The sequence below is a fragment of the Macrosteles quadrilineatus genome, unplaced genomic scaffold (genome assembly GCF_028750875.1).
Source record: "Macrosteles quadrilineatus isolate MER2022 unplaced genomic scaffold, UCM_ALF_1.0 Scaffold_6__1_contigs__length_79288215, whole genome shotgun sequence".
NCBI classification, from domain to species: domain Eukaryota; kingdom Metazoa; phylum Arthropoda; class Insecta; order Hemiptera; family Cicadellidae; genus Macrosteles; species Macrosteles quadrilineatus.
Window position 1 is genome coordinate 63,748,351 of NW_026542599.1, and position 281,915 is coordinate 64,030,265.

A 281,915-nucleotide genomic window follows, 5' to 3' on the forward strand; every position below is an offset into this window, starting at 1 on the left:
TTTTTTTTTCTTGAGGAAACAAGCAAGCAGTTATAAATTATAGTAAATTGTGATATTGTATTCTAAATCAAAAATGTATAGATTTTGGCCAAACATACACTAACTTGTTCATACAACGGTAGTGCTGATATTCTTAATTTATGATCGTATTCGGGTGTAGTATCTATTTTCATAACATCGAATAACTTAGCTATTGTAAAGGCAGTGGTTAAAATTATGATTAACAAAACAGCTGACAAATTGTATTTTTAGATGTAGCAGTAGCAGAAGCACTCAAGCAGACAAGAAAATTTGTATTCCGACCCGATCACCGATCTATTAGCTGTCAAATTGAAGCGGTTTTTATTAGTCTTTAATTTCTTGTATGTGTTTTAATCAATGTCAACGATAAAAGAGGTTTTCATTTGTGTCTTAATATTTTAAACACTATTGACCAATAGATTTCTTTACTTAAATTTTAACAAATGGAACCTGCTACGGACACAGAAGATTGCCCCTCAAACAATGAAGGTTCAGAAGCAGAAGTCGATAAACAAGATGACAGTGATGTGACTTTAAGACATAGAAAAATCATGGATTGTGCTAAGGAAACATTTGAGTCAGGTATGCATGCACTTGAAATGCATGTAAGTTCATTATGAGGTTCATTCAAATTTTTATTAAAAATAATATATTTTGAAACACACTTGCTCTAAGTGGTTTATTTTCTTACAGTAGGCCTATAGATAGTTACAAATTTTATTAGGCCTATAAGCCTTGCACTTTCCTATATCATGTTCCTTACCACAAAATCGGAAACTGGTTCTTTTTGATTAATTTTAAGGTTTTATTACATGAATATTGTCTTTCTTATTTGCCAAAGCAGCCACGTGTCTATCTCTAACTGTCTCTTAGCAATTGAGATTGCTTTGTCAAGCGTCAATTCAGTTTTGGAAGCAGCTTTGATTTGATCCTGCTTCTAAGTTAGTAATTCCAATCACAAATATAGGCATATGGTATCTCTTGAAAAATGCAAATCCTCAAAATTGCTAAACACTGCCTGCTTTTTTATTCTTGAAACAAAACTGTCGATATTTTCCCCTTCCTCCTGTCTCAGCTGGAAAACTTATATCTCCCAAAAACAACATTTAAGTGTGGTCTAAAATGATCATCCAAAGCTTTTATCACATTTTTTTAAAAAGAGGTTGGCGGTCTCTTTAACCTTGCATTTGCCCGTCCACATAGACTACACATAGATCTGTGCGTGGAACGTACATCCATCAAAGCACGGGGTGAGCCGGTACAGTATAAAGGTGAACTGTACTGATAAAAGTTTGTTGCGTGACCAGGATCCGAACCCACGACACTGCTGCCTTGGGTCCAAAGTCCGCGACGCTACCAGCTGAGCCACCGACTCACAAATTATCATAGGACTCATCATTTGATACTTTGGCTGCACTTTAGTACCTGTCCTACACTCATTCGTATGAATATATCGATCAATATATCGAATACGGTAATCTATATAGGCTATCAATATTTTTTATTCGAATGAGTGTGGAACAGATACTAAACTGCAGTCCATAGTTTGAGCAAATTGAATGTTTCCACTGCAAATTCACCACCAATGTTAAGAAAAAGAGCCTTCTTAACTTTGTCTGACTGCTCTTCATTAGCAGAGGCTATGAGGAATATTTCAAATTCTTGTTTGAATTTACACCATTGTGTAGGCATCTTATCACAATCACTAATTAGCAGGTAGTTGTTACTCCATTTTTTGTTCACACCTGATACTATGAAACAAGTTTAATTAAGAAATAATTAAGACAAACTGTGGATAGTATTTAATGTAAAAATATCCAGCCAAAATCAAAAACAAAACAGAAAAAAATAAACATCAGCAATAATAAATAATAACAACTGTGTTATTTACACATAGGCTTATATACCGGTAACTTAAAGTATATTACAGCTTCAGCATTTATAAGACAATTTATTTTACAGCTCCCCAAGGAGGCTACATCAACAAACTGTAATAGCCTACATAATTAACTTTTTTATAGGCTAATTAATTATGTTATTCATGAAAACCATTGTAATGATTTTAAGTAGATAATAGCTTATTAAAGCATAAGATATTGTTGTGTTCTAGCATCACGTATGCTACGTCGCAAGATTCCATGTACAGGGCATCTAATGACTCCTCGGAGATTGTGGATTCAGACTATACCTACCCATGTAAGTTGATTTTATAGTTAAAACACATTTTTTATTCACACTCAGCATATAATACAAGTAAAACCGCACTATATGAGGCTGGACGATAGACCTACCTGTTTTGTAATTCAGATTGTAAACATTATTTAAGATCACTAAGCCTTAGTAATGTAAATTATTTTAGGCTATTTTTACACCCATTTTAATGGCCAAGAGAGCTAAAACATTACAGTTTTTTATGCTGCCTAGTTTAAAACCAGTAGAGTACAAAAATGCATTGTGGTTAAGCCATGAGACTGTATAGCAAATGTTTTTATTTACATCTGATCAAGACAGATGTTTTGTTGTGATCTATCTATCTATCTATCTATCTATCTATCTATCTATCTATCTATACTATTATAAAGAAGAGGTGGTGTCTGTGTGTGTGTTTGTATGAGCTAATCTCAAAAACTACTGGTCGGATCGGGCTGAAATTTGGCATGATGATAGCTCACATTCCCGATTAACATATAGGCATATTTTTATCCCAAAAAATCCTTCGGGGCTCCGCACCAGTGGCTCTGGAGTTTCCCATGTTAACCTTATGAGAAATGGAATTAATGAATCTTAACAGCTGTTTCAATTAAACAAGTTGGTTCTGTTCTATGATGTTCAATAGCATTAAAAGTTACAAGGATTACCAACAGGGTTCAGCACTAGCACTATTATTTCTTTTACATTGATGACAACAGCAAAAGGTGAGTGAGCGTAGCGAACGAACTTCAACCTGGAGGCGAGTGAGCGTAGCGAACGAGCTAACCTGAAGGCAAGTGAGCGTAGCGAACGAGCTAACCTGAAGGAAAGTGAGCGCAGCGAACGAGCTCCAACCTAAAGGTGAGTGAGCGTAGCGAACGAACTTCAAAAAGAACCGAAATTTCTTAAACCATGTCCTCACTCATAACTGCTATAAGCATTTGATACTTATATGCCAACCCCGTACGAAGGACGGGTACTCTGCTAGTACTATTATAAAGAAGAGGTGGTGTCTGTGTGTGTGTTTGTATGAGCTAATCTCAAAAACTACTGGTCGGATCGGGCTGAAATTTGGCATGATGATAGCTCACATTCCCGATTAACATATAGGCATATTTTTATCCCAAAAAATCCTTCGGGGCTCCGCCCCAGTGGCTCTGGAGTTTCCCATGTTAACCTTATGAGAAATGGAATTAATGAATCTTAACAGCTGTTTCAATTAAACAAGTTGGTTATGTTCTATGATGTTCAATAGCATTAAAAGTTACAAGGATTACCAACAGGGTGCAGCACTAGCACTATTATTTCTTTTACATTTATGACAACAGCAAAAGGTGAGTGAGCGTAGCGAACGAACTTCAACCTGGAGGCGAGTGAGCGTAGCGAACGAGCTAACCTGAAGGCAAGTGAGCGTAGCGAACGAGCTAACCTGAAGGAAAGTGAGCGCAGCGAACGAGCTCCAACCTAAAGGTGAGTGAGCGTAGCGAACGAACTTCAAAAAGAACCGAAATTTCTTAAACCATCTCCTCACTCATAACTGCTATAAGCATTTGATACTTATATGCCAACCCCGTACGAAGGACGGGTACTCTGCTAGTATTATAAATGAGAAAGTTTGGATGTATGGATGTATGTTTGTGACAAGTGAATGCGACAAATACTGGTCGGATTGGGCTGAAATTTGGCATGATGTTAGCTCACATTCCCGATTAACATATAGGCATATTCTTATTTCAAAAATCCTTTCGGGCTCCGCCCCAGTGGCTCTGGAGTTTCCCATGTTAACCTTATGAGAAATGAAATTATTGAATCTTAACAGCTGTTTCAATTAAACAAGTTGGTTCTGTTCTGTGATGTTCAATAGCATTAAAGTTACAAAAATTACCAACAGGGTGCAGCACTATTATTTCTTTTACATTTATGACAACAGCTAATTTGCAACCAAAAGGTGAGTGAGCGTAGCGAACGAACTTCAACCTGGAGGCGAGTTAGCGTAGCGAACGAGCTAATCTGAAGGCAAGTGAGCGCAGCGAACGAGCTCCAACCTAAAGGTGAGTGAGCGTAGCGAACGAGCTCCAACCTAAAGGTGAGTGAGCGTAGCGAACAAACTTCAACCAGGACGTGATTGAGCCATGCGAACGAGATAATCTTGAAAATTAAGAAGTTAAACGGGGCAAAGCCCGCGGGTTACAGCTAGTTGTAAATAAATTACTAACTTTTTGAAATAAAACTAGACTGGATGAAATAAGTGTTCTTTATTCTTTTAACTTAAATTAAAATAAATTTGTAAAACTAATCTAATCTTTAAACTAAATTTACTTTAAACTTAAAACTATACCGTACTTCTAAACTTTACTGAACTAAATTTATATACGCTTCCACAAATAAAACTTCTTACTATACAAGAAAAATCTCAAAGCTCGATCCAAATTTCGTGACATGCATTGTTATGCAGTACTTTGTTATAAACTGAGATATTTTTAAATGGGGTTAAATTGTAATGAAACATGAAAATAAATATTTCATTACAATTTTATATTCGCCAATCAAATTTTCTGATTGTTTTTAGGAGTGTGACGTAGTGTTGATGTTTCCCTCGGGAGCTCAAGACTTCACATTAATGTGGTTGCTGTCTCGACTGCGAGCTGGCACGCCGGGACTCGTGGTACATGTGCGCCACCATTCGTCATCAGATAGCTACGGTTTCTACCTTACGGCACCATTTAATGTGTGAGTGGTTCTCTTTCAATAGACATGGTTTAGCCCCTGAGCTGAATTGATGACTATAATATACAATTACCTCGTCACAGCTCCGTAGTTTCCGTTACGGCCGTTTCGGCATCAAAATGCCATCCTCAGATACATACATCCACCTGATTTGGCGTCGTCAAACTTGATATACACACGTAACACGATAACAAACATTTAAAACATAAAAAACGAAAGACAGGCCTTTCGCGCACATGATGAGTACGTGTACGGAAGCTGACTGGACAACTGCTAGTTCGTCCCAGCCGTTGCGGTATTATCTCTTGGACTTTGATCCCTTGGCTTGCTTCGTTTGATGATGTTATTGAAAATAGTGTGAGATTTAAATTGTAGTTGGTCATTTAGTATGGATTCATTGTTGTATTTTATTTTATGGGCTTTATAAACCCCTTGGGGGGATTAACCCACAGCCACCTCTAATACAAGGCCCTTCTGGGTCCGTCTTCACACGTGCTAGGCTATAACTTAAATGAGAGTTTTGCTATTTTCACTGCTCTATAGATGAATGAAAGATATTTAAATGGCATTATAATACGGTAGTGGTTTTTGTACTATAATACAAACATAATGTTTGTTTGCTTGTAGGCCTATTTTTTGTATTGTAATAATTGCCATGAACGTGAAAATGCCTTGTGAAACTTCCAATTGCAAATGAAAGAGTAAAATAAAAAATATCTTGAATTGTTGATTGTTTTAATATACCTAATTATTTTCATGTATAAATATTCATATTTTTGTTTTAGCCTACCTGACGAACCATAAGTCTAGATAGCTACGACAAAATTTTAAATTTTCTTTTCTTGTTTGAAGGCCTACTGATTAAATCATCTATTTTCTTTGAATAATTATTATCTACGTTTGCCATTGTGGAAACGATCTCAGAAGCTCTCAAAAGCTAGGCCTTCATATGGCTTTCCACATTCATTATAATGTGCAAAATGAAGCTAATAATTCACGTAAATTTATTATTATTATTATTATTTATTAATTATATGCTAATATACAGCCTTAATTGTTGCAAAATGAAGTAAAGTCCCCGACTTTGTTCTCGTTTGCTAGTCAAATTTATTCATCCTGATGTTGACTATTCTTTATCCTGTTGCCTTCCTCTTGTATGCTTTCTTCAGGAGTCTTTCTCTTTGTCGTTTTTTGTGTATCAAGATACGAAGGTAAATTAGAAAAAAGTCTAGGTACGGCATTCTCACCTAAAACTGGCTTCTCGCATCTATTTTCGCACCAATCACCGTCTTTATTCTTGTATTTTTCCATAAAACTAAGGTCATCTTCGTGAAAATATTTCATGCAGACACGAGAATTGTTTGAAGGTGGCCAATCAGACCGAGGAATATCACGACTCCACTGTTGCTTACGCACCGGATCAAAATTGTGTTACGAAGCATGGAAGTAGAGCCAAAAAGAGATGTTTCTCGGTTGAGTAACAGAAACTGTTACTGTACAGATTTTTTCAAAGATATTATTTCACAGTTTTTTGTCTCTTATAAATAATTTATTTGATTTTAAAGACTGTACAACATCTTTGTATTTTTCATGTGTAATTGTGTTCAAATACGTATGTTATTCATTGTGATTCCTATCAAATACAACATTTAGCTATGTTTTAATGGAAAATAAATATGTTGACTACCATAATTTAATACAGTCTAGTATTTTAAAACCCTTTCCTATTTAATAGTACCGTACCCGGTTTGGGTATTAACCTAAATTTTACGTACCGTATCCGGGAAGCCTGCACTGATATCCTTTTTTCTGGTTAATCAGGACTTGAGTTTAGTGTAATTTACAGTAGTTTGATTTAAGCCCTTAAAATATTTAATATTTTACAAAAAAAATTTACATCAACACATTTGTTTCATGTGTAGGTTAATGAAAGCTGCGGAAGAACTTCATCTTCCCAAAGCTCTGCGGGCAGAGTTTGGTGGCGGACTTAAGGAGTTTGTTCAGGCAGAGGTATAAATCATTCTTATCAGCGATTTTGCTATTATTTATATGTTTTCAAATATTCCTACTACCCTAAAATTCCATTTACAGCTTTTTAGGTTCACTTTAAGAAGTAAGTGCTTTATGTTTCACACTAAATGGTGTCTATTTACATTTTCATAAAGCCTAAGATTAGTAAGATTTTTATTAGGTCTACCTTGCCAATCTTGTTTTATTATCATCAATTGGTTTGAAACAGTTTTTATTTCATTTTTTTATTGTGGCTCATGATTAGTTCCCTTTAGTGTCCTAAGATGTACAATTTTTTACTTGTTTGTTAGAACAGGGTTCTACTTTAATTTTTTCCTGACATAGGCCTACTAAGTTATATTGTGTGAAAATAAACAAATATTTGCATATGTTAAAATAACACCGCCCCTCCAAAGCAGAACTACTGGCAACAGTGATATATTGTCGCAGAAAGACAAGGAGGGCTGCAGAAAGCCCAGCCTGCCTGAATAGTTGTATTTTAATTTAATTTAATTTTTGAAAAATTATTTATTGTCACAGACAATATTAGGGCCACATGGCCCACACTTAATCTGTATACATTTCTGCAGAAAAATGCTACATTACATTTAGTAACATTTTTTTTACAGAAAATATTTCTGTAAAAAGTCGACAACTTTATTTTCTGCAGAAAGATTCTCCGTTCTTCAAACAGTAACGCTACAAAATGTCATACATTGAACAAAAGCTACGACGTCAATACTAAGTGCATCGTTCAGGAAGAACGCATAGAATAACTGAATTGAATTACCAAAGCGACTCAATGTAATAACAGTAGGTGTTTTCGAATCGATACAAGCGTATAAATCTTATTTATTTCCAAATGTTCATTAAAACTCATGGTTCACTTACATTTAAATCTAACTGCGCAAGCCCGTACATTTAAGTCCATTGCAACAAGTTAAAAAACGTTCTGCTTTGGGGCACCGCCGCCTAACTTAGTTCCGCTAAAAGTTCATAGTTCACACCAAGCTTCATGGTTCACCTCTTTTTAATCCATGCATACCAATAGTAAGCAAATAACTGGTTGTAGTGCTCATCTAGTATTCGAAAAGACATTGATTTGATCCTGAAAATCTGGAAGCTTTTTGGTGGCTCAACACTGTAACCCAGCTGTTGTTAATAATTTTGCTTCTAATATGGTCCTGGCTGAAAAACCAGCTAACCTTACTTAGATCAGTAACGAAGCTGTCATTTCATTTATTTAATGCAAACTTGTTCTTAGCTTAAAATCTGTGCGCTGGTGAGTCAGTGTCATATAAAATGAGGTTGTTGGTTTTAGGTTGACTGTTTTGAGGGAACAGAAGAGCCAGATCACTTCTTCACCACACAAGAGCGTCAGTGGCTAGTGCTACATCTCCTACAGACTCTGAGAGCTACGGAGGGAGACGCCATCGCAGGACTCAAACTGATCGAGGGACAAGCCATCGGTGAGTGCAACTTGACAGGAATGTTATTAGTGTCGGTTTAAAGCAATACAGTATTCTGTATATTAAATACATTCTAAAAATTCTATTTTTATAAAGATCTTTTGGATTATTTAATACATTTAAAAGAACTGTACACTCTAGTGCCAACATTTATTGTGTATCCTGCTTAGTTCAGGATTTTTTAAATTTGCCACTTCGTTTTAAATGTAATGTAGTTTTTACCCCACAAGTGTTGTGCAGTGTAAGTTTTAACATTTCATAATATAAGCTAATACCATGATATAATTCCAACGTTACCTAATTGTTTCTTTCAGTTCCAAAGTGTCTTTCTGCTGGAATCATAGCACAAGTTTTCCCCCTCCATGATCTTGATGCCCTTCGTAAGCTGCGGAACACATGGGTTCGATCATTCACCAGGACTCAACCTCTCGGTAGGTAACATACAGCAAAGGTTTGCATAGGTACTTACACCACAGAATCAGTACTTTAAGCTGTAACCTTCAAGATATAACCTGATTTAGCCTAAATACATTATAACATTACTGCATGGACCTAATTTTGACTATTTCCGCCATCTTACAAGTATAACTATGTAGCTGAATAGATATTATGCTCATTTCTGTTTTTTAGATTACCTCTATTTTTGTTTCAGATGAAGTAAGCACCTACTTTGGTGTCAAGATTGCCATGTACTTCGCATGGCTTGGTCATTACACCACAGCTCTCATTGTGCCTGCTATTGTTGGATTTACGTTTTGGGTAAATATTTTATTCTGTTCTCTGGAACAGCAATATTGCATTTTGCTTTGTTTGGAAAAAGTTCACTATCTCAGGGTCAACATATTTAGGTCGGGCCGGGCCAACAGATGGTCGTAGCGAATCTTCGGACTGAAAATAATTTTTCAGGCTTAATTTTTGATTGCAGAAAGTGTCTGTAAAGATTGTTCAATAGAAAATAATTGATTTTGTCTCAATCGGGAGGATTGTTATGATTGCAGTTATGGCGGGAGACGATGATGACGTCAGGTCACAGAGATATAATCATCTCCCGCAATCGCACAAAATGCTTGAACATCTCTCCCCATCAGAAAAAAATTTTGAATGTTCAATCATTTAATCTTTGTAGATGGTTTCTGCAATTGGAAATCAGCCCCTCAAATATGCACACCTCTAATGACACAACTCGAAATTAGTCCAAAAACTAGTTCTGGTCCAAACCAATCTCTGAACCCAACTCAACTCAAATGTTTCTGAGACCCATAGACCTCTATTCTAAGGCAGTATTGTGATTTTTAGATTTAAGAAGGTAAGCAACTATCTCACCTTAGTAAAAGTCCAGGTAGGTCACCGTAATTTCAGAAAACACAATATTTCGTCCCCTGGGAATTTTGTCAAGTGTAGACAGAGAGTTGGACTCGTTTTAAGGTAAGCTAGCTGCTCTTATTGTGGAAATCACACGCTTAACAAAATTAAGGCATTTTAGTCAACTGATACTTTTCTACAGATTGGATTCGGTCGAGGTGACCAAGCCACTGAGGATGTCGGGTTTGTTCTGTTTGCGTTCTTCAATGTGCTTTGGTTCAGTGTCTACCTAGAGGCATGGAAGCGCTACTGTGCTGAGTTGGCGTACAAGTGGGGCACACTAGACCAGCGAGATGAACTACTGCAGGAGCCTCGACCACTGTTCTCTGTAAGTAGCACTGACTTTTCCCTCACCAAGTATTTTGTCTATGTTTTTTGTTTATTTGTTCTATTTTTAGATGAATATAAGTTCTACAACAAGTGCAAGCTACTGTACATTAGGTAAACTGAAACCACGATAGTAAAATTAAAATCGATTGAAATTAGCTAGGCTGGAGAATTGTCCATGTTGAGTTGGTGATAGTGACTAAAAACCATAGACTAGGCAGCATATTCGTCCTTCTTCCCCAACCTAAATGAACGTAGAAAGACTACTACTGTATAAGGAGTTAGTAGCTCTGAAGGTTCTGTGTTTACACGGTTGCCTGTGAAAAATAATGGAAGTTGATTTAAATGTAATTGTAAAAACTAATTGTAAAACCCGAAACCTCTAAGATTGATTCACTTTGTGACTTTTGATTGCTTTATCAGTTTGTGAATTGTTCATGTTTTTATTTCACTATACATTTTCTTGTTTAATGTTTTGGTTGTAGGCCTACTAATTATTTGTCATTAGCCTATATCTTAATACTTTAATATTTTTTTATTGAAATGGCGACCATACAAAGTAGGTATTTTAAGCCAAGTATATCCTTAATAACTCAGCTGTTGTACACAGGGGCCCTTAGAAGTAAGCAAGGTAACTGGAAGGCTTGAACCCACTTATCCTGCGTGGAAGCGTAACGTGTTTCGTTATTTCGTCAGTGTGCCTGTGATAGCACTTTGCCTTGTCTGTGTCTTCATTGTTATGATGCTCAATCTCAAACTGCAGGTAATCGTAATTTTCGTTACTACCATATCGTACGTATATTTAGTTTCACTATCTCTACAATAGTTGGTAGAACATGGAATTGAATAACGATTCAGTAATCTTTTTTATAAATGCAATACCATGAAGCATACGTTCTATAGCCATGTCCAAGTTGTTGCCTGTTGCTGTTTCAGAATAAAAATTACTTAATTGAATCCAGTGCTTTCTGTAATATAAAATTTTCCTAGTTATTTACTAACTTTTAAACCATGCCAAACAGAAAGGTCAACGTTTGAAAAGATCATGAATCATCTTTAATGTCCCTATTAATCACAGTGCTTCTGTAAAAAATATTAAATACAATGAAAAACTTCCAATAACACCAATTCTATAAAAGCTTCGTATACTGTGTGTTTTTTACTTCATTTTGTAAGTTTTGTAGTTGCAGACTGTTGCAGCTAATCTATAACTATAACATACTGGATGTCTACTTCAGAATACAAAGTCATTAGCATTATTATGTAAAAAATATAAGATAATTGATGCTATTCGGCACAAACTATGTCCATGTAGCCCGATCATGGTATTTTCCTTCTTGGACTATGTTAATTAAAGTTTGTTTCTTATAAACTTACTGTTATCTAGCGCATTGCAATGTTGTGCATTTGTGAATGACTGCGTAATAATTTCTGTAACATTTGAATTTGAAATTTTTTATTTTAACTTATTTTCAGTAGATTGAGTGGATTTATGCCTGGTAGTCAGAAGGTCACTGATATGATCCAAAAAAAGTCAGTAGCTTTTTATTGTTCTAAACATGACCCTGTAATTCTTGATAATTGGCTTTAGAGGCTTTTCAGACTGAATTAACGTCTAATATTAGTTAGTAACAGATCTACAAAACGCATCACTCCCTCGATTTTTCATATTTGTGTTAAAACTGGCCCATTTACATCTCAATGTTATTTGTAATATGTCAATATGTAGTCAAAATATAAAAACTTATAGATCACTTCCTACAGGATTGGTGGGACAGACAGATAGAAGCACAAGGATATGCATTCTGTCTGAGCTACTTACCCAAGATTATGCTAGCCATTGGAATCACATTGCTGGATGAGGCGTATTACAAAGTAGCTTGTTGGCTCAATGACAAAGGTACGTTTACTTCCCGCTAGTGACATACACGGGCATGACACCGGGTTAGCATAGAACTAGCTGCACTACTTGTCTACTGCCAAGAAATATATACCTCTGTTTTGACTCGCAAGTGTTTTTTTCATGTATCGAGTTTGTTACGTTTTGTGTTAGTTGAATCGGTACAATTTTGCAATGTGTGACTAATCAACTTTAGAGCTTAGATGGTCTAACCATAGTTGTAGATGGTTGTGAGTTAACCCCACCTGTTCAACTCTTATAATACCAAAATAAATTTTATTGCTAAAAACAAAAGCAGCAAAAGAGAGCTGTGTTAAAATTAAACTGTGATTCTGCTAAAGTTCCCTTAAAACATCTGAACTACGTTAGCCTACAGTAGGGATGGACAGATTGTATTTTTAATTTGAGACAAGACAACATTTGACAGTTTTTCTAGTGATGTGTTGGTTCTATAAGACGGTTCTTGGGGAAATATCCAGGACCGAGTACCACGTTTAATCTATTGCTTACGTAACAGTACAGTAGCAGATTTTTCTACTGAGAAACAGTACTTTAAAACCATAACACTACTAGCTATCCAAGTGGCCAGATACGGAACTATTAAACAGCTGTAAAATTTCCTTCATACATACAGGGGCTATAAACTATTATGGCCACACAGCGTCCCTAGTATCAGGAGATGAGCATGAGTGGACGTTCATTTGACCTCGGTATTTCTTTTCTGCTTTATGTCTGTTCAGATAAATCTAATTGTAGTTGGTTTTTTACCGGAATGGAAAACCGTTTTCGGCCAAGAACTGAACCATGAAAAAATTGAAAAACCGATAAAATTAAAATTACACAAGTCTTCATTGCACTGATCTATGTCGTCATGGCCATAATCCGTGATTACAGTTCTATTGTTGTTATCTCCCGTGATCACAGAGATATGATCATGGTTACCTACCATAGCAGCGAAATCATGAAGATCTCTCCCAATTGTGGCAATTTATGAACATCTCTTGAGATGGCAGAGACAACAACATCTTGTCTGCAGTGAAGAAGTCTTCCACGATCACGGACACATCATTTATCTTCTCTCAAAATCGTGGCCAAATCATTAAAAGCTCACATGGTCATGGACATATAATTGTCACTCGGGATTGTAGCATAATTTCTGACGATTGGAACTGTGCCGATTTTAAACCACAAGGTTTAATGAACCACAAGGTTTAAAATCCGCGCCAAGGCAACAGACAAGTCCGTCCAACCATGATGTAACATGGATTGGTACGAGAGGGAAGGACTGAAACTGTGCCATGCGCAAAACTTCACTCGGAGTTGCACCACCATCAACTAAGGTTGCGTGTCGCCGGTGTAGGACAATTTTATCATTATTTAATTGGCAGCTCGGAAATTCGCGTTCAGGCAAAATTGTACGTGCATCAAAATTACAGCAATTGTCAAAATTTCCCCGAACTGCAATTGGGGGAAGTGTTTTATAAGTTTTAAGCCCAATCAGTTGAGATTGCCGGATTGATTGTTGCGTTCGTGAGGAGATTTGTACATGCATCATCCGATCGTAAATGTCAATTTCTTATCGATTCGTAAATTGTTCTGACGGTATTTTCAATTGAATCAATATCAATAAGTAAAGAATAACATCAGTAAATAAGTCAAGATTTTTCTTTTTTTTTCTTTACAGAACAAATTCTAAATTTTGTCCTGAATTAAATATACTCCCGCCAAAAGACAGGAATATATTTTCCCAAAAAATACCTGAAATCTAATTCCAGTTACCGTGGAACTGTTGTTTCAAAGGAGCATGAGAGAATATTAGTAATTAAATTAAATCAATGCACATAAATGTTTGTATAACAGCTTTGACTATTGTACCCAATAGTCAATGATAATAGATTTTTAAAATTTCTTAAACCAAAACAAAACAAAACATAATAATTAGAATTTCTGTTTGGTTGACTTTTTACCAAGGTTTTTGTTTTCGAATAATTCAGCCTAATACCACATGTTGTCAAAGATATTTCTAAAATAACCTATTTTTTATGAGGCTCCTCTGTAGTTAAATTTGTTCAAAACATCAATTATCATCTTATAAACTTAATTATTCCTTCTTTTGCAATTTACTTACTCTTACTCTTACTCCCATGGCCATCGATACCCAAGGTGGTATTTGGCCTCGCCAACTGAATGCAGTCCACTTCTTCCGATCTTCAGCATCTTTTGCTATTTATTAATTTTTAAACCTCTTTGGTTGTTTCAAGCACATTCAGTATTGCAATCTGTCTAACAAGACATTTTGGCCAGAGTAAAAAAAACTATATTTCCAAAAATACATAAATTAGAAGGCTACGAAAGTTGTTGCAAAGTGCATTGTTCTTGAAATTTGTAAGCTTATTGAATTGATTTAGGTTTGGTGCTATGATATATATTTAGTACTTTAGGGCTGTTGACAGGAGGTTGTTTTATAAAAATTCAATCATTAGCATTCATAATTGGTACACTGCATCACTTCTTTGTTAGGAAACACAAGCATTGTATATTTTTAAGGATATGATCCTAGGCTCATTTCTAGAGTCATTCTAGACTCAGTGACCTCATTTCTTTGTTTTCATTTTGCAATATGAAACAAATTTACTGATTTTTTCCTTCTACTCTACTCATATTCCTAAAACGCCTTTTTACTCAACCTGTATAAAACAATCTTAATCAACAGTTAAAATGTTTGGCCTTTGGGCGATGACTGTGTCAAAAAAGATTGAAAACTTCCATCCGCCTGGTAAAATATTCACCCATTTTTAAGTTCAGTATTTTAGTTGAATAGAACAGTTTAATCTAATTACACATAGTCTTCACTTGAAGACATGCTTTTTACTACAAATTAAATGTACAGTCCTGCTACCACAAAAGCATGTCTATAAAGTTTGTTATGTTTAAAATTTGTCCTCTCAGAATATTGAAGATCCCTTTCAACTTTTCTGTCTCTAGCGACGGACATTTCGAATCCCTGTCCACAGCCCTGGCTAGGTAAGGCAGTCAGTTGATGTGTCGTATGTTTTTAACAGAGAACTACAGACTAGATACGAAGTACGAGAACCATCTTATCGCCAAAGTGGCCGTGGTTTGTATCTCAGCTAATAGCCTGCATGTTCCCGCTGATTTACTGTTTACCCTCAGTCCAACAAGTAGCAGTACACCAGCATTAAAGAGGGCAAAAATACGCCATATGATGGATATTAAACAAAATTAAATTTTGGTTTTATAAAAGTTAAAAATAACACATGTTTGAAACTCCTGGTTTGTGTTTCAAACTTCAGTACAAGAGGAACGGATTTAATCCTTGGCACATCAAAGTAAATTAATTGGTTTTAACTACCTCTTCTCACAATATTTTTGTTTTTTTGTTTTTCCGTCTTAACTTTATAGGCATGGATAAGAAATGTAAGCAAAAAATTATTATATGTTGAAGTAAAAATAAATTGCCAGTTTAATCATTATTTCTGACCGAAAGTTTTTAGGAGGATACTACTCACAACTTCCATTTGAAGTATGGTTACGTTTGGGAGCGATTTGGTCTAGTGGTAGAGTGCTAGACTTCGGTCCAGAGGTCCCGAGTTCAAATCTCACCAATATCCTTTATATTTTATCTAAATAATAATGCTGCAACCCTCTAAAACTATAGCCTGAAGTAATGTGAAAACTCTTCTGAGCAGAGCCTAGCGTAGGATGTGAAGGTAGGACATTAAAAATGTTGTAGTGTTAGTGTAAAGTCCATACCGGTTGTACTGCTGCTTGTTGAATTGTCTGTTGTCAACAGCTGTTCGCCTGATGTAGGAATGTCGCTGCGTAATCGCTTCTCAAACCACTCAGCTTCCAACTGTTGCAATCTGTTGTTAGTTGTACGACTTTGGTGACTTTCAGGAACTTGTTTCTTTATTTTCATCCACATGTAAACCTAAAATTTAACCAGGTGACTTTGTAAAACCATTCTAAAATGCAAAACTAATTAATTAGCTTGATTGATCAAATGTTTTTGATGCTCCTCAAAGTACTTAGTTTTATTTTTTACTCAATTCCCCAATGAAATATGCAGGAATAATTTTAATTGGATAAAACCAACACGTTCTTGACACTTTTAGGTAATGCTTAGTTTAACCACAAGAAGGTAATGGGTATCTTGGGAATGTCTTACAGCTTTAATTTTCCTAAAATCCATTTTAAATTTGTATAAACAATTTCTTTGATATTTTATTTTTACTTCATTTGTAATATTACATTTAATGCTTGCAAAACCACATTACACTAACATAGTAAACAAATCTTGCACTGTTATATAAATCACTTACAATTTTATTGGTTCATTTTCTTAGTACCTACCTTAATTACAATTGTATATAAAATGAGCTTACTAACCTGTCTTCAATCAATCCTATGTTTGTGTCGTGCTCGTGATGACTATAGTTTCGGGCTTAAAACACTATTTTCAAATATTCAGTAGTCAAATTGCAAAACCAGCTGGTTTCGTCCTTGGCCGGCCTAGCGCTATTGTACATAGTTTTTGTAGATCTAAATTTTTCCACTGTATGTGATACTTCAATGTAAAAAGAAGTACAATATGATGGAACAAACTAGAACGGATGAAAAATTGTTGAGCCTCTTTTTTATTTGGCATCAACTAATATTTTGAATCCCCAATAACTTTCATTGGAGTGGGGACAAAGTTTAATTAACTGTTTCTCTAAACACCTCGCTATTTGTAATTAAAGTTAAAATAAAGCACTTCCAAATAATGTAGGCCTATTTGTCATTGTGGCATTCAAACACATATATTATATTATTATATTATTATTGTGGCATATATTATATGCGTTTTGTACTGTAGGTAAATATTTAAAATGTTCCATTTATTACATTGTTTACTAGAAAAAAGACTTAAAAACTAATTTATAACATAAGAACAAATCACACAGTACAAGTTTTTATTTGGTTTTATTTTGCAAAAAAAATACTGTAGCTCTCACCTTGTAAATTTCCTTAAGTAGTTTGCCTTCATCATGTGTAGTAGAATAAAATCAAATCTCTCGAATTTTTTTTGTATTTTACGTCTTTTTTCTTATTTTGCCAGTTTTATTATCACCTGCCTGCAACTGTTGACTTTTTATCCTTGCATTTTAATTTTTGTAATTTAAGTATTTTGAAATTTTGTGGAATAAAGTTTTGTAGAAACTAATATCATTTAAATAAAAAATATGATTATGTAATAATAACTATGATAACGATACAAGGTATATACAATAAACAATAAACATAAACAATAAAGATAACATCAATATCAATTTTATACAATCATAAAATATTACTGACCTGGTCCCTGGGAAATAAATGTATTGAAAGAAGGGTAAGTTTGTTTGAAAAATCCGAGAAAATTTGGTAGTGTGTCTTTGACAAGGTATATTTCCAAAAGTCAATGGTATCATGAAAAGCAATCTATTAGTTCAACCATATATTAAACATACTCCCTTAGTAGATTTGCATCCTTATGGACCAGCTGAAGACAATTTTATTGTTAGTTCCCTCCGGTGCCGCAAGGATCGTGTTTTGGTTTACAATTCGTATCTTCAGTATGATAATATTTTTGTTGGGCATCACTCACCTTATTGAAGTCACGAGAACGTAGTCCTTGTCATGTCACAATCATACACAGTTCATTGCACATAAAAATATACAAAAATAAAAATAAAAATAAATCCAAATTTAAAATATTGTTTTTTTTTGGTGTTGAGAACTTTTGTCTGATATTTTAAATTTGGATTTATTTTTATTTTTATTTTTGTATATTTTTATGTGCAATGAACTGTGTATGATTGTGACATGACAAGGACTACGTTCTCGTGACTTCAATAAGGTGAGTGATGCCCAACAAAAATATTATCATACTGAAGTATTGACCTCACCTAATATACCATGTCGTTTAAGAATAGAATTCGTATCTTGTTAGTTATTTCAGTTATGTAAAACCTCGTTTGACCAAATAAAACAAACTAATCATAAACAATAGCTCGTCCCCTGATTGTATAACACAAAGTTAAAGTGTAAATCATAAAACTAACCGTAAAATAAGATAAATTTTATTTAGTCAACACTACCGTCCAGGTCACCAAAATGATAGGCATGAAACCTTTTTCATGCTGTTGAGCTTCAAAATTTACAAAGGGATGAGAAATCTACTTGTGTTGGTTAGCCTATGGTTAAACAATTGTTTTCAAAAAAACCTTCAGCTGTTTTAATCTGTACAACTTGTTCTAAATTATAGAATCCACAACATATTAACCAAACTACTACAATTGCTAATGAAACACTAAGTTATGATCAAGAATCATTAAGTCTATGTAAGACTGACATGTCTTACAAAATGTCAGTTGATGACTTGCTGTAAACCGCCAAACTTGAACAAAAGAATTGAAAATAAAATCATTAATTTTCAATATCTTGCTATGATTCCTTTTAAAAAATGTGTCTTGTTTCAGTGATAAAAAATTATATACAATGAAATTTAACAGGTCCTAATTATTTTTGTTGGTTTTCAGTTCCAGTTTGTAAATTCTTTTCTCTCCCTTTTCTACATCGCATTTTATCTTCAAGATCAAGAAAAATTAAAAGAGGTGAGTAATGGTTTAACTCTAAGAGTCCTTGGAGACCAGCGGCCATCTTGGATTCTTTCAAAGAGCTGTTGAAGGGTTATTTATCATCCAAAAATATGTTTTCAAATACGAAAGTGATTGTAATTTAAATATCTAGTGCACTGTGGGATCAGACATTTTCTTCCTACCTTTGTAATTGTTTTATGAGTTATAACGTCTAGGCTCCAAGGATTCTTAATTAAGTTACCACCAGTAGCCTATGTCTCATAAATTGAATTATTTAGTTTTAAAGATTTAAAGTATTTAATTGGTAAACATATACATTACAGTAGCTGCAATGCAATATATAGGTACTAACATAAAAGCAGTATGGTTTATTTTTACTTTCTCCCCCTATACCATAGTATATGGAGAAAGTATTGTTTTCGTCAAAATTTTCGAGTTTGAGTTTTGAGTGGATATATTAGTTTTGGGTCCCCCTGGACCCAAAAAAGTGGTTTTCGAAGTGATGTCTGTGTGTGTGTGTGTGTGTGTGTGTGTCTGTGTGTCTGGATGTGTACAGAGCTAGGGACTACACCTGTGGTCCGATTTCGATGAAATTTGGTATGTAGGTTCTAATCCATGGTATCTCCAGGCGTTTTTTTCATTTTTTTGAAATTTTGATTTTTAATGGGGATTTTCCCATAAAAACCCATAAAAAACCGGAAAAATCAAATTTTCTCAAAAATGGCCCGAACGATTTTGATAAAAATTTAGTATGTTGTAGCCCTTTAAATTCTGAACAAAATGGTACAAATTCCATTTCTCTAAAAATTACGGTTCAAAAGTTATGGTAAATTATGTTATTTTCCCATAAAAACCCCGTAAAATAACGAAAAATAGGATTTTAGAAAAATAATCCGGTTTTAATTTAACATAGTATGTTATGGTCCTTAAAGTTTTGATAGTTTTTCATTTAAAAAAATTAATTTTTTATGGGAATTTTCCCATAAAACCCCATAAAATAACGGAAAAATAGGATTTTCCCAAAAACGGCCAGAACGATTTTGATAAAAATTTGGTATGTTATAGTCCTTTATATTCTAAACAAAATAGTACAAATCCCATTTCTGTAAAAATTACGGTTCAAAAGTTATTGTAAATTAAATTATTTTCCAAAAAAAAAACCCATAAAATAACGGACAAATCTGATTTTCACAAAACTGGCCCAAACGATTTTGATAAAAAATTTGTATGTAGTCCTTTAAATTCTGAACAAGATTATACTAATCCCAATTCTGTATATTTACTCTCACCGCTTACACAATACGATAAAGGTTGTTGACAAACTTATGGGAGAAAGTATGTGTCAGAATGCTGATACCGTTTATTTTAAATTGCTCTTAAGTCTTAAGCTATTGGTACAGAGTGGCAAAATATGTACAGGCTCAAGGATTGAAGGAAAGATTAGAAAAAAAGATTGTAAAGAGAACAGTATTATTGATTTTAAAGAGCCTAATGATAAAAGCTAAATTGTATTTTGTATATTTTTGCTAGCCTATAATTGTCTAAGTAATGGGAGAAAATTTGTTATTGTTTATGCGTTGAACACTTATGTTTGGACAAGAATAGTACGCTTAAGCTACTTAACATTCATAGATTAATGGAGACTGTTGGATATGTCATTAGTTTTGTCGAATTCCCTGCAATTTTCTTTCTTGTTTAAGAGATGGTTACCTTTTTTAAACTTTCATTTGGCCATCTACATTGGCCTGAGTGTGGAGAGTAAGGGGTTGGCTGATACAGTTCAAAAATTAACTTAACTGATAAATTTTAAGTGGCACTGTGATGATGAGCAATGTATATTTATTAAGCAATGTATATTTATTAAATTCAGTCTAAGGGAACAATAATAAGTCAAAATAAATCTTTTATTAATTTTCAAAATTTATTGAAAGTTTTATAAACATTTTATCTGCTGACACGCGCTCGTCTCGAGGAAGTGTACTTCCTGTGACGATGTCCCCCACGGTCCTGCAAACCCACAACCAATGAGAGCTTTCCTTTTCAAGGATACTCCATATATGGTAAATACAATTAATAAGTAATAGTAGAGGGGATAACTGTCACAGAACTCTTCTTATAATTTTTAGACAATCATTCCATCATCAATTTTCGAACTAGTAAGTAATTCCTCCCCCCTCTAGTCTCTCTCTCACTTTCTGGTTCACTTAGGTAGGTATTATCATGTAGTATTTCTATGTTAGTATTTAAGATTCTGGAAATTAAATAATAATTAATCCTTTTAGAGATGAACTTGCGTATCTAATTTAATAATATGAACTTACTTGAGTGTAAATTTCTTGATTCAGTTTAAAATGTAAAATTAAACTTGTGTGAAACTTTAACGTTTTATTTCTTCTTTGGTTTTATCCTATTAACTTATTTAACCATGCTGGTCAGGCATAACAGCACCACCAAGAAATGAGCCCAAGACATTGCTGCTTTGATTTTAAAATCTGTTGTTCTACTCACTGACCCACCAGACCACTTATGTTAGCTTATGTATCTTTGTTTACTTAAGGATCCATCCTCGAACAAATTTTAGGTTTTTGTGATTGTTAGTGTAGTTTAAAAGTAATCCATAAAGAATTTCATATACAAAGATATTTAATACCAAGCCTGTACATTTAATTTTCAGCAACTGGCAGCACTGTTGATAGCAAGACAGGTGATTGGCAATGTGAAGGAGTCAGCTCTGCCTTACCTGCTGGAGCAACTGCGACTGGCCAAGATGAGCTTTGACCTGTTTGGAGCCCTCAGTCCGAGTGAAGCAAAGCGCGAACCACCCGGCACTGAGCAAACTGAGCAAAGCAAGTCTACCAACCGCAACGTCAGTCAGGCTGAGCTGGAAAGCTCTCTATTCAAGGTATGATAGGTGGCAGAGTGGTTACAGTGCTCATCCAACAATCAAAAGGTTCCCAGTTCAATCCTGAGAAAAGTCAGAAACTTTTTGATGGTTTGAAACTTGGGCTTTTAATAAATGCTCCATGGCTAAATAAACGGCTGGTCTTAGTCAGTAACATCGCTACACACATCTCACTTACCATATTCTAAACTCGTCCTTCACTCATATTTGGGTCCAAATACACGTCCTCAACACAATTTATCTAAGGTAAGGTATTCTGAAGATAAACGATGAGCAATTAGGATCAAGTTTGGATTACAGTCTTTGTTGTATTACGTGGAATATTTTGTCGTTGATATTAAAAATATCTTACTTGTGAATTGTTTTAAACCAAGCCTACTCTTTCAAGGCAAACTATCTTTATTCTCTAACAGGTAATTTATCACCTATTTTAACTTTTCAAACTATTAGTTTTATCAAACCTACTCAACTATTTTGCTTGGCCAAATCATAGTAAAAAGCATCCTTGGGTAAAATAGACATTGGTGTACAAGGTTTCAGTTCATCCCATATTTTCTGTTTTACATTCACCCAATGATTTTTAGATATTTGAATAGCTTTCTGTTACATATGTTATTAGGAATCGCAGATGTTCTGAATTAATTGTTATTATGTTTGTATTGATAAAAAGGGTATTCATAAACACTAGCTGTTACCCACGGGCTTCACCCCGTTTGACTTCATAAGTATTAACATAGACAAAAAGAAATAAAATATAGACCGTCACCTGTGCTGCGGTTACCATCGGTTCTGGCGCACACCGCTGGGAGTGCCATGTAGTTATGGCGTACACGTTACGTAAATTACACGGCACTCCCAGCGGTGTGCGCCAAAACCTATAGTAACTATAGTAACCGCAGCACGGCTGACAGTCTATCCTTATATATAATACGTGAAGGCGATTTCTTGAAAACACTACTCCTCCGTTAATAATGGACGGATTTTTACAAACGACGTGTCAAAATAAAATATTTTTTGTGTAGACACCCCCTTTCACCAATTCATGTAGTAAAAATCCTCGGGCTTTGCCCCACAGGCCATCAAAGTTGGAGTTTCTCCCATAAGATTAACATGGGGGAATCTAAATATTTGATTGGAAACTTTGTCCCCACTAATTTGAGAGAACGGTTGGGCGTAGAAACTTGGTAGAGGTGTCCAAAGAAAGGTCTTGGTCTGTAGATGAGTTATGAAAAGAAAAACTAAGCAAAATCCCTTAGGACTCTGCCCCAGAAGCCTTTAAAGATCCCTCCACAGAGTTGTTTACATTTTGGCCATGAGAATAATACTTTTTAATGAAACACCTGTTCATTTTTAAATTGTATTTCAAACAACACATATTTATTGGGAGTTGAATTCTACCAAATAAGTATTTGCAATGTTATTTTCTGATTTTAAAATTGATTTTCTTCTTTATCATGCCATGTTTTGCAATATAACGTTCCATTACAAAATCAGTGGAAAATCCTTTTATCACAGCAATTCTTAAATTATATCTTATTGAACTATCTTATATCTATTGTACGGGTTGGTATGTGCCTTTTTCGCCACTTTTGCCTACATTTTATCATATTATTCTACAAAATATCAAATATTTATGTAGAAATATCTGCTCTTAATGTGTCTAATAAAATCCAAACTTAGAAACATTGCCTAAAATGGTACCTATCTTGACAAATAATTTGCACCTGCCTATATTACGGACTTTGGCGCACTGAATTAGTAACATTATTGAAAATAACACGACATTTTGGCTGTAAAATATGGTACAAAGAGAAAATACTATTTAAGCAGCTACTGTCATGACAGAAAGGTCATATTCCTTTTAAACTAGATCACATAATCCTTTGACTGGGACGGGTGGCGTCGTCCTGTAATCCAGCTACTAGGAGGTCACGAATTGTGGATATTTATAGGAATGCACTGTGGATGCGATACTCCCTGGTGTGGATTAACGTCCGCACGAGTGAGTACTACGACTACCCGCAGTGCTATCCTGATAATTATACCAATTCATAAATACCAATGCAAAAAAAATGTGGTTCCAATTCAACTATAAACTGTAGATCCCTTGGTTGCCATTCGCTGTATGGGCTATTAATTAACAGCTGTATCTAAGGAATGTCGGCCTTAGTAACTAACAAGACTTCAAGATCGCTCCACTCTTCCTACACTCATCTCCATTCATACTTGGCTTACCTACTATGAATGGTCGCCATAAAAAAAAACGTATTAAAGGATTAAAGTATTTATCATATACGTTGATTAACAATATGTAAACGTCAATATATACGTAACAGCCATTTTACAGTATTTTTGCTTTTTGGAAATGTTCAATTGCTATGTCATTTGCATTATTTATTGCCAATGAAGCCGCCAAGATCATATGAACTAGGAGGCCCCTAACAGTTCAAGAATAAAAGCCAACTTTACTTCATGTATTCCACTACACCTAACATTCCGTAGAGAGATTATATTGACAACTTTATGTTATTGATAAGGCCGAGGCCGAGACAACTAACTGACATCCCCCATGTCAAGGAATTCCAGCTTTATCAGTAACCCCACAGTCAATTTCTCAAAACTATGCTAGAGGGTTCATTCATTGGCACAGAAGTACGATATGAACTGACGCGACGTGACGAAGGAAAATCAAACTTACACTGTAACGGATGTACCTCCCTTTGAAGTTAAAACGTGTCTTCTCAACAAACATATATTTTTTCTCAAACACTGATGAAATCACGGAAGTGTTTAGCTACAAAAGATCCACCAATAAGATTTAAATACTATTTAAAGGTTCTACCAAAGGAAGAGATACCATATAACATACTAATAATAACTCCGATGACGTACAGGATAGGAAATATTTTAATCATTGAATGAACAACCAAATTTGGCAACTAACGCAATATTGTTATTGTTTTTACACTTACTCTTTGAACAATGTTAAATGCTCAAAATATGTATATTTCACCCAATTCATCGCAGTTAGATGAATTAACGTAAGCCTTGAAAGTAACCGTCGATTTCGACGGGTTTCCCCTAGTATTTAATAATTTTTGTCTATGGTATTAATAAAACTATAGATTATTAAGTTAAACGGAAATAAACAAAACAGAATATAGTAATACAAACAAATAATCACACCTGATTTTAATAAGGTAATAAATTGAAAGAATAACAAACAAATAAGTACAGCTGAGGTATTTTTAACATTAGGTATATGGAAAGTTCCCTTTAGAATAGTTAAATAATAGATAAATAATGGATAGTTTTGCGCAAGGTTTCTCGTCATGACGAACATTTTAAAAGTATATGGTTTATGGGGGTGTGACTTGTAGTTTTCTCAAAAGTTCATGGGTACTTTTGGCTTCTATATATAAAGCATTCTATATATAAATAACATTAAGAGAAAATGGTACATTATCCATATTGAAAAAACAAACTATAATCCATGTGTCATTACAGTACGACGGCACGTTTGCTGATCACCTTGAGATGTTCATACAACTTGGCTACGTGGTGTTGTTTTCGTCTGCGTTTCCACTCGCCGCGCTGTGTGCGTTTATCAACAACCTGGTTGAGATACGCAGTGATGCATTCAAACTATGTTTCATATTCCAGCGACCGTTTGGGCAAAGAGTCCCCAACATCGGCACATGGCAGGTAACTGTTAATCGTCATATTTACAATTGATTTTCTGAATAAAATGGGTGAATTTCTCTGCTCTAAAAAGTTAAATCTCTGCTGTCATCCATACACTTTGTCATTTCCTTTGTTACAGTGCATTTTGGAATTTTAAAATTCCAGCTTCTTTGTAAATTGGTTCCCTGTAACTCATTATTGCATCTTTGTCAACTTAAAATTTTAGGTATTTAAAAACATACAAAAAATTGATTTTACTATCCAAAAACTTGTACCAAAGCAAAATATTTTAGGCCTACAAGTCACAGTGCAAGGTACATTAGGAATGTAATGTTTTTTTTAACTAGTCCCATTGACCATGATATTTGTTTTTTTTTTTAGTTTCAAAAATAAATTATTCAATAAAAAATAGTTGGCTTTGCTCAATCTTTGTCTAACAGACCAATAAAAAAGAAATATTTGATTTTAACGTTATAAATGTTTAAGAGGAGCAGTTACAAGTTGCCTATTATGTTTAAATCGAGAATGTAGTTCTTCTGTCTCCTAAAACAGTCAAATAAACATTCAGCACTGATGGTTTTACCCAGAATGCCATGGAAGCGATGGGACTGATAGCTGTGCTGGTCAACTGTGCACTGATTGGTCTTTCGGGTCCTGTACATCGCATGTTCCCTGAGATGTCCACCACACAAACCATCCTTCTCATCGTTGCCTTAGAGGTCAGTAATAGTAGGATTTAAATAATCTTGCAATTCAATCATATTCATTGTAGCCCTTTAAGCCTCAACGGGTGATAAATAGTATCATAAACCTTCACTTTGAACTATAAATGTGACCATAACTCATGAAATTCAACTGAAACTGTGCCAGTCATGTGCTGCAATCTGAGATATAAGCATGAAACTACTACATTACTCCTTGATAGTAGGGCATTTAATAAATGGTTGCCTGTGCCGTTTTTTTTTCTTTCCTATCCTTGTCCTGTGCTATTACTTTTCTACATAGTGTAGCCGAACCTTAAGTCTGATTAATGATCAATTGGTCCAGTGCGTTGACCTTGGCTAGTCGATAGCACCGTAGACCCCAAATCGTAGTGGATTCAAATCGGGTCCTATCCCTAACAGGACTAGTGTGCGACTCTGTGTCATTGAATATTTTTCTGATTTAAAAGAAAGTTAGGTGATTCTTTGTAATGAAAACTCCGATTCTCACTATAAACATATACTTATTACTCTCATTGACTGATTACACTCATCTCCATCCATACTTTACTTAAAATACCAAATCAAACCTACATTCGTATGGTCGCCATTTCATAAGAAAGTATTAAAGTAAAGTATAAAGTAAACCTCTTTTGAACAGCTATTAAGTACTATAATGTCGTTTTAAACTGCATATCTTGAAGGAAACATGATTGATACAATGTTGTGCAATGTGCAGCACACCATGTTGATCCTGCGACTGCTGGTTACTTCTGCCATTCCTGACTTGCCAGAGTGGGTGGCTACGGAGATGGCCAAGGTAGAGTTTGCCCGTCGTGAGGCACTGCGTAGACTGTCCACAGCAACTCCGCAGCAGTCCACTCCTCCGCAACCTAACCAGCTACCTATTGGCAGGTAAACACTGCGGTCAAATAAACATTTTCACACTTGTCTATTTGGAGCCAAGTAAAATCAAATTAGATTGAATTTCAACATTTTAAAAGAGCAGTGAATAATAATCCAATCAAATTAGGGACACTGTAAAATAAAGCTTTGAACGGTTAAAAACACCTCTGGTTTTTGGGCAACATTTTTTATAAAATATTATCTCTGCTATTGTATCCAACTAACCTAAACTCTAATATGAAATAAGAATAATATTGTTGCAAAAGGCACAGTGATTGAAATTTTATAAAAAAATACATTCATTTGATGGTTACAACGTTACAGTAAATATATGTTACACTCAAACTCCGAATTCGGACAATGTCCAAAATTTTTACCCACTCTGCAAAGTGGAAAGTGTGAAATACCCACGTCGTGGAGTGAGCATTTTATTCGGAAATTGGCCGAAGCGAAATGCCTAGACCACGTTGTGGGTAAACTGATTTACTCAAACGCCGAAGTCAAACCCTTTTTTTGGCGATTGGGCAAATCCAAAATACCCACAACGCGATTTGAGCAAAAGTGATTGCCCATGTCGGGCTGTGGGTGTTACTAGTTTACGCAAATGCCGAATAGTCTGAATAAACTACAGCATACACAAAAATCAACATGTAATCCACAATCACTAGGTAAAATCAAATAAAATTTATGTTTGCATATGTGTACGAGTGTAAAAACCCTTTAAAAAACCAAATTACCGGATAGGAAAAATTATAAAAAGGCTCGTTACAAATAGACAGACATTGAAATAATGTTTTCCGCTATAAAAGCAACCTTAAAACGGCGGCTATAACACAGTTCTTGTTAGATTTGTATCAAGGTCCGATTCCTATCCTGTGACTGTTACGACTCTTTTTTAAATGCAAAGTAAATGCAACCTATTCCAATCGAGCGTCTACAGCCGCGCGACTGGAGCGACTAGAGCCGGCTAGAGTGCTCACGACTCGAGATTATAAAGGATCTGCTTTACGGAGGCCGAGACCATAAAGCACTTCATCCGAAAATTTGAATCATTGCGCATACCAGACAGTTGTTTAATTGATAGACGCTACAAATTCAGTCATCCGATGAAAGCCTGTAGTCTTCCAATTAGTTCCTCTTCTTGGAAGATATTTACCTCTTACCACTTTGCCAAGAGTTATCCTTCTAGCTTCAGTCTTATCACAATCATAGAGCAGGTGATCAGCTGTCTCCTCTGACCTACTGCAGTGCCCACAGATCGGTTGACCATCAAAAGCCCATCCTTTGTAAATGTTTCCTGAATCGCCTGTGGCCAGTTGTCAGTTCCACCATTAATTTAATTCTTCGCCTGTCTAGTCTCAAGAGGTCAGAGACAAGCCGTTTGGAAGGCCTAAACAGAGTAAGCTTACTAACCCCAAGAAGAAGAGTATCAACCCAACGTTTTCAGTGTTTTTCATTGGTCCATGACACAATAGAGGAGCATGCGCTTTTTCGTGAAATGCCACAGAAGGGTTGTGGACCAATCATTGTTGTCGCAGAGGTAGCGTTTACCAATCTGTCCGCGGCTTTATTTCCTTCAATGCCTTAGTACTGTATATTATGACATTGTTATAATCTAAGGCTTACCTTACGATCCAATTGATTTATTGTGGAGACCTAGGTTTCTACGCCGGAGTGTTAGTGTCAGTCCTAGGTTAAGCTAAACTTTTTGTTTTTCATCTCTTGAGATATTGGCGGTTGAGTAGAATTTTTACAAATACAAATACTGAATATACATAAATATTTACAAAGACATAGTGGAGAACTTAGATGCATGGCCATGAACTTTTCAATCCTAACCTCCAAACTTGAGATGTGATGAGGATGACTATTAACTTCAACTTCTATCATGGTTGTTATCACTCCATAGATTTATTACTTAGGACTATTAACCAATACACTGATATTACAGGTTTGTAGTATCACCTGCGACGGAAGAGATCGAAGTGGCACCGGAGGAGGAGGCGGTAGAGTTAGACACAGAAGAGATAGCTGCGACTGTTGTAGTAGAGGAACCACCTCCACCCTTACCTCAGGACCCCCCCACCCCACTCACCCCTCCACCAGCTGTCCCCGCAGTGCCTCCGTCCATCAGGCGGATCCATCGTGAGTGGCTGGCGGCCGACGCTGAGGCTGCTTTGGGTCATCATGTCACTATAGGACCCAGCGGAGGAGTGGAATGGGTACTTATATATACCGTTCATTTACATCAGTTTATTAACTGTGACATATTTAATACAGCAGACTCTCCTCGTTTGTCAACAATATTACTTTTGGATAATGCAAATAGACATCCCATTTATGTGAACCAAATGGACCATTGACTATGAATACTGCAAGGATACATCAAATTTGCATGAACTAGATTCAGCATTGACTTTGTATTGAAGTAGACATCACATTTACGAAAAACAGGTGTAGCATTGACTTTGGAAAAGTATTAGATGAATATGTTTGCTCCACTCAATATTCTGCATTGTACACCTAGTTTCTAGCATTATAAGGCTATGACATACTACTTTGGGACTGTGCCCATAAAATGAAAAGAGTTCTGTCAAAGCAAAAGAAGGCTATTTGAATAAATTACAAGTTCAAGTTATAGAGCATATCGTAAACCTTTTTTTTTTGTCAGTGAAAAAAAATTTCATATTATATCTTCTTAATTTTTGTTGTCTGTAAAATCAAATATAGTACCTATCCGTGGCTTTAAAAATAGATACTGTTACTTTGACCATTTTAACAGTGGAAATCACACAACTAAGCAAGGGGTAAAAACTCAAGAATGTTTTCAGTGTTTAATTTTGTTTAGGTAAATTTTAGCCTGTGACCATGAAGTTTCTTAAATCTAGTCTGTTGGTCTGGCTGATCAAAAATCTGTTTATAGTTTGGAGAAACATTTGAACTGTTCAATCTTCTATCGTTTAAATAACTTTGAATAATTATTCATGTGGACTAATTATTCTACCTATTTACTCCTTGTCGGCTTCTTTGTATTATTGTTAATCTTTAGATATGTTATACCACTGTTAATTTCTACGTTTTATAGTTTTAGTATTTATGACGTCCACTGCTCTTGTTGGCAGGTACGAAGGCTAGGACTGGAGGGAGTGCGCAAGACCAGCGAGCCTGACATGGGTTGTAGCAGTGTGGTACACCGCAGCACTGACTGTATAGCGCTGCAGCATAAGGTACATTGTAAGGTATTGTTGTTAGAGGGTACAGTTAGAAGTTGGTAGCTCTGTTATCTCATGCATGTTAACAGCTAATGTTTTGTAATTGGGTATTTTGGTTTAATAAACTCTGTTGTTATGGGACTTTTTGATTGAAGAGTGTTGATTTGATTATAAACGAGAATAAAGAATTTAGGAACTAAATAGTTAAAACTATTTTCCAAGGAGGGGGCAAAATTTGGCCTGATGGTCCCTTAGTTTTTTTGAAAATGCCTGTAGGAAATTAGTTAAGAGTGAAAAGTGTAAGCTATCTCGATAAAATTGATTATTTTTGGCAGAAGTAGAAAGAGTAGTAATAACGATTTGAACACCTTTTGGTGTCAGGACGGAGTGGCCAGCAGTAGTGACAGTGATCTGCTACGTAGTGTCCCACCCTGGGCCCGTCGTAGTGGTGGAGGTAGTCTCAGTACAGCTCCACAAGTACCTCCGCCCCCTCTACCCGAGCCGTCCACTTCTGACACCACTGCCTGTGACAATGACGCAGCCACACTGGCAGCTAAAAAACAGAAGGTTAGTACCTGCAACTACTAGTATAACAATTTAAATTTTCATTACAAGTACCAAAAGGAGCCAAACACATGAACATCAAATTTCACGTGAGAGTTTCATTTACGAAGAGAAGCTGAGGACAGGTAATTGGAGGTAATGCCAGAAAATCACTTTTGGTTCAAGATCCATTTTTTTCATCACGATGCAAAAATACATACAGTAGACCTCCTCTTAACCGACCCTAATGAGACCGGACCTAGGTCGGATAACTCGAAAGGTCGGTTGAAACGGGCAATCCCTAAAATCATAACATAATGAAGTGCTATTCATTTGGAATTATATAATCATTATTTTGAAGTCATACTTGCATTATTTATAAAATAAACTACTCTTAGTCTTATCTCCTTTTTCGTATTGATAGAAAAGTCACAAATAAACACAAAACACGGTCAAGTCAAATAGGCCTAATTTTAGTGGAATATATTATTATAGTACTAGGCAAGAGTAAAAAAAATCCTTTTTTAATAGCTTTAGTACTATAATGTATAAATTTATGCTTTCCAAATCCATCATAATACAGTACAGAACCTTTTGTCAAAATTAAAAATACAAGCAACCATTTTCTTACAAGACAGGATGTTTATTTATAGCCTCTCAATTGAGGCTCGAGGCACAACAACTATTTTGACCTTGGAGTTGTTAACCCCTCTTCCCTGCCCTCCCTACAAGTTGCGTTGTTTGTTTACTCCAGCGATAAGATATGATAATCAGTTCTCAAAATCGTAACGGACTTTACGATGTGATAAATTTGCCGCACAGATAACAAATCAGATCAGATGTGCTCGTGCTACAAACTATGAAGACAAACTGACAATATGCTATATTTTTGTGATCAATACAAAATAACTTATTCTTAGTCATATCCTGTGGAGATAAGCGTATGGTTCAGTTCTCATCGCCCAGCGTGGGAGCGGAAATGCCGAGATTCCTAGAAAGCGGCGGTTAAACTGAACTGCTCTCAAAGCAAGGTCGGTTAAAACAAACTGTATTATTTTACGATCGAAGGCGGATAATCCGATTATCGGTTAATACGAGGTCGGTTAAGAGGGGGTCTACTGTATACAGATCAACATATATAGCCCAAGTTAAATAAATCTAATATATTGGGTGGAAAATGGTCAATATATTAGATTTTATTTTATATCTGATGTTCTGTATATGTATATTTTTGCATTGTGGTGAAAAATATCCTTCATAATTTGTACCAGATTGCTGATACTGTTTATTTTTACATTAAAATAACGTTAATTAAGCAAAATGTAATAGTTGTTATTTTACTCAGGTCTGTTATTCCGTATGCGAGTATTTTTGTGCTGTGACAAAAAGTATCGTTCTTGACATGCACCGAAAGTGATTTTCCCACACTTGCTCCAATCGCCAATTATCCATCCTCGGCTTTGCCTTTTATGTGAAAATAACTCTAGCAGGCTTGGCTTCGTCTAGCAATTGAAATTTGCTGTTCCTGTGATCGGCTTTGCCACACACATAAAACTTAAGGGCTCACCAGAAATATAATATTTCTCACTTTTTTTATTATTATTCGAAGTACAGTAGAACCTCTCTCAAGCGAACACTTCTTACTGGAATGGGTATATTAACAAAATTGGCCTAAGAAAAACGCCTAAATGCATCATGGACAAAGGAAGAGAAAGTGAATTACCAAACAGTGATTATTAGCCTTTAAATAAATGATCCTGGTTAAATTAACACCAATACAGCCAAATTAAATTAAATCAGTCCCAATTAAATTACTTGTTTTACAGGCTAAACAGACATTCATGAAGAGGGCTCGGAGTGTCGCAATCTTCTCTCTGAAGCTGAAGGAGCGGAGAGCTAAGGAAGCAGAGGGGGGAACTAAGAGTAAAGAGAAAGAGAAACCTTCCCCTAGAACTCCCATAGAGCCTACACCTGTCCCGATGGGAGAGCTCTCTTATATTCCTATAGAGAAACTCATACACCTTGACGATGTCAGGAAAAATAAGTAGTGCCTCACAAACATATCTGTCTCCTTTATTGGTGAAAAGGTATTTTTTTATTGATATTCCAAACTATTCATTGAAACCTGCAGGATTTTTCCCTGATTTGACCAATGTTTAGGCCTACCCAAAAAAAATTATTTTTCAGAATGGTATTACGACCTAATGGGAACTTTTATTTAAAACAGATATTTAGAAATCCTTCTTAAGATTGTAAGATTATTAGGGTGAAATAAAACTTCCAAATTTGTTGGCCTTCCGTGTAACGAATTAAACCTTATTTTTCTAATTAAGTAAATTGTTACATTAATCTAAAACCATTTACATCGACAGCAAGAATGATCCGGTACTTAAGTATACTGAGTAAAGCCGTTGTTAGCAATCCTCACTGCAACTACTAGTATCACTAATAACTAGATCAAATAGAATACTAATGGTTAGTAATTTTTAATGTGTGATCATGTCTGGTCCTTATGATCACAGAGTAAATCAGCCTGTGTATTTTAAGTCTAAAACTGTCAAAAAACAACTGTTTGTTTACCATTATGTTACAAATTGATACATTTTGTAGTTGATGTAATTTTAAGTTTTTTTTTATCAGTCCACTTTTTTGTGAGGATGAAAACATTGTTTTAAAATTTCTTTCTATTTTCTAGTTTTGTTTAGCAGCTATGCATGCTCAATCTTTTTTATTCAAATTGTGGATTATGTTATTTTTTTATTTTTAGTTGAATAACCTTAGTAACATTACTACAAGTCTAGTGTTTTACTTAATCAATATATAATATTCTATTCTAATGTGTTTTGCTATGTGTGTTTCAATTATTTTCTACATATTTCTAACCCATAAAAATCAAAATCTGAATAGTTTTAAATTTTTCTGTACCCATTTTATTACTAAACCAAAAAATCAATGGATTTAATAAAAAAGATAACTTTTCTATATCTTTATCCGTCCCAAAATTGAATTTCCAAAATGTTTATCAGGGTTAATTAAATACTCGAGCACACGAAACTTGGACAATTTTCTAATTTACATCTGCTTGAAGAATTCTACAATGGCAGTTTTGTAGTCTTCAGAAAATTCACTTGTTAGTACTGTAGCAATAGCTGCACTGCAATATTCATATGTATATAAGACTGATATGTGTTTAGGCGCTTTTGGTGGTTTTATATTATTATTATTATTATTATCATTATTATTAGCATAAAACTACTTTACTCTGTTTCATGTCTGGAGGTCTTTTGACGATTTGCAAACACATTAATCATGATTTAAGTCTTCAGTTATGATATAATTATTTTTCACAATAGATGATTTTAGTGATTATTAGTACCTAATGTAGCACTGAATAGAGGTCTTGCTTTACTACTCTACTAAATTAACAGTTTTCCCATTGCTGAAATCATGATTGAAAATACATGCGCTTTCCGTCATTCACTACTAACAATACAATCACATGTCACAACAATATCTTCTGTAAATCAGAGAAGGAAAATAGTTTATCTTTCCATAACAGGAGACTTCCTCTCGGACTGTATGCAAAATCAATAAACTTCAGCAACAATGAAGGAATATTGCAATAGAATCTGTACGTTCTGAACATTTTTATGTGGGTGAGGGAAACCTTTATGTTTATGTGCGAGTCATAACTGTTCCATCAAATCTGATCCCAACGAGTGGAAGTCTACTGTAATTACTTATCGGATAACTTTCATTCAGTGTCTGCAACTTTAAAGCAATTTAGGTATTGCACTTTTTAATTGATTGTGTTGAAATAATTGAAACAGAGAGAAGAAAAATGCTTCTGTGAATAAGGCTGTGTGTTAGACAAGTTTACAATAAGTTAAATTGAGTTCTTTTTGTAGTTAGACTGCGCTCAACTGTGTATATCGATGTCCGCTTGAATTTTCTTATCATAGAATCAAGTAGATGCACCTTTTAAGCGAGGGCACAACAAAATTCTAGAATTGATTGTGTTCAAATGGTACAGTTTTAATACCTAAACTAAGTGTAAATATTACTGCTGAGGTTTTGTAACAGTAAAATTAAATATTTGTATGCTCCTTAAGCAAATTTTAAATCTCATTTATTTAATTTTAACCATGGATTTTTTAAATTTATATAAATAAAGAGGTATGTTTTAAATTTTCATATTGGATTGTCTTTACTATAATGTTAGTTTCTCAATATGCAATAGTTTATAAACAAGAAAATTGTTTTTGTAAAAAATTACTTTCTTTCCTTAACTCATCTGTATTGAATTGTGTTTCCTTATACATTCCCTTTTTTGTTGTTTATGGTATGAAAAATAATCGAATACAGTGCTACACAGTTTTGTAGAAAATGCACTAAAAAACAAAAAGAAAATATGTTACGTCAGAGCTTTTGACTTGTCCATCATTTTTAATGTCAATGTTGTTGTTATGAGATAAAATCATGTTTTAAATACATAATACCGTACTCGTGTTTTACAAACACTACGATTTTAAACTATCTAAATGGAAGTGATTGATTGTGTTTTACATTAGCAAGTAATTTATACTACAGTTGAACCTCTATTAACCGTTAGGCAAGGACCGGGAGCTTTACAGTAAAGCTGATAACATAGATAATAGACGTATAACAGAAATCCTGTTGCAAACCAGTACAGTAACTTGATTTGGGAAGATATGAAATCCTGCACAAGTAAATAATACATATATTTATATTGCTTGCATACAAGTGTAATACAGAACTGTTATTTTGTATGTTGTACTGGTTTACTGTTCATACAGTGAAACAAAATCCCATTAAAAAATAATCAAAGTACTGTAGTGAGGTGACGGATAACGGATAACAGAGAGTGACGGTGACTCGAGGTTATACTGTAAAAGGTTATTTAAAGTCTTAAAACGTTGACAACCGGTTTACGTTTCTAATTGCATTTATTTTGTGCTATATTATTTGTAAATCTAAATAAGTTTTTAGTTCAATTACAATTATCTAGGTTGTTCTCTTATAGTTGTAATTATTATTAAAAATATTTTGTATAAATTTGGTACTTAAGTTATTAATTTAGGAGAGGTGGAACATTCAAACGAATCAATCAAGTTTTCAAACTCGACCGAAACTAACCTAATAAGCTATTTTAACCCTTAGAGTTCCAGGCGAGAAATAAAAGTAACGCTCAAAAAATGCCGATGATTTTTCCCGAAGGTCGCGCTAAAAATGCCGAGCGCGATCTGGCGATTTTTAAGTTAAAATTTCGTAAAAATCGAATTTTTGATATTTCGACCAACGAAAATCGATGTATCGCATCTAGTAACTTTCAACTCAATGTTGGGTTAAAAGAATCCGAGTATCCATTCGGTTGTTATGACAACTGTTCGATCATTACGAAACGTCCGGTCAGCCGGACGTTGGCACTTTTGGCTCGTTTTAAAAACGTCCGGTTCCCCGGACGTTGGCACTCAAAGGGTTAAAACCCAATCTAAAATGGTATTTTCAATGGTATCAAGTCTCTCCTTGAAGTAATATTCTATTGTTTTGGTTGCTTCCTTAGGACAGGAGGTAGAATATCTGCTGTTAATCTGCATTCCATACTTACCAGATAGTATCAGAAGTTTATTTTGGTAACATAGCAAGCTTGTCTAGAGAATAGTAAAGTTGGTCTGTTGGTTTCTGCTATGTTGGTATCCCTTCTAGGTTGTTACTGAAGAGGCACATGATCTGATCAGTTTACCCAAAATGTCACGTATTTTTGTTTTATCAAATTGGTTTTTACTTTTGTATCTTAAATGTTTTACAATATCAAAATTTAAGTTGGCAATATTATTGAACTGTTTATGACTGCTTTTGGAAAATAAGTCTCATAGATCAGCTGTAGTTTTCCTGCCTGTATTTTGTGCCACTTAAAACCTTAAAAAATTTGAATACATTATAATTGATTTACAATTAAATAAGATGTATTTCAAGTTCTATCTTTATTTCTGAAAATTAATAAGTTTATGAAAATAAATACTAAGGAAAAGTCATGCATTGAAAACTAGTGGTAAAAGTTAAATTTTTCAATCTCAATTATTAACACAGATTTTTGTTTATTGATGGACAGATAAACAGTATAACAATTTGAACAGCCTTATTTTTGGTGTTGGTGAACAAAGAACAAATTAAAATACATAGATTAAAAGTACTTTGAAATCACCTGAACTTTTAATACACTATTAGCTTTAAATTTCATTGGGGCAATCATGGAGGATGTTGTTCAACTATCGACAAGCCGCTACTTAAGAATGACTATTGACCAAGAACTAAGCTTTCATTCTCAATTGATTACCACTATCAGAATGATTTGTGTAATTTTATATTTCTTGTAATATTTTACTATAGAATGATAACTGTTGAACCATTTCTACAAAATTATGATAAGTTTTAAGTTTAATAGATTTAGTTACAAGAAAATTGCATTTGTTACATTGAAGTATTGACAAGTTTTGTATGCAGGGAACAACTTGACATTAGTTGCATGAGCTAAGAGTATTAACTGTTGTTATCTAGTTATTTGTGAACACATTGTTATTAATAAACTTAGTTTTAAAGATAAAACAGTTTTTTACTGTGAACCTTGACTTTAAAAACTTGTTGAATCTCAATGTAGTAGGTTTTAAAAGTTTGCCCCTAAATAATACTTCGTAATAAAAAATCTCAAGTTTTTTATAAAAGCCAACGACCACCTACTCACACACATATCACAGGCCTAGAGTTGAAATATTCAACACAATATCCTGTAAGTTCTTGTAAGGATGCACCAGGAAAGGGTTTTGAAAACGTTTAACTCTAATGGTTTTCATCCCTGTGTCTGAGAAGTAAAATAATAAAACCAATATTTTTGTTATTGGTATACTCAAATAGTTGTTTGTATACCAAAGTGCTGACAAATAGAAACGTGATGGCCTTTTCTTATTACAAATCCCATAGGGTTGGCCAGAAAACTTTGTGAGACACAATTGCAGATCTTGACGACTCCCATGATGCCATATTTATGTTGAATATTCAAACCACAACAAGAATGCATATCCAAACAAACAAAAACATGGCATGGCGATCAAAATTCAAAACGAGCGATCGTGACAGGGATGGGAAAAGTGAGAACAAGAAGGTGAATGGGCAGAGTGTCTCCCACACAGACCTACAGATTTTACATTCCCATTTTGATTGCTAAGCCATCCCATTCCCATAAAATATCCTAATAATAATATGAGTTTTTGTTTTAGCATTTCATTGGTGTTAAAATATTGAAAAGTAAAAAATGTCCCTTTTAAATTAAAAGTAATTTTATTAATTTAGAATGATGAATCTATATCTATAAAAGAGGAACTATGTATGTATGTGTGTATATATGTATTATACGTTATGGACTCTGAAAGCGCTTGACAGATTGTAATTAAACTTTCAGGCATTATTCAGCATCTTTCAAGGATGGTTCGAGTAAAGTTTGGTGCAGATCCGTCAAAAGGGCTCTGCCCCAGAGGGTTTTAAGTGGGCCAAGACTTTTTTATCTACAATGTTTACAAATAAATATAATTCAAATTATAACAGGTTACGTACCTTGACGTCCACAATTCCTTAGTCGGTATCCGTTGACTATAGTTTCGACTACTGCGTAGTCATTATCAAAAACGGAACGTTAAAATATTACATTTGTTGAATGTCGTCAAATCTTAAATACATTGAACACACAAACAAACATAACACGAACACGGTAGACATTTAACATAATACCGACTAAGGAATTGTGGACGTCAAGGTACGTAACCTGTTATAATTGATTACCAATTCCGGAAGGCTTCAACATGAATATAATTCAAAAGCAGATGTTTACTTTCACCAACTGTTTTGTAGGTTTGAATAATCACAACATTCTGTATTAGCAATAGTCATGATTTGAAATAGTGCCACAGTGTTTCTACAGAGTGCAGCACAGAAAACTATTTTACTTTTCAATAAGTCCAAATGTATTAAACCCCTATCGCAGCACACCTGTGCACTTAACAACGTTTAAATTCTCCAATGTTAAATATTAAAACATAAAAACCTTTATCAAAGTATTATGAACAATAAAAGGGATGACTTAAATACTTTAAATTTATGACAACAGCTAATTTGCACCCAAAAGGTGAATGAGCGTAGTGAACGAACATCAACCTGGAGGCGAGTAAGCGTAGCGAACGAGCTTACCTGAAAACAAGTGAGCGCAGCGAACAATTTCCAACCTGAAGGTGAGTGAGCGTAGCGAACGAACAATTAACCAGGACGTGATTGACCCATGCGAATACTTATGAAGTTAAGCGGGGCAAAGCCCGCGGGTACAGCTAGTTTTGTATATTTTGACAAAAAAAATTGTTTTTTTGGGGGGAGGCCTCTGTTGATCCGCCCCTGAATGTGATCTACTTTCATTACCATTACGTTATGTCAAACATGAGAAATTTTGCTGACGACTCGGAGAGAAATTAGATCCCTGTGTTGTGTTGTTGTGATATATTTAATTTGAGCCATAGTTAAACTATGATTTTCAGAGTATCGATCATATTATGATCACAAATTTTATATCAGAGACTAAAATATCCTGAGGAAATCTAGTGCATCGTCACAGGATTAAATCCTTTTAGAATGTGTCCGCACAATCAATTATTCAAGATATATATGCCTTCTAAAGTAATTTTGTTGGAATAACCTATGAATTTAATTTAATGGAGTTAATTGGATACCAGAGATTGTCGGTTGTCTTGTTTAAGTTAATTTGTGTGTCTACTATTTATGTCTGAATTCATTGTAACATATATATTAAGCTCTAATTTGTTTATATTTTATCGTCTACGAAATTCTATCTGTGGTTTTACCATCTTGGTATCTTTACCGAATCATCAAACAACCCAATTGGTAATTTCCTTTATATAACTCGACTTAGTATCCTAAATTGCAATAAAAGTGAAGGAATATGTTCTCTACTGTGAACATTTTTGGTTATTCTTGTTAAGTTATCTGTGGGTTGGTGGATACAGTAGAGTCCCGCAAACTCGGCCTAATGTGGACTGGAAGGGTGCCGAGTTTGTGAAAAGCCGAGTTATCGGGAACTAGGGTTAAAAACAAGTACAATACAACTTTTAAGCTTTTTAACCGCCTTTTTTATTTATATTCATATTACAAGTCAGTATAAAGTCATCAGATATTGTACAACCAATCCTTGGTACGAGTTGTGAATGATTTCACTTGAGCTAGCTTAAGTCCATGTTTAACTTGGACTCAAAAAAATCACAACTTTTCTGAGCCAGGAGATGGCCGAGTTATCCAGACTGCCGGGTTATCGAGTGCCGAGTTTGCGAGACTCTACTGTACAAGTTTTGCTTCTAACATTGATCAATAGGAAATGTGTAGGCCTATTAGTTATAGATTACGTTGTTTGTAAACCAGCTGGCTTATGTTTAGCTTTGAATACTTCATAAAGTGTAGGCTATAGTACTAACGTGAATTGATGAGTATTTTTTATTCCTCCATACCATCCGTTATTAGCACAATTTTCAAGCAAGAAGTAGAACTTACAACTTGTACAATTTTTTTTTTTATTGACAACTTGTATTGACACACTTTTAATCTTAAAGATTGCATATAAATTATTCTTAAATTCCTCTTTCATTCTTAGGCTGTAACTAAGCTATAGATAAAAATAGTCTATGATTCATAGACAGAATCTAATTTAAAAAAACAATAATCCGGCCCAGCTTAGCTATCCTACAATCTCCAGGGATGAACCCTGATGGTGGAATAGTGAATCTGATATGAACTACAGTGATGACGAAGATAGTGAAATAAGTTACAATGAATATTACAACATTGGAAACTATAACTCAGAAGACTGTGAGATTGAGCAACAGGATAAGTGCAAAAAAGATCCAGAGTTCTTTGATTACCAGTCTTAGTGTGGAAGAGGTTGAGTGATTGCTCACTGAGTCAGTAGAAACTCCTAAGCACTAGTCTCCAGATTCATTTTTCTAAGTCGTCCGGTTGCCGAAGCAGAAAGGACTAAGCAAGAGACAGACCCTCGTCAACCATTACACGGCCACAAACCTGCAGAGCGACGGCTTCGGTCCAGAAAGAGCTTTTAACCCAGACACGAGTCCTGGATGGATCACTCTCAAGCAATCGGGTGGCAAGGTGGGAGGCCATGTTGACTAGCCCTCCCATACCAGCCAGGGAGGAACTGGCTCCTGGTGGAGGCCTTCATTACACGGTGTGGAAGACCCTAAATCAAATTAGGGTCGAGGTACCGAAATGCAAGACAAACATGCATAAATGGGGTCTCTTACCACATGAAGAAAACATCTTGTGCGCGTGTGGTGCTAATCAGGATCCTGGCCATCTGCTGATCTGCCCACGCCTAGACCAGTCTTGCACATTAGATGATCTTTTACATGCGAATGACAAAGCCATATCGGTAGCTAATTTTTGGAAAAGCGAAGTCTGATTTCCGGACATGGAAAGTAAGTCTCCAGATAACACCCTCGCTAGCCAAAATGCTGTTGCACACCCACGAGTGGACTATTCCTACAATCATCAGTGAGTAACAATCAGATGCTTCTCGTCTCTGCTTCGTTACGTCCAAGATTAAGCCTCTGACCCAGCCTGAACCTGTGTCCAATTGCCTGCACAGTTCCCAACTATTGATTGGAACTATTGATGGATGTTTCTACATTGCTGGCCAAGTGTGTAGATACACCCTGCAGTACACCTATCCCTACGCCTGCTACATGGAACCTAGATCCCGTATGAACTGTTTGAATATCAACAAGCTCAGCTTGAGGCAGAAATTGAAAGTCTCTCTTGGATAATAGAACAAGCTGAATCTGCAGGTAGAGGAGACTTAGAGAATCAGTCTCCTCATATATAAATGGCATGACTTTGTTGCACTACATAAGAGCCTTGCATGTTTTAATGGTCCTCTAACAAAATCAGAATGATCAGCTTTTTAATAATCAAATCAAATCAATTTATTGTTGTAGACATTTCACAATGCTTTAACAATCGTCATAAAATAAATGCTGTTATTAATACAGCAAATGAATACTTAAATGTAATCAATCAATATAATAAGTTTAGTATTAAAAAAATATATAAATACAGGCACAATTAAATAGAAATATTCTGACATGTAAAAAAATGGGCATTTTTGTATTAAATGTTTTCAATTTTGATTTGAAAGTGTTCAAGGACAACTCCCAAGACTCCACTGATAAATTACTAAACAATTTAGCAACCATGTATTGAATGTTTTGTTTGGCTCTTTGAGTATTTACAAAGCACTGTTTGCAAGTTGTTTTAAAATCTGGTTTCATAATTATGTCTATTTGAATTTTCTGAGAACATTTCTAAATGATTTTTTACATACAACAGAACTTGAAGAATATATATTGCAGGCAAAGTTAAAATTTTGAAATGTTTAAATATAGGTTTACAGTGAGTTCTAGAGCATAGGCCTACACCACTTACAAGCCTTATCGCTCTTTTTTGCAATTTAAATAACTTTTTGGTATATGATTGGAAACCCCACACCAATATTCCGTAACTCAATAAACTATGTATCTGTGCATAATACACTGTTATCAAAACATCTTGTGTTACACAACCTTTTATCTTCTTTGTAATAAACCTCTGGATGACTGGTACCCGGCTAATGGCCTGGCCTTAAATGTAAAAAAACAAATATTCAACTTTTCTGCTAACTACAGGGAAGGAGGGAAGATTCAAACCACATTACCCTTTTCAATCATTATACTACCAGAACAAAATTGAAACATTCTTGGATAAATTGTAATAAGAAACTTAACTGGGCATGTCAAACTGAAGTTAATAATCAAAAAAGAAAGTTTTTATAACAATAATTTCATAAGTAATACATCTGGAAAAAATAAAACACAATTAATAATATAAAATGTGTATTGTGTATCTCTCATCATTAATTACATAATTGTGGTATCTTGATCATGGGTAACGCTCCTCATTCAAAAAATATTTTTAAATTACAAAAAAAGTAATGAGTTAATGGTATAGTTGCTTGTAGAACCTCCAGTATTAACAATACGGGTAATGCTCCTCATTCAAAAAAGATTTTTAAATTACAAAAAAGTAATGAGTTAATGGCATAGTTGCTTGTAGAACCTCCAGTATTAACAATACAATGGGTAACGCTCCTCATTCAAAAAAGATTTTTAAATTACCAAAAAGTAATGAGTTAATGGCATAGTTGCTTGTAGAACCTCCAGTATTAACAATTAACAATACAATGGGTAATGCTCCTCATTCAAAAAAGATTTTTAAATTACAAAAAAGTAATGAGTTAATGGCATAGTTGATTGTAGAACCTCCAGTATTAACAATACAATGGGTAATGCTCCTCATTCAAAAAAAGATTTTTAAATTACGAAAAAGTAATGAGTTAATGGCATAGTTGCTTGTAGAACCTCCAGTATTAACAATACAATGGGTAATGCTCCTCATTCAAAAAAGATTTTTAAATTACCAAAAAGTAATGAGTTAATGGCATAATTGCTTGTAGAACCTCCAGTATTCACAATTAACAATACAGTTCTCATGGTCTGGCCAGGATTCTTTCTTAGCGAAACCATTGAGTATACACACTTCCAACCTAAAGTTTCTCCATAGATAAATCATACTCCCTTAGTAGATTTGTCATCCTTATGGAACAGCTGAAGCCAATTTTATTGTTGGTTCTGTACGTCCAACTGTAGAGGTTATGTTTTGTTTACAATTTGTTTCTTGTTATTTCAGTCATTTAAAATCTCATTTAACCAAATAAAACGATTTAATCATAAACAATAACTGGTCTCCTAGTTATATAACCAAATAGTAAAGCACAAATCATGAAAATAACACTAAAATAATAGAAACAAAATGTTCTCTACCCCAGCGAACAGTGTGGACGTACATGAACTAGACACAAAAAACAAGCTTCAAAATTTACAATGGGATAAGGAGTCTACTTGTGTTGCTTAGTCTATGGTTTCTCATCCTGGTCAGACTATGAGAACGGGCTTTTACAGGGGGTTGTATTAAGTAAATATGAGTATTTGTTATTTTATAGTCTGAAAACCTCAAAGCTCCATCGGTTTAGAGGATGTATTAAAAATAGCTTTAAAAAACAAACAAAAGTAGTAGGCTATATTGTGTCTTTTATCCCCCGATGAAGGGTTATGGAGGTATAGGTAAGAAAAAAATAGTATTCCATAAAATTTAAAGTGACAACTGTTGATGAAAATCCACTTTTGATTTGATTGGGTGTAAGAGGGTGAAGCTATCCAGCATGATGAGTTTAACCATTGGGTATACACTTAACTTGATAGCACTCAAGTTTTGTGTGTTAAGTGTTAAAAACTTATGTTTAGGTATATGTTGTTGGGTAATGTAATGTTTAATGTTAAATTTTGACAGCTTTGAGTTTAAATCAGCCAATACACCAATTATTATAAAATTATTTAATGAACCTAAAGAAATTATTTTACGATCCATATTTAAAAACTGCATTGCTTTTGTTGTTCTAATAAATTGTTCTTAGTAGACTCAGTGGCGTAACTAGTCTGACTGCGCCCCAATGCAAGTATTCTCCGTGGCTCCTATTCATAGACTCATTCTCCCCAATAAGCTCCAACAAAACTAACATTTTGACATTTCTCCATACTTCCACACTTCCTAAATAATATTTCACTAGCCTACACACGACATTGTACAAGCACTATCCAATCAGAGAAAGATTATTCAAAGAAACATCATTTATTAAGTAGGCTTATTTTTAAAGTTAATTACTTAAAAAAATATTATTCAAAAATCATTTGAAAGTAAAATTAAGTTAGGCTACTAAACATTTCCAAACACCATCAACATAACTAGTAAGGATTGCATTACATACTTACAATTAATTAATGTACTTTTTAGGACAATAAAATATAGACTAGAGGCCTACTTCTTACTTTACTTAACATGTTATATTCATGCATGTCCTATACAGCATTACCGATATAGCAAGCTACAATATAATGTTAATTTTCCGTACCAGCTAAAGTGTCAGCAAAATCCCATTTTTTTTTTTACATGTCTATCTTTGGTAGTTTTTTCACTTGTTCATCTTTGTTTTTTTCCTTTTTTTTCGGAACTCAACGCCACTAGGTCTTTTGTATGGTCGCCATTTCATAAAAAAGTATTTTCGTCCATTTCGTTCAGTATATCATAACAAAATCTACTAAAACGCACCAATAAACGGTCCACTAATTTCTATTGTATAACAAATACATTGTCTAAAGTTGTTTTGTATTGTTACAATACAAATAACACTACTGGACCGCACGATCGTACAACAAAGACTGACAGGGACATGTAGTTGTGGTTTCTAAAATAATACTGAAAGATTTGATCCCTCTATCTTTGTAGCTAACAAGGATAAATAAACAAGAGCAGTCTATTCTTGTTATAAGCGCAGCTGTGCAACATTGCACCGAGGAGATAACAATAATAGTAAACAAAAGAGTCGCAAACATTCTGTTGTGACTGTAACGGAGTAAAGTACCATGAATATTTTTTTACATTTAATTTTAGTAAGCTACAGAAAGTTTGGCTTCAACATATTTTTTTGCTAAAAATTTTCCAGAGTATCAGTTTTAGCCCCCCCTCCCCCTAAGACCTGCATCTCATTGCATTGGTATTAGTTACGCCACTGAGTAGACTGTGTTTGAATGTTGACATGGTTAAAATGTACAGACTACAATGGCTAAAGAATGTACAATTTTTAGTAGGGTAAGTTAAATCACAATAATTATGAATGTTGTCCTTGTTACAATTATTAAAAGAGAGACTTAAAATTCACCTGAATAATGATGGTAGTTAACTGGTTTTGTATACTGTTCACTCAATTTCAAGTTTTGATTTAAGGCTCTGCATCCGTGAAACAAGATCAGCAACAAGAGAATCAACATACAAGAGCTTGTTGTCCAATGTTTTATTCTGTTCCGCAGAAGATAAGAAAGTGTTGATCAAAGCTAAACTGTCGTTAATGGTACCACAATTTGTCTTTATTCTGGAAATGGTGAAGTCAACCTGATCATCAGACTCATTCCGACTTTCCTCCTCAGTAGTGACCTCTACAATCAAATAGTCAGAAATATTTTCGTCCATTTCATGGAATTTAGTGACAGCAACATATGGTGAAAGTTCTTGACAAAGATACATATGCAACTTGTGGACATGTACACACAATGGGTGTTCGTCTGGACAGCTGCATTGATACATGTGACGACACAATTGATGACACTCAAGGAATTGACATCTAAAAGTGCAAGAGTCTTCAGAACATACCAAGCTATATTGAACAATTGCATAATGCTCAGTCCCCAAAAACATTTCCCAAATATTTCCCAATACTTTAGAAATAGCAGCATTACTTATGAGTACTCCTTGTTCATGTCGTTCAACTAAACCTTGGTGCACCGGGGATAAAAACTCTTCTGTTGAATCTGTTAATTGGAAAGGATCTTCTAATTCCATTAGTTTGAGGGAATTGATTAAGTGAATTAGATTTGTATTGACACTTTTCTTGAGATTAACCTTTAACCTGTTGTGAAAGGCTTGCAAGAGTCCGATGGTATTCACATCGCCATGAGGGAACCCCCGGTGGCACATTGCCCATTTCTCTGGCCTAGTGAGGAAGTTTTTTTTAAAATATTCCAAGTACTGAACTACTTTTCTGTTTTGTTCATATTTTGCTACAAACTCGTTGCAGAGACGAGTAAACAAAGTCACTTCGTGTGCTGTTATCATCATTTCGATCTCATTTAACATTTCCTGAAAAATATTCCCGTTGACATAAGACTTAAGTTTGTTTTTCGTGTTATTAAATATATGCCACAAACATATGATGTGGTGGAACTCTCTTGAAAATCCAACATTCATCGAACTGATAATAAAGTTATTGTCACTAGTTAAGACACAGTTTATGTCAAACTCATTGCCAATTCGAGCCTTAATGCTGCTAAAGAAGAACATTAACGATGCAGTATTTAATCTGCTAGTTATACAGTGACAGACTGGCTTCCCAGCACGGTTTTCATCTACAACCATACATGTTATTAAATGAAATTTATAACGGTTAGTACCAGAAGCTATGTCAACAATCATTATTTGTTTGCCATATTTTTTCAAAAGTTCCAATTGACTTTTTGTCTGCATTGCAAACATAAATAGATTGTTTGACTCAGGTAAATCATTCATGCTTATTGGGCCATGTACAACCTTTCCCTCAGTAGGTTTAAAAATCAAAAGAGAGTCATCTCTAGCCATATTTTGGGCTAGTAAATAAACTGCCTCAGCATCTTTCTCGTCCATTCTAATGGTCTTTTGTTTATTTGCAGTTGCTTTCATTTTTCTTCTGAAGAGAATATTCAATTTTTGATTCTTAACATTAATCCTGGTTTGCAGATCTGGTGACATTATGATTTTTTTCATTATGCTGTTGGGAGATACTTGATCCATACATTCCTCATTGATTAGGGTAGAAGTGTTTTTACGCAAAGGGCGGTGGACTACATCTTGGGGGTTGCACTGGTGACAGTGAGTAGGCAAATATTGCAAACATATTTTTTCATTTTCATCTTTCCAAACCTTCATTTTGGCAAAGCAAAAATCTCCAACTTTAACTCTCCCTCTATGGACTTTCCTGTTTGTCTTTCTCTTAGAATGTAACTTAGCACTTCCATCTCGTTGGCAATAAAAGTGTTCATATTTCTTACCCTTATTACTCGATCTCTTTGTGAAACATGAATAAGTCTTTTCTTCTTCTAATCTCTTCCACTGTAAGAACTCGTCATAAGTTTCAAATTTCTTTTCGACAAAATCTTTTATCTCAAAATCTTGATGACACGCACGCAAATGTCTAACCAAACCTGATTTGTGGACAAATTTCTTGTCACAGCTTTTTACTAAACAGGGTGTGCTACATTTGGGAACTGTGCCTGAGCATTTTGTAACATGTTTTTTAATGTAGTCGTCACTATAAAAATTGTTACATGTAGGACAAGTACTTCCACTTGATCTAGCACTGTTAGAAGGGCAACATTTCTCATGTCTTATGCAGTTTCTTTTCGCCGTAAACAAATTTCCACAAAACTGGCAAGTGTATCTATTGATACAAGGTTTATCGATAGTCCCACAATTCGACAACATCTTTCAGTACGACAGCTCGATCATCTGAAAAATAGTTTAATAATATAAACCAGATGTAATTGCAATATAGTAAACTTTCATAAGTCTAGGCAATCAAAAAAGAACGTTCCCTTCAAAATCTTTCTACAACAGGACAAAGCAAAATTTCACAGTCTAATAATAACAGTTTTGAAATTTTGCCTTATAAATTAGGCCTAGGGCCTAGGGGTTCAATTTAGACCAGACTACATCCTAACTCAAACTATTTACCACATAATCTACAAACCTTCCAATTGAAACAACATAACAAATGCAAAGGGTGGCAAAGTGGCTGTCAACAGACGAAGGGTTGAACATCGGCTGCTAAGTACATAAATAGATAGCCTAGTGTCAAGTGTCTATTGTCATAACTTTTACCAAGGGTGTAGTCAGAATTTTAGTTTGGCAGTGCTGACATTCACAGGTCAGTAGGAGGGGGGGGGGTTTATAACCCACAGGAGATCCGGAGGTTTGGTTAATTCTAGAGCAAAATAATTTTTTTCCTGGGTTTAAGGCGATTTGAGCATTTAAAATCTCTTATTTCAATTCATAACAGACCATAGGAACGTAACACCGAAGGGAGAAAACCAGGGTAAAGGTAAGGTACTTTGTGCCTTACCTTTACTGTTTGACTATTAGGCTTAGGCCTAGTATTACTAACACAGTCAAATTCATTAGGATGAAAAATTAAGAAATAATAACTAAAAATGTGATTTTTATTAGTTTAAAAATTAAACATTGATTGTTCTAAATTGATGGCATGGCATCAAAAGCGACAAGAAAACAATCTTCTTGGGCACGATTGCCATTACATCCAACAGAGAATGACAATGCCATACCGTTAGTGAAGAGTCGAAGAGTGCAATAACACACGTACGACATCAACACAGGTTTAAATAAATAATTAAATCTTTACTGTCACATAACGTTTACATAATTATAACAATGCTATAAAACAGGTGACATTGTCAAAATACAAATAACTTAAAACTAAGGAGTTATAAAAGACTAAAATAAACCAAAACTATAATAATAAAAGTGTTATAAACATAATGTATCAGTTAAAAAATTTAGTTAAGCCTAAATAAATTTATTTTTACACAACTTTATCAGATAAGAACTCATCTATAGGCCCCTACTGTAATAGGTTTTTCTTAAAAGAAAATTAGCAAGGCTGCTTTTGAAATGCTTGGACTGTATTTTGTTCTTTCATTCTTGAGATGGTTTATTAAATAGTTTTTTGCCCAAATGTATGTCGCGGTTTTTTCTACTAATGAAAGACGATGCCGCCGATATTGAAAGTTAGTTTTAAACTTAGTATCATACCTATGCTCAACGTTTTCCCTACCTACATAATTTTTCAAAATTTCCTTCTACCATCAAAAGTGTTTTAAAAATTGTTTTAAACTCGGAACAGTCATTACTCCTAATTCTTTAAAAACTGGCTTACATGATGTTCTCCATGGTACAAATGTCATTATTCTTAAGCATTTTTTCTGAATCTTAAAAATTAAATCAATGTTTGATACAAAACCCCAGAATTCAACAGAAGTAGGCATATGCATAAGTTGACTTATGCATATGCCTACTAGGGTGCTAGGGTTAATGTTCATTAACCCTAGCGCCGGCAAACGCCGGATATATGGCGCGAACGGCCGCAGCCGAAATGGCAACGCCGGATATACGGCGCCAATGCAGGTGTTATAGTATATATATTATATTTTTTTTTTTTTTAGTTTTGTTCATTTTTTTAGGGATTCTGTTTTAATAATAAGTTAACCCTAGAGCTGGCACTAGTGTAACGCTGTACTGGCATGGGGATATTAATTGATTTAAGTAATATATCATTTTTAAACCATCATAAAAATTAGAAATAGCAACATAACTATGGATTATTAACTTATATATCATTTTGTTCGAAATAAGACAAAGAACAATAATAGGCCTATTAAACTAAAAAAATTTTAGTTTTTCCAAATTGTTGGCATTATTACTTTTTTTATAAAATGTTTTTATATTCCGTCGTGTAGCTGTGCAGGTAAGACTCATCATCATAAGGTAAATTGTAAAGTTGTAGTAAATTTTGTGCCGATTCCAAAAATATATGGTTTATATAGCTTATTTTGTGTATTTTGTTTGATAGCCCTATTATTATGTTGATCGTACCCCCGCGCTAGTACCAAAATATTCATCCAACCCAGGTCATGTACAAAAACGTACACCTTATATAATATATATAATAATATAGCCTATAATAATAATAATAATATAATAATATTATTAATAAAAATAATAATAGGCCTATATAATAATAGGCCTATATATAGTACGTATAGAAATACGTACTAGTTTAATAAAAATGAATTTCAGGGTAGGCCTAATCTGGTTTGTATTATTTAACCCTCCAAGTGTCTCTAGTTTTGGTCTTAATGTTAGCCCATTTATTGCGCAATCGCAGGGTTTTATTAAAATGTGGTTATATATCATTTTGTTTGGAAAAATATGGGCTTCAACGTAACATATAAAACATTACAAAAAAAATGTTCAACAATTTTTGTGGGGTTAACATTTCTCAAAAATTATAAAATAAATGAAAAAAATTTATGTTTGCGCTCAATAAATTGTTATAATTTATAGGACTACAAATATTTTAAAATAGCCACTTTGTTCAGAATTTTATGAGGATTCCAAAAATATAATAATATATAAGGAAGTTTATTTGCAAATAAATAATTTATGGGCAAAAAACAGATTTTGGTACATAGCGTTTAGCTAAGAATGCATAGCCTAACCATAGCTAGGAATCTGGCTGATAATTTACATCAATATCACTACGGTACCTACTTCTTCAGGATCATCAACCAGCCCTTCAAAATCAATTAAATCTTCTTATAATGCACCACGTATATCACTACTTTTGATTTTTAACACTAAAACAACGATAAACGTAATAAAACACATCAGTCATCGGAACGAGGTTAACCAAGCTGTTTACAAATACGCATGTCAGCTGTCTGCTACAATTATGATCGGCTCGAGAAAAAAAAAGCGCTTAGAGACAGACCTCGGGAGAAAGGTTAGAATCTGCCAAAAAAACGATACCTAACTCGATCAAGTTCAATCCGATTTAGTCAGTCATAGAGCCTTCGCCGTAAACAGTGTTTGTGAGTCGCAAAAGCGACACAAAACACTACACAAAGTGTGTTATGAGTCGCTTTTACGACACATAACACTCGAAGGGTTAAAGAGTCCCAATTAAAGGGTAAATTAACTGTCTAGGTGCCAATTATGACTTGTGCCCCCATTAACTTAGTGGACAAAGGGTTCTTTTACGGCAATAAGTTTAAGTTAGTGCTATAGTTAGGCTAGTTACAAAATAGCTTATTCCCTATCCCTTTAAGACCCAGCACACTCATTTGTGTAGGTAAATTTTTAAGTCCTGACAACTTAACCAACACTAAGTTATTGTGTAGTTTAGGTTAGATGTTTATTTGTTTTTTTGAAGTTTCTGGATCTTTCTGTTGCTCAGACCTGTACGCATCGATTGTGTAGGTTATGGAGATCAGCTGGGAATTTTTGTTTTGCAGTCTGCCTTCATGTCTTATGGTAACACTGATTGTTTTGTTGCAATGTCATGGTAAGATAGGAGAAAGAGGCAACTGTTAAGGATAATGCCTGTTTTATTTATGTTTTTAAACGTATATACGGTAATGCTAATTATTGCTGCACCTGAAATGGTTAATATGGTATCATGAAGGTTTCGTCTAACAAACCTAATCAATAATTTTAGTATTTGAAATCTAGGTTAACCCTCCGAGTGTCACGCGTCATAAAAACGACGCACAACACACTTTGTGTAGGGTCACGCGTCGCTTTTAAGACGCACAAACATCGTTTACGGCGAAGGCTCTATGACTGACTGAATCGGATTGAACTGGATCGAGTTAGGTATCGTTCTTTCCGTAATATTCTAAGCTTTCTCCAGAGGTCTGTCTCTAAGCGCTATTCATTTTAGTTCCGAAAATATTGTAGTAGACAGCTGACGTGCGTGTATTTGTAAACAGCTAGGTTCCCCCGGACCGATGACTGATGTGTTTTATTACGTTTATCATTGTTTTAGTGTTAAAAATCAAAAGTAGTGATATACGTGGTGCATTATAAGAAGATTTAAGTGGTTTTGAAGTGCTGGTTGATGATCCTGAAGAAGTAGGTAGTGATATTGATGTAAATTATCAGCCAGATTCCTAGCTATGGTTAGGCTATGCATTCTTAGCTAAACGCTATGTACTGAAATCCGTTTTTCGCTCATAACTTATTTATTTGATAACTTACCTCGCTATATGATTATATATTTGTAATCCTCATTAAATTTAGAACAAAGTGGCTATTTTCAAATATTTATAGGCCTATAATTTATACAATTTTATTGAGCGCAAACTTATTTTTTTTTTGAAAATTTTCAAAATTATATTTTTTTTACCTAAAAATTTTTTTTTGAAAAAATGTTCCTTATGTTTTATATATAATATTGAAGCCCATGATTTTCCAAACAAAATGGTATATAGAACATTAGAATTAACATTGTTTTAAGCTTCTCAGATCCGTTTTAATAAAACCTTGCAAAGGGGCCAAAAATAGGTGGACATTAAGGCCTAAACTATGGACACTCGGAGGGTTAAAAACCAACATTTATTCAAAATTTGCTCAGGACTTAAAGCGGTCAAGATGACTAAGATTCCCGGGTCTGAAAGGGTTAAAGGGGAAATTCGCTAAAAGGCTATGATTTATATAATTTATTTTAAAACAAATAAAATCATTATGTTTAGGCCTAAACTTATTTTGTACAATCGGTTCTCAATTTAGGCCTAAAAGGCCTAAGTTATAGGTCGTGACCCACTGGTTTTATAGTCCTAGGCTATAAATTGTGGGATTTGGATTAACTTAATATTGTCATAATTTATTTAACAATAGGCCTAGTAAATCCACCCTCAACCAAACCTTAACTTACAACAGCTCGGCCCTAGGCCTAACTCTTTCCTATTTTAGGCCTAACTTAAATATAAGGCCTATCCTAGGTCATATAATTTAAAGGTAAGTAAGTTATACCTACCTAATTAAACCATGGCTGTTAAAAGCTGAGCTGAGCTGATATATTTTCAAAACTTACATCAAAATAACCAATGGTAGGCTAGGAGAAAATAATTTTAATCCTGCACGTATTCACGGTAGAAACTAGTAAGTAGCAAACTGTCCATCCATGGCAAGAAGATTTTAAAAAGGTTAGATAAGTTAAGTTTTGTCTAGTAAGTTAAGAGAAAGTTAAGAGATAACTTAGGGGTTACTTTTACTTTTCGTTTTTCTAATTCTCTTATTCTATTCACTAAACTTTTCTAGGTTAGTTTTCGGTTTTCTGTTTTCACTTTCCTGTTTCCTTCCTTACTTCCAGTTTCGAGTTTCCCCACCCCACTCCACAGTTTTATAGCAAAATACCCCCGCCGCAGCAAACCTGCCGACTAAGCGAATTTCCATTTGTCTGAATTGATTTTCAGTTAAATATATTTTAATAACATTAGGTTTAACGAGTACCTAGGTTTGGGTACGATGCCATAGCTTATAATGTCATAGCTTATAATTGCGAATATGTTGCATAGCTTATAATCTTGAAAATGTGGCATAGCTTATAATGGAAAATTTAAATTGTTCCATAGCTTATAATCGTAGAAATGTGGCATAGCTTATAACGGTTTTCTTAAAATGTGGCATAACTTATAATGGTATAGCTCAAATGTGCTGCAGCTTATAATATCTCGTTTGTTCTATAGCTTATAATTTTAAAAACGTGGCATAGCTTATAACGCGCGGGAATTACGTCATAGCGGATGGGACAGCTGATCGATCCTGAGTAGACAAAAAAATTATCGTGCAATGGTCCTCAAATTATCGTATGGACTAGCAGCCGCTACTCGGCATTCCTACCATAAAATATCGTATATATGGTAGACCTGACTGAAGCGAGCAGCTGATGCCATTCCCACAATGCAACATTCTCTTCAATTATAAGCTATGCCCCAAAATCAGGATTATAAGGTATGACTCAAAATCAGGATTATAAGCTATAGAACAGAATCGGAATTATAAGCTGCGCCACTATTTGACCATTATAAGTTGTGAAACTGAAAATGTGTCATACCTTATAACGTTTTAGAGAAATTGTGGCATAGCTTATAATTTTTCGTGAAAGTGTGGCATAGCTTATAACTGATTATAAGCTATGCCACATTTTCAACATTATAAGCTATGGAACAAATTCACGATTATAAGCTATGACATTATAAGCTATGACACCCCACGTAGGTTTGCTGCTACAAGGAAACTAATAAAGTGTGTTTTGAGTAAAATATTGATAGCTTAGTACAAAATAAATAAATTTGCCAAGTTTGATCAAAATATATCCATAAACAAGCAAACTACAACATTTGACAATATTCTCCATAAGAATAACATGGGAATTTAAATTTAAATTTTTTTTTATTTTCTCCGTTACTAATAACCGAACAAAAATACTTTTATAAATTATTTGTTTTTTTAAGCTCTTTAAAAAGGTCTAAAAAGAAATTGGTAAATTTTGTGTTTTGAGGGTCAAAAGTGAGAAAACCCAATTTTTACCCCATAAAACCCCCCCGTAAAGCCCCGTTCCCATGGTCCGATCATGCTGGTTCGCGAACTCGTTCAAGTTTATCCCGCTTTACACATTTAAACCAAATTTCATCAAAATCGGACCAAAATTACTCAAGTTATCGCGTTCACGGACGTATATATATATATATATATATATATATATATATATATATATGTAAGTGTATATATACATATATAAAATTTCAACGAATGGTGTTTTTGGCCTCTGGGGATATCAAAATGAAAAAGAAATCGGTCCCGGGTCTAGGTCTTACCGTGCCACTACGGTAATAGCTACTTCCCTATAGGGAAATTCGCTAAAAGCAAAAGGAAATGCCATAAAACATAATTGATGGCTTCGGCTTGTGATGGATGACTGATGACTAGGACTTAGGACCACTGAGCTATAATTCTAACTACTGGAGGTAGCACTGAATGTCAAAGATGCGTGTCGCCAGCCGCCATGTTTGCGTGTGAGTTATAAGAAGCCATGTTATTGGATAAGAAAACTCACTGCTATACCAACCTAGTTATAGAAGCCATGTTATTGGATAAAAAACTCACTGCTATACCAACCTAACAAAATCAGCGACACGCTTTTGACAGACTTCTGCAATGGCAGTGCTACCTCCAGTTATAATTTTAGCTCAGTGCTTAGGACTGACACAGTTTATAACAATTTTTTTTGTTTCAGTCTGTAAGTAAACTAGAGAATTAAAATTTTTAGCATGCTTTTAGTATTAACCATGCAACTGCACAGTTATCTTTAACTCTCATTTAATCTCTGTCCTAAAATTTAACCCTTAATTTGACAGCGTGCCATTATTGGCACATGAGGATTCAAAAAAATGTCACGTTCTCCTGTTAACTTTTTAATTCCAACAAATGGCGTCCAAAGGTTCTTTGCCTATTGCTATTATGGTTTAGTGCACTATAGTGGATGTTTTGGAAATTACTATCACTTTAGACCAACATATAAAAAAGGAAGTATGGAGGCTTAGTGTAGAAGGTTAGTAAATTACTTCTTATTTCAATATTTTTGGCTGTTTACTTATATATCTAAGTGATTTGCACAGATTAAAGATGAGAAAACATAACCCAGATCAGTAATTAGCTTAAATATGAATATTGATTTTTTTATAAACCAAACAATTTGAGTGTGACAAAAATGGCACATTGCCAAAGAACCAGGGAACAATGAAAATTTTTGGGCGTGCCAAAAATGGCACATTACCAAAGATGCAGTTATTTTTTTTTAGTTTATTGAGCGCACCTAAAGTGGCACACTGTTTATAAAAAAGTGAAAGGTATTTATATTTGTAAATGTATGTCTCTTATTACCACAAATTGTAAAATAAAAATGTTTTTGTGAGGAAAGATTTTTCACTAGGCTGTTTAGAAAAGACTATGGCTTTACAAAAATTCCCGACCATCCATGGCAACAAATATCTACCAAAAATATTGTATTTCCTTCTAAAAGTAAATCTTCTTATATGAAAGTTGAGTGTGCATTCCGATAAAGACTTTGGTAGGCTACTTACAGAAAGGAGTAAAAGACAAGTTCTAAAAGACAAGGATTTACTTCTTCTCACACCAGCTGCGCTGATGTATGTTGAAGATGTACGCTTTGATGGTGTTGGACACTACCATTTCTTTGTATACATCAAGAGGTCGATGTAGATTTTGCAAAAATAAAAATCGTCGATAGAGTGTTCAAAGTGCAATGCGAGGTTGTAACTGAAGGAAAATAGCAATTGTTTTGTGGGGTTTCACCAAAAGTAGATGACGTTTCTTGATGGACATACTCTAATGCAATTTCAAACGTTTTTCCTGATGGGCATGACTAATGAGATATCAATAAATTATATAATAATGTATTTTCTATTGTAATCACATAGTTTTGTAGAGATTTTACATGTGTATACATTTTAGTTCATTTTTTATAATGACGTTTATACCATTTTATATGGGATTGATAACTTTTGTTGAGAAATTGATTTTTTTATATCTTACATATAATTATAGTTATACAATTTTGATATCCAATATGTGATAATGTCGACTTATTCAAACCCTAAAGTTTATTTTTAAGTGCTATACAGATAAACTTGTTGTATTTAATTCAACAAAAGATTCCTAGAGAAATCTCTGCATCTTTGGCAAAGTGCCAAAAATGGCACACATGAAAAATTTGTGAAAAATACTTATAAGAATTTTAAAATTAATTTTTTTAAGTTCCTTTGGACCCTTTTGATTGAAATATTGCAAGGAAAAAGTAGTTTTCAAAAAATAAATTGTTTGCCAAATTAAGGGTTAAAGCCCCCCACAAACTACCAGACCCCCACGGCCACCTTTTAACTTTCTGTCTGGCAGCGGCTGCCTGTAGAATATTGGCAACGTTGGAATGAAATGAAATATGAAATTAAATATTATTTATTTATAACGTTGCAAGTAGTGTCATAGATAAAACATCCAGGAGTATGTTTAATACTTTAACTAGAGGACCCATGCTGCTCCGCAGCGTTAAAATAAATATATGCCGGCAGACTTTTGCTCGATCACTTTAAAAATACCATAAAACTAGTTTCATTGAGCAAGTATCTCTCCCATTAGTACATTGCTAGGTGAGAGCTTATTTTACAAAACTTGACCTTATTTGTGCCACATTTCATAAAATCATAATAGTGATGGTTTTATATTTACTGATTACCTCGAAATTATTATACTTAGTTGGACTAATTAATTAGAGAAGTTGATTTGTGAAATTATCCACGAACGTAACTTAAATGAAAAAAAACCAAGCAAAAGTCTGCCGCCAAGTTGCCAAACTTACATACATTACATTGTTTTTCTTGGCGGAAAAAGTAATGATTTATTATCTTTTTTGGATTGCTGACTTGGCGGGGAAAGTGTTACCACTTAGTGGTTTTTTGTTAGATTTTATTTATTTTTGTAGAAAATTAACCGTTCAAATAAAAATACTCTTTTCTCTGAAAAAAAAAATAAATTTTAATGCTAAAGTTGACTGAACTCTCGATCTTCCGGTAGTCTTTGCAGAGGGTACCGGTTTTGTACTCTCATCCTGCACTTTTTTGACATTTTTGGTCTGGCACCACTTCCTGTCTCTCACATAAGGAGCCGAAGAGGAGTCACAACTTGTGTTGTAAAGTGGAAGGTCAGACCTGTACTTCTGCCTTAGTCTGTTGTATTCGAGAATGGCGGATTTCTGAGGCTTCACATCTCTTGGGTTAAAGTTAATAAGATGAAGCCCTTCTAATGAAGTCACTCGTGACAAGGCAACATATGATTGGCCACATGTAAATATGGACTCCCCAATATCAATTATTACGCTATTTAAGCTGAGGCCCTGGCATTTGTGAATTGTAACCGCGTAGGACATCGATATCGGGAATTGCTCTCGATACACAAATGCGTTATCCATAACTTGAAACTTGACGTTTACTCGCTGTAGGTGATGGGTAATGCCACAATCAAAGTTAATTGTCACTGAGTCTACGTCATCAGAATTGTCTGTATTAAACCTCAACCCCGTTACTGTTCCAATGGCGGAGTTAACTAGCCCCACAGTGACGTCAATGTTTCTAAGCAACATAACTTTAGCACCAACCTTAATAGGAATAATTTTCTCCATACCAGCCGTTCTGCTGCAGTCAGAGTTGTAAGAGGACAGTATCTTTTTAACTTTGTTTTGTTGACGAGGTAGACAGTCAACTGAGTCTTTTGCAACCAAGTTGCAAACAAGGACCACTTACAAACAAGGACTGTTGCAAATGTTGCAACAGGACCACTTATTCTATTGACCATTTCATAATTTATTATGGAGCATTGGTAACCAGTTGAACAAAGACACACAGAATTGTTGGGTAAAGCAGACAAGTAATCTCCTAATAGAGAAAGGTTTTCACAAGCAGTTTTTCCATTAAGATGTATTTTCTTGCTTTCAATTAGACGGATGTCCTCAACGGTCATATTGCCTACTCTGACTTTGCTTAACACATCAGCAAACTTAGAATCTTGAGCTTGTCGCATGTTTGTAGTAAGTTCATCATAAGAGAACTGTTCAGACCAGATGTTAACACAAGACAGAGAGCCAACAAAAGAACTAAGTTTGCTACTGTCAAGTTCAATGAATGTCGAGAAATGAATGAAGGGGAGTCTTCGTGTACTGGTGGAAGTTGTAAAAGGTCTCCAAAGAGCAGTATATGTTTTTTACCAAACCAGCCGTTACTTTGGTCTGAGGTGTTGAATATTTCACACAATCTGAGATTTATGTACATCAATGTTAGATTGGAGACCATGGACACTTCGTCTATTATGAAGAGCACCACATCTTTCAGGTTGGATCTCAACATTTTTAAAACATCATCAGTAAGAGCTTTGTACTTTGGAGTTTTTCCATGCTCAACTGGCAGCTGAAACACTTTGTAGATCGTAGAACCATTGATGTTGTAAGCACTTAGTCCTGTGGGAGCTGATATTGATGTAGAGGCTTGAAGACATTTTTTAGTCCAAGAGCTGATAGTTTTTATGAGAAAACTCTTACCAGTACCTCCCACACCACTTACAAAATGTCTGAGAAATTTATCTGTCCCATCAGAGTTTGCAACAACTCGTTTGACATAATCAAACACTCTCTTTTGGTCGTCATTGAGTTTTTGGTATTTTTTCTCAAACGGCTCGTCATTCGGCGACCAATTGCTGTCCCTGACAGGCTGGGATGCGGGGACAGGTTCATTAAAGGGCTGAAAGGCTATATTGGATGGATCAGCAACCTCTCCTTCTTCTGCATTGATCTCTTCAACTCGGTTTTGAATTTTGTCTCTTGCATTCTCCGATGCCGCAATAATGTCTTTTAAACGTTTGTCATAGTTGAAGGCTTGAGTGAGAAGTGTCCGCTTGGCCATAAAAGCATCTGTGTATGTTTCATGAGACTCTTTCAGCTCATCAGTAGATCTCCAACAAAGAAACATAAGAAGTAATGCATGGTAGTATTTTTCAGGATCCTGAGTGGGGCTGTACTTATAGTGATTCAGTAAGCATGGTCTGACTCTTTTAGTGAGGAATTTGCCTGAATTCAACTTATGCACTTCACGGTCGCCTTTAGGTGGTTGAGCAGCTATATCGTACCATCTCACAAAGTCGTATAAGTTCATATCTTCTAGTTCGTCTGGTCTAGTTAGGTAGTGGTCATCAACCCACGACTCGTAGAATATGTTCGATATCTTTTACTGTTGTAACAAAGTAATAACTGCTGCTTCTACTGTTCTGTTAATAACAGCATGTACAAATTCTTTGAACCAATGGGCCATCTTTGATTTGATATTTGTTCATCATTGGCTGTTGTCCAACCTGAAGATGTCTTTATGGTACAAGTGTAATGCCCTCGTGATATTGCATCTCCGTGATGAAAAATTGCTGCTGTAGGTCTATATGTTTTATTACCTATAGTCACTTGAGCACTTGGGACTCCTACTATGTTTGTTGCGGTTATCTTTTGTAGGTTGTTGTCAAAGATTAAAAATTGTAAGATAACACAGCGGTTTGACTTTGTAACGTGTACCTTGCCCAGGCTCGATCCTCGTTGGCCGCATTCATCATTACTGCACACATAATCTAACAAGGGCTCCCAGTTGTTTATCGTAAGGCTTAAAAGATTTTTTAGCGTTACCTTACCAGCCACCACGGGGATTCTGATTATATTGTCTGTCTCTTCTTGCCCTGTGAATGTGTAATGACAGTGCTGGCATTTTGTGGTTTTCACCGTGCTGTATGAGATGGCTTCTATAATGCCCTTGTTTGTCTCCAATAAGTCCAGCAAGAACAAAGCACAGTCTTGCTGCTCTGTCAGGGTATATGTATTGTTGTTAGGGAGATTTCTTATAACCACTGTATCTAAAACAACCTCCGAGGGAGAAACTTCGTAATCATGAAGATGTTGTTTTAACTCAGGACAAATTAGTTCAGAGTTCTTTATTATCTCTCTGATGTACGGAACAGAATACAGTATCTGAACTGCAACATTCGCATAACAAGACACACGATCATTGTTCTCAAACCCTCTTAATGCTAAAGTTGACTGAACTCTCGATCTTCCGGTAGTCTTTGCAGAGGGTACCGGTTTTGTACTCTCATCCTGCACTTTTTCGACATTTTTGGTCTGGCACCACTTCCTGTCTCTCACATAAGGAGCCGAAGAGGAGTCACAACTTGTGTTGTAAAGTGGAAGGTCAGACCTGTACTTCTGCCTTAGTCTGTTGTATTCGAGAATGGCGGATTTCTGAGGCTTCACATCTCTTGGGTTAAAGTTAATAAGATGAAGCCCTTCTAATGAAGTCACTCGTGACAAGGCAACATATGATTGGCCACATGTAAATATGGACTCCCCAATATCAATTATTACGCTATTTAAGCTGAGGCCCTGGCATTTGTGAATTGTAACCGCGTAGGACATCGATATCGGGAATTGCTCTCGATACACAAATGCGTTATCCATAACTTGAAACTTGACGTTTACTCGCTGTAGGTGATGGGTAATGCCACAATCAAAGTTAATTGTCACTGAGTCTACGTCATCAGAATTGTCTGTATTAAACCTCAACCCCGTTACTGTTCCAATGGCGGAGTTAACTAGCCCCACAGTGACGTCAATGTTTCTAAGCAACATAACTTTAGCACCAACCTTAATAGGAATAATTTTCTCCATACCAGCCGTTCTGCTGCAGTCAGAGTTGTAAGAGGACAGTATCTTTTTAACTTTGTTTTGTTGACGAGGTAGACAGTCAACTGAGTCTTTTGCAACCAAGTTAACGACAGGACCACTTATTCTATTGACCATTTTATCATTTATTATGGAGCATTGGTAACCAGTTGAACAAAGACACACAGAATTGTTGGGTAAAGCAGACAAGTAATCTCCTAATAGAGAAAGGTTTTCACAAGCAGTTTTTCCATTAAGATGTATTTTCTTGCTTTCAATTAGACGGATGTCCTCAACGGTCATATTGCCTACTCTGACTTTGCTTAACACATCAGCAAACTTAGAATCTTGAGCTTGTCGCATGTTTGTAGTAAGTTCATCATAAGAGAACTGTTCAGACCAGATGTTAACACAAGACAGAGAGCCAACAAAAGAACTAAGTTTGCTACTGTCAAGTTCAATGAATGGGGAGTCTTCGTGTACTGGTGGAAGTTGTAAAAGGTCTCCAAAGAGCAGTATATGTTTTTTACCAAACCAGCCGTTACTTTGGTCTGAGGTGTTGAATATTTCACACAATCTGAGATTTATGTACATCAATGTTAGATTGGAGACCATGGACACTTCGTCTATTATGAAGAGCACCACATCTTTCAGGTTGGATCTCAACATTTTTAAAACATCATCAGTAAGAGCTTTGTACTTTGGAGTTTTTCCATGCTCAACTGGCAGCTGAAACACTTTGTAGATCGTAGAACCATTGATGTTGTAAGCACTTAGTCCTGTGGGAGCTGATATTGATGTAGAGGCTTGAAGACATTTTTTAGTCCAAGAGCTGATAGTTTTTATGAGAAAACTCTTACCAGTACCTCCCACACCACTTACAAAATGTCTGAGAAATTTATCTGTCCCATCAGAGTTTGCAACAACTCGTTTGACATAATCAAACACTCTCTTTTGGTCGTCATTGAGTTTTTGGTATTTTTTCTCAAACGGCTCGTCATTCGGCGACCAATTGCTGTCCCTGACAGGCTGGGATGCGGGGACAGGTTCATTAAAGGGCTGAAAGGCTATATTGGATGGATCAGCAACCTCTCCTTCTTCTGCATTGATCTCTTCAACTCGGTTTTGAATTTTGTCTCTTGCATTCTCCGATGCCGCAATAATGTCTTTTAAACGTTTGTCATAGTTGAAGGCTTGAGTGAGAAGTGTCCGCTTGGCCATAAAAGCATCTGTGTATGTTTCATGAGACTCTTTCAGCTCATCAGTAGATCTCCAACAAAGAAACATAAGAAGTAATGCATGGTAGTATTTTTCAGGATCCTGAGTGGGGCTGTACTTATAGTGATTCAGTAAGCATGGTCTGACTCTTTTAGTGAGGAATTTGCCTGAATTCAACTTATGCACTTCACGGTCGCCTTTAGGTGGTTGAGCAGCTATATCGTACCATCTCACAAAGTCGTATAAGTTCATATCTTCTAGTTCGTCTGGTCTAGTTGGGTAGTGGTCATCAACCCACGACTCGTAGAATATGTTCGTTGAACTTGGGTCCATACTTCGTATCTTGTCGATTTTTTGTAGTCTTTTGCGTCTGGTCATGCCTACATCCAACCATCTTATTGTTGTCTCCGGGTCCGTGCCGTACAATGGAATGCCCAACAGTGTGTCACTAGCTTCTAAAGAACCACACTCACGGTTGTTTAAAGCTCTAAGGCCAACGTTAAACAGTCTACTAGATAATAATTTTGTAGAATTAATCTCTGTAAAAACTTGGCCAGCATGACTTTGTTCACTTTTGGTAGTGTACTTTGTGACATACCAATGTAGGATAGAAGTGCTTTCGCCTACATACTGGATGTCCACGTTTCCATTCCAAGCTAGCAACACGGCCGGGTTGTAGTCATTGACAAAGCTCTCGCTTGGTGTTCTGGGTAGGTCATAAAGACGTGACTTAGACTTGAGAGCTTTTCTGCCAGCTACAGACTCGACAACGTCACGCAGAACAAGATTCCCTGTGATTGGCCGGGGGAACCCGAAACGACAAGCCTTACGAAACCCGGTTTTGGTTTTCTTTGTCCGCATACAGTACGAGTTGTGGTGATGCATTTGGTAACTTGTAACTCTGTTGTTGAGAGTAGGTGAAACGGATGCATTTGGAACCTTGCAAGTAATGTACTTAAGGATAAAGTCGGCTACTTCTGCGTTGCTGGACGTCCCCATTACAGGAGCATTTTCTACCCACAGAAGAAGATGGAAATGTTGGAGACCTCTGCTTTGGTATTCTCGCCTGTAGAAGTAGTGACTTACTTTTCCTAAAGGAGCAGCATCAGAGACAATAAAATCCAACATTGCCTTGAACTTTATATGGATAAACCGTGACGCACTGATAGGATCCATAGCCACAAGTTCACTAGTTTGTTTTTTTTCTGCGCCTGGAACACTCTGGTTAACTTCCCTAATGAACAATGCCATGTCATCCCAGTTCCAATCGCTTGGGCTTATGGTTAAAAACCATGTAGCTGGTCCATAATGCTGAGCCATGCAATTGACATCATTTCTAGGCTGTATCCAGTACTGGCTAGTGTTCCTGAGTTTGGAGAATACTGATGTCAGGTTCCCCTCTAATTCTCCCGATGCAAGGTTGTTCAAACAGTCTCTAGCACTAAGAGAGCCACTGAATCCAGTGACGTTGAGCTTGTGGAATACTCCTTGTCTTAACTGCCGAAGGTTTGCATCGTGCAGCAAATAAAAAAGGTACTGCTGATTCAGTCTGAACTGAGAATGCTTTGAAAGCAACCGACATTTGATAAATTCAGCAGAAGAGAGTTTAGTTTCTCTGGAATGAAACTGGCCAAATTTACCTTCGGGATACAAATCAGGGAAACAAAGCACGTCAATCTCTTTGTTTTCATGACTAATCGGAGGTTCATTCACTTTCAGCATCTTATAGAGCTCGGTGTCATCACTATAAGATTTTGACTCATGAAGAGCGTGGATTGTATAGTGAGACTCTTCTGAATCCCATTCCTCGTGAGTTACCTGAGTTAATATAGCACGTCTATGTAGTATTTCCTGAGGTGGCAGTTCGTTTTGATGGGTAGATTGAAACAAATTTGTGTCATCATTAAGGTTGAAGAGTCCTTCTGGATCTGTAGGTAGTACGATGCTACCATAATGAGCGTTGTTTTTCTTTAAGAAAATTAAGGCTGCGTGTACCTTATCCACACTAACCAACATTTGCCAAACTTTCTTTGCTTTGGTCGGTACCCCTCTGACCAAAACGTACAGCTCGTGGTTTGGATTCAGAGGGTCACTTGGTTTGGGCAATTTTTGCAGGGTTTCTTGAAGGGGTAGTGGCAAATGAAAACTTCTTCCAACGACTTTAGAAATTTGTTGCTGAGCTCGACTTGTTCTTTTCCCAACTGTGTTCATTTTTGTAACAACCTGAAATGCTTTGGCTCTCTGAATTAAAACTTTTTCATAACTGTTAAGGCAAGTTAGCTCTTTCGGCTGCGCACAAACATAGAGATCGTTAAGAATGCAAGTAGGAGGCATCTGACCTTTCCTTAGTTTTTCGAGGCAGCCCCGACAAATCCATCCTGTTTTGCACTCTTCTTTCTTTATGTCTTTTATTCTTTTCCATATGTGTCCTACAATTTGATTTTTTAGGTTTTTCAAAAGGCTTACTTGCTGCTTACTAAACAACTTATCGCATGAGACACAGGGAAACACTGGGGTTTCAGAAGAACGCTTCTCCAATGCCTCAAATGCTTTTTGATATTTTTCGAACAACTGAGACTCAGATTCAGGGACCTTGCTTTCACTTGTGTCATCTGTAAGAAAGGCTTTTGTTTGCTCTTTAAATTCCCTTTCTATCGAAAACAACACGTTCACCTGCACGTTAAGAATACCATTTTTAATTAGCATAATCTTCTTAGTTATTTTCAACAGTCGGTAAATTTTGGAGACAAGACTACGAATTGCAGGAAAGTGAGGATAGATTGTTCTCAGAAAAGGAAGTTTCGAAACACATGCTCCTGAGTAACAGTCCAAAGAGTGAGGATGAACACCTACACGAGATGATACACCACTTTGACATGAGTGCTCTCCCATGCTGACAATAAGCTTAGAACCTTTAGTGAGAGAGCTGGCAACTATTTCATTGTAAAGAGATTTAAGTTGCTCTAAGTGGTCAGGCTCAATGAAGCACATATCTGAGTTGCATTTCCACTGTTTCTTTGGAGAACTATGAGCTGTGCTGGGCTCATTACCAACAGTTATTTGTTTACCAGGAAACACTCTATACGTAAACTCCCACAAATAAGGCTCCGACGTGGAAACATGAAGACTGTGCCCACACAACGCCTCAACATTGTCTTCAAACGTGCTTGTTGCAGATAGCTTAGCAAGAGACTCTTTAGCACGATTTTGCAGGCTAACAAATAGCTTAAGGAAATTGTTTTTGTAATTTTTATAAGCATGCAACACCCATTTCAAGAGCTCTTTAGCCCTTAGCAACCTTTTGGTATAACCTTGCTCAAGTATTTTCTTTGCTATAAGTCTGGCTATTTTCTCACAATTTATTTTCCCCAAGAAAATATGTGAAGCTGCAACAGTTTTTTTAATTTTCCTTTTTGCATTTTGTAATGATTTTCTTTTCCCATCAGATCTATTTCTAAAAAAAAGCGTCTGCTTTGATAGGCTGCACACTTTCGCACCCTTTCGTGAAAAACCTTAAGTTTATATCGCAAGCGAAAGTGGCCAGGGTGTTTTGCACAAAGTACTTTGTAACGTCTCCTGCGATTAGATTGTTTCATTTCTTGTTTTGCACCGTAGTTTAAACGTTGTTTAGCTTTATAATATTCTGGATCAGTAGAGTATTTCTGACGCACTCTAGCCTTGTGTGGCTCAGGATCAGTAGAATACTGCTGACGCTTCCTAGTCTTGTGTGGCTCAGGATCAGTAGAATACTGCTGACGCTTCCTAGCCTTGTGTGGCTCAGGATCAGTAGAATACTGCTGACGCACTCTAGTCTTGTGTGGCTCAGGATCAGTAGAATACTGCTGACGCTTCCTAGCCTTGTGTGGCTCAGGATTAGCAGAATATTGCTGCCGCAACCTAGCTCTGTGAGGTTCAGGATTAGCACTGTACTGCACACTTTTTCTTAACCTCTCAGTTTCAATATTAGCTAGATAACGTTTTCTGGCTTTGGATTTTTCTCCTTTAACATGTTCAAGGTACCAAGCTTTAGAAGTAGAACTCTTATTAGTGGATTGTATGCTAGCTTCTTCTGTTTTTCTTTTTTTTATAGCAGGGGCGTTTTCTAAATACCATTCTTGTTTTCTTTTTCTTGCCAGTCTTTCTTTAGAAGGCATACTGATGTTAGATTAGAAAGAAAGTAAATGCAATTAAAACATGGACGTGGTATCTTACCAAATGATCCTAAGAAATGTTCTCAATCATCTCAATGTTCTTGAACTAGATCTCTTCACTAAACATAAACAATGCTGCTCTTTTTGTAAAAATAAACAAGACATCAATTTTTTTTTATTTACAGCTGGTAATTAAAAATGGTTATAAATAGTTTGGGTGAAATATATAGACCACGGCACAACTACATCTCATTTCATTTCAATAATATTGTTTGTGTAGAACTAAATTCTACATTTTTTGGTCTTATCTGCTATAAACCAATTAAAAACTTTTTGACACACCTACCAAAATTACTATTTAACAAAAATTGCTACGTTGGAAGTTTTTGAAAACATGTGTTAAACGTATAGTCAACAGGGTGGTTGTTTCTATTTATGATTTTGTCAAGAATATGTTTATTTTAAACTAAACACACACTTTGAAACTGTATAATCTAGTCATCATCCATTAATATAGGTTCTGTGTCTGGGGCTGTAAATTCAGCAATGTTCATCTTGAACAACATAAAATGCGTTGGTGTTACATAAGTGTTCTGATAATTAAACCCGTATATCTAAAGACTAGTGTAAATTGAGCCCTTATTATAGAAGTAAAAATGTAATCAAACAGTTTAGGTTTGTTGGAAATAGCATAAGGCAAAACGAATATTGAAAAACTAATTAATCCTATATTTACATTTTAATTGCTGGTTTAACATACGTAAAGTGACTTTCCCGATTCTTTTATTTGTTTTAGTGTATCAAAACATAAAACAAACCTTAGTACTAGTACTAAGTTTCAAGTTACTAGGTTTCATATGTTTTGATAAGTAGTATTAAACTGTTAAAAATGACGAACTGCTGTACCAGTGTACCATCGGTACACTGCATTTTTCAATGGAAAGTATCGGGGAATATCACTGCTCTAAGTAATTTTATATAGTAAGTAGTTCAAATCATTCGGTATACCTGAAAAAATACTTTATGAAAGTTTTAAAATAATTTTTCAGCTGTTCCTATGAATTTCTCTAACATTTAAATTAATTGAGATTTAATCGCAGCTGGTCCTTCTTTTGTTTTGATTTTAATCCCATGTTATTTAAATGGGCCAAAATCGTACTTTGAGGGCTTGCCAAGGGTTTATGGTTCAACTCACCGACTTGAGACCCTCAAAAGGCACATCTACACGTTAAGGGCTTTCAAACAACATAAAGAACATTAAAATTGAGCCAGTGGTTTGGGCTGTAGGTCCGTCAACATTCAAGGAGAAGGAGAAGGAGGAGAAGGAGAACACGGAAAATTTGTGAATTTTCAAACTAGTTTTTCTTGGCTCAAACACAACAGTTTTTTAAATTCTTTTTTTTATTTTGTTGAGGATGAGTGCCCCTATCCAATAGATGAACAATTATTTTAATAGCTTTTGTTTCTTCAGAGCTATAGACGAGTGAAAAAGCCACTTTGTCACGTCAAGTATATATACACTGCAGCAGCTGTGTACCGCTGGGGGACTTGGCGGGGCGGAACGCTGCCGCGTTCCTTAAAATATCCGAGAAATAATCAAATTCCTGATTTTTGATTGAGCAATACAGTATCTTGAGCTTAACTGATTCAAACAATCAATATCTCAGATTAAAGCCTACGGTATAATTTACTAATTATTTTGAGTCTAAATCATATAAAAGACCTGAACAATTCTGGAGCTATTGATTTTTAATCATATGAAATACCTTATGAAAAATAATTTTAATATTTGTTGTTTACCTTGCGTGTTTGCTTGAAACTCGTCCGATTTGAAAAACTAATAGCTTAAATGTAAGCAGGTATTTCACTGAAGGATCTTGGACCAAAATATATAGGATTATATAATTGGTAAAATGCATCTTAAATTGAAGTAAGAATTCTAAAAGGAATCAAATTATGTTTTTTGGTCCAGAAATGCAGTAGGTATATATATATGCCGATACATGATGGCAAATCTGTGCGTGCATATATCTTCAATTTGAGAAGAATCAAACTCTGCTTATCTTATAAATACAGTCCACTACACACGCTATCGAAATTCTACAGCGACCATACAAAATAAGTATTTTAAGCCAAGTATGAATGGAGATGAGTGTAGGATAAGTGGTGATCTTACTTTTTATTTTATCCTACCTTATACCTATTTACTTTTTATTTTATCCTACCTTTTATTTGTCATGAACAAGTAGACATTTTAAAAACTAAACTATAACCATTGTATTCATAAATTTCAAAACATACTGCGGATCTTGATTCTTCGATTTGCGTCTTGGACTCCTCACGCATCTCTTGTAACAATTTACGCATCTGTGATATTTAGTTACCTGCACAATTAACTTTATTCAACTTGCACAATTTTTCTTCTCAACTTCTTGCAAGATTTACAACACATATCTCATTATTAACTAATAAGTGTAGGGAATGTATATCTTCTTTGGACATACACTACACAGAACTTTGGTTTGACAGTTACCAACATTTTTAGAACTAATTCGACACTAGTCACTCATTGTAGATTAAATTTAAGAAATATATCTACAATAAATTAGAGTAAAAAATTTGCTTTAATAAATTTTAAGCCACGACACTATGATAAAAAAAAATGTACTGACAAAACAACGGGTCTTATTGCATAAATAAGAGTGGTCGGCCATAACGCAACAGTCCGCTTCGAGCCAAAGGTGGCCATGCCCCAGTACATAATGGCGGTTACGTAATGTCTCAATCCCCTCGGCCCTCATTCACATTCAATATGCTACCCTTTCTTAAGACATCTTAATAGCCATTGCAATGCGTCGAGATACACGGTATCCCGGAGGAAAAAATGAAAATTTAACACCACTTGTTAAAAAAAGTGGGTGATAGCATTGGTTCCCCAATAGTTGAAACCGATATTGAAGCCTGTCATCGTCTAGGAGCCGTCAGAGAAGGGACAAGGCTCTTAAAAGGGATCGATTATTGTCAAGTTCACTGATCGAGTCACTAAAGAAGAATTTATGCAAAAGAGACGAGTAAAGCGCAACTTGAATACCAACCTAACAGCGATACTGAAGTGTGAAGGGGAGGAAGCAGCACAGAGGCCAAGACAGGTTTTGAGGCGGGAACACAAAAATGTCAGGAATTTTTCAGGTTGTGTTATTTAATAGATTAGGTGTGACCGACAGAGGGTTAAGGATAACACAAAAAACTAGTTATTAAGTCTATTTTATTAATAAAAGTGTAACAAAGTAAAACATAAATACAAAGAATTATAATTCACACATGTAGTTGGTTTAAAAATCGAATAAGTTCTTCACATTTGGATTTGCTTCGAAAATTATCAACCTTGATCCTGCTCTTCAACAAAGATGGTTGTAACGATGAAATCTTTTTCATTGCATCTGAAATACAAAAATATTTTCACATAGAACAAACATTAAAAAAGCATAAAATATGTACAAATTTAAAACCACATAGGGTGAGTAGGTTTTAAGATTGTCCTTTTAGCAAATTTCCCATGTAGTGAATGAGATGAGAAATTGTTGAAATTGTTAAATTTTTATGAATGAGATGAGAATGAGATTTTTATTTGCCAGTTAATAGTCCATACAAATACATTGGCACGTCAAATTAGTCATAACATAACATTAATTAAAATCCAGTGGAGTCAGTGTCCTTGACATATAATCTTATATTGAGTATAATGGCTGATTACAAAGAAAGTTATTTATTTTAATCTTGAAATCCTTATAACTAAGTAATATTATTGCTATTGGTAACTTGTTATAAAACTTACTGCTCAAAATTAATAGTGTTTTTCTTTTATCAGTCTTAGCAAGTCTAACATAAGGAAGGTTCATATAACATTTATGACGAGTGTTCTGGCAGTGTATATCTCTGCTATATTCCAGCTTATCTAATTGTTGTCTTAAGGCATTACTTGGTAAATAGAGAAAAGTGTTAAAATTTGGTATTCTTTAAAAAAGTCGATACAATCATGGTGCCTATCTACAGCAGCTATGACCCTAATTGCCTTATGCTGCATATTGAAAACTTCTTTTGTGTGAGTAGAAGACCACCAAACAAGCAACCCAAAGCTTAGTGAATAAGCTATTTATATTTTCTATTTTGAAAATATAATACTAGTATACTGTCTATTGAATGCTCTAATTGAAGTCATTTGCTAATCCCGTAACAGTTTCAGTGACACTTACCGAGCATCACGGTCTGAAAGTCAGGGTTGGGATCGTCTAGGTGCAACAACATTGTGTCATAAAGATACTCCAGGTGTGATTGATAGTCGAGGGGAAGAGGTGACTCAAACAAGACACAGAGAGTGCAAACAGCTGTCTTTCGCACCTCATCATTGTTGTCGTCAAGACGTTTCAATACCACTGCAACACAAGTTACTTTACCGCCACGTTTTAGGATGTTTTTCAAGTTTATTATTGGTGATGAATTCCAAAAACTTGGACAATTAGTTGTAGTTGGCATCTTGGCTGTTAACTAAACTATTCATAAGAGGTAAGGCTTACTAACACTACAAACTAAATCTCCTGTGTAAGACTGTCTCACCGACAGGAACTTATAAGTAAATTCTAACATTTCATCCTTCTTTTAGGCAGAACAAACCAAATTGGCAACAAAAGTATAGGTTCAGAAGATAAAAAAATACAATGCAATAACAAAGAAAATGTTACTTGTTTGTTTTAAATACTGTAAGTTATAAGATGCAAAATAACAATTATTTGGGCATACACGAGTTGTGTATTTGTTCCATCGCAATAGTAATTTAGGTTGGTACAGAATTTTCTTAATTGTGACTGTAAACGTAAACACAGTTTAACCATCCACCTTCAGCCTTATACATTTCCTGGTTTTTCAAAATCGCAGAACTACACATTCCCAAAAGATTAAAATTTGTCTTTAACATGTCATCATCAACTACAGTACCTAATTTAATGTTGTATGTCAACACGATGACCGAAACACAAAAAAATAATCTCGATAACTAACAAGATAACATAACAGAACTATCCAAACAATCAAGAAGATTTGTTTTTCATCTCAACAAGGATAAAAAACAGCTGACTTGCCCAGTACGGCATAAAACTATAAGTAATTGAGGCACATCATTTGAACTTTGTCTTATAAAAATAAACTTCTAGTTATTGAGGCTTGTGAACAAGAAACTTTGAGTAATAGTGATTAAGTTAAGTATTGCAGATCAATAAACGTCAAAATCGACTCAACAAAGTTAAATATCTAAAACCTTCAACGTATACAGGTATTTTTTGGGGTTTCAAGGGCATTTTGAAAATTTAAGATATCAAGGAATTCAAGACATTAAGGATCGAGTTATCCAGGCCCTACTGTAATTATTCAGTCTTAGTAATTTTTTTGGGTAAAATTATTTATTTTTATTTGTGACTACATTCCTATAATTAAACACCTGATGAGACCATTGGAAGGTTATTAATTCTGTTGGATGGCTTTTTAGTGAAAATGTTTTAAATTTGTATAAAACTATAAAAATAATCTTATGACAAAATTTCGGGTAGAGAGACAAAATTAGATTTTAAAATATCCGTTAGTCGTCTCACCTGAAATTAGGCCACACCTTAAATTTTTTCCAGATAGCCTAGCCTACAATGAGATAGTCCAAGACTCTAACGTGTTCGTTAATTTATTATCGTTTCGAGTTTATTGGCTCAGAATATTAATTACAACAATAATGCTTACAATGTTAAGCTTACATTTTTAACAAGTGCTCATCATAGCCACTCGAAAACCATGTGAAGGTAAATTTAGAATTTTGAATAAACTATCGTGAACGTGGATAAGCCTAATTAATTGGCAACTTAACCTAAACGTGATTTGCTCGTTATACTTGGTAATCACCAAGTAATACATAATACTTGGTGTCGGGAAAATTAGACTTGGTCGAACACCAGAGTTGATACGGGGTTTCTTAGATCAAATTAACGTAAGCCTGTTCGGGGTAGTTGAATAAATTCTACGTATATCGTTCTGGCAACTTAAAAGATTTCCTAAGCTGGTTAGAGTCAAAAGGCTGTGTGCTCGTTCGTGAAAAAGCGTGCGGGGTGCGCACGACTGCGGCACAATGAAATAAAAATAATAAAAGTTCTCTATAAATGAGATTAAACAAAATAGATTCGGTAGCACACTAACCTGATGCCTTACCAGGAACGGGGGAAATCTTTAACTGACCAGAATTTAGTAAGGTACGACTGTTGGATTTATCTCCAAACAGCAAACGTATTGACAGTTCGGTAGCGGGTGGACGACTGATCCTGAGGTCTACTCCTCTGGCCCTTCTTCACCATCATCCCTGGCGGCGGGGTAGCTAACTAGTGTCCTCCCCCCTACGATGCCGTAGAACCCCTCCTACGATGCCGTAGGCCTGCTCCTTCAATGCCGTTGTCAACGCTGGCGCGGTTTACCCCGAACGAATAAAACTTTAAAAACGGATTTTACCCCTTGACAGGTTTTGGGTCGTTACAATCTCTATTTCAAATATGTGAGCAATACAGTATTTTTAATGTTTGTACTCTTGTGTTGTAGAATTAAAAGTGAAAAATCTAACATGTAATACATTATAAGATTTTACTTGTCTTAACACAGTAGCATAAAACCTTTCAACGCATAATGCAGAAAACCTTCAATAGTTTGAACCTGCAGTAATTAGAATTTTTATTCAAACCCATATCAGGTTAGGACCGTTCGGCATTACCTCAATATATGCGTTAAATCTACAATTTCAATCCAATTTCTAGCAAGTAATTTTTAGTGCTAATCTTTCACTTATAAATCTTATGTAAGTCTAAAAAGCCTATTACTGATTAAAAGATTCTTCCCAAGTCTACCTGGGTATATTGTTATCACATCTTTAGCAGCGAGTGCATCACTATTCCTCAAAGCTTGTACAACATGGAGCACGGCCAGTGTTGCCAACTGTCTCGTCCTGAAGGCTGAGTCTTCTACAAGCCCTAGCAGCAGGGGTACCAACTGCTCTGATAGCTGTGGTGTACACGGTCGCAGTTGCAGAGCTGCCACTACACAGCCAGTCGCAGCTGTCCGTAATGCTTCCGCCGACCTCCCTGCTCTCCATACAAGCAGTGGCTGAAGTACTTCTGTAAACAACACACGTTTTTCAAGGTGTAATTTTTATTTGAAATTCAACCCAATTGTTACTAATTACTTTTTGTGGTTTGTTATTTTTTTTTATAGTTGTGTTCTAGTTAGTGTAGAAATACTACACGATTTCTCATGCTAACTTCAGAGTTAAATTTAATGTATAAAAATCAAATGGGCGACTTAAAGAGGGAGGATTAAAGTGGAAAAGGGAGGGGTAGGGAGCCACCTCATCTGTTAGCAATAATAGCAGTTGGTACAAAATTTAAATAGCTTGTTGATCAGCATTGTACGTGTTTTTAAATTAATGGAAAGTAAATAAATACGTCTAATAACACTTTTACCTAAGACTTTTTTTCAAACTAGCCTTTTCAGTTCAGTTCTTAGAATTGAAAAGATTCACTTAACAGTATTGTTTACTTGCTTTATAGCATTGTTTTGTAACTTTACACTCCATGTTTGGACCAATGAGGTTTAAGGATTAAGAGAAAAGAAGTAAAATTGTAATGCTTCAAACGTCAACTTATCAGCTGTTAAGGCCAATTCAATTTATTATACAATGAGTAAGTTGTTGTGACAATGAGTTGTTGCATCACAATCAGTGGCAATGAGGCCACTCATAGTAATTATAAAATTACTATTTTATTTATTTATTTTCTAATATATATGGTGTAGCTGATTTACGGGGATAATAGCTGATAAACAAAAACATAACTTCTCTTAGACGTTATGAGTAGTGAAATATGTTATTGTTAGTAATTAAGAAGAGGTTGTAGGTAAAGTAGTGTACGCAACTCACGTAATTAGCCTTTAAGGCTATCTTTAAACGATCATTGCGGAAACTACTGTTATCATATCATAAGATGGTAAGCACATATAAAAGATCAGTGGTGATCAATTTAGATTGGAGACTCCAATCATCATCAGACCCAATAGCTGAATGACCTCAGTATTAGGGTGGAGCGAAAAACCAACTTTTTTTTTTTATTCGCTATACCGTGGAAAAGTTGTGTCTAAGGTACATAAACAACGTGTAAAAATATGAAAACAAAAAAAAATTTTTACCAATCGCGCAATGACCTTGAAGTTTGGTAATTTTGAAGAAAATCATAATTTTTCGTAATTTTTTTTAGACTTTACTTTTATATTTTATTTGTACACTATAGTTATTTCTTACAAGTATATCATATAAAGAAAGTGTAAAAAAAATATTAGGATCATATTTTAAGGATTTTCGATCGCGCAGCAGTCTTAAACTTTGGTATTTTTACGAAAATGTACAAATTTGGTTATTTTTGTAAAGTTTTATGTTTGAGTTAATTATAATGCCATACCATTAACTAGTAAGTATATACTATAAAAAGGTTAATTATAATATATTAGGGTGATATTTGAAGGTTTTATAATAATAAATAGTATTAACACATTGACATAAAACACATGAATTATTTATTTATTACGTTGAAAATGAGAAAATGACAAGCTCTTTAAGTTCTTCTGTTGGTGAAGGTGTGCTGATATACAGTCTTAGCACACGGTTGGCTGTCGTTAACCACCTTGAGTGTGAAAGTGGCCCAGGGTTTCTAACTGATAAGTCATTTGGACAAACTCCCGTGCCAATTGCCTTTGAAATATCATAAAGTTATTGTTGATCTTTACTAAGTTTAGTACGGTCAATCTCAGGAACATTGTTTTCAATTTTTTCAAAAGAAACTGTAGGAAGATTTTCACAGCCAGCCAGTTTCTGGCCAATCAACCCACTGAAAGAGGTTGGTCCCGATGTTACGCCATCCAACTTTTGAAATAAGTGTCTTAGAGGAAACTCGTTAAAGTGGAGGAGACAAACACTCCACTGCAGTGGTCTATTGACAGTCAACTCCAACTGGCGAATTACACCACTCTTCCACCCACTGTTTACTACGGTCCCATCACAACCAATTACCTCTATTGCCTGCAAGGAAATGTTGTTTCGTGCAAGAAATGACAAAATGCTTGACGCAATATCCTTGGATGAGCCACTAGAAGGTGAGACGTGACCAACATATTTTGAACCTGGCTCTTGTACAATAACATAATGTTCTTCTTTTTTTGACTTGCGAAACCTCTTTCCATGAATATTTTCTACGCATAGTGTATTGTCCTTTCTACCATCAAAGTACAAACCAATGACTTTATCTGATTTTTCAGTTTGTAATTTAAATCTTTGTTGCTTCTTCTCTCGTCTTATTTTACTTCTATCTATGGTGAAATGGGCTTCAGATGTTGTAATCAAACCTACATCTCGTAGTACACTAGAAGCCACAGCTGCAGTAGCTCTATCGGACAACCCAAACCTATCACTGACTAAAGCTGTAGATTTTAAGTTAATTCTCATCTGCCATTGTTTTGGTTGGGTTTTAATTAGATGGGGTTTATCAGACTCAGAGTTTTGGAAATCCTCACATTCGTCGTCGCTTGTGGGTGTGGAAGATGGATCAATATGTGAGCTAGTAGATGCGGATGGTAAAGGTACAGTTTGATCTGTTTGAGATGATCTTTTTCTTTTAAGCCGATTGGTTATTCTTTTGGTTTCTTTGGAATCTAATCCCCCAATTCTTCCTAATCCGTGATTTCTCTGGAGAAACATGAATCTTAACTCTAAGAGGGGTATTTTGTTTGGTTTTGCACAACTACAATTAATAGACAAAGTACATGTACACAGTTCTGGTGTCTTAGAACAAGTGCATTCCAAGGAAATCGTGCACTTGCAAGCAGCAACGTCAAATAGTAATTTAGCCTTCATTTTGAACTCATGAATTTTCCTTTTGTAAGATTCTTTATTTACGTCACGAACATAGGATTTTTTTAAACGGATATACTTATCATAGAATGCTTTGATGAGTTGAACTATTCTGTATTCTGTGACTGAAGGAATAGATGCTTTATTGTATATAGATTTAATTTTACTGACCACAGTTTGAGATACATTAGAAAAACTTACTTTAGTGTTATTGCACTCTGTATACAGATTAAAACGTTCCTGTTGGCAGCATCTAATGACATCTTCATAACTTGGAAGCTTATTAAATTGAAGATCTTTGGGAGTTCCAAATATTGGACACTCAAATGCAAGCCTTTTAGATAAAGACATGACACTAGTGTTTACACAATACACAAATGTTTCATCGGAAGATTCAAGATTCAAGATTCAAATAGTCTTTATTCAATATATAACATATATGAAACATACATGTATCTGAATAGAGTCAAAATCTATATACAAATCATACACATTAAAACATAGATCTACGCAAATGTCCATTATGAAAAATAAATGGAAATTCAAATGAAATATTTTGTTTTATCTACAAATTCTTGTAATGAATAAAAAGGATTTTTTACTAAGAAATCTTTTAAAAGTTTTTTGAATTTTTTGAAATTTGTCTCCTGCCGGATGTTTATTGGTAAATATTGTAAAAATTTCAATCCTGCATAGGTGGTTTTCTTTGTATAATATTCTAATTTATGCTGAGGCAATCTAATTTTTAACCTAGTATTATAGTTATGCCCGGGATTGGAGGGTGTTGTTAGTTCCCTTTGTTTCAAAAAGATTATGGTTTCAAGAATATATAAATTATACACAGTTAAAATGTCCAATTTACGAAAAAGATTCTTCACTGAGATGGTTTTCCGTAATTTCATAATAGTGCGAATTGCTCTTTTTTGCTGTTTAAGTACTTTATCAAGATTTGATTTTGTTGTTCCACCATAGACTGTGATTCCGTATGAAATGTGGGATTGAACTAATGAATAATAAATAATTTTTAAAGTTTCCAAATCACAGACTCTGGACATCTGTCTCAGAGCATAGATACCAGAAGATAATTTGTTTACTAGGTGATTGATGTGATCATCCCATGAGAGATTTTCATCAATGATTAAACCAAGAAATTTAGTTAGGCCCACTTGATCTATTCTATCTGATTTTAAGAAAATATTTGGCTCGAATTTGACTTTTGATTGTTTGGTTGAAAATGATATTAGGTTTGTTTTCTTTTTATTTACTAATAGATTTTTTTGATCAAGGAACTCATGGATAAACTGAACTGTTTTATTCAAAGATTTTTCCACATAATCATGTGACTTTCCTGAAAACAGAATATTACAGTCATCAGCATACAGACACATTGATGCATCGGGCCCAGGGATCATCTCCGGCATGCCTCTTATGTAGCAAAGAAAGAGCAGAGGGCCTAAGATTGACCCCTGGGGAACCCCGTAACGCAGTGTCTGACACTGAGACCTGGATTTTTCAAGGTATCGAGCCCTATCACTCTCGACAATATAATCAACTTCAACAAACTGTTCTCTGTTGTCTAAATATGAAGAAAACCATCTCAGCTCCTTACCACAAACTCCCAACTCCTCCAATTTAGCTAATAATTTGCAGTGTGATACACTGTCAAAAGCCCTACTAAGATCTAGAAATACTCCAATGACATTTTCACCTTTGTCTATTGCATTTATGATGGATTCAATAAATTCAACAGCGGCAGTAATTGTGGATTTACCAGATCGAAACCCATGTTGTTCCTTATCTAGCAAATTGTTAATTTCAAGAAAATTAGAAAATTGGTTATATACGATACGTTCAAAGATTTTTGAAAAAACTGGTAATAATGAAACAGGGCGATAACATGTTGGATCTGTACTATTGCCACTCTTAAAAATAGGAATTACTTTAGCCAATTTTAATTTAGAAGGAAAAATACCAGAAATAAGAGAAGAATTTATTAAGTGAGTCAATGGTTTACGAATAAAAATTATAGATTTTTTAACAATTGTGATGGGTATCTCATCATACCCTGAGGAAAATTTGTTTTCAAAAGAAAGAACAGTTTTCTCAAGATAATCCTCTGTTATTGTTTGAAATTTAAAGATTTTATTTGGAGCTTTATGTTGAGTGTTACAATTTTGTAAAGATTGCTGAGAAACAGAGGGCAAAATTAGTTTTTCCACAGCAGAAGCAAAAAAGTTGTTTAAAATATTGCTCACAGCAATTGGATGTGTTATGATTTTTTCATTTTGAGACATACTAATGTTGGTGTTAGAATTTTTCTTTGAGTTTAATTTTATTTCTTTTTTAATTATATTCCATGTCATTTTAGTTTTGTTTGTTGCACTTTTTATTTTTCCATTGTAAAATGTTTGTTTAGATTTAAGTATTGATTCTTTTAAGTCTTTTTTGCAGATTTTCAACTTTCTATTTAACTCTTTTGTTTTTTGCACTCTGCTTAATTCTTCCAAATCCGTGAGGTGCCTTTTTTTCTCTAATATTTCATTTGACTTCCATACACAATTCCTGGTTCCCTTATCAACACTAACAATCTTTGGAAAATTCAAGTCAAACAAGTACTTAAAAATAGAAATAAAAACATCATATTTTTTATCCACAGGGGACTGAAAAACCTCAAACCAGGTTTCCTCATTTAAGTCATACAGATAAGTTATTTTCATTAAATTTTCTACATCTCCTCTTAACTACTTTATTAGTTACACATTTTTTAACATTTAAAATCTCAAGAAGCTGAGCATCGTGATCGGAAATATGAGTAATAATCCCTGTTACTTTCATCTGTTTGGATTCTATATTAGTAATAAAATTGTCAATTGCTGTAGAACTTATTTCATTTACCCTTGTTGGAAAATCAACCAGGTAGGACATATTAAACATTGAAATAGTGCTGATAAAATTGTAGTACAAAGAGTCATGTTTTAAAACATTAATATTTATATCTCCTGCTAAAATTATATTTTCATATTTACTTGTTAATATATCCAGTAAAATTTCCAGCTTATCTAAAAAAATATCATTGTATTTATAATTAGGTGATCTATATAAACAAATTAATACAAAAGAAAAGGCATCTACTGTTACTTCAACCATACAACACTCAAACTCCTTCTCCAATGTTAATTCTTGAGCTCTTTTAATTAATAATTTTTTATTTTTTATAAATTTGCTTGTCAGAATCATGACACCTCCACCTGTGGTTGTTGACCTGGTCCAGTAGGAGGATATATTATAATTATTGAAATTTAAGTATTGTATTTCTTCTTCACGCATATTTATTTCTGTCAAAACAACTATATCTGGTTTTATTTCATCAAGGTTAATTTCTAAAATGCCAATGCGTGTCGGTAAATTTTGAACATTTTGATGGAAAATTGAGAGGTTTTGAGTGCTGTATAAATTATAGCTCATGTTATCATCACATTTTTTAACACTTTCTCCAAAAAAGGTTTAATATGTTTGCCACTATCACTCACAACCCCAGAGAGAATCTGCCCCCCATCACTTGACACAGGCGCAGGCCGCTGCAGCTGATCTGGATCCGAAGTTTTATCCACCATTTGCAGCCTATCATTGTCAGCCATACTGTTGTTGTCGTTGTTGCTGCTGCTGCTGATGTTGTTATTGTGGTTGTTGTTGCCTTTGTTGTTGTTGTTGTTGTTGTTGACATTCATGTAATGAGAGCTTTCGTCAGCAATGGTGCGCTTCAAGAGATCCACAAACTCATGATGGTCCTGAGTGTTCCTCCTTGATCCCGCTACATACTTCTTACAAGTGACAATGATTACAGAGGCTTCAGTCATGTTCTGGAATTTGACAATATTCTTAGCAAAGTGATATGGAGAGATCCTGTCCCTTGAGCACCCTAAAGTGGAACAAACTAGAGCTTTTAGTTTTTGTTTTTGGAACTCCTCCGTAAGTTGTTGAAATGCAGCATTATAGGAACTGTAGTTGTCATCATGGGGCTTGCCAAAATATTTTGACTTTGTGACTAGGCTGAATATCAACGCTCCATTTTTCTCTCTCTGAAGGGTTAAGTTGGTTCTACAGAAGTCTGAGTCAGTTGGTTTCCCAAAAGACTCCTTGAAAGCAACTGCAACACCAGCACTCATATTGTTCTTATGGCTAAGGTCAGATGAAATGCAATGAGCAAAGGCAATGTCCATGTTACTTTTATGCTGCTCTATTACTTCCTTCATATCGGCTTCCAAGACTTGAATTTTAATATTGTCACTGATGAAATCTTTCACCACTGATTTAGGTACTGTGGTCTTACTCGTATTATTAGGGGGAGACTCAGAGTTATCAGATAGAATCTTCAGCCTCTCTAATGCATTAATGACCATGTACGCCACCTTAGTTTTTCCACAATCATTCAAGTGCAAACCATGCCTTGTGTAATGATATCGTTTCAGGTTCCTCAGATCCACAACAAACAGGTTCTTAATCCTTGCACTTAGTTCCATTATATAATTATTTGCTGTCACTAAACATAGATTGTCATTGTGTTCCAGGGGCCTGTCATGTCTAGTTGGTATCGTGCAGAGCAATGTAGGTCTTCTTTTACTAATGTCTAATAACTTTCCTTCCAGCTCTCTGTATATAGTTTCCAGGCTTCCGTTAAGGCTATCATTTGTGCCACCCAAAATAACTACTGGATGTGTTTCATCTTCTGATACTGAGCCTAGTACTTGTAGCATAGTGGTATTTGATCTAACATAACCGTAGGCATTGATTTTAGCTGAACTATAGTTTTCAATCTTACTAGCTATAGTTTTACCTTGGCTATCAGCACATAGAGTTACTTTTATTTTCCTTGTAGAATTTTTGATACGGCTTTTATTGAGTATTTTGTCTTGATGTTTAGGTTTAAGCTTCTTTACTTGCTTTGCATCTGCCTGGTGTTTCTTTGAATTAGGACCCCGCATTGTTTTTTTATGGTATTTTTTCTGAGTTTGACTACTCTTGCCTTCATCATGATGTTCAGATAGTGTTTGAAGAATATCAAACATGTTAGTTGTTGTAACAGAAGAATTACCATTGTTTTGAGATATATGCTTTGTTTTTGATTTTGTTCGAGTCCAAGAGCACATGTTAGGGTCCCTTACATCTTTTTTTCCTGGTTCACTAGAATGAAGTAACTTCTTATCCTTTTTAATCATTAATGTGTGAAGTAGCTCCTTTTTTGATGTTGTTTGGTTGAGGAGAAAATAAGAGATGAGTGAGCGTTTGGTTATCACTTCCTCTCTTGACAGGCTCATATTTTCGATGAAGTGTATATCAATTGATCCAGATGTGATTATATCATGAACCAATGCCTCTACGACCCAGCAGCAAAAAACTCCACAGTCAAATCCGTTAGGTTGTTGTGGACCCTTGATTGAAGATAAGCTTGTGTCAACACCTAGATATTCAGTTAGCTTTCCTGTAACCTTCTTAGCAGAGGAGAGATTATGGTCATTAGAAGAGTCAATATGATAAAACCTATTCTTAGGTCTGTCCAAAACTAAAACACTCCAATGAGATCCACTATCTCCTTGGCTTACCTCCTCAGAGTCATTGATTGGCATTATCACAACATTCTTATTTTTTAAACTTAGTGGTTCTAAAAAAAGCAACGCATCTGGTGAATTCTTAATTGCATGAACTATTAGTGGATTTACTATGATACTTGTTGTTTCAGTTAAGAATCTCTCATTCACCATGTCCAAGTAAGGTTGAATTGTCCCATCTGAAAGCCAATTGTTACTAAGTAATTCTGAAACAACCAATTTTTTGTGCAATAACAAAGGGTCATCTTTGTTCTCTTTAGAAGTGTTTTCATTGTTAGAACAGTTTCCTGTGAACGAGGTAAGATCAGAGGTAGATGTAGCAGCTTCGGTTTTCGAGGGCTCGCACTGCACAGAACAATCTATCACACTTGGATTAATAGGCTTAGTCTGGTAGTCAGGTACAGGGAATATTTGGTCCGTGTACTCCATTAACCGAGTGTCTGATTCAATTGAATGATCAAGTACACATTTCAGTCGCTTGTCTAGAGTATCAATCTGTTCCTTGAGCTGCATATTTTCCCTTTGTAGTTCTAGTATACACAAATTTGACGATTCCTGTGCATCACAGTAGGGGGTAGGGTTAGGTTCCACTAAAGCAGGGTTGAGAGTGCAATGTTGTGGGGTAGACGTTTCAAAGGAGTTATTTTTTATTTCTATTACTTGAGGTGATTGCTGATTGGCAGATTTGGGAGATAATAATAACCTCATGGTCACTGGGTGAGGTCCGGTATGCTTTAAGTTACTCCAAGTTATTGTGGATTTCTCAGAATCAGTTTTTATCCCAGCATTACAGTTCCTCCCAAGACATCGCCAAGTTATTTCCCCACTTTTAGCAACATAGTTCTGTCTGAATTTAAAATTATTGTATATAATATTTGGTTTACCATTTTTGGTTTGCTCAAGTTGAAATTCCATGTAAACCATGAAGAAATGGATAAGAATTTAAGAATATAATAATATAAAATTGTGTGCTAATGTCAAACTAATGAATGAGAAGATTTATTCAATGCTGTTTGAAGAACAGAACAGCTTCATGGAAACTAAAAATGACTAGCTTAGCATACTCTGTGTGCAGACGGATTTGATTGTCACTGTCAGTTGTCAGTTCCAAGTACCAACAGGAGTTCAAGTCAGAACATGCTCAATCACAACACTACTCGTGAACCCAAAATCACTTCAATTAGAGAGCAATTAAATTATTACTTGACTATTAATTCAGAATACACATAATTAGTTCGTAACAGTTATTTATAAAATACGTTCCATGCAATCTTAAACGTGTGAACTGTTCAGTTAATGCAATCAAAATACAGCATGCATAACCTAGCCTTTGCAGAAATGTGAGTAATTACTGTTTAAATTAAATAATAAATTAAATGTATCGATTGAATATGTAGTATAACTCACACTTAGACATTTTATTTGTACTGAGGGCTTTAAAAACAACAATAAACTGATTATAACTGTAAAAACTTGAACTCACAAGCAGACAGACTACACCAATAATTAGATAGCAGACGACTTCATGTAGTAGAAAGTACGACTCAACTACGCACAAATAGTAACACAAACACAGACGATCAAACACTTGCACGAATCAGTGTTGTTGAGACGGCAGTCTGGAGAGAACTGAACCATAACGGTGTGTGCCACTGACAGTCTGACGCTACCGGCGCCAGACTGCCAAACCAGTCTGGCGCCAGCTTTGTACCAGGATTCGCGTCAGTACACAATACACCTAGCGCGATCGGAAATCCTTTAAATATCACCCTAATATTTTTGGGTTAACCTTTTTACAGTATATACTTACTAGTTAAGACTATAGCGTTTTAATTAACTCAAACATAAAGCTTAACAAAAATAACCAAATTTGTAAATTTTTGTAAAAATACCAAAGTTTAAGACTGCTGCGCGATCGAAAATCTTTAAAATATGATCCTAATATTTTTTTTACACTTTCTTTGTATGATATACTTGTAAGAAATAACTATAGTGTACAAATAAAATATAAAAGTAAAGTCTAAAAAAAATTACAAAAAATTATGATTTTCTTCAAAATTACCAAACTTCAAGGTCATTGCGCGATCGGTAAAAATTTTTTTTTGTTTTCATATTTTTACACGTACCTTAGACACAACTTTTCCGCGGTATAGCGAATAAAAAAAAAAAAGTTGGTTTTTCGCTCCACCCTACTCAGTATGTTATGTTATAAGTTCAATATATAATTATGACAGATAACAAATAAACGGTTTTATAATTTATAATTGGTCCTCGCCAACAAGTTTTGTAAACTTGGCGAGGCCATGCTTGTAATATCCTAAATAAATATATTTGAATTTGAATGATTATGCTAATGTTTCTTTTAGAAGTTAATGGAATGTAGGTCTACTGTAAAAACATTTTTCAAAAACCATGGTATGCATACTTTTAATTTATAATTAGATCTCCACAGAAAGCCACTGATTCCACTGCCTTAAATTAAAAGCTAGCCATTATAACGTGTATTAGAGTGACAATAACCATAGTGTAGGTAACTTATAGCATAGAAAAATAGAATAAATATAGATCGTCAGATGTGCTGCGGTTAGCATAGGTTCTGGTGTCCACCGCTAGGTTTGCCGTGAAGTTACGGCGCACACCGCTGCAGCGTCTGCTGGTCGCATACGGCTCCTGCGCTCCTCGCCTGCAGCAGTGTGCGCCATAACTACACGGCAAACCTAGCGGTGGGCGCCGGAACCTTCTTTTGACAGTCTATATTTATTACATTTGTTTATGCTAATAGTTATTAAATCAATCAACAATAAATGGTTCTGCAAATATTTTTTTATTAATTTTAAAGATTAAATCAAGTTATTTAGCCACAAAGGTTTTGAGTAACTCTCATACTAACAGTGAGTTGACTGACCTGTGCACGTACGGTGTAGGACAGTGTCTAAGTCACTGACTCTGGCGAGGGGGGTTCCTGTGTCAGTGAGGATGTATGAGACAGCCATCAACATCTGTAGAGTAGCCTCTGGGTCTGACTGTGGCAACAGACAAGTACTCAGCACAGACAACACCACTTCTATGTTGTCTCCAACCGCTGCACCTGTGACAAATAATACACTTATATGTTGACTACAAGATCCCCGTCCGTAGAAAGAGCACACAGCTAGTCTACTCTAAAAATCATAAGTTCCATTTAGTTTAAACACCACATGTTTTGAGATTATACATTATGAGATTGTAATTACTGTATTAGAAAATAGTAGTTTACACAACGATTACGTAAAGCTAGTGTTAACGACACGAGTAGAAAATTTAAGGTAAGAGCCATAGCGAGTGCTTTAATAACTTCTACGAGTGTTGTTAACACTATTTACGCAATTTGCGTACACTACTTCAACTATGACAGTATTTTAATTAACAAAAATCACTCCTCATAACTTCTAAGAGAGGAAAACACCTCAAAAGAATATAATGCTAAATTTATTAAATAATCTTTTAGAGTTTTCTTGGACTTAGATAGGCTTAGGTTTGTTTCTTTTTTTATGAATTCAGGGTCAAAATTTAGAAACTCGTTACCAGCGTATGAGGGTTTTTTCTAAAAATTTTAATTTGTGAGGCTGGACCACAATCTCTTCTCCTCCTGAAATTATAAGAATGTACTGAATTTATTACTTGCTCAGATTCATTTTTTTGGCGATAAGAATAATTGTTTCATAAATATATTGCCCATAAACTGTAAAAATTTGTAATTTCTTAAAATGTTCTTTTGCCGAATCATCCTGTTTAAGCTTAAGCATAATTCTGATAGCCCCTTTTTGCCGCTTCAGAATGCTATCTATATTAAATTTTTTTGTTGACCCATATAATGCTAAACCGAATGAAAGATGAGAGTGGATGTGAGCAAAATATATACTTTTTAGGGTTTAAAAATTACAATTACAAAATTACAATAAAAGGACATATTTGACAATGCATACATTCCGGAGTTAGTTTTAGTCAAAACATTCTGTGTGTGTTTATCCCGATTCAAATTTTCATCTATTGTTCAACCCAGAAAATTTATTAGATTTTCCTTTTGAATGTTATTTGAGTTGTAAGTTATTGTTGGCTCTTTTGTAATTTTGTTCTGAGCTGTTCTAAAATTTATAAATTTTGTTTTTTGTGAATTTAATAATTAGTTATGATTGTAGAAATAGTTTCCAATATTCTCTAATTCTAACATATCTAAAAATTTCAGTTTCTTCTGGAGAGTTAGATGATACAATCAAATTAGAATCATCAGCGTAAAGACATAATTTAGAATTTTACTTGTAGGTTAAATTATCTTCCATGCCTTTAAGGTAACACAAAAAAAAGCAAAGGCCCCAAATTTGAACCTTGTGGGACCCACCTACCAGCATGAGTGAGAACAGCCTCAAAGATGAAGCGTTGTGGAGTCAGAGGTGTCCAGTCTTTCACAGAGGCTGATATTTCTTCCAACAGAGCAGCAGAATGTTTATCATAGAGGTCTTGAAGTTCAACACTACAGAGCGACGCCAACTCTTGCAAAAGCTCTACAACCGGAAACAGAATAACACACCTGTTCAAACTCCTTCCATACTGACAAGAAAGGATTATATTTGCAATGAAAATAAAATTTGGTGAGATGGTCTGTGTGAAACTTTGTTACAGTCTAAGACCACCTGTTTCTTGGCCAGGACTATTTGTTATAAGTCTAATGATTAAGGGCAACTAGGTTCACTTCAAACCCTCAAAAAGCCAGTGACTTGTAGAGGTCAAAACCAACCTTTAGATTACTAGGCGAGCAAAACAACCACTCAGCTACCCAGCAATATACATACAAACACAAAATAAACATGTTACATGGTAAGAGTAATCCTTGTAATTCACAACCTCAAGATCCCTTCTCACTACATACAGGCTGTTGAAAACTGTAGCATAACATAATATATATTCTATTTCACTAGTTCCCTGGACCAAAGACTTGTATTTAAAAACTTAAGATTAGGTAAAACTACCTTTAGCTTGAGTTGTGATGTGCGATTCAGCGGCTAATCCAAGAACCGAGACCAACACCGTGAACAGCTGTTGCCTGATGACTGCCACGTCTTCTCGAGACACAATGAGTATAGAACGTACAGCATTCATCAACTGCTTCTGGTACATAGCCTAGGTGAATTATAGCAGGACATTAAACATGTATCTTAAATAACAGAGTAAAACCTACAAAAAATTTAGTTCTGTAAATAAAATTACTTGAACAAAAACGTCAAAAACACATCTTGGATTTTTACACTTCACCAGGGTACCTTGAGGGGGGGGGGCAACGACACTGTGACGTGGAGGGGGAGGGGTTATACATAAAAATTTTAACGAATGGTGTTTTTGGCCTCTGGGGACATCAAAATGAAAAAGTAAATCGGTCTCGGGCCTAGGTCTTACCTACGGCAATAGCTACTTCCCTATAGGGTAATTCGCTAAAACTCATAAGCTATGTTATCTTTTAAAAGAACATTTATACCTACTCCAGAAATATTTGACAAGGCATTGTTAATCTCACACGCAAGCCGGAGTTTTCAGCCTTACCTGTCTGCTATGGCACACATTGTCAGTTGCCAAGATATTAGCCAGGTCTACCAACTGAGGTTGTACTGCTTTTCTGGGAGAACTCCTGATCACTGCTGCCAACACACACACAGGCCCTGGTCCTGTACACTCCTGCACACTGGGCTTCATCAGACGCCAGTAGACGTCGGTGGGGACAAAATATCCCAGCATCTCTGCAGCCCTCTCAATCTGGATACCACAAAACCAACATGTTATGATGATAAAAACGTGATTTAAATAAATAAATAATTCATGCAACCAAAGTTATTTTCAATGAAAATTTAAAAAGTATATAGCCATATACAACAATGGGCAAAAAAACTAAACAAAGTACAGCTATCTTTTGACATTCATTTTTTAGACAGATGACTGTCAGTGACCGCGAACAATGCGTACAAGCAACCTAGAACATACGACTCATTTGAATAAAAAACCAATTTTTTTATTGGTGCTATGAATCGGGAGTGACTATGAATGAGTTTAATGGCAAGAGGTGGACCAAAGGTGACAGGCAATCACAACCGACGTTCTGTTGCCAACATAGCAAGACAAAACACAGACCAGTAAGTCAGTAACTATTTTTAACTTGTTTTTTTTTTATTATTAATATTCCTAAAAGTTAGAAGTAACCTCCAGTGACAAATAACCAAGCATAAAACAATAAATTACCTATTCTGAACAATATTCACTACTACTAAACACAGTAACTGTTATTGCTTTAATGTACTTTTGTTTTCAATCCTATCTTTGTTCCAGTACGGTAATCCTATAGTGTTATAAACAGTGTTGCCACAGTCCTGAGCTCGCTCATATAAGCAAGCAACTAACAACTGTCCTTAATGTCATTATGATCCGTGTCCTTTCTGTATTTTTATGTTAAATTTATGAGAGGGTCTATCTTACAACTAATTGACCACACCAATACAGCTAACAGAGAGAACTTGCTGGGATCGGACGCTTTACTCACTCAAAGAATTTTTCAATTAAAATCTTACCCACAGCTCTAAATTATAATCCCACACTATTGTTATTTTTTCACAGCACTACAATCTGACACTATTAAATCTCAAGTTATCACAAATTCTGAGTGAAGATACAATTGAATCTAGGGATGATAAGCTAATGATGGCCTAATGGTTGGTGGAATGCATGCTCAGAAAAATATAGGATTGAAACAAATATTACGAATATTTAATCATACAATCCGTGGTACAAATAAATCTTCTTCACATTGCAGAATGCCCTTTGCCTTCTCTTATTTCAATTCAGCAAACTTCAAGGGTTTTTACAAATTGTCCATATTTTTCAGTCTCTGACTTTTCAGACTTTTGGAAATAATGAACTAGACAGCTTCTATACAGACCAGCTGTAGCATGGATTTTAATAAAAAAAAACATAGTAGAATGAGCCACTCACAGTGTTCAACAGTCTAAAATTTGGTATTTTCTCACTTAGCATTTGTTACTGAGATAGTTGATGTGACATAAAAGATGGTATAGGTTAAAAAAAAATTTCCTAAGAGTTTGAATTTGTTAAAATTGGCGTATTTGAAAGAAATCATTTAGCCTACTCCGGTGGTAAAATACAGGTGGCTAAATTCAACTACCATGCACACAACGGATTCAAAACTGAAAACAACTTCAACATATGAATGGTATGTCTAGTTTTATCAACAGTTAAAGACTCGACTCACATTATCAACCACTCGAGCATCCGCGTCTCCACAGGCTCTGTACAATGCAGGCAATGTTTTCTCCAAGTGCTGCGTAATGTTGGCCTCTGCGTGTTGCACAGTGACACACAGTAGCTGCGCAGACTTGACTCTGACATCAGCCTTCCAGTCATCCAGTTCGGCCACCACAGCAGGTAGATATCTGGATAACTCTCTCTGTACCAGAGTGCGGCATCCGAGGTTAGGCCGACACACTACAAACGTCCAAACGTCAAAAGTCAAATTTAAATAAACATTGAGGACTTTTGTCAGGCTTATCTGAATGAATAATAAATAGTCCAATGGCATAAGAAAGACAAACTTAATTTAACACTGTACCTCTCTTCCCAACTTAAACCTTCCTTTGTTTGGAATGCTGTCAGTGACAGTAAAATGTTCTAACTATTTTGTTTCACAAGCCGCATTAGACTCTTTCCCATTCAGGTGAGCCTATTGTCAAATACCACTGCCACAGCAAACCTGCAGACTAAGTAAACTGCTGTATGTCTGATTGGATTTTCCCTCAAATATTTCCATAAACAAGACATATCTATTACACATTTAAATAACATTAGATTTAACGAGTACCAAAGTTTGCTGCTACGGAGAAGGTTGTATTTATTTCTCACCAAATGTTAATAGTAGGCCTAAGAATTAAATAAATAAATTTGCCAATTTTGATCAACATACAAGGCCTAGGCTATAGAAATTTTTAGACGGATACTCTGAACCACTTCAACCTCTAGACCCGCCAAACCCGACAAGATACGGAGAAAAAATAAAAATGTGGTATGCCTGTAGTTAATATTTTATTTTATTTTCATCCTTCAATACAATATACCATTTAGGTAACATTGAAGCAGTTCATGCACTTATCATTATTACTTCAGTGGGTTTCTTGATGATGTCCTTTCACTTAACTTACATGCTAATATTGCGACAGAAAAACTACCATGGTTAAAACTAAGAGCGACACAGATTTTTGTTTCAAGTCCAGTTATAACTTTATATGCTTTACTCAAACTATTTATGGCAAAAAATATCATTTTAGAGAATTTCCCTTATAGGGAATAAGCTATTACCGTAGTACTCATGGTAAGACCTGGACCCGGGACCAATTTACTTTTTCGTTTTGAGGTCCCTAGAGGCCAAAAACACCATCCGTTCGAATTCATATATTTATATATGTGTCCGTTAGCGCGATAACTCGAGCAAAATACAAATGTGTAAACCTACGTTTATTCGAACGAGTTCGCAAACCAGCATGATCGGACTATGGGAAGAGGGGTTTATGGGGGGTTTTATGGGGTAAAAATTGGTTTTTCCCATTTTTTACCCTAAAAACATAAAATTTAGCAACTTCTTTCCAAACCATTTTGTAGAGCTTAAAAAAACAAATAATTTAGTATATTGAAGTGTTATCATGCGCCTAATGGCTACGGAGAAAATTAAAAAAATTGTAAATTTAAAATTCCCATGTTATTCTTATGGAGAAAAATGGTAAACTGTTGTAGTTTGCTTGTTTATGAGCATATTTTGATCAAATTTGGAAAATGCATTCATTTCATACTAAACTATTAACATTGTACAAAAAAACACTTTTTTACCACCCTCCCTGTTGCAGCAAACCTAAGTACTCGTTAAACTAATGCTATTTAAATAGGGAATAAATGTAATATTTTTAAGGAGACATTTTAGTGTAAATCCAATCAGGCAAATGGAAATTTGCTTAGTCTGCAGGTTTGCTGCGGCGGGGGTATTAGTTTATAGATTGTCTACTTAATTGTGAAAAATAATGTGTTTCATCCGAAGGCTACATTATGTAAGTTTGTTTAGCTTTGATTTGTTTACATTAATAATATTGCCAATTTCATATGATACCACTACTAATACTTATTGACTATTAAGTATCAATACAGCCTAGGATACAAGTTTATAAATAAACAAACCGTTTGGTGGATAATGGGCTAAAGTTTCTTGCAAATAGTCTATTTTGTCCTTGAGGTCATTTTCATTTTCCTGCACAAACTGAATTCCCACTTTGCTCCAAAGCTCTTCTGCTTTGCTACGCTGTTCTGTAATCTCTTCTGACAGACTGCAAAAATTAATTTCAAATGTTATGAAAGTAGGCCTAATACAAATCAAAATTAATCTAGATGTTAAAAATTAAATGTTAAAGCTGAAAACAAAATGTTCATTGTGTAATAATATATTGACTTTAGTTTGTACTTATGAATAACTTCTTGATCAGCATCGTACGTGTTATTAAATTAACTGAAAAATACAAAAATATATACGTCGAATAACACTTGAAATAATATATTTACACTTATACTGTTGACTTATAAGACTATAAATACATGTAAAAGATGGTAAGTGGTGATCGATTTCGATTGGACAATATATTATTGCAAGTGTTATTAGACGTATATATTTTTGTGGTACTTATATAACAATATGAAAACAAATAACTAGGCCTTATTTAAATATGAATATAACTCAACAAAAATGGTTGTAAGCTGTGCCTAGCATGTATTGCCGCCTGGGATGCTGAGAACTTCTATACTTGGGCTTTTGGTGTCCGAATATTTAGTGAGCTTAACAGTTAGGTGTGATTAGTATATTATCATTACCCTAGTCCACTATTTGATGGGAATAGACAGCATCAGTTTAGTCACTATGCCACTAATTCCTGAACTCTTTCTAGATTCATTATGGTATGGTAGAGTTTTATGGAAGAGGTTTTCTGTGGTAATTATACACTTTCTGCTATCCAGACTTTGTAACAGGTGGGAGTCTGTTAAAGGATCGGATGGCGCTTAGGTATAGCCAATAGGATGAGGGAGAACTTGATATAAATTTACAAGTTAAGGCAATGAATAATCTCTGATCCTCAATGGGTTCAAAATTAAATTGGTTGGTAATCATCTCATTTGTGTCCTTAAGCAAGTAACATTGACCACATACAGCTAGCTCAGACAGAAACCCTCAGGCCTTAGATTAAAATTTATTTTACTAAATTATTTTACCTTGTCAACATTAGAGGGATGAGTTTATGGAAGTATGAGTATCTGTCCGGCAACTCCAGTAGCCAAGTTCCCACTACATCTGCCACGGCAGCCCTCGCAGCGTGGTGTTGGTCAAACAGTCGCTCTGCCAACGGTCCACACACGTCGTTCAAAGACTTGTTGTTTCCCCAGCGCACCACCGCCCCTGAAAACAAATACCAAACATATGATTTTGTTATCTACCAAACATATGATCGTTACAAATACCAACGCTGATCTCGTTGTCTTGCACAAGCTCCTTAATGGTTCACTTGACTGCCCTGATATGCTTCAGCAGATTCAATTTCGGACTCCTCAACGCACCCGTTCGAGAGACTTGTTTGTTAGACAGCACCACCGCACAAACTACGAGATGAATGGCTCTGAAATTTCCCATGTTAACCTTATGAGTACTTATATTTAAATGGAATTAAAGAATCTTAACAGCTGGTTAATACAATACAACTAAATAATTTGATTCTGTGATGTTCAATAGCATTAAAAAGTTAATAGGTTTACCAACAGGGTGCAGCACTATTATTTTTTTTTAATTAATGACAACAAATGATTTGCAACCAAAATGTGAGTGAGCGTAGCGAACGAGCTAAACCCGAAGGCAAGTGAGCGCAGCGAACGAGCTCCAACCTAAAGGTGAGTAAGCGTAGTAAACGAACTTCAACCAGGACGTGATAGAGCGATGCGAACGAGCTCATCTTGAAAATGAACGAGCATTTGACATAAAACCACATTAGGACAGGACGACGTCTGTCGGGTCAGCTAGTATTTATATATTTGAATAATTATGTAGCCTATACTATTATATCTAAATGCAGGGACTTTCTTGGCAAGGCTGTGTTCTGTTAATTAATAGTAGTCTATTTGTATTGTTATTTTTGTTATTTCACTGTATAGGCCTTATGTATATTATTTATGTTATTTGTATAAGTTATTTATTGTAAATGTTATTTATTCTATTTGAATCATTATGCACATTCTTTATTAGCCTATCAAATTCATCTATTTTCATTAAGGCCAGAGCGAATGCTACATTATTGTTATTAATTATTGTTTCCATCTTGTTTTGTTGTATGAATGTAAAAATGGAGTTGTCCGTTGGTATGTAAAATAAAATAAAAAAAAATAAATATTTTGTATAAACCTACACATTATCTTACTTCAGGCTATAGGCCCTACCTACGGGTTGTGGCATTACCTATTACCGTGTCTGTCTTCATCTTTTACCCAAAAGGGATTAATAGGGTCACAAATTCAATATAGCCTACATAAATAGGTACGGTAGGCTACCTACATTTAAAACAAACTGATACATACAAACATATGTTTTAAAAAGTTGGCATATGGATTAATCAACAAATTTTGGAAATGTCTTATCAAAAAATCCTTTAGAGAATAGTTTTTAGCTCTGGACTTGAGGAGAGGGACTAGCTTGAGCATTATCACTTCTAGAAAAAATCCATTAATGGTTTGGCGGAATTTGCACACAGGACCTCAAGGACCAAAGTACTGCGCTCTACTCTTAGACCAGCTCGCTCTTGCCATAACTAGGCCTACACTGAAATATTGCCTTTTGGGTTACCGGGTACGTTATTGTGGACCTATCCCTTGTAAGCTAAGTTAGTTCCCTATACCACAGTCCACGAAAATTCATCAGTTGAAATCAAAATAATTAAGTACTGGGCATATAGGACTTGCCAACATATCAAAACCTATGATTAGGGAAATGTAATAAAAACACCAGAATTGTAGGCTACGGTAAACACATTTAATAGGCTACAAAATATTTCACTTACCAATCGCTTTGATACCAGAAACTCTAATTCGATACTGCTGATGAGTTAGTGTTTGGGTTAACGGAATTATGAGAGATTCAGACTGCATATGAAAATATTGTGGTGTAGATTTTGCTAATTCAGCCGCACAGTCACAACTTTCCTTCTTTACCTTGGGATAGGGGTCAACTATTGTCTTAGACAATATATTTATGAAATCATTTATATATTCAAACAAATTATCAGTGTATTTGGATACTATTTGCTGCATTAACAACACTAAACAAAGTCTTACTTCCTCAGAGTTCTCCAACACTATGTCTCCACTTAACCTCTCTGCAATCATGGGCATTATAGAGTTTATATATTCCTCTTTAGCTGGTAATAATGTTACAACATCCGTTACGAATAGAACTGCAGATTCTCTTACGGCTTCAGAATTGTCTTTGAAACATCTAATGATGTGTTTATGGATGTTATTGTAAGAAACAGAAACATCAACTCCAGCAGAAAGGACTTCTTTCTTTATATTTTCCAAAGCTCTTTTGCGCTGTTTTTTGTCTTCACTGGTTAGTTCATTGCAATATTTGTTAAGCTGCAAATCTAGAGAATTTGGAGAAGTCATTTTACCTCCCGCACATTAAAATAATTTTCACAAAAGAGATAAAGTACGCCACTACTCAGGACCACATAACCTCACAATTGCATTGGGTGGGAATCGAAATCTTGAATCTTGGGATTATTCGATTAATAAGTAAACAAAGTGCAGTCTCCACGGCAACGAAACCAAAGAGTATAAAGATAGTGCTTACCATGGGTGGGTTCCATAATATCGACAACCGTAGAAATTGATCGAAACTGAATTATTCCAAGTTTGTTGACACTGGAATATTCCCACTTAACCGACATCCCAAATAACCGACGTCGCAAATGATCGACACCACAAATTGTCGACATCCCATATTGTCGACAATGAAATAGTTTCATTTTGTCGACACTGAAATAGTCCCAGTATATCGACAAGCACCCGTTCTTCGGAGCTACTCTTGAAAAGGAGTTGTTCTAATTCATCGTTCAGTTCCTCAACTCACGAGTCGCAATATTTGATTCCGAATTCCGACCGACGGTTCGACGGACATCTTCAAGCTGGCCATTTATTGACTAAAAACTTTTATATTGTAAATATTTATCTTTTTTATTTCTTTCCTTGTTTACAAGGAAAATAGATGACTCGAGTGTTACAAACAATAGTTTTTAAGGAATAATGTGAAATAAGTTAATTTTTATTTGGTAAAAAACGTAATCAACGTGATAACTTAATAACATTAAGTAGTCCTACCAGACACTAACTTAGGTAAGTCACCAACAAGAACCTAAGATACAGCTTATTCGTAGGCTAATTCTGGATCATCAAGCAATATTGTAGCAAATGTTTGAATAGGCACTATCCCTAGGCTATTAGGATTGTCTCTTTTTCCCACTGACCCAGTGTCAACTTTAAAAATTTGTTTATGTAAAAATATTTGGCTGCACTTTAGTTTATGTCCTACATTCATTCAAATGAAAGATATTAATACAAGACTATTTAATATTTTGAATATTTCATTCCGTTAGTTAGGTTAAGTTTTACCCTAACATTACCCAAAATTGATATAGACCTAAGTTTATTGAATGAAATAATCAATATGACTGGGACGGGTGGCGTCGTCCTGTAATCCAACTACTAGCAGGTCACGAATTGTGGATATTTATAGGCATGCACTGTGGATGCGATACTCCCTGGTGTGGATTAACGTCCGCACGAGTGAGTACTACGACTATCCGCAGTACTATCCTGATAATTAGACCAATTCGTATATACCAAGGCAATAATGTGGTTCGGATTCCACTATAAACCGTAGGTCCCTTAGTTGCCATTAGCTGTATGGGCTATTAATTAACAGCTGTGTCTAAGGAATGTCGGCCTTAATCACTAACAAGACTACAAGATCGCGCCACTCATCCTGATCCTACACTCATTTCCATTCATACTTGGCTTAAAATACGGTACCTATAGTGTGATTGTTGACGGAAAGCGGCTGGCTGAAGGGTCGACCATACTCTCACACACGCAGGCCTCACACACACAGACGCAAGGGATTAGGACGGACGTGGGACGGACCATTGTCCTGCCGCACGAGTCATCGCTGGCTCACGGAAATTGAACTATAATTTTTTTTAATTTTACGTTTATTATAAAATGTGGTAACGATTTTGACTTCAGCTCAAAATGCTTAGTAAAATGATAGCTACCAAACAATATATATTTTGCTTACAAAGTGTAAAAGCTACGAATATTTTAACACGTTTTTATTAGCTAGCTACTTGTCATAATCATTTCGTGTTTGGACTCATTTTTCATTGAATTAAACAACAAATTTATTAACACTAACCATTTTACTGTATAATCTAAAATCAAATGAATTGCAATTTTGAGGTATCATACAAAAGATCTTATAGGCCTATTTCTACTTAGTGAATAGGGGATCGGGGCTTTCAGGCAATTAGGACGGTGGTGAGTGTGCGTGCGTGAGTCGGGTCCCTCACAGGTAGGGCTGAGCTCCAGCCGCACTCCGGTAAAAATCAGACTATACTTTGTATGGTCGTCAAGTAATAAGTAAGAAAGTATTAAAGAAATATATTCATTGGAATGAGTGTAGGACGTAAAATTATGTGCTGTCAAATATTCTAGAGCTGTTTGTATTTGGTGTAAGACTAGACTTGGATTATATAATTCATTGCTGATGACATCAATGTTAATTTTATAGATGATCCTGGAGCAAAGGCTGTAATTTGACCTGAACCCAAATTGGTCTCTATTTTAAATATTGTCTTGAACCAATAAGTTAAGAGGACTAACCTTTCTGGACGACATTGCCATCGACATCACTGCAGATGAGAGAGAAAGAGAGACCAGAGTTGTGGACCCTGGAGGCAATTACCATACTGCCGTGATAATGTTACTTGGTCTAACCATAACTTAAGTGAGGTGAACATTCTTTCCCCTTTGTGATAGATTCTAGGCTATGTTTGTTAACTAAGTTATTCAATGTTCAAATCGGTACTTTGGTAAGTATTATCCGGAGGCTACAGATAGCCTATACAGCGCTTTGCGGCGGTTATGTTAGGTTGGGTTATCATAAATGGAAAGAACATTTTTATGTCCTAGGCCTAAACTTACTGTCCATATTTGGGTGGGTTCCATATTATCGACAACCATAGAAACTGATCCAAACTGAATCATTTCATTTAGTGTTGAACAGAGTTTGAACAACTAATTATTTAGGCTATATGTTTTATGGTAACTTTAGGGAAAATATAATGTGTAACACAAGTGCAAACTGCCTTTGCTGCACTCGAGAAACTTTCCACACTCGCCTACGGCTCGTGCGTAAACATTTCTCTTATGTGTAGCAAAGTGCCACTTCGCCCACTAGTTACCTACACAAATAAACTATTATTAATAGTTTTTGGTGGAACATAAGGATAATTAATTATAATCTTTATGCAAATTTATAGTTTTTTTATAAAAAATTAAAACTAGGCCCCTACTTAAAATGTATTTGGATACATCTCGAAACATGTTGTTTGGAAATGTCTTAATTAGGCTAGAGCTTGCATTTTTGCAAATTGGGAAATAACAAATAATTAATGTTTAACACGTTCGCTACCGAGCGACGCACATATGCGTTGGTCCGGTCACTCCTACAGACCAAAAGGAATGATCATGACGTTGCTTACAGACCAAGTGATATAGGAATAACATTGTCAACAGACCAAAAGAGAAATATCGTTTAAATGGACGAATTGACTTCATATTAACCTTAAGTGAATAAGTAAGCAATAAATATTGTTTTTATTTATCGTTTGGAGCAACTTTCAAAACGCTGCATATATGCGTCGGTCAGTTTATTTAATGAAATCTAGATAAAAAGATTACCTACATTTTCGTTTCAATAGACCAGGCGACACACGTTTAAGCGTCGTTGTAAATTTGGTTGTTTCAAGCTTTTACACAAACAAATAAAGAAACTCCACCACTCGCCAAAACTGCAAAGGTTATAACGTTTACATCTGTTCTGAGATGTCGCGGAATGCACAATGTAAACAACAATGTTGCCAACTGTTGTGTGACGTAACCAATCGTCATATCCACAGACCAAGCGACGCACATTTGCGGCAGATATCCCTCTAGACCGATACGATAAAATCAGGGCTTTAAAATAGACCGTTGCTAAGAAATACGCTGATTAATAACATTGAACACCGACGCAAGTCTATTTCAATGTGATCAGCTGACGCAAATATGCGTCGGTGGTCTATGCGAACGTAAATTCCATATAATTGTGGTAGCGAACAAGTTAAACCAATTTATTTTGTCTAAACCAAATTATTGTTACAAATTCTAATATTTGTACTAACTTGACCCAGATTTGCTCAAACATTTTCCTATTAGCTGTACCTATTTGAATATCGCAAATATAGAAAGGAGTGTACACACTTGTATTATTTGTTGGACTAAAATTATTTGTATAACACTATTTTTTGCAATATTTCTGTACAGAACTGAAGCCTACCAGTAAAATGGGGGCGTTGTAATTAATATCCTCCGACATTGGAGAATACAGGGGAGAGGTGCCAGAGGAAGAGGAGATCGAGGATGGGGCGAAGTAAAGACTAAGATTGAAGAGAACTAACTAATGGTAAGTTTTGCCATTTACTTAAATTTAATACTTATAAAACCAGGTAGTCCATTGCCCCCAAGCCTATGTCGCATAACCCTCCTGAATTACTAGTATTTAACCAGCATTTTAACTCGAGAGGTGCCCAAAAATTTGCTTTTGTTTTTTAGGAAATGTAGGCTATATTTTTTGACACCATAACTATAATTTTTCTGAATATGTCATAGTTTTTACATTTGGTAAATACTGAAACAACAATAATTTTAAGACAAATGGAAAAGCCCCTGTCAACAGAAGCAGTTGAAACAAAAAATTCTCATACATCAATAAGGTATTTAGTACAAGCGTGGTTCAATAAGACCTTAGAAGAATATAGAATAACACAATTTGTTGTGATAAATTTGATTTATTTTGCTATAATCTCCTTTTATTCAGCTCTATACACTTATCTTAAAGTTTCTCCAACCTCGTTCAAATTATGTCCAAATAAATAGTACCCTACAAACTTGAAAAGCCTTCAAAATACTCTTCTGTTTCAGTGATGACCAGCTCCATGGCAACTAAAAATGTCCGCTCGTAGGCCTTGAAGCGCCCCTATCCCCACCACCTTCCGCCAGTCACTCGCCCGACAGGGCAGCAAAGAAAACTGTCAGATAATTTTGCCACACTCTGTACGTTATATTTTGTCCTATACAAAATGGGTTATATGGGTCGGCACTTATGTATTGATCCAAACGGTTACTGCAATTGTGGCAAAATTAAACGATATTGTCCTCGGTAATGACCAAATCGTGATTGCAGGGTCATCATCTTCATCTCCCAAGGTCGCCAATGGTTAAAATTGTGGGCATCCTCGGTGCAATCGTGAACATCTTTCGCGGTTGCGAGGCCTGATTATCGTCACCCGCGATCGCTGGTAGTCGTAAATTTCGATCACGCAATCTTTGCAGACGCTTTCGGCTATCATGAGAATACAAGACAAACTTGGATTATTGTACCCCCTAATTCTAACAGATTGTGGGAAAATTTATTTTCCAAGAGAAAAAGCATTCTTTTGAGGCCCCAAGTGAGTCCCCTTCCCAGGCCGAAGCCCTTGGCAATCGCAGTGTCCACTGTTAGGGGAATACGGCCCTGATTTGGAGGCCTATGTTGGTGTGGGGCCTGGTGCAAACCGCCCTCCCCCCCCCCTCAGTACGCCACTGAGTAGCCTACATTAAATAATGATAGAAGTATGCATAAAAAGACTCTTTGTTCAGAATACTGTTTTAATTATTAATTTTTGTTCTGTTATATCCACTATCCAGGCCTGATGACAGGGTGGATGGCGATGGAGGCATGGAGGTTGGGGGAGAGGAGGCTGAAGAAGTGGAGACAAATCAGTTTGGATCCATTATGTTGATTAGTTTAACATTTATTTTGAACATCAGTATTTACATTTTTTTCTCATTTAGATTATTAAATTAAGATAATTTTATTGTTTTTATGAAGATTTTTTCTTACATTTTTAATATTTGTTTGTACTTCTGCCTGGTAAAAAAAATACTGTTTATTATGTTTGTTAAAATGATTACTTTCACTAACTTACCTTGTCTTGGGTAACAAGAGATATCTTGATATTTAACTAGCAGGGTGCCTGTTCTATGGGCGGGGATTGTATAAGTCAGTAGAAACCTTCTTATATTTCGATACTTGGTAAATTAATCATTTCCAACTTTATATAGTATAGATCGCTATTCCTGTATTGATGTACTGAAATGAATAAAATTATATGAAATGAAATGTTGTTTTTTATATATTTTGATGACACACTATTAAAAAGGCATAACAATATTCTAGAGTTTATAACAGCTAATGTTTGTGTTTTTATTAATGATTTATTGTGACTTTTGAGTGATTGAAGGATTTGTGATTTGGTTTTAAGGAGATTGATGTACCTAATTTTTTTAACCCTTTGAGTGCCAACGTCCAGGGAACCGGACGTTTTTAAAACGAGCCAAAAGTGCCGACGTCCGGCCGACCGGACGTTTTTAGAACGAGCCAAAAGTGCCATCGTCCGGCTGACCGGACGTTTCGTAATGATCGAACAGTTGTCATAACAACCGAATGGATACTCGGATTCTTTTAACCCATATATTAACATTGAGTCGAAAGTTACTAGATGCGATACATCGATTTTCGTTGGTCAAAATATCGAAAATTCGACCCTGGCACTCTAAGGGTTAAATCTATACTTATTAAATACGCAAGCAGGTTTTTTGTGACAATTACTTTTGAAATTACTGAACCGATTGACATGTTTTTGGTGTCATTGGAAAGAGCATAACGTGAAGTTGTGCAAGAAACTTTCTTTTTAGGGAAATAATTAGAGAGTGAGGACCTGGGGCCCTTTAAAGTTTTGTATTTCTCCATAAGATTAACATGGGAAACAAACATTGTTATGAAACTCCAGCTGTTGTCAGAAATTTAAAGTGAGAAGAAGAACATATGTTAATTGTAAAATTGTGACAGAGAGGTTATGCAGAAAATCAGGTAGTTAATGGTTATTTGGTGCTATTAAAATAAAGACTGAAATTTGTAAACGTACTGGCGACAATGGGTGATACCACGCAAACTACATTATCATTGACAAAGACCAACATGGAGAACCTATTGCGACTATAAGTGGGAAACATTTCTACAACACACTAAAAGCCCATGGTGGAAGGAAAAAACATAGGTGTGCTATTCCCGTCCTTGTATTGCAAACAAAAGATCACCTGATTGTAACTGTCAAATTAGTATGTATTTGTTTTGATTTGATTGTTAATGTTTTTTTTTATAAAAACACAAATTATAAAAACCATAACAACCAAATCAAAACAAATACATATACTAATTTGACAGTTATAATCAGGTGATCTTTTGTTTGCAATCCAAGTGACGTCAGAATATGACGGGAATAGCACACCTATGTTTTTTCCTTCCACCATGCTAAAAGCCAGATCAGCTTTTGAAACATGATAAAATATTTACAAGAAATGTTGATTATGTTGAACTGGTAAGTACATTGTGAGTATTATTATTAGTTACGTAATCTTTGGGTTGACTCTTTTAAACTCATCGGAATTATAACTTATATTTTAATTGTTCTTAAACAAGTTATTTGTTTTTAAATAACTCCTTTATGTACTTCTTTGCGATTGCTCGATTTCGAGCAACATATACCTAGTTCAATTTATGGGTCAACTTTTTTTTATAAGAACCGGGTTTCGTTATTCATGTAACTATTGGAACACTTTTTATTATCCTATACTCTAATACGAGCAAGGTTTGCTTGTATGTATGTATGTATGTATGCTTGCACCAAGATCTCGAAAACGGCTCCGACGATTTTCTTCAAATGTTGTAAATAGTTTATTTCTGGCATAAAAACAAGTTTACTGCAGTTAGAACTGCCAAAAAAAATTTAATTACGTAGAAAAATGCAACTGAAAATCAATTTTTTTTTAACATTAGTCTTATGGGTTGCTAGGTAACCATGTTGGCTGAATTAAATAACAAGTAAAAAGTAAACAACATACTTGAAATTGTAGCATGTGATCATAATAAGCCAACTACCCACAGTATACAACAAATTACAAATACAGTACAAAAGGTAAAACATCACATGTTAATATCTAGCAAAGATTATACTGAAGATTACTCGATACATTGTAGTCAAGGGTAGCAGTGCGAAGTCTGGGATCTGTTTATGACGATTAGATCAAAGTATCTGCAATTCTTAAAATGCTATAGGAAGGGAAGGAAAAAGGCCCGCGACGTAGGAAGTGGTGAGGAAGTAGTTAATGATATGGGAAGGGAGGGAAACAGGTCCGCGACGTAGGAAGTGGTGAAGGTAGTAGTCAAGGCGAGCAGTCGGGAGTGTGGGAACTGTTTATGACGATTAGATTGAGGTATTTGCAATCCTAAAATGCTATGGGAAGGGAGGGAAACAGGTCCGTGACGTAGGAAGTGGTGAAGGAAGTAGTCAAGGCGAGCTGTCCGGAGTGTGGGAACTGTTTATGATGATTAGCTTAAGGTATCTGCAATTCTTAAAATGCTATAGGAAGGGAAGGAAACAGATCCGCGACGTAGGAAGTGGTGAAGGAAGTAGTAAAGGCAATCATAAATGCTATGGGAATAGAGGGAAACAGGTCTGTGACTTAGGAAGTGATGAATGAAGTAGTCAAAAGGCGAGCAGTCCGGAGTGTGGGAACTGTTTATGACGATTAGATAAGGGTATGGGCAATCCTAAAATGCTATGGGAATGGAGGGAAACATGTCCGTGACGTATGAAGTGGTGAAGGAAGTAGTCAAGGCGAGTAGTCCGGAGTGTGAGAACTGTCTATGAGGATTAGATTGAGGTATCTGCAATCTTAAAATGCTATGGGAAGGGAGGAAAACAGGTCCAAGACGTAGGAAATGGTGTAGGACGTAGTAAAGGCGAGCCGTGTGGAGTTTGGGAATAGATTTATGTATCTCCAATACTAAGACTGCTTTCAGAGTGAACTAATGACTTTTCCCGAGCAAAGCTCGGTCCCCAGGTACTAGTATCCATAATACGAGTAAAAAAATTAAACATAACTAGAAAACACCACGTAGGATTCGAATCAGCTGCTTGATATTGACATTTTGTGGACATTGTGTGACTATTTTTATATATTTCAATCTACTGATGAGGGAATTAAATTAAAAACAATTTATTTAGTATAAAAAGTATAGTTGACTTCCAATTAAAAGGTTTATTATAATAAAATAACTGGATTTGTAATAAAACAACTATTATTATAATAAAAAGCTAGTGACGTCATTTTTTATGTTTATGAACCATTCCGTTTCTGTTCTAATATCGGTGATAACAGTTACAGTAATTCCTTTTACCTACGACCTTTTTTAAAGTAGCCGTTTCAGTTAAGTCCTTTAATACGTCAACAGCTGATCTTGTGTCTTTGTTTTTGTGTCAAATACTGCGTCCATAAAGATTACATAAAAATTTTTAGAGCCAGTGGGGGGGATTCCTTAGAGAGTTTTTTTAACACCATATAGTTGTTAGCACTCACCGATATATGGTCTTTATCACCATGCAAAATTTGAAAATGATTACTTCAGCCGTCTTGGAGGAGATTGCGTATTACGAAATGCATAAGAGTCGACGTATAAGAGCTTCGCTCAATGAGTTATACGATTTTAGATTTTTTTAACATAGAGTAGGTAAGGTGTTTACATATTTCCAGCACAAGGAACCATTTTGATCAATATTTTTGAAGATTTTCAGTGTTTGTTATTGTGTCTGATTAACATGGATATGGATGTCACTGAAATAGCCGCCCTGGAAAATATACCACACAAACTGACCTTGTGAAAATAGGGTTAGGAAAGTAAAAAACTGTCATTGTTAGTGTCAGCCCGGTTTTCTGGCTAGTCAAACTCAAAGTCAAACTAGCCCATAACTGAATAAGTTACACACACTTACCATGGTTGGAATATGCAGGCAACCTTGTGTTTGCATTGAACAGTATGACAGAACAAAAACCAATAACTTTGTGGTAATGCAAACATCATCTATACAGTAATGAGAATTGAGAATCAAAGATTCATAATTATAATTAATAATTCAGTAATAGAGTAAACAAAAAAACAATAAATCTTCATAAATAAAATTAGAGTTTTGTCTGCAAATTGCTCAGAATTATATATTAAAACGTTTTTTATTAGCTCGCTTATTTCTTGTCTGGTACAAATTTTGCAATCAATTTTATACTAAGTTCCCGATGAGCTAGAGACTTGAAACTTGAAACATAGCTCACAAATGGATGACAATGCAATATTACCTATATCATTTAATTTTCATATTTCCCTTGTGCTACGCCCCATGGGCTTGTTTTTATTAGCTCGCTAGTCGCTTTCCTACAAATTTTGATATCAATTTTAAACAAAGTTCCCGATGAGCTAGAGACTTGAAACTTGAAACATAGCTCCCAAATGGATGGCAATGCAATATTATATCATTTAATTTTCACATTTCCCTTGGCTACGCCCCATGGCCTTCCAAATTTTCCATGTTTACATTTTGAAAGAATGTAAATATATCAATTAATTTAAGTCATCTGTAAATTTTTTTTTTTATACTAAATAATATAATTCACAATTTTGATATGGAAAAATAATAAAACATTTGCTATTTAAATAAATAAATAACTGGTACTCCAGTCCCATCTTCAAACTCTCTAAGAGTCCTCCACTTCTTCCTTGTCCTCCTTAGACACATGCTGCTGGCCCTTAACGTCGCACAAAAAGGTTTCTTCGATTTTTCTGTTAGGCATTCTGCCATTGCTCTTAAGGGCACGAGACGCTCTCAAAGGTCGCATTTCCCCCATAAGAATTACATTGAAAACAAATTTGGTACTTTCCTGTTAAAGGGAACATTCATTATTATCGATGATTTTGTTTCGATATATCGATATTTTTGTTTTCCGATCCGATCCATTACAAATTGACAACAATAACTAACTGATCTTGTTTAGGCTAAAATAGTCTAATATATGGATTAAAAAATGAAACTGTTCTAAGCTAACTTAACATAACCAACCAAACTTGCTTTACCATTTAAAAATTCCGTTTGGGTTTGATAATAAAAAAGGCAAGTTAAACACGGAACTTTTAAATGTTACAGCAAGTTTGGTTAGTTATGTTAGGTTATTTTTTTAGAACAGTTTCATATACTGAACAATATTTATCGTAGTTGTCAGCTGATATGTTTCAATTTGTTAATATCGATATATCGAAAAAAATCATCATTCATAATGAATGTTCCCTTTAACAGGAAAGTACCACAAATTTAAATACCCCCGCCGCAGCAAACCTGCCGACCAAGCGAATTTCCATTTGTCTGAATTGATTTTCAATTAAATTTATTTGAATAACATTAGACTTAATGAGTACCTAGGTTTGCTGCTACAAGGAAACTAATAACGGAAAGTGTATTTTTTAGTAAAATATTAATAGCTTAGTGTAAAATAAATAAATTTGCCAAGTTTGATCAAAATATATCCATAAACAAGCAAAATACCACAGTTTACAATATTCTCCATAAGAATAACATGGGAATTTAAAATTTACAATTTTTGAATTTTCTCCGTTACCAATAATTGTACAAAAACACTTTGATATACTAAATTATTTGTTTTTTTAAGCTCTTTAAAAAGGTCTTGAGAGAAATTGGGTAATTTTGTGTTTTGAGGGTCAAAAATGAGAAAAACCATTTTTTACCCCATAAAACCTCCCGTAAAACCCCGTTTCCATGGTCCGATCATGCTGGTTCGCGAACTCATTCAAGTTTATCCTGCCTTACACCTTTAAACCAAATTTCATCAAAATCGGACAAAAATTACTCAAGTTATCGCGTTCACGGACGTATATATATATATATATAAATCTATATATATATATATATATATATACATATATAAAAATTTGAACGAATGGTGTTTTTGGCCTCTAGGGACATCAAAATGAATAAGTAAATCGGTCCCGGGCCTAAGTCTTACCGTGCCACCTATGGTAATAGCTACTTCCCTATAGGGAAATTCGCTAAAAAACAAAAACAGCTGTACATAAAAATAAACTCACCAACTTTTTTGGAGTAAGTATTTATGTTTGTAATATGTATGAGGTTATAAACAAATCCAAACAGTTAATCAGTTTTGTTGGAAGAACAGAAAATGTCTTGAATTTAAAGGAGAAATATTGAAGACAGGAGGAGGAGACAATTAATAGGAAATCTTATACTTATGAGAAGAGTAGAGGAGAGGGTCTCACAGTAAGGAATCCAGGTACGCAATCACTTGGGGAGATGAATCATTTTTGCCAGTTATGCTAAGCAACTTGTTTTGGAAGTAAATAAAAAAACCATGAAGAATATACACATCGTGTTGTCACAGTGGTAAAGTAAACCTACCTAAAGTCAGATCAAAGAAATACATGCAAGAAATGTTTACTGGTATCAGCTTTAAGTCGGGAAACATTTGTAGAAAACACTAAAAAATAAGGCCGGGTCCTAAAAATGCTAAAATATTTTTACAAGAAACGTTTCTTTATAATTTCAAAGCAGTATTAAATAGCGTGAGTATTTCAATTAGTTAGCATTTAGTCGGGTCTTTTAAACTCTAGCTTCAAGCTAATGGGAGAAAGTATGTGTCAGATTGCCGATACCGTTTATTTTGCATTTATGAAAACAGCTAATTTGAACTAAGCAGCAAAAAAAACTGTGATACGCAATGAGAAATGTCAAAGTAGGATTGTGTTATCTTTACGTTTCTAATTTCATGAATAATTTGTGATATTTTGTGAATTTTTATAATTTTTTTCTCTATTGTTTAGGTGAAGTGGTAGAACATAATTGCTATGTTTATGTAAACTGTAAATTTAAAGAAGCAAATTTTATCAAACTGTGTCCTTCCCCATTGCATACACAAAGCTTGAGTATAACTCTTGAGTATATATGTCTATACTCCTTTTATCCATGGTATAACTACAATAAGCATTTTATACTTATATGCCAACCCCATAAGAAGGACGGGTACTCTGCTAGTAGATTGGTATATTTATAGTTAGTAGGTAGGCCATACATTCAATCTAATACATAATTATATGAAAAGAAACTCAAATAAACCTTAGATTTCCTACATGCCTCTGTCTTAATCTGATATAGACGCTTGAAATAGATTTAACATCCAAACACATTAAAAACTGGAAAATAAATTATTAATATGTGGAGGGTATAAATACTTAAGATTTAAAACGAAAAACGTTGGATGCATGCAATTGATAATAATACATTAGTTCAATAGGTGAAGGTAATTGAAAATTTGTGTATTTTTACATTTCATACATTAAAGAAGCCGAAACAACTCAAACAAGTCTTATCTCAATTGCTGTCTATCTCTCCAGCAGTATACAATGCCCGAGCGGAAATGCCGGAAATGCCATTGATATCATGAAGGCTCCTCCAACGATGTGAGCCTCCCAACGGCTACAGTTGCGGTCAACCTAGTACTGTACTTTTATGATTCAAATTGTCTAGGTAGGTCAATGTGGAACTTTGGCACGTTATTAAAATAATACTTGTACTGTAATAATCATTTCAAATATGTATAAATAACAAATCAAAAATTATTTGATAGTTTACTTTACTTCAGACAGAGACATAATATTAATAACGTAATTAATTATTGGTTTTCAACCGAAATATTAATTTAGGCCTAAACAACCTTAGGACGTTGACCCCCCCCCCCTTTCGAGGGTGCGTTTTAACCAACTACTGCGAGGCGCAGTTCGTATGATAAGGACCGTTTCCCGACTGTACCACAGAAAACATATACTAACTGGGGCCCATTTGATAATGAAGTACATAATATTATTAGTAAATCAGCTGATCGACAATGCAAATCTAATGGAAATTACAAGTTGTTGTAACTTGTAATTTGTAGTTTATTATGAAATGGGCTACGCAGGATTAAATCCTGTACGCAGGATATGAGCATGTATTGTATATGTGACGACGTCTTAACTTGACTGCTGGAGACGGGACTAGTGAGAATAAAAACTACATCCAAGTCCAAGTCTATATATGACTGTTATTCGCTAAATCAATAAAACAAGCCGTTAACGTAATCTTTATTGCTTTCATTAACAAAGTGTACTATTCCTCCTGTAGTTGTCCGATTGCACCTATGGCCAGGGATTAGGTCCACCCTACGATTGCACCGACAGCCCTTTATACAGTACTGTGGCATTGCCTAACCACACAGGTTATAGGGGTACCCGTTAGTACTAATGTGTGCATACTTTTAATCTTTCAGTAGAGTATTAAAATGTTCTAACGCGGTAAAACTGATTTGTTTATTAAATAACAAACATTATCAGGTTGATTATACATTGCACGAAATAATACGTAAAACATAAATTGCTTATCGCCGAATACACAAAGTCCATTAACAAGTCTGGAAAATCTGCGTTAGTGAACTATAGGTAGCCATAGATGAACTAATATTAAAATTAGTATATTATTAGTTCTTACTATGGCTACCCGAAAATTGTCCTCATAATGGTCACTAGTACTTTTGGTTGAATAAGGCCTTCAAGAAATTTTGGATAAGTCACAGACTCCAAATTAGAGGCGTGCGTACACAGAGAGATTCTTTCTAATTTTTATTCTGGTCCAAAAACTGTAAGTTGAATGGCCTTTGTGAAAAACGCGTAATACAGTAATAAAATTTGAGTAAAACTAAAGTGTTAAATAGTCGATGGGGTTACGTTAATTCAACTTTAAAAGTATCTACCATTTATTATGTATACCATATACGAGAGAGGTCATCCAGTGGCCAAAAACTCGACCAAAATAATCTGCTATAAGGTACAGAGTTCTCTATTTCCACCCCGCACTGTAAATAAAACATTATTGGAATTTCTTCCATTTGTTTTGATTTTCTGTTTATGTTTCGTTGTCATTTCGTCACCAGCATGGCAACCCATATATGACCCATATGCAAATTTGTTTAAACTAGTAAACACGTCGCTCGAAATCGAGCAATTGCAAAGAAGTAAAGTAGTTATTTAAAAACAAATAAAAGTCATCATAATTTCCCATGAGTTTAAAAGACTCAACTCATAGATTACGTACCTAACAGTTCCATATAAACAACATTTCTTGTAAATATTTTATCATTTTTCAAAAGCTGATCTGGTTTTTTATGTTTCCCACTATAGCCGTAATAGGTTGTCCGTGTTGATCATCGTCAATGATAATGTATGGCTGCATGGTACCACCCATTGTCGCCAGTACGTTTACAAATTTCAGTCAATTCTTTATGGCGATAATATTTTGTTTACATGACTAAGAACTACCCTACTACCTGATTTTCTGCTTAACCTCTCTGTCGCAATTTTATTTGCATGAATTGGCATTCATTTGGCTAGTTACTGTTATATCGTAAATTATATTTACCTGAAAAAAATGCAGAATTGAAAGGCCTAATGTCGTCCAGATGGTTTTTTGTTTCCCTTAAATGGGAATAATGCGAATCCTTCAATACAAGTTGTATTAAGGTTTCTTGGATATAGTCACATTCTTTTAAAATCCCTTGACTTTTATGAAAACACTAGCAGAGTACCCGTCCTTCGTATGGGGTTGGCATATAAGTATAAAATGTTTATTGCAGTTATGCTCATAAGCTTTCTGATTGCAATGGGGAAGGACACAGTTTGATAACATTTGCTTCTCTAAATTTAAGGTATACATAGTATTACACATCTACCATAGCCATAATGTTCTACCACTAAAAAAATATTATTAAAAATTCTCAAAATATCACAAATTATTCATGAAATTAAAAACAGAATCCTTCTTTGACAGTTCTCATTGCGTATCACAGTTTTATAAACGCAAAAGAAATAGTGCTGCACCCTGTTGGTAAATCTTAACTTGTTGGTAACTTTTTAAGGCTTTTGCATATCATAGAACAAACCTTTTTATTTGAAACAGCCGACTAAATTCTTTTATTCCCTTTAAATATGAATACTCATGGAACTACAGAGCCACTGGGGCGGAGCCCGAAAAGATTTTTGAGATAAGAATATACCTATACATTTATGTTAATCATGTAAGCTATCATTGTGCCAAATTTCAGCCCAGTCCGTCCAGTAGTTAATGCGTGATTGAACTTCAAACACACAAACTTTCACACACACACACACATATATATCCTTATATATAATTCTGTAAGACAAAATTTTTACCAGAAAATTGTGGACGTCTGGTAAGTCGCAGAAAAGTGGGAGTGGTCTTAAATTAAAGGTCTTGACCCCAGGGACTCGGGAAAATAGCAGAACTCCCATAAATTTACCAGGAAACGAGATATAACGTAAAATATCCACCATAAGAGAAGCATGGGGACTGAAAAACGTCTGCATTCTAATCAGCTGTTACTTATTTATTTGTAATGTTTACATTTATTCCCAAAGTCAATGTTGTCAAATAATGTTTCAAAACGAAATGTATTTGTTTTATTTTCTGTTTTCCGTTTTTATAATGAGTGAAGATACTAGACAGGGTATGGGAAGATCTGCAAGACGTAGAAGAGTAACCAGGAATTTATTTTGTTTTCCGTTTTTATAATGAGTAAAGTAACTAGACAGAGTAGGGGGGACCTGCAAGACATGGAAGAGTATCCAGGAATTCAACTGACACAAGAAATGCTGAAAGAGAACGTCATGTAAGGCCTAACTATGAAAGAAATCCACAACCTGGTTTACAACCTGCCTTCAGAAGAACGCTGGAAAATGAGTTGAGTGTTGCTTTTCACAATATATGTCCTCTTAACATGATTCTAACTTCATAAAAAACTTAAGGCAATACAACAGTGCAATGGTTTTTGCGTCGCTTTCCGCTACACAAAAAGATATTCCGGGAAATGGGCCCTAATGTTTTAAAATTCAGGGACAAATTCATAGATATATTTCTGTCTTACTACAGCGAAATGGGGAGTTGTATTCACATTAACAATTGTGTCTAAATTAGGGGCTATGGCCCCTACAGGCCACTAGTATATATATAATACGCTAAGCCGATTTTTGTGAGCAGAACTCCTCCCTCATTTTTGGACCGATTTTAGAAACTTTGGTAGGAGGTGTCCAAAGAAAGGTCTTGGTCTGTAGATGAGTTATCAAAAGAAAAACGAAATAAATTCTCTTAGGACTCTGCCCCAGAAGCTTTTAAAGATCCCTCCACAGATTTGCTTACATTTCGGTCATGTGGATAATACTTTTTAATAAAAACAGCTGTTCATTTAAAAATTGTACTTTAAACAACACACACTGAATTGTCTAAAAGAATTATTTGCAATGTTATTTTCTGATTTTAAAATTGATTTTCTTCTGTATCATGTCATGTGTTGCAATTGGTTGCAATATAAAGTTCCATTCCGAAATCAGTGGAAAATCCTTTTATCACAATAACTCTTACAATTATTTCTTATTGAACTATCTTATATCTATTTTACGGGTTGGTGACTGCCTTTTTCACACCTTTTCCCTATATTTTTTATCATATTATTCTAGACAGATCATCATAGGTTCATGAGATTATTGTCACACATGCTTTTAATCATTGAAAAAGTCTTCGATTGTGTAATACAATACAAAATAATACAAGTGCAGAAGGGCACGGTGCCCATTTGAGCCGTGTCCATATTTTGTTAAATTAATAGTTGTTTTCAGCAACTGGATAAAACATGTTACAATATTTATGTAGAAATATGTGCATGATTTAGAAAGTCCTGGAAAACTGTAATATATTGCAGACTTTTCAGAGAGGTTACTTCTATGTATTCATTCAGCTTAGTGAAAGCATAATATAGATATGTATACAAAGAACTTCAACTCTTAGAGAGCCTTTGAATGTTATTAGACTAACAAAAAGGGTTATGCATGTTTACTAGCGCTACTCAGCAACAAAAACCATTTAATTTATCCCTAAAATATATATTCTTAAGGTGCACTGAGCAGCAGCCTAAAAATTCGATGTAACTTACCCTTATAATATAGTTACAAAATACTCATACTCGCATTGTGACATTTATAATTCGGCTTATAATTCTCCAACAGAAAATTCATCAGCAGAAGAATTTTATTGTACTCTTACCGTTTCTAATAACATCCAAACACAGAAACCTTGCCTAAAATGGTACCTGTCTTGACAAATTATTTTCAGTGGCCTATATTACGGACCGTGGCCCACTGGGTTGGTAACATTATTGAAAATAACACGACGATTTTGGCTGTAAAATGGCCCATTGAGTAAATACTATTCAAGCAGCTACTGTCATGACAGAAAGGTCATATTCCTTTTAAACTAGATCACATCATTATTTATAAGATACGTTGATTAACAATGCATGTAAACGTAAATATTTACGTAACAGCCAATTAACATTATTTTTTGCTTTTTGGAAATGCCACATTACTGTGTCATTCGCATTATTTGTTGCCAATGAAGCTGCACGACCATACTTGTATACTTACTTGTATACTTGTATACTTGAATTCTTCATCTTTGACAGAACCAGTCTGATAGATTGCGTTATATTTATTAATGATAAAAATAAAGACTATTTACATTATTTACAGTAATTATACTGAGTCACTAAACTTAACTTGGCCGTTTACTATTGGCAAGGCGGACAGAAACTCATCTAACAAGGGGCTCATCCTCAAGTTCCTTTAAGGAGTACAGCGGCCTTTTAATCAATGCGTCTTTTAGTGTCTTCTTAAAAGAGGGCACATCCATCTCCCGCACTCGAGTGGGCAGCGTATTGTAAATTCTTATGGCTGAGCGTGGATATCTACTCGAGGTATGGCTGAGACGACAGCGGGGAAAATCTATGTTTTGGGCCCTCCTGATGTGGTACGCATGTACTTCTTCTCTCCTAAGGTGAGCCTTAGGAAAATTATATAACAATCCGTAGAGAGATTATATTGACAACTTTATGTAACTGATAAGGCTGAGACACCTAACTATGACATCCCCCATGTCAAGGAATTCCAGCTTTAACAGTAACCTCACAACCAATTTCTCAAAACTGTGCTAGAGGGTTATTCATTGGCACAGAAGTACGATATGAACTGACGCGACGTGACAAAGGAAAAATCAAACTTGCACTGTAACGGATATACCTCCCTTTGGAGTTTAGAAAGTGTCTTCCCAACAAACAGATCTTTTTTCAAATAAAATCATAGATTAATCTGCATTACACTGAAATCACGGAAGTGTTTGAAAAGAAAAGATTCGCCAATACGATTTTAATACTATTTAAACGTTCTTCCAAAGGAAGAGATACCAGATAGCTTAATAACAACTCCGATGACGTAATGTATGGGAAATAATTTATTCATTGAATGATCAACCATAATTGATATCTAACGCAATTAATATCATTATTGTTTTTACACTTACTAAGCTTTAAACAATGCTAAATGCTCGAAATATGTATAATTTCACTCAATTTTTCGCAGTTAAGTTAGATAAATTAGCGTAAGCCTTGAAAGTAACCTTCGATTTCGACGGGTTTCACCTAGTTTATAATACTGTATTAGTAAGATATACTATATTTAATTATTAATGTCCATGCCGTACCAGTTTAATTCAGACTTAGAGGGGTTTCCTTTGCCAATCATCATAAAGTTAAGTCCATGTTTCCTACAAAATAGTAGCACTTCGTCACTTCGTCTAACATTCTTGTTCATTGTTAGTGGAAATCTTCATATTGGTGCTGTAGGTGTTCCTCATTATATAGGTTGATGACGATAGTACTGTACTTTTTTTATCTCTGTTTCTTCTACTTGGTGGCGTTCTATGATATCGCTATGTTTCCATGGTTAACAAATCGGTTCTTTCAATGATTTCTCAAGAAATGAAGTACTATGTCAGTTCATTTTTCTTATTTGGTAAAATAAATCAAATTGTCCAGGCTTTCTCGATTTTTTACATTGTAATATGTACGAATGTTAATTTAAATAGTAAATATTTAATTTCAACACAATCAATAAATGTACCCAATGCGTTTCATTGAATTGAAAACTAAATACTGTAACAGCAATTAAAATATACAGCTGATCAAAATGTAACAATTATGTTCTTCATAAGGATAACATGGGATCTTTAACAGCCTCTTGGGCTAAAAATGTAAGGCCAGTTTGCAAATCTACGCGACACGCTCTTTCCAATGAGACACCATTGGATAAAATCGGTTAAGAAATGGCGGCGACAAAGTTTCATGTAGCGTATTAATTATATTGATTTTAAATCCATTTTGTGCTTATTTTTGAACCTATTTTAATTTATAAATACCTTCTTTTTTAAGCTCTACTAAACGGTTTAAAAATAAATTGCAAACTTTTTGTTTTAGGGGAAAAAATTGAAAACCCCCATTTTACCCCATAAAACCCCCCGTAAACCCCTGTTCCCATGGTCCGATTATGCTGGTTCGCGAACTCGTTCGAATAAACGTAGGTTTACACGTTTTTACCAAATTTCATCATAATGGGATCATTTTTGCTCGAGTTATCGCGCTAACGGATACATACAGGGTGATCAACTCAAGGAGGTCACCATTGGGATATTAAATAAGGGATATTCCTTTATTTTTTGTGGCACTTCAAAATATGAGTTTATATTTTGAAAATGGCAGCCAACTTTGAAATTTATTATGGAACACCCTTTCATGTTTTCGGATAGAACATGCAATTTAAAAACTTTTTTTATTCTTGACATTTTTTCGATAAACTCACTCGTTTAGGAGTTACAGCCTATGTAAAAGAGACTTCCGGTGTACAATTTAAATCATGTAGCTCCTAAACAAGTAGGCTTTTAGCGAGAATGCGAAGAGTAAATAAGTCTTAAAATTGCATCCACATTCCAAAAGACCACAAAATTAGTTAAACAAATTAATTCCAAAATGGCGACAAACTTGAAAAGTGGAAAGCTGTGCATTTTATGGTCTTTATGGAATGTGGATGCAATTTTTTATTCTGTGTTCGCACATTAACAGGAACAATTAACAGGAAAAAGTTGGATCAACAATTAAAATTGTCAACTGATCAGCTGATTAGTTGACGTTCGAAGCATTCCAATTTTACTTCTTTTCTCTCAATCCTTGAACCTCATTGATCCGTTGCCTGTGTTGTTATGAGAAAAACCATGATGTTGTGAAATGCAACTATGCTGTTATGAAAGTAAAGAGCTGTTAAGTGAAACTTTTCAATTCTAAGAACTGAACTGAAATGGCTACTTTAAAAAACTGTCGTATTTAAAACGGTAGTAGGTAAAAACATTTTGGTGAATGTTCCATATAGGTAATACGCTATTACCATTAGCGAAAAAATCTCTCATGGCAAAAATAATACGATCCTGATGAAATTTGTACAAACGTGTCGTGTAAACCTACAACGAATGAGTCCGCGAACCAACACAATTGGAATACGCGAAAATGAGTTAATGAGGGTAATAAGAATAAGGTAAAGATTTTTAAATGGACATAATGAGTGAATTTCCAAACAAAATTTAAAATGTTAACCAATTGTAAATAGCTTATGTATAGCATGCAGAAGGAATTTTGTATATATTTTATGTATTTCTGTAATTGACGTAACCAATGCATAACTTATGTAAATCTGGTTAAATAAATCACTTATGACTTTAGAGTAAAATACCCCCGCCGCAGCAAACCTGCATACTAAGCGAATTTCCATTTGCCTAACTGGATTTACACTAAAATGTCTCCTTTAAAATATCACGTAAACTATCGTACGTAACTCGTCCAAAATGTGTGTACCGGACTCGTATGGTAATCCCGTACTCGACTTCGTCTCGCACGGGAACGACCACACTCGTCCGGTAAACACACTTATTTTCAGGACTAGTAACGTAATATACTATTACCGTGTACTTAGTCAGCTGTTGAAATAAACAGCTAATTTCAGCGGCATATTTTATAAAAAAAAATCTAATTTATGTTCTGTCCTAAATAAATTGTGTCGCACGAAAATCCCGTACTCGGCTACGCCTTCGATAAAACACCTTACCGCTTACCGGGCTAGTAACGTAATACAGTAGGCATATACTATTATTTTCTTTATACCTACTGCATTTAGATAAGGTGTTTTTAAGTTTCAAGCAGCCATTACAGTTTACAGGTGGTTCTGATGTGTGTTTCTAAATACTGCAACAACTCTATGATTTATTTAAAATACCCCCCCGCAGCAAACCTGCAGACTAAACGAATTCCCATTTGCTTGATTGGATTTACACTATCTCCTTAAAATATCACAAAATTATTCCCTATTTCAATATTGCATTAGTTTAACAAGTACTTAGGTATGTTGTAACAGGGAGGGTTTTAAAGTTTTTTTTTCACATGTAGGTAGTTTAGTATGAAATAAATGCATTTTCAAATTTTGATCAAAAGATGTTCATAAACAAGCTAACTACAACAGTTTACTTATTCTCCATAAGAATAACATAGGGATTTAAAATTTAAAACTGTTTGAGTTTTCTCCGTAACCATTAGGCAACTGTTTGCGCATAATAATGCTTCAATATACTAAATAATTTGTTTTTAAGCTCTACAAAATAGTTTGGAAAGAAATTATTGCAAAATTTTATGTTGTCATTGCTTTTAATGGATCGCCATATTGGCAATGGAAAGGTTAACAAAAGAATCAAAGCATCTGCAGAGGCAAATAATTAACGCAGTTTTTTCATTTCCTCATTTCCGGTGTAAGTTGCTGATACAAATGTACTACAACTCATTTAATATTTCAAAGTGTAACAATGAACAACGTAAAATTGTTATTTGGGTTAATCTGTTTTAACACTTAAGCTAGCAAGTTAAATGAAAAAACTATGTACTATATCATTATAATTTCAAATAAATGTATGATTGAAAAAACTTGGATGGATACCATAATCATCCTCTATCAAAGTTTGGCCTAGGTAGCACGTTTTAACTACCTTCTTACACGAAAAAAAACAGTCAATAAATCATAGTGCGACAAATCTATATATTAATTTTAAACTGTTTTTCTTTGTGACAGCTATTTTGAGAGAACGGCTGGGCGTAGAAAATCGGTAGGGGTGTCTAAAGAAAGGTCTTGGTCTGTAGATGAGCCATCAAAAGAGAAACGGGGTGAATTCCCTTGGGGCTCTGCCCCAGTGGCCTTAAATTTCCCATCCCATGTTATTCTTATGGAGGAAAAACGGGGTTTTTGTCGCAGCTAATTTGAGAGAACGGCTGGGCGTAGAAACTTGGTAGGGGTCTCTAAAGAAAGGTCTTGGTCTGTAGATGAGCCATCAAAAGAGAAACAAGGTAAATTCCCTTGGGGCTCTGCCCCAGAGGCCTTTAAAGTTCCCTCTTCAGATTTGTTTACATTACGACCATATGCATTTTTAATGCAACAGCTGTTAATATTTAAATTGTGATTTATTGAATTTGTCAAAATAAAGTACAGCATTTGTAATGGATTTTTCTGATTTTAAAATTGATTTTCTTCTGCATCGTGTCATGTTTTGCAATATAATGTTCTATTACCAAATCAGTGGAAAATCCTAATATCACTTATGGAGTTAACTTATATCTATTGTATGGGTTGGTTTCTGCCTTTTTTTACCACTTCTTGGAGATTGTACGTACCTAGGTGATATTCTTTGGCAATTGCATCTGTAGACGAAACTTGGATTGGTGTAATTATTACAACGGAAAAGAGCGAGAAATCCTGGACAATTTGATATAGGCTAAAAATAAAACTGAATTAACACTGTGCTACATTTCTTGAGCAATCATTGATATAGGTAACCGATTTGCAAACAATGGAAACATAGAAAAAGTCATAGAACACATCCAGGTAAAAGAAATAGAAATATTTTTTTTACACTAAAAACATTAAAAAAACAAGATCAGCTTTTTGAAAAAAGATAAGATATTTACAAAAGATTTTGATATCTAACTGTTGTGTAGATCGTAAGTATTTCCATAATCTTTGAGTCGCCTGCAATGCTCCGCAATTGCTCGAATTCGAGCAACAGGTACACTAGTGTCAAATTATTTTAAGCCTTCAAACGGCAGAACACATATTATATACACAAGATAGTTGAGATAGCATTGACAAATTTGAAGGAGACTGCAAGCGCCGTGAATAGAAGTCGTTCGGAGTTTAAAAAAGAACGACTCTCATTATACTCAAACGATCTGTTCAGCAAGAGCTGTTCACCTTCAATTTGAATCTCCCGCTCTTTGTCGATCTGTTTTGCTTGTCGACATTTTGCGTGTCGATAAAGTGGGAAAATTTACACAACCGTCCCACATAACAGACATCCCACATAACCGACATCCCACTTTACAGACATCCCATATTACCGACACTGTCGACATTTTGAGTTGTCGACAAAGTGGGACTATTTCAGTGTCGATCTTTTGGGATGTCGATAAACTGGGACCCCACGCTTACCATGCTTACAATAAGATAAATAACATTGTAATAAATAAATAATGATATATATATATAAATTCAAATTTATTTAAAAAATTGAAATCTTACTTACTACACATTGTAGTCTGCTGTAGAACAAAGAATAATATTACATTAAATTTTGCAAGTTTACTTAAACCTAATTATGATAATTGTTATATAGGTGGTTTCTTATAATATTTATAGGAAATTGTATGGATGTTAAAGATATTAAATATAGCACTTGATTTTCCAAATTGAATTTCTTCCAAAATTTCTCGACTTGATGAGGAATTGTTCCTCTTGATCCAATGAGTAGTCCATAAAGTAACATGCACTAGGGGGGTAAGAACATATTTTCCTTCCACCAATTGTGCTCAATTAATTCTGTGGTGAAACATACGTAAAAAAGGCTTTAGATTTTATTTTAGTATGAAAAGTCAATGCCTAGGATATTGTTACGATGGATGTATATTATTACTCTTATGTACTACAAATCAATACCTATGGTACTTATTTATTATGCTTGAGCTTCATCTTCATAATCTATGAAAGAAGTCTCCTATAACCAACGATATTAACAGATAAAATACTATATAGGTGTCTATTTACTCTATGCTCTCATTGAATATTGTTGCTATGGCAACAAAGACCTCAAACAAAACAAAAACAGTGCAGACAAAAGCATTACAGTATTATCGTATTATTTACAGTTTCAATTTTTGTTGATAAAAATAAAGGATACAGTATTTTTGGTATTTTTATTTTAAACCATAATAAAAACAATGCAACGATAATAGGTAATGGTGGTGCTATTCGTCAAAGAAGATCCAGACAACAGTAAATCAAAAAAGTTCGAATAAATCTATGTTTCATACAAATTAACCCTAGATGAGGTGATATAATTTTAAAAGTGATTGCAGGTGTTTAAGAAATTATTAAAAATGACTTATACAGAATTGAAAATAATCTCAGTGTATTTTGTGCTGTCAACATTAAATTTATTTTTAACAGTAGAAACATACTCCAGTGAATTAATACAATTTCCAAATAATTCTTTTTGCAATAAGAGTGATTACTTTTCAGTCAACAATTTGAAATGTGTGCACTGTGGTTCCACCAAGAATTTAGTTCCGGCTACAAACAGTAAGTTAATGAATTAGTTTTATTTACTTTTAGATCTTGCAAGTTTTCACTGAATTGCTTAAAAAAAGGATTAATTATGTTATATTTTGGCATTATTTAATAAATGTAGGTAGGCCTAGGGTAAATTAATTAGGCCTACAGTACTTAGAGAGAGAGAGAGAGAGATCTTTATTTACAAATCGTTAAGATTGAAAATTGCGTCAATTATATTACAGTATTACAGAAACTTCTTTCGAGAGTGTCTTTCAGAATAATATATCTACAAAGCTCACCAGTCCAAGAACTCTCCAATGCCGTAGAAAGGATGGTGGAGCAGCCAATCCCGGAGTACTGTCTTCAGCTTCTCAGGACTGGAACTCTTGATTTCAGCTGGCAGATGGTCGAAAAATTTGGCTCAGATGTAAGAAGGCTTACCCTCATATCTTCTACTGTGGTGTGTAGGTAGATTAAAATTACAGGCTTGCTGGGTAAAGTGCTGGTGAACATTATTATTATAATTCCGTGGTAATCTTGATTTGCAGGCCATGATGACAACTTACAAGTATGTAAGTATTTAATTAGTGTTAATATCTTTAGGTCTACAAAAGCTGGTCTGCAACTCGCCCTCCATTCTAAGTCCGCCATAATACGAACAGCCTCTTTCTGCATAACTAACACACGTTGCAGGTTTTTCCCAGCAGTGGCGCCCCAAATAGCTACTCCATATTTAATGTGGCTGTCCAGTAAAGGAAAATAGGCGGTTTTTACTGCATCATATGAGGTAATAGCTTAATGCGTCTTAAAGCATATATACTGCTGCTTAATTTCTGACAGAAGCTGTCGATGTGCTCGTCCCATCTGAGATTGGTGTCTAATATTATTCCAATGTGTTTATAACGGATTCAACAGATGAAATGTTTGGAAGTTCTGATATTTTTTCTTTTTCCTTTCCCATGTTGAGCTGCCTAGTTTTAGTCTCGTTGAATACGAGATCATTTCCAGAGCAGTATATTCAATAGCTAGTTCCAAGGAGATGAACGAAGCTACCTCAAGATCTTCTATACTGTGACTGGAAGATAATAAAACAGTATCGTCAGCATACATTATTGCTCTTCCGAAGTTCTCTGTATGTAAAGGAAGGTCAAGCGTGAACAGTGTGAAAAGGACAGGTCCCAAAACTGAGCCCTGTGGCACACAGATGGGGAGCAAAGACGATCTGGAGTAGGATAGCTTTCCATTGGTCTTTTGCCTAACTTCAACAAGCTGCTCACGTCCTCTCAGATAACTTGCGAACCAAGATAATGTCCTATCCTGAAATCCTAGTCTTTCCAATTTTTTAAGAATGAGATCATGGCTGAGGCAATCGAAGGCTTTGCTTAGATCAAGAAATATTCCAACATTCCTTTACCACTCTCAAGCCAATCAAGACTATCCTCCTTACCATTCATTTCAAGAACGTTATATATTTTCCAATTGAATGTATTTTCCAGTCTCATTCAATATTGTCACATGTTATGCATAACAAACTTCACCACAGATGTTAAGTTAGCCTAGTACCTACTGTAATAAATATTTTTTTTTTCTAGGACGCTAGGCACGAGCCCGGAATTGTTTTTCACATTACTTCAGGCTAGATCTAAGGGGTTACGGCATTATCACTTAGATAAAATCCATTGTTGATTTGGCAGGATTCGAACCCGGGGCCCCAGGAACCGGAGTTCCACGCTCTAACCACTAGAGCTCGCTCCCCAATAAATAATATTAGGCCTATTAATATTATGATTGTCCTCTTTTTAGAATTAGCTTGTGTATGCAACAGCTTGAGCTATCAAGTGAAATGGGGCAAAGAAGATTATCCTAACTGTATCCCATGTGGAGCTGGTAAAGTAGCAACAAAAGATGGGAGATTTTGCATATCTTGTTCCAGTGAAACTTTAAACTCAACAATAAAAAATGCATTAAACGCCTCAGGCTGTGCCAACTGTTCTTCTGATGAGATTTTAGGTATGTTTGTGAAGCTGTTCTTATTTTAAGTAGTTATGGTCTAAAGGGAGAAATTGTTATCTCTTTTGGTTTTAATGTTTCAACCTTTTGGAAAATATTAAATAAAATTCTGTATTAACATTAAAGATTGCAAACAATAAAATCTATGTGAGTCAATACACAAATACCCCCGCCGCAGCAAACCTGCAGACTAAGCGAATTTAAACTTGGCTGATTACATTTTTATTAAAATATTTCCATAAATAGGCCTAAGACATATTTATTCCCTATTTAAATAACATTAGATTTAACGACTGCTTAGGTATGCTGATACGGGGAAGGTAAAAAGTGTTTTTTGATCATATACGTCAAATAAATTTGGCAAATTTTATCGACATATACGGTATCCATAAACAAGTAAACTACAACAGTTTTCATTTTCTCCATAAGAATAACATGGAAATTTTAAATTACACTTTTTTTATTTTCTCCGCAACTGTTAGGCATACAACAGCGCCTCACTAGCCTATACAAAAATTTTTTTTTTAAGCTCTACATAATGGTTTAGAAAGAAATTGAGTTTTTTTTGTTTTTAGGGTCAAAATGGGAAAACCCCATTTTTACCCCATAAAACCCCCAATAAACCCCCGTTCCTCTCATTGCTAATTCATAAATTGGTCCAGATGGTTAAACTGGATATTTCAATACCGTAGCCCTTCATCAAATAAATAGATCCTATTCTTCTATTACCAAATGATGGCCTAATCCTCTCAAATACTTGTGTAACACTATATTGTATAGTCATAGACAAAAAGAATTAAATATAGACCGTCAGCTGTGCTGCGGTTACCATAGGTTCTGGCGCACACCGCTGGGATCGCCACGGTAGTTACAGCGTACGCGCTTTGTAAACTACAGCGGTGTGCGCCCGAACTTACGGTAACCATGGTAACCGCAGCACGGCTGACAGTCTATATTTAATTCTTTTTGTCTATGGTATAGTACACATTCCAATCATACAGCACATTCCTTTTTTTCTAAAAAATCTTTATCATATACTAGAGTACTAAAGTAGCGGTATCTCTGCAAAATTATAGCTGCTTTTAGTGTTTTAGCTTAGATTCTTTGTTCTATTATCAATAGCCTATTTATTGTTCAATTTTTTTAGTAGGTACCATGTTTGAAATAGATAGTTATTAAGAGAGATAGTTATAATATTACCTTTGGGTAAGCTTAATCCAAGTCAAGATGTAATAAGTCTTTGTTTTTTGCAGTTGATCGAGACACTAACGGCACTTTGCTGCCGCAGCAGAGATGTGTCAGATGTGTTCAGGGTACCCGACCGTCAGCTGACGGAACTGTTTGTACACCTTGCTTCACATTAAACATCAGCGGTAACGGCTCATGCAGGTTAGGATTGAATAATTTTACATCAAATTTTAATACCATCATACTGGATAAATGTTACTAGTACGCTTATTCTGCGCGTTGTCACAGTCGGCCTCTCTTGTAGTCTTCGTAGCGGTTGGGAGCAGGAAGAACAAATATTAAAACAAGCGAATAGGGATCAACTAACACTTTATTACTTAGAAATTAATCTTTAACAATTTCATCGATTAAAAATAACACATCACAATTTACAAAGCAAACCGCGACTGGCAGAATAAAATATGAATTACACTAATGAATTCAAAAACGTACACGGATTTATAAAAGAAAGGAGTAAGATCAAATGAAAGGGGAGACCGCCCGCGCGGACCCTACCGTCGTTCGCTACATTCCGGCACGATCTAAGGCATCAGCATCGCCCAAGCGGAAGCGTCAGCGTGGTCACATGACCGTCATCGGCCAATCAGCGCACGCTGAGCGCTCAGCCCATAATTCAATGTGAGAACAGTTGTCTGTACGGTGCTGCATCCAAACGATCACAGCATGCGTTAATGAAACTAATTGTAGCGGGGAACTGAGTCTAGAAGTGTAACATTGTTACACACAAAGCTTGTTTATCGCGACACACGTGCATGCAAAGTCAGCACATTCTAAGGCATATCCGGCCAAGCCACGACGTCTGGTTAGGATTATTGTAGCGCTACAGAACAATGAAATGAATTGGAATATGAGTTTTAAGGTTCACTTGGAGACTTATGTGAAGTTAAATAAAATTCAATATTGCTAAATACGGTTGACACATCAACCTAGCAAATATTCGGTGATAGCCGACGGGCCAGGTTTAGGGAGTAAGGCCAATCAGCTTAAGCTCAAAGTTAACAAATTACAACAAAATGAGGCAAATGTGCCAGGCCGTCACAGCGTAACGGGGTGAGTGAACGTGAGCGCAACAATGGGCGAGTCCATCCGCACTTACCGGTGTCACTGGTGAACACAATGTTATTTGTATGAGCAAATCCACAAAATATCAGTTAATAACAAACATAACGTCTCGTAACTGATGTCATTGGTAAAATTTGAGGTAGATTTCCAACAATTATCGATAGGTGGTAATGGTAAATCCATCGTTCCTGTTCAAAATGTCTTTTGTAAATTCATCTCTTTAAACTTATACACAATAGTTTAACTGATCAATGTTTGTTTTAGAAATGTTTCCTTATTTGTTATAAGGCCCGTCATAAACAAAACGAAGCCAAACTGAACTAATCTAACTTAACCTAATTGCCGCAATACAGTGTAAAAGAGGCAGCTTCCTTCACTTCCTACATCGTGAACCTGTTTCCCTCCCTTCCCATAGCATTTTTACTCAAATACGTCAATTTGTATATACATTACTCTAACTACCACAAACTGTTCCCACAATCAGAACCCTTTACCACTTCCTTCACCACTTCCTACAACGCGGACCAGTTTCCCTCCCTTCCCATAGCATTTTAGTATTGCAGATACATTAATTTAACTGCCACACATGGTTCCCACACTCTACTGCTTGCCTTGACTAATTCCTTCACCACTTACTACGTCATGGACCTGTTTCCCTCCCTTTCCATAGCATTTTAGTATTGCAGATACATTAATCTAACTGTCACAAAGGGTTCCCACACTCCGCACTGCTCACCTTTACCATTTCATTAACCACTTCCTATGACATGGACCTGTTTCCCTCCCTTGCCCCATAGCATTTTAGTATAAAAATAGATTAATATAATACTGTAACATGAAATTTAACAATGTAAAAATCTGCTTAGTAAATATATACATACATATTTGTGATGTAAAGGTGAGTTTTAATACTGTTCAAAATCTGTATATAACTGCCGACTAATTTTGTGAAGTTCAATTTATAATTCTGGTAGTTGTAGAATTATAAGGGCATATATTCATAGATGTCAAACTGTTTACCATGAATGAAAAGGTTTTGAGAAAAAGTTGTCCTCTTTGTCTAAAGTAGACAACAAAATTGCTGGTCGCAAAATGTAAATAAATAAAAAGAATAATAAGGTAGCTTCTAATGTTATTCTTAGTCAGATTTAAAAATGTATTTTTTCTGGTTTTATAAATACAACGGAGCGGAATCGTCTAGAATTCTAATGGTGTATTCCCAGTGGTGTCATAATTATCTGTGCAAAATTTGAACACTATTTGTGCAACGGTTATTCAGTTTTTTACCCTAACACACAGAAACACAGACAAGCGGACAACTAATCTCTGTCCCCGCTATACACGATACATAGATTCGTTCACTTTGTTCACTCATTTATTATGGTACAGAATATATGTTTTGCCACAAAACACTAAACTACATTTGATCAAATTACTTGTACTGTAGGGCAGTACAGTTAAACAAAAAATATTTAAGTATAAGTGTATACCCTACTAATGTCTTCTTCCCCAGCTGTCCGTCAGGCACTCATGAACAGCTGAGTCGGGATGTGTGTGTACCTCACAGTGAGTTGACCAACTGGCCGGACGACTCTGCGACTTACACCATCGACTATCCGCTCTCCGGCAAGTCAGTGCAGTCTGCTCATCTCAAAACTCATCTGCGAAGGGACATTTACCTTTGCAAGGTAGGCTACTATTTAGATAGTCATAAACTAATTAAGTATAACTAGCATTGAATTTGTGAGACAGTAGGTAAAAAATCTACCAAAGGAGTAAACAATTCACTACCTTGAATATGACAGAGTCTGTAGCACTAGTACTCCTCGCCAGTAGTGACGAAAAGTTTAACTACTCAAGCACAGCGTTCTAATATTGCACCACTTAAATGCAGAGTAACCAGTTGATTTTTATACCTTTAAATGTAGAAGCATTTGGACAAAAGAGCCCTTAGTTTTTACAATATTTCAAAAGTTCCTTGTACCAACAATTATTAATAATGAAATTATTTACTTGGATGGTAAAATTTTAGCTGTTCGGAATTCAAAAATATATTGTAATTTTGATAGAAGACTTTTTGAAATACCTTTTCGTTTAATGTTTTAAATCAGGGGATAACATTCCACAAAGCTTTTGTGGACCACTGAGCTATCTTTATAAGCCTTAAAGAACATAGTTTTAGCATTGAATTTTGGATACTGAAGTTGACTTTTGTCTACGTATAGATAGTCAACAGTTTTTGGTGTGGATTTAATCCTTGGCTATTGATATAGTAGAACTAGACATTCCATCCCCTTGTTAAAGTTTTCTTCGGTTTTTGAATAGGAGGTAGGTTAACTCTTCAGTTTTTTTTTTTTTTTTTTGAGGTAGTTGAATTTAGCCACCGACAGAAAGCACTGAGGTAAATTACTGATTCATGTTGAGTACGTCAAACTAATTGAACAACTTGTTGTAAGCTATAGTATATTTCATGTCACATAAACTATCTCATAGACAGAATGTCTGCTGCAGTATTCAAAAGTCAATGATTTAATGAAAGCTAGGACAAGTGTCTGTTTTGTACAGAGCCAGAGACGCAGCTCTGCATGCCAGTCTGTAGCCAACATGTGTGTGTTGACTCACTACAGGGACGGTCCTGTTTGTAGTCTGTTCAGAGACTTCAAACACATCCCCAGCTCAGACAAAGAGCCTTACCCTTGGCTGTACTATGGGGATGGCGACGCCCCTACTGTGCTGAACCGACGCAAAATATCCACCAGATATAGTCTCCATCCGTATTCTGAGGTAATTAAACTGTATATTACATTGGTGTAATTATATAGTTGTTGAGTTGACAATAAAAACAGATGTGATGACATTGTTAATAGTTTGTATTGAAATGAAAAGAGCTTTATTCAAGAGACTACGTTTTCTAAATCTTGTAAATCCCTTCTTCCAGATAGAATGGGAATAAAACTTGAAATGGACTATTTCTTTGATATCCCGCCATTTTGTCCTAATGTGTCAGAATTCTCATGTTAGGACTGTTGAGTTTCAGGTTTGTAGAGTGTTCAGTGTGTCTAATATATTAATTCAAAAATAGGGACATCTTAGTGGTACACCCTGTATATATATAAAAAATCTTTGTAAAAAATTGCAACTGTTTGTAATTATTGACGCTTGTACTATCCTAAAAAAATATGTCAATAAGAAATTGTCTATTGTCTATTTCTGCCTCTCTCCAATACATGAGTTGGTTTCGTGATCACAGAGGTTATGATGATTGTTGTTATGTTTTTGTTGTCAGTTGAGTCTCATCAACCTAACAGCTGTCAAGTGGCAGGTCAACGGCAGCTATGGAGGAGTCGTCCGTTTTGTTGGCTCCAGTCTACAACTGTGTCCCGGGGACTGGGTCAGTCAGGATGCAGCTCTCAGGTAGGTCTGTTATGTGGTGCCAAACTGCCGAAACACCAATAACTATTTGGTTAATCCTTAACAAACCAATACATAACATGCCCTATTTTGGAAAGTATCACTTATTCCTTTTTATGAATCAAAATCTTTATTGTTGTTAGTAAAAATTTCCACAAATGCAATAAACATGGTTGGAATGGTAGTTTTAACACAATAAAATGTGGGTCTCAGTAGTGAAAAAGTAATTTAAGATAAAATTTCATTACATAAAGTTACTTACATACATTAAACAGACATATATAAAAAGCTATACATTAAAAAAAATGTTTGCTCGTTCAAGAACTTAAGTAATGACAACAACACTGATTAACACAGAATCATCAAATTGGATACCGTGATTTGAGAACTGACCCTTCACCTGAACTTCCACTGAGCTGGAATATTATAAACTTTCAGCACCATATACTTCCCTGTATTATTTTAAGAAAAGCAGTTTATTTTTATTTATTTACCGTACTGATTTATTTTTATAACTTTACTTACTAATTTTGATTTTGTCCTTGGGCTTAAACAGCTTAGCAGTTTTATATTATTGAAGACCAAGCATAGATATTTAAGTAAATAAAAATGCCTTCACCTTCTAATGCAAATGAATATAAAGTAGGCAACTTAGTTTTTGCTAAGATTAAAGGATATCCTTATTGGCCAGCCAGAGTACAAAATATTGATAAGACTACACTTATAAAACTATTGTTAAATATGAAGTTTTATTTTTTGTGACAAATGAAACAAGCTTTGTAAACAGGACTGATCGGATGCACTACCACAAAAATAAGCTTAAATGCCCACTGGAATCGATATCACAGAAACACAAAGACCAATATAAGACTGCATTGATAGAGATTGGAAAGGCATGGGAGATAGAAAATAGAACTGTAAAAACTTTTAGCTCCCCATCTGTTAAACCAATACCTACACCAAGCAAAAAGCTTCAACTTGATCTAATTAGACGAAGTACAGAACCAAAGGTGACAAAAACTAATGAAACGCAACTTTGTTCTCTTGATGACTTAGCTGCATCAGAAAATACTCTAAAACGTTCAGATGATGAATGCCAGCGAAGTGTCCCTACAGAAACATGTAGCTTCCAGCTTCCAGAAAATCCTCTAATTAATGAAAACATTAGCAAAACTAATGACTTCCACACCCAAATACTCAAACAAGAATTAAATAAATACAAAGAAGAAAATAAAAACCTTCAAGGTATAATTGAAGTTTTGTCTAGAGACAAAAATGAACTGCAGACCCAGATTGAAAATCTGAGGTCCAACATCCAGAATTGTAATAGTTGCCACCCAACTGTTAACCCAAATAATAGGAATGAAACTCTGTGGCAGACTAACTTTAAATCCAAAACAAAGGCTAAACAACCAATTGATGATAGCATAATCTGTACAAACCCATATAGCTAACTTTCAACAGATGACAATTCACTTCCGGAGCCTGTACCTTCACTTGAAAAAAATACCAACATTACATTACCACATCAAGAGAAGCAGCAAAAATTCAACGTAACTAATAACTCACCTAAAGCCAGAAAACACAGCAAAAAACTAGTAGAAAATAGCAAAAATCAACTAATTATTCTTGCTGATAGTCACGGAAAGAGAATAAGTGAACTAATAGAAAAAAAGAATGGTCTAAATGTGTGTGCATTTATCAGACCTGGAGCACAGTTTGACAAAGTGATAGAAGAACAACATCAACTTACCAAAGACCTGAATATAAAAGATTACCTATTGGTTATGGGTGGTGCCAATAATATTGAGAATACTGGAATCAAGAAACTAATGGATGGAATACAAAAAACAATCAGGGACTCAAAACACACAAACCTCATACTATCAACTATCCCAATGAGGCATGACAGTTGGACAACCTGTCAGACATTTTGAATTCAAACTGTGTCATCCTATTTAAACTGTTGTTTTGTAACTACCATCTAGGCCTACTTCTGAAGAAGCCTCTGAAAGAGGCGAAATATTAAGTAAATTATGTGTGTGATTTTATGTGTTCTTTGACTCATCTGCAACCTTTCATCAGGTGAGTTAGCTGTGTCCTCTCCATCCTATATTTATTTATTTAATCCAAGCTAAATGCTTTTTCCTAAAAACACAATCTAATAGAAGAAATTATATTGCAGACAACCAAGCCAGTTCCATCTCCACAACAAACACTCAACAGTAAAATCAAAATTTGCAATACTGATATGAATAAGGTTATAGATCAGTTCAGAACTGACCAAACAGTTGGTTTCGCTCACTCCATATCAGAAGACAGACATATGTCGGCGGGAGTGGCAGTTGTTTTCCGTAAACAGTTTGGACGACCCCTACTTGCCGATCGCATTTCAAAACATCTAGCTTGTCAGAGTATTACAGGTGGATCAAAAATTTATAGTTTAATAACAAAAGCAGCATATTTTGACAAGCCCACTCCAGAGGACTATAGCTTAGCTTTCAAGAAACTCCAGGATCACTTCAAAGCCCAGGGATTAAAGACCTTATTCTGTTCAGCAATTGGATGTGTAAGAGATCTTGTTCACCCACACACGTTTGCAAGACACATAGTGAAATTCCAGAAATCCACAGGAGCTGATGTGCATTGTTTCCTATGAACAGAAAACAGCTAAAAGACCCCTATGGAGAGGATTAACACATCAAGATTTCCTTTTACGTTTAAAAGCTGAAATTGAAGCAGAGTATGATGCAGAGTGTCCCATCATAACTAACTTGGTATCCACCTCATCTTCACAAACGACCGTCAATGTGCAGCTTGAACTTGACTCAACCTCAACACCGTCTCCACTTTGGACGAATGAGAATCTACAGATGTCAAGAACACACAACCTTTCAGCTACACCTGCCAGCCCACCAGTAGCACCGGGGCATCTGAGTTACAGTGAAGTGACAAAAAGTGTAACCAAAAAGCAGAGTAATAGTGTGTGTGATATTGATGATGGTGTCGTTTCAGTGGAAAAATTATCCCAAATAGCCTTCCTAGACATCCCTCAATCTCACACGGCCCATAAACACAGCCTACCTTTAAACTCCGACACTCCGAAAAATATACCAATAAAGTAAAAAATTGTAAACCAGCAGCACACGATAAAATATCACAAAAATCACACATCTTAAAAATTTTTCACCTTAATATTCAACATCTACCGAGCAGAATAGAACCATTAGAAACTACAATTCAAGAAATTGACCCAGATATAATAGTACTATGTGAACACAAAATGAAAAGTAATGAATTGGAGCTTCTCACCATAACCGGATATGATATTAACACTTTTTATTCACGTAGTTTAAATGCTGGAGGTGGAGTCATAATACTATCAAAAACAAATTTAAAGACCAAAAATTTCAAAATTAAAAGTTTGAATTTACCGTCAATGAATCAGTTAACATCTGAAAAGGAATTTGAATGCTGTTTGATAGAATTTAAATGTGATTCATTTTCTTTTGTGCTAGCTGGTGTTTATCGCTCTCCTATCTCTGATGTTAATATCTTTTTGGCAAAACTATATGTATCCCTGGAAATCCTCTCAAAAACATACACTAATGTAATTATGACTGGAGACGTTAACATAAATGTTCTAAACCCAAACTGTAATGAGTTTAAACTACTTAATGATATTCTTGGCTCACATAATTTTGAATTTTTAGTAAATTTTCCAACTAGAGTAACTGAAAAGACTGAGAGTGCTATTGATAACGTTTTAATTAATTTTTATCCTAACAACATGCAAATTAGTGGTTTAAACACACAAATTTCTGATCACGATGCTCAATTATTAACCTTCAACTTGCCCAATAAAAATATGAACAATAAACCAATAACTAAAACAGTAAGGATATTTTCTAACCAAAATCTTAAAAAATTCTCAAATATGCTGAGTCAGGAAGGTTGGGAGGAGGTGTACTTTGCACCAGTTGAGTTGAAATTTAACATCTTCAACAGTATTTTCATGTATTACTTTGATATGTGCTTTCCTATCACTAAATGTAGAGATACTGATCAAAAAGTCTCTTGGAATAATCATGAGCTACAAACAGAGAGGGAAAAAATTATAGAAAAAAGCGCATTAGGGAGAATAACAAAAAATGAATATTTAGTGAATTCAGCTAAAGAAATGAACAAAGCATTTAAGAAAAATATTTTAAAAGCCAAACAAAGTTATATGGATGAAAAAATTTTGAGCTCAGGGAATGTATCCAAGACAACTTGGAATTTAATTAATTTAAATATAAAAAACAAAAAAAAAGGTTGTGAAGAGCATAGATGAAATAGAGGTAAATTCAAAAGTATATAATGACCCTATTGTTATATGTAACACTTTTAATGATTTTTATGTCAATGTAGTTGATTCTGATGTAATTCCAAAAATAAATACACCAAATTTATCAGTACCTAATTTAGTAATAAATAACAAACAAAATAAATTTAGATGTGAACCAATCAGTGAGACAGATATCAGTAAAATAATTTCCAAATTTGATAATAAACTATCTTCAGGCTTCGACGATGTTCCCATAACAGTAATAAAGCATGCCCAGAGTTCACTTAAAAAACCATTTGCACACTTAGTAAATTCATCATTTATATCCGGCATATTTCCAGATAAATTAAAAATTTCTAAAGTAAAACCTCTTTATAAAAAAGGGGACCAATTAGATGTTTCGAACTATCGCCCAGTAGCCTTGTTACCTGTCATGTCTAAAATTTATGAAAAAGCTATGTATAATCAGCTCGTTAACTTTCTAGAAAGTAATGATCTACTCGATAAAGAGCAGCACGGTTTTAGATCAAACCATTCTGTAATATCAGCGGCTGCTACATATATTGAGTCAATAATTGAGTCAATTATTGATTCAGTAGATAGGGGAGATAAAGTAATTGGAATATTTATGGACCTAAGCAAAGCATTTGACAGTGTATCTCATCATAAATTATTAAAAAAATTGGAAGGACTAGGGGTTGTAGGAATTCCACTAAAATGGTTTCAATCATATTTAACTAATAGGAAACAGTTTGTAGAAATTAGACACTTAAACAATCATAACCAGATGGTTACAACAAGATCACAGTTGAGAACAATTAAACATGGTGTACCACAGGGTTCTATTTTGGGTCCTCTACTATTTCTTACATATATCAATGGATTACCCAATGTTATTTCAAATTCAACAAGAAATACCATCTGTTTATATGCCGATGATTCTAATCTTCTTGTAAGCGGAAAATCTGTTCATGAGATAGAAACATCTGCCATCGATAACTTGATGAACATTTATTGAGAACACTAAATTTCTAGGGTTATACATAGACAGTAAATTAAGCTGGAATTATTATATTGATCATGTGGCAAATCGAATGTCAACAGGCCTATTTGCACTTTATCGATTATCAAAATTTTGTAAACTTGAATCACTAAAATTGGTTTATTTTGCTCATATTCACTCACATTTATCCTTTGGTATAAGTATTTATGGAGGGACATCACAAGCTAATTTAGACAGAATTTTAATTCTCCAGAAAAGAGCAATCCGCATTATGTTAAATTTGGATTGGCATGATTCTGTTAAGCAAAAATTTGAAGAACTAGGCATAATGACTGTATATAGCTATTATATCTATCAATGTATATTATATACTGTCCAAAATTCAAATAATGTCTCACTGGTAGGGGATTCTCATCAATACTGTACCAGAAACAGAAATAACTATGCAACACCTTCCCATAGATTAAGATTTTTCGAAAAAAAAAAAACCAATGTATATGGGTATAAAATGTTACAATGCTCTTCCAACAAAATTAAAGGACTATACAAAAACTAAAAAATTTAAAAATAAGCTAAAAGTGTACTTTTTAACTAAACCCCTGTACTCAAAGAATGAATATTTCCTTCTACATAATATATTAGAATAATAACATTTTCAATAGGGATTATGTCTTGTACTTTTTTAGGATTAAGTATTGAGCCGTGACTAATTCCACCGGGCGAATGTCACGACTCATGATCAATGGTTCAAGTGCTTTTTTTATAGTAGGCTAGTTCAGTGTTTCGTTGTCACTCCACGACCCCGAACTAGGCTGTGGGTTTTTGTTCTTTTTACTCCCACCGCCAAGCACTTCAGAGGTTGCGTGACAATCAACTAGTTAACCTCGCAGACATTTTTCCATCGTTTTACATCGCCCTTTTGGCACATGTTTTATGCAAAGTCAATTATGTTTTTTAATTTGTGCTTAGTCTGCGAGGTTATGGAGTAGTTCAAGTGCGCCACGCGCGCCTTTTGGGGCCCGTGAGGAGGACTATGCACTAGACCATTTCGACCTTGGCGGAGGAAATTTGTAACACATGGCTGCCTCGTAGACCTTGGCCCCCTCTCCGCCCTGCTTGGTTCCCCCTCCGGTGCTGAACATCCAGACCTGGCCCAAAACCCAACCGCACTACCGCAAGTTACCCACTGTCGTTATGTTTTTTGATTTTATTTATAAAAAAAAGCAACCCAAGAGACTATTTGAAATTATTATTGTTATAGGCCTATACATAGTTTATTAATTGTTATTCTTTTTAAATTTTAAATTCTTTAGGCTACTTGTTGATCTTTTTTAAATTTTATAATTTTATTAAATATTCTATTGAATTCTAATTTGGGGCCCCTAAAGTATCTATAGTTACCAGATGAAATGAATTTATTAAAAGAGTCATGATATATATCATTGTTGTAATTTGTTAATTTAAAAGTTTTTTTTTTTGAAAGGTAAAAGCTAGTAAGATTTATTTTTGAAATTTAGCCTATTTGAAAATGATTAATGAAATAATTGTAAGTTAGTAGGGTAAACGGGTATCAAAATTTTTTAAAGTTTAATTGAGAGTATTTAATTCATGTATTATTGTTAATTATTGTTGTTGTGTTATTCTTTTAAATGATTAATTACAGCTCGTTTCTCTCAAATGGCGTGTTGTTCTTGAACCTCCATCCATGGTTCTCATTTTGTTAAGTAAGGTTTTGTGAGCCGCTCCTCGGGCCTGCGCATGGATCACGCTTCCATTTCGTTAGTCTGGGGGCAGGCTCGAGGGCATGGTTCATCTGGTAGCAGAGCGTGGTTAGTTGGTTGCGTCCTGGGTGCCTTGTCGTGAAATTTGGTTTCACGACTCGGATACTTAGAGATGCGATCACTGTCCACGTTCTGTTTTTTTTTTAAGAGCCGTGGATGGATTGGTTTCTTGGAAATGTTCTGGCCTGGCAGTTTTGGAAAAGGGCCTTGTTGTGTTGTGGTGGGGCGTAAACACTTTTATTAGGAGCTCGCCCTTTGACCGAGGCACCGGGTGGAATCGGTGGTAATGACTTGCATCCTTCGGGAGCAAGAGTGTCAAAAGCATGGTCATGTGTCAAAAAAAAAAAAAAAGGTTTGTGTGTACACCCCATCACACAAGTGTTAGGTGTTGTGTTGTGGTGTTGTGTATGTATCGGTGTATGTTTGTGTGTGTGTACGTTCGTGGGTCATTTGTTGTTGTTTTTTCTTGCGGTACTTGCGGTATGAATGGGCAGGTTCTTCTTTTGGGCCCCATCAGGTGCGTAGGCATCAACGTCCAGAAGCCTTAGGAATTAAATTTCTGTGTTTGTTTTGTGAAAAAATTTTGTTGGCTGTTATTTTGAGTCAAGTGCTGGTTGAGACTCGGTATGGCGTCAATTGTGCCGGAATATTTGAGGAAGCCGGAGCTGGTGTACGAGGTGCGGTCCCGGGGGGAGACTCCTGGAACTGATGTACGCACTTTGCGTACACAGTTCAGACAAATTGCTAGCATGCCTCAAGCTTGGGTTGAGTCGCTCAGTTTGGATGAGGAACTGGAGGCATGTAAAGAGAAGATGGAAGAGCTAAGTGGGGAAATTGATAGTTGGAGTAGTTTGCCTACGGGCTCAGCTAAGGGTTCTGCTATCACACAGCTGACGCACTGGCGTAAGCGTCTACTCTTGGTTTTGGGGCAACCTGAAATCCAAGATGAGGACAAGAGCTGGGTGGAAGCCAGAATTCTTGAGCTGGAAGGAATTTTGGAGAGTATTAAGGCAGGAAAGTCTGTCAAAGAGAAAGTTGAAAATTTGAAGACAACCGTTCTTCGGAAATTTCAAACGAAGTACCAAGGTCAGTTGATGTGACTCCAGTGGGTACCCCCCAGGCTCCGCCTACGCCAAGTACACTGCTCCAGTTGCCTGCAAATGTTCAAATGTCAAATGCAAATGTCACACCATCCCCCTCTCACACGTCCACCTTGGCTGCGGCTACGCTGAATGTCCAGTCCCCATCTCCCTTTCCTTCTCAAGTTCATAGTTCCCCTTCCATCTCTAACTCCTTTGGCAAACTTCCCCATCCCCTTGCCTCTGTCCTGAGTGGTTTCCGGCCGGTGGACGGGTTAGATGTGAATGGTCTTTGTTTTTTTCTGGAGAGTGTTTTGCGCATGCGTGAATACCCTGGCATGTCAGACGCAACCTTGATGGAACTCATTGCTCCATACTGTCTGAAACCGTTGGGGGACAGATTGCTTGATTGTTTGCGCAGAGGTGTCACCTTTGATGTTTTTCATAAAGAAGTTTTGGAGCTTTTCATGCCCCGTCGGGTCATGGAGAAGCTGAAAGTTGAGAGAGTTTTTCGTCCTCAGCAGCCAGCCGAGTCTCTCAGCCAGTACGTGGGGGACATTCGCACGGTGGAAAGGGTCTTGCGTTTGGGGATCAGTGAGCTTGAGCTCATTGACATTGTGCTTCAGGGGTTGAAGCCTGAGGAACGCTCCCGTCTGGTTTTTGCACCACGGCCTTCATCTTTTGCGGATCTGGACAGACTTTCCATCCTTTCGAGATCTGTCCAGGACGCTGATTTTCAGAGAGACCAAGCGGCGGGGCATCTTCCCCTAGCTGGTCATCATGCTGTCGTAGCACCCGTGAGGTTGGGTCCCGAACCGCCGCAGTGGCAGAGGCAACCTGTTGTTTGTTTTGGTTGTGGGCAACCAGGTCACATTCGGCGGCATTGCCGTCAAGGTGGAAATTTTGGACGTGGTCCAAAAAACTAGTTTGCTCACAGGAGGAAAAATTGCCCAATCCTTCCTGTGAGGTTGTTGGTGATAATGTAAAGGGCAATAATTTGAATGTTTTTTCAAGTAAGTCAAAGTCTAAGTTAAAGTCAGTTAATGTTTCTGTTGCCTCCCCTTCTGGGAGTGTTGTGCCTGTGACCGAGCCTCTGCTGCGGGGGATTGCGGGCCTTGCTTCCATGGGCGTGAAAGCGGCACGCTCAACTTGCCCACGTCTCAACATCTTCATAGGTTCCACGGTGCAGAAGGCCCTAGTGGATTCTGGGTCAGCCCGTTGCCTCATTTCCTTGTCCCTTTTTGAAAAACTTGAATCGTCTGGGCTTATCAAGCAAGTTGAGCGAAAAACCCCTATCTGCTGGACTGCGTCAAATTCACCCCTTCCCATCATCTATGAAGCCCGTTTCAAGTTCAAAATTGAACATTTTTCTTGGGTTTGGAGTTTTTGGGTGGCTAAGGACCTTTGTTTCCCTGTCATTTTGGGAGCGGATTTTATCAAGCACACTGGCCTAATTTTGGATTTAGGCAGAGGTCAGTGTTTTTTCCGATTTGCGAGGCGGGTATTAATATCTTTTGCTGATGAAATTGGTGGTGGTGCTGCGGTAGTCGAGCCTGAGATACCCAGCAAGCCAACAATTGATCCGTTAGGGCATCTGACTACTTGCGAGGCTGAAGCCATCAGAACCTTGTGTTCTCGTTTCCCAGATGTGCTGACGCCAAAGCTTGGAGTCACTAACCTGTTAGAGTACGAGATTCGTCTAACAGATACCCGTCCCGTTCGCTCTCACCCATACAAATTAGCTCCACCCAAAATGGAAACTCTCAGAAAAATCATTGACAAACTTCTGGAAAATGGTGTCATTGAACCTTCCCGTTCGAGCTACGCTAGTCCAGCTTTTCTCGTCCCAAAACCCAATGGCAAGTCCCGAATGGTTTTGGACTATCGCAAATTGAATGCGCAAATTGAAATCGACTCTGTGCCTCTCCCCGATTTGCATTCTGCGTTTGATTGGTTCGGTAAGGCCAAGTATTTTTCTGTTTTTGATCTGAATCAGGCCTATCATCAGATTCCTTTGAAACCTGAGTCTCGACCTCTCACTGCTTTCTGCGTTCCGTGGAATTTGTATCAGTTCACAAGAGTTCCGATGGGTCTTGCTGTGGGGGCCCAGACTCTCACCAGACTCCTTGATTCCATCTTTCATGATGTCAAGTTCAAGTTTGTGTTCAATTACCTCGACGATCTCTTGGTGTACAGTGAGAGCTTCGAAGATCACCTGATTCATCTTGAAGAAGTCATGAGTAGATTGAATAGGGCTGGCCTTACCGTGAATCCTGACAAGGTTAGTTTTGCAAAGCCGGAAATTTCGTTCCTTGGTCATCTTATCTCTCATAGAGGCGTCTGCATCGACCCCGCTAGAACCCAGGCTATCAGGGAGTTTCCTCCTCCCAGAGATGTCAAGGGTATTGCTAGGTTCATCGGCATGGTAGGTTTTTACCGACGCTTCATCCCCAATGTTGCTGAATTGGCGGCTCCTCTCAATGAGCTTCGGAAGAAGGGCGCCAAGTTTGTCTGGGGTGAAGCGCAGCAGACGTCTTTTGATCTTCTCAAGGAGGCTATCATGCAGCCCCCTGTTTTGGCGATGCCGGATTTCAATCAAAACTTTGTCTTGCAAACAGATGCTTCCTCCGTCGCAATTGCGGCTGTGTTGTCACAAGAGGTGGATGGTGTTAGGCAGCCAATTGCGTACGCCTCACGCACTTTGAGTCCCTGCGAAAAGAAAAGCTCTTCTGTGTATGAACTCGAGTGTTTGGCTGTCGTGTTTGGAGTCAATAAATTCAGACGCTTTTTGGAGCACAAGGAGTTTTTATTGGAAACCGACAACCAGGCACTCTCGTGGCTTCTTGCACATCCACGCCAGCTTGGGAAAATTGGTCGTTGGGTTGTCCAAATATCGTCCCTTAAGTTCCAAGTGCAACACGTTCGAGGCACACAGAACGTGATTGCGGACACACTATCTAGGATGTACCATTCACCCGACGATCATCCTTCTGACCAAGAGCAACCGGGTTGTGCCGTGCTCTTGGAGTTTCCACTCGCCTTTTCTGATTTCATTCCCCATCAGCTGAAGGATCCTGAGCTGGCAAAGATCATTGGTGAGCTTCAAAATGGGGGAGCCCACCCCCCATATTTTCTGTCCCAGGGTGCCCTTTGCTGTCGCGCTCGGCAGCGAGGTAAACCTAAAGTTGTGCTGCCTAGTCTTCTAATCCCTATGGTCTTTGAGTATTTTCATTCTTCTCCTGTGGGTGGGCATCTAGGTATCCACAAGACCATTGCGAAGGTTAGGGAAATGTTCATCTGGAAGGGTATGGATCGGGATCTTGCTGCTAGGGTGCGTTCTTGTCAAACGTGCTCACTGAGCAAGCCCGCTCAAAACTCTAAGTTTGGTTTGTTGTCATCTGAGGTGGCGGAAAGACCTTTGGAGAAGGTTTTCATTGACTATGTAGGGCCTCTCCCGCGTAGCAAGTCAGGAAATAAGTTCCTACTTGTTTGTGTGGATGCCTTCTCCAAGTTTTGTTGGCTTTTTCCCTTAAGGAATGCCACTGCACAGCTCACCGTGCAGGTACTTTGAACTCACCTCTTCCAACATTTTGGAATACCCGCCACCATCGTTTCCGACAACGGAACACAGTTTGTTTCCCATCTGTTCAAAAGAATGTGCTTTGGGCACGGAATCCGCCATGTGACTACTTCCCCTTACTATCCACAGCCTTCTCATGCTGAAAGGTTCAATCGCAATCTTCGTTCCGCTCTCATAGCTTTCCATGCTGACAAGCAGACCACCTGGGATCAGGAACTCCCTTGGCTTCAGTTTGCTTTCAATACTGCTCACCATGAGAGTCACAAGGCGGTCCCTTTCGAGCTGTTTCTAGGCTATCCGCCTAACAACCCGTTAGCGAATGTGTGGGGAATTGGCGACCTTCTGCCACCTCCTGGTGCGGCTGATGTCAAGGCAACTTGGCAAGCGGCCAGGAGAAACTTGATCAGAGCTAGGGAATTGGTCCGGAGGAAGCACAATCGTGGTAGAGTAGACAACCCTTTCCAGGTGGGGGATTTGGTGTTTTGTAAAGCTCAACCAGCCAGTTCGGCTGTGGACAAGAGAGCTGCAAAGTTGTGTCATCGGTGGTCAGGTCCCCACCGCATCCTGAGGTTTTTGACGCCTGTCACGGCGGAGCTTGGAGATCCGCGGACTGGAAAAGTGTTCCGGAGGGCGCACATTTCTCATCTCAAGCCCTTCCGCGGAACTCTTCCGTAGGCAATTTTCTTTCCTCTTGAGTCTGGGTGGGAAGTGCACTGGGCCAGAGAACCTGATCACTTCTTCTGTCCCCTGTGTTCTGCGAAGGAATTTCCCTCACAAAATTTTCCAGCTCTGGCCAGAGCAAACCCTGGGGGTGAGTTTTCCCCTCAGTTTGGAAGTCCCTTGGCGTTCCCCACCACAGACACTTGAGTTGTCTTTCAGGTCAATCTCTTTTCAGGAAGTGGGGGAGAGGCTTGTTTGTTTGTCCCTTTTGGAGAGGAGTGTCCTCTTTTGGGGAGGGAGGTTGAGCCGTGACTAATTCCACCGGGCGAATGTCACGACTCATGATCAATGGTTCAAGTGCTTTTTTTTATAGTAGGCTAGTTCAGTGTTTCGTTGTCACTCCACGACCCCGAACTAGGCTGTGGGTTTTTGTTCTTTTTACTCCCACCGCCAAGCACTTCAGAGGTTGCGTGACAATCAACTAGTTAACCTCGCAGACATTTTTCCATCGTTTTACATCGCCCTCTTGGCACATGTTTTATGCAAAGTCAATTATGTTTTTTAATTTGTGCTTAGTCTGCGAGGTTATGGAGTAGTTCAAGTGCGCCACGCGCGCCTTTTGGGGCCCGTGAGGAGGACTATGCACTGGACCGTTTCGACCTTGGCGGAGGAAATTTGTAACACATGGCTGCCTCGTAGACCTTGGCCCCCTCTCCGCCCTGCTTGGTTCCCCCTCCGGTGCTGAACATCCAGACCTGGCCCAAAACCCAACCGCACTACCGCAAGTTACCCACTGTCGTTATGTTTTTTGATTTTATTTATAAAAAAAAGCAACCCAAGAGACTATTTGAAATTATTATTGTTATAGGCCTATACATAGTTTATTAATTGTTATTCTTTTTAAATTTTAAATTCTTTAGGCTACTTGTTGATCTTTTTTAAATTTTATAATTTTATTAAATATTCTATTGAATTCTAATTTGGGGCCCCTAAAGTATCTATAGTTACCAGATGAAATGAATTTATTAAAAGAGTCATGATATATATCATTGTTGTAATTTGTTAATTTAAAAGTTTTTTTTTTTTTTGAAAGGTAAAAGCTAGTAAGATTTTTTTTTGAAATTTAGCCTATTTGAAAATGATTAATGAAATAATTGTAAGCTAGTAGGGTAAACGGGTATCAAAATTTTTTAAAGTTTAATTGAGAGTATTTAATTCATGTATTATTGTTAATTATTGTTGTTGTGTTATTCTTTTAAATGATTAATTACAGCTCGTTTCTCTCAAATGGCGTGTTGTTCTTGAACCTCCATCCATGGTTCTCATTTTGTTAAGTAAGGTTTTGTGAGCCGCTCCTCGGGCCTGCGCATGGATCACGCTTCCATTTCGTTAGTCTGGGGGCAGGCTCGAGGGCATGGTTCAGTATTATGATTTTGATCCAATGTAATGACGCCATTCGTGCACATGTTTGCAAATTATGAATAAAGTTGATTTCATTTCATCAAACATTTTATGGAATTAGCCATGATTTAAAAAAAGAGTAGATACTTTACTGGAATAAAAATCTTAAATCAAGTATAACATGAATTTTAAAAAGTCAATAAAAGGCCTACAATTTTCACAGATAATAAATAATTGTATATGAATGCGTATAGAGTACAGATCACACCTTTGTTGCTGGAGAATTGCTGGTTCGTAATTTGAGCTTGTGATTGGTACACCCCTCTGCAATCTCCCTACGTTTATACTCGCTCTTCTGAATTTAACTCTTAATTTCAAAATCAAACAAACACCTCAAATATGAAAAGTACAATAAATGGTTAAAGTAATACCCCAACACTTTCAGTATCCTTTCAAATCCTTCTTTATTCTACACAATATACACAGAGAAATTATTCCAAACATTGTCACACTGATTTTTGTGCTGTTCAACAAAATTGTGGAAAGGTCAGCTGATGACATGACATTATAAGCTCACCAATGCACAGGGTAACTCCATTGGCCCCATTCTGCCCGTCAAAGTTATTTTTAACTGCACAAAGCAATCTTCGTCGAGCTACTTTCTGTTTCTTCCTTGAATCAGTCATGAGGTTTGAAACTCAGACAATATGTCATGTAGAGAATTATTGCCCCTTACATGCATTACAGGGTGGGTTTACTTGAAGCTATAACTGTCCTATACATGGTGTTGCATTCCAAGTGCACTGGACGCTGTGTCCTAGATGAAGTAGCACTAACTTGAATTAGAGAGCTGTATTAGGTTCTGATAGGACCAATGTGTTTTCCTCTCCTTTTTTGTAACAATTTTTTGTGTTCACAATGACCTCATGGGTCTTTAGGTGGAACTTATCAAGAAAACCTAGGTGTGAGCCAGACATTACAAGAATGAACATTATTGATAAAGCAATAGTAACGGCTACAAAGACTAGGATTTATGGCTTAACATTACCACCTCGGTTCTACCTAGTTTTGAGTGTTTATTGAGTTCTAACCAAGTTGACAAAGTATAATCTGTTCCCAGATTCGGATCGAGATATGCTCAACAATGCAGCCTACGACCAAGCCAGCTGATGTCATCTCAATTGCGAAATCAGCTGATTGACCTTTATTTACAATTTGATTCGTATTTATATGCTTTGCCTGTGTTGGATACAAGCTTTCAGCAAGGCAACAGATTTCCTAATAAGGTATTTTAAATACGCTTTATCTGAATTATTACTAGCCTAATAAAAAGTTAGCCTAAATCATTATTTTAAGGGAGAACTATTACCTAATCCAAAGCAAATAAAACCCCTTTAGCCATATAGTTCAGTTTATTTTCGTATTGAATAATAACTAAACCGTTGATAGGTATATACTTATAAAAACATTATGCTATAAGCTATTAACCCAAGAAGTGTGTACTTTGGATCAGCAAAACTATGATTACTCTAGTAATATAATGAAGACTATGCCTGTATAAGCAGATTTGTTTGAAGGTTTAAAATTATCATGTAGCGTTCGGCAAAAAGACCTCCTGTATTTCAAAAGCTAATAAAAACCAAACAAAGAATGATAGATACTCGTAAAATACTTTTTTATTTATAAAGATCCAATACCAGATCATTTTACATTATTTGGTTTGAAAATGATGTCTGGTAAATGCCAACGGCCATTATAAATACTCAACGGCAGTACGTCCTCCATTTGTTGAGTATTTTTTGAAGTTATCCATAGTCCATTGTATTATTTCTGGTGAAATGGTAGCACTGCTTGAATGCTTGCAGGGTTGTGGGGCGAGATTTGTACACTTCTGCCTCTAAGTGTCCTCAAAGCAAAAATATCACAAGGTGACAAATCGGTTGACCTACAAGCCAGGTGATGTCTTCTCGCAAAGAGGGATGTCTAGGAAATGACTATCTCAATATTGATAGAGAACACTGTGAAGTGTGTGCTGTGGCTCCGCATTGTTGAAATTAGATTTATTGCTCTTCATTGTCCTCAACATTGGTTCAATTTAGGTCTGAGCAACTCCTCAATCATTTGACAGTAGGGATTTGAGTTGACAGTTACCATTATCATATAATCTTTGAAAAAATACGGCCCTAAACACTGAATTTGGAAATGTCTCGCCGAACTTGAAGTTCCTGCTTGTACACAGCCCAGTGGTGGAAATTTTGTTTGCTACAGGGTACCTATGTTTGGTATAATCTTTCTTGCACCTATGTATAGGAATCTTTTCACACTGGCTTCTATCAGACAACCCTAGGACAACTGCATGTTTGATTGTCCACTTTTTTTAGATTGCTGGATTTTCTACATTTGCCACATTTTCTTTCATCATTGTGATACAAGGTTGACCAGGCACTTTATTGCAGAACCTATTGCACAAAAGTTTTTTACCCAAAGATGAGTAGTTTTCCTATTTGGAACAGAGTCGTGTCGGCCAAGTTCAAACCAAATGTAAAATGCTCCCTGAGTAGTTATCACAGAACCACCATTACGAATAAACTCTTCCAAAATAGCCACTCCATGCTCACCACGCCCACACCATAGCTGCTACTGAAAATGCCACATGGCATGAGCCTGTCTGTAGGTGGCTTCTCCACTTCCGTGTCCGGACCACAACTCACACAGCTGGCACTCAAAATATGGGAGGCCTTTTTGCCGGACGTTGTATTATGCTGAAATATTATTTTTAGACAATTATTTTAGCTAATTGGTCTATTTCTAACTATTGAAAATCTGTGATAGTAAAATTGACAACATCACATTTTGTCAATTTGGTTATTTTTGTTTGTAAGAATTCTATTCAAAATTGTGTTTGTTGTTTTATAATCTTTGCTCACCAATGATCTCTGCAGGAGTCAGACATGGGACAGTGGCAGTTGACTCGTAGATTCTTCCTGATAGATTCTGTGTCCGGCGTACCTGTTAATGGAAACAAGGTGGAAGTTATTCAATACCTCAAATCAGCCACTTTGCGGTAATTCAACCTACAGTACTTATTTAAGTTATCTATCTATTGACGACAACGGCCTTCAGACAACAATTAATTGTGTTGTGTAAACCAATAAAGTGGTTAAAATTGTGTAGCAAGTTTTACTATTGGCTGTAAACTACTCTGTTTTTAATAAACAGTGCAAATAAATTACCACCCCTAAAGTAAATAAAGGACTTTACAGCTAAATGTGAGTCCAGACTGTGGCCTTCTCTGGCTGATTTGTAACATTTTTATGGAAATAACTTTACACAAAACTCTATCCAATGGTACCTTACATCAATCATATGATAAAAAACTGAAAGAGAAAATAAAATTTTTAAATTAGCACACTCAAGGTTCATTCTACTATGAACTCTTTGAGTAAAAAATTAGCCACATCCGGTGTGTATAGATTGAAGTCTAATCCATTATCCAAAGTCAATGTTTAGATACTGATGCCGATGCCGTTGTTCATATAAACTATCATTCAGTAGGGGTTACTTTAGTTTGGGTCAAAATTGTCGACTATCGGGTCTCGGGCCAAAAACAGAGTGTAAAAATCAGGTTGCTTTGGAAAGTACCGGTATTGATTTAACAATACTAGAGGTCGTCCAATGGTCGAAACTCGACCAAAAATATGTAATGTACAGACTTCTCTATTTTCACCCCACACTGTAAATAAAACATGTGAGTGAAGTTTCTTCCATTTGTTTTGATTTTCTGTTTATATTTCGTCACCAGCATGGCAACCCATAAGATCCATGTAAATTTGTTCAAAAATTTTAAACTCATTTTTTGTGATTATTTTTGAGCCTATTTTAATTTATAAAGGGATTCTGCACATCTACAGGAAAATATCTTTCCAACATTATGCGTAGATTTTCCCTGCGATGCACACGAGCTGAGAAAAAAGGTTTTAAAGAAACATGCTTGCCTATTAATATGTAGATTTTAATTTTCACACAAATATGATTTATTTATAAAACATTATTCATTAATAACTGTGATTGTGGTATAATGACAAATATCTCCTGGCAGTCACAGCCAAATTGCCTCCCGTGGTTGTGATGAAAAATTATGAACGTTTTCTGCAACTTTCTACAGTCCCAGCAAAATGGTGTATGTATTTTGAAGCGGCAACAAATCATGCCAAAATCATCAGTGTCTTCTGTTGTCAAGGCAAAATTGTGAATTTTAAATTGCAAAATATTTGCATATGTTCTCTAAGATGGCAACAATATACAAAAATAAAAGCTTGGTCTCGGCTCGGCTCAAAAAATTAACTTCCCGTACACTTCTAATATTACAGTAGATAACTCGCTTCCTCAGGGTGCGAGCCCAGCATGGAGAGGACCAGGGGAAGATCTATCCTCCAGTGTTAACGTTGAGTTACAGTGAAATAACCGCACAACACATACAGTCTGATACACCTGTACAGATCAGCTTCTATGTAGACTTCTACAAGGACAGTAGAGTCACTTATACAATTGATGTACGTATTGAGATCAAGTTGTATGATAATTCTTTATGTTAGTTTCTTAAAAATCTTGTCAAAACTTTAGGTTTATTCTAGAAGTGCTAGAATTGTTTGTGCAAGTTCATGGTACTTTTACTGTATTCAGGCAAATTTTGAAGATTGTTTTGGTTTTATTTTTGTAAAATTTGAATGCTGAGAGGCTATTTGATTAAAATATAAGGTATTGGTTACGAATTATATAACATTTTAATCATTTTAGTTTATTTCAACAGCTTTTGAGTTTATTTAGACAACATTGGTGTGTTTATTATGGACAAGAATACGACAATAAGCTACAACCGATTGAATCAATTTATAAATAATTATGATACATGGGATTGCTTACAGTCCAAGTTTACAACAGCTGACTTTTACTCCCTAGGGACTAAAAAAAGCTTTATACTCCCAAGGAAGTGAAAGAGCTACTTTAGACTTGCAACGTATGTATTAAAAACAGCTGCTGTTGCTGCAGTATGACGACAAAAGATATTTACCTATGTGATTTCTCAGATATGGCTAGGTGTGTTGTGCGGACTGGCTGTGGTGTGGTCAGCACTACAGACATGGAGCTACTCCAAGCGTTCTGCTCACCTGGTGATAGACCTTCTTACTCTGTGTCACCTGTGTATCATCTGTGCCGGTCACTTGGCCAATGTGTTCTTTGCTGTGGTCGGTTTGGCAGCTGTACACAACTTTGTCTACTACAAGGGCCAGGCTGTTGCTCAAGTATTGCTGCCCTCTACAGCCCTGGACAGCTATGTCTACACATACGTTATTGTAGCGTATTCACTCAAGGTGAATTTTGTATTTTGAGCATTGAATGCGTAGATTACTCTTGAGTCTTTACACATAGATAATTCATTTAACGAATAACCGGTATGTTAAATGTACCGGTTACGTGTAAATGTGTTTTTTTTTTCTTACCACTGCATGGAAATGATCACATTGCCATACGGTACCTGTAAACAGTATGCAAAATAGCTCTAGAACGGCAATGGATCATTCCCGCTCGCTAAATCAGCTGATTTAACAGTTGTCGTTTCCACACCAATCACAGCTGCGGATCCGGCACGTTAACAACTGGTAAGCAAGTAACATAACCTTAAAAAACAAACATAACCTAAACGACACTTTATATACATCTAAAAGTTAATTTGTGTGTTGTTATAAGTTAATTATGGTGGTTGGAAAAATCTTGTATGTATTATGAGCACAAACAGTCATTGCCGCTCTCGAATGTATAGCCACTCAGCTTAAGCTTCGTGCGGCCATCTACAGTTTTGAGCGGCAATGACATAATTTGCGTTCTTAATACACAAAATAGCAATTTTGTGTAAATTGTGTGTAATGACTGTTTATGTTATTTATGACACAGCCTTATAATCTTAAGGTGAATGCCTGGAGATGTCAGTGTGTAGACAAAACTTGATGCAACTAGCAGGAAATAGGAATGCCAGAGAAAATAAAAATTAATACTCTACATACCTAGTGGAAAATGAACTCGACATTTTTTTTCCACTACATTGTACTTTGAAAAATATTATTGTTATTTTTTATGACTATGTTTAAAACTGATCAGAAAGTTTTTGTGGATATAATTTTCATTAACTAGAAGGACTTTAAATTTAATTCATTGAGTGAATTGATTGCAATTTGCAACGTATTAAAAAAAAATTGTTTTAATGTTGCTTATGGTGGATTATTAGCTCTGAAGTTTTCTGTTCATGAGTTAAATTAAAATTTTAATGCAACGACTTAATAGTTAATATGCATTTTGGTTGTCGTATTAAAAAACTACTCAATGTAACTTACCTGTTTTGAGTTTTAAATATTAAAAACGCCTACACTACTGACGATTACCAATTGTTTAGCTGTGGTCTCCTATCTGTGATAGCGCTTCTATACTTGTAATATTATTGACGTTTGAACAAGAGTGTCTAGATATCCCATCTGGACCAGCTGTATCCAATTTTTCATCTAAAAGGAATAAAGTTGAATGATTCATACATAAAGTGTGCAACATGATAAAATTCTTTTCCTCCCTTAATTTTTTTACCTGTATTATTGGGGCGACATACATGTGCACAAAGGTAATATACATAATTATATGTGTGGTCAGCTGGTAGAGGTTGGTCACATGGTGTGGCAGCAGACGACGGTAGACATCTTCCTCATAGACTGGGAGAGACCAAGAGCCACCAGTAACAAACAGAGTCAGCCTGTGTCTATCTGGCGGACGTACTTTGTGGCTAACGAGTGGAACGAGATACAGAGCTCTCGGAAAACCAGCCTCACTGTACAACTGGTCTCAGTGGTGCTGCTTATAAAGGTGAAAATACTCAATGGCTGTAAATAGAAACTTATTATGGCGCTAACTGTCCCAGTCACACTGTTGTATTCTTCTGAAAGTGTTAAGCTTTGCATGAAAAATACCAATTGTGAAGTTGTCTAACTTGTACAAAATTGCCCCTATAATGCAGCTATCGATTGCAGTCAGTCATATTGCCCAGAGACTTTTACTTCATCAGCAATTCTGCCAAATATAGAAATATTTAAGAGAAAAGCCCCAAATATTCTAATTCTAATCTAAGGTTATTATTTTGTAAATTACCTTCTGAATTCAATGCAAGACTGAGTCTAGTGTTGTATCCAGTAATGCATGTTTATGATATGCACAATATTTGATTTTGAGTTTCTTTGATGTAAATGTTGGATTGGATTTTTACAACGCCGACACAACTGGGTGTGTATTTTATGACACAGTTTTGTGGCGGACAAATGTTTAATGAATATTGTTACTCACTTTGATCAACCAAATACATTACCAAAAGTCCAATTAAGGACGTCTGAGTTTGGAACCATCAAAAAGCTTTTGACTTTTCTCCTAAGATCGAACTGACAATTTTATATTTAATTGATTATTACCGGTAACTGTTGTATTCCAACAAAAGTGTAGGTACTCTGTTGCACCTGCATCATATCGTTGTCTGGTCTACCTCTCTTTTGCCTCCTTTAGTCCTTTACCCAATTGTATAGTTTAGAGGTGCAGAACCAAACGTGACCACCCAGTTGCTTGGCTTGCCTAGTTATCAGAAGATTACAGGATAACTAATGTAATGCAAACTGTAACTAGTTACAGAAGTTTTATTCTGAGAAAGGTCTACATCGTTTTAATGGTTCAAACCTGGATGCAGATCTCCTTGAACATTTTGCTTGTAATTAATGATCCTGGCTGAAGAACCACATAATATATTAGCCAGTAACAAAGCTGTCATGTCATTCGTTCAACACTTATCCTTCTCATCTTCCGCATCAAATACGTACCTATATGTGTCGGTCTGGTAAGAATCTATAGTCTATTCTGATTCTTCTTTAGAACAATTTATAGTCACTAGTAAATACCAAACAATACATATTGATATTATCCTTATATAACTTTGGCGAAACTGATGAGCCTCTTTAACCCTTCACTTTGTTGCTTTAATAATATGGGTTTAGTTGTAACTTACTTCCATACAGGCGTTTTAGCATTAAAAATAATCATGACCATACAGATTGTGAATCAGTTTGGAATATATTTTTTGTTTAAGGTGTTTGGGATGGAAAACTGGTCTATATCAGACCCGGATATAAACAGTGATGCCACACCTGAGATGAAGTACAGGCCTGCCAACTTTACGTTTCAGTTTGCTGTGGCTTTTCTCGTGTTTGTGTTTGTTTACATTGTTCAGGTGGGTAAACCTATTACATGTAACACTTTCTTACTAGTTCCACTTAAAATAAACTAGTTAAACTGTATCAGTTTCAGGGGCACTATATCACAGTAGCGTCGACAGTAGCATCACACTACTTTAAAAAATCCACGTTTAGAATTTTTTTTTGTCAGTACGAAGTTAACAGCAAAGGTCTCAAAACTTACAATGCCGCTGCAAATGACAGAAAAGTTTGCAATTTCACCGAGCAAGTTGAAGGAGCTATATCCCCTTGAACTTCACCGAAGCCGGCAGTATTGCCAATGTTGGCATTATCAATTGAGCTGTTGGCAAAGTTATCAATGCAAACGTTGGTGCCTCAGTGATGATACTTGAAAATTTTGAAATTTTGAAATTTCCTAGAATCAAGTTATGTCTTAAACGTGGTCAAAACTAAGCGTGATATATCCTAGAATTGTATTATTTGGTATGAGGAAGATTGTTCAGTACCAACTACCTAGATTTAGTTAACATCAATTTAAGCAATTATGTTTACAGTGGCTGATGCTGAGTGCAGTCTATGAACGTTACGTCAAAGATGGAATCCAAGAGTTTGTTGATGTTTGCTCTCTTGCGAACATATCTGTTTTCATTTTGACTCTGGAGAATTTCGGCTACTACATACATGGCAGGTGAGTTTTGACAAACTTTTGTCTCTTGAATCTTAAAAAAAATACATGTAACTTTCAGTATAATTACCATACCATGGTAATTTGGAAACATGATATTTTATATTGGTTGAAATACTATAACTCCTAATTCCCAATTCTTAATCCACGCCTGAATTTTTATTCCTATAGATGTTTTCATGTATACTGTCATTTGAATGTGGTCTTGAGCTAACTATGTTACAAGATCACTTACTTATGTAACAATCGTGATCAGTAAGAGAGTAACTTGGGGAACATATTAAACATGAAATATTTACAAAATATGTTTATATGTTTATTAATTTAAATAGTTTGATAAATAAGTTATAGACTGGAATTTAATTTCTCAGGTCTGCACATGGGTTCTCCGACACAGACATGCAAACGATAATGAACCAGCTGAGGAGAGAGGAAGAAGACTTGGTGGGCCACCGTGGTCTGTTGCCTGCCTCTGACCATCAGACGTTCCAGATGTACATTCCTAATCAGTTGCGGAGTTACTACCACAGACTGATGCCACCAGCTCCAGTGGTAGGTGCAAACATTCCAGATCTTTCGAGCTTGGTTCAAAAAATATTACTGTAACTGCTAGAAACATTAACTCGGTTGTTAAAACAGATATTAGAAAGACCTAAGGACAATAATATGATTATTACTAGGATTTTTAGGGAGAATAGCTGGCTTACCAGAATGGGAAAGAGACCAAACTGGCATAAGACACAAAACTTATTCTATAGAAAAAACATGAGGCCAGAACAAAACTCTCTCTTATGTCTTCTCTCTGACTTTTCTCTCTGTTCATTCAGTGACAGTGAAATATTCGAATATGTTCTGTACAGTGTAAAGTTTTGTGTTTCTTGTGCTAGTTTGTACTCTTTCCTATTCAGGATAATCCTGCTATCCTCACTAAAAATCTGGAAAGCCCTTGTGCTTTGTTAGATCACTAACCTCAATGTGTTTCTAAAATTGTTTGTGAATTTTTTAATTTTTCATAATAATTCTGACTTTTAAAAGTACATTATGTATTGAATTGCTTATTAACATTTTTATTCTAATCTTAACTTGTTCCCTATCAGATGCCTCACTCCTGTGTATGTCAGGTAATTTGACAGTCATTACTGAATTGGTTTACTGGTAATTCGGTAAACCCTCATTGAACATAAAATTATTTGGATGAACACGTTCCCTACTGAGCGTTGCATATATGCGACGCCGCGGTCGTTGCCACAGACCGAGGTATACATTTGAATCTTGCACATAGACCAGCTGTCACTTGGATAACAGTACACACAGACCACGGGCGCAAACCTGTAAAACAGTGATCATTAAAATTGTAATACGCTACAATTGTGTTTGTAAATAACTTATTCTTGTTTTTTGTATTTTTTATAACCTTTTGTAATGTTGCATATTTGCGACGCCCAGTCTACAGCGAAGACAATAGTGAAAGACAAGTTTGTCCAACTATCATACGACATCACCAATCATCATATCCACAGACCGAGCGACGCAGTTGTGCTTCAGACATCTCTGTAGACCATTGCAGGGAATTCAGTGCCTTCAAATAGACCATTACAAAGATATAAGCATTTTAATAACATTAGAACCCCGACGCAAATATGTGACGGCAGTCTATTTTAGTGTGACTAGCCGTCTCATATATGCGACGGCAGTCTATGGGTGGAAACCGTCCGTCGCACATATGCGTCGCAGGTCCATGTCAATGAAAAATTTTGTACTATTGCAGTAGCGAACGTGTTAACCAATTGTTGATAATGTAAATGTGTTTCAACTTTCTGGTAACAGTAAACAATAGGTGGTTACTACGTCCTCTTTGCTTTTTAATAAGGAATGTAGTTCAGGTTGTCAAATCAATCGCAAAAAGCGAGATCCATGAATGCCTCAGCTTTTAATATACAGATCTGTCGCAGGTATTATACAGGGTGAGTTTTTTAAAGTGATCCAATAGCTAACTTTTTAATTACACGACTTAGCACCACACTTTAAATTTGAAACTTGCTCAATTTTAAGTTTCACTCAAGAATACGATTTCAGATTTTTTCATTGTGGCCGCCATTTTCCAATATGGCTGCCAACTTTAAAATTTCTTATGGAACACCCTGTATATTATTTTGTTTTTAGATTTTACTCTAAAAAATAAAACATTTTTGTTCTTGAGATTTTTTCAATATCTCTAACGGTTAAGGAGCTACGAGGACTTAAAGTTTTCATACAAAGTTGCATGAATTTTAAAGCATGTTTTAAAACAATGTTAGTTTTAAGTGTTGTTACTGTTAATACTTAACAATTTGTCCTCGTAGCTCCTTAACTATTAGAGATATTGAAAAAATGTCAAGAACAAAAATGTTTTATTTTTTAGAGTAAAATCTAAAAACAAAATAAAATACAGGGTGTTCCATAAGAAATTTTAAAGTTGGCAGCCATATTGGAAAATGGCGGCCACAATGAAAAAATCTGAAATCGTATTCTTGAGTGAAACTTAAAACTGAGCAAGTTTCAAATTTAAAGTGAGGTGCTAAGTCCTGTAATTAAAAAGTTAGCTATTGGATCACTTTAAAAAACTCACCCTGTATATATATATATTTTTTTATATATATAAAAGGGATTATATATATAAAGGGGGTTACACAAGGGATGTCTTATTGTTTTGAGGTCTACTGTAGTTTTAGAATAGATAGAGAAGGAAGTTAATCATATCATTCATATCCCAACAAATAGTCCTAAATTAATATTAATTCTCCTCATACTGGAATTTATGTTTTTTTTTTGTATAAGATGTAAGTGTAACTATATGATGTAGACCTAAATGTAAATGGACATTTTTAGACAAAGCAGATCCCCTCAGCTGTAACATCGGCTCTGCGTCTAAAACTGACTGGAGTGTCGTCTGCAGACTTTGACCGCAGCGTCACTGCGTACCACAACATGAACAAGTTTCTGGCCGCTTTTCTTGAACATGTAAGTCTACGCTGGTAAAGATATTGTTTCAAACATTCAAACCTTAATTAAGCACTTTTATCACGGTATCTACTACTTAACGGAAGTTAGGAAACGTTTGTATATTTTATTAAATTAGTTTTTTCATTACGTTAAAAAGTCACTCAGTTTACATACTATAATTTTCAATTCATCCTTAAGATTTAAAGTAATTTTAATTAGCAAATTTACTTGTTTGTGTTCCTTTAAGGTTCTACCTAGGTTGTAATTTTATCTAAAAAGGTTGGTGAGCTTGCCATTTGAAAATTCCATGTATAATTCAATGAAAATTCAATGAATTGTTTTCATAATAAAATTGATTTACCATTCTGGATTTTTTTTCGTTTCAGGCCTTGAGGGATCTTGACTATGAAGTGAGAGACAAATTATTTGCTGAAGCACTTTTAGATATCGAGTTCTCCGATACCCCTGGAAAAGCAGTGTTTTACATTGATAATGGTCATTCTTTTGACAAAGTTTTGTTCTACGGAAATGAATCGACTCTTTTTTCGATGGACCTCATGGGATTCTGCTTCTTTCAAGTCATTACTGGAGATTTTCTCTTGGCAGCAATCATAACTGCGCTTTTGGCAAAGGTATGTTCAACTTATTTCATTTTAAAATTGAAACAAAAACAATTCAGTGATATAAAATAGTCATAGGTACAAAACCCATTAAATATATGGGTCTGAGGGAAAATATTAAACTTTCATTATTGTCCATGCTGATCAAACTAGGTAGGGTTTTTGTAACTATAACATGTGTCTTATAAAATGTGTGACTTTATGGTATTAATGAATAATTTTTTATTATACTTCGTACCATATTTACTTTATTTTTTTTAGCTGGACCAGGTTTCGGAAAGAATCTTTAAAGTAGATGCTTTTTTATTGAACGTCTTTATTATTTAAATATCTTGCATATTTTCAAGGAGGAAAAAAAATTGATAAGAGAACAGTTTTTGCTGCGACAAATTTTTTGTCCTTTTGTATATCCCACCTCAACATCTTAAAACACTAGACCCTAAATAAAGTTTTTTTTTACACTATCTGGCAAAGGATCAGTGACTAGTGACTAAAAGTTGTTCCCCCACTGACAAACGCGTTGTCCCTGGTCATTTGACTAAACTGCTAAACGAATCTTCTAAAACTACTAATTACAGTATTTCTAAATGAAAACATCACTTTACAAGCAAAGCGTAAAAGATGAAAGAACACTTTAAATGCCTTGTTTACAAGGAATTTATTAAAGTGGTTAAATTACGCATATTATTTGTTTAAACTTAATTACATCAGGTTGGAGGTTATATTTTAATGGAAAGCCAAGTAGCTACGGTAATTATAATATTATTTGTTAAGGAATACAGTTTACCTAGCTTAACTTAGGAATTAGAGTACATGGGCTAATAGACACACACCAATAAAAGGCAACAAAACATATAACACTGATATTTCGTCCTAATATAAAACTTCTTCAGAGACAAGAGAAAAGGTTGAAGAGTTGGTAGTCCCTACAACCTGCTGTCTTATTTGAAGTATTATGTTTTTACTTTCTGATATAATTTTGTTTTCAGGTTCTGATGGTGATTAGACACATAGGAGGGCGAAGAAATCTCGCTAAGAAAACATTGATTGATGAAAGATTTCTTATTTAAGATTCTAGTTTTAATGCAGTAGTCAGTAGTTTAGGCTTAAGTGTTTTAACCATCAATATCTAAAATTGTAATACATATATGTAATATAAATATTTTATTTATATGTAAATTATTTATATTTGTTGATCACTATAGAGAACTTAAGTATGTTGGTGAGTATTTGGTGAGTCTAATCGTTGGTGAGTCGGTGGCTCAGTTGGTAGCGTCGCGGACTTTGGGCCCAAGGCAGCAGTGTCGTGGGTTCGGATCCTGGTCACTGCCACAAAGTTTTATCAGTACAGTTCACCTTTGTACTGTACCGGCTCACCCCCTGCTTAGCTGGATACGTTCCACGCACAGATCTGTAATCTATGTGGACAGGCAAATGCAAGGTTAAAAGAGGCCGCCAACCTCTTTTATGAAAAAAATAAAAAATGTATGAGGACATTATTGTATTAAATTGTTAAGATTTGAAAACAGATGTATTTTTACTGTAATAATTGACTATTTATGTGTATAGTGTGTGAAATAAAGAACTTTTGATTTGATTTTCCTACTAATATTATAAGTGAGAAAGATTGGATGTATGGATGTGATGTTTGTGACAAGTAAACGCGAAAAATACTCGTCGGATTCTGCTGAAATTTGGTGTGATGATACCTCACATTCCCGATTAACATATAGACACATTCTTATCTAAAAATCCTTTCAGGCTCTGCCCCAGTGGAGTTTCCCATGTTAACCTTATGATGAGTATTCATATTTAAAAGAAATAAAAGAATTTTGTCAGCGGGTTCAACTTCACAAGCTTGATACAGTGATGTATCTAGAACAGTCACAAGGGAAGTGGCAAACCGGGGGGGGGGGGGGGTCGGGGGGGTTCAAGGTTATCACCCCGAAAAATTTGTGTAAACTTAGTCTCCAAAATGGCAGTTTTATACTATTTCTTTGTCCAAAGTTAGTGTGACAAATTATTTTACACAATGTGTATGCACTACTGTATTACATATAGTAAACAAAAATCTTACTAATATTATAAATGTGAAAGTTTGTGTGTTTGTTTGTTTGAAGTTCAATCACGCATAAACCACTGGACGGATTGGGCTGAAATTTGGCATGATGATAGCTTACATTCCCGATAAACATATAGGCATATTCTTATCTCAAAAATCCTTTCGGGCTCCGCCCCAGTGGCTCTGTAATTCCCCATTTTAACCTTATGAGTATTGATATTTAAAGGGAATTTAAGAATTTTGTCAGCTGTTTCAATTAAAAAAGTTGGTTCTATGATATAGAAAAGCATTAAAAAGTTATAAGATTTACCAACAGGGTGCAGCACTATATTTTTTTGCATTTATGAAAACAGCTAATTTGAACTAAGCAGCAATAAAAAACTGTGATTCGCAATGAGAACTGTCAAAGTAGGATTGTTTACAGTTATGTTTATGTTTTTCATTTCATGAATAATTTGTGATATTTTGCGGATTGTTGATATTTTTTTTTTCTCTATTGTTTAGGTGAAGTGGTAGAACATTATGGCCGTGGTAGATGTGTAATACTATAGAATACTGTAAATTTAAAAAAGCAAATTTTATCAAACTGTGTCTTTCCTTATTGCAAACGCAAAGCTTGAGTAAACTGCAATAAGCATTTTATACTTATATTCCAACCCCGTACGAAGGACGGGTACTCTGCTAGTATATATATAAATGTATGTATGCCCAAGGGGGGGCTGTCATCCCCTTCGCCCCCCTCTGGATCCGCCACTGTGATTCTATGATATTAAATAGCATTAAAAAAAGTTATAAGGTTTACCAACAAGCATCACTATTAATTCTTTTTGCATTTCGACAACAGCTAATTTGAACCAAGCAGCAATAAAAAGCTGTTAGAACTTAACTTTTTCTATTGTATAGGTGCAGTGGTAGAACATTATGGCTATGGTAGATGTGCTATAGTGTATAACTGCAATAATCATTTTATACTTATACGCCAACCCCGTACAAAGGACGGGTACTCTGCTAGTATTTCCATAAATAAGACATATTTATTCCGAATTTAATAACATTAGATTTTACTTAGGTTTGCTGCTACGGGGAAGGTAAAAGGTGACTTTTGACCAAACGTAAATAGGATAGGATGAAATAAATAAATTTGCCAAACGTTATCAACATATATCCATAAACAAGTAAAGAAGTAAACTAAAACAGTTTACTTTTTCTCCAAACATATTTTTTTTATTTACACTTTTTTTAAATTTTCTTTGTAACCGTTAGACATACAACAGCGCATAAATATACTAATTAATTTATTTTTTTAAGCTCTACAAAATGGTTTAGAAAAAGTTTTAAAAGTTTATGTTTTTAGGGTCAAAAAAGGGAAAACCCGTCCCCATTTTTACCCCAAACTCGTTTGAATAAATTAAATGTAAGTTTACACGTTTATTATTTTATTTTTATACCAAATTTCATCAAAATTGGATCATTTTTGCCCGAGTTCCTCAAGGCTCCATTCTGGGGCCTTTATTATTTTTGTGTTATGTCCAAGGAATGCCTTCAATTTTAAAAAATACCCCCGTCGCAGCAAACCTGCAGACTAAGCAAATTTCAACTTGTCTGATTACATATTTACTAAAATATTTCCATAGATAAGACATATTTATTCCCAATTTAAATAGCATTAGATTTAACGAGTGCTTAGGTTTGCTGCCACAGGGAAGGTAAACAGTGTTTTTTGACCAAACGTCAATAGTATAGAATGAAATAAATAAATTTGCCAAATAATTTGATCAACATATATATCCATAAACAAGTAAACTACAACATTTTTCATTTTCTCCATAAGAATAACATGGGAATTTTAAATTTGCATTATTTTTAATCTTCTTCATAACCATTAGGCATACAATGCTTCAATATACTAAATTATTTCTTTTTTTAAGCTCTACAAAATGGTTGGGATATAAATTCCAAAATTCTATGTTTTTAGGGTCAAAAAGGGGAAAACCCCATTTTTACCCCATAAAACCCTGATCCCATAGTCCGATCATGCTGGTTCGCGAACTCGTTCGAATAAATGTAGGTTTAAATGTTTATACCAAATTTCATCAAAATCGGATAATTTTTGTTCGAGTTGTTGCTAACGGACCCATATATTTTAAATAAATAAATATATATATATATATATATGAATTTGAACGGATGGTGTTTTTGGCCTCTGGGGACCTCAAAATGAAAAATTAAATCGGTCCCGGGTCCAGGTTTTTTCCATATGTTCATGAATTTAAATGAATAATACACGAATTAATGAGCTGGTGTCATCTGTCTGCCATGTAATCTTATGAGACGGCTAGCGCTAGACAACACCACTTGCAACGTTGCCAATTCTACCAGGCCGCGGCCTGGAGTTAAAGGTGGCCGTGACTGTGGACGTAAAGGTATGTACACTGTACAGTACCTTAAATGATAGTCTAATACAGTTCAGGGGCTACACAATGCATTTCAACAGAATACTGCATTGTACCATAGATAAAACATTTCTATGATTGTACGCTTACCAACAACTTAACCTAATTAAGGTATGGTCGGTATAACAGAAAAGTACCCAAGTAATTTAGTATTTAGTTAATAGTTGTTAATGATTAATATTACTTTTTTTTAAACTAACTTTACAACTACGAAACATTAAAACATTTTTAAAATCAATGAGCTTCGCGATGGCTTTGTTGTTTGCTGTCTGTATGTTGGCAGCTTTGCTTGACAACAGACAAATAAATAAGCAGAAGGAAAAAACGTATGTCAATTTTCAAAATTTCTAGTCCTGGCGTCTGTTTTGTTTTGTTGATTGATGGTTATAGCGATTGTTTATGTTAGTTTACTTTACTTGTGTTTACTTGTGTTGTGTTTAAGTTTACGTTGTGGAGTTAGTCCTATTTAGAACAAGAGTAGTTAACAATGAGTTAAATTTATTTTGTCAGGAAATTTGAAGGCGAATGGCTAACTCATACTAATATTTTAGATGAGAATTCCGGAATGAATTTTACTTATTAAAATATGAAGAACAATTTTCTGCGTAAGTGTTTTAAGTAAATTAATATTCTATATTTTTAAAACCCTTTCTGGGATTCTGATGTATGGGGTTAATTTTTTTGTTATATTTGGGAGGTCAACTTTTGCTTATTTATGATAACAAAACTTGGTAGTGTTCCATGGTAGGCTGGTTTTCGCTCTGTGGTTTACACTAACCTAGTATAATGTAGGCCTAACCCATTATGGTATACAATACAGTCATGTTTGCACGTGGCCTGTGGAGCAGGCAGGTAAAGGCGCTTTTACACCGGAGTTAATAACATAAAGTTAATTAGCTTTTGGTATTAACCGGCAGTCATTAACAAAAGTTAATAGGCCTAACAGAAAGAAAGTAAGTTAACAAATTATTTTGTAGGCGTAGGCCTAGGCCTATTTCAGTTTTTGTTAAAACCATTTAAGTCACTCCGCAATCTTGAATCATCGCTCATGCACAGCCAGCAGTTGTAGAATTCAACGGTGGTACCAGAAGTATGAGGTTGTCGGTTTGATCCTGAGCAAAAACTGTACTTAGTTTTTGGATGGTTTAAGCTTGGGGAGTCATAAAGAGACCCAGTCGTAAGTGAATTACACAACTAGGTTTTATCAATAATGGTCTTGGTTAAAGAAAAATCTGATCTTGGTCAGAAACCACTTAAGGTGAAAAATAAACCATTTAACTGATTGTAGACTGTGTAGAAAATAACATGAGTGAAGGATGGACATAATAAGCGACAAATTACTGCAACCAAAATTTATGGAAGTTATGGCAATGCATATTTAAAACATGCAAGTCACATAAAAGTGTTCTATTTATTTGGCAAAATTAAGTTAATATATGAGCAAACAAATAAAGAAACTGAACAGGTTTGTAATTAATACGCAGGATTTTAGAGACCAATCAATCAATCAATCAATCAATAAATCTTTATTCAATACATACAACAAGTGTACATGAATGTGTCATCAACCTAAAACTACTTCACATGATTTCACCTACTTCCCTAATTGCTTAGTCATACAGTTTTTTTGTTACAGTGTTCAAAACTTTCCAAACTATAAAATTCGCTATAAATTAAAAACCCCTTAAGTTTATCTTTGAATTTATTTACGCTACTTTCGTTTCTAATACTGCTAGGGAGGGAATGCATGAATTTGATTCCAATATAATTAGGACTTTCCTTAAATTTTTCTTTTTTATGTTTTTTAGTTATGAAGTTTAGTTTGTTTCTAGTGTTATAATTATGTACGTCTTTCTGTCTTTGAAGTTCTGATTCATGATTTTTAACATAGCCTACATTATCGTCTTATAAGTATAGAGACTGAAAACGGTAAAGAACTCTAATTCTTTAAAATGATTTTTACAGGATTCGTTTATATCGAGATTAAGGATACACCTAATGGCTTCTTTTTGTAAATGTAAAATTTTCTTTAAATTGAATTTACTTGTTCCTCCATAAATTTCTATACCGTAAGAAATATGTGAGTGAATAGTAGCAAAGTAAACGTTTCTTAAGATTTCTCTGTTGCATAATGGATATAAGCGTCTAATAGCAAAAATACTTGAGCTGATTTTATTACATAAGTTGTCAACATGTGAGGTCCAATTAAGTGTGCTATTTAAGGTGAGGCCTAAAAATTTAGTTTCATAAACAAAATTGTTAAACAGTTCTTTTCTAGATTTTTTAGATTCAAACTCAATGAACGTTGTTTTATTTTCATTTAGTAAAAGATTTTTTTCATTCAAGTAATCTTTAATTATTGTGAGTGAATCATGAGTTTTATTTTTAAGAAGCTCCATATTCTTATCATAAATCGACATACTTATGTCATCTGCATACAAGCACAGAGTATTATTTTCTACATGTTCCAATAAATGTTTTGGCATCCCTCCCAAGTAGCACAAGAACAAGAATGGGCCCAACACTGATCTTTGTGGCACTGAGTATTTTACTGTCCTAACCTCAGATTTAATATGGTACATTTTATTCCCACTTAAATGAACAATGTTAACAAACTGTTGGCATCCCTCCAGATAAGATTCAATCCAGCTTAACTCTTTGCCACCAATTCCATACATTTTAAGTTTATTTAGTAACTTTAAATGGTGCACGCTGTCAAATGCATTGGACATATCCAAAAAGGCACCAATTACTTTGTTGTCCTCATCCAACTTTTCCAACACATTTTCAATATAAGATATAAGTGCTGTAGTGGTGGATTTGTTTTTTCTATAACCATGCTGCTCTTTATTTAATAAGTTATTAATTTCAAAATAATCCACTAGCTGAAAAAGAAAGCATTTTTCAAATAATTTTGAAAGAGCTGGTTGAATTGCCAGTGGTCGATAGTTATTTGGATCTTTTTTGTCTCCTTTTTTATATACCGGGATAATTTTTGAAATTTTCAGCTTATCAGGATAAACACCTGTTATAAGTGAAGTATTAATGACAGAGTAAAAGTGGCTTTAATAAAACAGATTTAGATTCTTTTATTATTCTAATCGGAATTTCATCATAACCTGATGACCATTTAGGTTTTAATTGGTCTATTTATGGATATTAAAATTGGTTCATGTTGTGACCGTACTATTGAAATACACGCACATTGTAACTTATATAACTTTATTTTTACAACATAGATGTTTTTCTAATGTAATGTTTTCAAAAAGTAACAATAAGAAGTGTTTACTATTTAATATTTACTAACAGCTGACTATTTAGAATAGAGTAATAGAACAAGATTATGACACTCTCCCTCACTTATTGAGAAGAACATAAACTATTTTTGAACGATAAAGTCTCGTAACCAAGGTGGCTGTCGTCGTTGTCTTGTTGGTCGTGGAGAGCGAAGTGGAATGTTGACTTCTTTAGGCTGGTCTGGTTCAGTATGGTCGGGTCTTTGATCAGGATAAGGTGGAGTTTGGTTTGGGAGTCTTGGTACATCAAACGGTTGTTCAGGTCCAAATGTTACCTTCTTCTCTTTCATGATAGTTGGTCTCAACTGGTTAATGTGTCTCTTGACGTTTCTTCCACTATCTAGTGTTACTATAAAGTGCCTTTTTCCTAGCTTCTTCTTAATTACTGCGAACTGCCAAACTTGTCTGTTGTTAGAGAATATTTGAACTTGCACTCTCTCCCCCTCTTGAATCGATATAACGGGTTTTAAAATAGGGTTTAATGTAGAGTGTTTTTTTGAGTCTGTAGAGACGTTTTCCAAGGTTTGAAATACACCATTCATTTCATAGGCTTTTTCTGTCCCTTCTTGCATTGTCATTGAAGATGTTTCATAGTTGGATAATCGAAAAAGTGATTGAGAATAAAGCTGGTTAACTTCAGCTCCGATTAGTTTATCTGTTGAACTTGTATATGTTTTGAGTTTGGGTGAAAAAGCGTTTATCGAGTTTACTTTGTGAATTGAAACATGGTTTGAAGGTTTCTGAAACATTTCATCGTACACCTGACGAAGCTCGATTTCTAACCCTCTAATCCACTGTCTACCTAACAAAGCCTCATGTCCTGCAGGTACGATGTGTAGTTCACCATCTATCTGTTTACCATTGTAAGATACAGTAACAGATACCTTCCCAACAGGTTTAATGATGTTACCTGTGTATGAACGAAAGCAAACATTAGAATTCTGTAGCTTGAGTTTCTTGAAATCACTTTCTGAAAGTAGGGAAAATTTTGCACCGGAATCGACTTCAAAACGTTGACGTTTGCCGTTTAATTCTAAATCAATGAGGTATTTGTCGAGATCAGGAGTCATTTCAAAAAGGTCTACTACAGTACAATTCATGCTATGAATGCCGTATGTTGGGTCATGAAAAGGTTGATTGAACTGTTCACTATTAGTATCTGAATTTAAATACGGTTCAACTGAATCTACTTTTGAATTTTTGAGTAGTGATTGAATGCAAACTTTTGATACATGACCTTTCCTTTTGCAGTTATTACACGAGAGCGTCTTATAATCTACTCTACAGTTACTTGCCTTGTGACTATTTCTACCACATCGCAAACATACGTTTTCAATTCCCAAGGCCTTGAAGTCGATGTACCTTTTTCGGGAGACAGATCTAGACGATCTAGACTTGTAGTTTTCAGGTGAAGATCTGTTGTTTGAATTTAATCTTCTGTTTCCTGGATCTTTCGAACGGTCTCTAGAAGTTCTGTAACTGCTGGAAATCACATTAGTAGATTCGGTAGAAGTAAAATTGTTAAAACTTGATGTCTGATTAGGTTTAGAAAGTTCTTTGCTGTCAAGTTTTGATGCCTCTAAAGCAATAGCCTTGTTGAGTATTTCGTCAAAACTAGAGAGTTCTGGTAAACATTGCTCTCGTGTGCAGCAAAGTGCCACTTTCACCACTAGTTACACAAATAACTATTTTTTCTTAAGCTTTATAATTTTTCTATATCTTTTTTTACATTCTTTAATACAATTCTTTAACTTAATGTTACTTCTATCATTCCTGTACAATTGGTGCTCTGCAATTAATTGACGGTGCTCATTGATAATTTCATCATCGATCCAGCTGTTATTTACATTACTCGTGACTATTTTAGTTTTTGGAAAATGTAAATCAAAATAATATTTAAGTGTGTTATAGAAGTAAGTAAATTTGTCTTCAACATTACAGTTATAAAGCTTTGTCCAATCCTCCTTGTAGGGATCATGAATGAAGAGTTTAATGTTTTCAGGTTTAAATCTTCTTTCAAATTTATGTATTTTAGAATTTATATTGTTTTTACTTTTTAAATTTAAAATTTTGAAGAGTTGTCCATCATGGTCTGACAAAGCTGTGATTAAACTTTCTACTTTAAAACATTTGTCATCTATGTTGGTGATAAAATTATCAATAGCTGATTCATTACGTTCAGTAACTCTAGTTGGTATTTTAATAGTATATTGAAAACCATGCATTTGTATTATATTCACAATTTTTTTTCTTTTTGTCTTCCTTCAAAACATCAATATTAAAATCGCCCCCCAGTAGAATGTTACGGTTAATTTTATTTAAAATTTGCAACAGTTCATTTAATTTGTCTAGATAGATTTCAGCATTATCAGATGGTGTTCTGTAAAGACCCACAACTAAAAATTTCCCTGTTTCAAATCACACTACAGTAGTGACAAATAACTTGTTTAGCCCTTAGTGAGTAGGCTATAACTTTTCCTGCACCAAAGAATCCCCTCCACTAAAAGCCATGCAAATATTATTAGTATTACATGTACCGGTACCACCGTTGAATAGTTGTTACGCGGGGGTTGCGGGGAAGAGAGGGACCTGTTATTAACAAAAGTTAACGGGCTAAAAGAGACCATTAACTTTTGTTACTAACATTTGTTAAATACATAACACATTTCCTTTGATCTTTACCGACTCTTGATGGATAACAAGGAATTTTCTGTTAAAAACACAAGTTATTAACTTTTGTTTAGAGAAATTTTTGGGCAATTCTGTTAAGTTAATAACTTTTTGTTAAAAACACGTGTTATTAACTCCGGTGTAAAGGCGGCTTAAGGGAGCAGGTTAACTTACTTGCTTCTAATGTATTTCAAGTTACCTGAGGCAAGTAATATGCCTGCCAACTGCCTTAGATTTAACGCGGCTTTATAGATAACTTAGTGAGTCACACAAAAAGATTAAAGCCTTAGGCCCTACTTCCTTAATTTTTCAGATTATGACTGATGGAGATGAAAGCCTTAATTTGATTCTCCATGACAATAACAAGGAGATTCCAAAGACTTCATTTGAAAAGAAGAAAGTTGGTAAAGATGGGTAAGAGCTTTTTAATTTTCAATCTGAATTGAACTCTGCATAGGCTTCATTACGGTACGGTAACTTACTTGACTTTTGTAGAAACAACCGAAGCCCTTATTTTAAAGTTGATCAATACATATTTTGTGCCCTAATTTGCCAAAATTTAAATACTATTAAGTTATAGGCCTACTTAATTAAGTTAGGTAGTACTTACCAGTAGTCTACTGCTAATAAAATGAAAATTTATAGGTTGATAGGAGGATACTCATCCAGATTTGGGTATTTTTTAGTTTTATTGTAAGATTTTAAAATTTAGCCTACCTCCCTCAACGTCGATGACCAGTCCTTGGTGGATAACTTAGACAGAGTTAAAAACTAATAAATATGTAAGGCGTACATAATTACAAAATAATAAGTTCATCGAAAAGTATTATAAAGTACTAGCAGAGTACCCGCCCTTCGTACGGGGTTGGCATATAAGTTTAAAATGCTTCTTGCAGTTATACTCAAGCTTTGCATTTGCAATGGGGTTAGGACAAAGTTTGATAAAATTTGCTTCCTTAAATTGACGGTAAACTAATGGTATTACACATCTACGATAGCCATAATGTTCTACCACTTCACCTAAACAATAAAGAAAAATAAATTATTACGAATTCACAAAAAATCACAAATTATAGTAGGCCTAGTATAGACTCTAGTAGTTAGACTTCAAAATCCACGGGGGTAAAATTACGTCCGCCAACAAACTGTAGAGCTCTCAAGTTACTACGTCATAGCAATCAGTGACGTTAGATTTGCCCAGGGGGTAAAATTCCAGGGGGATAAAATTCCCGGAAACCCTATTGTTTAACACAAAACTCAAAAGCTTCAATTGATTTTGGTTTTTGTCAAGATTTATGTGGCTATTAAGTAAACACAATTTGTTTCTTGTAGATTGGTACTTCATGTCCACCATTCATTGCCTGGACCGAAAGGAAAAGTTTCTAAACACCATTTCACCTCAGCGTCCTTTGATTTGGCAGGAGAACGACTAGCAGTGTCTGACTCTATGGGGAACACCTTCATTATAGATTTATTGTATAATAAGTGAGTATTATCAACAATTTAAGTTTATAGGCTAATTTACTAGGCCTTTTGATATCGTACTTGGCTAAAATAGGTTAAAAGCTAAAAGTTCTCTGACAGGAAAAAAGTGGGAATGAAGCTGATTTGTATGATAAAAATGTTGGATAGTTTTACCAAAGATTAAAAAAAGTTAATATTTGAGCAATTTGATTAATCTTGGGGACTTAATCCAGTTGTAGTAGCTAGACACGGTGTGAACACAAAAACAATTAGTGGCAAGCAACATCCGCATGCAGGAGCAGCTTCAGGATAGAGTCTCGGAGGGGGAGGGGCTTGCCAAGGACATTGTGTTTCAGAAACGCACCCCCCTTCATAATCATAGGCTAGTTATATCAATCAATTATTATATAAATATAGATTTAAGATGGGGACGCTACTATGTTAGATTTTAACCCAAATATGTTTGAAGGATGAGTGGCGCAATCTTGAACTGTGATCAACAACTAATTTATGTTTTAGAATAATTAAGGACTGACAAACAATTTTTTAAGAAATCAAGGCAAAGCACCTGTACATGTGATTTTCACATGTTTGTATGTTATGTACAAATAAATTATCATTATCATTATGTTAATTAATAGCCCATACAGCAATGGCAACTAAGGTACCTACAGTTTATAGTGGAATCCGCACCACACTTTTTCCTTGTAATTAACAAATTGGTCTAAGTATCAGGATAGTACTGCGGATAGTCTTAGTACTCTCTAGTGCGGACGTTAATCCACACCAGGGAGCATCGCATCCACAGTGCATGCCTATAAATATCCACAATTCGTGACCTCCTAGTAGCTGGATTACAGGGCGATGCCACCGTCCCAGTCATAATAGTTGATATAATGTGTATAGTGTCTATAATATTATAATATCAAATTGGGGTACATATAGGCTTTGTTTTAGTCAATATCACACTAATTACAAAAAGTAATTAACAAATATGCCTAAATATGTATGTGAGAAAAAGGTTGCTATTCAAGCATAACCATAAAAATCTTAAACTTGTATTTTATACTGTGTCCAAAACTTGGATTAATATTGTTGCGGTTGAGCTTTAAAAGTAGGGACAAGACGATTCTGATTAACGATCAAGAACACTTTTTGGTGGGAGAAGTTTCCAGGTATTGTTGATTCTCAATACTTTGTGACTTTGGATTCAGTACTGAATCAGAATTTTCCACAATCCTGTCAAAATCTGCTTAGCTAAGCAGAAAAATAATTATTTTGTACCTATCTTCTCACCTGTTTGTATACAGTTTACACGACTTAATGTTTTCTGATAATTTAAATTACTTTACAGATTTTGGATGCTTCCTAAATTGCCAGCAAGTAACTTCATTGTCTTTTCAAAGTACAACCTAAAGAGACAAGAGATCCTGGTTGGAAGTGTGTCTGGTCCTTTGCTTTTTGTCAATGTTGGTAAGTTGTCCCTGACATGAGTAAAACATTGATATTGTGTTTATTTTTTGTTCAGGGGTCTTTTAACATTACAGTAGCCTTACTTGATTTAAAATTCTACGATAAAGATTCTTCTTAGAAAATATCAAGGGTTATTTGCTAGACAATCGTTGCAACTCAGTGAAGAAACTCCAAGCAATGAAAATGAAGAAAAGTGATTGTCCTTAATGGTAAAGGACAATCACTTTTCTTTAGACATGGCCTATTGTAAACTAGGGCTTAATGGTTCAAAAATACAATATTTGATTTGGTACCTGTATTTAAGGGATCAGACATTCTTAATGCTGGTTTTTAATTTAAAATAAGACCTGTTGATTAGAATGCAGAACAGATCCTGTATATATTAGAGTAGAGAGCTTGTGACATAAAGGAACCTTGTGTGGATAAAGAATTTGCATATCTCTGACTTTCTGTATTTCTTGACTTGTAGCCGTACTGTCTCACCGTGTGTGTTATAGAGAGCGGAGAGACAACTGGAGAGCTTGTGGGTCACAGAGAGCCTGCCTTGCATGTGTCATTCTGTGACTTGGAGCCCTACTGTCTCACTGTGTGTGTTGTAGAGAGTGGAGAGACAACTGGAGAGCTTGTGGGTCACAGAGAGCCTGCCTTGCATGTGTCATTCTGTGACTTGGAGCCCTACTGTCTCACTGTGTGTGTTGTAGAGAGTGGAGAGACAACTGGAGAGCTTGTGGGTCACAGAGAGCCTGCCTTGCATGTGTCATTCTGTGACTTGGAGCCCTACTGTCTCACTGTGTGTGTTGTAGAGAGCGGAGAGACAACTGGAGAGCTTGTGGGTCACAGAGAGCCTGCCTTGCATGTGTCATTCTGTGACTTGGAGCCCTACTGTCTCACTGTGTGTGTTATAGAGAGTGGAGAGACAACTGGAGAGCTTGTGGGTCACAGAGAGCCTGCCTTGCATGTTTCATTCTGTGACTTGGAGCCCTACTGTCTCACTGTGTGTGTTGTAGAGAGCGGAGAGACAACTGGAGAGCTTGTGGGTCACAGAGAGCCTGCCTTGCATGTGTCATTCTGTGACTTGGAGCCCTACTGTCTCACTGTGTGTGTTGTAGAGAGCGGAGAGACAACTGGAGAGCTTGTGGGTCACAGAGAGCCTGCCTTGCATGTGTCATTCTGTGACTTGGAGCCCTACTGTCTCACTGTGTGTGTTATAGAGAGCGGAGAGACAACTGGAGAGCTTGTGGGTCACAGAGAGCCTGCCTTGCATGTGTCATTCTGTGACTTGGAGCCCTACTGTCTCACTGTGTGTGTTATAGAGAGCGGAGAGACAACTGGAGAGCTTGTGGGTCACAGAGAGCCTGCCTTGCATGTGTCATTCTGTGACTTGGAGCCCTACTGTCTCACTGTGTGTTATAGAGAGTGGAGAGACAACTGGAGAGCTTGTGGGTCACAGAGAGCCTGCCTTGCATGTGTCATTCTGTGACTTGGAGCCCTACTGTCTCACTGTGTGTGTTATAGAGAGTGGAGAGACAACTGGAGAGCTTGTGGGTCACAGAGAGCCTGCCTTGCATGTGTCATTCTGTGACTTGGAGCCCTACTGTCTCACTGTGTGTTCTACCTCAGCTATCATATGGGACCTGAGGACCAACTGTTTAGTACATCAGCTTACTCTGAGGTCATCCATCTGCATAAAACTGGTGAGCACCAATAATACTTAGCCTTGCATTATCAAATGGGTGTGTAGCAAATTGGTATGCCTATTGACAAACTGATGGTTTCTAAAAGGATTTTGCCTTCCACATGGGTCTCATAGGGCTTTTTGTGGTATTTACTAAGTGAATCAGTGGTTAAAAGAACATGAATTAACTGTAAATTATGTGCTTACTCATTTTCAATATTAATCAATATTTATTTAGATGCAAGGCTGCCTCTTTTCTTAATTATATGTAGGTCAATATGTATGATCATTTTGCTTTTTGGTTCCCTGAAGGGTTTCCTTACACTACAACACCAGAATACCTTTTGATGTGGATTCCAGGGGGAGGAAATAAAATTTTATTTACAAAACAGACTCTAGGCATCCTTCAACCAGCCACACTCAAGTCTCTTCCCAGGAGTGTTCAGAAGGTGGATAACACCCAGGGGTCAATACGGAAGCTATTCCATGGTTTTAACTGATTAATTAATGATTAATGAACTTGATTCTGCGGATGGTTACAGGTAAGGTTCATGCCAGTATCCAACCACATTCTGGGGCTGTTTGATGACAGTTCAGTGCATGTATGGAGACTTGACAGTCTCGTCTGTACCAAGCAGATGTTCCCCGAGGATTGGGGCGGACGTAACATCAGAGCTGTGGCATTTACCAGGTCTGTAGCGTCTATTGTACATTGCGACTATTTAAACTGTTTACCGTCTGATATCACCTTTCTTAAATGGAGTCTTATTTACCGTAAAGGGTTTTTTTCAATGTGTTACCCTGCTTCAGTTGAGATTGAAGCAGCGATTCAGACTTCACACAATTACCTATCAAATTCTTGCAACTCAGAGTGGTGTTAGCCTAATGGGGGCACTGTGCAGTCACAACTAAATGTTAAGAATAGTGTAAGTTCAATTCCAACCTAACCTTTTCATCTCAACAGTTCAAACATTAATTGTAGATGACATGTATGATGTACGTTTCATCAGAGCTTGTAGATCTGTTATTGGGTCAGGATACAAAATGTGTCTATCCGTCATCCGATTTCTATAAAATGCACTTAGTCATATAAGACAAATGTTTGAACTGTGGAGACAGAAAGGTCAGTAGTCTACATTATTCTGATATAAAAATTTCAGGAGGCAATCATGTAGAATAAATTTTAAAGATTTAAAAAATACAACCATTGTGCGAAAGTTTCTTGAGCTGGCTGTTTGTGCACCTGTTTTTATTGCATTCTGTCGTTCAATGTTCTAAAAATAAATACAACTCATTTTTTCAAAATTTTTAATCAATTTTAAATTGAAACAGTGAAATAGGTAAACTTGCTTGACGCTAATCTGAAATGCTATTATTGAGGCCTCAAATTGAAATCAACAAAATTTTAAAGAACATGGTGTGTTTTGATATTCAATGCTCTAAAACAGTGTTAAAAAAAACAACAAATAAAATAGAGGTTATTTTGAGTCCTGTGACTTCCAAGTTAAATTTTAGCAAGGCTTCTGATGTACTGATGTAACTTAATTTTGCAAAGCAAAACTGTGTTATTTAATTGGGCATATGACGTAAAGAGTGCACAATCTAATTGATATTTCAAAAGTAAATATTCCTCCTCACCTTCCTACTTGTTGGAAAATCTTTAGCTTTAGACAAGATGTGTATTAGATCATATACACAACAATATCCTTGCAAATGTTTTTTATCTTGTTACAGCTATCTACCCTACACTCTTATATGAGCAATGTTTGCTTGAATGTATGCATGCTTGCACAAAGATCTTGAAAACTGCTTCGACGATTTCCTTCAAATTGTTTAAATAATTTATTCTTGCCTAAAAACGTGTTTCATGCAGTTGAAACAAACCTTAAACCAAAGAGGTTTTTAATTTATGACTTGTCCAGTCATATCAACGGTGCCGCCGGTTTACTATTACAACCTAACTCCAGTTGTAAGGATATAATCTAACTGCCCGTTAGATGATATCCTTACACTGGAGTTAGAGTGTAATAGTAAACCGGTGGCACCGTTGATTCCTCGTGGTGTTTCTAATGTTAGCTGCTTGGTTGTTCATTTGTCTACAGGAATGGTAGAGGGATGGTTTTGGCAGGACAGTCCGCAGCCCTAGCTGTGTTTGTGGTGGATAACTGGACCTTACAAAAACTTATCACCCTTCCTGACAACTTCAAGGCAGTCAAACATTTAGAGTTTGTTCCACAATTGTTTGACGGAGGTGCAAACAAGGTAAATGTAAAAAAAACTCATATTAAAACATTTGATCCCTTCCATTCCAATTGGAAAACATGTTAGATAGGTCTGAAATAGACTTTCCAATAAATCTGTTTTGTAGTTTTAACTAGACAGAGATTAATGCAATGCTTAAAAAACTGCTAGACTAGAATAATGTTAACTAACTATGGCAAAATAAGAGAAACCTTTCTTACACAATTCCAAGGTTTTTGGAAAAAAAGCCTCCCACCATGACATGTCGTAGGGTGAATAACCTCATCCCAGACAGAAGGCATCTTGTAAAGGTAGTCACAAAGGTAGGCTCAATAGTCAGGACAATCTCTGAGTCATGCAACATATCTGCACCTGCACATAGCTTCCATCTACAGTGATAAAGATATTTTACTCCGACCACAGAAAACATACTACTATAACCCAGAATGCCAACCGCTTAGTAAAAAGCGTTAAGTACTTTTAGAGAGCTTTGCCGGCCAATTTGTAGGCAGCGCCACCACCAGCATAGCAATGCTGGTGGCGCTGCCTACAAATTGGCAGGCAAAGCTCTCTCAAAGTACTTAACTCTTTTTACCATGCGGTTGGCATTCTGGGTTATAGTAGTACAGTAGACCCTCTCTAATCCGGCACATCATTGTCTACTCTCACGGAAACGTCATCGTTGTCTTGCGTGATACTGTTATTTCCGATTCATAAATCGGAGTCATGGAAACGTCATCATCGACTTGCGCGATCGCGGCAAAATCATGAACATCTCCCGCGGTCATGTAGACATAATCGTTGTCTTCCGCAGTCGCGGCAAAGATTTTATCATCTCCCGCGGGCGTATAAACATCATTGTCTACGACCGCGGTCACGGAAACGTCATCGTCGTCATGCGTGATCGCGGCAAAATCATGAACATCTCCCGCGGTCACGGAAGCGTCATCGTCGTCATGCGCGATCGCGGCAAAATCACAAACATTTCCTGCGGCCACGGAAACGTCATCATCCTCATGCATGATCGCGGTCAAATCACGAACATCTCCCGCGGACGTGTAGACGTTATTATCGCCTACAAAAATAATGTAATAATGTAATTTTGTAATTTTTTTACTGTGTGGTAAGCCTCGTTCACACGGTGCGAGTTTACAAGCTACTCGCCAGCGTTTAAGAAGCCGGCGAGTCGGCGAGTGCGCTTGTAGTCGTTCACACGATGCTTTTTCCACTCGCTCAGTAGCTGGCTTGAACCAAATCCTACAACATCTTTGAGTAACAAGCGCACAAGCACAAGCAACTGTGTTCACACTGGGCTACTTTACACGCCACTCGCTCAAAAGCTGGCGAGTTGGCTTGTAAAGTAGCGACAGCGTCAACTTTTTCCAGAGCTTTTTTACAAGCAGCTTTTGAGTGAGTACGTCGTTCACACTGAGCTATTTTACTAGCTGCGTGTAAAGAATCCGGCTTGTAGCTTGTAAACTCGCCCCGTGTGAACGGGGCTATAGAAATAAAAGATTCTATCTTTTAGCAACCCTTTCAGATATGACCACTAACAGCAATGATTTCAGATACTTGCAGTCCTCACTACCAACTGTGTTGCTTTGTTTGTGGACACAGAAAGTTCAATTTTGCTGAGAAGTGTTGAACAAGTTGAAGGGTGTGTCAGTAAGTTGTATGGTTTTGTTCTTATTCATTGGAAGATATACTTAGGTTATCTTACTGGAGAAGCTTTTTTGAGCTATGACCATTGAAAATTTAACTCTAAATGTTGAAGGATCCGTTTAATCTCGAAGAATTCTTACACTTAACATCCAAACAGTTGTTTTCCATTTTGAAACTAAACTTGTTTCATGACATTATGAGTTGTTGATGGAGAAGTGTTTTAAATGTGCTGATGTGACTTTGTGGTTGCTACATGGGATTTATTGTGATCTTTGGATTTTATATTTGCCTTCACATTTCAGAGTATCACACTAGTTGTTCTTATCAACTTGATAATATAGCTTGAATTGAAGATAAATCTTACTTTCATAGTTGGTTTGGACTCCTGTTCAGATAAGATTTTAAAATGTTGTGATCAAAAACTAACCATCTTGTAGGTGATATGAGATATGGGATTTAGCATACAAGAGCTATTGGGACTATTTATTACTTTAATATACTTTAAAAAATGATCATTTATTCAGTTTTAAGCTGGAAGAAGTATAACTTTTAAAAAGATTTTTGGAATGACATTAACTTATTTTTCTAGACCGGCTCGAGTCAAGCCTCAGCGGGAAGTATGTTGTGTTACTGATGCAGACAGGTGAAGTAGATATATTCAGCAGTAGTCAGTTGATTTTTGGTGGGAAACATCAGCTGTTAGTATCAGAAGCTCAGACTGACTCAGTGGCCAAGACTAGAACTAAACAGCAGCATCATGAACAGGTTGGTATAACGAGTCTTTAACCCATTTCCCTTTCTGAAAATCAGTCTAGTATTTATTTATTTTTAAAGAGGTTGGCAACCTCTTTTAACCTTGCATTTGCCCGTCCGCATAGGCTATGAATCTGTGCGTGGAACGTACCCAGCAAAGCAAGGAGTGACCCAGTACAGTACAAGGGTGAACCGTACTGATAAAAAGTAGTAGCAGTGACTAGGATCCGAACACCCACGACATCGCTGCCTTGGGCTCGAAGTCCGTGACGCTACCGACTGGACCACCAACTAATTGAGTGTTATTGAATGTATTTAGTATTTTATATCTTAAATAAAACTAAGTAAATGCTGTGATGGTCTCAGTGAATAATTACAGCTTACCATAATTTCATAAATAATGGTGTGATTGAAGTTGAAATAACATTTCCAGATTAACAAGTTGGTAGACCTAAGTCAGTTGCGACCCATACTGAAAGAATTTGGAGAATATCCAGAAGCCTACAGGAAATTAATCTGGAAAACTATTTTGGAACTTCCAGAAAACCAAAGTGCCTATGTAACTTTGATAAACAAGGGAATACATCCAGCATTCGCTACTTTAGACAAAGTTTTCCCATTGAGTGACAGATCCCTTTCCAGCAGTGTGAAAAGGTAATTAATATTTAGTGTTACATACTTTCCTCCAACCACATTTTCAGAATTGGTTCTTCTAACTGAAGGTGACAACTGGTGAAAAGAGTCTTGGGATTTTTCTTACTAGGAGTTGTTTCAAAGTATTATAAATGTACAGAAAGTTATTAAAAATGGGTTTAAACATTGCAAAATAAGCCTTAGAAATGTAATTCTAAATCTCGTTAAGAACAAGTACAAGCATGTCTGTAAATTAAGGTCTCCCACAAGGTTTAATTGTGACAATCTCTATTAAAGTCCATTGCCCTCCAAGAATGTGTGTGGAGAAAACTGTTTGGGCATAAAACATGTGTGTACTGTGTAAGGAAATGAAAAATGAAATGAAATGATGTTTATTTCCCAACTAAAAAGTACAATTCATGGTATTTTACAGAATAAATTACTTAATCCTTGTCTTAAAAATAACTTACAAAATAATATTATAACTAAATGGCACAAAGAGATAAAAAAAAAAAAATACCTAATCAACTTATATGGAAATGTGTCTACATAGGCAGGGCCTGTGCGTAGACATGAGTTGCGGGTAATTTGTTTAGAGAATGGGAATTTTTTTTTTGAAGTGATCGTTCCCACGGAGGAGTGGAGGAAGTTCAGACGAGGCCTGCTACAGTTGTTCTTAAGTTATTTAAAGCAGTGACAACGTTTTTTCAAGGGGAATGCTGAGTGGATGTCCCATGAACCATAGTAACCCCTGGCAGTCTTAAACATACTAATTTGCAAGCAATCTTTCCTCAATTATCATTACTGTTTGGCCTTCTGCACGTCCCTTAACCACATTTTGTATGTCTAATTTGTCTACACACCTTTTTCTGTACACATCAGTCAACAGTAAATAGATAACATCTATCTGCAGAGTGCAACCTATATTTGGCAGGAAAACTTTCCCTTCCGTCATTATATGTTACAACAAGACTTAGAGGTGGGAACCGTAGTAGCTGTAAAGAATACAGCTCTGTTGTCAGATTTCATAACCACGTCTGTTTTCTGTGTCTGCCTGTTTTCATTGTAACGACGACATAAACTTGTTGGAGACCTTAAATTTACGGACAACTCTGGTATATTTCCTTGTGAGTGAGGTTATGATTTCAACTACTTTACGCTCGGTTGGCTAGTTTTATTCGCAACGTTGTTGATGTAAACAGCACAGACTTGAACCTTAGCTGTCTCTACCACTTCTCAGCTTCTTACCACTGAAAGTAGTAGTTAATATGTTAATAACATATTCATCTCCTCATTTTCCAAGATCCAACGGGCTAATGGAGAGGTATTTCCAAGAAGGGAAAAACTTAATTGTCAAGTTTCAAGAAGAACAGTCCGATATTTATCTTGCACTTCTTCATCACCGTAACACACCAAGAGGTAACCTAGGTTCCCCAGTTCAGCGGCTGATGAGTAGGAGGACAAAGACTCTACTGCCATCTACGACCAACCACCTTATTCCAATGGTCATAAAGAATGTTTCAAAACAGCTAGAAAAAATTAAAAGACAAGAGAAGCTGTGCAGGAATATGAGGAACACAGAGCCTGTTCAGTTTAAACTCGATGAACCAGTGCTTTTCAGATTCAAACCAAAGTGTTAGCTGAGAGCAAAGATTGTTCAAGTTGGTCCTGAACCACGATTGTACAAAATCCAGACTGGTGATGAACGAGAATACCGAAGAAACTCATGGTTCCTAAGAAGAGACAAGTCATTCAGAATCTCCCATGATGTGAATATAGGTCAATCGTCCAGGTCAGAATTACAAAACAATGACTCAGCTCCTGTGACGAGGGGAAAGGATTAGAGGGAAACCAAATATTTTTTACTTGTGAAAGAGGGATGACAGTAGTAGTTAATATGTTATTAACATATGGTAATTGTTCAACATATGTTTTGTGTTATTGTTTTATATTTTGATTGAGTTTTTGTTTAAAAAGAAATACACAACCTTTCATGAATTCAGTGCAACTATTTAATAATTAATCTATGACAACCACCACCTGAGAATTGATTTAGTTTTGCTCTCTAGGTATCACCACTAAGCAGAGATGAAAACCTACTTTGTGTTACAAATGGCCAGTGCTGATACTAATTTATCGGTTGGAGTTTATCTTGTTCTAGGCCTCTAGGTGCTTATTACAGATCAAACAATAAAACCTAATTTCTCTGGTTGCAGACTTCTGTCATGCCTGGCCTACTGGTCGCCAATATTTCTACAAGTCAAGCATCTACCTATATTTGTTCTGCCTTTTGTAAAACTCATCAGACATGATCAGTTTGCTTGTTTTGAGACCGTTGCTTCGGTAATAGGTAATGTATTGTGTTATTCACTATACATAATACCATAGACAAAAAGAATTAAATATAGACGTGCTGCAGTTACCATAGATCTGGCGCACACCGTTGGGAGCGCCATGTAGTTATGGCGCTCCTAGTGGTGTGCGCCAGAACCTATGGTAACCATGGTATCTGCAGTACGGCTGACAGTCTATATTTAATTCTTTTTGTCCATAATAATACTTCTTTATTGATTTATAGAAACTAATTTCCTTGCAGAAATAAAGAAAAAGTTACTTCTAACTTTGTTAGAAATTGCTTTGTTTGAATGCGAAAACTTTACTTTTTAATACAAAAGTCAAAAGGTTGAGGTAGTAAAGAAATAAATTTTATGCTAATGAGCACAGTGACAAAAACAGTACAAATACAATAACAGTTTGCCTGCAATATTTTTGAATCGTTTTAAAATTAGTTTTATTTTTATTTTTGCATTTTGAATCAAAAGTGTAGTCTAGTTTTATCTTACACAATATTCACCTTAAACTCTTGACCCTGCGATTCAGTTAAACATATCCAAATTGGTAATAAGAAAAGGGCCACTAATATTCAGACTTTCTTTGCATGCAATATTTTTCCATTTTCCAATCTGCATAATTTACCAAGTCTTAATATTTTGTTTGAAATAGTAAACTGGTGCCAAGGGTGGTTCCAGTTTGTGCCATACCCCCCACTCCATCTGCTGGACACTGTGAAGGCTCTATTGGCATCAGCTGACAACCAACTGATGGCTCACTTCAACAGGTGCCATGTAACAGCTGACCTGTACGTCTGGTCATTGTTGGAGACTGCGTTTTATGAGGCAAGTGTTATTGGAATTCCACTATGGACTTTAGAAACCATACTGTGTAGTCATTTTACTCCTATTATTATAAAGGAAAATCTAGCCATGAAATATTTTATATGCTATGCAGTGTTTTAGTAAATGAAGTAAACACATAAGGTTTCCTGCTCTCCTGACAGTAAAATATCCTGAGAAATTAAAATACTCTTTCATGGTTTGAAACTCTTTAGAGGAGATACAACCTCATGTTATAGTTTTATCGGAAATTGATATGAAAGAATGTGAACTAGATAGATTAAATATTAAAAATTATACTGTTGATTCTTTCTTTTGTAGAACAAAATTTAAAAATGGAGGTGTCGTGATCTTGAGTAAAAGTGGGCTGAAGGGTCAACCGGTGGTTTTTCCTCACCACTTGTTAGATGATTTGCAGGAGGAAAAACAATTTGAATTTTGTGCTGCAGTATATAAGATTCAAAATTTCAAATTTGTTGTCGTGGGAATGTATAGGTCCCCTTCCTCTTCTGTGGATATATTTTTAGATAGATTAAGTGCACTTGTAGATTATTTAGACAAAAAGTATAAATTCATAATATGGGCAGGAGATCTGAATATCAATGTTTTACCAAGCACAAATCCAGACAAAAAAAATAAGTTAATGTTGGAAAATATGCTAAAAAATCATGCCATGAAATATCTAGTTGATTTTCCAACCAGAGTGAGTTTTGAAACAGAATCAGCTATAGATAATATATTAGTTAAGAAATCACACGTTAATCTCATGTCAGTTACTGGTGTTGTCACACTTCTCTCTGATCATGATGGTCAGATGTTGGAATTTGCCTGTTCTGCTGAACTTCCTAAATCAAACAAGTACACTTTTCAAGAATGCCGTAATTTTTCAGAAGCAAATTTGTTATTATTTAATCAACTTATTAAACATGAATCTTGGCTAGATGTTTATTTTGCCCAAGTTCATGACAAGTATAATAAATTTTTTGACATTCTACAATATTACTTTGATCAAGCGTTTCCAAAAAAAGTAGTAAAAAAGAATACAATTGCACATAGCTGGGTAACGCAGACATTAAAAGATGAGAAAAAAAATGTTATAAGAAGCAAAAAAGATATGAAAAAAAACAAATCAATTATAAATAAAATAAGTTATAAATATCAATTGTTAAGATACAACCAAAATGTTAAGCAAGCAAAGAAAACTGCTTTTGAAAATAAAATTAAAAAATCATCCAATATTCCTAAAACTGTATGGAAAATAATAAACTCGGAAGTAGGAAATAAAAGAAAGGTAGAAATAGAAAATTTTGTAATTAAGCACGAAGACAACAATCAATCTGACCCAAAAATAGTTAGTAATATATTTAATAATTATTTTGTTAGCATTGTACAGGATATAGACAGATTTAATGATGTTGCAACACATGAAACTGGTGGAGATGAGCTTACCAGTACCTCTGTAACTATAAAACCGCAATTTCATCTAAAACCTGTTGATGAGTTGGAGGTCAGTCGTGTCATCGACTCTCTCAAAAGTAAATTTTCAAGTGGGCTGGATGAAATTCCTACTTCTGTATTAAAAAACTCCAAAAAATACCTTTGCCCAGTTTTAACTCACCTCATCAATTCTTCTTTCATATCAGGATTATTTCCAAATAAATTAAAAATCTCAAAAGTCATCCCAATTTTTAAAAAGAAAGGTGATAAAGATAATATAATTAACTATCGACCAATCTCACTGTTATCAAATATATCAAAAGTTTTTGAAAAAATTGTATGTAATCAGTTGACAGAATTTTTAGATAACAATAAACTTCTAGATGATATTCAACATGGCTTTCGAAGGAACCGGTCAGTGACAACAGCAGCAGCAGATGTTGTTAGTGCCATAATTGAGTCAGTAGATAAAGGGGAACACACTTTAGGGATATTTATGGATTTATCAAAGGCCTTTGATAGTGTTAAATATTCAACCTTAATCAAAAAACTCAAATCATTGGGCATGTCTAATAAGTCTTTGGAATGGTTTACTTCATATCTAAACAACAGATTTCAATGTGTGGAAATTACTCATATTTCACAAAAGAATAGAGTTTACAAAATTGTATCTGATCTTCAGCCAGTAAAGTATGGAGTACCCCAGGGTTCCATATTAGGCCCTCTTTTATTCATTTGTTATTTGAAAAATATAGAATCAACATTAACTAATATCAAAAGTAGTCTATGTCTATATGCTGATGACTCAAATTTAAAAATATCTGGGAAAACCACGGAACAAATTGAACTTCTCTCAAATATTGAATTGGAAAACATAGAAAATTATTTTAACCAATTAAACCTTAAATTGAACATAAATAAAACAAATTTTGTATATTTTAGAACACCTCAAAATAAATTCAAACATTACCCACAATTGGTCTTTGAGGGTCAAATTTTAGAAAGAAAAAATACTACAAATTTTCTTGGATTGAAGATTGATGAAACCCTGAGTTGGGATGATCACATAAAAGGAGTACTTTCCAAAATCAATTCAGGGATACATGCTCTTTCAAAAATGTCAGGCCTTTGTAATATTGAAACTTTAAGGGTAATTTATTTTTCATTCATCCATTCACACATATCATTTGGTTTATGCATCTATGGTTCTGCAAACATAACTTCTTTAGATATGATTTTAAGAAGCCAAAAAAAAGCTATCAGAAAGATGTTAAAACTGCAAAAAGATGAATCTGTTGTAGAACACTTTAAAGGCCTAAAAATTTTAACAGTTTATGGACAGTACATTTATGATTCAATCATCTACGTAAAATCCAATCCTGAAAAAGTTACTTTAAACAATCAAACACACTCTTACAATACAAGAAGTGGGAATGAAATCCAGACTGATCAACATCGATTAAAATTTTTTGAAAAGAAAACAACCTATAATGGATCCAAATTTTTGAAATACATACCAAGTTATATTAAAAATAACAACAACTTAAATTCATTCAAACGTGCATTAAAAAGTTTCTTGACTGAAAGGGCTATTTACTCACTAGATAATTTTTATAGAGGTGCTGGTTAGTTAGTTTAATTTAATTTAGTCCATTTAGTGCTGATGTTTAAAACCATTCTGTAACTTAAGTTCTTTTCTATATTTTAAGAATTTATACTATTAATTTTATTTTATTACATATTTAATTTTAGGGCCCATGTTACAAATATTTTAAATGTAATATAGGCTACTCATTGACACTATTCAATGTACCAAGCATGTACAGATGACGAATAAAGATATTTTGATTTGATTTGATTTGATTTGATTTGAACTAGACTTAGGTGTCCTTGTATTGGAATATACAACAACATATATTGTTGTTTGTTTAGTCATATGTACATATTTTTATTTTAGTTATTAAGCGCTATTGTTTTTTCAAAATATTGAAAGTGTTTTTGATTTTATTTTGTTTGACGATTGATGTATGATCATGATTTTTACTTTGTCGATGATCTAATGTATTCTTATGACAAATAAAAGTTTTTATTATTATTATTTATTATTGTATTGTATGAGGGACGGACTCAGTGTCCCAGCACGTCAACCGAAGCTTATTGTGCGTGTCCCACCTGCCACAAACTAGGCAAGCCTATACCTGTGTCCTTGGCCAGGTGCAGGAGCTTTTGCCCATGTTAGTGTCTGGTTCATGATGTCGCTGCTTTAGACCAAACCAGGCTCTTCTCCTAGCCCCAAGTCTGTGACAATCCTGAATTATATGCTTTGAGTTTCATCAAACTGGTTCCAAAGTCGAATGTCATTGATGATTCCCACATTGTGAAGGTGTTTTCTAAAATGGCCATGCCCAGTGATAAAGAGCAAGTACCTTTACCTACCTTCTGCCCAACTTTAGCAAGTGATGAGGACGCTTGGTTAAAAAAAACAACTGAGATTAGCTTCAGTGGCCTGCCCTAGACAAGCCTTCCCTCTACAGGTTTAGAGCACGATAACCTGCCTTGAGGGCTTCAGCTTTAATGAAGATGTCGATGGGTAGTGGCCCAAGAGCGACTTCTAGAGTTGCTCACTCCTGAAGGCACCAGTTGCTTGAAGCGTACAAAGCCTTTGCGAACTTATAATTTGGCTATGAGAGTTACCTGGTTCATTTTTTCAATCAAAAGAAACCATAGGTCATTCGAGGCCTTACCACAGCCTCATCTAGTGCTATGTGGGGTTTGATTAGTGGTTTCTGCAAATCTCCTGGACATCATGAGCGCCTGTTTGGCCTTGTGTAGTACATTGTTCAAGTAGTTTTTCATCTCAGCTTGGAGTCAAGTCCTAAATACTTGACTGTATTCGACACTCCCAGCTGAGTAGTGCCAATTTTCAACCTGTAAAGAGAAGTTAAGCTCTTTTTCCTGGTGAATGAGACCATCTTGGAGGGATTTATGTTGAGTCCTTTTCTGAGACACCATTCTTTGACAGGTTGACATTCATTACATCAGCTACAATGTTGGTGAATTTTCCTTGTACCATGTAGACTTAGCAATATGAGTAGCCCTGGACAATGATGCCCTTGATGATGAGTTCACATAGAAGACTGTCCACCACAATGTTCCACAGTAAGGGTGAGATTCACCGATTAAAATTAATAGGAAATAGACCAAAATATATGGGAAAGACAATTTTTAATAAATTGCAACCTTTAATTGCAAGATTTAATTAACAAAACTTCTTTTAAACCAGCCTTGCCTCATTTTTTCTAAACAAAATTTATTACAGTGTTGATGAACTTTTGAGTGATGCCTTGTTGATTGCCCATTTTACTTTGGGGAGAGTGACAACCTTCCTCGGTATGTTCCAGCTTTCATGACCAGTTCTCAGCCAAGAACTTCTATCGCTTTAGCCATACACTCCTGTGTAGTCACTCTCAAATATACAGCCTGGTATCAAGGAGAATTTGGAGATTTCCACAAACCCCGGTAGTGTATTGCCCTTCTGATAGCTTAAGAGATCCCAAGAGGCCAATAGGTTTGGACGCCAGAACCTGCTGAAGGCAGGCCGCAGCGCTGAGTCTGTTTACCTCCTGTGTAAACTGTCTCGATGAGTTCTGTATGGCTTTTTTAATTGCCAGGCAGTATTATGTGAGGCTCCCAAAATGGCTTCAACGGCTTCCTAACGCTTGCCCTCATGCAACTCAAATCCCCAGTCCACCATCTTGTGTTGGAACTGTATTTTCTCTGTTCCAGGGGATAGTTGTCATCGAAGCAAGTGATCATATCAAATCAAATTCTCTTGTATTAGTGTCAGTGTTTTTTTTTGTGTGTTTTTTTTTGCTCGTATCTACGCCAGTGGCATTTTTGTTATGAAGTCAAACACTTTTGGGGGAAAGCGGTCCAAACCCATTAAAGTTTTGTGGGCATGCCGGGGATTGAACCCGTCCCTCCCGCACCGAAGTCCGAGACGCTAACCACTAGGCTAGCAACACACCCCCTAGGTTAGTGTTACCCTATCCGTTGGCATGTTGTGCGTTGGCGTCACAACCTAGGAGAAGTTGTTGACCACCAGTGCTGTAATCATTGGGCTTTTCAATAGTAATGGCTAAAGAAACAAATTAATGATCTTGGCAAGGAAAATGCTATAAAGGTGATATAACTCCATTATAAACTTATCCTTCATTCTTATTTGGGTTCAAATATGCTCAGTCGTGCCCCCTTCTAATTTGGTAATTTATACAAAATTAAAGAGAGTTAATTGCATGGGCAGGAAGAGTCTAATCTTTGAAAGGTAACAATTTCTGAGGCTGCTAAATTAATTTTGTTTTTGTAGGTTTTAGGTTGGAAAGAGTGGCAACAGTTATGGGATCATGTGCTTTCAAATCATCCAGCTCTCTTACTCTTCTTTGTTGTGGCTTTCAACATTACTTGCCGATCATCCCTTATGAACCTACACGACATTGAAGACTTTGAGGTTAGCCTTGATATAGTGTGGGTTAGATCAATTTGATAAGCCAAGTAAAGTATGACGTAGTGGTAAAGTATGAACTCGTATAACCTGAGTGGCCAAAAGTTTATTCACGGCCGGAATTTACCCCCGCGGATTTGGAAGTCTAATGAAAATAGTCAGAGCGTAATTAATTAGATTAGCGATAAAAACCGGAATTTTACCCCCTGTCCATATAACTAGCGTTTAGACTACTGAAGATGTACGGGCTGGATTTTTACCCCCGGATTTTTACCCCCCGGAATTTTACCCCCGGATTTTTACCCCCCAGAATTTTACCCCCTGGCCGATTTTAGAAATTGAACGATTGATTTTCTTATTTCTGTTTTTAATTAATTGTAAACATTTCATTATTTAGTAGCCTATCTTTATTTATTTATTTTGTAATCTCAACTAAGTAAACAGAATTCGCTGTTTTATTTTGATCATATTAACAACAGTTGGCTTCAAAGATCGAATCCTGATACATGAATCTCAAAATTAAAATTAAAAACCTGTTCGATTAGTTTATGTGTCAAATAAATTAAGATAGGCTACTTAATAATAAAATGCTAACTTTTAAATTATAACTGAATGAAGATAAGTAATCATTTTCACTAATTTATATATCTGGCCAGGGGGTAAAATTCCGGGGGTAAAATTCCGGGGGTAAAAATCCGGGGGTAAAAATCCGGGGGGTAAAATTCCGGGGGTAAAATTCCGGGCCGTACATTCTAGGTGTTTATAATTTGATGTGTTCTGATTAAATTCACAACCGTGAAATTATATGTATAATTCCACGTTTAATCCATCGAGCTGATGTCGCGAAACTCAAAAGTTCGCGGCCGGAATTTTACCCCCTTGTTTGTGACATCACGTTTGCCCAGGGGGTAAAATTCCAGGGGGCTAAAAATCCGCTACCCCTCTTAGATATGAGGGGCTACAATAATTATGGTCAGCTTTGAAAATTTCGCCCTTAGGCATAGCAGGGGTAGGGGGTAGCTCAAAATTTTAAAACGACAAGTATAGTTGAGTTTGGTATAGTTTTACAGGTCTTGACGAAACATAACAATTGACATAAAGAAAACCAAAATCGACCCACTAATAACAAAATGGCGCCCTAAAACGTTTCAAATACAAATAGCCATGAGGATGGCTGAAAATACTAAACTTGCACCCCCTTTAACTTTTTAACTACCGTATTTGAGATACTTGAAATCGGTCCAACTTGTTTGGATATGTAAGCCTACAATAATTATGGTCAATTTCAAAAATTTTGCCATTAAGGGTAGCGGGGTAGGGGGTAGCTCAAAGTTTTTAAATAGGGGTATTTACTATTCTACAGATTTGTTTTTGTATTGCAGCACTTTTACCACACAGAAGTGATGATTAATATGAATCAGCTGATCTCCAAATGTTATCAGCTGTGGACTGACACTAGAGCTGATAAACATCCTAAACACCAATTGACATCCTACAAGCCTCTGCTCAGTGGAAATATGTACCAGATATTTACTGATTACCCAAAACACCTCTTAGACAACCAGGTAAGTTTATTGACTATTGAAACTGAGGTAGAAATGTTCCTAGTGATGTGTCAAAGCCAAGTCTCAAATCTGTAACTTATATTATTTTCAGAAAAAAATTGGAACTTGACATTCAAAACCCATAGGTAATACAGTGGACTCTCGTTGAAAATCAAAATCAAGGATAATGCTAACCTAACCAACTAACTGTATAGTAAGCTTTGAACGTATAGTAAGCTTCAAAAAGTTTAGGTAGTAATAAAACATTTTAAACACAGTTTTGATTCATTTTTACTTGGTTTTGCATGCCTATTTACAAAACAAATAGGTAATATATTGGCCAAGTTAAAACAAAAATTGAACCACAAACAAAATATATTTAATCAACTAAATGGCTGTAATCGGTGACTCACCGGTGGTCAGCAAAGTAAACAACAGCAACTCAACTCCATAGCCTGCCCGCAAGATGATAGGCCTTCACATGCTAAACATCTTGCTACCATAACGTACATTTAACTTGCATAACAATTTTTTTTTGCTATCTTCGTCGATCAGAAACATGGTTACTCCACTTGCAGATAGTTGAAGTATCAAATTTTTAATATTTTGAAAAATGTGTACAGGATTTCCTCAGCAAACCATTGTCCTCACATTACACATTTTCATCCACTATTTATTTTTGTTTTGCTTTGTGATATCTACAGTATATCATAGTTCCTCTATATCATACCTATAGTACCTATATCATAGTGTATCATAGTACCTGTGTATTTTGATGAACCACGGAATCAATACTTTTTACACAAGTTTTTGTTTTTTCAAAGTCAAATTGTAGTTTATCCAACATCTTTACCCTTACTAAGTATCAAATTTTTAATATTTTGAAAAATGTGTACAGGATTTATCTTCACAGCTGGTTTTACTTTATGTATAACTATGTTTGTTTAAAATAAAGAAATGTTAAATTATTAGTTTTGGCTGGTAACATAATTTAAGCCCTGTTTTGGTTCTTTGTACCATATTGACAACAAGATGAGTTTTGACAAGCATGCTGATATTCCTAATAATGCTCATAAGTTAGTTGTCCCTCTTGGTATACTTTTAACCAATGGTAGCTAAGGCTCACGTTTCAGCCATGGTCGGCATTTCATATCATCGTCTAAGGAGCTGAGTCTTGTGTACTCTTCAAGATACAATAATCTTTCTTCTGTTTTGTAGCTGGAAAAGCTTAGTTCTTTCTACGACGAGCAAGAGTTCTTGAAGAGCCAAGAGAATAACATTAACAATCAGAAAGTGGGTCTTGACGCTGAGCAAAAGCAGTTGAATGAGGCTTCAGTTAAGGAAAATAGATTGAAAGGTAATCTTTCCTTTAAGGCAATTAACAACAAACGTTACTTCAATTTTATGATTAGATGCCCTTACCTCAAAAGACAAAGAATAATTTTAACATTTATTTGTACTTTATTCTTTTTTATTCATAATTCATACCTCACGAAATAACAGTCATAATTTCCGATGACTTAAAAGTGTCAACTTAAAGATAATTTAATCAATCACTCCACTTCAGTTATCGAAACTGAAAACGAACTCACTCTGAAAACGAACAATCTTGTGTGTATCATGTGTTTACTATAAACCGCTGTTTTAGTATGCAATTAATACAAATCATTTGTCTGTTTAAGTAAACAAAATCGTTTCTTCATAAGGAATACATTGGGATGTTGATAACCTATGATGGCAAAGCCCGAGGACTTTTATTACAGGAATTGGTGAAAGGGGGCGTCTAAATAAAAATACTCAATTTTGACACATCGTTTGTAAAAATCTGTCCATTATTAACGGATGAGAAGTGTTTTGTAGAAATCGCCTTCACGTATTATCATAGACTAAGAAACACAAGTAGACTTCTCATCCCATTGTAAATTTTAAAGCTTGTTTTTCGTGTCTAGTTTCAAATTGCCATGTTATTCTTATGGAGAATATTGTAAAAAAGTGTTGTAGTTTGCTTGTTTATGGATATATTTTGATCGGTACTGCAAACCCAGGTACTCGTTGAACCTTGTTGTTTAAATAGATTTAATTGTACATCAATTCAGGCAAATGGAAATTTACTTAGTCTGCAGGTTTTCTGCAACAGAAGTATTGTTTCAATAGATTAGTAACCTTTCATTTATTTTTATTTTTAATAAATCAATAATAAAATAACTGTTTAATGTTTTTGGTTTAGTGAATAGAACACTTTTTTTCAGAGCTTGAGCAAATCTACAGACATGCTTTGAAAAGAGAAGAAAACCTCTTAGAAGAACAAAGGTAGGTAAGGTTCTAAATTTACTTTTGTTGATTTAAAATGTATTTTCTGTTTAGTAATTGAGTTGGCATCCGTTGTCAATTCAATACTTTAAACCAACTACAGTATATCATACATAAGACCAATAAATGGAGCATACCTATCCAAATAAAAATGTTGTTGATAATGGTGCAAAAACTCAATGCTCCGCTTCTAAATAACTTCCCATCGAGCCTTCATAGAGTAAAGATGAATGGATGAAACATAATGAACATAATGAAAGTATTATAGTCAACTCAAATAGAACTGGCGGTTTAACAATACCAGCTGGGCTATTCCAAAACGTGACTTTGATCCGTCAGTTCTACTTGCTTTGATTATAGGGAAGTCTTGGACACTTTTAGCTCCGATTAAAAGGTTAAACACTAAAAAGTAATGTTTTCTATTTTAAATATCCAAATACAGTAAAAGTATAAAAGTCAGTACTTTTATATGAGTTCTGAAATGTGACATGAAAAAGTTTCTCGGCTACTACTTTTTTAAATTTTTTGATCATGTTAATTAAAAACCAGAAGATTTTGTAGCTAAAGAGAAAAATATTTCAATTCCTGTTTTTTTATTTTTAGCTCATGTAGTTTGGGGTGTACGATAGGGGTTGGAATAGACCCTATCTACTATAAATGTTATTTAGGTTGTTTATAAAAATGAATATGACAGTTGAAATGAAGAAGAGCGTTGTTTTTAGTGTCAAAAAACCATCTTATGACTTTGAAAAATCGCACAATGTAAACCAAACGTCAGAACGTCATTAAACTTTAATACAACATAGATAAATACATTATGAATTAATTTGTGTGTTTTCCGAATTTTAGCCTCAACCAAAAAGTTTTTGTTAGGCTATTAGATTAATAATCTAAATTAAATTTTTCTCAAAAATGGCAAATAGTAGACAATTTTTAAAAGCTCGTGCTAGAATTAAATGTCTTAGTTATTGGAATATTCATATTGTTAAGTAATTTTACCAGGCACAAGGCACATTATTGATATCAATTAACATTTTATTAGTAAGGCTCATCACGGCTGGCAGCGGCCACAGTGGCGGGCCCGCGAGCTAGGGGGGCTAGTGAGCCTTGACCGGGATTTTCGATAAATTTTACCGGCACACGGGCCCGCGATAGTGTGAGAGGCTCAACCACACGGGTCACCTATCATGACAATATTTATATGAGAATTAAAATACGTTTTTTTATGATGAAAATTTGTTTAAACCTATAGTTCAAGTAGTTTACAACAGCTAAACTAACACTATTACTTGACCGATCAATATAAATTATCTACCAACCTAAGTAAAAGAATTGTAATCAGTCATTCGGGTTGCATTAACTGTCCTCGTGGATTGTGCGAAGGCGCAGTCAAAATTGGTTGCATAATAATAGGGCCGTATTTATAACCAATGTGGCCTCTGGCCTAAGAAGATAAAACATTAATGTTAATCCTCCTAGCCCCCAGCGGGTGACACCATAGAGGAACCTCTATGCTGATTCGACTAAATAAACAACTTGACAATTTTGTTACGACCAAATCGGCAAATTAACCTAGTATAGGTGGCTAGGGCACTAGCTAATAAATAATTCCATTCCTTCATTGATGCTAAAGAAGGATTTTCATTTCATTTCATGTCTTACTATTAGGAGGCTGCCCTTTAAATTTGTTTACTTCGCACTTTAGATGTGTTTACATCGAGTCAGGTAAAAAATGTTACTTACCTAAGGGCCTCAGGCCAAAACAGATCGGTTCAAAATCAGGTTGCTTTGGAAACGGTTGATTTTTATAATAGGCCTATAATGTCGATTTTCGAGCCAAGCAGAGCCTGGACTACAAGCTTGAGAGATCAAGCACAACGTCAGAAAATCAAGCTCGAGCCGATTTTCTCAGTATTCAATACAATAATGCACAATTCAAAGTAAAAGCTTTAAGCAGGTTGGGATTTGGTTCAATGCTGCCTCCAAGTTGACAAAAAATCTTCCGGCCTCCAGCTTGTGATGTCCTATAGCAAAATGGGACTGTTGACCTAAACGATACAACTAAAATAGGTACTAAAACACAATTTATATCATACTGCAGGCAGGTAAGAGATCGAAATCATACAAACATGAAGGGCAATAATTTTCTCTGTTTATGTTGAAATTGGATAAACACTACTTAAGATGCACAATATGACCTATTGTGAAATATATAGGTTGGTTCCACTGTGAACTGTTCCAGACAGAGCCTGCTGGCAGCTCGTAGAGAACTGAGAGGCAAAGAGGCTGTTGTCAGATCACAATCAATGGACAAAACTCTGCAAGAGAAGGCAGATAAGTACGCTCAGTTGGAGAAACTCATGGATCAACTTGAAAACAAGGTAGTGTCTGAGTAAAACTGTACAAAGGCTAGTGTGCTCAAAAGTTTTTTTTGAGAGAGACAGAATTTGGCCAGCTTACCACTCAATAACAATATATATCTCATGCTTTTTTATTTAAGTCGTGATTCTCACATGAATGTCGATTAATAGTCAGTTTGTAATGTCACAGAAAGGAACGTCAGACTTCCAGTCGTGTGGTAGTTGGAGTTCTTCACATCAGTCGTCAAATCCATCTGCTCTACGGTTACAACATGCATCAGCTGTTTATCATCTTTCTAAGGTATATTGTCACACATGCATATAATTCAATCTTAAAGGGTTTTATAAAAAAAAAAATAATGTCATTTGCAACAGTTTTTGTCAAATTTAGTGAATATTCATATTCTTGCATTAATTAATCTCACCTGTATCTACTGAAAAGTTGTCGATGTTACATCGAAATCATGTCAGTAACATTGACAAAAAATCAAATTGTATTATTAAACTCATAAATCATAATAGACTGTAATGTTATGTAGTTAAGTATTTTTTTTGTTTCAGCTGAAAAAGTTGCATCAACAAACAAAAATGAGACATCCAGAGTTAAAAATGTGTAGCGGCAAGTTTGAAGATTTACTTCGGAGGATAGAGATTGCACTGGACGAAGAAAAAATATCCAAACATTTGAGGCCTTGTCACACTGATCAAGTATGTCAATAGTACTACAACTTAAATATTTTAGGGTACAAGGTAAGCCTTGGGGGGTTAGCGATTTTGTAAATTTTAGAGCAAAATTGTGGGTTTAAAGGCGATTTGAGCATTTAAAATATCTTATTTCAATTTATTACGGACCAAAGGGAAATGTAAGAACAGTTAGTTATTGTTAAAAAAAAAACTTTTATGAGAATTTTGGGGGTTGCTGGAGCATCTTCAACACCTCTGGCCACGCCCTTGACAATCAACAAAGTTTCAGGTCAAAATTTATTTTGCATTCAGAATAAAAAATTTAATTTATAAATAGGTTTTTTAATCTTATATATAAATAAAATTTTCCTACAGGGGATACGTGCTGTTATATAGCTGGGTGGCTGATTGGCAAGTAGTGCTCACTTGAGAATGGAAAAGTTGTGGGTTTGATTCTTGAGAAAAATCCTTAGATTTAAATGGTTTTAAACTTGACTGCTAGTTTCTATACCACAATCTAGGAGCAATGGTTGGCTGGTTAGGCCAGGCGTGAGGCGGTAGGAGAGAAAATTGATGTCTCTAGACCGTTGCTATAAGCTGATCATATATATTCAAGTTAAATGTATACTTTAAAAAAAATCACAAATACAGCAGCTTCTGGATTGTGGTGTAGACACCAGCAGATATAAACCCAGCGTTTTTATGGCTCAGTGAAGAGTTATGGGTTTGGTCAAGGCCACACTAAAAAGACAGGCCGTCACGATCGAAGACGGCAATGACGTAATGTTTGCCGTTTGTGATAAGCTGCTTGTTTTAATCTTTCCTTGGAAAATAAATAAATAAATACCTACATTATTGCCGTCTTCTATCGTGACGTCATGCTTGACAAGCATTACGGCCTGTTTTTTTTTGTGTGGCCTTGGTTAGGTCTTTATTCAGTGAACTGGACTCAGCTGAGTTCACTGGGCTTCAATGAATAATCCTGACCAAATAAAAAACTAATCGTAGTCCCTAACATAGCTACACAGCACATTTTTTTCCATTCCACACTCAACTTGCATTTATAGCCCAAACTGTTGTAATTTGCTTGTTTATGAAGAAAATTTGCTTGTTTGATCAAATTTCGAAAATGCATTTATTTCTCACTAAAGTATTAACATTAAAAAAAAACTGTTTACCCTCCCTGTTGCAGCAAACCAAAGTACTCGTTAAACTAATTCTATTTATATAGGGAATAAATGTGATATTAATTTTTAAGGATACATTTTAGTGTCAATCCAGTTAGGCAAATGGAAATTCACTTAGTCTGCAGGTTTGCTGCGGCGGGGCTATTTTATTTTACACTTTGATTATCCAATTACCAATTTTTTTAGGCAGTTTTACTGTGTACAAAATGGCGAAAGAGTTATTAATAACCTAAGGTATTCTTTATATAACAATTAGAGTAAAAGTCTGCATATTCGGTAAAATTGATTGCCGACAGAGGGTGTGCTGCAGGCAGCGCATTAATTCCTTGATTGATTGATTGATTGATTGTGTGAGGGTGGACTCAAGGTCCAAGCACGTCAACCGAAGCTTATTGTGCATCCCACTTGCCACTAACTGGGTAAGCCTATACCTGTGTCCCTAACTAGGTGCAGGAGCTTTTGCCCAATGTTAGCGTCTGGTTCATCACCTGGCTGCTTTAGACCAAACAGAGCCCTTCTCCTAGCCCGTAGTCCATCGCAGTCCAGAATGATGTGTTTAGCAGTCTCATCGGACTGATTACAAAGTCGACACTCCTGCTTGTCATTGACAATTCCTAGAGTGTGGAGATGTTTCCTGAAATGGCCGTGTCCAGTGATAAGAGCAAGTACCTGCTTGACCTGCCCTCTCCCCAGCTTTAGCAGCCAGCGAGTGAAGGGGGTGCTAGGTTCTGAGAGCAGTTTTTTGCCAAGTGATTGTCCAGGATAATTACGCCAACGCTCAAGGTGTTGTCCCCTGGACCATTTGTTTATTACATGTTTAGCGGCTGCTTTGCTGATGCCACAAAATGGCTCTGGTCCAAAGAGTGGCATGCTCGCACCTTTTTTTGCCAGCTTGTCTGCACTCTCGTTGCCGCCAATGCCTACATGGCCTGGGACCCAGCCGAGAGTTACAGAGTTCTGTGATGCAAGTCTGCAGAGGGTGTTGAAACACTCCCAGACCAGTTTTGAGGTGACTTCATTTGAGTCAAGAGCTTTGAGAGCAGCCTGACAATCAGATAAAATCACTATCCTTTTGTCTTGGTACCGTCTGGCTAGTCCTAGATTGGCACAAGCCAAGATGCCATAGATTTCTGCCTGGAAGATGGTACAGTATTGTCCCAGACTTCCTGATAGTTCTGTTCTGGGTGATCGACAGTAAACCCCAAAACCAGATTTTCCATCGATTAGGGAGCCGTCTGTGTACCAGACGAAGCTCTCCATATCTTGGAGGTGCCCTTCCTGATGTTTCCACTCATCTCTGGAGCGGAATTCAACATTTAAGGGTTTGGTGAAAACTGCTTCCTTGCTTAGGAAGTCCGAGGTCATGTCAAGCACAGGACACTCAGCCAAAGTCTTAGCAATGGCGCAGTGGCCTGCCCCTGACAGGCCTTCCCTCCACAGATTTGCAACCCTCAGACGGTAAGCTGCCTTGAGGGCCTCAGATCTGATGAAGATGTCCAGTGGTAGCAGCCCAAGAGCGACTTCTAGAGTAGCTGATGGACTGCTCCTGAAGGCTCCAGTGGCCTGTAGCGTGCCGAGCCTTTGCATGCTTTCTAGCTTGGCTATGACAGTTATCTGATTCACCTTTGTCCACCAGACTAGTGAACCATAGGTAATCTGAGGCCTGACCACAGCCTCGTATAGCCAGAGTGCTATGTGGGGTTTAATTCCCCAGGTGGTTCCTGCAAACCTCCTGGACGTCATGAGCGCCCATTTGGCCTTATGCAGCGCGTTATTCAGGTGGTTGTTCCACGTCAGCTTGGAGTCAAGTGTCAGTCCTAAATACTTGACCGTACTCGACACTCCCAGCTGAGTAGTGCCAATTTTCAGCCTGGAAAGAGAATCCAAGTTCTTTTTCCTGGTGAAAGGAACCACGACTGTCTTAGAAGGATTAATGTTGAGTCCCTCTCTGAGACACCATTGTTTAACACATTGTAGGTTGCCGTTCATGACGTCAGCTACAATGTTTGTGAATTTTCCTTGTACCATGAGGACTATGTCATCTGCATAGCCCTGGACAAAGATGCCCTTGCTGGAGAGTTCAGTTAAAAGACCGTCCACCACAAGGTTCCACAGTAGGGGTGAAAGTACACCTCCCTGTGGACATCCTTTTGTGGGTGTGATCACAATTTTTTTACCAAGAAAGTCGGCTACGGTGCGTCTTGAGTTAAGCATAGACTCTGTCCATCTACACAGAGATTGCTTGAGTCCACGCTCACAAACTCCCCGCACCATTGCTCCGTATGTTACATTGTCGAAAGCTCCTTCAATGTCCATGAAGGTGCATAGGGCTATTTCCTTAGCAGCCAGGCTGTCCTCAATTCTGCTGACCAACTCGTGCAGAGCGGTTTCGCAGGACTTGCCTGGCTGGTAGGCGTGTTGATTGCGATGAAGAGGTGTGTTGAGAAGTACACCCTTTCTTATGTGCCTCTCCACCAGCCTTTCCAAGGTCTTGAGGAGAAATGAGGAAAGACTGATAGGACGGAATGATTTAGCATCAGAGTAGTCTGCTTTTCCTCTTTTGGGAATGAAGACCACCCTGCTGAGACGCCAGGCCTGAGGGATGTACCCGTAGGCCAAGCTCGCTCGGAAGAGTTCACATAGGAGGAGCTTGAGGGCATCCGGTCCTTGCCGAAGCATGGCTGGATAGATGCCATCTCCCCCAGGAGACTTAAATGGACCGAACTTATTGATTGCCCATTTGACTTTAGAGAGAGTGACAACCCTTCTGGCTGTATTCCAGCTTTCACGATCAGTTCTCGGCCAAGAACTTATATTCCTGATAAATAATCCTGACCAAAGGAAAAACTAAACGTAGTCCCTAACATAGCTACACAGCACATTTTTTCCATTCCACACTCAACTTGCATTTATAGCCCAAACTGTTGTAATTTGCTTGTTTATGAAGAAAATTTGCTTGTTTGATCAAATTTCGAAAATGCATTTATTTCTCACTAAAGTATTAACATTAAAAAAAAAACTGTTTACCCTCCCTGTTGCAGCAAACCAAAGTACTCGTTAAACTAATTCTATTTATATAGGGAATAAATGTGATATTAATTTTTAAGGATACATTTTAGTGTCAATCCAGTTAGGCAAATGGAAATTCACTTAGTCTGCAGGTTTGCTGCGGCGGGGCCATTTTATTTTACACTTTGATTATCCAATTACCAATTTTTTTAGGCAGTTTTACTGTGTACAAAATGGCAAAAGAGTTATTAATAACCTAAGGTATTCTTTATATAACAATTAGAGTAAAAGTCTGCATATTCGGTAAAATTGATTGCCGACAGAGGGTGTGCTGCAGGCAGCGCATTAATTCCTTTCCCAATGGGTTAACCAAACAATAGGCATATCTAAAAAAGTTCTTTTTATAGCAATGGCAAACAAGTTTATTACGACAAACAGAAATTGTGTTTCTTTGTCCATCCTTGCGATATTGCAATTTAGAGATTTTTATGAAGACTGCAGACAGGGTAGGATTTTAGAGTAGAATCAGGCATCAATAATAGGTATGAAATCAATGATTATAAAATACTGTATTAGATTTGTTCAGCGTGTAAGCGTAGATTTTCTGGGTAAAGACCCCGCGGTACCGGCACCATTGACGCGGGGCGGGAAATGTCGTCCTTCTTCAATGCCAACAACCTTGCTTCAATGTGAGCTCAGCCATTGCCGGGGAACGTTATAATCGTTGCCAGCCTGTAGCTTAGAATATAAGCTTCAGTCTGGTGTAGGTTGGTACTAAAATTTCTCGTAAAATCCTGTCTGGCAATGCTTTTGTTCCGGCAATTTTCTCTTTTCGATCCACTTTACAAAGACACTGGCTACGGAGTGCTGCTACCTTTGGGTATTTCAGTGACACTCTCGGGCTAACGCAGCACAATCACCGCTGCTCTTTTTTTATTCGTCAGACTGAAATATTTGAATGCCAATTGCGTTCACCAATTCAGTTGCGCAGCGGAGCTTCGCCCGGGCCTCGCCGCCATTGGCGAGCGCCTGTTTGAAGGTACCTATGCCGCACTGAACGTGTTAATAGAATTAAATATATGCTATGTGGAGGTTTATGAATATAAATAAAAATTGCATTGAAAGTATACAGTCAAATTGCACAGTGACTATAAGCGTACCGGTAGCCTAGATATTATTATTATTATTATTATTTTTTTTTTATTTAACTATAAGCTTAACTTTTAGTTGTTTTGTACATGCGATAAAGTACTTGTCATCGTTTTGGAAAGTTTTATCTTGATGCATATTTTGAAGCGATCATTCAGTTTTTCTGTAAACTCGACTGATAAATTTACTCCTCACACACCCATAAAACCCTAATTTAGGCCCTATGTTTTTTATAAAGAAATAACATTATGTTTAAGTACCTAGAAAATGTTAAAATAGTTGATAACCTGTCACATTTCTAGATATTATCTAATCTTTTATAATCTACAGTTTATCAATTTGGAGGAAGAAACGCAGGCATTGGAAGATGAAGCGCAGCGTCTGTTGAGGAAACTCTCTACAAAAAATCACAAGACACATTGTTTACAGTGTTCTGATCCATCAACCTGTGGTAAATAAATCTTCTATCTATATGTTTGATACAATAAGGTATTTCCCTGTCACATCCCTTTTCCAGCCATTCTACTTAAACTTAACCGATTGTTACGATTGAGGTGTCATAATAAAGCTTATGATCTAGCGTGCCTGTGAATGTTAATTAAAAAGGTGATTTCCTTTATGAATCTCATGTTTTAATTTATTTTTTATTAATTTATTTATTTATTTCAAAGATCCAGTTAAATGCTGACCAAGTGTTTTTGTAACAGTTTGAATGTTAATTGTAATTTAACAGCTGTTCCTCCAGATGAATGTTTAACCAGTCAGATTGTAAATAAGACACTGAACAGTTATGTACATTTTAAATAGGCTACATTTTTGACAACCTGTAACCTGATTAAGGTAGTATGTAAAACCTAAGGGTATGTTTTATCTAAGGTAAAATACTCTATATAATGTAGATCTAAAATCAACAAATTTATTGTAAACTAGCTGTGTACCCGTTCTACGCACGGGGATCTTATAATATTCAGTTGAAACCTTCTTATATAACGAACAGCAGTTGGTTTGCATATTTTAAGATATGCTGGCCAAACTATTATACATAGCTTCATTTTATGTTGTTTTTTGTTGTTCCGGATCGGTATGACAATCAATAAAAGGTTAAATTACCTCTGTGTCTGCCGGTCGATCCTATAACGGTAGGCTTACTTTTATTTTTACTATCTGATCTCGTTTGCATGGCTCAATCACGTCCTGGTTGAAGTTCGTTCGCTACGCTCACTCACCTGTATGTTGGAGCTCGTTCGCTGCGCTCACTTTCCTTCAGGTTAGCTCGTTCGCTACGCTCACTTGCCTTCAGGTTAGCTCGTTCGCTACGCTCACTCGCCTCCAGGTTGCAAATTAGCTGTTGTCATAAATGTAAAAGAAATAATAGTGCTAGTGCTGCACCCTGTTGGTAATCCTTGTAACTTTAATGCTATTGAACATCACAGAACAGAACCAACTTGTTTAATTGAAACAGCTGTTAAGATTCAATAATTTCATTTCTCATAAGGTTAACATGGGCTTCCAGAAATTCCACGTCAAAAATCGACAAAAACTTGATTTTCAAGGGTTTACTGTTAAATATCTAACTGTCTCATATTCGATGAAATACGTCTAAAACCATCTCATATATGTATAGTATTTGGAAAATAAGTTTCAGGCGGGACAGTGCTATAGTTATTGAGGAGTAGTTGTAATAAAGTGCGTATTTTAGCGTTACCAAGAGAATGACAGATAGACAGACAGACAGACAGACAGAAATTGAGATAAGGTTTGATTCGGTTTCTCTGACCTATGAAATGTAAAAATAACCAAAAAGTTCATTATTCTAAGCAATGTACAGACAAAACTCTAATTTTATTTATATAGATTAGTACTTCTAGTCACCTAACAACTGTTCTAAACATATACATAATTTTGAAAAGGTAAATGAGCATTGCACTGGATGAATTTTTCCCTTGGAAACAAGTTTTGGACCCTGTGCAATTTTAGCACCGGTCCCCTCGTTTTGATTTATTTTTTGGTGTACTTTTGATGACACGTAATTTACTGAGTTGTTTATTTACATCAGTACAGACCTCAGGGAACCTAGGGATTTTAACAATTTTCATTTGTACAGATAATTGATTGTCTAACAGATAAACACAATTAAAAACGTTCAAATTAACATACAGTTTAAACTTCATATCCCTCACTACTATAATACTTTGGTTTAAACACTTGTTTTACATGTTGTACGCTAAGTCTCGTCATTATTATATCTTTAACAACATCAAACAACTTCTATCATCATATTTTGGTATTTTCCAGGTTCTAAAATTGGACAGAGCTCGTGCTACTGTTGTGGAGACACTAAAAGGAAATAGTTTGCAATATGGTTTCTGATATGATAAATTTATGTAGTATCTAATAAAAAATCAATTATTTTCATAATAGAGTTGTGTTATAATTTGGCGTAACTGGAATAACCTTCATACCCAGGAATCAGGTTTATTGTTTCATTTTTCTTTTACTAGACTCATACTCCAGTTTCTTGGTTGGTGTATTGAACCAATAAATGGTTAATGAAGAATCATATGTAAATGTAACTGTGGTGAGCTGCAGCAGTAAACCTCGATTAACCGAAATAAGGATAATTTCAGATTACCCATTACATATTTTGGTTAATGAATGGATGGAGTTTAGGCTATTTCAATTTTAAAATGTCTACAACAACTGTTCTTATGTTACTTTACTGTCATCTTGACCCGGGAGAGGACGCATAGCTGTCTAAATGACCGGGTTTGTACTTTTTGGTGCACAACACACTACATTCCAGGAATAACGTGATTTTTTGTTTGCTATCCTTCACCTCCTCATTTTAGTCTACCGACAGCTTTTTGTCATGTACCGTACTGGTCGATTCCACCGTGTGCGTCTCCTCGTGGTTTAAATTAATGCTTATTTTTCTTTCTTCTAGGCACATTTTCAATGAACCATTGATGAGAGACACAAAAGTAAATTTATAATAAAGACGAATCTTAAAACTTAAAAGGAATTTTATCTTTACAAGACAATGATGACTTATAATTATTTATATCTCAATTTTTTTAGTGAACTATTTATTATAGTATACAATATAGTTTGCCTCATAATGTATCACTAATCTACTCTTTAATAAACATTTAGACTTATTTTTCTTTTGTAAAAATAAATTTGAGTTTAAACAATTCATTTTCCTACAGTTACCTAACAATGTACATGTTCTCTCACTGATTTGAGAAAGCAAAGTGGCCAATTCGCTCATCAGTGAGACAATGTTAACATTGTCTCACTCTAATTACTTTGTCTCACTCCAGATTTGCAACGTGAAGGCACGAAATAGTGAGCGCGTAACATGCAGGCAACGTCGTATGCGCGCGAAATACGTTGGCAGCACTGGCTGTAAATCAGCTGGTCAGCTGTTGTACTGTTGTATTTGTCACTTCACATTAAATGTTATATTAAAATTTCACTTCTGTGTAAAAATAGGTTATGTTTCCTCACCAATTTATCTGTTTTATGGTAACTGTAGGAAAAGTATAATGTGCAACTCGAGTTCAAAGTACAATTGCCTCACTCGAGAAAACATTCCTCACTCGCCTACGGCTCGTGAGTAAGGATTTCTCTCGAGTGAGTCAATTGCTCACTTTTCACACTAGTTGCACAAATAACTATTGTGGTCAAAACGTCACAGTGAGACACTCTGTTTATCTTTTTCTGTTTGATATCTTCATTTATAGATACATGAAAAAACTTATGAGGCATTATTAAGTTATATATGAAACGGTTTACTAAAAAGAAACAATTCAAGGTGTAGGCCTACAATTTTATTACAACTGTCCAATTTATGTTGTATCATCTAAAGCATTTTCAGAAGGTTATTAAATGTAAATTAAATGTTTAACACTATTTATACGGTTTTGAGCAATTAAAATTCAATACTTACTAAAATATGGCTAATTGTACCCGGTCGAAAAGACCGTGTGCGTCTCCTCGAGTTTTCACTTCAGTGCGACCTCTGCCGGGTTAACATCCACAGCAGTTACACAAAATATATTTCAAAAACAGTAGGCCTAATCTAGTAATTGACATATTATTTACATTAGTTGATTGATTTTATCCCCAAGCAAGATTTAAGTTATATCTTATGTAAAAAATTATATGTACAGTACCTAATATTAAACCAGGTCAGCCACGGCCACCTTTAACTACATGCCGCGGCCTGGTAGAATTGGCAACGTCGCAAGTAGGGTTGTTAAGTGACAGACGTACCATAAGATAACATGGTAGATAGGTGACATCAGCTCATTAATTCACACTTTATTGATTTAAACTTATGAACATAAATTTATTAAAATGTTGAAAATAAAACATAGGTACAGAATTGAAAACTAAAAAAATATTAATTAAAAATCTATATCTGTACATTTTAAGCAGTCAATATTGTCATAGTCTAGTAACCAATCTTTTGTAAATACACAAATACCATTAGCTACTTCCAAACAAAACAGCTGTTACAACCCCACTTGCGACGTTGCCACTTCGAAGGCCGCGGTCTGGAGTTAAAGGCGGCCGTGATTTCAGCATTATTCCTCACATGACCTAATTTCTCAGGCTAAAACCAACTGTTTGAGTCATTTATGGAATTATTACAAATTTGTTATAATAATACAGTACCAATTTTTTGCTTAGTTTATTGGGCCTACATGACTCACAAATAAGTATAAGTTACTTGTTACTTGAACTACTTATGTGATCTATTTTAAGTTTCATATTCAATGATAAAATAATAAACATTGTAGGGCCTACTTTGTCTATGTAGGGCATTCTCTTTGTATGGAAAATTGATTAGCCTACCAGACAAGACAAACTAATGAAACCAATAAAGTACATTTATTAGCTTTGTTTATAAAAACAAATTATGTTAATCCAAACAATTATTAAATGAAGGCTACAATATTTTTTTAAAAACAAAGGCAATCTAATAACTATTTAAATAATAAAGCAACAGAAATGTTGATGAACGTTTTATTGAATTACAAATAAATATATCACAAACTTTATTATTGAAATAAACAGATTCAAGCTATTTTGCATGGGTTGGATACAAAGATTTCTTTTGATTGCTCACTACAGTAGGTACACGCTTTATGTTTTAAAAGAATCAACAATTTCATACAAAGGTATTAAACAAGACAACAAAATAGTTGTACCAGTTCCAAAAGTGATAAATTTAAAATTAAAAAAAAATGATTAAAACCCGACTTTTCTGTCTTTATATAAATTTTAAGGAAATAAAACCTCTTAAAAAAACACTGTGTTTTAATAGCAATAGAATGTTTGTTTGAACGGCTTACACTTTAATGGGCTTTTGCCTGGCGAAGAGATTGGCCAGACCCTGAAAATGGCTTGAAATCGTTCAAGGGCTCTTTATTTTCTTTTTCAGGCAACGGTCTGTTGTTTCTTATGAAGGTTAGCGTTCCAACAGTATAGTTGTAGTCTGGAATACCTCGTTGATATGGGACTTTGGATACATTCTGTGATTTACTGCTGGAAGATTCTTGACTTATCTTCTTTTTCTTTTTTTGGTCAAGAATATTACCTTCCCCAGTGAAAGGTGTAAAGCCCTTAGGTTCTGGCATGAGACTATCATGATCCATTTCGTAGTCTGGTACCTTTTCAGGTTTTTTCGGTTCTTCATAGCCAACTGGAGCTGAAAACTCTACGTTCATGTCACATTCAATGATGCATACAGCATTTCCTGGTTTAGTTTCCAACACACACACTTCATATGTCTTTTTATTATAAATTATCGCCACTACATCACCTGTAGTGAGACATGCATAGTTCCTTAGAGAATTTTCAAGGACTGCTTTTGGGTTAGTTATGTCAAGAAAATCAGGTGACTGAGGCTGAAACTTGGCAAAAGTAGCAACAGGTAGCAGAACATTCTCAATTTGAATTATATCACCTTCTTCCAGCAAAAGATTGTGCATCATCCATCGAGGCAAATACACATTACCCTCATCAGCAACAAATTCCAAAACACCACAGTGAGACACTCTGTTTATCTTTTTATTTGTCAGTTTGAACAACATAGGATATGTTATATTCAACTGTGTCAAGTGATCAAGAGCTGAGGGAGGCATTATGATTTTGCCACCCTTCTCAACATCTTCTCTTTCATTTCCTGGCAACATAGCCACAGAAAAACATTGGTATTGTTTGTTAAATGTTCTTGGAATGTCCCCAAAAATGTTGAAAGAAAACATTGTGCGAGATTACCAGAAACCCAAATTAAAATTGATTACCTCTAAGTTCGTAGGTTAGAGCTGAAAAGTAGGCCTAGGCCTGACGATTTTTCCAGGCTTTGATTCCAATAAGACTGCAGTATTAGAAACGTTTCAAGAAGGCTAGATATCTCAGAAAACTGGCGATCCACTTGTTCTATGGAAACAAACTTGATGACAACTCTCAAATCAAAAATAAAATTTCTAAATTCAATGATTACTCAAAGCTTACTTTTTAGGGATGTATAAATGTTAGTAGTTTATCTTGCCAATTTGACAACATATTTACATAGCGAAGCGATGTATGTAGGTTAGGTAGATGACGAATAACGTAACGATGACAATCAGACAATGACAAACAAGAAACAAGTCAATAATGGACTGGAATGGGAATGGATGACGACGACGACAGGGACAGTGGAGAGGGAGATTAGGTGGATTGGATTGAGATTGCATTTTTGCATTGAATTGAGTTGTTGGGAATGAATAATGAACAAATAAACTTTTTGTTCTTCTTAGGCAACAGCTGACACCAAAGCAGTATCACCAATCAGTTTTGTTCAATACGCAAAATAAAACTGCAAAACAATTTTTTTTTTAATGCAATTTCCTAATTGAACGTTCCAGGCCCGGACTGGCTAGGTCCGCAGGTCCGCGATCGCGGAGAGCCCCCAGCTCAAGGAGCCCCTTCTCGCTTAAAATTACGAAAAAAATGTGTTGCTTGTTAGAAGTTATTTTATGTTCTTAGTAAAGTTTTTTTACATTTTCCAAACTAGAGAACTGTGTTTAACAACAACTGTTTGTATCTCGTCATTTATATAAAGGCATACAACCGATTGTAGCCTACCGTATTGTAAGTTGAGTGAAGTTATTATAGTGTAATACATCGTCTGCGCGGTGACTTGTGTTATGGTTAGCAGACAACGGCAAAGTGATGCTCTATCATATCAGCTGATTACTCAGCATAAAGACAGGAAAAGAAGAAAAATATACTGGAAACGTTCCGGTAGGGATGTGCCGATTCTCGGTGCCACCGATGGAGAGGTGTCAGAAGAGCAGCCTCTGGACATCACGCCTGAAAGATATTGGTGATGGTCCAAAGAAGTCTATAGGTGTGGGCAGACGTCTTCACTAAATCTCAGCAGTATGGAGATTCCGTGGGTATTTTGTGGGCTGATATCTCCTTTTGAACACAACTCTGGATCGGGTTCCTCTGCGAGCGTTGAAGTCCACTTCATTCAGGAGTTCTGAGCAGTGATCCCATTTGTCAGCATAAAAAGGAAGACAATGTCGTTGACTTGACGTCTCAGGGGAAGCGGTTGAAGGCCGAACTGCACATTGAAAGCTGCTACAGGCACGTACAGGTAAGGAAACCCAGTCTGAGAAATCGTGTTTGGATCCTGTTTAAGATTTCAATGTGGCCAGTTTGATAAGGATTCCAGATGGCAGAGCAGTACTCCAAGATTGGTCGAGCTAGGGATTTGCACAACGTGACACGTGCCATGGGAGATTTTAGAGATATTGTAGAACGATGAATAAACCCTAGCAGAGATCAAAGAGACTATTGAGGATATGGATCAGGTGATCATGTGGGCTGAGTGAAAGGACAGTGATCACACCAAGATACTTGAATTTCTCGACCACGCTGAGACTCTGCCGTCGATGCAAAAGTCATACTCATGAACTACGTTACTGCGACTGAGAAACATAACTACACATTTGATGGAGACATTGAGCTCCATTGCATTCGATATGCACCATATTTGCTGATGTTGTTAATCGATGGAGCATTTCTTGGTCATGTGGAGATTACTTGGTGAACACCTTAATGCCGTCAGCACATAAGGGAAATCTCATTTTAAATTCTGTGCAGATCTAGTTTATAAATAAGTTGAACAGTGTAGTGGTCAGAGATGGAAACCCTGGGGCACTCCAGAAGTGGCAGAGAGAAGGGTCGGGACTGCTCTCCTCCACATCTAACAACGAGTATGCGGTCAGTGACTCAGTAGGTAACTTTTCAGCCAGGAAAGTAATGGGCCGCAAAGATGCCATAGCCCTAAAGTTTAGCAACCAACAGAAGATGGTCTATTCTATCGAAGGCTTTTGCTAAAATCCAGATAGACACAATCTACTTGGTAGTGCTCGGTAAATGCTGATATGATTAGATTTTGGAATACGAGGAGGTATGTGCAAGATGAGTAACCCTGGATGAAGCCATGTCGTTCTGGAGCAATAAATCTGCCAAGTTGAAAGCTCAAACATTTAAGGATAAGGCTTTCATAAATTTTGGTTAGAGCAGACTGAATGGCAATTGGAATTGGTCTGCAGTTTTTGATATTGTTTTTGCAACCCGATTTAAAAATAGGAACAACAAAATTATTCTTCAGCACGGTCGGAAAATTCCCTCTGAGAGAAGTTTTGCAAAGTAAATTTGGAGGTTGGGTGTGAGAACATGGGCTGTACTTCAGTACAGCAGGCGGGATGTCGTATGGGGCATGGGCCGGCTCCTTATTTGTTCGGGTCCAATGCTACCAACTTTCTCTGCACATCCAAAAGCTTGAAACTTGCAGTTGCTTAATTGATGGATTCCACTGAGCTAAAATTATAACTGGAAGAAACATAGAAGATGGGAGCGAAGATGAGCTTTTTTGACATTAATTTGACATATGACCAGAAGGATTTCAAGTTTGAGGGGATACTTTCCGATCTTGCTGAGATAAACGGAGTGACATTGAATTATTTCTGGCTTGGTGTGTTCTGTTATGTATTGTTATAAGGTGTGTGAACTTCAAAATATTCATTTAACCATTACCCTCTTTTTTAATATAGCAACACGAAAGTGAAGCAATAATTATTGCAGTATGAAAAAATCATAAGACATTTGGAATTAATTAACTGTTATCATGGAATAGCCTATTAGAGTATGTTTAATCAATGGTTTTAAAGGTGTGTTGTTAATTGTTGGTAAACCTGTAGACGTCATGTAACTTGTGCTTGCTTATACTTCTTTCTTATAGATAGGTCTAGTTCTTGTTCTTACTAAAATAATTGGTTTTAGTTGGTTCGTTGGTTTTATAGTTGTGTTCGTGTTCGTGCAGTTATTCATTGTCATTCTTATCAACAAAGTGAATAATTTAATGTTATGTCAGCCATCAAATAATGTTCAATTTGGTTTATCCATTGAACGATTAGTTTATTTTATGTATTTAGTGATGTAGGGACTGGTGAACAGCCGAATCCTATCGTGTCAGCCATGTAGATAGACAAGTGCTGTAATTTGGGTCAACCCATCCTGGATTTAAATGTGATATTGAATTTTTTATATTTCCGTGTGATTTGTTTTGAAACAATTGATTTTTATGATTTGTGTATTGTGACTATGGTAAACTAAATGTTATTTATAGATAGTTTACTTATATTTAAGTTATTTCGTTAATAGGAAATGGCCGATGGTCATGTTAGTAATGGGAGTGACGAAGAAGATGATTCAGAAAATAATTGTTATCAGTATGAGCTAAAAGGTTTTCTCAGCAAGTGGACAAACTATATTCATGGATGGCAAAGAAGATACATTGTCTTGAAAGATGGAACATTGTCTTATTACAAATCTGAGCAAGAAACTGGTTTCGGGTGCCGAGGTGCTATTAGTTTATTTAAAGCAACAATTAAGGTTAGTATGTAGGTAAATAAATAGGCATAGCCTATTACATTTTCAAATTAATTTAGTTATGGTATGCCTTACCTATGTTGCAGCTTTTTTTTGTTGCACTTACTAAGTTAGGCTAAGCTATGTCTGTATGTAAAACTATGGTGGGCAGGCATCAAGGCGTATGAAAGAAGGTGTGTGCATAGTGACGTCAGTGCGAGCAAAACGTGTTTTATTTTACCAAATCATATGTTTTCCTGTAATTTTCCAAAGACTTTCGAATGGCAATCATTACGAATTAGCATTGAATATGAATATATAACACTATTTAGCGTTTTATATAGCCTACAATATAGTGTTGTATTCAATATTGAATATAGTCATAGTGTTATACAGGATATTCAATCGTGGTAGTACCGTAGCCTATATAACATTTTGATAAAACAGTGAGACACATGGGTTGCCGCGCTGGGTTCAATTTCATGGACGTCCCAGTAGAGGCAATATCTGCAGCTTATGGTCTCCAAAGCTTGGAGTGTAGAAGAAGAGTTGCTGATGTTGCCTTCCTCTTCAAGCTGCTAAACAACCAGATCAGCAGCCCTTTTCTGCTCGAGAGGATCAATCTGCACGTTCCCAGAAGTACCAGGCAACGCTTGTTTGAGCTAGACCATGCTTCGACCAGCTATCTACGCTTCTGCCCCATACCTTGTCTGATGCGCTCCGGGAACGAAATATGTTCGTCGGTCGACTTTTTCGCTTCCAGTTTGGTGGCTGTTAGGGGAGTGGCAGCAGAGGAACGAGTTGACCAATAATAATTTCACTTTGTTTTTGCTGATATCGATATATAGGCTATTGCATGTTATCTCAAATCATTAGTACCGTATTGTTGTTAATATAATTATTAATTTTTGTTGTTCATTTCTTTATTTATTATTGTTACGTATTTCATTGTTTATTATTGTTAACAATTTCGATTTTATTATTGTTAATCTACTAGTCATAAGCACAAACATTCACTGTTGAAGCTGTCAAACTTCTGATTATCTTTGTAAATTGGTGTATTGCCGTTGGTAAATAAATAAAAAATAAAAAATAAAATAAAGCAGTTAATACTGTAACTGTGGCTGCCTAACAGGCAATAGCCTATATTTTTCGGTGACCATGAGTTACTTAAATAGTTTTAACATACTTAGGCCTAATACCTTTTTTGCGGCTCCTACTTTTGTTTTATATAGGCCTAATTGAAAAACTCTCATTTAAGTAGCCTTAGTGGAAAATAAATAGTTACAAATAAATTGACAAGATTGTATTTACATAGGCCTATATTTAACAAAACAGCACTAAACTAGGCTACATACCGGTAATAATAATTGCAGTACACGTTATACGTGTCTTACACAATCGCGGCAGCATCCGCCATTATCTCAGAATCCATGACTATATTTGTGATTGCGGCCATATCTCGGCTCATATCTCAATCGCGGCAACAGCCGTGATGATTTCTTGTGATTGCGGTGACGTCCTGCATTCGCGATGGTTTGCTGCGGTCGCGATTTTGCACTTCGCAAAACGAGAGAGCCCATTCGGTAAGCTTCTAGTAAATTTTTTAAGTTATTAAGAAAAACCATAGTTCGAGGGGCTTCCCTACGGGTTTAGTAGTTTAGCACTTGGGTATGTCACTAAAGTGTAATAAAGTTTTTACAACTTAAGCTATATATTTCGTTTTGTGTTGTTTTTGTTAAATATACGTAAATACAATCTTGTCAATTTATTTGTAACTATTTATTTTTGACTAAGGAAGGGTACTTAAATGAGAGTTTTTCAATTAGGCCTAGCCTATATAAAACAGTAGATGCTGCAAAAAAGGTATTAGGCCTACCTATATTAAAAACTATTTGTACATGGTTACTTAAAAATATATTGTCTGTTTGGCAGCCACAGTTACAGTATTTACCGCTTTACTTTTTTTCAATTAAAAGGTACTCAATATCAAAATGTTATATATTACCACCATTGAATTACTCTATAACACTATGACTATATTCAATATTGAATACAACCCTATATATATCGGATATAAAACGCTAAATAGTGTTATATATTCAACGCTAATTCGTAGTGATTGTCATTCAAAAGTCTTTGGAAAATTACAAGAAAACATATGATTTGGTAAAATAAAACATGTGTTGCTCGCACTGACGTCACTCTTCTTTCATAGCCTACGCCTTGGGTAGGCATGGCATAGGCCTAATTTATTCAATATGCCTGAGCTAAAATCTCGAACTTAGAAACACGATTTTTTATTTTGATTAGGCTTATATGGTATAAATTTGCAACCCACACTTCACCCTAGAGGCACTCCCTGGCTATCGAGTACTTTGTAAGTTAACATAGGCTAATCATTTTTTTATTTCAGCCACATGAATTTGACGAGTGTAGATTTGATGTCTCTGTCAATGACTGTGTATGGTATTTACGAGCTGAAAGTGCAGAAGATAGACAATATTGGATAGATATTCTTGAAGCTTTTAAGGTAAGCTATTTGCCCATTATCATATTATTCAGATTCCACCTAGGCCTACAGAATCTAAATCGTAGTAACTTAGTGGTACAGTTCTGCAGAGAACCTGTGACATATTTTTGGAAATATCTAAGTCAAAATAGGCCTTAAGTACAATCAGACAAATATAAATTCACTTAGTCTGTAGGTTTTCCGCAGCCAGAGTTAGTTTTGCTTTTTACTTAAGTTTTGCTTATTTTGAGCGGCAAGTTTGGGTAGACTTTCATAAGCAGGTCTCCAAAATACCGAATGAAAATATCAAATTTTCAATACAACTTATTGATTACCGTACCTAATTTGGTATATATCAAGTATGGTTATGGATAACCTAGCCTAACTAACCGAATGAAATAATCGATAGGCCTATATCAAAAATTCAGTTGGATTATTTCATTCGGTTTTTTTGGAGTCCTGCTTATGATATAGTAGCCTATACCCGCAAGTTTTTCATAGGCCTATGCCTAAAAAAAACTTCTATAAAAAAAACAGGCTTAAGTTATATAAATTTAATTTGGATAGTTTGAATTATTAGTTCCAGTTTAAGAAACATGCCAACTATACAACTAGGCTATAGCATGCTCAATTTAGTAGTTTAATAATTTTCGTGAATTGTAGGTTATAGGCTAGAGTGTATGGTTTTTATCTTTCTTCTTACCAATTTAAAAACCTTACACATGTTGGTAGCTGTACTGCTAATCAACTTTGTTTTTGTGCACTAGAGGTAGACTGTAGTTATTACATGAGTGGTATTGTGAGACAGGTGGACCGTGTACAGGTAGAGTCTGGCTACGGCAGTGAGAACAGCCTCAAGCGACATGGCAGCGCAATCTCTCTGGCGTCAAACACTATCTCTACAGCTTCAGCCTCCAGGGGGCTGGGTGAGTCAAAGGCTTAGGCCAACACCTCACAATACATTAATTTAGACCTAGGTCATTTAGTCAAAACAAACTTATTCTCATTTTTGTTCGTGTAAAATCACAGTATGCCAATAAGTAAATTCAATGTTGCGCCCATTGCACATTATATTAAGCTGGATCCAAGATTTTTATTTGTAGGTATAATTAAACATACAAGAATGACGATAGCCACACAATTTTGTAATGTGCTAAATCACTTTGAATGAATCAAGAATCAAGAGTTTTATTGCCATTGACCTTTCTTTGTACAAAGGAATAGACATAGTCAAAACACATACAAAATATTCCAAATTAACAAATAAAATACAAAGTTTTACTTAAAATACTTAGTTAATTAAAATACAACATATCTAGAGAATATGGATCATGTAGATACACATCAAAATTCAATATCAACTTTTGTTTTTAGAAATTCATGGATGCCATCGAAAGGATTACTTATCAACCATTCACATAATTTAGATTTGAATATCTTGAAGGATACAGTTCTGGCCGAATCAGGCAATAATTTATTAAAAAAATTAATGCAGTTTAGTCTATGACTATTGCTACTTTTTTTAAGTCTATGAGCTGTTATGTCTAACTGTAGTTTATTCCTTGTATTATGAGAATGAAAATCTTGTCTTATGTTAAAGTCATGTAGGTTAATTTTTGTATACCGCATAATTTGATTAATGTATAAATTAATTATTGTCATAATTCTAAGCCTGATGAAAAGAGGTCTGCAGTGATCCACAGGACCCGCTCCACAAATGGTCCGAGTCCGAATGACTTTTTTCTGTAAAATAAGAATTTCATCTGAATAAGACGAATGCCCCCCACAACATTAGTCCATAGGAAATCTGTGACTGAAAAAAAGCAAATTATGCCGTTCTTAAATAATCAAAAGTAACAAAATCTTTGAGTTTCCAGATTAGGCAATTAACGCGGGAAATCTTTTTACAGATGTTTTCTATTTGTTCTTTCCAATTTAATTTAGAATCTATACAAAAACCCAGCAATTTGACTGAGTGTTTTTCAATTTCATTGGAGAGGCCAATTAAAATATTTTGCGTTTTATCCTGATTAGGCCTACATTTAAGCTTATTCGCTGACAACCAAACAGAAGCTAGGTTTATGGCTTCATTGGTCATTGTATTTAGAGTATGAATGTCTTTATGAGTGGCGATTAGGGTAGTATTGTCTGCATATATTACAGATTCAATCCCAACATTTTGAGGTAAATCATTGATACATATTATAAATAGAAATGGTCTAAGGACCGAGCCCTGTATAGCACCAGAGACCACGTCTCTTAAGCCAGATTGCTTCCCACCAACTGAAACATACTGCTTTCTATTACTTAAGTACGAATGAACGAAACCTAACCGTGCATCCTCAATGCCATAAAATATGAGTTTACTAAGCAAAATGTTATGAGGAACACAATCAAAAGCTTTTGTGAGGTCAAACAATGTGAGAGAAACAATTTCTTTGTCTTCAAAGGCATTTATTGTTTTATTAATGAATTTTAGAACTGCCGAAGCAGTTGACTTTCCTTCCCGGAATCCAAATTGCGAATCTGTAAAATGATTTTTGAGAAGATTGGGACAATAGATATTGGTCTATAATTTTGAGGCAAAAGTTTATTCCCTTTCTTGAACACTGGTATCACCTTTGAAATTTTTAGAAACTCAGGAAAACTGACAATCTTTAAGGATTTGTTTACACAAAAGGCCAGTGGTTCACTTATTAAATGTATAGTCCGTTTTAGAACATAATTTGACAGCCAATAAAAATCCATGGTTTTTTGAGTTTGAAAGCTTGGAAACTATTTTCACTATGTCATCTGATGATACTTCCCTCCAATTAAAAGTCAAAATGTCATGAGGGCTACCTAATAAATCCGATAGACATTTATTAACAACATCAATGCTGTTTTCCAGCTCCCTATCTGAATCAACAAAATAATCATTTAATTTGTCAGCATCTAAGTCCACAGACTTGGTACACATTGGTGAGTGTTCATGATTGATAACCTCCCATGCAGCTCTACATCTATTAGAAGCAAGTTCAATATGTTTTTCAAAAGCTTTTCTTTTGGATAATTTGAGCTCAGAATTGCACTCCTTCTTACATTTCAGGTAGATGTTATAAACATTTTGAGTGTTTTCACAGTTATTCTTTAATAATTGTTTATAAATTGAGAATGCTGCCATCATTTTTTCTCTGAGTTTTTTCAATTTATTGTTGTACCAATTTAGTTTAATCTTTATAGATTTAGATTTGTTATTTTTAATACTAATTAAGGGGGAACTAGAGTGCCATAAATGGACATACTTCCTGAGAAACTCATCAAAAAGTGTTGCCTCATTAATATTACCATAATGATAATCAACGAACATGTTCCATTTTTCAGACTTTAAGCTCTCCATAAAACATGTTAAAGCCTCTTCATTTTGCCTTCTAACACATTGTTTGATAGAACTATTTGATATTAACTTACTTGATTATTAACTTATTTGATATTGGTTTATCTATGCCATGGAAAATTTAAACAGGTAAACACTATGATCAGCAAAACATCCATGAATTAAGTCTAACTGATACATATCTGTTGAGAAATTAACAATAACATTATCTAGGCAAGCTGTGCCACGTGTTGGTCTATTATTAGTACAAATCAAATTAAGACTATGTAACAAATTTAAGAATTTAAATGATGACCTATCTCTCCCTGCTCCCATTTCTATATTGAAATGCCCACATACTGAAATGAATTTACCTAGTTTCAAAAGTTTTTTCATTACCAACTCAAACTTTTCCAAAAATAAATTTATATCTCCAGCGGGAGATCTGTAAACATTTAAAACTACCTTATTCAAATTAATTAATCTTATACAAGTTATATAGATAATGTAATGCTACATAGATACTTGACATCTAGCAGGATTGTTGACCTGGGGGCCCTTAAACCCAAAATATTTGAGGAATGTGGCATTTTAAAATTTTTACCCTTTACCCCCAAAAGGTAAACAATAGATAATCAGACATGTTATTGAGTTAAGTTAATTACTTCAAAATGTACTTCAGACTTGAGATTCAGAATTATTGTTGTTCTTTTGCTTGTTCTGTTAGCCTATGTTTAATACTTTCTTATTAAATGGCAACCATACAAAGTATGTATTTTAAGCCAAGTATAAACGAAGATGAATGTAGGATGAGTTTGGCGCGATCTTAGTCTTGTTAATGACTAAGGCCAACATTCCTTAGACACAGCTGTTAATTAATAGCCCATACAGCTAATGGCAACTAAGGGACCTACAGTTTATAGTAGGCCTAGAATCCGAACCACATTTTTGCCTTGGTATATACGAATTGGTCTAACTATCAGGATAGTACTGCGGATAGTCGTAGTACTCACTCGTGCGGACCTTAATCCACACCAGAGAGTATCGCATCCTCAGTGCATGCCTATAAATATCCACAATTTAAAAACTTTATCAGGTAAGATATTTCAACTGTAAGTTATCCCCTTTAAAACATCTTAATAACTATTTAAGTTATTGATTTCAAGGTATTTAAAGTCATAGGTGTTTAATCCCATTGTTTCATATTAAGTAAGTAATTGAAAAAAAGATTGTGTAGTGTATTATAAGGTTTTTTTTTTAAACTCCACTGGGCCTTTTATTTTTTATAAAAGTGAAATAATGTGAATTTGCTATTGTTTCAGTCTTGAAGGAAAAGCTTGCAGAGATGGAAACTTACAAAGACATCCTGTGCAATCAGATGAAGACTTTACAAGGATACTTTGATACTTGCGCTGATTCTACAGGAAACAAACCACAAGGTAAAGTTAACATCAAGTAGATTACAGTAGAGAGTCGATGATTCAAAGCCATCTTGCATGACAGGGGATTCAGATTACTGATTTTTTTCTTCAGATAATCGGTTATTGACCCGTATAAATAAGATATATTATTTTAACTTTGGCTGATAACATTTAAATACATTTTTACATGTATTTACCTGGAATGATATCACTAGTTTTGATTGTCTCTAACTGTGTTTGTTGCAATATCTATTCATATCATGCAGTCTCAGTAACAGCAGAGATTGTCTCCTGAAACTGCCGCAACACCCATGATGATCTTGCGTTCTCTGCGTTACCATTGTTCGCATCTCATTGCGGCAACACTAGTGAATGCCCTTTCTGTTAACAAATGTTTCGGTTGACCGGTCCTCAAATAATTGACACACTTTTATATAGAATTGTTTTAAATCACACATTTAAACTATTTACTTTAGACCAGGCTCTTTTTCAGGCTAGACCTAGGGGTTGCCGTGACTGTAATTGGAAAAATTGATCACACTTTTTAAATTACTTGCACCATAACCCCCCCTCCCAATTTAGCGCCCTTAGGAGCGTTTTAGGATTGATTAAAAATCAAATCATATGTTCATTAAATGGTTTTGCGCTCTTGCTCTAAGATTTGCATAATTGCTCAAGTGTAGCCTACACTATTATATCAAGATTTCATTCTTACTAATTAGGTTCACTACCTATCCTTAAATTCTGTCCATTCAAAAATCTATTTCCAATCAATACAAAACAAAAAACAAATTGCAAGACTGAACATCATAATATAGGCCTAATCTATTGTGCATTTTTTTTACTGTGAACAATTTCTATCCTGCATGTTAACTTTGAAGAACAAAAATGCACAATTGGTCAAAATAAGCCTATCTTCTTAAATCTGACTGCCACTTAATAAATAGGCCTAGTGAAGTCGGTCAATAATATTCTGAACTATTAACATTCTCATTGTAATTCAATATTGTATTTTAAGATACATCCTTTTAAATCAATGGTGGGTTTCTTATTCCCTTAGGTTGATTTATTTATCTTTTGTAGGAGAAAACGAGCTAGTGAAGGCAGCTGTGGACTTCCGTGGTGAGGCTCTCACGTTCCGAGAGACTACTGCAGCCATGTTGAGCAACTTACAGCAGTGTTTGGATGCAGTTGGACAACGGGACGATGTTTGGCGAAAGAGACTTGAGAGAGAGGTAACCCCCTGCTTAACTTCATTAATATTTTTTATAAAGGCGAGAAAGCAACTTTACTTCCAATTCGAGCTTAACCTTGAAGCTTGAGTATTTGAGCTTATCTTATTTAATTCTTGCTGTAGGCCTATTACCACAGTCGCAAAAAGGATTTCCGAGAATTCCTCCATCGAAAATTTACTATTTGGAGCGATTGCTGAAGGTTACTACAAAAGTGCCGCCATTATAGTCATGATGATTATTATAAATGCACATTCTAACAAAATTATGATTAGCCTACTAAATGTTATAGGCCTATTATAACTTACTGTTTTTCTCCAGGTAACCATTCCACACTATAACTCATTCATTGTTTCATGAAGCTTGTATGTCTTGAATAATCTACATTTAATTTCTTATTAATCTTAAATTAATTTGTCAAAAAGATTTGTGAAAAATCCACTTTTATAAAATACTAGCCGTACCCGCGGGCTTTGCCCCGTTTAACTTCATATGTGAGCTCGTTCGCATGGCTCAATCACGTCCTGGTTGAAGTTCGTTCGCTACGCTCACTCACCTTTAGGTTGGAGCTTGTTTGCTGCGCTCACACGTCCTGTTTGAAGTTCGTTCGCTACGCTCACTCACCTTTACGGTTTGAGCTCGTTCGCTGCGCTCACTTGCCTTCAGGTTAGCTCGTTCGCTACGCTAAAATATTTTGAAACATTAGAGACAAATTCTCTGCTAAAAATTCCCCAGGCCTAAGCTATTTTTCTAAGGTTTGTCTGGATTACAAATCTCAGTCTCGCACCCTTAGTTTTATGTGAGCTGACATTTCCAAAGCTGTACCTTCCATAGGTAGACTGACACAAAATTGGCAACTACAGTAGACTCCCTCTTATCCGGACTCCTCGGGACCGAGGCCAGTCCGGATAACAGGTTTTCCAGTTAAACCGACGTCCCCAAAAACTTGTTATGTAACTCAAATATTTTACTTAAATTTAAGAGAGCATTGTATTTAGACACGTGATCACTGGTTTCAAATCTTTCCCACGAGAACAGTCGTTTCACTACCACCCACTTCCTGCCGATCTAGTCCGGTTAAACCGATGTGCTGATAAAAATTATCCGATTAAAGAGATGTCATTTTCACCAAATGTAGTCCGGTTAAACCGATGTCCGGTTAAAAGGTGTCCGGACAAGAGGGAGTCTACTGTATGACATGACATATTTAAAGAAAACTATTACATTTGCAGTCACCTCTATCACCATTTATAAAGAAATTTAACTAACATGGACCGTTGTAGGTTGACAAACGTAAACAGTTGGAACAAGCTTTGCTGGGAACACGGAAACATCCTAGTCTTGGACCAGATCTAGAGGTATGTCATCATGTTTACCTACTTTGTATTTCTTGGTAAAAATTAAAATACATACAGGCCTAAACAAACTGGATTAAAAAAGGCGGGTTTGGTTTAAGTGCCAGAAACTCTTATCATTTTGAGTTAGGCAAGGGATTTTTCCTCGGGAATTTTTGTAAAAGATTGTCATGTAATTAAAGCCACCAATACAAATATTATACATAATAATATCAATTATTTCAAATTTTCCCTAAAGATAACTAACTGTACATAAACATACCAACAATGAAAGTAAACAAAAAATTAAATACATAATTTTTAATACTTAGACCTAACATAAACACTTCATTTTTTTCTGCATAACTAAACTAATGGGAAACGGAAGCCTGGCGAGCTCTGGCCCTAATCCGGGGTCGAACCCTTTTACGCTTCATTAGGCTTCAGTTCGCACACCAACTAGCTTTTCCCCCAAGAATACCTCTCTCCCCAAAAAGTACCTGACCCGTGGGTAAGAGAAGAGGATGACTTTGGTGCCCCGGTGGGGGGAGGGGATCAAAGGGCAATGGCTTTGGGGAGGAAACACTTCCGTTACTGAGAGGGCAACTGATGGGATAGTGACCTTCCTAGAATTGAATTCTTATTGTTGAGATATTAATTTAAACAAAATGTATTGCAGCCAATTCTTTGAATCACTAGAGTAATAGCATAAAGACGATTCAGGAAATGAGCTAGCTATTTCCGTCTTAAATTAAACTTAAGCATGAGTTATATATGGACGGCTCAGGAAATTGCCAAATAGTTTCTAATACATAGTTGTTTCTAGCCTTTATATTTTCTGCTCCCTTAGTGCACTGTTTTATTTTACAATAAAAACCAAAAACTTAGCTGTGTTTTTTGGGGAATTTGTTTATTACTTCATTATTATTGTATATTTGTTATTGTGAATATTGTTTTATATAATTTATCATCTATTTAGTCAATCAAATTCATAAGAACAATAAATAGTTTTATATACCTTGTTGGGTTCACAATAAAAGTATCTTTATTTTTGACCGTATTTAAATAATGATGATTAAATTTAAAACAGTAACGTAGGCCTAGTAACTAGTGTTGCATATACAACATTCGGTTGTGAATTTTCTTGTGCTTTGCCTTTAAACAAAAATTAGTTGTATATGAGCGGTCTCTGGAAGATCACGCGGGTTTGGATGAATAGTTTAATGATGCCTATTGATTTGTTTCTATTGTTTCAGTATAAATTGATCAGTTTGTTAAGCGAATTTTCTATTCAAAGGTATAGGCTATTAGCTATTACTGGAGATCTCGTTGTAAGACTCCCAGGACCGATTTACTTTTTCGTTTTGAAGGGTCATAACAGCCAAAAACACCACCCGTCCACATTTTTTAAATATATGTCCGTCAGCACGATAACTCAAGCAAATATAGGCCTAATCTGATGTTGATGAAATGTGGTATAAACGTGTAAACTTTCGTTAAATAAGAAAATAGGGATTTCCCATTTTGACCCTAAAACATACAGTTTTTCTATTTCTTTCTAAACCATTTTGTAGGGCTTATAAAAAAAAATCATTTAGTACCACAAAGCGTTGGTTGTACGCCTAACGGGGAGATAAAATTCAATAAAAATGGCAAAATAAATATTACTCTTTGTTATTTTTATTTTTTTAATCAACTGTTGTAGTTTGCTTGTTTATTGACGGATATTAATCGGGGAAATTTGTTTATTTCATACCAAGTTATCGACATTTTAACCAGCAAACACACCTCTTTACTATCACTTTAGCAGCAAACTTAGGTAATCATTAAATCACTATTATTAGACAGTTTTAAGGGAATATTTTTGTGTAAATCTTGCTAGGTAAGCGAAAATTAGCTTAGTCTGCAGGTTTACTGCGGCGGGAGTAGGTTATTTTATTATAAGATTGAATTTGTCTGTTGAAATGACATATTATGGAAGTACGTTGTTCATACAATTAAAATTTTTATAGTATTACATTTCATATCATTCGTTAGGTAGTGTTAATTTCCCCACTATGTGTAATTTAAATATTTAATTCCCTTATTAAATGTTCTTTACACTTAATTTGTCCTCACATACTTGTAATTTGTAAATAAACCTAATGTTGACAAATATTCTTTTCAAGCCAGCACAATACCAAATCCCAAATATAAGAGCCCCCATAATTATTTTAAGAACCCCTGAACATCTTAGTAATAATCCTACAGTATATTAATTACTAGCAGAGTACCCGTCCTTCTTACGGGGCTGGCGTATAAGTATGAAATGCTTATTGCAGTTATACTCGTAAATAATTTACTACAGTATTTCGTCAATTCGGTAAATTCCGAATAGGTAGGCCTAAATATAATAATAGTTAAAGCAAAGTTGGAGAGGTTAAATTAAAATTTATTTTTTACATTTTAAATTGACATGTTTGCTTTAATATTACGGTTTAAACTTCCGCGAGGCCCACGTACATTTCCTAATCATGTACCTTTCATTGCTTAGCTTCTTCGAAACTGACCAAAGTATACATTTCATTATCTAAATCATCGTATAACATCATAGTAGCCACTAGTAATCTCTCCCGTGAACTTATTTTACGTACCAACCATGTGTATTGTACGCAGTCTAGGAAACCACTCACGGCAGCTGCGTTTTGGGACCTGGACAAAAGCCGCAGCGCATCTATTACGCGTCTAGGAAACCACAGCCTTACGACTTCGATCAGAAGGTGCAGCGTTTCCCATTTTGTTCGATGTTTGGATTTAACTTAACCTAAAAAAATGTTTGAAAGACTAACTATTTATATGATTTGTAGGGAAAATATAATGTGTAACACGAGTGCAAACTACCTCTGCCGCACTCGATAAACTTTCAACACTCGCCCACGGAACATGCGTAAACATTTCTCTCGTGTGCAGCAATGCGCCACTTCGCCCACTAGTTACACAAATAGGAATAATAATAAGCCTATAAAATGATCTATCATCATGCGAAATTTCAAACCCAATTCGAGTCATTTCTTGATTGAGAATCCCAAACAAATAACGAACACACACACTTACAGCTTTATAATATTAGTACGGTATATAATGATGTTTCGATTGCCAATGGACTAATGCTGCCCAGGTTCTTTAATAAAGTCATATAACAAGTACAGTTGGATTTTTTAGCTAGAAGCAGTTAAGGTGTGGTGGAATATCTTTGAAGATGAACCTATTTAGCTGTAGTGCGATCATGTGTTCAGACCTGTCAAATTTTGAGGTTAAATAAAAACAAACAAACTTACACAATAATTCTTGGAATTGACAATAGTTAAATATACTTTAAACTTACTCTAGCCTACTTTTATATAACTACTTGGCAATATATAGAATATTTACTGTGAAATAGAGACGTGATTCCTAATTCCAAATCAGCTAATGAATAAGTTGATACTTAATTATTTCCTGCAAATTACAGGTGATGGTTGCTTTGATAATAGTTAATTATATGAGTTAGTGTTAGTATTAAAATATTGAATCTTCTTGCATAAGTTAATTAATTTCGATCATTATATTAATAGAATAATATGGTTGCTGTGACTGGGATACACATAAAATAACCGTTGGGACATACAGTAATGATGATTTACGTATAGTTTTGAAATATCTTAACATCTAAACTTAGACTCGCCTTTTGGGTTTCATGTTAGAGATCAGAATTAAATACTCTTGAGATGACGAGATGCAGTAGCCTAAAAACAGATTTTTTTTCTTATAAATTAAACAATGAAATATACTAAATCATTTCATTCGATCTTAAATGGCAATTCTTTCGTAAGTAATACAAACCGGCCTCTAAATGCTCAATTATTGATTGCCAACATGCCAGTTTGTTTGTTTTGATTTAACCTCAAAATTTGACACATATAAACACATGATCGCACTACAGCTAAATAGGTTCATCTTCAAAGATATTCCACCACACATTAACTGCTTCTAGCTAAAAAATCCAACTGTATAGTTCGGCCGCATAGAAAACGACCTGCGTGCTAATGCTAAACCAATGCTAGAGGAGGTCGCTTTCTAAGCGGCCGAACTATAGGTAAGAATATTTTTGTATATATACGCCTCATATGCTACACATATATTTTTAAAATTATATAACAAAAAATTGTTCTATAATTTTAGCATTAGTATTAACTGTCAAACGCCAATCAATAGATACTTTCTTGGAAGCTCTGTTTTCTGTTTAGAAACTACTTTGCATCTACTTGTAGTGCATACAACACACGGCCACGCTCTCGTGTTGTTCTCCTCTCGCCACAGCTCACATTCACTCTCCTCACCCTCTCTCTCCTTCTCCCACCCCTCTTTACTCGACCACCCCTTTCTCCCAGCGAAATACCCGGTATAGTACTATTGGGGAGAATAGGCTTATGTCAGGTAGTCTTCTCCACTCGCCTCGACACTCTAATGACCCCTTAATTTACGAGTTCGATAAGCCGGGTCGCCAGCGCTCCTACACTCAAACTAAACTAATAATGGTTATTTCTTAAAAGCTAACTTCTCAATTTACTGCCCAGGTTTTTCTGAGAAATGAATACCAACAGCTAAACTGTCAGTTTTTTCTCTTGACAAATACTTCTTATCTTGGTAAAGGTCAATGGTATTCTAGAAGTTTCAGTCTCATGTTTTTATCGAGCTGTTGCACAACAATCAGCTGATAGTTTATTCCTTGCATGGCAATGTAGATGAGACAGAGTATTTTAAGTGCATACCATAAATGATTACTTTAGAGTGCTCATTAATTAAATTAGTTTCTATGTTTTACTAAACCTGTTACAGTTTTTTTAATTTTGTCCAAACTGAAACTAGGCCTCCTATGAATGTTTTTTTTAGCAAATATTACATAATTAAATTAAATTTTCACTCTAGTTGGTTTCATACGGTTAACTACTGTCATAACCAGGCAATGATTTGAATGGGAACAGAATTCCAAAAAGTCTATACCTAGAGAAAATTGTTAAAGCTATTTTTTTGTGAAATTTAAAAACAAAATACTAATGCTGTATCTTACTGCTGTCCATGGGGCTTAGTAAATAACATGGAGTAGGGGTCAAAGCTCCAGGTCAATTTCAGATAGGCAAAGATAAAACAGGAATCAAAATGAAGCTTTAGAGGTTATTTTTTGAGATTTCTTAATATTTTACCCCAAACTAAAGCCAATGTTCCATACATGTCATGTTAAATAGTACGATCATAAATATTAGGGGTCTGCGGGTAGTGAAATATTAAGTTCGGGTCGGGTACTGAAAAGATCACTTGTACGGGTGATTTTCGGGTCGGGCTCAAAATTACCAAAATTCAAGTTAGGAGTATTTTTTGGGTTTTTATTGATATTTTACCAAACAAATGTTTTATGCGTGATCTTAGAAATATTTTATTTACCAGTATCAATAATATAAAGATTAAACATTTCAACATAAGATTAAACACAAACTTAATATCATTTCAGTTTGTGAAGACATTTATCTGACTGATTTAGTCAGTAGTTGGTAGTCATTGGATGGTGTTGAAATATTGGGTTAGGAAAAATATGAGCACACAATTTAGGTTTTATTTATTTTATTATTAAAATATCTTCATATAAAGCTGAAAATTGTATAATTAAACATTAAAAATAATAACATTTAAATTTTTAATAATAGGTTACTGGATTACCCGCTCGAAAAAAATTGGGTTTTTCTTCTACCCGCCCGACCCTTCAGTCAGTGCAAAATTATCTGATGAGTCGAGGTTGGGTACCAGCAGACCCCTAAAAATATATTTAATAATTTTTAACTCGATGTATTTTTAGATTTAATTATACAGAGAACGCTATTGTTTTTTTTTTTACGCAACTTAAATTACAAGTTCTGTGAGACACTAATGACAAAAATGCTAATGTTGGTACCCCTGTTTTCTTAACGTCATTGCTGATCAGCTGATATGCATTCTTGCATAGTTGTATATGAGGTTTAGTGTTATACAGGGTGGCTGAAAAGTAACTTGCACCCCCCCTTAACTTTGTAACTATTTGAGATATTTGAAATCGGTTTGCGGCAACTTGTTTGGATATGAAGGGCTACAATAACTATGGTCAGTTTTGAAAATGTAGCCCTTAGGTAGTGGGTTTTTTTTGTTTTTTTTTTTTTTTTTTTGGTCCTAGGACGCTAGGCACGAGCCTGGGATTGTTTTTCACATTACTTCTAACGTCTTGACGAAAAATAACAATTAACAAAAAGAAAATATTAATCGGATCATTAATAACAAAATGGCAGTTCAAAATTACTTTTTATGACCATTGTCCTAATCATTTTTAGCTGCCATTTTGTTATTTATGGTCCGATTTTTATTTTCTTTATGTCAATTTTTATGTTTTGTCAAGACCTGTAAAATGATACCAAACTTGCTATACTTGTCATTTGAACATTTTGAGCTACCCCCACTACCCCTAAGGGCAAAATTTTCAAAATCGCCCATAATTATTGTAGCCCCTCATATCTAAGAAGGTTGCCGCAAACAGATTTCAAATATCTCAAACGGTTGAAAAGTTAAGGGGGGTGCAAGTTACTTTTCAGCCACTCTATATAAAGAACTTTGGTAAATAAGACTAACACTGGTGTTTTTGCAAGCTCAAATAGAGTATTATGTATTTTTGGTTTAAGTTTTTTTCTCTACGGATATGATTTCCTTAAGGGGAAACTCCATCCAAAAAACTAGGATTTAAAAAAAAAATTATTAAATTTTAGTTACCTATAAAAAAGTGTTCTAGCTCTTCCTGACCATTTTTATGTATGACACATAATAAACATATTTTTTATGTTGTGCTATTTTCAAACTATAAAAGAAAGGATTGTCCAGTTTAGGAACTAACCTTTTGAAAGGTTCTGTTTAAGGAAGCAATTAGTTTCTGGTTAGATTGCCCACCAATTCAATTTGAGGCTGGCCTTCGTCGGCTGGATGGCCTTGATAGTGTCTGGAGCATTCTCCCAGTCTGGTTCTGTAGCTGGGAAATTTGTACCTATTACATTTAATAAATACTCATACCAATCAATGCTGGGTGTATTTTCAACATTATTGATTATCAGAACCAGTTGTGATTAAGGTATATAAATAGAAAGGAGATCAGCTGTTGTATGAGTCATTGGTGACCTAGAGGTAGTGGTGGGAGGAGTGAGAGAGAGAGAGAGCTGTAGAGCTATACACAGTCAGGTGTCCGTAGCCATGCTGTGTGCTATATTGGTGACATTGCCTCAGGTATACCAACGTTTTTAAATTTTACATGAACTTAAATGAATCATAGTCATAGATTGTAAAAAAAGTTGAATAATTATTTCTAGTTTAGTGTGAAAATGCAAATTGAATATTTGTTATATTTTAAAATTTATACTAATTTTCTTTGAATAGTAAATGTTAAATATTGCCATCTTTAATTTAGAATTTTTATTTGGTTACCAAAATTAGTTTTGGTTCAAAAACACAATAATGAAAATCATATTTTCCTATAATGGTTGATCCACTGCAGTTTATTCACTAATTCAAATGCTATTAAACTAATTCTTCTATGCTAGTTATAGTGTAGAAAATCATCATTGTTTGTTGAATACAATTAAAAAATAATCAAAACCTTTTTGTGAACATATGTTGCAACTGTCTTATCTACGGACTTAAAACAGTTTTAATTGCTGTAATTTATATCAAAACAGATAAATGAAAAAAAAACTATTAGTTTCAGATTTGCTGCTACCTTATTTTACCTAGATTATCAAGTTAAGTAAACTAATGAATGTGTAACTAATTCATCGGAAAATCTAAAGGACCATATTATTCTCCTATGCCTCCTCTTCCTGTTACAAAGCACAGGTATAGCAGCTTGTATCTATTTACAAAGCTATTAAGGATCACAAACTTTTGAGAAAGCGTAACACACTGATATCATTCGCATACTTGGATTGAAGGTCTTTATGAGAAACTTCCTGGTAAAATATCAGTTTTTGACACACCCTCTCGAAAAGGTACGAACGAACAAACCTGAATCAAAAGGGTTGTGTTTAGTTATATTTAAAATATTTTAGATTATTCGTTTTCCGTGTTATCCGTTACGTTTGTTTTGATTTATAATTGTTTGTTTACTTTTTTCCTGACTTAAACTTCTGATTTATTATATATTCAGAAAAAGCAACATTACATAATATTTGTATAACAAAGAGACAGTATTCTAAAATTATGTCCCTGTAAAGCAAAGCGTGTGCAGGAACCGAGTTGCTGTTGCTGTATTAAAAAAACATTCTCAACGAGCCAAACAATTTAGCATTATTAAAGTGCATTTTTTTTACTAACAATGATTACTATGTTGTTTTGGGAAGCAATCAATTTATTTTATCCATACTCAATAAATCTAAGTACTAAACTTGGATAAAACATCCGTTTTTGACAGTTCAACAATGGTTCAACTAATATCATTTAAAAAAACAATGATTACTGTGTTGTTTTGGGAAACAGTCAATTTATTTTATCCTTACTCAATAAATCTAAGTAGTAAACTTGGATAAAACATCTGTTTTTGACAGTTCAACAATGCTTCAACTATTATAATTTAAAAAAAACAATGATTACTGTGTTGTTTTGGGAAACAATCAATTTATTTTATCCTTACTCAATAAATCTAAGTACTAAACTTAGATAAAACATCTGTTTTTGACAGTTCAACAATGGTTCAACTAATATCATTTAAAAAAAACCTTTAAATTGAATATAAGGTAACTACTATGGCACTGTACATGCTCATGCTGCAACAGAGTAGATATGTTATTGTGATCTTGTGTTGGGAATATTTTAATTAATCTGATGCACTTTAGCATTGACTATTGGGTACTGAAGTATATTGTTGCATCAATAGTTAAAGGCTTTAGTAATATTATTGAACTTTTTCTACAAACTGTAAATCTGTTAGATTTATATACAAGCCACATCAAAACATAAACAAACACTCCCAGTGTATAACCTTGAGATAAGTCTGATAGTCTTCTCACTTCTTATCTCCGGCATTCTTTCTTATCTCTTCATTACACCCTGTTCTTGTCACTATTGGTAAGAAGTAATTGACCTTATAAAATTGCAAATCAATCCAGAAAGATAAGTAATTAAACCTCTGAATTTGTTCTACATCATAAACCAAGAGTAAATATAATTCTGCTTATTTTAAACTAAATAAACGTTATGAGGAATATAGGCTATGTTACTGGCAAAGTATATTAAGTTTAGAAATGGAGCAATAACGATAGGATTTTATACACTTTGACTGATTGTGTATAATGCCTAGCATTTTATAGAATGCTCACAAGAGCGTGCCAGGCAAAGAACTACAAAATAAAGATATTTGTTCCAAAAGACTATTTACTCTATAATATTGAAATAGTTTGTGTACGGTAATACTCTATTTTAGATTAAATTACTTAGTGCCAAACAATGAAACACAAGTGAAAAAGTCCTACAACATATTTTATACTGTAGCCTACCTTTTGTGCCAAAGGACTATAGAATGACTAGGCACAGTGAGCTGTATTTCATACTTAGCCTGATTTATTTTAGGCATTGTATAGACTGCTTGATGGCTGGTAACGTATATACTTCATTCAAAAAGTTTTCTCTGCAACAACCATTTTTGTGTCTGTCCTAAACTTATTTATATGATATAGGTGTCATTTTAAAGCTTATGATCTAGCGGAGGAACAAATTGGCAACAAGATAATATCCTAGACTAAGGAACACAAGTAGACTCCTCATCCCATTGTAAATTTTGAAGCTTGTTTTTTGCGTCTAGTTCATGTACGTCCACACTGATTGCTGGTGTAGACAAAATTTTGTTTCTATTATTTTAGGGGTATTTTCGTGATTTATGCATTACTATTTGGTTATATGACTAGGAGACCAGTTTTTGTTTATGATTAGGCCGTTTTATTTGGTTAAATGAGGTTTTAAATGTCTGAAATGACAAGAAACAAATTGTAAATCAAACATAACCTCTACAGTTGGACGTACAGAACTAACAATAAAATTGGCTTCAGCTGTTCCATAAGGATGACAAATCTACTAAGGGAGTATGTTTTATCTATGATAATATCATTTAGGGCATTGTCACCTAACATTAAATTTATTTCTAGAGTTAACTTTCAAACAACCAGTAGGCTACTACTGACCAACTTTCTTTCTAACGGTTTTAAATGTGAATTATTCAGCTGATTCTGCAGTTGCATATTTAACCACAGTCAGATTGTAAACAAGAGACAAGCAGTTCATGAATATTTTAAATAGCCCAGGCTGGCTACTTTTAGTGATAATTATATCCTGATTGAAGTAGGATGATATAAATCTGCAAAAATAAAATTTAATTTATTGTAAATTAGTAGTTTTATTCACCTTGTACTGTCTTAAACAAACACAATTTGATACTTAAAAAAATATTGTATTGTATGTTTTACTTCGAAAACTAGTTTTGAACTCTATTAGAATGTGCAATTTTGCACGGCTCCCCTCGTAAACATATTTATAAGTACGAATCCTATGTAGAGCAGTGACCTTGTGCTTAAAAAATTGAATGTCTCTTGCCCAACTGCATTGTAAGCCAAAATTAGAGTGTTTTTCTTTTTTGGCGAAATCAATTACAATATTGTATTGTTTAAAGATGGAATAAATGAGTACTCATCGAAAACACTGTCTAGGTCTAGTAAGTTCTACTGGTGTAATTTATGTTGTTTGCTGCCATTTATTTGAACATATGGATTTCAACACCTAGAAAGCTCTGTATGTGAGTTGTAAAATTCTATACTAAATATTTGTGTTTAGTTAAAACAATATCTCGTGATCTTAAACTACTTCTAACTGAAAATTCACTTAAAAAATAAATCGTTGGCTAAAAAATGCCAAAATAATTTTATAATTTTTTATGTTTTTGTGCCAAACTAAGTACTTAGTAGAAGTACAGAACTAAGTCTACAATTCATTGTCCAAGTCTAAGGGCAATATTTTTTTTTCACGGGGGAATAATTCTCGCTCTTAAGATACTGTTATAAATGATTTTATTTCAAATATGTTATTATAAATAGTGTCAAAAGTTATGTAAAGAAACATTAAAATGTCAAACAAAAAAAAAACAATTAAGACTGATTAAACAAACTGCAATATTACCAATTGGCTTTTACCGAACTTCACCAATACGGAGAATTTTTTGTTGTTGCTCAAAATGATCTCTGAAAATCAACAAATAGGCCATGACACTAAATTATGAAAAAGTTTCTCAATGTTTTAATATCATATCAAGTTGGTTTTACATCGCAACTGTTATCAATTAGGCGTAATCATGATAATTGGCCTGTGACAAGCATTGGACCACAAATGCTGCAGTATTGTGTTACATTCTGATAATCATCTGATATAGCATACAATAGGAGTGATACGAGGTTACTGGACATGTATGTGTGTATGAATCACTGATGTGATTGTGATAAATCATACTTGTGGGAACAGATATTGTGTGTGTCACTATACTGCACTCTCCGGTACTTGTGTAAGTGATTCTTGCTCTGAGCTGGTTTTAAGCTTTTGTTAAGAGTTTTTTCATTCTTTGTAATAAATTGATTCAAAGTTTTTAGTGGTGTAATGCAAAAGTGTTTGCTAATGTACATCCAAGAGGTGAGAGTTTAATCTTTGCCACGTGGCAGCAAAAATGAGGAAGAAATGGGGACAATTGATTTTCACCACAATGTCCCTCTATTGTTGCTTTAAAACATTTATAAAGTAGGCCTTCTGAATAAAGCGTTTAGTTCAATCTAAGGTATTTCTATTCAAAATTGAGAAGCTTTTTAATGTTTATAAATGTATTTCATAATTTTCAAAATTCTAAATGTCTGTGAAACCAACATTTCTAATAATCGAGTTGAGGATTAAAGACCAATAACAGGAACATTCTTGAAAATATTTCAATATATTGTTTTTTAGTGAATTTTTGTATAGGGAAGTAGTTATTTTATTCTCTATTCATTGTTTCATAAACTTAGTTTAAACAGTTAATTGTGTCATCGTTTATTTGGTTAACTCTATCTTCATCATATAATAATAATAAGCAGCTAATTTTTTTTGTATCTCTATAAATTTAAATGTTGTTTTCTATCATTCTAATTGTATATTGTCTATTATTTCTGAATAATTTTTGTTATAACATTTGAATCCCATATAATTTGTTTTTCTCAAATATTCCCATTGAGTATTTGAACCTAATTTTTTAATTGTTTCTTGTATTATAGTGTTAAATCAAACTTTCTCTTGTGAATTAAACACTCAAAAACTGTCCAAATGGGAGCAGAAGTCTCTAGATTCATAAATAAGGTTGAGTCAATGGTTAAACCAACCAGTTTTAACATGTTTAGCAGACAATCTGACCCCTATTTGTGAGTAGGCAGAGACAATTAATCCAAGCGAAGGATTATATGGAGTGGAGTGGTTAAGGGTGTGTTAACCTTGATGTTGCAAAACACATTCAAACACATCATCATTGGCTTCCGCAATCGCTGCAAAATTGTGAACATCTGCAGTCACAGGAACATTATAATCTAATCATCTTCTACAATCCCGACGGCTACAGTAATTTTTCATCGTGGAGTCCTCAGAGATGATTTTTGTAGCATAATAATTTAAGCTTGGCTCAGCTCGATTTTCTGACTTAGTGCAATCTTTAAAGCACATCCCATCTGGCTAGAGTCTGTCAACGACAAGTGGCAGCAGTGTCCCTACTCTGTCCCCATTGTGTTTGAGGTCATCTAAGTGGTGCGATTCTACCTGTACAAGGCCTAAGACCGTTGACCCATATGTACGTCGCAAAAATCATGTAAATATGACTGAATTTCATTTTCAAGTTAAAGTGGCAATACGGGCAAGATTTTGTTGTATTATAACTTGTAACTATTGATATATTGTTTTGTCGCAGGAGGGTCCTCACAACACACTGAATGAGGACGAGTTCTATGATGCTGTTGAGACGGGATTGGACAAGCTGGAAGAGGAGGCTATGTTGAGAGAGAGGTTGAAACAGCCAAACATTCCTCGGCAATCACTGACAGCTCGACCCAACCAGCACAGACTGTGGCCACAGGTAATACTGACTATAGAATTCTTTGCATAAGTTACACGCAGGTGCATGTATATGCCCATATCACTGCCAGTGCTCCATATTCTAGATATTTTCCTCAGTTTGTTTTCCAAATTTATTTACTTTCAGACCTTGTTATTACAAATTTGTAAAGACTAAACAATAAAATTATATTGATGTTGGGTTTAGTTTAGTTTAATATTTTTTAATGAAATGGCGACCATATTAAATCCCCTATAAATTTCCCACAGACATCACAGGGTGTCCACATTCTGGAAAGTCAGGGATAGTCATGGAAAGTCATGGAAATTTCCAATTATGGATGGATTTGAGGAGACCATTCAATGCTCTAGTCAGCCGTAACCCGGACTGTTGTAGCATTTTTCAGGATTTTTCACAAATGTTTGACAATTCAATTTACGTATTACAGTTGTATTATTTTATGAGTTTTCGGTTTGTTTTAGTTCATTGTTGTACCTATTGTACTCCATTGTTAACTGTTATTACATATTTCAGTATTTTCTGCAAAATAACATGTCCAGGCAGTATTATTTGTGTGTGTATGTTATATTATAATTTGCGTGTAAAGTTCGTGAGTCATGGTAATCAATGGTAAATGGTCATGGATAGTCATGGAAAGTCATGGAAATTAATGACAAATTTTTTGTGGACACCCTGCATCATATAGACCTACATTACTTCCATAAGCTAACAACTATGAACTGCATTTCAGCTAAATTTATCGCAACCATAATGTATAATGCTGATTGTTCACCATTGCATTGCAACAGAAAACTACTTCTGGTCTACAGTCAACAACTGAACTAGGAAGAGGAGGTGTTTCCCCACCCAGCAGGGTTTCTTACTTTGAGGTGTGGTTGCAGGTAATACAGGTGACTGGGGAACAGATCCACTATGCCAAGTTGGGGGTGGGGGAGGTGGAGAAGGGAGGATGGCAGTTGTTTGCTGAGGAAGGAGAGATGAAGATGTACAGGAGAGAGGAGGAAGTCAACGGACTGGTGGTGGACCCACTCAAGGCATGTCATGTGGTCAAAGGAGTGACGGGTCGAGAGATGTGCCACTACTTCTTTAGTCCTCAGTACAGGCACGAGTGGGAATGTAAGTTAACATCTACTCTTATAATGATCCAGTTTAAAAAATCTTTGTAGGGTATAACTAAGTCTACAGTTCTACTGGACCGATTTTTATCAATTAATGGGTCATTGAAAAGCGCACTCCCGTGGATTTGCAAATAATTAGGAAAGTTTGTTTTGTTAGGATTTATAGAAAAAATTAAAAAAAACACATGTTTTTCATAATACATACATTGAAAACAGGGTTTTTTAATTTTTTTATTTGGAGGCAACTTTAGGCTGCTTTTATTGAGTATTTTCAAGAAATGCATAAAAGTAATTTGTAGTAAATTTTATTCTCTATGAGAATATCACCTTTCACTTGGTCGATTTCCTCACCATTTAAAGATATTTGCATAAAAGCTAAGCACCCCCGAATTTATAGTGGGGAGAAAGTACTGAGTTTGAGATATTTTTATTTAACTTTGTACAACTAAATGTACAGTTATACTGGACCGATTTTATTAATTAGTCGGTCAATGGATTGTAGATTTGAAAATACTTATGAAAGTTGGATATTTTTAAGATTTATAGGATTTTAGTAATGGGTTTGCTGGTATGCATCATCTAATCATGTGGAACTTGTATTTTTCTAGAGACTGTTGAAAACCACAACAGGCTTTGTTGCTAATGATAAATGATTGGAATGATTTTAGCGTTTTTGGAATTTAACTCTCTAACCTTTAATGAAACAACAAAGCTTCATAACATCTGTTTAAGCTTTACATAATGGATGTAATGAAAATTCGGTATTTTCATGTGTTAAGGGTAACATTTTAAATCTTTTTAACACCCCGTTCTTATTACCCAATCTTGCTAGTTCGCAAACTTAATTAAATTAATCTATTACACATTCTTGTCAAATTTTAGCAAAATCAGACCAAGATTACTTGAGTTATCGTGTTCATAAACACATACCGGTAGTCTAAAATATAAATATTAATTACAAAAAAATTATAAATATAAGTATAAATTACAAATTCAAATGAATAGCGTATTTGACCTCTGGGGATATTAAAAATTAGAGTAAATTCGTTTTAAGTCTATTTCTTACCATGCCACCTGCAGTAATAGTTCCTGCCCTATTGAGGCAATAGGAAATTTACTAAAAATTTGAAGGGATTGCATTTTTGGCCTCTGGAAACATCAAAATGATCAAATATGATCAAATGGTCCTGTGTCTTACCATGCTGAGGACTGTTGGATTAATCGAAACAGTCTTTAAGCTACTGGTATCACTGGTATTGTGCTTAGTTATTTAATCTTGTGTAGGTAAGTAAGTAAAATGTATGTGTTTGTTTATTATTTATTACTTACTCTGATATTTTGTTTGCAGCAACAGTTGAACAAATGACCGTGGTAGAGACAATCAGAGAAGACACATTGGTGTTCCATCAGGTAAACTACACTGATTAATCGTGGATTGAAATTAAACTATCCATAACCCCCCCCCCCCTTACTAAAATATTTGAATAAGGTACTGTCAAAGTACGAGGGTTGACCATAGAGTAATGTTTCCAGAGCATCCGAGTTAGCAAGTTTAAAAATGATACCAGCACTGAATTTTTTGTTGACCCATGCTGGTATGCTATAGTATAGCACATCTACCATAGCCATAATGTTCTACCACTGCACCTAAACAATAGATTAAGTAAAGTTCTCATTGTATATCACAGATTTTTTTTGCTAGTTAGTTAAAATTAGCTGTTGTCATAAATGCAAAAAGTACCAAATTTCAGCCCAATCCGACCAGTAGGGTCAAACAGTTCAATGTGTGATTGAACATCAAACAAACAAATAAAAAACAAACAAACACACAAACTTTCACATTTATAATATTAGTAAGATTGCTGTAAATGGGGGGTGTTATCTCATCTCTAAGAGGATCATACAGGTTCGCTGGACTGTTGTATGCCCTAGTCAGTTGATGTATTTCTTCAATGTCCAGGCACCTCAATGCCTGCAATTTACCGTTAAGATCTTCCCTCAAAAAGGTGACTTAGAGAACATATCACCAAGAGTTGTCCTAAAATGTTAAGGAGCTCCACAGTCGAAAAGGAGGTGATTAGCAGTCTCCTTAGACCTGCCACACTTCCTACATACACTATCATACAAAGCCGTTTAATGCAGATTCTTTATAAAGCGTCCGGTGATCAGTTATATTGTTTGTCTCACAGGTACACAAGAGGGTGTGGCCTACGTCACAGAGAGATGCACTGTTCTGGTCCCATATGACTAGAGTGCCTGACCCTCAGGACAGAGACGCTGGTGACATCTGGGTGGTTGTCAACAATTCTCTGAGTGACAAAGAGAACAAGGACTACCAAGGACAGGTAACAATACTGTTATCTAGACAAAGAGAGTTGGATAAAGTAGTTACTCCAATGGATGTTGCCAGTTTTCACCACACTATTTACAAAATTACATATTTTTGCCAAGTATCTTTTGTTAGGCCTCCAGGAGGCAAAATATTGTGTATTTTCTGTGTGTTCTATAGCTTACCTCTCCTTTCTCAAGGTACTCACAAGACCTACACAAGGTCTCTCTACTTAGCACGTTTAAACGATCTCCTGAAGTCGAACACGATGTGTGTTATTGTTTTGTAGTCATCATAACATTGTAATGAATGCAAATTGCAACAAATTTAAGATTTTTGATACTAGGTACTAAATTTAATACTGGTATTGATAGCGATCATATCTGACATGATTAAGGAAGTACACAAGGAGAGGATTTTCCTTTATTTTTCTACAAATCACAATGCAAAGATGACGATGACAGCGTTTGTATCACAATTTTTCCGTGATTGCGAATGACGATGATAACGTTTTCATGACTGCAGGAGACAATGACGAAAACTCCACGACAGTGAGGGGGTTTCAGGATTTTGCCGCATTTGTGAATGACAGTGATAACATTACATGTTGGCAGCGGCCAATGACGGGTTTGACAAGGCCAGAAACTAGGGGCTTTTTATTTTGGTCATGCCCGGAAAAACTAAGTACTTTTATCATCCCATTAATATATATGATTTTTCTGACATCCAAAGTGAAAAACAGTTGAATATTGCAAACTATTTTATTCAGCAACTCAAAAAGACAAAGAATGTAAAGTCCTATGTAAGTTGATAAGTATGTCAAGTATTGTACTATTCTCCTGTTTTGAATACTTTGTGTGTTAAATGTCCAATATACTCCCTATGGTTGGACATTTTGATAGTTTGACACCCCATTAGTCAGGCTCGCACACCTAGCATTTACAAAAGTGTTCCACCACTCTTGTTTGTGTGTGTTGCAGGTGAAGAGCAGCAGCAAGTATGTGCGGATACACCTGACTGTGTGTATGCTGTGTCAAACCATCATCACACCACCTGCAGACGGAGCATCTGTCACTAGGGACAACATCACTTGCAAGATCACCTACTGCTCTCAAGGTAACATTGACAATTACAGAGAAAAATACCCCCGCCACAGCAAATTTGCAGGCTGAGCGAATTTCCAATGCCTGATAGGATTTTTACTAAAATATTTCCTTAACACGTTCACTGCGCATGACGAGTAATCTTGATATCGCTAGCCTTCTGCAGTAGCACGGGACGAGTAAACTTGTCAAAGCTTACAAACTATTGTTCCAAGGTGAGGTTAGCCACTGACGTGAGATGTTGATTCGTTTGCCTCTTGTTGTTTCAGTTTTATACTTCAATCTGGTATAATTCGTTTTCAGATCCAACTATTTTATGGGTGGTAGGGATTGTTAAAAAATACTGTAGTCAGGGGTTTAGGCTTGGATCTAATGACAATGACATGCAATGAAATAACGATAATGAATGTTCTGAAGCATTTTGGAAGGGACCTATCCTCAAAATTGTGCTTGACTGCTTATTTGTGGTATTTTTTTATGGTGTATCCGGGTACTTCACCCCTACCTTTTCCCCCCATTTGGCAATACTGAGGGCCGGCTAGCAGTTAATTTGATTAGTGCTGCTATCTGTTGGGTTCTTGTAAAACTACGTCCACAATGACTGGGACGCAGTATATGCCTCTCATTTGAATTAAACTAAATTTAAACATTTTCACCCACTGAACCAGACAGCGCATTAGCTGTTCGCGCCACCGGCAGCGGCCGGCCATCGTGCAACTGCATTGAACGTGTTAAACATGTCAAATTTATTCCCTGTTAAAACATTAGGTGTAATAAGTACTTATGTTTGCTGCTATAGGAAAATAATAGTGTTTTTTTGTTGATACAGTAGACTCTTGATATTTCGAAATTGGTGGGCCAAGCAAATCAATAATTATCAAGAGTTTGATTTATCTGGTGGAAATAAACCATTCAAATTACAGAGAGTTCTAGTTCTACCACCGATGCGTGACGAGTATACTCACTCGTCAAAGCACCGTTTACAAACTATTGTTCCAACTTCCAATGCGAGGTTGGTCACTACCATGAGACGTTGTTTCAGTTGCCGCTTATTGTTCCAGTATTATACTTCAATCTGGTATAATTCGTTTTCAGATTCTTCGGTGGTAGGGATTGTTAAAAATGTATTTTTGTGTGGGGTTTATGCTTGGATCTAATGACATGCAATAGAATAACTGGTAATGAATATACTGTAAGAATTGTGGTAGGAACCTAACCTCAAAATTTTGCTTGACCGCAAACACTGTCAACCAGACGATAACTACCTACTGCTCTAACTAAACATCAAAACGTCCAAAACTACTGTGGAACAGAATGTATAGTTTTCTGTCATAACATGATAGGAGCCCTGACTTTGAATTATATAGTATTTTGCCGACAAAACTTCAAATTACTGCGTGTTTCAAATTGGCCAGGGGAACGGGTTGTGATGGGGTATTTAAATTGTTTAAAAATTGTTTTTTTCACATTTTTACTCTTAAAACATATAAATTTAAAACATTTACTACAACCATCGTTTTGAGCATAAAAAAAACTTAACATTTGATGTATTTTATATTACTGTATAATTAAAGGATACAAAGAAAAATACAAAAAAAACTGTACATTTAAAAATCTTATGTTATTCTTATTGAGTCTGTTGTAGTTTGGGATGGATATATTTTGATCAGATTTGACAAATTTATTCATTTCATACCATATAATCAACATTTTTTCAAGTTCTTAAATATGATTGAGAACTATATTTGCAAAATTTTAAGTTTTTGGCCTAAAACTGGGAAATCCCTATTTTAGCCACATAGGGATGATGATGACGTTGTTATTTATCAAACCACATTCCCACAATCCTAATTTTATGCTTGTTAGCAAACTTGATCGAATACAAGTAGGTACCAAATGTCATCTGCATCTTTGGATCATTTGAGAGTTATTTAATCAATACTGGTGTTGGGTCCTCAGTTTGAGTTTATTTGTTTTTGTTGATATTGCAAGTATAATTACCTCAATCCATTCATTTTAGGTTTGTCCACTGTTGAAAGGAGCAGGTAAAACTAAATTTCATTTAACTCATTAGAACTGATAAAATATTTAATTTAAGTGACAGTCCTACAGTAAAAATAAACTAAACTACAGTTAAGTAAGGTACAGAGGAAACATTCATCAATGGTAATGTTGTCTCGCGCTAGTCGCTAGTATCTAGGGCAAAGTCCAACACCAACCCCCTCGTCTCCATGGCGTGGGGGGGGTGAAGCCTGTGCCCTGGGAACGACCCTGTGCCCTGTGCAATAGGAATTTCCATTTTCCACTCAGTGCTTGCCGCTCAGGCTCTTCCTTGCTCGTCACAAGTATATTTCCATCACATACTAGAGCTGAAAGCTCTTGGTCGTCCCATAAGTAAGTTTCTTCTGTACCTTACTAATCTGTGAAAAAACAAAGTTACCACAAAAAGAGAGAATTTGATAGAGATTGGTTTTTGCCTGCAGTTAACCCCGGTGGATGGGTGCCAGCCTCAGCTCTTCGCGCTGTTTACAAGCGAGAGTACCCAAAGTTCCTCAAACGGTTCACCGGTTACGTCATCGGGCAAACTCAGGACAAGCCCATCATGTTCTAGTCTCTACAATATATCTACACTGATCATTTTTGTATTTAATTTTGTGACAATGTTAGTTTTAGTTGTATTATGTAATTAACCTATTTTTTTGTAAATAAGATGAGATGATGTATTGTATTTTGATATAAATTTCAGGTGGACACTAATTTGAGTTATTTTATTCCTTTGGTGGTTGACCATTTTACCTCAGTTGATAGTAACTATACGAGCTGTTCATTAAAATCCTGGTTATTTAAAATTGGGTTAATCGGAACGCGGGTCAACTGAAATGGTTCCATGAATAATTACGGTATGGGTAGGCAATAAAGTGCAAGGCCCAGTGCCTTGCAAGTCAAGGCGCAGTGCAGAGCCTCACCTCTTGTTTGGGGAGAAAGAATGTTAAAAGATTAAAGCAGACGAAGTAGATGATTGATGATGATGGATTTAATTGATCAGAGGTAAATCGCTGGTTACTATTTGGCCCGGAAAATTCCAACTAATTTTATCTTTGATTTATTTTACAAGTAAATTACATACTCTGTTATTATTTTACAATGCAGCGTAATTTTAAGTTTTAGCCATATTTAGCTTGGTTAGATGGGCCCGTTATGCTATAGTAACCCAATGCTACTAAAATAATTTTAATAATAAATAACAATCAAAATTTTTTTAAGGTCAGAAAGTTGGAAAGACAAAATATTTGTTTTGTTAACCCTACAATGGTTCTTCCCGGATCAAAATAAAAAAATTAAACAAGTCTACAATTATGTTGGATGCCTGCCTATTCCTCCATAACATTTTGTGAGCTATACGCTGAGCCGGGTCAATGCTCTCTTGGCTCAGGTGCTCCGAACCCATTTCTTTCAACATTTCGGAATACCCGCCACCATAGTTTCGGACAATGAAACCCAGTTTGTCCCACATTTTCAAAAGGTTGTGCTTTTGGCACCGTATCTGCCATGTGACTACTTCCCCAAACTACCCACAGCCCTCACATGCTGAAGGGTTCAACAGAAATCTTAGTTCTGCCCTCCTCGCTTTCCATGCTGAGAAACAGACCACCTGGAATGAAGAGCTTCTCTGGATCCAGTTTGCTTTCAATACATACTGCTCACCATGAGAGTCACAAGGCGGTCCCTTTTGAGTTACTGTTTAGTTTTCCACCAAACAATTCGTTGGCAAATGTTTGGAAAATCGGTGACCTGCCATCGCCTGGCACTCCTAAGGTGAAAGATACTTGGGCAGCTGCCAGACGTAATCTCATTAGGGCTAGGGAGTTAGTGAGGAGGAAGTACAATCGAGGTCTTGTGGCTAACCCTTTCCAGGTGGGGATCTTGTGTTTTGTAGGGCTCATCCAGTCAGTTCGGCTGTGGACAAAAGAGCCGTCAAGTTGTGTTATCAGTGGACATGTCCCCACCGCATCTTGAGGTTTCTCCCTCCGGTGACTGACCAGTTGGGCGATCCCAATTCCAGTAAGGTTTTTAGAAAAGCTCATTTTTTTGTTTCTAAAGCCTCATTGGGGAGCTCCGTATGTACTCTTTGTTTGTGTGGAAAGTGTTTTGGGTCCAGAAGCCTGATCAACTTCTGTCCCTAGTTCACTGTCTTTGTTTTCCTTCTTTTCTCAATTTCGTGCGGCACCGCACAACTTATTTCCTGGTGGTGAGTTTTCCCACCAGTTTGGGAAAGGACCTATAAGAAGGACCTTTAAGAAAGGACTATTTTAAAATGTTATGATGACGAAGCACCTGTACATTTACCTGTAAACTCTGTATATTATGTGCGAATAAACATGAACATGAACTTGACACCCCGCATTCTAAACAATTTGCGTATTTGCTTGTTGAGATATTCTAAATGGGAAGAGGTTGTTTCGTTTAGTTTTCACCAGGGGGGAGAGTCTGAGCTGGGTCAATGCTCGTGTCGCCACTTTCATGTCCACCGACTCATTTTTTTTAGCGTCTGCAACTGCTCAACGCTTTAGTGAAACTCAATTAAGGTAGCTTTCTTTTAACGATTTATTATAAGAATAAAAACTTATTACACTATCCTAGTCAAGATTCAAATTCACTTTATTCAATATAATTTTTTTTTACATGAATGGCAACAAGACTAAAACTAACTAAATGACTAAAACTAAACACGAATTTATACTACTCAGTGTATAATTGCTTAATGTTTAAAGTGCCAAAAGTAAAAAGGAATTGCAAAATATTATCTAGAAAAAATAAAACAAGTTATCTGACTATCTAAGTTAGTAACCAAATAATGTATACAACTAGTGCAACTGTTGCTCGAATTCGAGCAATTGCAAAGTCGGTTATTTAAAAACCAATAACAGTCATAATTTCCGATGATTTAAAAGAGTCAACTCAAAGATAATGTAATCAATCACTCCACTCCAGTTATCGAAACTGAAAACGAACGCTCTTGTGTGATCATGTGTTTACTATGAACAGCTGTAATTTAATACAAACTATTCGCCGGTTTAAGTAAACAAAATCTTTTATCCATAAGAAGTACATTGGGATTTTGATGGCCTGTGGGGCAAAGCCCGATGACTTTTATTACAGGAATTGGTGAAAGGGGGCATCTACACGAACAATACTTCATTTTGACACATCGTTTGTAAAAATCCGTCCATTATTAACGGAGGAGTAGTGTTTCGTAGAAATCGCCTTCACGTATTATATATAAGGATATTCTGGTTTATATTTGAGTGTACTGGATGATCTAGAAAGAAGTTGTTTAATGTTCTTAAAAAAAAAAATAGGATCTGTTAAAATTGTAATTTAATGTAGTAAGTTGTGTAAAATTTTATTCCAGCATATGCAAGTTGTTTTTAATATAGACTAGTTCTGTGGTGATTGAGTACAAAATCGTTTTTATTTCTTGAGTCATAGCAGTGCACATTTTCTAATTTTAATTGGTTATCTCCATTGTTTTTACACACATTATTGTTTGAAAGATATAAAGATTTACCACTGTAAATATTCTTAATTCCTTAAGTATCAATGCAATGAGTATTTGCCCGAGTTGCAATTTGCACAGGGGCCTAGAATTTCTCTCGGCGGCCCTGCACAGAAGTTTCTATTTACACCACAACTAAGTTGAGGAGGTGACCAACTGTGTGGTATGCAGTACTAGCAGAGTACCCGTCCTTCGTACGGAGTTGGCATATAATTATCAAATGCTTATTGCAGTTATGGGTGAGGACATGGTTTAAGAAAGTTTGGTTCTTTTGTTCTACCATTGCCCTTGAACCATAGAAAAAAGTAAAGGTCTCATTGTGTACCATAGCTTTTTGTTGCTATTTGGTTCAAATTAGCTGTTGTCATAAATGAAAAAAATAATAGTGCTGCACTCTGTAGGTAAACCTTAAAACCTGTTAACACGTTCGCTACTGAGCGTCGCATATATGCGACGCCGCGGTCATTGCCACAGACCGAGGTATACATTTGAATCTTACACATAGACCGGCTGTTACTTGGATAACAGTACACACAGACCACGGGCGAAAACCTGTAAAACAGTGATCATTTACATTGTAATACGCTACAATCGTGTTTGTAAATAAATTATTCTTGTTTTTTTTTTGTATTTTTTATAACCTTTAGTAATGTCGCATATTTGCGACGCCCGGTCTACAGCGAAGACAATAGTGAAAATTATCATAGTTTTCTTGAAATAGACTAAACGTCGCATATATGCGACAGTTCATTTTTTTGTGTTTTATGGTTAAAGTAAGTAAAAAAATAAACAGATGATTCAAGAACAGTTTATAACTGAATAAATATAAAAGCTACATAGGATAATGCAGCATACATGCTGCATACATACATACAGTGATGTGGAAAAGTAAAGACCAGTTTTTCCAACTATTATATGACGTCACCAATCATCATATCCACAGACCTAGCGACGCAGTTGTGCGTCAGACATCTCTGTAGACCACTGCAGGGAATTCAGTGCCTTCAAATAGACCACTACAAAGATATAAGCATTTTAATAACATTAGAACCCCGACGCAAATATGCGTCGGCAGTCTATTTTAATGTGACTAGCCGTCGCATATATGCGACGGCAGTCTGTGGGTGGAAACCGGCCGTTGCATATGTGCGTCGCTGGTCCATGTGAATGGAAAATTTCGTACTATTGCAGTAGCGAACGTGTTAATGCTATTTAATATCATAGAACTAACTTGTGCAGTTGAAACAGCTGACAAAATTCTTTAATTCCTTTAAATATTTATGAATATATTTTTATCAAACTTGGCAAATTTATTAATTCTATACTAAGCTAATAGTATTTTCCTAAAATCACACTTCGTAACCCTCCCTGAAGCAGCATAACCTACTCGTTAAACCTAATGTTATTGAATTAGATTTAATTGAAAATAAAGCCACACAAATGGAAATTCGCTTAGGCTGGAGCTGTGCTGTGGCGGGGGTGTTATGGGATTGTAATTGATGTAGAAAGAAGACTTTGTGGTAGTAAATGACTAACTCTAAGTTATATAAGACACTAAATAAATCAATCCTGTCGGTCCCAATTAGTAGCGCCGGTCGCTTAAAAAATTTGACTGGCGCTACTGCAACCAGCACTACTATTCGTATTCGCTAGTAGCTATGAGAAAATTCTCATAACCCTTGCCTTGCAACTAGTTTGGCATACAAATCAAACGACTGTATTTGATCCAACCCCAACTAAATTAACAAAAATATGACAATGTGTAAGAACTTTATTTAACAGAATTTTTGAATTTACAATTTTGTGTAGGCTAAACAAATCAAAGCAAACAAAGATGGTTTTTACATATTAATTTATTCCGAGGGACAATTCTCTTCTGCTGATTCCTCATTTATGGTTGTTAGAGGAATGTTTTGTAGACTCAGTACATCACAGAACGACCCCTGAGAAGATAGGTCATTGCTAATATCTGAATCACAGTCAGTTTCTCGTGTGGAACTTAAGTTAGAATAATTCTCTGAGTTATTGGAAATTTCATGGAAATCTTGATGTTCAAAGCATGTTTTTGGACGTTTAATTAGTTTTTTATTATCCTCGCCTAAGATCACTGCTGGAGTAGAAGATAAGGTCATCTCAGGAAGTTTTTTACTTCTCTTTTTGATAATTAGGTTAGCTAGCTTTGTTTTTTGAATAGCTAGTTTAGATTGTTTAATTTGGGATTTTATTCTAAATGTTGGCTGAGCATTAATAAGAGCTGTATAAACTGTAAAGTTCTTGTGAAATCTCTCTTTGCTATTCTTAAAATCTACGCTCCTTTTTGGTATTTTTGATTCCTGTTCTTCAAAAAAAGAATATCTTTTGGGACCTTCCAGTGTTTTACAAAGCTTCGATAGTTGGCAGTTCATCAGTTCATCTTGTTTGCCTTTCACCGCGTTATTTTCCAGGCAGTGTTGACTACTTGTAATTCCCTGTTTATTGGTGTTGATTAGTAAACTACTCTTATTGGCAGACACATCTTTCCTTAAAGGTTTTTGGTTACTGATTTTTGAAATCAAATCAAACATCTGTGAGCAATTTGCTTCATAGCTTAACTTTTGTTTATGTTGTACCTTTTGAGGATAACATTGATAAAGATTTGATAACTTGTCAGAACTGTTTTGATTATCATCTAGTAAATCTTTGAGGTAACTGGCTATAATATTATGACGGTACCTGGCCAGATTGTAATGTAGAATATTTTCACAAATTGGCTGCTGATGCTTCAACACGTCACTCGTTCTGGCCCTTAATTTGGTGATCTTCTTAGAAGTTTTGTCAAATTGTTCCTCAACAAATCTCATAGATCTGGTAACTAAATAAATGAAGCATATCGCGAAGGTCACCAGCAAAACTTGCAAACATAGCTTTTCTTCATCAATTAAGGAATGGCTTTGACTGTGTGAAAAAAGAAACACCATCTTACTATTCTGTCTCTTGTATCACAGCATTAAATTTTACATTGATTTAATCTAAGAAATTGGATTGGTGCTTATACACTTTTAGATTTAGTCCACAAAAAAAGCCTCAAAATAATTTGGATCATAATAACTGTAGTACTTGGTTGTAAATATTATGAATTGGTAAACTTTTTTGAACATATGATGACAGTAACATGCTCCAGGAAGTTTTAAATGCACAAAATAATATTCATTGGTTAGGTATATACATTTGATCATTACTTCATAATGGGAACTGTGAACAATCATAACAATGTAACAATAAAAATTAAACAAATTCGAAGGTAGTTTTTAACCTCAACGAGAAATAACTTATGCTTTAATAGTATAATAACATTTTGAAATTCAAAGATGATAAAGCAATCATACAAAATTACTATTTAAAAGAATTTAATTTATCAAATCTTTTTGGATAATGGAGTATTTTTCAAAATATAATTTTTTCTAAAATGATATTTTTTTAAAGTTTTTAAATAATTGTTCGCTTCTTAATTGAAATGTGAGTTTATTGAATACTTTTATTTCCAATGATAATGGGTTTTCGTCAGGCATACCCGATGACGTGGAACATACCCACTGCCAGCGTTGGGAAAGGCCCCGCCTGGAGGCTCAAAAGTTAGTAGGACTGCTGTAGGTGGACAGAGTCATACCAATGATGACGGAGGGTGAGGACAATTTACCTGTGTGTCACATTACATCCAGGGTATTCTCCACGCCAAGAAGCTCGACCTTGACCGTGATGCGGTGTAGGTCATAAAGTATATAAATACTAGAAACGGTGAGACATAGGTATTTTGAGCCAAGTATTGGGAGATAACACTATCAACAAACTTAGTTGTAATTGTCCAAGTTTAAATGTTATAAAATTTGTATACTGTGGTTAAAAAATATTACACACAAGCATATTCCCACACTATTTTACTTTACCATATTACTGTCGCAAGGCAGAGTTCCGGTTCTATAATGCTGAATAATGAAAAAAAAAACTGTTTTGCTTTAATTTATTTTAAAATTTTCTAAAACAAACAAATTTTTGACTAGGAGACGGCAACAACTTAAAATCTGGAGCCTTTATTTGCAGTTACATGAGTTCCTTTTAAATACCCCCGCCGCAGCAAACCTGCAGACTAAGCGAATTTCCAATTGCCTGATTGGATTTACACTAAATTGTCTCCTTAAAAATATCGCATTTATTCCCTATTTAAATAGAATCAGTTTAACACATACTTAGGTTTGCTGCAACATGGGGGTAAAAGTGTTTTTTATGTAAAATGTCAATAGTTAGTAAGAAATAAAAACATTTTCCAAATTTGGGCAAAATATGTTAATAAACAAGCAAACTACAACAGTTTACTTATTCTCCATAAGAATAACATGAGAATTTTAAATTTACAATTTTTTGGAATTTTCTCCGTAACCATTAGGCGCATTATAATGCTTCAATATACTAAATTATTTGTTTTTTTAAGCTCTACAAAATAGTTTAGAAATAATTTGCAAAATTCTATGTTTTTTGGGTCAAAAATGGGAAAAACCCATTTTTACCCCATAAAAGCCCCCATAAACCCCCGTTCCCATGGTCCGATCATGCTGGTTCGCGAACTCGTTCGAATAAACGTAGGTTTACACGTTTGTACCAAATTTCATCAAAATCGGATCATTTTTGCTCGAGTTATCGCGCTAACGGACACATATATATATATATATAAATATATATATATATATATAAATAGGTATATATATATATATGAATTTGAACGGATGGTATTTTTGGCCTCTAGGGACCTCAAAACGAAAAAAAAAATTGGTCCCGGGTCCAGGTCTTACCATGAGTACTACGGTAATAGCTTATTCCCTATATGGGAAATTCGCTAATAAAAACAAAGCTTAACATTTGGAAATAATCACCTTAGAATTTTTTAAACAAACATAATCAAATCAAATCAAAATATCTTTATTCGTCATCTGTACATGCTTGGTACATTGAATAGTGTCAATTAAAGTAATCTTCAAAAGTCTGTCATGTGTTAATGGCCACTATCGTAACCTAACAGGATTAAAAGTGGCTTAGGACAAGCAAAAAATTGCAAAATGAACAAATTAAAATTTAATTGTTCACACAATTTTACGATACATTACTTAAAAAAACAAACGACTTATTTGTAAGCAAGTGTGTACAAAGTTTTTAAAACATAAAAATAATATGGTACTAAAATATATCCACTACTTATCTGTGAATATCAAAGTCCGAGAAATCTATCTATCTGCATCTGTAATCTGAAGTATTGAGAAGCATTATAAATCATTGGCTTAAAAAGATTATTAGAAATAAAACAAGACAACGGCTATTTTTTAAGGTCTATTATAAGGATACTAGAAATTTAGTAAATATTTTTTAGAACATTCTAGGAATTGTGTTCCTAATTTGAATTGAAAAATACACCTATGTCATCTATTTGTATTTCAAGCCTAAATCATTAAACAGTTGACAGAGTTAAGGCTGCGCTCTACCTGTCTGGCACCCAAGTGCAAGGGTTTTGGTTCTTACTGTTTGTAGTCCCAATTTAAAAGATCTTGGTGTCATATTTTTGTTAAATATTATTGTAGGTCCAGCGCTTTTTTAAATTTAGATTTTATTTTTATGTTGGGCTAAAAGGTTGGTAAAAATGTTAAAATACACGTTTTTATCATGAGTTTTAACACATACAAATAATTTTTAGAGAATAAAATAACGGACGGGGGAAGTGCAATAGATTCTTAAAAACAAGAATCTGCAATTATTGGTTTACCAAAATTTTTAAGGATAATGATGTAATCCCCCAGATTCAAAAAGCTTGCAAGCGCTCTTCAGGAGCTGTTCAGTGCAAAGTATAGGAACATCAGGTTAAGCAATCGTACTTAGAAATCTGAGCTGAGGTAGAGCGCACCCTTAGTCACATGATATTTTCACCTTTTCAATTTACAAATATGTAGTAATCACAGATATGTTGTTAGTACTGGCGCATCCAAAACCTGAAGTAATGGCGTTCCATCATACAACGGCCAAGAAGCTGAAAGAACAGCTTTTAGACTCAGAATAAAGTAAAGAATTTATGAAATCAGACAGATCCAGAGTCTGACCTAGTGTCTAAGATCTCAATCCTTGGACCAAAGTGTTCCATTCTGTGCATCTTCTTACACCTCAATGAAGATATTGTCTGTCCCTTCCTTAATATTGGAGTGGGGAAGAACGGGTCAACATCATCAGGATACATATCATCTCCTGGAATAGAAAACAAACTTTCAATAATCTATGTATATTATGCACAAAAGAAATTTATAAGTAAAATAACTTTTTTTTAAATACCACGCTTTTAAACGCACTATAAAGTATAAAATCATTTAGAAATATGTGGAGAGAATAATACTTGTAAGATTTAAAACAAAAAACGCTTGGTGCATAAAATAGCTTATTTACGAATATCCCCTCTATATTATTATCTTTATTATTTTATTGCACGCGCTGAACATTTTTCGTTTTAAATCATGTAAAAGTATTTATTCTGTCCACATATTTCCAAGCCCAGATCCCGACCATCAGACAGCTCGTTGACATCCAGACAGCACAACTCCAACAGACAGCAGACGTGACGTTGTGGGACCACATCAGGGATCTCCTCCAGCAACCAACTCCACGACTCTGCCCTCAGATGATAGACTAAATTACCTCAACCAACAAGCACTGACAGGTAGCTGAGCTACCAGGGCAGATGGCCCGACCCAGTCCATGAGCCATGACATCAGAAGAAGTCGAAGCTCTTCAAGAAGTGGGGAAATCCCCACAGTCACAAACCCCTCTTCCTCTTCTTATATTTCTAAATTATTTTATACTTTTTAGTGCATTTGAAAACGTGATATTTTAAAAGCTCATCGGGAAGTTGGTTTAAAATCAATTGCAAAATTTGTACTGAACAGACAAGAAAGCGAGCTAATAAAACGTTTTAAAAAATGTCCTCCAATATGAAATATTTCTTGAAGTTGATTTAGAATATTGATTGTGCATGGAATTGTTCAACACCACATAGCCCAAGTGGTTCTGGCTTCAAATTAGTAGTTAATCTGGTAAAATTGAGATTCAAGCAATCCAGATTAATAAAGTCCATATTAAATTAAATAGGGCCTAAACTTAATATTATATTATATTTAAATGTTATGTGACAATAAAGATTTATTTATTTAATATCAAGGGAGATGATGCTATTCTGGGTCAGTTGGGAACCCCTGGTTTAGGGCTAATGAAAAATGTACCTTTTATGAAAAAAAAACAGCTTGTAGGCCTGTGTGTTCAGTACCTATATAAAAAAATAAACAAATACTGAAGCACTGTAAAATGTGCTACAGAACAAAAAATATATTTCTCTCACCAAAAAAGAAAACATGTACCTATACTTAAGGTAATATCATTAAAAATTACCTGGAAGCAAAGAAATTTCTCCATCACTTGCATGTATCCTTACTGGCATCCATAAATGGCAGTTACTACTTTTGTGACCGATCAGTCGATTTAGACCATCGAAGGTTTCTATACTTTGTAGAGAGTTTATCTCATACCACTGAGGTGGCTTTAGAAAAATATCTCCTCTGTTAGACAGGTCAAGCAGTTCTTTTGGGGAGAGCCACTAAAACAGAGCATTATTATTAGGTTATTATCACTGACTATATAACACTAGTGTTATATAGTCAATGGTATTATATTATGGTAAAAGCCAATGAAATAGGTATATTTTACAGTGTACGGGTAATTCCTGGCCATGAATTATGTTAGAATAACTAAAGTGATCAGAACAGCCCTGTTCACTATAACATGGATCTCATGTTCACTGCAAATGCCGGCAAGAGTACTGGTGGGGTTATACCAACATCCTTTAACCCTCGGGTGTTTTGCTAAACAATAGCCTTGCCTAAAAAAAACCTTCTTATACTTGTTTAGCTTGATTATTTTGAACAAATGTTTAAAATAAAATACTGTAGGTAGATAAAAAAATAGGTTAATGTTTTATAAAAAAAATATAATATATATTTACCTCGGCTGATGATATTTCTTTGTTGTCAGGAGTCACATTAGCTAAATTCAAATTTCTCAAATGAGTAAAATAGAAAACGGCGTCAAATCGTTCATTCATATGGCTTGGAGTGAGCCAATTGCTCCAAAGAACCAAGTTTTCAACATCTGGATAGCATTTACAACTTTCACATAAAGAGAAAAACTGATATGGATCTTCTAGGACTCGTTGTCTCCATGAATCAATTTTATCTATGGCTAAATGGTTCGTACTTTTGGCCAAAACATTATCAGTTGCTTCTGATGGCAATTGACCTATACTTTTACATAGTAAAAGACCACATTCCTCAAAAGTCTCTCTGATTGCAGTAATCTTTAGTGACAGCCACCTTGGAACACCTTCCCTATTTGAACTAAATATAGGAAGCCTTGATCCATTACCCATACATTTTAAACTAAGACCAAACTCAGTAAATAAGCCTTCCCAATCTTGAATTGAGTCTGCAATACTAAGTGAACCTCCAGGGAAAACACAGATCTGAGGATTTCCAGATGGCAATGTTTCATTCTTTTTCAATGCTAAAATATCAAAATTATATTTCTCATGATTAGGAGTGATGGGAGATTTTTTACCTACTTTACTTTTGGATGCAGTAGTTATTATTAAAGAAGAAGCTTCTTTCCATCTGCTCATGTTTTTCCTTGCATGTACAAAAGGTCGAAATTTAAGTTAATGTTTTCTAGTTTTTAATACAAGTTGTATTTTATATATTCTTACATAGCCAAGGCATTCATGTTAATCTAGTCAAATAAATTATTTATTGATTTATGAGTTAAATTTGAGAAACAACGAAACACTTGTCACTGAAACTATGCAAAATCGATTATATTTTAAGCCTAGAAACTAATATTTACACTTTCTCTTGATCTCAGATCTGCATTCTTGCTTTCTAGTCTACTTCTTGACAAGACAACACCTAACATAACCTTTAAACTAATCAGCTGACAAAATGGAAAAATATAGCTAGCAGACGATTACTGCATTGCAACTTAACAGCTGTTTGTGTTCACAAAAAAAACCTACACTAACACTCACTGGCTCTGTTCTGTTCTGTGTAGAGTGTTGAGGAGAATTGGCCAATGGGATTTCTAGTAGTGGATTTGGGTGATCACGAACCAATCACGTGCGGCCAAAACATCATCCATCATCCATCTAATTTCATGTCTGCTGATGATAATGAAGTAAGAAAATCGTCAGAATGTCATTTAGAACTGTTTGTGTTTTCAGTTTTCTCTCCTTGGTCGGTGTTGTTAGAAAATGGTGTACTAAGTGACGTCTGGAAGTTGTTGGAAGTGATAATATTAATATACTGTGATTCGTTTGACGCCAAAGTGTTTAGCTCTCTCGTAGTAATACTAATAATTGCTTTATATTATTAAAATACTGAAAAGGATTGATCTAGCTCGGTAAGTAAGTTAAGTATTTTGCTCGTAGACCTAGGCCTATCATCGACTGTTTATTTGGTTGAATTCGTGTTCAACTGGGTGGGAACATCATGGATCCTTTGATTCAAATTCATTCTATTAAGAATGTCTTGATTAACATATGCACATCTTATAAGCTTATTACTTTGCTTATTTACTTTTGTTTTTCACAATTGTTAAACACCTTAAGCCTAAGGGCAACCTTAAGTTGGTAATTAACTTAATATACCCTTTCAAAAACATCAGTATGTTAGCCTAGCCAACTAACTCGATGACCTTCTGGTTTTGTTTGACTAAGTAAGTTAATTTAACTCTAGAAATGGTTAACTTATTGTTGGTTTTGGTTCTGTCTTAAGTCTTCTCCAGCCTATTGTAGAGTGTGAGTAGGTAGGCCTAAATGACATACCGTAAGTACAATGTTTTTTTAATAGGCCTTAGGCCTAAGGTTGCCATACAATCCGGGAAACCAGGACTGTCACTCGGGCTGCACTTTAGTATCTGTCCTAAACTTATTCGAATGAATATATCGATCGATATATCGATTAATTTCATTTTTATATATCGTTTGGTTAGTTAGGTTAACCTTAACCTAACTAGGCCTAACCAAATGAAATAATGAATATTATTGAATAATCTTTATAACTTAAGTTGGTAATTATTCCGTATTTAATATCAATATCATATATATATATATATATATATATATACCTATATAAATATATATTATCAATATCTTTCATTCGAATGAGTGTAGGACAGATACTAAAGTGCAGCCGTCACTGGGTGTATTTTTAGTCCCAGTGTCCCTAAAAGGTGCAGTTTTGCTAAATCCACAAAAAATTTGAGATTTCTTGAAAAGAGATGTTCTCTTTAGGGATATTGTGTGTCAGGCTGTTGACGGTTGGCACAACTCAACTGCTCAACTTACCATAATCGCAAACTGAAGCCTCCAGCCACAAAGGATTGGCTGGTCAAGCAAGTTCAGGAGCTGAGTCCTTTCAGGGAAATCTCGCTACGGCTTGCCCCAGCCAGAGACCTTGTGAAAGCTGTGAAGGTATATTTATGTGCCCAGCCCTACAAGGTCTGCGTATGAGATCCCTTGGCCTATTGATGGGAGATCAAAGGGAAAAACAGGTTACCATAGTCAAAAGGATCTCACGGTTCACCAAGGACCTGGGATTTGACGGAGAATGAGGACCTGTGAACGAGGGTGCACAATAAGCTGTTCTAGCTGCGATGCAATCCCATGGTAACTTGTAAGCCTGGCCCTCTGTAAAAAAAATAATAATAATAATCGCAAACTTATTACCTAATTATATCCGTGTAAAAATTATCACTACTTAGGCTAGGCCCTATACATAATCTTGTATTTTGCATGCTATATTTAATATAGGCTAGCCTATTAACAATTGTTATCTATTATATTATTAAAGTGATACAATAAAATTTTATGTAAACGGTTAAGGCCATTTACCAAATAAAAATATAGGCATACGTCACATCAAAATGAAGCTTAGAGTGTGTAGATTTGCCGAAAAGTATTGATATGGATGAATTTCCTAAGGGCTCTGCCTCACAGGCTGATTTCCAAAGGGCTACGCCTGGCATGCTTCCAAAGTTGAATTTAATTTAGTTAATGAAACAGCTGGTCAGTACAATGACTGATGTTTGTTTATTTACTCGAAAAAGTGTAATGCTTTATGTAGATTTAGGAGGGTTATGTTTGGTTTTAAAGAAAGGTTGTATACGTTTGCTTAAGTGTTGCTCAAGTTTCATTTTGTAATTTATATAGTAAGCTACATGTAAAGAGGCTTGACTAAAGTTGCAGAATTATGGTAAAACATGTCATTCGTGAAGCATCAATATTAAGAAATTGATGCTGTTGCTACACTAAGGTATGTTGTCATATACTTTTCAATCTATTAACATAAAAAGTAGGAGTTTGAAAGTAAGTAGGTTTACACTTTTAAATCAGTTTATATTTTCAAACTAAATCATAGACTTGCCGTATTAAAGCACACATCAGAATTACTTTAATAGCTCTCTAGGTCACATTTTCTTTCCGTTGCAAAGCACGGGTATAGCAGCTTATAACAATATATAACAATTCTTTTGTTTTTAGGTGAATAACTTAAACAATCCTTTGCCATGGAGGAGTCTGTGATTTTAATCGTCAAAGCGCCAAATCAGCAAATAGAAGATCAAACTATTCAATGTGAAATAAATTGGACCATCAAAATGTTGAAAGGACACTTGTCTGAAGTTTATCCTAGTAAACCTGTAAGTTAAATATATATTACTGTATATATAACTTATATCGAGAAGTTTGTAGGCCGTGCAGGTAACAAGGGAGGTTAAGTAGAAAATTTGTATAATTATTTTTTTACAAATTTAACTAGCCCTATGCTATTTTAAATAGTGATGACTAAATTAATGTTACATTTTGGAACAGACTCAATGCAGGGAGAAAACTGTAGGCTACATAACTTACATTTAAGATTTTACATTAAAATTGTAACTGGCCATTATCTAACCTATAATTTTTATTTCCATAACTTACTATTGTTTTTAAGAATGCATTGATCAATAGGCCTACATAATTAGCATTCTAAGTTATATAGTGCTCTGTAAGCCTAATTCTGAATAAACACTAGACAAGTTACTGTTTTAAAGGTGTGGCCTATGAAGTTTTAAGAAAAAAATTAATTTCCCTTAAATCAGTAAACGGTTTTAGAGAATACGATTCCTATACTTAGAAATAGCATGGCAGTTTTATTTAAAAGATTTTCTGAAGAAAAAAAACTCTGTTTAAACATAAGTTGACTATCATAACCACACAATTTTCATAGCCTATGTCCCTCCCGACAACATGTTTGGGATAGCCACAAAAATAGGTTTGCCATATCACTATATTTTGCTGGAGATTACATACCGGATTTTAACACTCAAAATTTAGCTCCAGAAGATTTCCACAAAAAGTGAGGAATCTCCTTTTTTTAAATATTCATTAAAATATTAAACAACGGCACTTTTGTTTAGTTGTTGCTTCAAATATGGTCAATTGATGACTTAAAAGTGCTACTTTTGCACTTTCTACTAACGTTTTTTTATCCTGGTTTCACTTTGGCTAGCAACGTCCTGAGTTAATCGTCTGTTTCATCCTTCCCAGTCTTTCAATTCGATGTTGGTTTGCCCGAATGTGTCCGAGTGGTCACTAACAAAGTCAAACCACAGCTAGCAGTTTGACAACGTTTTGTTTACGTTATTCGTTGTTTATAGTGAGATGCAAGAGATACAACACATGCTTTTGCGTACAATATTAAATAGGTAGGGCCTACCGATTGTAAAGCTCGCTAAAAACATTTATGGATAACCCCCGTATATTAATAACTCTTGGTTGTTTATTCACACTGGTATCATTATACCTATTTAGGGCCTATATTTACAACATTTATTATGCTCCACATGAGTATTCCTTAGCTATGTTGTGAGTGTCATTCAAAATTGCTATTTTAATTTATAATTATTAAGTTATTAGGCTTAGACAGTGTGTCATGTCACCTCAGCTCATATGTAGAGGATTGGAGACATGTTAAGCCTATCTTGTAGAGGCTATTTTAATATTATTTCTCTTCTCTGTACATCTATCCTTAAATTAATATTTCCGTAAAAATAAACTGCAAGTAGAACTTTTACCACATTTTATCTGGGTATTTATTCTGGCAAAAATGCTTTTACTTACATGTTTTGTTAGGTATTTTACCAAAACTTTCCCCCAATTATTGGTTGTTTATCTAATATTTGCATTACTGGTTACCGGTAGTTAGTCATTAGTACACTAGCACTTCCTCATAATAAGATAATACCCCCGCCGTAGCAAACCTGCCGACTAAGCGAATTTCCATTCGTCTGAATTGATTTCCAATCAAATCTATTTAAATAACATTAGGTTTAACAAGTAACTATGATTGCTGCTACAAGGAAACTAATAAAGTGTAGTTTTAATAAAATATTAATACCTTAGTGTAAAATTTTAATTAACATTAGGTTTAATTAGTACCTAGGCTTGCTGCTACAGAGAGGGTGTTTTTTAGTAAGATATTAATAACTTAGTATAAAATAAATAAATTTGCCAAGTTTGATCAAAATAATATATTCATAAACAAGCAAACTACAACATTTTAGACCTACAATATTCTCCATAAAAATATCATGGGAATTTTAAATTTACAATATTTTGAATTTTCTCCGTTACCAATAACCGTTTAAAAACACTCTGATATACTTAAATTACTTGTCTTGTTAAGCTCTTTAAAATGATCTAGAGAGAAATTGGAAAATTTAGTGTTTTGATGGTCAAAAATGAGAAATACAAATTTTTACCCCATAAAACCCCATGCCCATTGTCTGATCATACTGGTTTAAGAACTTATTCAAATTTATTCCGCCTTACACCTTAAAACCAAATTTCATCATAATCGAACAAAAATTACTCAACTTATCGTGTTCACGGACAAATATACCGGTATATTGATATATACATGTATACAAATTTTAACGAATAGTGTTTTTAGCCTCTGGGGACATCAAAATGAAAAAGTAAATCGGTCCCAGGCTCAAGTCTTACCTCGAGACCTATGGTAGGCCTAATAGCTACTTCCCTATAGGGAAATTCACAAAATTGAGAACAAGCTAGCGCTGATGCTATTGCTGATGTTATTTAATAACAAATTGAATGTTAAAAACATTTAAAAAAGACAATCTTACAAAATACTCAATCATTTAATGTAGATACCAGTTTGCTAATCAAGTATAATAAGCTTGTCAATTCTAAAGAACCATTTAAGTTTTTAATCAGTTTTGTACTTATTCTTGGCATTTTGCCTTGAATTATATGTACGCCTACTTTAGGTGTAATGTGCCAACCGATTATTTTGAATTGATAAAACTCGAATCGTTGCAAAATATGGCAGTTTTGTTATGACTTGGTAACTATAAAACTTTATAACTCTAAACATAACCAATAACGAAACAATGGTTTTGATTACAAACTAGTTCAGTGATAAGACAGCAAGATAACAAAGGCTATAGTAAAATCAGTTGACAATTAGTAATTAGGCTATTGATTAGTCTATCTGTGCAAAAATGGAAAACAACATTAATTGTTTACTAAAATGGAAATTACTGGTTATGTTGTGAGATGTAAATAGAGGTATCATGAAACCTTTACTTTTATAGTTCAGTTAATTTTTTGAATCATCAGTCATAAAAAAATATGATATGCAGCTGTCACAAAAATTGCTATTTTTAAAATTCATATGATTTTATTTTTAACAATGACAATATTATCATCCTATAACACCAATAATAAACATAAACTAAAAATGGGTTAGTTTTATGATTGATAGTTTCATTGATTGAGTGGGTTTCATTAAATTCATGCTACATCGTAAATTATTTTATGCTATTGTCTAAACATTTAAAGAGAAACAGAAGTTTGAATGGTATTAAAATTAAAGTTGAGCTTGAGTTTAGAAATTGGTAAGTTATAATATTGACTACTATGTACAGAAATGACTTAGGCCTACCATGTAATGTAAAAATTTAAAGCAAAAAAATGTGGTACAATCTGTTAAAATGGTCTACTAAGGCAAAATAATATGTCCAGTACCGGTATAACATATTTTAATACTTTAGTAAAAACCAAAAACTCAACTTGTAGCATCCTCATTCCTCAACTTCACTATCTGTTTAGGTCTACTTAGACTTACCAATATAATTTTGTCGTGGGTATTTTTACATTTTTGGGACAGTGTAAAAAAACTAAAAATGGCAAAAATCTTGGACAAAACAAAACTAAATTTTATAGGCCTAAATACAATACAATAGACCAAAACTTTTAAATTGGAACTCCCGTGTTAAAAATAATAGGGCTACATTCAATAATATCTTATGGCATTTCCTTCTATGGTTTCACAACCCTTAATAACTAAGGGGCAGATCCAGGAGCAAAGTTTGTAGGGGGGGGGGAACTTCCAGGGGGTATGGAAACCCCTAAGTAGAGGGGGGTTTGGGGGGCCTTCCCCATAAAATTTTAAGCTATTATGACACTTATTAATAAGTGATGGACACTTGTTAAATTGAAAGTAATTTTATTTACTTAATACATTGTATATTTTGATATCAAATTCTTCGTTTGGGTGGGAAATGTCCCTGTGGATCTGCCCCTGAAATAACTTGCAAGGATGTGAGACCTATATTAAAACTTCAACCAAAAACACCTGTAAAGGAATACTTTATTCCACCTAGAATAATTTGACAGTTTGTGTCAGAATGTACAATGTATACTGTAGCCTATATCAAACGATCATCCAATTCAAGGAAAGAGAACATACATGCATGGTTATAATACTAGAAATATACAACAATATTGCAATACCCGCCCATAATCTAGAACTGTTTAAAAAAGAGAAACCTACCTACACTGGCGCACATTTTTTCTCCATTACCCCAAACCTTGAGACAGGATTTGAGTTGATTAATTTTAAAAAGAAATCAAAAACATTTCATAGTAGACTACCCAATGTATTACATAGCATAACAGATTATTATTTACCGAGGGTTAAACTTAAAACATAGTCTTTGATACTTGAAGGGCTTTTAGATGTTTTGTTTCTTTTGGATGCTTTGTGTTTTTGTTTATATTATTAGTTGTATTATTTCATACATGATTGTTATTGTTTTTGTTTAACATTTATATTTTAACTTGTTGACAATTTATTTCAGCGCTCAGAGGACCAGAAGCTGATTTACTCTGGTCAACTGCTGACTGACAATGTCACTCTGAAGGATGTACTGAGGAGTTACGAAGGTCAACAGAATCACACGGTACATTTGGTCTGTTCTCCGCCCAAAGAAACATTGAGATCCCCCTCGGCGAGTTGCAGTAAACCAGCGGCAATGCCCTCCACACAGGCCCGTGAGTATGATGCCGTAGCTGTGTGATTGAAATGGAAATTTTTTAATAAACGCATTCTCAGAAACGCTCTAATTTTAGTTTCGCTAGATCAGTCCCTTCTTGATACAGCTAGGTATCCACTAGTCACTGAAGTTGTGGAAGTCACTGATTTAATTCAAAGACATTCATAGTCATGGATTGTATTAGCTTATTTGTATATATCTCAGAGATGAAGTGGTAAAAACTTTACTCTATATTGTTTCATCGTAGTTAGAAGCAGCAATGAAAACATGTTTTTGTTTTTATCAAAAACATATTATAAAGACTAAAAAACCTAAATAGACTACTATATTAATTACTCTCTGTGTAAAATGGACATAGTAATCAACTCACGGTTTCTAAACAATTCTATACATATTCCCTAATAGAACAATTTTAATTAAGAACGGGATATTACCAATAAATCCTCAGTATCAGAGGTGGTCTAGCCAGGTTGGGTAGCCAGCAATGGCTGAAGGCCCTGGGGCTAACAGGGTACCCAAATGACTTCAGAAATTTGGGATATTTTTTTCTTACTAACAAAATAGACAGTAATGGTGTCTTTGTGACTGCAGGAGATGATCTTAATTTTTCTAAAATCACGGGAGGCTGTGCTGATTATGTCCCTAAATCACGGGAGATGAAGAAAATTTAAATTTGGCCTCAATAGCAGAAGACAATAATTATGTCCATTCGTTTATAACAACATATTTTTGGAAGAATTTAGTTTATTAACCCACTAGCTGTACCCGCGGGCTTTGCCCCGTTTAACTTTATAAGTGAGCTCGTTCGCATGGCTCAATCACGTCCTGGTTGAAGTTCGTTCGCTACGCTCACTCACTTTTAGGTTGGAACTCGTTCGCTGCGCTCACTTGCCTTCAGATTAGCTCGTTCGCTACGCTAACTCGCCTCCAGGTTGAAGTTCGTTCGCTACACTCGCTCACCTTTTGGTTGCAGATTAGCTGTTGTCATAAATGTAAAAGAAATAATATAGTGCTGCACCCTGTTGGTAATCCTCGTAACTTTAATGCTATTGAACATCATAGAACAGAACCAACTTGTTTAATTGAAACAGCTGTTAAGATTCATTAATTCCATTCAAATATGAGTACTCATAAGGTTAACATGGGAATCTCCAGAGCAACTGGGGCGGAGTCCGAGAGTCCGATCAGAATAAAAACAGCTTAGTTTTCCTATTTAATGCCTAAAGAATCAGTGTACCAAATTTCAGCCTCCTAGGTAAATGGGAAGTAAGAGAATTAGTGATGAGTGAGTGAGTGAGTCAGTGAGGGCTTTGCCTTTTATATATATAGATTGACTGCTAGGCAACACTATATTGTTGTTTTATCAAATCTGTAAGGGATATAGAGAAGAAGGTTATTTTAACAAAAAGTAGCAAAACGGCCATTAGTGATCTGCATACTTCAAGGACACACGAACAACCACTTAGCTAAAAGATTCACCCAATCCGATGATTCGAGGTGTATTGAAAAAAAAATTGAATTTAAAAAACAGCTGTTCATCCTGCTAGGCAGATCATGCTTTGAACTGCATTAACTTGGATGAACTTAAAAAACTTGGTGATGTCTAAAAATCTTCATTATCTTAAGAATAAACCTTTGCACTAACTAGAGTTAACCTACAAGCTTTAATCTTTTAAAGTGATATTTTGTAAATCTATCCTCAGTAAACATTCTAAATCACTTTTAAATTTATTTTACGACTACTTGTGGTTTATTATAAAGCTTTTGTCCTATTATTTATCTTGTTTTAAACTATAGTATTTTTCCTGACAGCTCGACCCCAGGAGCCACAGTTTCAGACGCCCAGTAATGAAAACCTCCGTCGCAGAGTGCCCACTCTACCGCCCCAGCCACAGTGGCCCCCCGGCTATACACCCCCCGCTTGGCCACCTGTAGGGGGAGTCTCCTATGACAGCGCCACTATGGCTCAACAGATGGCTTGGATGCAGCAGGCATATGCACAGTACATGACACAATACATGCAACTGTGAGTATGGTCAAGTGTGACAGTAGAAGCAAAGCAGGGTATATTTCATTACTTGTACCAAAAGTGTACACGTGTTAGGAGAAGTCAAGGACGGGAATTATTGGAGCAAGTGCCAGAAAATCACTTTCGGTACAAGTGATTTTTATCATGATGTCAAAAAAAAAAACATACCAAAAGAATAACTTCAGTAAATGTAAAACTATCAAATTTCTTAATAAACATTTTTACTTTCTTCCCCCAAAACTTAATTTAATGGAGAAAGTATTGTTTTCGTCAAAATATTTTGTTTTTGGATATTTCAGTTTTGGGCCCCCTGAACCCAAAACGTGGTTTTCAAAGTGATTGTATATCGTGTGTGTGTGTGTGGATGTGTCGAGAGTTACAGACCATACCTGTGGTCCGATTTTGATGAAATTCGGTATGTGGGTTCTTATCCATATTGTGTCAAGGTTTTTTTCATTTCTTTGAAATATTGATTTTTCCCCTATACAAAACCAGTAAATAAAAAAATTAAATTTAACAAACAGCTTTTTAGGAGTCAAAAATATTATCTTCAAAATACTTTTTAAGAGTAATCTTGAATGATGGAAGCTTTTTAATATTTTTATCATACCGTAGCCAAATTGAAATTGTAATATTATAAAAGTTTATCACAAGTTAGTATAAAATTGTTTGAATTGACATTGTTAAAGAATATAGTGTAATGAAGCGACATAAAGACACAGCAATAAGCGATTTAACCTCTGAAAGATCTGCTAGTTGCATTACATCATTGGATACAATTCTCATTACAGTTCTTTCAGATTTAAAAAAGTGGTACAGGTTTATTGGTGATGCTTGTGTCGAGTAGACTGCTTTACGCGAAACCCCCTTTGTTATTTCGATATAATCTAAAATGGGCAGCCTTAAAATAAATTATAGCTTGTCGAATGTACACATATTACAGAAAAATATTTCACATTGCAAATGAGAAACAATTTTGCATTCAAGCAGCATCATTTTTATTCAAACTTCAAAGAAGTGGCTCGGTCCTTATAGTCTGTTTTCCACAGTGAGGTGTATTTTTTAAAAATCTAAAACTAGTATGCATCTGAAACTATAAGTAAACTTGATATTAAGGAAATACTTTTATCTTCAATTTGATTTATTTATTCAATACAAACACAATGTCAAAAGGGCATTATTATCTACGTAAACAAAGGTAAAATTAATCTACTCCAAGGTTGTTCATGGTGTTGTTTTTCAACATGTGTTAACACAGCTGCAGTAAGTGTAAACAGCACTCATTACCTCTTGACTTGTTAACAAATTTTTCGATTCAATTTTAATGTTAATGTTGTTCAGTACTGATCAGTAATGTGATCAATACTCATAAGTAATGTGTTCAGTACTGATAAGTAATGTGTTCAGTACTGATCAGCAATGTGTTCAGTACTGATAAGTAATGTGTTCAGTACTGAGCAGCAATGTGTTCAGTACTGATCAGTAATGTGTTCAGTACTGATCAGTAATGTGTTCAGTACTGAGCAGCAATGTGTTCAGTACTGATCAGTAATGTGTTCAGTACTCATAAGTAATGTGTTCAGTATTGATCAGTAATGTGTTCAGTACTGATAAGTAATGTGTTCAGTACTAATCAGCAATGTGTTCAGTACTGATCAGTAATGTGTTCAGCACTGATCAGTAATGTGTTCAGTACTGATCAGTAATGTGTTCAGTACTGATAAGCAATGTGTTCAGTACTGATCAGCAATGTGTTCAGTACTGATCAGCAATGTGTTCAGTACTGATCAGTAATGTGTTCAGTACTGATCAGTAATGTGTTCAGTACTGATCAGTAATGTGTTCAGTACTGATAAGCAATGTGTTCAGTACTTATCAGCAATGTGTTCAGTACTGATCAGTAATGTGTTCAGTACTGATCAACAATGTGTTCAGTACTGATCAACAATGTGCTCAGTACTGATCAATAACATCATTTTACCAACACACAACCCCAGATCCCCTGATCCCGGATCTCAGAATGTCCTGAACCCTTTGAGACCCAGAGGTTTCTTTTTATTTTCCCGATCCTTTGGACATATAAATCTAAACTCTTTCAAACATGTATGGTGGATATACACACAACAAAGATGGATGAAATTTGGCCTAGTATACCTAGTTTGAGTGAAAATTTGCAAAGAGTCTACTCATCTGGCATCCACTGCTTGGGTGGGCTCTGCCACAAACTGATGAACTCCTTATGAGTTGCTTTGCAGACCTACCACACTTGCTGTCTCTAGACACACCCGCAAGGTCTAACGGTCCAATATACCAACAATACTGGTCAACAAAAATCCCAAGCTTAGTACTGTAGAGCCATATTAGTCTCCTAAGTAGCTTTCAGTTGTTGTAATGAGGTTTTTGCGTAGTAATTGAAAATGTAAGTTTGGTTATGTTCCTCTTGATGCTTTGGCTTTAAATAATTAAATAAGAACCATTCTTTGTTGATACAATCAATTTGATCTTTTAGTAAGTTGATAATCCATCCAAAGTCTAAAAAATCAGTTAACAAAATCCTCAAGAACATTAAAATTAAAATATTTTATAAATAAAAAAAAACTTTTTAAAATACTACGTTTTTAAACACACTAAAAAGTTGAAAATACTATAATTTATAAATTTGTGGAGAGAATAAATACTTGAAATTTTTAAAACAAGAAAAGTGGGGCACATGCAATGAAAGTGGTTAACACAGTAAATTGATATCAATTGTGTATGTTTTTGTGTAAATTGTTTACCAGAAATCTGTCTAAAGGAGGTTTACTCTTTCGATGGATTCTTGCTGGCATAAAGTTTCTGTACATAGATTATTCCTTGCAACTTTGTATCTGAAATGTTGAATAAATGAGATATGTGTCTCAGGATGGCTGCTGGAGGTGTGCCTAATGTGATGCAGCCGCCTGGTGTTTCCCCCACTGCGGGGCATCCTCCGCAGGAACAAGCCCCTGTCAACCCCCCGCCCGCCAGTGAGTAACTAGGACAATCAGCTCAGGATAATTCTCACAAGATTCGCTAATTGAGCTTTCATTTCATTTCATATAACTTTATTCATTAAAGTACAATACATAGATACAGGAATGGCGTCAAGAGTAATTTAACAAATCTAACTTAACTAAAATACTCATAACTATCAAGCATGGCGTAACAACATAACATCCATATGAACATTCTTTCAGCTCAAATAAAGTAAAACAAGCAGTGCAATATAAAAGTTTAAACATGAAAATATCAAAATTAAAATAATAGATAAAATTATTTTAAAACCAAAAGTTTCAACTTATGAAATAAAGCAATATAACTTATGGAACTAAAACTCTTCAAAGGAGTACATAGCCTTGTTGATAAGAAACTTTTTCAATTTTGATTTAAATTTATTTTTTGAGGTTTCCAATTTGATTTCTTTAGGAAGTTTATTATAAAATTTTGAACCAGCATACTTAGGTGTTTTCGTGAAAAGTTGCAGAGTATGAGAGCTAGTGGCCAGATTCTCTTGATTTCTAGTAAAGTAATTGTGGTAGTCTCCAATAAGTTGTAATTCATCAAATCTGTCTTTTACTGATAATACTGTTTCATAGACATACATTCCATAAACAGTCATAATATTTTCATTTTTGAAATGTTCTTTGACTGAAGTTCTACGTTTTAAATTGCATAAAATTCTAATAGCTTTTTTTTGTTTTTTTAGAATTGATTTTAATTTTTTCTTCTTTGCTGCACCATAAAGTGAAACTCCAAATGATATGATTGAATGTATGTATGAAAAATATATAACTTTTAATGTTTCCTTATCACATAGGGGTTTTAATCTTGTTAACGCATACAGGCCAGATGAAATTTTAGAAAGTAACTTGTCAATATGATGGTTCCACTTCAAATTTTCATCAATTTCTAATCCTAAGAATTTGATGTGTTCTTTATTTTGAATTGTGTTGTTATTAACTACAATTTTTGGCAGATTTTGCAGTTTAGTTTTCCCTGCTTGAAAGCACATAAAATTAGTTTTATATGTGTTCAAACGCAAATTATTTGAGTTAAAAAAACTGTTAAGTAATAATATATCAGAATTGGCCTTGGCTTCAAGTTCAGCATACGTTTCTGCGGCTATTTTTAAATTTGCATCATCAGCATAAAGGCAAAGCTTGCTCAAAACACTTAGTTGGGGAAAATTTCTCAAGTAAAAGATGAATAAAAGAGGGCCTAGGATCGAACCTTGGGGCACCCCATATTTAACTTCCCGAGTACAAGAATTGTAAGAAATTTTATAATTTTTATCATTACAGTGACTCAGTTCCACGTATTGTTTTCTATCAGAAAGATATGACTTGAACCAGTTCAATGCAGTACTATTTAGTCTACTACTACTGAGCTTTAAAAGTAACAACTCATGAGAAATGGAGTCAAAAGCTTTACTGAGGTCCATGAACAACCCAACCACTTTAGGATTTTCTTTCTAAGCTATCAACGATGGATTCAATGAAAGCTGTGGCAGCTGTTATGACAGATCTGCCCCTTCGGAATCCATGTTGGCAGTCATCAAGTATACCATTATTTTCAAAGAAGCATACAAGTTGGTTATAAACAACCTTTTCATAGATTTTTGAAATAGAAGGCAGCAGAGCAATAGGTCTATAGTTTGATACTGTTTGTTTGTTTCCTTTTTTGAATACTGGTTTTAATTTTGTAATTTTGAGTTTATTAGGAAAAATTCCTGATATCAAAGATGAGTTAATAAGATGGGCTATTGGTTTAAGTAGGACTAATTTAGCTTTTTTAAAAAGAACCATGGGAATACCATCGTAGCCAGTACTATAGGAGTTTTTTAGACTTTTAATAATTTTATCAATATCTCTCTCATCAACAAAGCTAAATTTAAAGCTCCTTTTATCTGAAGAAAGTACAGGATGCAGAGTGTCATCAACAGTTTTTAGGAATGAATCTATATTGAAAGTATCAGTTTCTTTTACTACATCTGCAAAATAATTGATGAAATGGCTACAGACCAGGGAAGGGTCAGAACATACATCATTATTTACTATTAGGTTTATATTACAATTATTTATAGTTTTAGCTCCTATTTCAGAGTTCACGATCTTCCAAGATACCTTATTAACATTGTCAGAATTACCAATTTTTCTTTTATAATACTGTTTTTTTGAAGAATAAAATTTTTTTCTAAACTGCTTATTTTTTTCTCTAGCCTCCTGTAGCATTTTTTTGCTATTTAACTCTCTAGCTGCTTTGTTAAGATTAATAATATTTTGTCTTTCCAACTTCAGTTCATTAGAAATCCACTTGCAGTTAGTATGTTGTCTTGAGAGAGTTGATGGAAAGAATGTATTAAAATAATGCATAAATATTTCATAAAAAACATCATACTTGCATTCTACAGGGCATAAATAAAGATTAAGCCATGACTCATGTTGTAAAGCAGATATGAATTGTTCGACGTTTTTATTATTAAAATTTCTTTTATGTTCAAAATAAACGGAAGAATTATTCAGGCTATTTTTTTTATTAGTAAAAACTTCAATTATTTGGCCATCATGGTCCGAAAGTTGTGTATTAATACCCGTGATTTTATAACAGCCACTATTTAAATTTGTAAAAACATTATCTATTGCAGTTTTAGTTGTATCGGTGATTCTTGTAGGAAAATCAACCAATGACCAGAAGCCATTAGCTGTTACAACATGCAGTAAGTTTTTCCTGCTGGTGTCATTTAAGTTCAGCATATCAATATTAATATCTCCCATAAAAACCACTTATTTGTATTTAAAACTAATAATTTCAAGCATTGTATCGAGTCGTTTGATAAACTCAGATTCATTTTGCTTGATTGGATTCCTGTAGAAACCAATTATAATAAGTTTTTCCCTGGGGATAATTTTATCTACCTCTACTAAACAACATTCAAAAATTTGTTCAGTGACGAGATTTTGAATTTCAGGTATTATAATTTCTTTAAAGGTAAAAAATGGTTTTACTAAAATAATTACACCACCACCTCTAGATTTTTTCCGCCCAAAACTGGCAGCGACATTGTAACCATTAATATTTAGTCTTTCCAGAGTAGAACTCATCATTTTATGTTCTGTCAAGACAACAATACTAGGTGTTAGTTCAGTTAGAGTTACTTCTAAAGGTTCAATTGATGATTGCAACCCTCTAATGTTTTGATGAAAAATACATAAATTGTTTATTCTAAGGTTATTTTTACAATGGGGGCTGCTTGATCTACTAAAAAATTAATGGTATCGTTTTGGATTGCAGAATCTACCTCTAAATTTAACAATTGTGGTACATAACTAGCTTTATTCACTTCCACACTTGGCCTATCACTTTTGCTCTGCTTTAGCAACTCACAGAAGGTGAAGTTGCCGGGCACTACTTTGATCACATTCTCATTCACTGGGGTAGGTGTCAGCGTCGAAGGTGTTGGTAGGGCTGCTGAAGGTGTTATTGAGGCAGGCGGTGCTGGACAGGTCGATGACGGGTCTGGGCTCCTACAATCTATTGTTGTATATGGTGTTGGCTGGACAGGTGATCTTATGCAGGCTGCTATCCTATCCTCTAATGATTCAGCACTGACATTCACTTCTTCCTTTTTATTAAAGTTGTTATCAATAAAAGACTGGATTCTGTTGTTAAATTCACTATGTGTTAAGCCATTTCTTAGTTGTCTAAGGGACTCTTGGTAGTATGAAACAATAGTTACTCTCGCTCCTGTAGATTCTTGAAAACTTCTGAGGTTACTGAAGAAATGGGGTAGCGCTACTTTATCTCTTACGCATCCGATGGGAGAGCATATAAGATGTTTTAGCCCTTTGGTTTTGAAATCTGTAGTCAAATCTTTAAAAGCTGTTGTGTAGTCAGATATGTCCGGTTTACCAAAATAGTTGTCTTTTGTAACCAAACTGTAAACCGTAGCACAATGCAAAGTGGATTGCACTGCTAGATGTGATGAAATGCAGTGGTGCGATTCTGGTCTGCCAAAGTGTCGCCTAAAGACAACTGCCACTCCTGCTGTCATGTGACGTGGATGGTTAAAATCAGCTGAAATACTGTGTGCGAACCCTACTGATTGGTCAAGCTGGTAATTTTTAATAACATCAAACATAGGTTTTTCAGTTAGATGGATTTTAAATTGGTTTGAAGCTTTAGTGTCAGTAAAATCTGCAGGGATAGTGTTTGCAAATGCAACCTTATGATTGTTTTTCAGATCATCAATCACCTCCTTTAAGTTGTCTTCAGTCTCAATCAGTTTTGGGATTGAGGAGCTGGCTGGAGAAACCATTGGTGTACTGCGGGAAATACTCTGAGGCTTTTTAGCATACCAAAGAGAAACAGCACCTATTATTGTATGGGCTAATTTGTTCTTACCCCTACCATTGAGATGGAGGCCATGATTAGTGAAGTCCGGTCTCTGAAATCGGTTAAGATTAATTAAAGTTACATTGGTTAGCCTTTTGGTTAATTCTTCTATGTAGTTGTTTACCTTCCTGATTTCAACATTCTGGTAACTGTGTGCTGGTAAGTCGTGTCTTGCTGGTATTGTGCAGATGAAAACTTGTCTGTTGTTGCTTAAAGAAGAAAGTTTTTTTTCTAAATTTCCATAAATATCTGTGAAATTATTCTTCAAGCTGTCATTGCTTCCTCCGAGTAATACCACTGTATTTTCTTTTTCAATTTGTGCCGAATCCACTACTTGTGTTAATGTTGTATTAGAGCTTTGATTTCTTTCAGTGAAATTAGTTTTTTGGAGTAAAAAGCACTTTGCTTAGGAATACATATTATAGAAAGAATGGATACACAACTAATAAGAAAAGAGTTTGAGGTAGTTGAAAGCACACATAACGTTGACAACACAATAAACTTGATATTTGACCCTTACAAGTTTTTCTATGATGAAGAGTTGTTGGTTTGTAGGGTGAAATATCAAGTTAATTGTGTTGTTAACTTTTTTGTATGCTGGGAACTCTTTTCTTAGGTAAGTTAAGTATCCATTCCTTCTTCCTTAATGTATTTAAGTGACATCAGTGATTGAGATGGAAATTATTGTTGTTGTTATGTCAAGGTAACCAATGTATAGTGATGTTACATCTAAATGAAATACTTCACTACTATATTGACGATAGATAAATGTTGAGCTAAAAAAGCACAGAAAAATAATAGTAGCTAACAAAGGAGTTGTGAATCATAACAAAACATCATAACATATAACAATCCACTGTTATAAATATTTTAATTAAATATCGCTTTTTACATCAAAATATTTGATTATTTTTTTTTATGCTAACACACTAAATTTTAAAGTGAAGAATGAGTGTTATTAAATTATATGGTTGCCCTGTTATTGACCAAGATAAGCTAGTTAATCAGAATTATGAATTAATAAGGGCCTACCCAAAATACAATGGAAAGGCTGGATCTTATTATAGATCCATGAAACTCTACAGACTCATCTTTTGATTGAACTGGCAACCGTATGTTTATTTTCCTTTACAGATGTAGAAGAAGAGGATCTTCGCGGCAACAGAGATTGGCTTGACTGGTTCTACATCATGAGTCGTACGTTGGTGCTCTTCAGCATTGTCTACTTCTACTCTTCACCTGTCCGTTTCTTTGTTGTTTTCACACTTGGAATCATCATGTACCTGTAAGTTGTTGTGTCTATTGTCTTTTATTTATTTATAAACAAACAAGTAAAGGATGAATTGAAAATACTACGCTAATTTGTAAATGTAATAAGTCTAGAATCTTTTTTTTCTATTCATGGTGTATCCCTTTTTGTACCTCCAATGGCAACTCGACTTCGTCACAGTTGACAGTATGCTTAGTTTCTTCGATTATGTAGTCTTCAGTATTAAGAAATTTACTGGAAAATGTGACCAGAAATATGTTTTATCCTGTCAGAACGCATCACATTTCAACACTGTTCAGGCATCACTGGTTATTCATTTAGAGCAGCATTGCACTATCAAGTGTCGGGTTATTTTTTACCTACTGCATTGTGTAGGGGGTGTCTTACAAAGCATTTTGATTTTAGTACATTTTACCCCTAAAAGGACTGTTTAACTCAACTTTAAGAGTCCCTCCAATGATATTAGGTGTGCATAGTCCTATTATTTATTACCGATTTCCTAAGAGTTGAAAAATAGTTTGAAGCATCTTTCCTGCCTTAACTTCTCTGAAAAAAAAACTATTAATAATTACTAACAAAAAATAAGCATTCTGTTTCAGTTTTTACATAATTTTATTGTCACAATAATTGACACATCTTTTCCTTTTAAAATTGACTTACTTGACTTATTTCCGTGAGTTCCTTGGTGGAACATAGGGCCTCGACAAAATCCCGCCACCCGTTTCGATCCTCAGCAAGTGCCTTGGCCTGTCTCTATGTCATCTGTCTTCTTGCTAGGTCTCTTTCTATGCCTTCTATCTTTCTTTTTAAAATTTCATCCCCAATTTTTATTTTATTACCTAATCCCGTTTTAGTTTTAATGTATTTTAAATAAACAACATTGACTTCCATTAGGTCACACTAGGATGTTTAGCAGCCGCTATTAACCAGCCACCGGTAATATTGCCAGCAAACAGCCTAGTCTGACCCAGAACTAGCGGCTGGTAAATGCCAGTGAGCTGGTGTTAACTAGCCGAAATCAAAAGACGAACATGTTTTAATTTTTTAAAGCTGCCTACCCTCTGCTGCCAGTCACGTGACCTCCTCGCTGGTGGCAGCCAGCCAATGTGAACCCCTAGTAGCTCACAAGGGGCTGGTGAATTATCAAGAGTCTAGATTCTTTGTTTATGCTTTGTTAGTTTCGTTGTACTGTATTTTATACTTCTTTTTGGGAATATTGAACATGGTTGACACCAACATGGGGTCGGGAAAAGACATTGTAACATTTCTAGATTAGATTCATTCCAAAATTATCCTTGCCTGAGGGATGCTTTGTCTGCCAACTACATTGACAGGAATATCAATGCAGCTTATAATGAGTCTTCCATATTTGTATGGAGAACTAAGACTAAAATAAGCTGTGGTCTTTTAAAAGAAAAAAGTCTACGTGATTCATATAGCAATGAAGTTTACGACGTAAAGAAGTCAAAGTTGGTCCACGATCAGGTGACGTCTACAAACTGCGGCTATTTACTGGCGGCTGGTGGTTATAATGTGAACCCTACAGATCTGCTGGCAGCTGGAGATGTTAAAAAACAGCTGGTTAGTAGCAGCTGCCAAACAGCCTAGTGGCTTTATGAACCCTCTTGGTGCTATGACTTGCTTAACAGTGATGATGTAATAATCGGCTTCAGTGAATTATCAGTCTTCAGCTATTCGTATTTCATATCCTTTTTGGGAGAAATATAGTTTTATTTTGGTTTTAGGTTGGGGAAATAAATCCGATTTGATTTTATATAGTACACAACAATACAAAGGACTTAATATCTGGTTAATGTGTCAATTAAGTCTAAAAGCTTCAAATTATTAATTGCCGGTTCTTTTCGCTCCTTTACTGTTGCTACCAGCAACACGTTTTATTCTTTGTTTATTTTGTAACTAAAAGTTACGTTTGCGATTCACGCTATTGTTTATTTTAAAAATATTAGTTTTAATTTATGTTTTGGTCTTTAGTGAAATTATTTTAGTTAGAAATTGTTTCGTTTTAGACATTATTTAGTGTTTGTAGGATGTAAATGCCAGTAGCACCAGTGTAAGTAACTATATCTTCAGAACAAACTTTTATATTGAATCTAAATACTAAACATTAGTATATTCATTTAGTACTAGTACTGCTGTAAAAATTAAACGATCTCATATCAAATAATATCATATGAAATCAAATCTCTTTAATATTTTGAAAAATATGGCACGAATTTGTTTACAGATATCAAGTGGGGTTCTTCAGAGCGGTACAGCGTCTGGACCAACCTGAGGAGCCACCAGTCCCCGCCACACCTCCGCCTACACCAGACAACAACAACTCCCCCCCACCCCCGGCCCCCGCACCCCCTGCACCTCCGTCTACCCTCGCACTGACCTGGGCGGCATTCTCTAGCTTCTTCCTCAGTCTCATTCCTGAACAGCCGAATGTCTTGTAACAAAACTCCATGTTGCCATTCTATATGCACTCAATATACGCTCATCATTGTATACTTTGTATCATTGTATTTTGCTATGTAGATAAACACATTGTATATAGTGTAAAACTGCTGGGTCATAGTAGACTTTAGTCACTGTTTTGCGTGTGGTCCTTGTCCATTCTGAAACTTATAGGTTGCTATCTGGTCGAAAACTAATAATTTGTTGTCAAGCGAATGCTTGGGAATCATGTTTACCCTTAATTCATCACATTTTTTTAAAATTGTTATTAGTTACGAAAAATACAACTGAAAAAGCACAAATCCCATTTTATCAATTGGGATTTTATAAATACTTGGACTAGATTGCCCCATGCTCCTTTTTTTAGCATGAATAAACTTACAGTATTTTTGGCATTATTTAGAAATTAGATACATTTTATATATATTAAGGAGTTTAAAAAATATATTTGGGTTGAACACAAAGTAAAAATGTGCATAAAAACTAAAAACAAATAGTTGGAAAGGTAAAGGTTACATTTTTATATAAAATCAAAAGTTATTACAGTGATTTCATCCTGCAAAGCTACCTACATAATTCTGGAAGCTACAAAGAAATTATTTAAACTAAAGTCTATTTTGACCTATTACATAAACTTTATTTGTACATATTGTAGATTTTGTGTGTTACATTACCATGCTTGCTATCAAGAAAATATTTTACTAACTTGTATGTTATCTAAATAAAATCATCATTTTATTATTGTAATATATAATTTAATTCATTAGGTAGTATCTGATAACATTACCAAAGCTAATTGTTGTTATTCATTTATATTTTATGCTTTTGTTGAAGCAAAAAAATATGTACAAGTTTAGGAAAGTCTTACAGTGCTTTTTAAAAGTGGTTAGTAAAATTATTTAATGAATTTAAAAACCATGCTACTGTGATTACAAATTTCTTGTATTAAGGTCGTTATTATCAGAACAAATTTCCTTTGATTTTGTCCGTGATAACTGTTGTTTTCAATAAATACACTTTTTACTGGATGGTTTATAGTTTTATTACCCTCCTTTAAACTTCCAAAGATTGATTTGTATACATTTTAAACTCCCACTCCTGTTCATTCAAATCAATTCATGTTACCAATTGTCAAATTCCCATTCATCCAATACTAAATTACTGTTCAAACACTACATTTCATTATGTCATACGACCAAGTGTTGCCGCAGCCCTGAGCCTGCTCATGTAATCGACAATCGTACTTTAATAATTTTCCGTGTCATGAATGTATGTTTTGTGTAAAAATGAATCTTCAAACTGACGCAGGTGCTACAACACAACGTAGCCAAGATACAATTATTTAACATAATGTGATGAAGAGCTGAAGGCCTCTAAAGGTTAAAACACACTCTCCACAAACAATGGGATAGAAAATGTAAGCTAAACAATATAATATTCAATCTAAGCTACAATCCTTATATTATTTTAAAGACTTTTGGATTATGAGTAATTTACAATACGAATGGAATCCTCAGTCCAGATAGAACAGTTCATGACATTTCTCTAATTGCTCTCTAGCGCATTCTGTGCACTACTAAGGTTTCCATCATAGAACTCTGGGCAGGATCTCTTTAAATGTTTTACACAAAGAACCATTTAATAGACCAGGAATCTCCAACCTTTTCTCCTCGAGGGCGAAATTGTAAATTTTTGGAGGGGAGGCGGACCAATCATAGTTCAGTGCAGAAAGTTTCCCACCTCCCCAATAAGCCCATGAAGTCGTTGACTGATTAAGAGTTTAGAAGTTAGGGAAAGGTCAATTGGATGATTATGATTATTATGTACAAGTATAGAGATCAGCTAGCTTACCTGAGTCCAGATTAGCCTTGTTAACACACATAAAACACTTAACAGAATACTTAATATTTCATCCCAGTTAGGGACTTCACCAGAAGGGAAGAAGAAAGGAGACTCTTTCAGAAAGCAGTCTCATTTCTTCTCCCTTCTGATGAAGTCCCTAACTGGGACAAAATATTAAGTTTTCTGTTATGTGTTTTATGTGTGTTACCAAGGCTAATCTGGTCTCTGTCTACTAGGTAAGCTAGCTGGTCCCTATACTTGTACATAATAATCCTGATCAAGAGTTAGGGGTGGTTTTTTAGATTTTCTTGCTTGGTTTTTATTTTCTGTATATATAACTTGCGTCCCCATCTCAATGATTGTTATTTGTTGTCGGCTAGCTAACATTTCATAGAGGCCTAATGAAAACACAGGATGGCATAAATCTTTTCTATCTAATACAAAATTTAATTTATAGAACGTTTAATTGTAATGGCAAAAAGAAAATGTTACAATACAGGAGTTTATGACAAGTGTGAGGTGTAAAAAGTACATTAATTTTTAATGGGAATATTGTGTTTGCCAGTTAAAATATCATCTAATTGAAGGCTGAAATTTGTAGTTCTGATAGTTAAGATTGATTTCAAACGTCCATCCAACGACACAGATCTATATTTAACACTGCCACTACATGTCCTCTCCCAGAAAATGTTTCAAATTTAGGTAAAAATGCTCGATTTTATTTAATATTGTACCTAAATTATTAATTTTATGTTTTTACTGCAAAATCTAAAAATGTGGGTTCTTAAAGAGGGGGGGCTCTAGGCCCCCACAAGCCCATTATGGACGCCCATGCATACTTTGCCTGATTTGTTATATGTGCTGGTGTACCTCAACAAATTTGGAACTTCTTATTCTTGATATCCCAGATTGTGCTGTGACTTACACACTCGACAAAAAACAGAAGATTTTTTTAGTATAACTTCAACTTCCATGTAGTCCTTTAGTTACCATTGGCTGTATGGGCTATTAATTAACAGCCTTGCCTGAGGAAAATTTCTTAGTCAGTAACAAGACTACATGATCACGCCACAAGTCACTCACCCTTCCATTCATACTTGGCTTAAAATACCTACCTTTGTATGGACTGCATTTCAGTTAAAAAGTATTAAAGTATTGGTAAATAAATTGGATATGACATAATGGTTATTAGTAATTTACAGTAATTATTCTACCCAAGGCTCAATAAGCCTAAGTTTTTTTTTACTTTCTCCCTCTTATAATAGGCCTATAGCATTTTATAAATGAAAAATTTATTTTATTACCGACATTTTTTTAGATTGAGTTTTGGATGGTTACATCTGTTTTGCCCCCTCAAAAATGAATAAATACAAGAATAGAGCAAGTCTTGTAAGCAAGTGTTCTCAGATTTCAGACTACCAACACCTACAGCTGGACTGGCTAGTGGCTATCTTGTTCCCCAGATCAACACTTCACTTTCTATGAAAGGGAGAGTAAAAAAGAAGAGGAGAGAGAGAGGGAGAGCAGCATTCAATCCACAGCCTTCTAGATTGCATCACATCTCTTCACTATGAATATCATGGTGAGTTAACCCTCTCACCATATAAATACCAACCATTTAAACCCTTTGATAATAGGCCTAAATTTTATCAACTGTGCTCAATAGTTGTAATGTAGTACAGTTCAGTACCGATATTTAGATTTGGTAATGAGTGAACCTTATAACAAATTTAAAATTAATTTGTTTCTGTTTGCATACACAACAAATGAGCCTGGTTCAAATGCTACATGGGCATTTCTTTTGGGACCTTAATGGTTATTTTAATTGTGTTCAAATTGTAGGTATTTGACATTTTACCCTAACATCTTTCAGCACGTTGGACCCCTCAAAAACTTAAATTTACTTAGCATTGATATCACCTACAGTACACTTATTTTTATATTTTCATTTGGCTATAAAACATGCAAGTGGCACGGAAAACATCCCTTCTGTAATCTCTTTTTAGAATATTACATCCCATGCTTTAAAAAAATATATTAAATTTAAGTTCTGGTTTTGATACATTTTGATTTTACACATTTTGCTAGTAAAGTAAAATATGCAGTATTTGCAACCTCCAGTGGTCCACAGAAAATAAGGACTGTAAAAACAACTTGCGTGAAATATAAAGGTCTTCTATTCATTAACCTAGAGTAAATTCCCAGCAAAACATTTTTGTTTTGGTAGTTTGTTGAAGTGGTAGCTATATAATATATAACTAATAACATAATGTTTGTTAAAGTTCTGGATGTGTTGCTCGGACAACAATCATCAATTAATCCCCCTCAACAAGCATATGGGTTTATGTAGAAAGAACACATACAATTTTTGTTATCATCATATGTCATTCAGTCAGTAGTGTAAATCACTTTTCATTTATAGAGTGTCATATTACGTAAAGGATTAGAAACTTTTAACAAGGTATTAGTCGGTTCTCATTATTCCCATATATCTCATTGTCCTGTATTCCCCAGATGCTGCATTTATCAGCTGTCCTCCTCATCCCCCTCGCTTTGTCTGCTGAATCGCCCAGTAGACTTAACTTGCTGAGGTTCTTCATGGGGTTCGGACCAGAAGTGAACAAGGAGCAAAAAATATCGTTCAATCCAGAGGCTGGTTTAAGGTTTGACTCTCGAAAATTTCAAAATTTCAACCGCGCAAAGTATTAAAATTTGGCAAAATCTTTGTTAAATTTTTGTAGTATATATTTTGAATCTTCACAATCATAACTTAGTGGATTTCAGCTTAAAAGGAACCTTAAAGTTCAAACCCTTGGTATCTAGAATAAACAAGGATTATTTACAGCACAACTGGTATTTTACCTTTTTATTTGATTTTACAATGGGATAACAAATCTTCTTTGTGTTGGTTAGTCTATGGGTATACTTAGGTATATGTACAGTAGCCATGACAAGCCATTCACTTAAGAGCCATTCTATATAATGTCTCACAGTCTCATATATCTAAAGATTGTACTATCTTGTTCAAGTTCATTGTTGGTGGTTGTGACCTTATGCTCCACACTGAACAGTGAAACCTACATTTTCTTTTAAGTATTTTCTTCATCTTACATGTCGGTTATGTCACTAAAAATTTCCATACATCTTAGTCTTAGGTCTCTGATTCAACAATTATTTTGAAAAAGAGGGTATTGTGAGTTGAAAGGAGAGTTATAGAAAAAAATTAATTACATTTATAGCTCTATTTTTGTGTTTTAATTATTATTTTGCTATTATATTATTTGTAACTTACATTTATTTTCCAGATTCAGGGAGCAGTATGAGAAAAAGTATGGTACAAGGGGTCAGTTGCTGATAGAGAGGCTAGGCAAGGGTCTGGCCCCCGAGGGACCTCCTTTGGTGGACATTGACCAGCTGTTAGAGGTAAAAGGTTCTATAATACAAGCATTGTCTGTAATTAATGTTCTTTAGTGAGTTTCTGTAACGCCAAGCTAGCTAGCTCAAATGACACCAGCACCATGTTCTTTACTTCATCTACTACCATTCTAACCGGTTTTTACCGCCATACTTTAATACTTTAGTTCAGTTCGAACTAATATGGGGGAGTGTAAAGATGGCTCTTTATATCTAAATTTGTAACACTGGTAGCTTGAAACAACAATAACAGAAGAAAGAAGGTACATACTCTGCTAATGATAACATCTAAGATTTATCTTAACCTATTAGTTTTGGTTTCCATTTAATTTCTCAGATTAATTCAATTTAATGTTGGTGTTGGTGTTAATTAGGAGATAAAGATTAAATTGTAAACAAACTTGATCAATAACTACTACTGAGGTATTAGAATTGAACTAAATTAATAAAATTCTGTTTCTATTTTAGCCTTCAAAAAACAAAACTAAACATTATAGAACGCACGATTTTGCCTCACCAAAAACTAAAACAAGAAAAGACGTGGAGATTAAAGTTAAACTGAATCCAAGTGATGATGACATCTAAGTGTTTTGACACAGTGGTAAAAAAACAAAGAAGTGACTCTTATTTCCAAAGAAAACGTTTTGTGAAAATAGTGAAATTATATGTTTGTTTTAAACTATGTATTTGAATGATAAATAATATATTTTGATGTTGTTTATGTTACTGTTTGAGCTTAATACACCCAGATTTTGATATTAATTCTAAAAACATGTAATTAAATTATGTTTCCTTTTTTTTAGCAAATTGCAAATTTCCCATGTAGGGAATAAGCTATTTCCGTATGTCTCATGGTAATACCTAGACCCAAGACCAATTTACTTTTTGTTTCGGTGTCCCCAGAGGCCATAAACACCATCCTCTCAAATTCAAATACTGTATATAGATATGTGTGTGTTCGTTAGTGTGATAACTCAAGTAAAGATGATCTGCTTTTGATGAAATTTGGTACAAACCTGTAAACATACATTTATTTCAATGAGTTCACGAACCAGCATGATCGGACTATGGGAATGATGTTGTAAGTTATGGGGTAAAAATTGATGGAAATTCGCCAAGTCTGCAGGTTGGCTGCGGCAGTATTAGATGTTTGTTGTTGAAAACTTTGTTGTTTACTAGACCAGAGACATTATGAGACTATTTATGTCATTTTTCAAAATATTTTGTGAGATAGTAAGATAGTCTTAACCCTGGTTTCCTTATTTTTTTTTCTGGAAGAAGCGGGTTGAGGTACAAAGGCCATAACAGGTACATATCAGATCGATATAATCAACATTTCTAGAAAATATCTTATCATTTTTCAAAAGCTGATCTTGTTTTTTAGTGTTTTCTACAAATAGCCTAACTCATAGCCGCATTACGTTGTCCATAATAATAAAAAAAAAACATTATTTCTATTTCTTCTCCTTGGCGGTGCTCTATGACTTTCCTATGTTTCTATAGTTTGCAAATCAGCTCGTTCAATGATAACTAAGAAATGCAGCACAGTGTTAATTCAGTTTTCGTTTAAGTATATCAATTTATCCCAGACTCTCTCGTTTTTTTTATTGTAATATTTACGCCAACCCAAATTAAATAGTAAATATTTCATTTCAACCAAGTAAGTTAATGTTTGTAGCAAACAAACTGTTAAATTAGCAAACTTATTGACTGTTTAAAATTAACATATGTTCTTCTTCTCACTTTTAATTTCTGACAACAGCTGGAGCTTCATAACAATTCTTATGGATAGATACGAAACTTTAAAGGGCCCTAGGGCAACACCCTCTAATTATTTCCCTAAAAAGAAAGTTTCCTGCACAACTTCACGTTACGCTCTTTCCAATGACACCAAGGACACGTAAACTGGTTCACTAGTTTCGGAGGAGTAATTGTCACAAAAAACCTGCTTGCGTATTAAATAAGTACTAGTGAACCTGTGTGGCTCAATGCCCCGCAAAATAACATATGAATTTAGAAAACAAATTCATCGTATTATATATTGACTCGACGATGTAAATTAAACAGTAACAATGAAGCCTTGGAAGGAAAGCAGTCCAGCCATTTTCTAGCTGTGTATTATAGTAAATTAATAAGTGTTCAAGTTCAAGTATGTTATGGGCAGCGAGCAAGCTTGAAGAAAACACACTTTTAAAAATAAACACTAAAAAACAATATTTTTATCACAAAAGCACTTCCACGAATAGGCCTACTACGATTTTAGCCTTAAAGTTACCTTCAGGAAGATTACCCTGGTCAGAGTTTTCCGTAACGAATATGCGTATCCTATAAAAAGATGTAGCCTTACTTAAAACAACATATAATATAGTTGCTCATGACTGAAATTGGTCTGGGTAAGAACAGCGCTGCAAATGCCAAAGGTACCTAACAGAAATTAGCATCTTTCCATTTTAAAAGGTAAGTTTGGGTAAATTTTTATCCTCGAAATTAAAATACGTCCCCACTCACTTGTTTCAGTTAAGACTTTACATTCTATCAAGTTGTTAACCATTCTGATCACATGAAGCCTTGTGCTATTAATAAGGCCCATTTGATGTATTAATATTCCTCATCAATAAAACCACTGCCCCCTTTTATTAAACTAATCTGTGTCTTGGCAATCCACTGACCTCTATATTTAAAAACTCAGTTGGATTTTCTAGAAGGGTGTCTCCGCCTTCGTCTGTTTTCAAGGATCCACTCTTCTTCCCCTTGGTATACTGACAATTAATTACCCGACTTGTCAAGTTCATGTAGTAATTCATTAATACTGTTAGTTTATAAAAAAAATTAGATAAAAGTCACTTGGCTTGGTGCTTTCATAACTGCAAACTCAAAATACACCCACAAGTAAAAAAGAATCAAGATATTGGTTAAAAACAAAACTATGTTTGTGTAATAACATTATTCACATGAAGTAGATGCTTTGTTTGATTTTTCGATCAGCTGTTTAGTTTCAAATGAATTAATACCTAATGTCAAAGATTTGTGATTTAAATACATAAATTATTACAGTAAAGTTTTCTAAATCATGAAAACTTATTCTCCACTAAATTTTACTATTCCCAGCATTAAAATAAAGTAGTAAGATCCATTATGGGTAAACTTTAAGGTACACAATCCTTGATTGAAATGTAGTACTGTAGGTATACATTAAGAGTCATAATACACAGCAATTATTATGTAGTAGACTTTGACTATTTTCAAGTACCGTAACAAACATATTTTTCTGTAAATAAAAATTATCTCCCATATGTTAATCCTTATGGAGAAATACGAAACTTTAAAGGGCTCCAGGGCCTCAATCTCATTATTTCCCTAAAAAGAAAGTTTCCTGCACAACTTCACGTTACCCTCTTTCCAATGACACCAAAAACATGTCAATCGGTTCAGTAGTTTCGGAGGAGTAATTGTCACAAAAAACCTGCTTGCGTATTAAATAAGTACTAGTGTCCCTGTAGCTCGAATTCCAGCAATTGCTAAGTATTAAAGGCGTTATTTTAAAACGAATAACAGTCATAATTTCTGATGACTTTAAAAGATTCAACTCAAAGATTTTGGAAATACTCATGATGTAGGTACATAACAGATCGATATAATCACAATTTCTTGTAAATATCTTATCATTTTTTTAAAAGCTGATCTTGTTTTTAGCGTTTTCTACAAATAGCCTTACTCGTAGCCGCATTAGGTTACCCATAATAACATTATAAATATAAAAAAAAACATTTCTATTTCTTCTCCTTGGTGGTGTTCTATGACTTTCCTATATGGTTCCATAGTTTGCAAATGGGCTCTTTCAATTATTAATAAGAAATGCAGCACAGTGTTAATTCAGTTTTCTTTTCAAGATATCAATTTATCCAGGCTCTCTCACTTTTTTCCATTGTAATATTTACACCAACCCAAATTCAAATAGTAAACATTTCATTTCAACGAAGTCAGTAAATGTTGTAGCAAACTGTTAAATTAGCAAACTTATTAACGGTTTACAACATATGTTCTTCTTCTCACTTTTAATTTCTGACAACAGCTGGAGTTTCATAACAATTTTTGTTTCCCATGTTAATCTTATGGAGAAATACAAAACTTTAAAGGGCCCCAGGGCCTCACTCTCTAATTATTTCCCTAAAAAGAAAGTTTCCTGCACAACTTCACGCTACGCTCTTTCCAATGAGACCAATAGCATGTCAATCGGTTCAGTAGTTTCGGAGGAGTAAATTGTCACAAAAAACCTGCTTGCGTATTAAATACCGTATAGATATATAGATATATAGAATAGATCACAAAAAACCTGCTTGCCTATTAAATAAGTACTAGAGGTCGTCCAGTGGTCGAAACTCGACCAAAAATATTTAATGTACAGACTTCTTTATTTTCATTCCACACTTTGAATAGAACATGTGATTGGAGTTTCTTCCATTTGTTTTGATTTTCTGTTTATATTTCGTTGTTATTTCGTCACCAGCATGGCAACTCATAATATCCATGTTAAATTTTTCAAAATTTTAAATTCATTTTTTGTGCTTATTTTTGAGCTTATTTTAATTTATAAAGGGATTCTGCACACCTACAGGAAAATAGCTTTCTAACAGTATGCGTAGATTTTCCCTACGATGCACATGAGCTGAGAAAAAAGGTTTTAAAGAAACATGCTTGCCTATTAATATATAGATATATAGATAAATAGAATAGATAAACAGGTCAGTTGAAATGGAGATGTCAGACCTTGATGACAGAAGTGGTATTTTTTATTATTTGATGAACAAGATTTTAAGAACGAGTAGTTAACGAGTATTTTGTGAACAACGAGAAAGATGGAGATTATGTATGAATCTTCAATGACCTGCTAAGACAACCTTAAAAGTTTTTCCAGTACTACAGAATGAAGCCAGAGATTTTCTATTGCATACTGGACAAAAGAACTCCTACCTTAGGCTAGGGACACACTTACCGGCGAAACCGCCGGACGCCGGATCCGGCGGCGCCGGAGCAAGTTGAGATACACAGGAAGGCATGGGGCAGGCCACACTTCTCCGGTTCGGCGAATCTGCCGATCCGGCGGGAAAATGCTCCGGCGAACCCGCCGGATATTCTCTACCTCGCCGGACCGCCGGATCGGCGGTTTCGCCGGAGCAGTGGGTAGCGGGGCATTGTGCCTTATGGAGATGAACACACTTACCGGCGAAACAGCCGGACTGCCACTGCCCCCACTCCTCAGTTGTGGTTCAACCCTCGAGAGTGGTGGTTGTTTATGATTTTAATGCAGTGTCCAAGTGTTGTATTTAGTTTTGTTTTGCTATTTAATTGATTTAGTTTTTATTTTTAGTCTGTTTAGTTTTCTATATCATCATGGTAGATGTTGATATGGATTTACTTATTAGTTTGGTTCATGAGAAACCAGAACTTTGTGATAGGTCTTTGGATATTTACAAAACGAGGGACAGCAGCAGCTGGCGACAAATTTGTGCCGCACTGAATCCAGCCTCTCCAGCGTCTCATGTATTTGTTTTATCCTTGTATTTGCTAATCTTCGATAGTAGCTCGTCGAATGAGGGGACAGACATTCGAAAATAATTAAAAAACGTATTTTCTTCATTTCTCAACTGTAAAAATAGAGTGTAAAAAGCTCCATGTAGCTGTCTGTTCTCCAGAATAGGATGTACCCAAACAGTTCGGTGGTGTTTTCTCTTCCTTCTGTGGTGGATCAAACACAGCAAGGCCAACTTTTGAGGTCTTGACAGCACCATTTCTAAGACTAAACTGTACTAGAACTGTACTAGTGTAAGGCAAAACTCATTAAGAGTTCATTGCACTCTATTTATTGTCGCTGGCTCCGGCAAAATAGTTTTCGCCGGAACAAGTGTGTTCTGACCCTCAACCTCCGGCGGATCCGCCGGATGCGGCGCTCGGTGGTTTCGCCGGTAAGTGTGTCCCTGGCCTTAAACAGGCAATCTATTTTGTCGATAAGAATTTCCATATCCATAGTAAGCACGTCACTTTCACTCTGAATCAATGTTCAGAAATCTACTGAACTCTGAACAGAGATCCTGCTACTTGCGCACGCTTGCAACCACAAAACAAATATTTTTTTGTGCGAGGTCAGAGCAAGCTTGCCCGTGCTGGTGAAGGACAGTGTGAGCGGCAATGGACAAGTCGCCACTTGTTTCTGTCAATCTTGTAAGATTTTGATTCTAAGCACACGCTTGAGCACAAGTGGACCACCAAATTACTTGTGCAAGCGTGCGTCCAATGTGAGTAGCCTAATCAAGAGTACCGTACCTACTTTGTAGCTGAGAGTAGTTCAAGACTCTCCATATGCTCAAGGTTTGGGGCATGGATAAAATCTATGATTTTGAGCAGCAGGCATGAATGAGTCTCTGGCGCTGGTGTGGCGGGTTGTTGGCGGCTTGTGTGAATGGACTTTTGGGGTTTAAATTTAATTTCAACATGTTTTTAATATGGTACCTTAGATTATTTAATTTTATTTATAAAGTGGATAGTTTTATTTATGTTTTAGAGGTTAAGTGGTAAAGAGGACTTGCTAGTCCTAACTTCACCTCTTAAATAAAGACATATTTTTATTTCATTTCATTTCATTTCATTATCATGCTTTGTTCTGTTTGGCTCGTTGAAGGAGTACAGCACACAAAGAGTTTGTTGTAAATTTTTAACGTTTTAGCAACTACCTATCTCTCTTTCCATAAAATTTCTTGCCAGACATCCCCAGTATTTTACACAAAGTCCTCCTAAATATCATATTGTAAGAAATAAAACCATTGCTACTGATGACACAGCACAAGTGGCAAAATGAACATTGGGCTCACAACCTTCTAGAATCCTGGCAAACATAAGCAGAACCCTTTTTAAAATATTATCAGAAGAGGATGTTCAGAACTTTTACTATAGGTTGATTTTGCCTCAGTTTCATATTGTCATCATCAACATAATTTCAAGTCACAAAATTAGGTAATGCTTACCAGTACAGTTTTAAATCACTGCAATAAGATGTGTTGAGTAACTTTTATGTTGCTAATAGAAAGTAAAAGTATGTACAGTTTTGTTGATTTAAAAAACATACCGTTAAGATTTTGATGCTAAATATATTGTTTTTGTAATATGCATTGCTTTTTTCCACATCAGAGTTTTAACATTTTTTGTACGGTACGAACCTCTTAACAATCAGGTAAATTAACAAAAACGCACATAAGAAACACAAAATATATATTATTTTCAAACACATTACATATATACAATACAAAATAGATTGAAACACCAATGTTTCATTATTTTAAGAGCACTTTTAAGTACTGTTTAACTCAATTATAGATTAAAAACAAAACAAAAATAATAAATAGGACAAAAAAGTTCCCATAACATAGAGAAGCAGAGTAGACAGGTTGAAGCCTGGTAGCGGACATACACCACGGAAATTCGAAAATATTGTATAGGTTAGTTTATTAATGGTTCTTAACTCTAACGAACAATAGTGTAACCAGTCTGGAATTCACCACAACATTTTTATATAAAAGAAGATTTTAAATTGGATGAAAGGTTGTGCTGAATAGAATTTCAAGTAATTATTCAACTCTTGTTGGTTTCATTCTACTTCATGTTGGATGAATAATTAATTAGCAATTGAGGAATGATGGTGAAGTTTTAGTAA

At 35.3% G+C, this 281,915-nt stretch overlaps 9 protein-coding genes and 1 long non-coding RNA gene across 14 annotated transcripts; 6 read left to right on the plus strand and 4 right to left on the minus strand.

Annotated features, from left to right (window-relative positions):
• Positions 1-285: 285 nt before the first annotated feature.
• On the plus strand, positions 286-33,191 carry LOC128996186 (anoctamin-8-like). The gene is made up of 20 exons (XM_054421324.1): positions 286-603; positions 2,132-2,217; positions 4,781-4,941; positions 6,861-6,948; positions 8,270-8,417; positions 8,732-8,848; positions 9,070-9,176; positions 9,922-10,107; positions 10,717-10,869; positions 11,871-12,006; positions 15,069-15,124; positions 18,591-18,665; positions 21,325-21,552; positions 25,060-25,257; positions 25,824-25,955; positions 26,677-26,852; positions 28,795-29,065; positions 29,966-30,070; positions 30,437-30,622; positions 32,425-33,191. Exons 1-20 carry the CDS (start codon positions 465-467, stop codon positions 32,644-32,646), a joined length of 2,970 nt encoding a protein of 989 aa, XP_054277299.1. The 5' UTR covers positions 286-464; the 3' UTR covers positions 32,647-33,191.
• LOC128996187 (uncharacterized) lies at positions 30,428-53,328 on the minus strand. 3 transcript variants are annotated; one of them, XR_008491026.1, is made up of 2 exons: positions 53,028-53,328; positions 30,428-30,608 (listed from the first exon to the last, which is right to left on the minus strand). XR_008491026.1 is itself a non-coding variant. In XM_054421326.1 (2 exons), exon 2 carries the CDS (start codon positions 47,897-47,899, stop codon positions 45,587-45,589), a length of 2,313 nt encoding a protein of 770 aa, XP_054277301.1. In that variant the 5' UTR covers positions 47,900-47,923; positions 53,085-53,328; the 3' UTR covers positions 42,593-45,586. The 3 variants fall into 3 exon arrangements, 2 of the variants coding, with proteins under 2 accessions (XP_054277301.1, XP_054277300.1); XM_054421326.1 differs by lacking the exon at positions 30,428-30,608 and adding an exon at positions 42,593-47,923 and having other exon boundaries at positions 53,085-53,328; XM_054421325.1 differs by lacking the exon at positions 30,428-30,608 and adding an exon at positions 42,593-47,923.
• Positions 53,329-69,948: 16,620 nt separating this feature from the next.
• On the minus strand, positions 69,949-95,110 carry LOC128997312 (dynein axonemal assembly factor 5-like). The gene is made up of 11 exons (XM_054422945.1): positions 94,426-95,110; positions 92,597-92,780; positions 91,517-91,662; positions 89,550-89,782; positions 87,836-88,045; positions 87,268-87,418; positions 86,644-86,802; positions 85,167-85,349; positions 73,609-73,875; positions 70,936-71,115; positions 69,949-70,122 (listed from the first exon to the last, which is right to left on the minus strand). The coding sequence occupies exons 1-11, from the start codon at positions 95,027-95,029 to the stop codon at positions 69,998-70,000; spliced, it is 2,442 nt and encodes an 813-aa protein (XP_054278920.1). The 5' UTR covers positions 95,030-95,110; the 3' UTR covers positions 69,949-69,997.
• A 519-nt stretch (positions 95,111-95,629) lies between these two features.
• LOC128997269 (uncharacterized) lies at positions 95,630-100,904 on the plus strand. The gene is made up of 4 exons (XR_008491115.1): positions 95,630-95,758; positions 97,212-97,432; positions 99,008-99,146; positions 100,430-100,904. It is a non-coding gene; the product is annotated as an uncharacterized LOC128997269 (long non-coding RNA).
• Positions 100,905-113,553: 12,649 nt separating this feature from the next.
• Positions 113,554-155,743, plus strand: LOC128997575 (meckelin-like). The gene is made up of 19 exons (XM_054423213.1): positions 113,554-113,631; positions 119,875-120,001; positions 120,288-120,347; positions 122,124-122,330; positions 123,584-123,719; positions 126,154-126,328; positions 127,206-127,424; positions 127,927-128,054; positions 143,003-143,168; positions 144,825-144,946; positions 146,273-146,435; positions 146,970-147,254; positions 148,579-148,788; positions 150,050-150,190; positions 150,710-150,843; positions 151,212-151,392; positions 153,709-153,840; positions 154,209-154,454; positions 155,432-155,743. Exons 1-19 carry the CDS (start codon positions 113,554-113,556, stop codon positions 155,510-155,512), a joined length of 2,991 nt encoding a protein of 996 aa, XP_054279188.1. The 3' UTR covers positions 155,513-155,743.
• A 3,696-nt stretch (positions 155,744-159,439) lies between these two features.
• On the plus strand, positions 159,440-198,569 carry LOC128997576 (TBC1 domain family member 31-like). Its single transcript, XM_054423214.1, has 22 exons — positions 159,440-159,562; positions 165,237-165,337; positions 166,256-166,408; positions 167,742-167,860; positions 168,460-169,203; positions 169,274-169,554; positions 170,078-170,226; positions 171,638-171,797; positions 173,345-173,441; positions 174,028-174,203; positions 174,625-174,845; positions 177,041-177,174; positions 177,828-178,000; positions 183,801-183,941; positions 185,318-185,500; positions 186,698-186,836; positions 187,729-187,789; positions 190,032-190,170; positions 190,340-190,450; positions 190,711-190,857; positions 196,509-196,629; positions 198,474-198,569. The coding sequence occupies exons 2-22, from the start codon at positions 165,240-165,242 to the stop codon at positions 198,527-198,529; spliced, it is 3,603 nt and encodes a 1,200-aa protein (XP_054279189.1). The 5' UTR covers positions 159,440-159,562; positions 165,237-165,239; the 3' UTR covers positions 198,530-198,569.
• Positions 198,570-201,195: 2,626 nt separating this feature from the next.
• Positions 201,196-202,813, minus strand: LOC128997301 (ubiquitin recognition factor in ER-associated degradation protein 1-like). Its single transcript, XM_054422928.1, has one exon. The coding sequence runs from the start codon at positions 202,454-202,456 to the stop codon at positions 201,545-201,547; it is 912 nt and encodes a 303-aa protein (XP_054278903.1). The 5' UTR covers positions 202,457-202,813; the 3' UTR covers positions 201,196-201,544.
• Positions 202,814-205,545: 2,732 nt separating this feature from the next.
• LOC128996442 (ceramide transfer protein-like) lies at positions 205,546-236,482 on the plus strand. Of its 2 annotated transcripts, none has more exons than XM_054421772.1 (12): positions 205,546-206,144; positions 208,537-208,653; positions 209,441-209,558; positions 213,310-213,426; positions 214,492-214,643; positions 215,924-215,998; positions 229,011-229,175; positions 230,057-230,291; positions 231,642-231,703; positions 232,483-232,638; positions 233,603-233,738; positions 236,209-236,482. In XM_054421772.1, the coding sequence occupies exons 1-12, from the start codon at positions 205,917-205,919 to the stop codon at positions 236,334-236,336; spliced, it is 1,689 nt and encodes a 562-aa protein (XP_054277747.1). In that variant the 5' UTR covers positions 205,546-205,916; the 3' UTR covers positions 236,337-236,482. The 2 variants fall into 2 exon arrangements, with proteins under 2 accessions (XP_054277747.1, XP_054277748.1); XM_054421773.1 differs by having other exon boundaries at positions 209,456-209,558.
• Positions 236,483-244,211: 7,729 nt separating this feature from the next.
• Positions 244,212-248,300, minus strand: LOC128997327 (acyl-coenzyme A diphosphatase NUDT19-like). Its single transcript, XM_054422960.1, has 3 exons — positions 247,342-248,300; positions 246,732-246,936; positions 244,212-245,540 (listed from the first exon to the last, which is right to left on the minus strand). The coding sequence occupies exons 1-3, from the start codon at positions 248,011-248,013 to the stop codon at positions 245,377-245,379; spliced, it is 1,041 nt and encodes a 346-aa protein (XP_054278935.1). The 5' UTR covers positions 248,014-248,300; the 3' UTR covers positions 244,212-245,376.
• Positions 248,301-248,541: 241 nt separating this feature from the next.
• Positions 248,542-269,005, plus strand: LOC128997320 (homocysteine-responsive endoplasmic reticulum-resident ubiquitin-like domain member 2 protein). 2 transcript variants are annotated; one of them, XM_054422952.1, is made up of 7 exons: positions 248,542-248,786; positions 250,927-251,084; positions 255,591-255,783; positions 257,598-257,811; positions 260,716-260,819; positions 266,359-266,509; positions 268,740-269,005. In XM_054422952.1, the coding sequence occupies exons 2-7, from the start codon at positions 250,953-250,955 to the stop codon at positions 268,951-268,953; spliced, it is 1,008 nt and encodes a 335-aa protein (XP_054278927.1). In that variant the 5' UTR covers positions 248,542-248,786; positions 250,927-250,952; the 3' UTR covers positions 268,954-269,005. The 2 variants fall into 2 exon arrangements, with proteins under 2 accessions (XP_054278927.1, XP_054278928.1); XM_054422953.1 differs by lacking the exon at positions 248,542-248,786 and adding an exon at positions 249,937-250,053.
• Positions 269,006-281,915: the final 12,910 nt, after the last annotated feature.

Bases quoted from the DNA above. Each gene is read 5' to 3' on its own strand.
- LOC128997327 (XM_054422960.1), bottom strand. From the start codon at position 248,013: ATGAGCAGATGGAAAGAAGCTTCTTCTTTAATAATAACTACTGCATCC. The intron at 246,937-247,341 runs GTAAATATATAT...GCTCTGTTTTAG, and splicing joins AAGAAATATCATCAGCCGAG to TGGCTCTCCCCAAAAGAACT. The intron at 245,541-246,731 runs GTAATTTTTAAT...TTTCTATTCCAG, and splicing joins AGAAATTTCTTTGCTTCCAG to GAGATGATATGTATCCTGAT.
- LOC128996442 (XM_054421772.1), top strand. From the start codon at position 205,917: ATGGCCGATGGTCATGTTAGTAATGGGAGTGACGAAGAAGATGATTCA. The intron at 215,999-229,010 runs GTATGTCATCAT...GTTTTGTCGCAG, and splicing joins GTCTTGGACCAGATCTAGAG to GAGGGTCCTCACAACACACT. The intron at 230,292-231,641 runs GTAAGTTAACAT...TTTTGTTTGCAG, and splicing joins GTACAGGCACGAGTGGGAAT to CAACAGTTGAACAAATGACC.
- LOC128997576 (XM_054423214.1), top strand. From the start codon at position 165,240: ATGACTGATGGAGATGAAAGCCTTAATTTGATTCTCCATGACAATAAC. The intron at 165,338-166,255 runs GTAAGAGCTTTT...TGTTTCTTGTAG, and splicing joins AAGAAAGTTGGTAAAGATGG to ATTGGTACTTCATGTCCACC. The intron at 190,451-190,710 runs GTATATTGTCAC...TTTTTGTTTCAG, and splicing joins CTGTTTATCATCTTTCTAAG to CTGAAAAAGTTGCATCAACA.
- LOC128997575 (XM_054423213.1), top strand. From the start codon at position 113,554: ATGGCTGAGACGACAGCGGGGAAAATCTATGTTTTGGGCCCTCCTGAT. The intron at 113,632-119,874 runs GTGAGCCTTAGG...AAACAAAAACAG, and splicing joins TGTACTTCTTCTCTCCTAAG to TGCAGACAAAAGCATTACAG. The intron at 150,844-151,211 runs GTGAGTTTTGAC...TTAATTTCTCAG, and splicing joins GGCTACTACATACATGGCAG to GTCTGCACATGGGTTCTCCG.
- LOC128997312 (XM_054422945.1), bottom strand. From the start codon at position 95,029: ATGACTTCTCCAAATTCTCTAGATTTGCAGCTTAACAAATATTGCAAT. The intron at 92,781-94,425 runs GTAAGTGAAATA...ATTTGTTTTCAG, and splicing joins TTCTGGTATCAAAGCGATTG to GGGCGGTGGTGCGCTGGGGA. The intron at 91,663-92,596 runs GTAAAATAATTT...TAATTTTTGCAG, and splicing joins ATCCCTCTAATGTTGACAAG to TCTGTCAGAAGAGATTACAG.
- LOC128997320 (XM_054422952.1), top strand. From the start codon at position 250,953: ATGGAGGAGTCTGTGATTTTAATCGTCAAAGCGCCAAATCAGCAAATA. The intron at 251,085-255,590 runs GTAAGTTAAATA...AATTTATTTCAG, and splicing joins AAGTTTATCCTAGTAAACCT to CGCTCAGAGGACCAGAAGCT. The intron at 255,784-257,597 runs GTGAGTATGATG...TTTTCCTGACAG, and splicing joins AATGCCCTCCACACAGGCCC to CTCGACCCCAGGAGCCACAG.
- LOC128996187 (XM_054421326.1), bottom strand. From the start codon at position 47,899: ATGTTGTCGAATTGTGGGACTATCGATAAACCTTGTATCAATAGATAC.
- LOC128997301 (XM_054422928.1), bottom strand. From the start codon at position 202,456: ATGTTTTCTTTCAACATTTTTGGGGACATTCCAAGAACATTTAACAAA.
- LOC128996186 (XM_054421324.1), top strand. From the start codon at position 465: ATGGAACCTGCTACGGACACAGAAGATTGCCCCTCAAACAATGAAGGT. The intron at 2,218-4,780 runs GTAAGTTGATTT...GATTGTTTTTAG, and splicing joins TTCAGACTATACCTACCCAT to GAGTGTGACGTAGTGTTGAT. The intron at 30,071-30,436 runs GTACATTGTAAG...TTTTGGTGTCAG, and splicing joins GTATAGCGCTGCAGCATAAG to GACGGAGTGGCCAGCAGTAG.